Source organism: Scleropages formosus, chromosome 1, assembly GCF_900964775.1.
Source record: "Scleropages formosus chromosome 1, fSclFor1.1, whole genome shotgun sequence".
Classification (NCBI taxonomy): domain Eukaryota; kingdom Metazoa; phylum Chordata; class Actinopteri; order Osteoglossiformes; family Osteoglossidae; genus Scleropages; species Scleropages formosus.
This window is the reverse complement of record NC_041806.1, coordinates 41287577-41563432: the sequence shown is the minus strand read 5'-3', so window position 1 is coordinate 41563432 and position 275856 is coordinate 41287577. Positions and strand designations below refer to the sequence as shown.

The window sequence follows — 275856 nt, the reverse complement described above, 5'->3', positions numbered from 1 at the left end:
TACTTCAAGAAATAGTCATATTCTGTAAGGATGGAAAAACAGACTTCTTTGAAATCCAAGCAGAACTGTTAGGCTGACTTTTAGCCTACTCTTGTTCCTTGCAAAATTATTTTGAAAATACTGCCTTCTTTAGTTGCAGTTGTGTTTGTGTGAAACTAATTCTGCAGCCGGTCTGTGAAAAAGTTTGATAAAATCGATGATGACATGTGAATAAATGAACGAAAATGGAAATGTATTCCATATCAAATGGATACTGTCGCACATAATTTTTGAGGAAAGAGTAAATATTAATATCTCTCCCTATTTGGGGAATTTAGTGAATGGTTTTTTTTTTGGTCCGCAAAATGACAAATGTTTGTCGACTTTCATTTACTGTGACACACACTGAAGTATTTGCAGACTTATACATTTATTTTCCAATTGTTCTGTGAAGGGATTTTATACTGAGCTTTTCGAGAAAGACAGAAATGAGAGAGAAAAGAAAAACTTCTTTAAAATTAACATAAAAATGTGGATGAGGCTGTTCTGATCTGTGAGCTGCCCTACAGCCTAGACTTCTCTATGGATTTCAACTTCTTGAAATGAGTCATTGCAGAATGCTGTTTATGATTTTCCATACTGCGTGTACCATTATGTAAAAGCACGATATTTAGATGTCACAAAACCCCTTGAGTCCTGCCACAGATCAGCTTCACGTTTCATACTTTTGAAAAGCTGTGCAAAAGACAAGTGACTGCGGTATTACAAAAAATACTAACGGCTTAAATGACCAAAACTGTGCCTAAAAACTTGTTAGGAATAAAATCTATTTATTGAGTCATTTTTGCCAGGGAATGGAGTCTTTCCTTTGGGACAGCTGGGCTTCAGTTTGAGGTATTATGAAGTTCATTGTTCATTCAGAAAACGGCTGTACGATATAAGCTTCTTTGCACAACAACCAATTGTACTGTAAATTGCCTAAGCTGTTCTGTGTGAGTATAATTCCACTGGAATGGAATTAAAACCACTGCTGCTACTGCAAGGTGAAAGAAATAAATGTCAGTTGAAAGAAAGGAATCTGGGTATGTTCCTTGGGGTATAGTCCTAGTCCTTAAGCAGCACGCCAAATAATGAACAACAAAGTAATACCACAGCTCTTGGTATGATGAAGTCTCCAGCATGGGTCACTGGCCATATTCGTGTTGAGCTTCTGATGGAGAAGTCACTGTGGGAATGTAGAGTGAACTGGACCCTTTAACCAGAATTGAAAGATATATGATGAACCACTGATTTAATTTCTTCATAATATAGGCTCTTTACTTCAGAAACAGTTGGACACATGACTCCACAGCGGATTTCTGTTTTGCAACAGGTCATTTTTGTGGTTAGGGAGTCACATTTGTGACTGTCAACTTCCTTTGAGGGAAGAAAAGAAAATGAGAAAACCTATATTTGTTGATGGGGAACCTTTTCATGGTACTTATGGGTAAGGTACTTGAGATGAAAGACTTGAATGACAAATTCCATACAGGAAGTGGGTCCAGCATATTGGTGCAGTGTTTTTTTTTTTTTTCCTGACTGCTTACAGAGTCCAGTACAAACTCAGAATTCCTCAGCTATGATGAAAGCGGCAAGCACATGAAAAAAGACGTGGGAGCCTGGAGATCTGAGTCTCACTGCTATGCTAATTTGTTGAGACGACATGGAAATAAATACAGTGTGACAGTGTTATTCGTAATGGGGAAAAATTAATATCCCTCTCTTCTAATCAGATGGGTGTCTCTTCTTGCAAAACCCATTTAAAAAAATTTCAACGCATCCTTTCACAAAATCAAACATGCAATTAATTTTTTTCTTTGTTGGCCTCTATTGGAGTGTTTAGTGCCTTGTGATGTGTTTGCTACATTGCACATAAACTGTTGTATTGCAACATGGTGAACCATGTAAACTATTTATTTTTATGTAGTGGTTAAGGAAATGGAATTGCAACCTGCAAATCTCACTCCCACCACTGGTGTAGTACCTTGGCCCCGATTTGCTCTTGGAAAAGTACCTTGCTTTTTAAGTGGCGAAGCTTCTGTAAGTCACTTTGCATTGAAAGTCCTACTTTAAAGGCCACTTATTTTTGGAGCTGACCAGGTGAAACACTACATCTGTGATATCTTGGAAAAACATCTGAAAGAAAAGGGACAAGATCCATGGAGAATGCAGGAAAGGAACCCCAGCTGTTACTTCATTGCTCTGTTGGCAGTTACTTATAAAGCAACTTACAATATCACCCATTTAAAGAGTTAAAAGTGTTAGACAGCTGAGGTACCATACTCAAAGGTACTAGAGCATAGTCCCTAGTGGGATTTGATTAGGCAAGTTAATTTCTTAAGCATTTGTTCTTAACCACTGCACTCGCTATTGCCCCAGTGGTTTATAGCACACACATACTCAATGTAGAGAATATGTTAGTTAGTTACAAGCTGTGGAATGGAACAATAGAAAGAGAAGAGGATGAAATTTTGTTTTGCAAAAGGATACTTGGTGTGTACGTTTATATTGGGTTCACACTTGGCCTTCTAAACAGGGGTATTGATCCCCCCATTACAACAGTGATCAGTGGGGTGAATTTGGAAGGTGTGGAAATGGACAAAAAAAGAGATGTTATTGAAATGTATGGTATGGCCAGAAGTGGTTTGCTTGTTAGGGCAGGGACTGTCTAAAAACTTCTCCTTCAAATATTTGACAGCCTCAAAAACATCTTGAGGAACAGTATGCAGCTATATTTTACACAATAGTACTTTTGTGTACAGAAGAAGTTAATCCACATCTTCATCAGGAATCAATAAGCTGTCTTTTTGATCTTGTATAAAGACAGATATTAAATTTTCAACCACGTTGAAAATTCATATTGCAAAAAGCGGGTAGAAATTATATCCTGTAAATTGTCAATATTCTTTGTTCATAACAATGGTTTTATGGTCTTTTCAAATAGAGGACTCAGTGACATTAGTCATTACGTCCATGAGGCATGGAATCATGATGAGTCTGTAGTCTTTCAGCAGCACCAACCTCTGGAAGGACTTTGAAAGCATTTTTAGTCTTTTTTTTTTTGTGAGAGTAGGCAGCAAACCTATAGCAGAGCTAATTATTGATTTCCAGCTGTCTGGGTTACACAAGATTACTGCAAAATATCTATAGGTATAGGCCAGCAGGAGGACACCAATAAACAAAGCTTCCTCTCCCACCAATGATAACATTCAGTGACAGGGTAATAAAGTTAAAAATAAATCATGTCTGCATATAATAATCACAATGTACCTTTCAGCTGTTCTCGGTCCTCTATGTCAGCGGGAGGAAAGCACATACGCTGAGGCCATCAGTCCTGCTCTTATAACCCACTGAAAAAAATAGTGCCCATACCTGATAAAAACTGGTGGAATGACAGTGTGTTCAATGTAAGCACTTGCACAAACGAAAAGGTACAAGCAGACGGAAATTTCTGTACCCCAGGGGGATCAGTGCTGCCAAACCCCGAATGATGGGCGCTCAGACTGCGTTCAGTTCAGAAAGGGCCACTTTGGAAGTCTGAGTGAAGCAGCTGTAATGTTTCTCCCAACAACATCCAAAGGAGCTGATAACTGGGCTTTGGATGAGGTGTAAAAGCCTGCGGTTGTGATAACAGATGTTTATGACCGTATCAGATTGAGCGAGGAGTGGTCATCGGGAGAGGACAATGGGAACGGTGTCGGCGCTGGGCACCTCGACAAAGACTGCCTGGACAGCGTGGTGAGGGGGCCTGGGTAGCTGGATCATGCCTCATCCTGTCTCATCGCCCTGAGTATTCACTGGGGAGGAGGCCCTGGTTGCCTCTGCCCTGTGAAAAGAAATTGCGCGTGTCCACACCGGTGTTATTAACATCGCCCTTGTCAGATGGATGAATGTGACGTGCTGCTTCAGACAATGGGAGAGCGCGGCGTCCCTGTGACATCCTTTCAGACGCACGCATGGGAGGTGACCCACAGCCTGCGAAGGGCAGCCGCCCCCATCCACAAGCCTGTTCCCAAACTCTGCTGCTGAATCATCTCACAAATAAACCCGCAGGCCATTTATCAGAGGCTCGGAAGGTCTGCCTTCCTCTTGACATCAGGGTGAGACACGTGAGAAGTTCGAAAATTCTCATGCATTACCCAAAAGAGCTGGTCATCAGAGCACAAAAATATGGTGTGGAACTCGATGCCCTCAAAGGCAACATTTATAACGACCCCAGCCTCTGCTTGGATGTATTGCCATTTAGCTAAGAGACATTTACTCTTATCTCCGTGTTTAATAAATTTTCAAATTAAAAATGAAGTATGCTTTTTTGTCACCAGCGCTGTATTAGTCCATGCCAATTATTCAATTTCTAAAGCAGAGGGATGCACTCACCACTTGCTGACATTTCCATGAGCCGTTTTAAAATGCGAGCGTTTCCGCCCCCCGCCTCCAGCACCACCGGGAAAGGGAAAATGATGTGAGTAATTGAGCTGTGCCGGGGCCCTCAACAGGTCACATTCGAGAAGAGTCGGGTTTGAGCAATGGACGGGTGGGCGGCTGGGAGGGGAACAAAAAAGTGATAAGGGGAGGAAGCTGCGGCACAGCGAACGCAGACGCCGCTTCCCGTCTGAAGCTGTCACGTTTACTCAACTTTTAAACTGTCAACAGCAGAGACTCATACATGCTGTCATTTGCTTTTCACTTCAGCCTTTTTCTTCTTCCCTCTGCCAAAAGTGGCAGTGCTGGAGTTTCGCACCGAGCCTTCTTTCAGCGGCGCCGTCACAACGGGAACCTTGGCTCCACACCTCAGCTCCCCAAAGCGCGGGCACCGAGCTTTACGAGAGTGTTGATTTATCTTTTAATGCCAACAATATAATGTGAAGAAACGGCGCTTCTGTTTGACTACAGCTCTGGCTCATGCACATTTCTTTGAACATCTTGTGGGGTGTTGTAAGCAAACACGAGCAGTCAGGATAAAGTAGCAGAAGCGCAATGGATGTGTCATACTGTCACATCGCACTGTTTGCTCAATGAACTGAAGCCCTTGTCCAGAACACATGAACAATGCTGTTCTTTTCCATTCTACCTTTGACATAAATACATTGAATACATTTCACAGAGAAGTACACAACAAGCTGAAGACTGCTGTCTTTGTACCCTAATTTCAACGTGGAAGAGTCAAATGCCAGAAGAGCTCAGTGAAGAGATTCGTGAAGAAAAGCCTGTAAGCCAATGCCTGAATCTCTCCTTAAATCCTAATTGGCCAGAATTTGCTAAAGTGACACCCCCCATATGCCTCATTTACCCATCTGGGCTTTAAGGAATCGTTTCTTGGCATCATCAATCAACAATGACTATCCTCGCAGGCGTTCTCATCACTGCCAAGTTTAAAAGTTTGCCAATTCAAGTCGGTTTCCCCCAGCTCCCCTTTTCCCTCCAGCAATAGACCAGAATCATCCATCCATTTAAGACAAATTAGTTCAGAGATAACAGAACTGCAGGGTCACTTTGAATGACTTTTCATAGCTTGATGAACATGGATCTGTGCCATTTCATGTGAATTGCAATCATGAGTCATTGCCATAATACGATGCTTTGTGTTTGAGGAGGTAAAACAAACTGTAAAACACTTATAAAATACATGGGCCGGCAATTTGCAAAGAAAGGTGTTGCTGTTCACCGAATGGCAGCAGAAAGAAGTACATTTAAAGAATGAACGAGAGCGCCACCAGCAAACAGGAGGCTGGTTTGTCACAAACACTTTACCTCAATCCATGTCTGATACTGGAAAAGAGCAGCCTCTGGCACATAAAATCACAGTTCGGAGTTCACAGACTCGGAAAAAGACTCATTACCCTTTGGATGCGAGAAAAAGGAGACAAAACCCCTAGGCCACTTTAACAGACCAACACGTGTGAAGTCCCAGAGCAACGACCTCGCAAGCTGTGTTCACGGATAATTCTAAACGACTTAGCATCATCCAGGCGAATGCATCTGCCAGAATAAATAAATAAATAAATAAATTAATTAATTAATAAATATGTGCATAGCTGAAGACACCAACCGTTCTCCTGGTGAGCCTCCTCTGGGGTGTCCTTTCCACCTGTACAACATTCTGGGAGGATATCGCCGTGGGAACAGTACATTGCTCCTTGTCAATGCGAGTGCACAAAAGCCATTAACTTCAAGAACCAGAAAATCTAATTCAAATCATTGATCTGAAATGTCATCTCATTCTGTTCCCGAAATGTCGCGGAATTAAGCCTCTTATGTTGCAGCACTGACGGGGAAATTCAAATGTGCACCTGTATGACCTCAATCTCGGGTGACGTCACAGCGGCACTCCTCGTTCCTGGCCTGCCTGTAAGTCTCCACGCTGAAATATGCTGATACACATAAAAACGGAGCGAGCACGCATGTGTGAAGAATGAAGGTATTAAGTTGATGTAGGCTCATAATAAATCGCATGCACGTTCTCACACATTGCTATGACTTTTAAAAAAAGGTCACGCCAATCCAGACTTCACGAGACAGCAGCTTTTTATTTTAGTGCTATCTACTGTGATCCCTGGATTATACCTTTATCCGGGCCAAATCACCAAGTGTGCAGTGTAAAGTGTGTGCCTTTGAACTTAGAAAATGTGTAACCTTGCCTAAACTGATTCCTCATTTTTTTCCATTTTACAAACCAGCAGTCCCATCCACAACCTAGACAACCATGCATTTGATGTAAAGATTAACAAAATAACAGATGATATTTTTCCCTCTCTTGACTCCTGCCTACATCTGCTGAAAGATTGCATGAAAAAGCCAGCGATCAGAGCTTTAAACTCCAAGGGGGAACTGCGGTTAGATCTCATTATGTGAAACGTTGTCATACATGTTCACGTGAGATGTTTGATAGGATGCCAGCGTTTAATTTTTTTCTAAACAATTGTCCCATTTTTGTAGCATGGTGGTGTAGCTGGTAGTACTGGTGCCTTACAGCTCCGGTGCACTGGGTTCTGATGTAGGTTCAGACCCGGCTTTGTGTGAGGTGTGCGTGCGCTAATATTTGCAAGGGTTTCCTCTGAGTGCTCTGGTTTCCCACCTCAATTCAAAGATGTGTTTCAGATGAAATGGTGTGCAAATGTGTGACTGATTAAGTGTTTGCATGCCATCCAGAAGGTACCCTGCCTCATGTCCTATGCATCTGGGATAGACTCTGTAGCATAGTATCCTTTCTTTGAGCCAGCAGCTTCTGAAAATGAGCGAATTCCCCAATTTGGTCCCAAGAAGACCTTGTCTATAGTGTGGTTTATGCTATTGTGTGATCAAAGGTATTTGCATAAATATGAAATGCTGTCAAAGAATGACAACTCTGAGAGTTGGCCCCACCACGCGTGTGATTAATGGTGGGGGAGGGCCTTGTGGGTGTACTGAAACTAACCAGGTACCTGAAACGCTTTCTGACACATCTCGTACGACATATCAATTATAGATTTTAGGCGGGGGCTGTACTTCAATAGATACTGTTCTTTTCTACTTCCACTTTACTTTCATCCTATCATCCCTTGGAGGAATGATGCCCCACACACGGTACCCGTTGCCCTGGCAGCAGAAGCAATAAGAGCTGCTGTCTGCAGGGTTCAGTTGAACAGTTCAGCCCCTTCCATGTTAATGAGAATATCCATTTCAAAGAAGTCCTAAGTTTTATTACCTTGTATTTTTTATGATTGGCACAGAGATGCCACAGACTGACATGCCTCACTTTTCATCCAGCGCACTGACAAAAGACAGCAAGACAGCAACAGCGGAGTGTGAGCAAGTCAGCCTCCACTGCTGAGATTTTGGTGTCATCCTGTGCTGCATACCAGCTTCTCCTAGGGTAAAGCATCCTGCCCTGTGATGGATACACTACAGACGTTTTTGTGTCCTTCTATGGTGAGTTCCCGTAGCATTCTGAAAATCATAAACACGCAGTGCAGAGGGCGACGACTGGCACTGTAAAGGCTGACAAGGGATTACCAGGGTGAGTGCCCTAGGGTTGTAAAGTAACTGCCCTGGATTACCGCAACTGTTTCGTTCTCAAATGTCTTATTAGTAAAATCCATCCATCAGTTATGGAAATGGCTCAGTTGTTATTGACTAAGTTGTAAGTCATCGAAGACATGATGACAGCCATATATTTTCGGTGATCTCTGTGTTAAGAGTCGAGCAGGGAGGGCCATTGCAGACTGGCGTACAACTGAGTCGTTCCTTTACTGAAGAAGAGGAGCAACGAAAATGAGATCATTAGTAGTGTTAATTAGCCATTTAGTCTTAATTAGGCTTATACATAGTAGGACAGCAGGTACCCGAAAATGGATGGAGCTGCTGCCTTGCATCTCTCACACCCCCGCTGCAGTAGCCACAAGCAAAGTGCTTACACTCAATTGCTCCAGAAATAAAAAAAAAATCTCTCAGCTGTATAACTGAGCAAATCATTGTACGTTGCTTTTGCCAGAAAGCGTCAGCTAAATCAATAAACTACAACTTCAAATGGAGTCAAACTTCCCAACTTGCATATGAAGAAGAAAAGGAATAGAGGTAAAGGCTAAGATTTTCAATAGCTGTCTTTCAAAAGATTATTGATGAAGATGGGAAAGCCTGTTTATTCAATTTAATTAAATTAATTTATCCTGAACAAAGTATCAGAGGCATAATATAAATAAAAGGTTGGCTATACATTGAAATACTTCAATTACTATGTAATTATTAAAGCTGTAAGTAAACCAACTGGCCACAGAGGGCAGGAACAATAAATCTTTCAACAGAAAGGCAAGGGAGAAAAAACCTCTGGGGGTCCATGTACCAGTGGCTGTCTACCCCTCGTGGACATTCTAGATTAAATTAGACATTTTAAGTCAGTTTACAGCTATTTATAACAATATTTCTAAATGCCAAGTTGATGAGTCGATGTCCTGGTTCACATAGGCACATGTCGTCCGCTGTGGCATGAAGTCATCAGCTTCTGTCAATATGGGAAAACACTCAACAAGAAAGAAACCAACCAGATTAATGAGTTTATACTGAAAAAACCAACACATTCTGGAAAAGAGGTGATGATCTTTATCTGGCTCTGCTTTTGGCATTTTTCTGTCTCCGTAAGCGTGCTGTGTCCGGAGCACTGCAGCACAATATTAGAAAAATATTAGACAAACATTTGTACCAGGAGAACACGCTCCTCAAAATATTCTCAGCCGAACTGAACGGTATTACAGCACATGAATGGACGACATAATTATCATGGTCGTTACACGGAGGGACACCCAGGTGTCTGCTGATGACATCGCGACTCTTTGGCAACAAAAAGATTTTTAATCAGGGATTCTTTGTGCATTACAATTGCTCGGGGAGGCGTGTGAAAATTGCAAAACGATAACTAGGTGGAAACAATACCGTAATGGGGAATTCAGTATTCCGTCACCTGTTGGATTGCTGATAGAATGTCAACATGTTCCAAAAGCAGAAGGTGGCAGCTCAGCTGGAACCATCAGGTATTCAATAAAAAAGCGAGCAATAATGAAAAACATGGGGTTTTTAACAGAATAGAATAGAGGCGGTTTATCGTTCCCAGTCTTCGGAATACATGGGAAAACGTTTAAAAAAATATATTGCATATATTTTGCAGTTTCATAGGGCATTCAAGACATTTTCTTTTAACAGTGCATAATAGAGGCAACAAACTCGCCATCAGGAGTTCGCACCTGCCTTGCTGTGATGAGAAGGCTGTTGAAGTGATTGCTTTGCCGCCGTCGTTACCACACACTACCCAGATGAACAATTGCTTGGTTTTTTTATCTACTAGTCCCCATCCCCAGTTTTGTGTTTACGAGTCAGTCGTGCTCCTTCAGGCAATAAATGTCAAATTCAGGGTCCCTCAAATAACTTGGAGGAAAGGATCAACTTCTCACTTGGTGTTTAATACAATACAGTTCTTCTGTTGAAATTTGGGAACAAGGTCATATGATCTATTTTCTCTGTCATTTTGGCTGGGAATTTGAGTTCCGCATGGGTGAACGCACGCTCGCCCGGACAGCGTTCTCGCCGCTCGGAGGGTCCAGGGTAACAGAGTCATTGCTTTGCGTGCAACGAACATTCGAAGGGGAGACAGGACGGAAAACAAATCAGCCGGCAGTAATCACAACTACATTTACGGCACGCAGTGTGAAAAACAGCCTGCTGTCACCCTGCTTTATTAACTACTTCCTTTACTGTTATTCTGAGACAGGAGGGTTGGCTCACACCATCAAAACCCGCTGAACTGTGCGGCAGCGATCACGCCCCCTCTTGGCATGTGCCGGGTTGTATTCGGGACGCTTCAGCGCCTTGCAGCAATTACTAGAAGTGTCAGTTTGTCGGATCCAGGGGGTCTGGTGCTGTCAGCAGCTCCGGAGAATGTGCATGGTACTAGTTTGGCCGGTGTGCGTTGGGAACAATGTGTCCCCTGTTTACTAAGGGTAAAGAAAAGGATAAAAAAGGCTGGCTCTGATTCAAATAAAATCCTACGCTACCCTCCACCGCTATTATCGGGAAAAAGTCAAAATGGATAGCAGGTTCTATCAGGGAAAATAAGACACCATTAGTACCTGGTCTGTAATTTATGATGAATGGATTGGTTAACATTGTCATTATCCACTTTCATCAGCTCCTGTATTTCGACAAAGCACTGGGTTAGGCCCACTGAAGGCATCACAAAGTCATTCCACATTCTCTACCTGTTATCTTTGCAGAACCTCATCATTACTTCCTTAATGAAAATTATTATTACTCTCATTGGTTTTATTGTTATGGTCACAGCAACTCTAGAAGCCTCTCAAAGAGACCTTGGAAAATTGCTGATAAGGTTAGTGCCACTGCCTTTGACACAGGAGCCTGTTAAGTTATTATTGTTATTATTGTCGTTGTTAATAATCATCATAATTCAGTTTCTTTCCCTCTTTATTCTAACACTCTATAGACCTCGATTTATGTATAAGACGGATAAAAATGTTTCCTTTTATCGTCTCTGATTTATGATGAGAGTGACTTTCTTTTGGCACTGAACTCAGACTAGGAAATACTAAATACTGCATGTCTTACGGCAAGGCCAAAAACCAGATGCTGTGTTTTCTAGTGATACAGGCTGTGTGAGTTTTCCCTTTTGTGAGGGTTGGTGCAGTATGTTGGTCTATTAACACTGGAAGCTGCTGGAGGAAAGAATGTCCCATCTCCTTGACATGGGCCTGAGCTCAAGATGCAGCTTCTCGGCCCACGAGAGGTGTCTCCACAATAGCCACATGTCATACAACACACAACAATAGAGATTCGGCAGGTAAAGAGAGGCAGAGACAGGTGCAGACAGAGTGAAAGGAGAGCAAATGGATTTTCCGTTCTCATGAAACACTTGGGCCAAGACCTTTCTGCATTTTCCAATAAAATTCTGCTTTAATGAAACACACCCTCTGGCAACTGTGTGCATTTCATATTTCTTAATGTCACACAGATGATTAAGGAACCTTGTGCTACCTCAGAGTGCAGTGTTAACATTTAAAGGCAAAGCGAGTACAAAGGCAATATGAACACACACACACACACACACACTTCACAATATACTTTACAGTTATTGAAATTGCCCTCACTACTTTGTCATAAAACAAATGACTCCTCTTGAGACAGACGAGAATTTGTAAGACAACCAAGGAACTTATTTTTGGTTAATGAGACAGTTCTTTAACAAGGCCCTAAATGCAGGCCTCTGAGAGGTGGAAGCTGAGAAATCGGCAAAATATAAGAGATATCAAGTTAAAAAAACACAAAAAAATCACATTCAGCACGTGTGAGTAAATTATGACTTGCTTATGCCGGCACCCAACTACATAAAGATTTTTGCTCTACAGTCTGCTTTCAAGTCTCCTCACACTCAATATATGGATCTCAAGAAGCCAGTGGACCGGCACCGATTGTCATAGGCTACGCATAAACTCTGTGATTAGATAGTATTGCACAAAAAAAGAATCAATCCTTGCATGGAGGGCATTCTAGCATGAGAATAACCAGCAAAATCTGAACATTTTACATCAGGGCATTTTGCAGTGGCGGTAGCTGTGGCGGACTGGTGTGGTGGTGCAGTGGGCTTGGCTAGGTCCTACTCTCTGGTGGATCTGGGGTTCGAATCCTGCTTGGGGTGCCTTGCGATAGACTGGTATGCCATCCTGGGTGTGTTCCTATCCCCTCCAGCTTTGTGCCCTGTGGTGCTGGGTTAGGCTCTGGTTTGCTGTGACCTTGCTTGGGACAAGAGGTTTCAGACAGTGTGTGAGTTATGTCCATGCACTGTAGTGCTGTGGATTTTGAATTAGATCATAGAGACCCTCTCAGATAAAATTATTCCTGTTCTATAGCATATGTGAAGGATATACAGTAGTGTGTGGATGTCTTAAGCACTTATATATTTCACAAATATATTTCTTTTAGACAGTTATTTAATGTCTCCTGGATTAGTGTCAATGGGGAAGAGCATATTTTAGATTTCCAAGCATTCTTTTGCAAAAAGTTACAGTATTACAGTAAGGGTTTTGTATGTCGTTAAAGAAAGAAAGTACACACACACACACACACACACACACACACACTGTGGACGATGGATGGTTGCTAAGCTTTGTAGGAAGTTTATTAATTAAGAACATTATTTTTGGAAGCATTCTCACTTCACAGGTTTCTTCCCCCAAGTGCCTAAAACTTTTGCGCAGTTCTGTAGATACATCGTATATATTGGCACTGAAGGAAGACATGCATGAGCAAGGGGGTGAAGGTGCAGTTGGTACTGGCGGTTTATGGTGATGCTGGGAGTACAGTGGAGCACCAATTACTCTGTTGGACACAGGTAAAGTATGTAAAGATGTATGGGAAGGAGAAACTATGGATGGCAGACATGAATGAGTCATCGATGCGCTCTGCACCCAAGGAACTGATCTTCATCGGGTATTTGCGGACACAAAGAATCTCTGTGCTTGTTTTCCAGCGATAAACCCCAGTGATAAATGATTCCTCATTCCGTCCTTCCTCCAGAAAATTCCCCCCGAACTGTATCAGTCCTCGTCTGAGGGAAACCCTCAGATGTGGGCCAGAGTAGCTGGGCTTACTGACTTTTATTTGTTTATGTTTTATTTCTGCTTCTGTCTCACACCTGTGTGTGTCATTGTGTTGTCAGGCCTGGATTCATAACAGGACATTCTAAGGTGTTCAATGTAATAACAAGGTTGACCAAGGTATGGTGTAGGACAAATCAAACTAGCAACAAAGATATCCTGATGTGCTCATACTTGGAAAGGATTAAATGGAACAAATCAATACATATGGTAACTTCAATTTGCTCTACAACATATATGGATAGAGCGGGTTTATCCAGCAGAGAAGAAGTTCATTATTTCACCAGTGAATTGCTGGATGTTGACTGATGAGCGGAGATTGTCCCACCACTGAGGAGACTGGAGTCACAAGAGATAACACTGTTGCTGATAAAAAAATCTTTTTTTTTCCTTTTTCCCCCTGATACAATCTTTGTTGTGACCCATTTGCTTTACTTCTTTCACCCCAAAAGCTCAAAAAAGTTACTTGAAATTCAACCGGTAGGCCTACTGTGAATTATTTGGGATTGACCTCAGCTCCTCTTTCTGATGAAACACTGCATGAAGGCATGAGTAACCTCGGGTAATACTAATCACATTCTTCTCCCTTCAAAGTATATGGGAACGCCGTTAAATTGATGAATTTGACATGAAAGAAAACTCATTTTCGAACACATCTAATTGCATGTGTATATGAGATTGTTTCCAGTTGTTCTACAAGCGTGACAAACGCGGTGATTTAATACACGTTCAAGGTCTGACTCGGGTCTGTTCCAACAGCGCATGTTGCTGTTGGGGAAAGACAGTTGGCTCCGTGTATTCAACATGAAAATGTTCTGAACACATAAGGACCAATCCGACACGTATTTTGAACTGATTACTGTCCCACCCCGAGAAGTGTGCCAGGGACAATGAAGAGGTTTACGGCACATAAAAAAAAAAACAATAGACTGAAGCTTATACGTGATTGAAAAGGCCCTTATCGTCTTTAAACTCTCCAAACATCATGTTCCAAGACATCAGCGTTAACAGCCGAGCAGAATCCAGACAAGCTGACTGCCAGTGTCCCATTTAAATAACAAATTCCTTTAAAAAAAATCTCATTTACAATGAAGTGTTTAAACCCTCCTCAGGTAGATTATAAAAACTTGGTGCTGAATTATCTCTCTTCATTTTGAGGTCTGTTCATTGGTGACCCACTAAAATATTGACACTCTTACACAAAGGGAGCATCCTCCTGTTATAAATGAATATTAATATGCGATAAAAGTGCTGTTATATGGTGCTGAACTGTGGATATTGCATTGTCTTGTACATTCCTTTACATCTCTTTTCAGCTACTAAAAACAAAAAAAGAAAACACTTCTTTGGCCCACCCTGCATTCACAGGGGCTTGTCCTCCCGTGTCCTTGTCACAAAGCTCCTTTCACTGCATCCAGTAATGAAATTGATAACAAACTGCAGCACTAAAGACACATTTCTCAAGCTGCAGTCTGGTCTGCAGAAAGACCTCAGAGATAAGGGACCTATTGATAACGCCCTGAAGGCAAAATGGTCCTTGCTTCAAGACAAAGGCCAAGTGGACAGTAATGCAGGTCCTTCGCCACGTCTGAGGCTGTTATTTGGCACCAGGAGAAAAGTCATTTCTTTTTCCGGCAATCACTTTGGAACGTGGATCTCCAAGGGTTCAGGACTTGCACACAGTTGGACACTCACGGAGGAACCAGGACTTAGAATTTACCTGTCTGTCCTCTTACATTTTTGCAAAATATCTGCTCTTGGGATGTTTCACTGTTTCTCTCAAATGACACTGGAACCTCGGAGGCCCTGAGAAAGAAAAGAAGCCAGAAAGCGCATGGAGGCTTGTATTTGTCATTCGGAAGCGAGGACATCGGGGCGGCTGGACCCAAGTGCAGGATAGTTCATCAGGAACCAAGGGGTCAGGAGAGTTCTCGTTGTTGGGGACAGGTGAAGAGTCAATCGATCGGCGGGCAGAGTGAAAGCGAGGATCCATGGACGCGGTCAGGGGACGATGCGAAGGGTCGAAAGCCGGAGAATGGATATAGGAAGCAAGGGATGAGGAAGGGCAGGTCATAGCGCAGAGGGACGGTTGTCTCAGTGAGATTCCGCAAGGGAATGGGAACAGAGGAGGGTCTTTTAAGGGTGCGTGTACTGATTGGTGTCCGGTGCTGTCGATGGTAATGCGGGCATGGACGTGACAGTATTTGCTTAAATGGCTTATTTATTTATTTACTGTCATTTTTACCATTGCTCACAATTAGTCATTTCCAAAAACTGCAGAAACCACTGAACAGACAACTGCACATTAAACTAATAGGCAAGATCACTTTGTAAACTGCACCGTTAATAGTTTCAGGTGATTTTTTGAGTGCCTTCACAATGTCTGCGATCGTATCATCGTTAATGTTTGTGATGTAGCTTCACGTCCGCGAGCTGTTGCGCGTTAGCAATATCACAAGTAGTCTGTTCGTAGGAAAGGAGAGCAAGCATCAAGAAAGCAAGAATCATCAGTGAAGGTCTGCAAACAACGTGGGATTATTGTGAATGCATCAAGCAATTTTTAGACAGAGACAGACAAATATGTCCACGGTGGGCTTCTCCCAGCTGTGGCGATGGCCTCATGCTGCTCTGTCGGTTCAGGATGTCACTTGTCAAGAATACAGTTGTGTCTGGAGCACTAAGCGGTGCTCTGACACAGGTCGACACGTTGAAGCACCCTGGCGGGTCGGCTTCCTCCGTCCGCACACTGAGAGTAGTAAATGGGGAAAAAGCACTGGGGGGTTAAACACACACACACACGCACACACACACAGAGTCCTTGTTGTGTTCTCCAGGTTACGTGTCCCAATTTACATTCTGAGCGCAGAACACAGCGACAGGGTAAAAAGCAATCATTTCCGGAGTTCCTCTGTTAAGAAACAGGAACATCATCTTTTCAGAAGGATAATCAGTTTTGGATCTTAGGGACTTAAACCCATAGGTCTCATTTAGCAGTAGCTTTTTGATTTTCAATAAGGAAAATACCTGGTGAACCCTTCGAAACCGCAGTTGAATTAAGATGTTGAGACAGCTGGATGTAAATATCTTCACGGTGTTAATAAAGAATAAAGCTGACTTGCGCATTCATTTTTTTAATCCAATTTGCTTTAATACATTTTGGCCCTTTACTCAGGACTGAGTAATATATCTAATCTTAGTCTTTACAATAACTAACCCAAGAAGAAAAAAAAATATTAACACTTGCCAAAGGTTTTTTTTTTTAAACTCCTTTTCCTAATTTTATCCTCAATTTTCACACTAATTTGCCACTTGTCCCACATTCCGTATCACTGGTTGAGCTCAGCGGCCTTGTCTATGTCGGGGAGTGGGGGCACATCACACGAGCTCCTTTGCATCGTGGCCCTGTCTGCTCCTCCTTGACACCTGGTGATGCACACTGAGGAGTGTGAAACACACTCAGGAAGGGGTGGCGGGGGTCTCCCCGTTGGCCAACAGCTACTTTGTGGATGTTTGACAAACTGCCAAGTCCCCCCTGCCAGGAATTCCGATTCTCTTAGTCCCTCGGTGGGAGAAAGCCGGTTTGTCCTGGCACTTGGGACTCCTGATTTCCGTCACTGAATGACGTGGTCTGGGCCGACCTGGGCTAGGACTCAGCGTGAACGCACGGGGAAATGGGCTGAGTCATTCGAGGGGGGGGGTCCAAACACTCGCCAAGGTTACGCCTGAGAAGAATAATCCCATTTGAAGTGCCTCGCGGCCCGTCGAAGACCACGTGGTGAATTTCGAATGCGTCTAATTTGGAGTGTATTGGCAGTCCTCAGGTGCAGTTAATCAATGTCATCAATTAAAATATAACATGTGAAACCATGCTTTTTCTTAGTCCGTGCAGCGTTTGCACAGAACAGCAAGCGATGAAAGCAAATAACAACAAACCTGGCGCTAACTCACAAAGCCACAAAAGTTTTCTCGAAGAAAATTAACCTTTTGTGACGCAATATGTGCTTCCTAAAATCACCAACTTGGTTTCAACACTAACCTCATTCACAGGGATCCAGAGGGTTTGTGACGGGGCTACTCACCATTGGCGGTGACAGTTTCATTCCCGTGGGGGGCATGGTGGCACAGCAGGTTTGGTCTGTGCCTGCTCTCTGGTGGGTCTGGGGTTCAATTCCCACTTGCAGTGCCTTGTGACAGACTGGCATCCCATCCTGGGTGTGTCCCCTCCCCCTCCAGCCTTGCACCCTGTGTTGCCGGGTTGGGCTCCGGCTTGCCGCAACCCTGCTCGGGACAAGCGGCTTCAGCCAGTGCGTGTGTGAGCTGTATCCTTACTAACATCAAACTTGTTTCACCACCTGCTGGTGGCAAGGCACAGTTACCAGAACTGGAGTCACACTCAACCCACTCGCCTGTCATCTCATTCAAACATTTATTCATTTAACTGATACTTTTCTCCAAAGCAACTCACACTGTTAAGCCATTTACAATTATGTACCCATTCAGAAGGGTGGGCAATTCATGGATAAGTACATTGCTCATCAGTATCACACCCAGAAATGAGATTTGAACCTGCAACTTTCTGGTTCCAAGGCAGCAACTCTAACCAACACACAACCTGCTGGCCCTTGCTTCAGCCAACTCAGAAATCTGCATGTGTAAGTTTATCTTCTGCCAAGAAACAGTATGACGCCAGGAAAATATACAGGGGTACAGAACAAAATAATGGAAAACATGGAAGCTGGAAACAATGACACAAGAACATATAAACTGGAGTTCTGGAGAACAAGCGCTGTGTAACTGGTTCAACAGAATTTGAAAAATAATAATAAAATCCCAATCATCTACCCTTGCATTACATATCTCTGCAAAGCCCATGCATTAAACATGCCGACATAATGCAGCACTGCAGAAATTCAACTAAATTCTTAACTTAGTGCCCAGAGCAAATAAAACAGACAGTTTTTGGTGAAGCCCTTTCAGAAGGAATTAATTCTGTAGCTCACACCCCGCCGGTCCCCACGGACGATTGAAGATGTATGCATTACAGCAGGCCATGTCACCCGCTGGAGTCCCTCTCGAGGTGAGCGACAACCAACGACTGTCTTCTCAGACCTGTCAGGACTGTCCCTAGAGCCACGAGCGAGGACGAGCGAGACGGACACAGGCGGAACCCTCATCGGTCCTCTGCAGGGACTTGGCAAGACACGTGGACCTCACCAGATGACTGATTTGACAGCGTTCTCCGATTGTGATGCCGTCTTTGTGCTCGCAGCATCTTCTGCACTGTCACAGAGCTGCCATTTTTCTCAAATTAACCCCATTTCTTATACGTGTATGAAGCTCTGTCCTCCCCTCCGTCGAACCTCATTTGCTCCCTTCGCTGTCGGTTGGAGGTCACTTCCAACAATGAAGCATTTCTATATCGTGGCGCAGCACTAATTTATTTCATTACTGTTATGTTTATATTGCACTTTTTCCACATAAGAAGTTTCAGCTTTGCAACATTGTTTTTCTATAGGGCAACAGAGTGGAGCAACAGGTACCTTGGCTGTGGATTTGGATGTGGGTTCAAATCACACTCACACTGTGTCAAGTTTATATGTTGTCCCCTGGTTTATATGGGTGTCCTCTGGGTGCTCTGGTTTCCTCCCACAGCCCAAAGACATGTTTCAGGCGAATTGGTGACTCAGAATTGCCGTAAGTGGGGGGGGGGGGGTGTGTGTGTGTGTGTGTGTGTGTGTGTGTGTGTGTGTGTGTGTGATTGCACTGGACTGGACTGGGGTCCCATCGAGTGTATACCCTGCCTCATGCCCTATTTTTCCAGGAGGGGCTCTGGACCTTCCAATAAGCAAGAGGTTCATGCTTCAGACCCACTTCTCCTCCATAAACTTTCATTATTTTATCTATTAAAAGTAAAGATGACCACCTATCATTTCTGCACACAGTTACTCCTGTAATGTATGCTGTTTAAACTGTGGTTTTGGAGTAACTGACTGTACTTTTGAGAACCGTCTGTCTGCATACCTGTCTCTCAGTCTGTTGATGAAATGCACTTTTGTTTACAATGAGTTGCATGTTGCTTTGGAGAAAAGCATTTGCTAAAAGAAGAAGTGTAGATATAAAAATGATAATGAATATCTTTTTAAAAATCCTTATTCGCTGAGTCCAACAATGGATAATGCTTTCTTAATGGAAAGAACCTGGCCATTAGTTACTAATAAAACCTCTTGATGGCCCTGCTATACACACCTGCTCATCTGCTTTGCTGGGTCTGGATGGAAGGCATTTCTTACACTGTACCATGGGCCACAAAGCCTCTTCAGCTTTAGACTCTGCCAGAAGCAGATCAGCCATAGCAGGATGCCTTAGGGTTACGTGTTGTTTTTCAGTTGGGAAAAGCCCCAGCGAGCTTCGCCCAGGAGGATGACACTGAAGATCCGAGCTTTAGTCTGACAGCTCTGGGAAGTCCAGCCCTGGTAAATCTCCAGGTATAAGTTCCGGATCTCAGAGATGACCATAACCAACCAACAACACGTCAACACCATCTCCAGCCTTCCCTCGGCAACAGTCTCTTTGAAATGCAACATATTAGACTCGATTTCGATCCAGAGCAACATCTCAGATGGTGTTGGGAACTCACTGTAAAACTATATCTTGTAATTACAAATTAAAGCAGATTTGATCCATGCAGACACTGAGAACAAGCAGAATAAATCTAAAGCAAAATTAGAAAAAAAAATACATTTTTTCTGATGCTTCAAAGACTTTACATTGATTTAACTGACACTTTTCTTCAAAGCAGTTTGCAATGTTATGCTACCTATAATCACTTACTCATTTAAAGAGCTGGGTAATTTCCCTGCAGCAATTTAGGATAAGTACTTTGCTTAAGGGTACTATAGCAAGAGGTGGAATTCAAACCTGCAACCCTTGGGTCCACAGGCAGAAGCCCGAACACCTATGCTATCAGCTGCCCCTCAAGCCTTGTACTTGTATTTCATGTTAATAAAAAAAAAAAATGCTGTCAAACTTTTGATATGCAATGTCCCTAAAAATCCTCATATCCAATAAAAGAAGTGTTCGCATAGATTTTTGTCCACACTATGGTACTTTCATTAAGGCCCAACGGTATCATTAACACAGACTCAGAACTAATCATTTCAGACTGATGAGATGCACGTGGTTGTCATCCCAAACTTTTGCAGAGTGATTCTGGATTATACAAATGCTGGCATGTGCCTTAAACACACCTTTTTTTGTAGAATTAATTTTTCAAGTACTTGCATCAATCGACCAAGCACCATAATTATTTCTTTCTAACATCAAACATTAAAAAAGGCCAGAAATCTAAACATTAGTAAATGGCTTGTTTTTAAGAGGAGGCAATATAAAATGTTTATTGTCTTCCATCTTCATGTCATCTCCTCTTATATACAATATATAAACTTGGTCTACTCCAGAGGCATCCTTTCCCTCTCCCCACATCACCCAAATCTTCAGACCAGGTGCCTTAAATGTTCCCTTTGACGCTCCTTTAACCAACAGCAGCTGGTCCTGAATCTGCATGTGCAGATGGGCAGCTGTCCATCAGGTCCATGACCTCGCCTCTCACAAGCTCACATCTCACTGAGAAATTCTAGCAAGGTGCATAAGGTTCAATTTTTAGGTGTTTATTTTTTCCTGTAAATGTCACCCGGACCATCTTAAAGATGATTTTCTTTAAATAATGTGAAGATAAGGCTTTAGAACAACTGCCCCGCCCCCCTCAACGGCACCCAACAGGGTTTTTGAAGTGATTTTCCCTTGTAATGGAAATATCATGCTCCTGGTTAAGGGTAATCAGAACTGTTAAGTTTCTCATTTCATGAGCAGGAATCCATTAGTATTTTCCTGTCTGGGTCTAGCAGTGCCTTTAGAATTCGGAATAAAAAGGACCGAGGTCGACTTTGTTGCAGCTGGCGGAGTCCTGCAGGCTGCTCTAAGGTACACCCAGCTTAGCGATATGTCATCCAGGATAATATGCAATTTCTGTCTAATTGAATGATCTCTGTGTATTTTCAGCTAACCGCACTTTCACGTATTTATAGTTATTTAGTTCTCTGTGAAGAAAGTAAAACCCGTCGCAAAAGTAAACAGCACACAACAAATTTCAAAATGATAAATATACAAAAACATAATTCATTATTTTGAGGATTACTGCCAAGCTTTTGCAAATCAATTATTTGCCAAGAGCAGAAGGTTTCTATTTCCAAGAACTCATTAGCAGAAATATATGAAAACAAATGCTTACAATAAAAAAAAATAAATCAGCCATAATTAAATTACTTATTTTTGGTCTTTGTAAACTGTGAAGAAGCTTCATATTAGCATGCTGGTCTGACATTTCTCAACACCAAATCAAAAAAAGGGCATGAGGATTTATCAAAATGCCATCTTTCCAGAGTGCTGTCGTCTGTTTGTGTGTATTTGGCACATTATACACGGCGCTGTACGCTGTACGCCCACATGCCAGCTTCGTCCTACAAGCTCTTTGATATTATTATGATTATTGCCAGATGCAGACAGGTCTGTAGTGTGGAAGGTTTTAATATGAGCGGGCTCACAGCGCATGGGGACTGGTGCATTAGAGCCACACTACTCGTGTTCCATCTCCATTTCTCATTAGAAAAGTCTAAAACCACCATAGCCAGAAGAGATGATGCCCGAGGCAATTTTTGTGATCAGTGACAGCAGAACAACTTGCAGACTTGAACTGATCTGGAAGAACTTGGAATGCAGCATGTTTGTTTGTCTGGATGTTTTCCACTTTTCTTACCTGGAAGATTTTATGCATGCTTTGTGGTCGAGTGCTGCTCAGTAGTAGTACTACCAAGGTGCAAGTTGATTAAGGACATGAACCTGGTTGCACTGAATATTAAAGGCAATTGGTTCAAGTCCCAGGTAAAGGTCTCTTACTATTATTATTATTATTATTATTATTGCCAACATTAATATAAATTATTTATTAATCCAAAACAATTTCAAGTGCATTGGCCATTCTCACAGCTTGATATTTTGCTGGAGTAATTCAGGGTAAGTACCTTGATCGAGGGTATTAAAGTGGCAGTAAGGAGCGATGCTTGAACCGGAAACATTCCGGGTCCAAGTCCTCGTCCTTGATATTACCTGCCATCAGCATTAAAGAGTACAAACACGTATGCTGGTTTTCCCTCCCACTGCTTATTTCTTTAATGTGTCGGCTGAGGGCTCAAGGTGAGAGAAAGGTGACAGAGGTGCTGTCGGCGTGTGCGGTCAGGGTTCGGCCCAGACTCGCCTACGGGAAAGAAAGAAGCGTCTAACGAAGACAGTACCGTGCAGCGGGATGCTTTTATTCTATGACCTTTTTCAGAAATCCCAAGGGTCTTACATCTTTCCCTCTTCTGTTCTCATTCCAGATTCAGAGCTGGACGTTAACCGCAGCAGTCCAGTGGCTTTATTCCCATCTGGGATGATGACTAACGCACCGTCCCTGCTTCACTGCCCTACCTCAACCCCGCAGCTAAATGACCCCTTCTCAGTAACGCTCGGAAAGAAGACGCCCTGTTGTGAAATCGATGCGGTCTGCTGCCCTGCAGACCGTCTTCCATCTACAAATGACTTCTTACACACCTGATAAGGTATCTGTGCCCAGCCCTCCGTCAGCGAAGTAATGGTGCGGAAGCTCTGCCCTCTGGTGGTAACCCCGCGCTGCGCACTGCTCGCAGAGCCTGAGATCCCCGAAGACCCGGAACTGCGACTCTTTTCACGTTCACCTGCAGAACCGCTCACCTTGAAGAGGGGCAGCTTCAAAAACTCTGTGCTGCGACATCGCTTGCTCTGCACTTGTTGCTCGGGACGAGTGTGACAGCGATTCATATTTGAAACTCTAAAGGTGTTGACTTTGCTCCTTTTCCGAGAAAACGACGACTAAATTACACTAAAATTTGCACAGAACCTGAGTGCGAACAGGAGATTTGGGTGCAGAAAAGTGCATAATGGGAAATCGGTCCCAGTCTCTACCTTCAAACCTTTGCTCCGTTCAAAATGATTTTTTTTTTTCTTCTCGTGTCCAAAGCAGTAAAAGGCAGAAGCACATACATAAGTAAAAACGACTGCCATATGCCCACGCACGGCGCGCATAGTTCAAAAGGGCCGGTTCCATCGATTGTGGACCCGGAGCAAAAATGTCTGGATTCCAGGCTTGCGGCAACAATCTAATCTATTCACAAAAGCAGCGGACGGTAATCCCGAGAGAGAAAGCAAGACGCATTAGCGTGATTAGCCTACTAACAAAGTTACGAAACAGCTCCTCCGCAGCGCGCGCGCAGCAGGCCTCTCTCCTCCCCTTCGGACACCTAAGCTCTCGACCACGTCAGCGGGAGAAAACTCGGGCAACGCGGTACAAACGCCCAGCCGCAACGTCGACGCCACATCTCGCCTGTACATCCGTGTTATACTTCACGTGTCGCTGCAGCTGCTCTCTTGCGCAGCCTTGCGGGGCAAGAATTACAGGAGGCTTTGAAAGCAAAAAATGGCGCACAAAATGGCGGCGCCGAGCTCCCGCTACCGCTTTGCTGTTCGCGCTCTGCGCCCGCTCAGCCGCTGCTTCATTTTGACAAACGGGCGTTGTGGCAGTGGCACAAATGAGCTGGACCCAGCGTTGTTTGTATTATTCATTATAACAGAGAAAAGGTTAGAGACAATTCAGGGTTTTCCTGACTACAAAACCTGGCTGACAATGAAACATTGTGAAAATGTTTGTGAAAATGACATTAGCTACTCAAACAGGGCTTTTTACAGCCGGCGCTTTACGTAGAGCACGCAACTACGATGCTCCCTCCCCTTTTCGAGATCGCAGACCATCCATCACCTTTTCGGGAGCGCGGCGTAGTCCTTTGCACAAGCCATGTATGTGAAAGTCATTTGCGCTGCTCAACTAGTTCTTCACCTGTTTACACATTACAGTATTTTTACTGTGTCATTGTTTAGCTGATACTTTAATCCAATGCACCGTACGGTATTCGGCCCATTCGTGCATCGGAGTTTTTCGCTAGGGTAATTCATGGTAAGTATCTCGCGCCAAGAATCCACAGCGGTAGCAAGAGGTGAGGCTTGATTTGGCAAATGTCATAGTGGACATGGCCTTAACCACTGTGCTGCATGCTCTACTGGGGTCAGCGTGCTTTGTGTGTGTGTGATATTATGCTTTCTGATATTAGTATCAGCTTAGATGAGACTGATTCAGCAACTTTACTTCAGTTATTGAATTATTATGCTTTTCGCAGCCATGACTGTCATAGGCTGCTTCCTCACTGCATTCCCTGTTGTTACACATCCTAACATCGATGCGCAAGAAGATGAGTGGACTTGCACCAGCAGATTACTCTTTGGCACGAAGCGACAGTTTCTATCATTTTTTTACTGTGGGAATGTTTCAAAAACATAGGGGGCGCAGTGGCGCAGTGGGTTGGACCGGGTCATGCTCTCCGGTGGGTCTGGGGTTCGAGTCCCGCTTGGGGTGCCTTGCGGCGGACTGGCGTCCCTTCCTGGGTGTGTCCCCTCCCCCTCCGGCCTTACGCCCTGTGTTACCGGGTTAGGCTCCGGTTCCCCGCGACCCCGTATGGGACAAGCGGTTCAGAAAACGTGTGTGTGGGTTTCAAAAACTACAGACATTATAGTAACTTCCAGAACATGTCTCTATAAATAGAGAAAAAAAAGTTTGGGAATTATTTTCAACTAGGTTCATTTCATTCCTGTTTAAGATTTCACATTTTCCTTTTTTTGAAAATCATAACATAGTATAATAATATAGATATTTCCAGAGCGCTTTGCAGTAGGCAAAAAATGGAATGTAAAATAAAAATACAGCAGAATTTGGGCTACATTGCTTTTTCAAATTGACAATTCATTCACGGGTACAGCGCTGGCAGTTGATGGAAAATGGTCTAAGAGGAAACCAAGAGCATGCGAGTGTAGCTGTGCTTATACACACCGACAGCAGTCATCTTTTTAAACCGTAACACCACGATGTCCACTCTGGTGGCACCTCAGTGAAAGAGAATAAGGAGATAAATCTCTGTGACAGGAATGAACCGGAGTTTCCCGACTGGTTTTCTGATGTCGTAGCGTAGCCTGTCACAGCTGGTTAAATTAGCCGAGACACTCTGCTACTTTGTCACTTACCACGGTAGACTTTTGGCCAGCAAAGTGCGTCTTGCTGATTGGTTACAATAATACATTATGGGCTACCTAACAAGATTTACTGTGGTTAAATTTTCAAGAACAGCAATCTGGTTATGGGGCAGGAACTGAAAATGACAGATTAATGAAGCGTGAATTAAGGCAGCTGGTGAATACCATTAGTGAACATCATGGCAATGGATGTAGTTTAGCCCCATGGGTGAAACGTGAATAATGTCATGTCATAGAGGAAGACGTGTTTGAGAAACTGTGCACTTCACCAGATGAACACTAGCAAACACTGCTCAACACACCCCCACAGCTCTCGGCTATGTAGAGCGACCCGCACACTTACCCACTGGATTTTTATGGGGCTGAGCACCAACTGCAAAGATTCTCGTGGCTGAGCTTCTACACTCAAGCTGCTTAGGGATTCTCATTCATATCATCTGTCTGAATGGTGGTTGGAGGGTGGGGCTGTTGATAAGGAGTAACCCCTCACAAGGTCCAGCCTGAAAACCAGGGATCCCCGACTGGTCCCAGGTGGAGAATCCAGCCTTTTACACGTGGAGTTCCTCCCGCAAACAAATATTGCTATATGAGCTCATGGTGCTGCGTTTAATCCTGCCATGCTGTTTAATCTAGTTTAAAGCCCCAATCATCTCAGCAAATCAAAGGCAGGCCCAACAACAGGCTTAAAAAGCACAGCCGATTTCTCCTTGTCCAGGTCCCAGCAATGAGCAACCAGGGGCTTTCGCAGGTCTCTGTTCGCACATAGGGATTTGGAAAAGAGAGAGGGCCATTCTCTTTATCTGACACGGGTTATAGGAAAAGGGAAAAATGAGCGCAGAGACTAGATTACCCAAGTTTTTATTGTCCCTCTCTGGTGGTTGTACACTTTGTTTTGAGGTTTGCAGCTGACTGCTGAGTGAACAGTTATGGCAGAGAGGCAGCCGATGCCACTGTAAACAAGAGAGACTGAGGAAAGACAGGGCTAACCCAAGGACAGATTAGGATTACAACTTCAGACACATAATAAACTAATAATAACAACATCAGAACATGTGAGCATGAGATAAATGGAGTATTTAACAGAAGATGTGTCAATTTTCTGTTTATCATTACATTTATTCCTTTAGCAAAGGCTTTTCTCCGAAGGGATGCACAATTCATGGTATACAAAACTGCATTTTGGAACAGAACAAAGAGTTTTAAATACAGCCTCACAATAACTGAAACATGGGTAGTTGGTCTGACACCACCGTTCTTTCTGGCACACACTGCTTGAGTAGCTAACTAAACAATAGGCCAAATACAAAGACGATCATTATCTGGTGATGCAAATTTTGGAAAAAAGTGGCCTTCAAAGAGATCTGTTTTGAAACCATTCAAGAATGCCTGATAGGATTTAGCAGTTCTGAGCAACAGAAGGAGCTGGTACCACTGCATTGTGCTTTAAACCGAGAACCTATGGACTTCTGATTTTGGACCTCCAATGAGTGATACCAAAATGCAGAGGAGTAGAGAAGTGCAGTGCTGTTGGTGTAGCGTAGGGAATAAATTTTACGAAAAGTTAGAATTTAAAGAAAAATGTAAATATTATCTGTCTACAATGAGACATCTGGAGTCCCCTAACTCAAGATCTTGAGGTTTTTCTATGTCAGTACTATTAGTAAGCTGGGGATGTGGTGACACAGTGAGTCAAACTAGTTCTTTACAGCTCCTAAGCTGCTTGTTGGGTGTGGGGTCCCAGTTCATGGTCTGTGGAGTTTGCATATTTCTCCCTATGTATGCATCCTCCCAGACATATGTAGAAAAAGGCACTAGCAAACCGCTCCAATTCCTCCCTAACCTTGGAAACCGCACAAATTGTCACGATGAGTTGAACTTGACTCGATGGCACCTCATCCATTTCGACTGAGCAAACATTTGGATAGGAACTGGCTGCTTTTGAAAAGAGTCCTCAAAAATGCCTTTTAGAACATGGGTTTTCCGGCAGTCTTATGCAGTCCTGCACCATCTCCAAATTGTGCTGCAAATGAATATTTCCTGAGACATGGGATATTGCAGCGGGATCGGCAACCCAGGGCTGTGAACGTGGTACTTAAGGGACTCCTGCTTATCGTTTCTCTTCGTTCCTGCATTTCCATTTGACATGATGCCTCTGGGGATGGCAACAATGGGGGGCTCCACATTTGGGCACTTGTCTGAATGATAGTGTCAAGTGGTTTGAAAACTTCTTCAAATGACAGAGTAGTAGTGGCCAATGCCAGGAAACGGTTGGAGATACTGAAAAGTGAAATATGAATTTGACACTAAAGGTCAAAGTGCTATCCATTGGTCAACTGAAACAGGAAATACAATAATTTGCCACTGAGAAACTCGCCAAATGTAGTAAGAATGTTAACAGTTTTATTGATTTAAATAATAACTTAATTATGTTTAATATCCATTGTTCAATATCTTGCAAGCATTAATGAATGTCAGACATTATTGTATCAACAGCAATCCATTATTGCTCTATTAACCAAGAATTTAGATTGAGGATATTGACTGCACAGCTATGCCGTATTGAAATAAAAGCAGCAATTTAATGTATTTCCCAGATATACAAATGCCACAGAGACTGGTTTTTTATGCAGATCATAGGAGACGGGTGACTTGGTATTTGCCTCTAGAGTAAACCACATAATTAAATTGTTTCAATATCTTTCTTCCTTCTTCGGCTGTTGTCCTAGAATTGCATTTGCTCTCAAATTATGGAAATACAGAAGGCATTCTGTCTGAAGACCACCACTCTCAAAGATCACTGTATACAAAGCAAAGACATTCAAAACTTCGGTGCTGATGATAAAAGAATCAAACCAAATATAGGAATCCACCCTAACTTAAAGGTAATCAATGTGTGTGTAAAGAGGTGCATTAAGATGTGGTATACATGACTGGCCATCATTGCGGGTCATCCACATATGTAACTTTCCCGCAATCATCTAAATCAGATGGGCCAAAGGTCATCAGAATCCCTAAGTAGATTTGCCCTGAGAAGGCTTAAGGTTGTAAATTGTTAATAAGAGCGACTAGTTGGCAATCCTCTTCTCAGCCAAGGGAATTGAGGTAGAAAGTCCATAAACTGCTCTGGCATAAACCCCAAAGGAGACACAACAAACGTCTGTCACCCAGTCAGCAACCTCAGTGGCACCCCCCCACTCACCCACCCCAGGGTGGTTCGTGAGTGGGGGGGTTCGTCAGAATGTCAAAACTGCCTGTGAGAGTATGGTGTTGGTGGTAGGTGTTGGGGCAGTGAAGATACAGTCTCAGAGTGGGCAATTTCCAGCACTTGGAAGGATGACAGATGCAGCCCCCAGGAAGCCACTAACAGGATGACACTGGTCCAGTCCTTTGGGGTAAAGCAGGGATTACGTCTGAGCAGAAGATAAACAGATTATTCCCGAAACAGAGCTCGCTTTTTTAACCTCGTCACCGGTGCCACACTTCAGAACCTGCCCTCGTCCGCCAAGCTGGGTCCTCACTGCTGAGCTGCAACACCCGGCAGATGCTGCCTTGGGAATGTCCACCACCTGCTGAGATGCTGAAGGGCGGCCTGATGTTCCATGAGCACCCCTCTCTCCATGAGGGATTGTGAGGAGTGCAGTTCAGTACACTACTGTACCCATGGGTTTTAGATAGCGTAGGGGGTCTTTCATTTGCTGCACAAAGCTGGACACTTCTATATTATAGGACAAAGTTTTCTTCACCATGGCACTGAAGGCAGGACTGTACGTCTTCCCGCTGTTTCTGAGCATCCTCCAAGCCTCAGCCTTTGAAGGTAAGGTCATATTCTGGAATGTTCTTTTTACACATACATATACATATAATTTTTATTTCTCTGTTTCTGTGGGGATTGTCTCGGGACAGGCCTTTCAAAGGCTGAAACTTCTTACGAAAAATGCCACCTATCCTTTGGTGGTAACCTAAAAAAGATGAATAACAATTTAAATAATAGTTTTTGCATTATAATAGAGTATAATACCATTAAAAAAATGGTCTCTTTACTCAAATACTGCAAATTTAAACTCAGTATGAATTTAAATTTCAACCTGAATTCACAATGAATTTTATTTTGTACTGTGTGCATTTTTATTCCCAAAGACAATTATGTTTTTATTTATGTATGTAGTGGTACATTTTATCTGTCTGACATGCCAGCGCTTACTGGTGAATTATTCCAAGTGTAATGGGGCTGAAGGACTTTCTATTGTACCAAAGTGCTTCATGTGCCCTTGAGAGAAATCAGCATCTTCACGCTCCGTTTCGTGCATGAAATCCAGCTACATGCAGGTCAGACCCTTCTCTCACAGTGGACCAGGAGCCCTGCCTTCCTGGCCTAGAGCACAGCATTACACACAAAGCCAGGGTATTTGGGCCTTTGTGTTCACAGCACTAAGACTGCACCGTTCTTTTCCTTATATTAAAGATGCTTCACCTCAGGTGATCCAGCAAAAATTACCAATGATGTGAGTTTTACCAAATTTTTAGCATTTCCACGTTGCCCAGGAAGAAAGCACCTACAAAAATGCATTACAAAATATACTGCATAGTTAGTAATCAAAACATATTGTGCATATAAATAGGTGACACGTGGCTCTCAAAGCTCTGTTATAAAATAGCCTCACAAGCTTGTGTAAGCGAGGTGTACTGAATCCTCAGCCCTCATATGTAAGCGACGACTGTCTGTCTTAGCAGGCTCTGTGAGAATTCTGCATCTCGCCACCTCACTACCACACACCCCAATACCTTTGTTGGTTTTGAAAGGCATGCTGGGTTCCCTACACTTCTGATGAAAGTAGCTTTGATTTACTCCATTGTGTGGCATCTCGTGCTTCTACCGCAGCTCTAGGTGCTAATTAGCAGAAACATTTTTTCAGCTCCCCCCACATTTCAGTACAAGTTCATTATGAAAGTAAATGGTTTGAGTGACCTTTCGTTTCTGTCTGAAGATACTTTGTCTCTGTGCAAAATTGTATAGCTTTGTCTGCGGAAATAAATTTCCATATTTTTTCACGCTTGCAAGAAACCACATACTTGATTTAAAAGCAAACTAAGCTGGCAGCACCGCAAATACCCTCAGATAATGTATAACATAGCATCATTGTGTTGCGAAGTACCAAATATTCTGAATCGAGTCCAGCAGAAAATAAATTAATGTCTTTTATAAAGCAGACAGTGGTACGGTACAATTGTTAGTAAAGGCTCATAGCGACACATGAAATCCGCAGCTGAGAAAGGTTGGTTGAAAAAGTAAGAAACGTTAGGAGGCCAAAGTGTATTTACCTTCAAATGCATATTTAAATGAAAAAAAAAAAAACGGCAGCATTGTCATTCATTCAGAGGTACTGAACTCTCTCTCGTTACATCAACCTCTGCTGACATCATCAACCTGTCTATTGGCTTATATGGCGCCCTGCTGCTGCCAAGCCGTTTGCTGTTTCAACACAGCCCGCAATGTTTGCACTCTCGGATGTGAAAATTGCCGAAAGGAAGGCCCGCCCCTCGGAGGACCTGTGCTGTTGCATAAGGTACTTGGCACGCCCTTGCTACAGACACCGGGGGACTGCCAACTCGGCAAGAGCTTTAGGACCAGGAAGAGTTTCTGGTTGTTGCGGGCGGGGATGGACGTCAGACCGAATTAGCGTCAGCCACGCTGATGTGTGCCTGCAGTTCCCTCCGTTGCGATGTTTTGACCGCACCCTGGGGCCGGCGTCCTTGAACGACCACAGAGTACGTGTGGAAGAGGCCCCCGAAACCATGAGCGTGGAGCGCGTGGCATGGTTCCTGGAGCACTGTCGATTTGAGGCAGTCGGAAAACAAAGCTGAAAAACTGACCAGAAGATGGACGCTTTTAATCACCCTCGTCGGAGAGTCCGCGACAGATGGCTATTGTTTCACGATTCATTAAAACTAAGGCTATTAATTAGTGTCTCCTTCCAAAAACGTGCGCAAACCTCCCAGAAGGTAGCTCTTGGGCTCTGCTTGTAAAAATAAAAGAAAAAGAAGCTGGAAAATACTAATAACCAGATGTACTATGACTCAGGACATGACCCATTGTGCAACCTGTGACTTTGGCTGGAAGGCGTTTGAAGAGAGAATTAAGGAGACTGGCAAACAACTTATAACTGCATGGCGTTCCATTGCATTGAAATACCAGTGCCATTTGTGCCAGTAGGAAGGGTCGGAGGGTTTTTCATCCAACTTGGCACTTCAAACTCTTTTTTTTACATTTCATCCTGAGGGTTTTTCCAAGCTGGAGCAGCCCCGGGAAACTCTTTTTTGTCACTTAGAGGTTGGTGATATTCCATCAGACAGCCTGAGTTCAGTAACAGGCTTTCAGGACTGACTTACAGTAGAGCATTATAATGCATTATAACACATGCCAGCAGTTATTGCTAAGCCAGGACTGAACTGTTTGAGCTCCATTAATCGACAAACAATGCGAACCCTTCCAGACAGGCACAAAAATACACATGGAGATGGAAACTACTGAAATACAAACATTTACTGCGCTTTGAGGAAAGAATGCAGGGAATTTGTTCAGCAGAACAAAAAGTAGATTTTTTCATGGCTATAGATTCTCCACTGCAATGAATAATGCATTATTTTTCATGCATTCATGTGCATCAGTTGAAAAGTGAATGTTTCATGATAACAACATGAAACCATCTCTTGGATTTATTTATGGGCTTCTGAAGTTTTTTATGCATGTTGGGGTGAGATATGTATGGATTTTAAGTGACTCCTCTCAACCAAAATTTTACACTTCTGCAAACCAGAGAGTGCGTGATGTACTCTCTCTCTCTCTCTCTGTTCTGGTTTCGTGTACTTTTTTCTGGTGTTGGTCTGTCAGTGAATCTGAGGACATGCGGTATTTTTGGTCAATTAACGGACAGAAAAGTGAGCTCTAAGTTGGTACCACTTAGAGACCTGGTCTCCTTGGGGACTCTTCAAACTCTTCATTTGAAGAAGAGCAGCAGTTACTTACTCTGCATTCATTGACAGTAAAACCTTTTTTGCAAGTAACAAAAGAGGAAGGTTGCATTCCTTTTATTAGTAATGGCTTCAATTTCATCTGTAAACGGAATACAGAATGCAAAATACAGAATTTGAAATAATATATTGCCAGAGACAAACCATACACAGCAGACAGATATGATAAAATCATATTGCTTTTACATTCTAACCAGATTCTGTAACCATGGTTACATCCACAGGCAATAAAAACCCACTAAGATGTCATATTACTGTATTTTCTCAAACAGAACTGCATTTACGGGACTCTAAGTAGAGAACATCACTATGAAAGCCCATAGGTATCTCACACTTGATAGATTTGTAGGGAAAGCTTAGAGTACAGTGCTCTGCTGAGTGCGGGAAGTTATACATGGAAATTTCCAGAAATTTCCACCAATTAAAAAACATTTCTTTGCTTTTGCAGAGAGGAGCAGCAGAGATTCTCTGCCCGAGATCAGAACAAGCAGCTCTGCGAATCTGATTGAGGTTTTAAGGACATCAAAAACCACTGGTGTCAAGATGATATTTGACTTGGAAAGACACCGGACAAAAAGGTCGACTTTCTTGAACACGGGCGTAAAAGTGTGTCCTCAGGAAACCATCAAGGAGGTGATAGCCAGCCACCAGGCGTATTACAAACTGAGAGGTAAGGGACCATGTGCGAACCCAGGCTATTACTGGAATCTTCCTCCATGTCCAAACAAGAGCGCTGCCAGCTCACGCAGTGGGCCGACCCAGCGTCTCCTCCCTATCGATTTCAAAACTGCCGAGAGTTGTCCTACAGTGTCGGTCAAAAGTTCGAGTACACGTACTTGCTGAGACAACAGGACAGTGTTGAAACTCTTTCAGAATGGTTCTTGTCAGAGTAGAAATATTGCTAAGGTTCTTCCCGTCGAGAAGTACGAAAGAGTGCCCTTTCACACTGAGCACAAGACTATTCTACCAGTTCAGCAGAACTGAGAAGTACTAAGAGAAAGACTGTCCCTGACATGGTAGTGATGAAAACCATACAGTCTTTCATCTTGTAAGTGTGAAATTCACCTTTGTGTTGTAATAATAAAATGGTTAGATTTTTACAATTTCTATATCAGTAAACATTTTCAGAATATTTTCTATTGTAAGACTTCAGATTATTCTCACTGACTTTGGCAATGAACTACCTCATTGTCTACTCTAGTAATTTAAATGAATGGTGCCTTTGGGAAGAACTCTAGTTTTTATACTGTTAACGTTACCTCAAAACTCATCTCTAAACTGACCTTCAGAGAGTTTGACGAATTGTATTCATTAAATCTGTACAGCAAAGCCTGGTACCTTGCTTCTGTTGAAATCCTCACTCCAAGCAGAGCAGAAAGCAATGATCTGGTTAAATCTGAGCTAGAAACTGTATAATGGCTGAGTATATTTCTGGCACTTAAAGTTGTGCCGAGAAGCTGCTGATACTGACTGATCCGGCATGCTGCAGTAAAAACCATAGCATTCCCATAGTGCCAAGTTTTCCATACACGAATGAACTCAGGGTTTCTCAGGGTTTCTAAACTATATGTTTTAATTCTAATAGCGTAATTATATTTCACATCTTAAGAATTATCCTCTAAATTACACTTCATACCAACTATGAATTATATTTTAAAACTCAAATTAAGCCTAAAGGGCACATTTTGGGAAGTACTTGAAACCGTAGTACTGTGAATCAGTGAAGTAACAAATTCAGAACAAATCTGGTTTAATGAAGGTGAAAGCAGTGGGATATTTTTTCCAGCGGCAATAATAATTCCCTGCTGGGTTTACATTGAGAATCACAGTGGGATGTAATGTTGGGCAAGATACTGTGTTGATGGGGCCTTGCAAAGAAAAGCCTTTCAGACACTGTGTCATCTGGCCATGACAGGTAAGAATCAATGTACTTTTAAATGAAAACTCCAAAGGATGTTGTGAATAGTCAGTTAGCTCCAACAGATCACGCCCAGGGAAAAAAGTTAATCGTCCGGGTCATTACTGTGTTTTTCTTGTCTGATAAAGACCATTTAAGGACCCTTTGTTTGCTTTTAGAATTGGTAAGTGTTCGTTTATTCAGCAAGCACTGCTTTACAGACCTCACGTCTTCTGTAAAATTATCTGTACTCTTTGGTATTAGTGTTCAAGATTTGGGGGGAAAATGTGAAATTGCTTTAAGGCTTTATGAGCAGTAATTTCTTATAGTACTAATTGCTCTTGCGCAGTTACCAAAGAAACACGTAAAGACAAAGCAATTACAAAAGAAGTCAATTTGAAGTAATTACAAAACATGTATAATTTTAATGGCAAGATGGTGTTGCGTGACTGGATCTTAAATACTTTAAAATGAGTCATTTCACAAGAGGCCTTTTACTAACAGTACATAGGGAGGTTTTCTTATACACTCCACTTGGACTGCATATATCATACCGGTTATGAATAAAGCGTACCAGGAGGGTTTATGTAAAGGCCCCTGACAGATCAAAACTTTGTCCTTTACAATCTATAATTAGTTCCAGCTCCAAATGATTTGATGGCAGTTACTCTACAATAAGGGGGAAAAAAAACACTAAGAGCAATCTGGTTTGCCTCCAGTCAATTTCAGCTAATCTTCAGACCACTTAAACAGCTTTTGTTTTTAATTGTGTGTGCTGACTAATTTATTGTAAAAAAAAAAAAAAAAAAAAAAAAAAAAGCATGGTTTAGTCTTTCCAGTCCACTAATGAAGTTTGAATCTGGTGTTAAATTGGTTGAATAGCACTGCACTAAAAATGCGGTCATTATATAAAACCACTGAGATATAGCAGTAATTTTGGTTTACAGTTGAGCACTTCTTCTTGTATCAGTTGAGATACCTTTCTTTGACAAACTTTGATGAATGTTTAGTCTCACCATGACAGCTCCTCCGTGAACATATTACAATAATAGTAATAGCCGTGAATTTTGCACTTTGAAGATAATTTATGGAAACCCCCGAAACCCAAGAGATTAAAAAGCTTTCTACTAACAAGCCTGTGTAATCTCAGTAGAAGTCTAACTAAAGGTTGTGTTTTTTGCTTCTTTGTCATATCCTACCCACACTTGCCTGGCCTGTCTCATATTAGTCTGTCAGGAGGCCATCTGGGAAGCATTCCGGATCTTCTTTGACAGGATCCCTAGCACGGTCGAGTACCACAGATGGGTCTACACCTGCCAGTTTGAGTCCCTCTGCATTGCTGACTTGGCCAGAAACTTCAGTAACTCCCAGGAGCACATAGATATGGTGCACAGAGTAAGTATCATGGCAGTACTGCCTCGTCAGTCCCGCACCGACCTACACCTGATCACAACAGTGCAGGAAATACGGATCTGGACTGAAGCCAGAAACATCATTCACCATCTACAGTTTCGTACCGTCAGGTACATGCACTGAAGGTTTATATTACTCTCCAAAACGACGGCATGCCAGTTAATATTTTGAGTATATCTACTTGAAGTCAGGCTTACTTTGGCCAAAAACCACAAAAACTGGATTTGCGAGGAATGGCAGTTGGTTTTTTGGACAGAAAAGTGAAAATGTAAAATACACACAGACAAAGTCTACAACCGCTAGTCCCGAGTGGGGTCACAACAAACCGGCGCCTAACCCGGCAACACAGCCAAACCCGCTGCACCACCGTGCCCCCAAATGTAAAATACTTGGGTGCAACTCCAAATATCTATATGACCCAGAGAGAGTCAACTGATGAGTAGTGTCTGTGTGGTTCCCACTGTCCAGCACAGAGGAGGGAGAGTCATGGTTTGGAGTTGTTTGCTGATGACAGGCGTGGTAGTGTTTACCATGTTTATGGTCAGATCATACTTCAGAGGCATTCCTTTCCTTTAAGGGTATGGCTAGTTGAGCAATCCTTCGTTCTTCAGCAAGGCAGTGGCTCAAAACAAACCTCAAAGTTGTGCAAGAACTGTCTGGACAAAAAGGAAAATGAAGGAAAACTCAATTAACAAAAAGGACATGACAATAGAAAAAATAGTTTTCAGCAGACATTTAACTGGTCCTGTATGCAACATTTTTTATTGTTCAATAAAAATTAACTGTATGTGTACTTTTTAGTATTGTTGACAGTACTGGAGAAAATGACAGTAGAATTATCAGAAAGACTTTGTCCATCCATTCATTTTCTTGCCCGCTTGTCCTTCTTGGGTCGCGGTGGCAACAGGGAGACTTAGAGTCAGGAGGCCAGCCGCAATCCATCCAAGTTTTAATGGGGAATATTGCACTGGCACCACAATTTCAGTGCTGAAAAACTACTTGAATTAAGCTGTAAAAGTACAGACCAGGAGGAATATGAATGGCAGTAAACAGTGTGGATTAAATTTTGGTACCATAGTTTAGTGCTTATTACACAACATTTTTTTTCAAAACAACAATGAAGATTAAGGACCTATAAACACTAATGTAGATTACTAAAATGTTTGAAAACACAATCAATTCTTATGCATAAAGTATAACATCTGGTCTGAGTTCAGCTTGTTGGTGGAGACATGGCTGGGAAACAGCCCTCTACAGCTGACTAATCCCATCCACTGTGGAAACATGGCTCTGAAGACATTAGGACATTAGCTCATCAGTCTAATTCATCATGCAGAACTCCCTTCTTTCTCTCCCAGAGCAAGGGCACATTAAAAACACCACCAAAGTACTATATTCTCCAATACGAATTTCCTAACAAATTTTACAAATATCAGATCTATACCAAGTGTTGCATGTTATGACACATGGTCAAGTGGGAACTACCAGAGTATGTAAACAGCAGGAAAATCAAATTTACTAATCAAACCCATATTATACTAGCAAAGTTTGGGTGCTCTCCCATCCTACTGGATCACTCTATTGTTGGAACCCATTGGCCAGCACTGGTGATAAACCAAAGGAGCTATAAAGCCTTGCTGGGTCTTCTGGAAAATTTGTATCTGAGCAGCAACATGGAGATATAGGAAGAATGAGATAGGACAAAACACAACATGTAAATACATTTAACTCAGAAAATTAAAATCTATATTTTAATCCTCTATCCCTTCCATCACAAATATCAAAATGATTATTATGCTTCATCAGCAACATTATGTATCATCAACAACAAGACTGACTTTGTTTACTGCTTCTTGCACATAATGGTCATGTACCTCAGTCTGGATGGATGCCATGAAAATTAAGAAAGCATAAAACAAAGTGTAAATACTGATACTGCAGGGATGTCGTTCATTCCGAATCGAGAAATCAAACCACATTTAGCCAGAAGAGATAAATCCTTGGACCATCTGCGGGTCAGAGCATTCCACCATGTCTCCAGAGTACACATACCTTGTCCCTTTTGGTGTCTCAATCAGTGTCCTCATCCAGAAGACTAGGAGCCCTTCCTCATGCAGTCTTCTCAAGGCAGAAAATGTGATCTTGCCACAGCCAAGCAGTCCTATACTGAGCAGTATCCAACTAACACTATAAGAAGTACTGAAGTACTTCTGTCTGTGGAAATGTAAAATCTAGTAAAGGATTACCCTCCCTCTTGAGATTGTATAAAATATTAACACAACAGAGCATGGCCTGAACCTTTTATTGAATTCATTATTCATTCAGTAAGAATGAATATATTGTCATATGCGCATGGTTGGTGTGTAGATTCATGTGACTTTATCCAACCTTTCAGCTGTTAAATGTATATTTTACTTCCTCTAGCTGAATTACTGCACAGCACTGTATCATTTATGTCATTTTATCCTGTCAGAGCGCTTTATGTTCTTGTTTCTCACATTACCTTTTGCATGTTCCTTTTTTCCACAGAGGGTGACTTTGCGGGATGAGAAGCTCCGGGGACGGTAGGGGAAAATGACGGCATGTGACTGTATTGCATGGAAAGGTTTAAGAGGTCTTTGACTATAGGGTGCATCACTCAAGCATGCCTGAGGATCTTCTCTGCTTGGTCATACTCTGTTGTGATTATAGGGTAACACACATGAGGGATCTTCCCCTTCCCTCCCTTCCCACATTCTCCCTGGCTTCCCTTGACCCATAAAATTGAAAAGCCATGCTCATCTGCTTGCAAAATGCATCAATATTTAATAATTCAATTCAACACTTGGGCTGGCTGCTCTGGGACTGGATGAAAATACCCCATAGGATGAGCCACTTTACAATAGCACTGGGATAATTTACCGCTTGGAATGGTGAAAGGCATTGCAGTTGTTATTTCCGTAATGGATGGTGACCAGCCAGTGTTTACGTTACAGGGAGCTGTCCCAGACAGTGTGTACATACAGCGCATACATAACCACCTCCCTCCGTGCAGTGCAGTTCTCCAGCTACCACTAACCTGACGTGCAGAAAAATACTGTCAAGCGAATCCTTGCATTTTTTCCCATAGTAGTTTACTGTCGCTTCCATATTTCACCTATATCATGTATTTTGAAGATTTGTGCTGTGCAGATTACATACACTTTTTCATTCACTGTTTCCAACATAATCGCTGCATCAACAACACAAATGCATTTTTTCACAGAAAGGGTACATTTAGGGAACCAATGATTGTAAAATGGAGAGGAAAAAAAAAAAGACAGAAAGGTGTTCAGATCAGTGATGAAGAAAAGTGAAGAGCCTCCTTGTATCCAGACTGGTAGAGGTAAATTCTGTCATGCAGTCGTGGTGTTGGTCTCATTTCCAATTTAGTGGGTCACTTAGTCAGGAGAGGTTTTGCCAGCGATGTGGCTTTGGGATTGGTTTCGGAAAAACACTTAGGCCTGTGCTCAGTATCAGAAAGTGACCTGACCCACTTCTTTCACTGGACCAAGGCTCGACAAAATCGAACCTGAGTCAAGGTTACGTGTGGGAACCGTCCTTGTGCTTGACAAAAAACCTTTATGGTTTCGTAAATGCAATCATCTGCTGCATTATCCAGTGATCACCATTTTTGCTATGAATTTGGATGACTTTTTATATCAAATATGAATTATATTGTTTAAAAAAATCTTTATTTCCATGAAATAGTTGATTGAAAAAACTGTAATAAACTGGTATGATTTTGTCTCCAATCTGTGCTTATTCCTTCAGAGGGGGGGCTACTGTAAAGGCTGAACCCACGGATAAGATCCCTCAAATAACAGGTACAGTATGATTCTCAACTCTCGGTTCAGTTTCTCCTGGTTAAAATACTACATGTTTCCTTTATTATACACAATGCTGCATTCAGGTCCAAAAGAAGCCCAAACTGAAGCTTCAACAGATACCCCAGCCTTTATAACCAGCCTGCCCGGTAGTCCCAGCACCCCCAGTGATGCTCCTGGTGTCACTGAAGTTGTACAGGAGGTGAGTGCCTCCTTTTCGGTCATTAGCAGAGATGAGACCCAGGTTGTTAGAAGACTGCAATTTTCAAAGTGAGACGAACAGCAGAAAAACAGGGTCTTTTGGTTGACCAGGTGTCTTCCCACACCCTGTCCTCCCTCTTCTGACAGGCCTCAGCATATGGGGCACTGATGACTCTACTTGTAAAGATGTGGCTTTTTCCTTGCAGTTGGAGCTTCCCAACCTTGTACCGGAGCAGCCAGTGGAGATGGTGGTGGATTTCAGCATCACCCTGATGAGGCCAGGGTACAGTGAACTCCTGAATGACCCCGATGACCTTGAATACAATGACCTTACACGCAAACTGCAGGACCAGGTATGCTATATAGAGAGTTTGATAGGATCAGTTTGTTAATCACAGGAAGCTTGTGGGTGGAGAATGTCACTGTCAAACCACAATGATGTCTCTGCTGTCTCAACACGCAACATGGGGCAGCCTAAAGAATTTGCACGTCTGAGGTGCTTGGAAGCATATTAAGGACCTAAAGCTCATCAGGGATTAATCGTTTTACTCTGGATGACGCTTGCTGCACACCTGCTAAGGTCCAGGTTTCACCGGAGATGATAACGCAGTGCAGACCCATTTCTGCATTCCAATTCTGAATTGACGTATCTTTTAAAAAAGTACACTAACAGCTTTGATAGCTATCAAAAGTTTGAGTACCCTCGCTGGAAATTAGGTTGTTTTTTTAATGAGGGATTTGGTGAAGAATTTTAAACAGGTTTTATCAGCCAACAATTCTTCCTAGCTCTTCTGCATCAGTATCCAGATATCCAGGAGACTTGTGAGCTGCTTTGCTTTCATTCTTCTGTCTAGTTCATTGTCCAGTTGTGCTCAAACTTTTGACTGATACTGTATGTAGACCATATATTACCGAACACGGTATAACACGAGGTTAACACAAAGATCCCGGGTGAGGTAGAACTTCCAGATTCCATTGTAACGATGTTTGTCCTTCTCACAATATAATGCCATCTGTGACTCCAGGGCTTTGGCCAAAATCCTGAACTGGTTGCAAAAAAGCATAATCAGACATTAGCAGACAATTGATGCTGTATAATTGGCCATCTTGATTTTCCATTAAAGATGATTAATGTCAAAGTGTAAACTAAATATGCTTAAAGAGCTTGTTCCTCTCTGGAGACAAGTTATCTCATCTGCCCATTTATTTCTTCCCCTTAATCATATTCCATTCATTTATTCATGCTTAGATCAGTCCCAGCTCTAATATAAAAGCTGGGAAAGTGAGATTTATTCAAAGGAAGTTATTATCTTTAAGCAGATTTTACGAAGGTCCTCCAGTCATGTTGTGTGAATTCTTAGCCGTTGTCACACATGGGGCTCTATGCTACTAAAAGGTTAAGCTCCCATGTACAGGGAGGCAGCTGAGACATTTTATTGATTATAAAGTTATGTTTTAAAGAAAGTAAAATAAGTATGTTGGTCAAACAGTTGCTGGAGGTCTTTTTTGTTTGATGCTCAATGCTTATTTCCAGCTTAGCTTTTTAGAATGTGAAAAAATTTCCCTCATTTCCCCAGATGCAGAATGTTTTGCAGAAGCTCCCAGGATTTAAGGAGATCAGGATTTTGGGAATAAGGTGAGTCGCTATCGAGTTGCAAGCAATGTGACAGCCGGAGGGCTGAGGAGCGTTCCTTGCAGTTAAACTTTGCGTGAACTTCGTGTAAACTATTTTTGCAAAGGCGAGTGCATCCTAAATAACGACGCGGGATGAAAAAAGGTCACATCGAAATGTGTGCTCATTGTGGATGTGCCATTTCCTCCTCGCAGTGATGCTGAGAATAGGTTTCAGAGACCCGTTTATGATGCAGTGAGTCATCATCTGCACACAGAACCTGAATATCGGGACGTGATTGCCTCATTCCTCGATTCCCACAGAGTCCATTGGACTTGATCGCAGTGGCGCTATCACATTAATGTGCAAGAAGCATCTGCCCTCTTTGCACACATTTTCTTCACTGCTTTTGATTAGCCCTTTTTATTAATAGCATGTTGTCTGATGAAAAATGTAATAATTTTCTATTTTCTTGTTTCGCCTTGAACGGAATCAAATAATACTTTTAAAGGGTTAAGAAATTATTCGGCAGCACTGGCAATGTGTACACAGCCCTACCAAATGCCTGTACATGACCAGAGGATACACACACAACAGTAATGCAATTTTCTAAGAGAATACAGTTTAATACATTTATGATAATTTTTGGTACATTTATGATAATATGTCTATTATTAAGTTCTTCAATAATACATGTATTCAAAGTAGCATGAATGTATTATATATAATGTCTTTATTGCTTTATTAATTATTTAATGTTACGCTCAATAATAACTGATCAAAACTAATAATATTTTCTCTCTTTCACTCTCAAATGAAGCGAGGCACAGGAGATTGATGGGTAATTGAATTAAAGTGACGAAAAATATCCTGAGCATTTCCGCTATGCATGACCACTTGCCCCTTCCACATTTCTGTTTGATTTTAAGTTAAAATATAAATTTACAATGCTTCAGCATTAACTTAGCATGCAGAAACTTGGAAATTGCTCTCACACTCCAATATAATAACAAAAATAACGGTTGCAAACAAGGAACGCAGTGATTTGGAATATAATTTGGCTTGCTCAACTATTGCAGTATGTTTAGTTGCATAAATATCACAGAACTGAATTTAAAACTGGATCTGAATTGAATTTTGCAAATTCATTTTGGATCTGAATTTGAATTTGCATTTTGATTGAATGAACAGCTTTAAGGAAGCATTGACCATAATTGCAAAAATTGATAAGTAATTAAAATACCTTGCTAAGTTCATGCTTTGGAGCTTTTTGTCATTTATGGGTGTCAAGTCAGGGGGTGTGGTGGCGCAGTGGGTTTGGCCTGTGCCTGTTCTCTGGTGGGTTTGGGGTTTAAGTCCTGCTTGGGGTGCCTTGTAGCTGAGTGGCATCCCATCCTGGGTGTGTCCCCTCCCCCTCCAGCCTGTGTTGCCGGGTTAGGCTCCAGCTCGCCGTGACCCCGCTTGGGACAAACGACTTCAGTCAGTGTGTGTGTGTGTGTGTGTGTGTGTGTGTGTGTGTGTCAAGTCCCATCAAGTCCCAAATAGCAGTTCTATTAGTTAGCAGATATGTTGTGGGTCATAGTGCAGTTTGCATTTAATTGTTTGATGGAAACACCTCTGTTCTTCACATCCAGGGGTATATCAGTACGTTATACCGTTGTGTTTGAGACGGATCCTGAGAATGCTGATGACAATGGCATTGGACAAAATGATGGGACAGTGATCCCTTCTGTTGAAACCAACCTGAAGCTGATGATAGAAAAGGCACTGACAGAAGATCCTTCCCTGGCAAAGGATCTCAGGTTTCTAAGATTTGATCCAGGTAAGACAGAAACGTATAAGCTCTGCAAATGTTCCATGGTACCTTTGTAACTTTTCAGAATATTAATTCAAAGTTACAAAAGTAGTTTTATTAAAGCATTAAAAATGATGTGAAGTAAACCATCAAATAATATACTTACAGTGTAATTTGTAGTTATTTACCTAGATGTACTCTTTGAAGAAAATTATACCTACATCAAGTGCTGCTGTGCCATAACTCTGTAAATTACTTTATTTAAAATTCCTTTATGTACTTCAAAGATTTTAACAATGTAATTTCATTCAAAAAAAATGTAGTTTTACATTTCCTGCATTTTGTTTTTATGTCAGAGAAAATAATCCTGCCAACCCTGTCACCACCTACAGAAAGTTCAGAAGAAGTCAGTAATCTAGTAAGTCTTTAATCTTTCTACTGCAATGGATGAACTGTGAACTCTACACCTTCTGTTTGTGATTCTCTGTGTGGAATCTCTCCTGGACCTACAATGTAAATGTGAAAATATGATTGGGTGTTCTTACTTTGTTTACATTTACAAAAACAGGAGCCGGGGGCTGTCACACCTGGCCTGACACCATCTACAGAAGTGCCCATCATCACTATTGAGGAGCCCAACTTAGAAGTCACACACACCTCAGTGGAGACAGAAAATTCCTCTGAAAACACCTTGGACTCTTCAGCTGGTAAAGATTTGATGAAGCACACTACCATGAAAACTACAGTTCTGGCTACTGCAACAGACAATGAATGGGCACATGCTGAAAGCAGCACTCTGTTCACAACCAATGTGACTCTGGATGAATCAGACCTTTTGTCTGAACATGGGTTTGAGCCAACGAACATAAATCAGACAAGAGAGACATTAATAAATGAACCAGATGTGGTTGAGCCAATCATCACACACGTAACAGAATCCATACTAGAGGACAACAGCCAGCTTAGAAGAGACTTTGTTCCAACTATGACTCCAGAAGAGAATACTCTGGAGACCCCTAATTTCATGTCAACTATTGTGCCATATGAGCAAAACTTAATATCCAGTATTTCTGAAGAGAAAGATATTGTTTCACCTTTGGCTGATTTAGTTGATCAGTTGACCACCATTCCTCAGCGTGAACTTCCAGTTACTGTTCCAGAATATGGCTTCATCACTCCAGCTGGTAACATAAATGAAATTATTTCAGAAGAAAGTGCTGTTTTTCCTTCAACTGATGAAGCTTTTGATTTTAAAGGGACTGTAGCTATGAGCATCACACCAATTCTCCTTACCACTGCTACACAGCATCTACCCTCGCAAAAGGAACTTACAGATACGTATGACTCCAGAATGCCTGTCACTACTCTATCTGCTCTTACACTACAACCACCAACTGAAGCTATTAAAGACCTTAACCTTGAAGAAGAAACTGACATCCTTAGACACAATGAAGATCTATTGCTTGAAGAAGATGTTGAAGACCTTCAACGTGGGATGGAAATGAACGAGATTCAACCCGAGGCTGGCACTGTAACAGTACATCCTGAGTATACTACTTTTGGCCTGCTCTCTGAGGACAATAAACTTGTATTTGAAGACGGCACAGAGATTAAAGAATTTCAGCCTGAAACAGTTACTGACTCTAATGATGTTCTTGAGCCCAAGAACACTACTGATGTCATTCTGTCTGTGGTGGACAATGCCTATGACCTCCAGTCTAAGGAAGACACGAACAAGGACTTCAAGCCTGAGGAAGATACTGAGAATGGAGACTTTCACCCTGAAACAGCTACAAACATTTTTGTTCCTCCGCTTGAAAAAATAACTATGGCTGAAGACCGAAAGGTTGAGATAGATGTTAACACTTCAGTTCTTCAGCCTGAAGAAATTAATAACATTGATGACTTTCATCTTGAAGAGAATACATCCCCTACAGTTTTTCAGCCGAAGGACATTACTGAGTTTGAAGACCTTCATCCTCAAGAGGTTACTGACTTCATAGTATCTCAGTCTGAAGAAGACACTGATTATACTCCTCATCAGCCTGTAGAGGTTATTGACACAAATATCCATGAAAAGATTACATATACTACAGTCCCCCCTGAGGAGGTCAGCGGTACAATGATCCTGGAGCCTAGAGATATTACTGACTCCACAATACTTCTGCCTAAAGAAGTAACTGACTTCACAGTCGCCGAACCACAAGCTGTTACTGAAACTACAGTCCATCTACCTGAAGAAGTTACTGATGCTATAGTCTTTGAGCCTGAAGAACTTACGGTCTCAACAGTTCTTCTGTCTGATGTACTTACTGATTCTATAGTCCTTGAGCCTCAAGAGGTAACTGACTCCACGGCTTTTCTGCCTGAGATAGATACTGACTCTACAGATTTTGAGCCTCAGGAGGTTACCGACCCCACCGTTTTTCGGCCTGAAGAAGTTACTGATGCTACAGGTCTTGAGCCTGAAGAACTTACAGACTCAACAGTTCTTCTGCCTGGTGAAGTTACTGATTCTGTAGTCCTTGAGACTCAAGAGGTAACTGACTCCATGGTTCTCTTGCCTGAGATAGTTACTGACTCTACAGGCCTTGAGTCTCAAGAGGTTACTGACTCCGCAGTTATTCTGCCTGAAAAAATTACGGACGCTACAGGCCTTGAGCCTGAAGAACTTACAGATTCATCACTTCTTCTGCCTGACAAAGTTACTGACTTTACAATTTTTGTGCCTGAAAAGGTTACCCTCTCTACTTTTCTTCAGACTGAAGAATTTGCCACAACAGTCTTTCAGCTTGAAGAAGTTATTGCCACTACCAGCCTCCAAGCTAATGAGATACCAGGACATTTTCAGCCTACAAAGGTAATCTACCCCGAGGTCCCTCTTTCGAATAACGTTATGGACACAACGGCATCTCATCGAGATGTTCCAGATTCTACAGTCCTGCAGCCAGATGAGGACACTGATGAAAAAACTCCAAATGAAGACAGAAATGTGAGACGTGAGGACCAGGAGGAAAATGGATCTGAAGGAGTCATACTTATTCCATCTGAGCCTGCAATTTCTGTGGAAGAAGGTGTTCTACAAGTGACCTTGCAACCAGATTCTAGCACAATGGGTAAGAAATATTCAAAAATTAAACATCCTTAATGCTTCTGTTTGAATGCAAGCTTTTATAATAGAATGCTATGGGATTTTAGTAAATGACACTGACACAGCAGTGTCATTTACTAAAGCTAAAGCTACAGTAAAGCTGCAGTACCCCAGCTAATGACTAGCCCAAGGGATGGTACTTATACCATATGAGAGCTAGATCTGTAAGATTGTGCTCTGCCCCACAAATTAATTGGTTGTTTGAAGTTACCTTAGAAATAGAAAAGGACCTTGATCTTGTAAGTATAAAGGAACTGCTGACTGGTGTGAACAAATAAGTTCATTATTTACACAGGCAAAGACCAATTGATGTTATTTTCCATTTAACCAATGACAGTTTGTTCAGTACTAGGGTGTTACAGAAATGTACAAATCCCACAGCCTTTCTAGAGCATAACTGCCCCCTGGTCCAGACCACATAGGAACAAAATGAATTTTTGGATGTTCTAAACACAAATGATCCTAATGAATTGTTTTATCTGCAGTCAAACTTTGGTAAAATTAAGATTAAAAGTTGATTGTACACAAAAACACATTAGTTGTGACAATGTGTATAATTTGCTGTGTTACATCTCTCTGACATTATTTAAAAACAATGGCTGTTCTATCAGAACTACTCAATATTTGGATGGTATGATACATTTGAAAAATTTAAGGTGAAATTTTGACCGAAGTGATGTAAGCAAGAGGGGGTGCAGTGGTGCAGTGATCCGGTAGCGCAACGGGTATGCCCAGGTCCTGCTCTCTGGTGGGCCTGAGGTTCGAGTCCTGCTTTGGGTGCCCTGTAACGGACTGGTGTCCCATCCTGGGTGCGTCCCCTCCCCCTCCAGCCTTGCCCCCTCTGTTGCCGGGTTAGGCTCCGGTTCGCCGCGACCCCTGCTTGGGACAAGTGGTTTTAGATGGTGATGTGATATGATTTAAGCATAAAGCTCATTAATTGCTTACTGTGCTAAATATTAGTTTCCAATGAGCAAGTAAATTCTTTATTCTTCATCTTTGAAATCTGGGAATAAAATATCATTGGAAAGTAATTTCCATGCATCTGAAAATATCTAGATGATTTTCCAAAGGTTGTTTACATTTACATTTATTCATTTAGCAGACGCTTTTCTCCAAAGCAATGTACATCTCATAGAAAATACGATGTGTTCATAATTAACAGCTATCACTTTCATTGTAATAACACTGAAGCATCTAGTTCATAGGTTTTTGGAGCAATTCCTTTCATCGGATTTGTAGCTGCTCCTTTCTGGTTGGTAGTCCTTGACAATCATGCTGCACTGCTGCCATTGTCATTTGCACATGTTAGTGACGCAGTAGTGACCACTCTGGAACATATCATTTAAATACGATCCTTTCCAACCAGTTCTTTCTCTTTTTTGACACAGTTGTGACTGATTCATTGCAACACAACATAGCCCAAGAGACTCCATCTCTGGGGCAGGAGGATGAAACTGATGAGACTCCAACATTATCAGCAGCAGAGCCCACATCAGCAAAGCCAAGACCTGGTTTCACAGCAACTATGTCCCTAGGTTCAGTCTTCACCCCTGAATCAACTCCATCTGAACACATGGGACACTTTGAGGTGATCACTTCAACAATCCTGTTGGAATTACCGGCTGAAACAGAGGTCACCATGGAGGCCACCAGCGTGGGGCCAACAGCCACAGAATTTGTCGCACCTGGCACACCATCAACTACAGCTGCTGTCCTTTTGACCGCTTCAGCTGGACACCCTATAGCAGAAGCAACAAGGTCTCTCAAACCAGAGGAGGTCACTTCATCTCTGCCCATTCTGACCACTGTGCGTAGCTATGAACCTCCTGATGTTTTCAGCGTTGAAGAGGATGAGGATAGTGCTATTCAGACCGATTCCCTTGTTCCAGAGCCAGACTTACCCATTGACTCAGGTGTGCAGGACATTGCGACTGAACTGGACCAGATAGACGTGGTGAGCACAGAAACCATAGACATGCTGGACTACGGCAGTGGTTTCCCTGAAGAACACCCCTTCGAGACCACTGTGTCACCACCACTCAAGTACCTCACCACTCCTTCCATGACCACAGCCAGCAAAGGAAGGGAACTAGTGGTCTTTTTCAGCTTGAGAGTCACAAACATGATGTTTTCCGATGACCTGTTCAACAAGAGTTCCCCTGAATACAAATCGCTTGAGAACAAGTTCCTGGAACTGGTAGGTAATCACACACTCCCCTGTGTTGTTGTCATTCTGCTATTATCCCCATTCCTTTGTCTGAGAGTAACATTCTATAAGCAGCCAGACAGTAAACAATAATGCAGCTGCCGCATGCTATAAGAGCTTGTTATCCTGACCTTTGCTTCATAATCATAATATGCAGTATGTGAATGTGTTACAAAATCTCTGTAATGAATTCACCCAAAATCCTCTAACGTTCAAGTCCCAGTGGAACATAAAATAGTTAAAACTATGTTAATAATTAGGGCCATGGAATTTCCTTTCTCCAGGAGGCCACTTTTTACACCAAGGTTTGGTCCCAGATACATCCAGCAAACATTTATCACTTTGATAAACCAGAAAATAGGCTTTATATGAAAAACAAAGCATGGTTTTTATTTGAATTAAAAGTCACAGTAAAGGGCAGCATCGTGAAGTTGTGGTTAAGGAATCTGACTTATGAACATAAGGCTGCAATTTAAAATCCTGGGATGGGCAATATTCTTTCACTCTCCAGATGGGTTGTTTAATTAATGTCCAATATATACTGCTGTACAATTGCAAGCTATGCAAGTTACTCAGGAAATGGAATCTGCTGTGCAAACGGAATAATAATTATTTAATCATGCACTCATTTGGGCAGAAAAGTAACTTTAATGTTTAGTACCTTATCAGAGCCCCCATATTCACTGCGCTTTGGATGTGTTTCGCTTTACAAGGCATCTGCTAACTAAATGCAGCCACGGAGATATTTCCTGTACAGGCAGAAGTCCAGGAGTCGCTTCATTTGGCTTTAGCTGCAGAAGATCATTCTGAAAAAAATGAGCATCTACTGAAACTGTGACATTTCTATTGCAGCCTATTGTGCACAAGAGCTTTGGTCCACTGTGTGAAGTGTGCTTTTATGACTAATGCATAGTGCCTGAGCTCTGCGAAGTGCAACCTGCCTCCCTCTCTGAATGGTCTGGAGTCTTCTTTGAGCTATTTGCTTTTTTTATTTTGTAGCTCAGTTGGTGGGATGATTCTCAGATGTCTTTTTCAAAAATGTTAAAAGGACAGACAGGTTCAACAAAGATTTTGAGTAATTTCCTTTTTGCTTCTCCAAGTAGAAGTACCTGTGATCGTGATCTTTTTTGCATCGCATTTTTTCTTCCTTTTTTGGTTCTTAAAAATAGCAGTTTCTTTGCAAAGGGCATGGATTGTATTTCTTGCTATATGATTATAGTCCAAACTGAAGCTACGCAGCCTATCGTGAACTTGATCGTTTGTATTTTCTGTATAGTTACAAGCAAGATCAGTTTAAAGGTGTATTTCTATACAATGGTATTATAATGGTATCATAATAGTAAGGAAACGTTCTAAAGCAGACCAACGTATACGTAATATTGCGAGCAGTGTGGAACATAGCCCTACCAGCATGTAGGTGGCCTGAAAGGATGATGAGCACATGGGTAATGAAACAGTGTGATAAGCAGCTGTGATAACAGCCAGCTGAGCCACTGTTGCACTTTTAGGCATTCACTTGAGCAGCCTGGCAGACGGACTCTCCTGCCCACCCTTAACCCTGAAGCAAGGGATGCAGAGCTCAGTGATGCAGAGACAAATGTCCAAATTATTTGCGTCAGTGACAATGGCCTGTTGCAGTGAAGGACAGGGAATAGCTGACTCGAGTCAGCGTTAATGGGCATAGAATTGAGAACTGGAAGCCTATTGAAAAAGCGTATTGAATTGGCTTATGGAATATGCCTTAGTAGTTCCTGCTATATATTATGTTTATTGAAATAAATAATCGTAATGTGAAATTTTCTGAATAAGGTTCATGGTGTGTTAGACAGAATTTTTTATAGTATCTGACACTCCATCTGATCACAGGGACTTTTGGCAGTGAATTCTTCGTGGCAACAGTGTTCTGATGGTGATTCAGTCTGTCGGAAAAATTTCTTCGCCGAGTCCCTAACCTCACACGTTTTCCACCACACAACTTCACATCAAACCAAGTTTTTGCACAGTACGCATTTTAAGGGCTTTTGAGAAAAATAATCAGCCAATGGTTTTGTAAAAACATGCAAATGAAGAAAATGGAAAGTTCTCCGTATATAAAACGGACAGTCAGGTTTTGGTAGGAGGTAGAGTAGGAAAGGGTAAGAATAATGCCATAATAAAGTAAATGATGTGTTTATCACGTTATTTCCTTAATATATGTCTGTGTTCACTATTCACACTATTTAACTTTCGTATATTTAACTACATAGCAATATTTAAATATACTTAAATCACAAAACGTTTTATACATTTTTCTTATGTTAAAATAATAACCTAATTTCAAAATCATTTGGGTGTGTTAGAGTCTCTAAAATAGTTATCAGTAATTTATCTACACCTGCGTTTTCTCATCACCCTCAAGCTCCTTCTCACGTACAGCCTCTGCACGGTTGTACCGCAGCCAAGCTGTAATGAGGTAATTGGCAATTTACTTAACCTACAATTGCTTAACTGGGGCTATTTACATGGCTGAACAGCTCAACATTTACAAGAGGCAGGAAAGATTTGATAAGTTATTTTTAAAGCCCAGCTGGAACAAAAACAAACTTCCAAACATAGGTTTTCAGACAAACGTGGACTGACGACGCCACCTTGACACGTTCCTCCTTTTGAGAGAAAGGTTGTTTATTTCTAGGGAATAACCTAAAGGTTGTTTGTTACATGGATATTCCAGACGAATCCACCACCTTATCTCTTTTGCTTGCAAGAAGGGTGAATAGGAAGCTGTGGAATTCTGGAAAAGTCCTCCACCAGGTGAAGGTTCCAAGTGCCACCAGTGGAACGCTCCTGTTACTGTGGTAGCATAGTGTATTGCTATTCCAATAGAGTCCCGGAGAGCCAAATCCGTAACGTTTTTCATCCATCCGCTGCAAACAACCTCATTCAACTTCCTGTATCTCTTCACTTCTGAAGTTTTACTGGTGTGAAAACATCGGGAAGACCTGCTGCTCCTGGTGCTTTAAGACTACATGAAAATAACTGTGCTGTACAATTTTTCCAGTGCACTTTGTGAGTGTATCTTTCCAGTGCCGCCCTACCGTTCTTAGTGGTACTGGTCGTCTTAATTTTTGAGTTTGTCTGTAATAGCAGTATGATGAGAACCAAACACCTTTTAAGGAAATTGCTTTTTTTTTGGGTTCAAGGCAATGTGAAGGTTCAAGACTGTTTGATGTAAGCTCAGCAGGGACATTTTGAAAAATGGGAATTCATTCCGTAATTGCCTTCCTGAAGATTATAACCCAACCTAAACCTTTTCCTTTATTTCCTAAAATCACCACCGCTACATCATTGCCAGAAAACTGTAGTCATTGCAAGGGATTCCTGCAAGCCTTGTTTTTTCTAAATATACATCTAGGGGAAATCAGACTTTTCATTTCTCCTCACTGAAATGAAAGCCTATTAAGCTGCGGCTAAGTCAGGATACAAAACCCATTATGAAACAGTGTCTTCTCATCAACCAATAAATCCAACAGTGCGATATCAAGACATTCGTGAATGATTTGGCGAGGAAAACTAAAGCGTACGTGGGACTTGAACAGGTTTATTTTTCCATCATGGTGTGCTTTACCTCAGACCCACTTCTTGTTGTTTTCCAGCTGCTTCCATACCTGCAGTCCAACTTGACGGGATTTAAGCAACTGGAGATCCTCAACTTCAGGAATGGTAGCGTGGTGGTCAACAGCAAGATGAGATTTGCCAAGTCTGTGCCATACAACATCACGCAGGCTGTGCACTGCGTCCTTGAGGAGTTCTGCAATGCGATGTTTAAGCGCCTGAACATCGAGATTGACAGCGGCTCCCTAGATGTGGAGCCTGGTAAGAAAGCCGGACTTCTGGGCTTAAAGGAATGGGCCAACTTGAGAGCTGTATGAAGTAAGGTTATGACATTGCTCAAAATATGGCTGTGCAGAAAACCCTTTGCAGATTGTTTGCCAGAATGTAAATGTTGTTTCCTTGTGAACTTTTGCTGTTGTGGACTTTGGGAAGAGGTAATGTGCTACCGCCCATCACCCCGATGCTTAAAACGTCACTCTGATGAAGTGAAGCGGAAAGGTTTTAAGATAACGTACATTGGTTAGGACAGTCACAAGAGTCCTCACATAAATCGAGTGACCTCATTAAAAACCAAGCAGAGGTCCTTGAAAACCTTTTCTTGTTTGTCAGGAGAGATGGACGGTTGCCAAGGGACAGGGGATGGGGTGGCTGCAAGGCATGATCTCATTAATACTAATGCATCATTCTCTCCTCATTTTCAGCTGATCAAGCAGATCCGTGCAAGTTTTTGGCCTGCAACGAATTCTCTAGCTGTGTGGTAAACAGATGGACCAAGGAGGCAGAGTGCTTGTGTGACCCCGGCTACATCGTGGCGGATGGCCTGCCCTGTCAGAGTATCTGTAGCCTCCAGCCAGACTACTGTCGCAATGGGGGGCAATGTGAGATAATTCCAGGGCATGGAGCGGCTTGCAGGTACCTCGGAATGACTAGGTCTCTTACGTACCCGTGAAACTTCCACAGGCATCCAGCTCCTCTACTAAACTGTCTTTACCTCTGGTCCTATTTTTGTTCCTTACTGTTATTTTAAGCAGTTCCTCAAAGTTAGGTTCCTTGCTGACTCTGTCCATAAGAGGTGGGTTTGTGAGTTTGGTCGTTGACTGGATTGTTTCCCCTTGTGCCACATCTGTTTCTCGCTCTGTTGACCCTAACTAGACCTTGTTCTTTTGGACTTGTGTTCTGCTGAAGTGTGTTAGAGGAAGTTCACCAGCTGCACTGTCTGAACTGTTGCTAGCCACCTCACCTGCTGCTCTAACCAATTTCTCTCGACCTTTTTAGATGTCCCGTAGGTAGTCACTGGCATTTTCGAGGAGAGCACTGCGCTGAGCTGGTCTCGCTACCTATAGACCCCTTGCTTTTCACTGCCTGCTTTGTGGGGTTCTTCTCCTTTGTTTTTGGGGCGATAACTTTCTGGATATTCATACACAGGAAATGTATACGGACCAGAAAGACAGTATCTCTGGTGTAAGCAGGTCTTATTTTCTCTGTTGAGTTTTTTACAATTTATTTCTCAATACATTTTGGTGTGATCATTTCAAAACACTCACAATCTCTTCTATATTATAGAAAAACTCACAGTCCTTTTACATTCAAGAGCGCTGTGAGAGTAAGCCCCGTTTTTGAAAGTGACGATGGCGTCTTGCACTCCTGCTCGGGGGTCATTGCTGGTTCCTCCGAGCTTGCAGAGGAAGACACGTTAGACTCAGTTGAAAACGTACACCTCATTATCGAGGTAAAAAGAAAGCACAAGCTCAAATGTCCTCTCAACTCTGAAACATGTTACACCTTCTAGCATCCACCCGAGCAGCGCTAACAGCCGCTTACTATTGCTTTCCCCCTTATTTAGAGAAAGAATTAAACTCTTGTTTTTGAATTTCTTGCATGTCAAAAGTTGAGCGATGCTACCGTGACCTATCTTAGCTGTAGTGTCAAGCGAAAAAGTCAGAAATGATTTTACAATGAACTGAAAACACAAGGGTTCACTGTTGCTTTTCAGTTTGCTTAACGTGACTACAGTGTAATTTTATATCCTAAAAACCATGTACAGGAATACTGTAACACAACCTCTAACTCTTCAAACAAAATGGGGAATCTGAGCTTCATCCCAGTAACAAACATGTCTTCACCTTTGTGTTTCCTGCACTTTATTAATAAATGAGTTAAAAATTCTGGTTAAAACATCCATCAGCTTGATTCTCAACACCTGTCTATATAAAGCACCAATGTAACACTGATAATTGTATGGATAAAAGTTCTTATATCTTATCTGAAAGAGATTAAAACAAAAAAGTATATTTCAATAATTTGTGTTGTTTAAAATATGTTTTAACAGAAGTATTTTGATCATATTCAGAGGTCCTGACTAATGTATCTTCTTTACAGCAAACACCTTGTTGCGCTTCACCCAATGTGACTTTTCTCCTCTTGGAACACTATATAGTACCAGTAGTTTTTCTTCTTTGTTTTCATTACACAGTGCATATATTCTCAGAAGCACTGATATATTTTTATTCTCTAGTGCTACCTCTAAATTATTATTTTTGTAATATTTACAGGCACCCAGACGGTTACACATTGCCAGGCCTGATAAGCTAATCTCTGAAATGCTTGATACTCATCATTTCACACGAAACCACGAGGTAAGGACAGGTTTTGTTACATCATTAAAGTCTTATTTGAGTACGGGAGCTTTTTTCCACACTGCATGTGAATGTAATATCCATATTACATAGTCCTGACAATGTAGGAAAATATTTTTAAATTAGTATACAGGGTGCTGAAAAGCATGGAAAAAAAAATTTGCAGGACAGCTGCCATTCACAAAAAATGGACACAATTTTTTTGTGCCTAACCTTTACGCTGAATAGATCTAACTGTTAAAACAACTTTAATACTGAACTGTGTGAATTTGATTTATACTGTACTCATGCTAGCAGCAATTCAGATTTCGGAACTCGACAGGTGGTTTATCAAGTGACATGCTAATAACGCTCAATAACCCCATTCTGTGTCACTTTTACCATCATTAAATGATTACATTTCCCTCCCTTTAGCTGGTTTCCACCTTCATATCCATCTTGATTTTATGTTGCTGGAAATCGAGATTATTCACTTTATGGAACAATTTGGTTTCCTGTTTTTACATTATTACCTTTTGTAGTGCAAGCATTCATTCTTTAAATATTTTATTTATGGGTGACAATTTCGAGATGGACTGAACTGAATTTTTTTTTTTTTTTTTTTTTTTTTTAACAGTTTATTATGTTGGCTGTAAACAAAACAATTCAGTGATCATCAAATCCCAATCAATAATTTAAACAGTGTCATTTGAATTATAATCAACTATAATTTTAAATAAGGAATGCGCACCTCTAATCGTGGACATTTGCAAGCAATATAGAAATAGTACACTAATCCGCTAACGTCATCGAACAATTCATATATGATGAATGTCATATTAAACTGCAAACTTGCCGAGAAAATTATCCAAACTGTACAAATGTAATAACTGCAATATATAAGTTCTAATGTGACTTTTTTAAAGGCAAATAGTAATCAGCTGAGGTTCAACTACTCGGGTTGATATTTTCACTAATAAAAGTAATTCTGGCTATTCTGTGCCGTCTGCTCCTTTGTAGACTTGGCGATTACGGAACGAAAACTGGACTTTGTGTTGCCTGCGAAGGACGACGACGACGACAACAGACTCTAGCAGCTACGAAGTGACCGTCTTGTGATGATTGGACACTGCATTGGCAACAGAACCTTGTCACACACCAACCCACCACCCAAGATGGCTCCAGCCCTGCTTCTGAACATTTCTAGACCATCTGGGTCTCCTTTTCCAATTCCGTAAAGCATCCATTTCGATGGCGGCCGCCCTGGATGGTCCCCAGCTGCGTGGATAGAGGAAAAGACTGAACAGGGAGTGGGGGGCTTGGAAGCAGCAGCAGAACGGCTTCGCAATTGATCCGCAAAGTCACGTTGACAATGAGATGGACAGCTGGTGACAGTTTTGTGTTCTGCTGTCTGCTGTGTACGGGGGTAGGAATACATTTTTCACAGGTGTACCCTTGTTTTCCTCACAATGAGGTGTTTACACAAGAAAGGATGTATAACACTGTCACAGGAGAAACCGCACCACCACAGTGAAGATGACATATGTTGCTAATAATTCTTTGCTGCTGGGGAAAAAATTGAATGTAAAAAGTGTTCTGTTTACTCAATTTTGGCATTTTGTGGAGTTTATGTATAGAATGTTTACAGGGCTTAAATATATTACTATTTTTTTTCAACAATGTTGGGCCAAAACCTAGTTTTGCTTCATGGAAGGCATGAGTGGGCAATATTTTAGGTCCAACCTTACATTTATGCACCAAAAGCTTGTCTTGGTGGTATTGATAGAAATACTTATATTGTATTCCTGACACTGGTAAGCTGATTTTAGTTAAATAGGTTGAACAAAAAGCCTTCTTTATTTTGGTTTGATAGTTTATTGAATTACTTGTTTTAGTTCAAAATAAATCAATTTCACTCTATACTGTTTATAAACAGGCTGTTCAAAACTAATGAATTAACACTCTAAGATTAGTGTGAAAAATTAATTGCATAAGGTAACTGTATGAAAACATAGAATGACAATTTATTTTCTATTTCACATGAAATTGTAAATTGCTTTTGAAAGTAAAGTTTTCCTACAAAAGATTTGCCTAAATCTGTTGCATTTGTTTCACCAAATTGGAACACAGAAAGGCAGGAAAAGGAATTTGAGTTAAACATAGAATGCCTTTATTTTTTGCAGTACATCCGTTAGAAATAAGCATTAGAAAAGTATATTGCCAAAAATTCTGAATCAGGAGAAACGATTGTAATGTGTGATGGGACAGAGCCCAATTCAATAATTGAATTATCAATAATTCAATATGTGGTACAGGCCACTGCAGTAAGTGACCATCAGTAGCAATCATACCGGTGCTCAAATCATAAATAAACCAAATCTGCACTGAGAGATGCTTTTATCACTAGACAGAACATTTCATTCAAAAAAAAAAAAAAAAAAAAAACCACCTCACATTCAAACAAACACCCCATTCTTTTGGTATATGGACATATAAAATATATTCTCTCTGTTTATACTGAAAACTGAGATGGGACAACATTCCTTCCAGCTTTGTGGTATCATCAGCTCATCAATACAGTGCAAAGCTGCCATCTTCAGCTGGCTGGACAGTTTGCACCTGCTGTGTCAGTCACACCTGTTCTGCAGAGCACCTGCACAACACCTTTGGTCCTTGTGACCGACCTTCTCCCTCCATTACACGTGCAGCGTTTCTATTGCATCACTTGCATTTAATACAAAGATATTAGACCACAAAGTCCGCCCTTATTACTGCATTCTCTTTTCACAAAACCATTAAGGTTTAAGACGTATTGGTAAATGACAGGAAGCTATTCCAGCTGACAAAATGTATTTTACCTAAGCCACTAGAAGAACTTGAAGGATATTACAAAAATATCTGAATTGATTCTGGGACTCTGTGTCCTCTGGAATGTGTAATTACACCAGCGTTGCGAAAAGCAAACTAGAAAGCAACGAGAGAATCAGGAAAAGTAATTGTGTTCAAATAAATTAACATTCATTTTTCAAAGTAGTAATGAGAGCAGTAAGCAGGGCATTAAAATGCAAAAATGAACAATTCTTTCACTTCTTGTCTCGCCGCTTAACCTGAAGAGGTGACATGCAGTGTAGAAAAGAAAACACTGAGCATGACCTTGTTCTGTGTGCCATGCACATTTAAGTTTTCCATGTTGTATGTACCAAAGACTGCAAAGTGGAACAGGCAGTGTGCAAACATACATACATACATATATATATATACATACACACATATATATGTGTTTATATATATATATATATATATTAAGTGCCAAGTGTAATACAACAAATCTTTTCACATGTCCTCACTTCAGATCAATTAAAGTTTTAAATCTTTTCCAGTGCTGGTTTTGTCTTGTAGAAAAGAGGAGAGAGAGGCGCAAAAAAAAAAAAAAAAAAAAAAAACCTCAGCTAGCATAACATTAACTGCAGTTATGATAAGACAAAAATAGTTTTTCCCCATTGTTAAAATTGTTACTTAGGAAGAAACCCTTGTATGAAAAAATCTTTACATTACAAAACAAAAGAGAATGAGCTATTTTCAACATATTCAATATCAATATATCCTACTAAACCTTGAGTTTATTTTTTTTTGCCAATTCTTCTGAAGGAGCAGCTTTAAGACTGGTGCTACTTTTAGCAATGACCTTGTGTCAGAGTCTGAAAGGGTTAAGGCCTCACAGTTAAGATTTGCAACTAGATTAAAGCAGCTTGATCAGATTGGGGGGGGGTTGGGTTACTGCCCACTGTCTAGCTGAGTGAAATTTCAGCATAGAATTAATGTAAACAGAAAATCAAAATAAAGACACAAGTGGAGAGAGAGAAAATTAACTAAAATCAGTGCGCTTTTCAATGTGGATGCCCTTGTCATACAACTGTTTGCTTAAATGCCCTCAGTGGATGAAAGGAGTGAGCTCTTCCCTCAGATACCCCGCAACCCCACACCCAACCTGCGCAGTATCTGGAGTGCGTGGGGCGAGGCAGCGGCTGGGATTCTTTATTTCAGCAAGCTCTGCAGCATGGCTGTAGCATATGTGGGGCGGGCCTGCCGGCTCTCGATGGCGTTGCGCAGGTACTGGATCCCACCGCAGCGTTCCCAGATTTCCTCAAACTGCCGGGGCAGGACCTCGGCACCTCTCTTTCGCGTCAGCCCCGTCTCCTCCAGGCTCAACTCGCACATCTCCATGTCATCTTTCCCTGTGTATAGACAGGTGAATGCACAGGGACAAAGTTACACACTTGAAGCAGGAGAAAGAGGAACAGATGGATGCTGGGTGAGGTATGATGACCCCCCCCGCGATCAGTCTCTCTTGCCCACATACACACAGATCTTGAAGACACACCAGCACAAGAAGGGCCCAAAGAGGGCTACCGCAGCTGGACTTATTTCCATGTTTCTGCATGAGGTGCAGAGATGACGACAAAGGACAAAGTAATAGTGCTCACAAATAACATCTTCTGCCATTGACTTGAGCACAAAGCCTTCATCACACATCCCACTGTGCACCTTATTGGGCTCTCATTCACATCTTAGTGCTATGAACTGTGAGGGTGCATGGGGATGGTGCTTGGAGGTATGCGTGTCTGAACACATGGGTTGACCCACCATTCCTCCGAGACGAGTAGCTTGGGGGGGGGAATGCCGCAAACATTTTGCAAAAGTTGTAGTTAATCTCTAACTGGTGTTACTAACATGAATAAAAACTGCATTTCCCTAAAAGGGCAGTTTATTAGCAGGTAGAAGCAGGGGCACTAACCTGCCACCAGCAGGATGGGTTGCTTGTCTGGGTGGAGCTCCATCTGACGGGCTATCCAGGGCCCATCAAAGTGAGCATACCACCAGCCCTTCTTCTTGTTTTGCGGGTCCTTGTACTGGTCACCTGGCCGGACAAAGGGGATGCGGAAATAGCGCTGCTGCCGGTTCATGGCAATCTCGTGCTGCCTTGCTGGGATGGGTGGAGCTGGGTTGTGTAGAGCTGAGTTCAAAGGAGAACACATAATGAGAAACAAAAAAGACTAAAGGATAACCAAACTTCTGCCTCTTTGCCATGTGTTAGGCCACGGGCTGCATCTTCTTTCGCTGCACAGTTACAGGGTCTGCAGTATCCAAGATCATGGATACCATAAACCAAAGCCATTCCATGGCCACATGATTGTTAGAAGACGTCTTTTGTCAGAGCATCACTGCTGAGTCATTTGCACATTACATTAGCCAAACAAGTCTAACACAGTAACCTGGCACTGGATGAAATGAAAGAGGGGGAAAAAAGCCATTTTTTGATCAAAGAGACACCACAGGGAGCATTGTTGGTTGGGGAGAGTAGGTGGAGGGTGGTAAGCTTCTGCTGTCATCCTTCATTAGCGGTTTATCTGCAGAGGATTGGGTACAGGGTGCACACACACATAGCCTTACACACCAGCAGCTGGGTAGATTGGTAGGAGATGCCGCAGTTTACGCCATCCACTGCTTTACCTTTTCTCTGACATATACCAGTTTCCTCAGTTGTCAGATGTTTGTAGCTGGACTGTCCACATCTCAGCTGCTCACTGCCTGGAGATTATTTGTGACACGTCACAAGCGGCATTAATGCGGTATTTTAGGGAAGAATCTGACAGTGTTACAGTACGTATTTCACTTGCCAGTTTCAGTGATCCTACGGTACCCTAATCAACTTACTTGACACACGTTGTGGGCAGTGAATGCAGCAGTGCTGACCGGTGAAGCTAACGAGTGTTCTGCAAATGTTCTGCTAGACTACAGCTTCATGGGTCTCACTGGGCTACCATTATTAAGTGAAGAGAGTCGGTACTTTTTGCCATAATGGTTCCAATAGTGAGGCCTTGTCGCCCTTTATTCTGCAGGTTTTCATTTCTTACTCGGGGACATGTGGTTTACCCCAGTGGGAGGTGCAGTTTTGATAGAAGAGGCTGGGAGGTTTGTGATTCTGTGTAGATGAGAACAAGGAGAGCGAGAGTTTCACCCTTCAACGCCAGGTCGACCTCACCCAATTAAAGCAGGATACTAGGGACCACTACAAAACATCTCCAAAATGTCAATATCCTTTTGAAGTATCAAGAATCAGTAATGGTTTAAAATTACAAGAGATTTTAGCTGTGGGAGAGAACTGCCTTCACACACATCCCAATTTCCCTTTGCTTGTTCTCCAAGGTTCTCTCCATGGTACACAATTCATCACTGTGCAGGTGTTATAAACTAAAGAGTATGAGGTACATAAGAAGTTTATTTTTTAGACAAGTTTATATTTCCTGCCTGGGTAGGGTGGCTATGACCAATGCCTGCTGTGTGGCGGGTCTAGGGTTTGAGCCCTGCTTGGGGTACCTTGTGGCGGACTGACGTCCCGTCCAGGGTGTGTCCCCTCCCCCCTCAGCCTTGTGCCCTGTGTTGCTAGGTAAGGCTCTGGTTCACTGTGACCCCATATGCAACCTCAGTGAAACAGATGAGCTCCAACCTTTAGCATCAATATCATGTAAACAGATTTTATTTAGTAAATTGCCTTTTCTGTCAGATGGCAAACTTGCAGATTTGTCCAAACTGAATTATGGATTACCTTCTGCGAATGCTTCCACTTCTTCACAAGCCAACCACGTCTGAGGCAGTTAAGCCGGTCACTCGCACTCTTCTACATTCACTCATTAGTAATACAGCAGCATCTGTCTTCACACGACATAAATCTGAACTGTGCGAGGGCACTAAGGATTTTTCTCACTTATCCAGCCACCGCTGTGTTGGACACTCACTCCCCACATCAGCCACAGGGTCTGCAGGTATTTCTCTGATACCAGCTTCCTGCTCATTTGGAGAGAAACAAGTTGTTTGGTAGATGTAAAATAATTTAAGGATGACAAACTTTCCTTTCAGCACTGAATGGCTACTGGGGATGCAGCTGACCATACAAATTATTGTCTTTATGAATCAATTTAGTGCTAGATCACAACCCAGACTCTACAGGCTTTATGGGGTCTGACTGCATCGTTTCAAGCGTTTTGCTCAGTGGGAACATGCCAAGCTGTAGATGAAAAGAGATTCCAGCCACCGGAGTCATAAACCACCGGGTAAGGACACTTTTCCAAAGATTAAGGAACCAAATGCGAGTCCCTGCACCACCACTGATCTGAAAACAGCAACAGGAGAAAGAGTGGAAACCCAGGAATGACAAGCACATGAACCAAACTCACTAATGACAAAGGCTTCTCTGTTTGGAACCCTGGACCAGCAAGGGCTGAGGCAGAATCACACGTCCATCTCGGCGTTAAGGGGTGCGGAGTGGGAGTGTTGGGGGTGTTAGTGCTGTTAGTTCAGTTAGCATTGTCGATGGAACACTTACATGCTTTTTTCACAAAAGGAGCAAGATCTGAAAACAAACATGCCTGGTTACACAAGTGAACACAATGCCATCAGGCTATCCAAGGTCTACACTGGTACAGAGCACAAAGTAGTTTTCAAAATTCAATACAACCACTGTTCAAATAAACAGATTTTATGCATGAGACACAAAAAAAACATTACATTCACACTCTCCTGGAAAAGCAAAGAATTTAATAACCAATGTTTAATAACAGTTAAAAAAAAGATTAAATTCATAATGGATTTATGGAACCAATTTCATTTTTATCAGCTTACCAGCGAAACTCTGCCTTCAATTTCAAGCAGTAAAGCAGAAGATGCAGCCATAGAAAACCAAGAAAAAGGTTCCTGCAGTTTTATCACCTTGCTGAAGGATATCCCTCTTCTAGGGAGAATTCTGATCAGTTCTGGAGAAAAACCCCCCCCTGTTGTACAACGGATACCAAAACATTCACAGCTACCATCACAAGGGTTACAAGAGAACGTGCTCTACCAACATTCAAGCAAGCCTGATGTGTGCCCCTAATATTTGTGTTTAATTGATTACTGCCAGAGAGGTAGTACAGGCACCCACCGCGGGGTCAGATCAGCCCATGTTGATTCTTGCTTTGGGGGGGGGGGGGGGGCACTGATGTATTCATGTGCATTTTAAGATATATGACATGAACTACGTACCATAGATGTTATGCTACTGATTACAAAAAAATGTCATTTTACTAATATTTGAAACAAATGGCATAGATGATAGAAGAGAGAGCTATAGCTTGTGACAGCTGGCCATCAGCAGAAAATAAGACTATTAAACTTAACACAATACCATGTCTTAATGAGCAACATTGACGTAGTGACACTGGCGAAAGCCAGTGAGAGAAGCAGACCTGAGTACAGCCAATGGGGCCGACAGCATTCGGTTAATAAAGCCGCGTTATAAAAACCGAGGCAAAGAGATGCTCCTCTGTACTTACAAGAACAATCTCCATCTAACTCTTTGACAATGCTGCAAATCCCAGGGGAGGAGAACACAACAAAGCGCTGCCGTACTAAAAAAAAAAAAAAAAACCCTTGTTTTTAATGCGCACGAGGTTGTCTCATGGAGCGGCAGCAGACGGTGTGATAGCATAGCAGAGTAACACTCCGGTGCTTACTGTTCAAACAGCCTCAGATTCGACAAGGTCGCGTCTCGGGGGGAGGCTCTACAACAAAGGTGTTGACTCGAATGTGTTATTTGCTTGATGCGCATCTTAGACAAACATCCACACGTGGAAACGGGACATCTCCCCTGTGTTTATGAAGAGATGGCTGATCCCTCTGTCGCTCCCTGTATTCACTCACATCTGTCAGATGACAGGCCAGGAGCTGGAATGCTGTATTATTGTGAACTTGCCTTGAGCAGTTAACGGTTTTCACCTGCCGGGAGGGCTGGACATTTTACTGGAGCAATTCAAGCACATTGTTCAAGGCTTCTATATTTGGACCCCTCCCAGGATGTGAACCTACAGATTTTTTTTTTTTTTTTTTTTTTTTTAATCTGTCTCATGACCATACCTATTCGTAGTTCTGTGACACAACATATAGCCCACTGAAATATGGAAGCTTGAAGGTGTGAGTCAAATGCTGCAGGTTTGGCAGGTTTGTGCCCTGTCAGAGCTCCTCAGTCTGACCGTGGCTCAACCTGACACCACAGCCCACTGGTCGAGGTGGCAGACTGCTAATCCCTTTGATCCATTGTTGCCTGAACTGTTCGAGCAAAATAGGGATGAGCTCCTTACCATAGTCTGTGACTGACTTGGGGGCTCTCTGCTCAGCATCTGCATTGCGCTTCTTGTTCCTTGCTTTCCAGGCGTGGTAGACCTTCAGGCGACGGTGGAACTCCTCACGACAGGCTGCCAGCAGCTCGATGTCTGTACGAGTGAAAGATGGTTTAGTGGTGATCAACGGACAGGCTGCAAACACACAACTAAAAACCAGCCCAACGATGCTCATCTGTGTTAGAGGAAAAAATCCAAACTGCAGCAAAAGGCTTCACAAGCTTTTGTTTATAAACAAAGAAAATTAACTTCAAAACTAAGAATGTAAGTATTAGAAAAAATAACACACTAATCACAGCTGACATGGAATGTAATCAAACTGTATCAAGAGAGGAGACCAGCTGAGCTGGAGGGGACATGGGGCTGTTAATGAACATTAAGGAGATGTCATGGAGTAGGTTTCTGGCTACTTTATACAGGTGGTCATCTTTAAATACTTGATGTTACAATTTCATACATATTTTATATATTGATTCTGTTACACTGGATGCTTCAGGGCCACGTGACAGATTCTGTGCAAGCTGGGAGGGTTGGGACCTCCACACAAATTACATCAGGGCCCCTATTCCTGCGAGATCTAGCTGTCTTTATTTCAGGCCATCAGCAGTGTTTCCCCAGAGCTGGATTTGACCCCATTATTTCCACTATGCAGCCTTCACACTGTTCAGTATCAATCTAGCAGGCTGCAGCATAAGCCTGAATAACATGCAAGCTAAATATACTGTTCAATACTGTTACATCCACAGTTCCAGTAAAAAGTTTGGAAACTAGTTTTTCCCCACAAGTCATTTGGTTGCTAACTGATCAGGAAAACACACAGCATGTCTTTCCAGCTCTTTTGGAGCAGATCCAAGAGATGTAGGACACTTGTGCACAAGAATAAAAAGCAAGGTAACCCATAGTTCCTGCCCTACAAGTATTGCCCAGGTTGCACATGTGTACTCACACTTTTGAATAGTACTGTATCTCAAAACAGTGCATAAATGTATTTTTGTTTGTAAGAAATGCATGTAAATACATTCCGAAAGGCATTACATACTTGAGCGAGCTAATAAATTCTGTACAACAGTTTTTCCAAAAATGAAGTCTTTAGCAAACTATTGGTAGCCTATATCCCTGCCGGGGTGACTTGCAAAACTAACTTATGCTAAAATAGTGCCAGTGGCTTACAGAGAGCCCGTAGCGAAGAGCCTTTCCTTTCTCCTGCTCAAGGGCCGGTCACAGACGCCGTTAGGCTCACGCTCTTACCGCAGGAGGTGTTAATGGCATCGCGCAGCTCAGCATATTTCCACTTGCTCAGCTCATACTTCTTGGTGCTACTGGCTGCCTTGGTTGCCTGGACCTGTGGCCCTCTGGCATTGAAGAACAAAAAATAGGATGCAAAGCATTAACAATGGCAGGTATAAGTGAGATGGCACAAAGGAGGTGACCCCTGCGGTAGGAAACCGGGCAGCTGTTAAGAGAGTCTGGGTTATCAGGATGTGTACTTCACCGAGTACTCCTACACCATGGAGACCATGTACATCAACACAGCTGGGATTCTCATAGCTTCATTATCAGCAGATGGCCTTATGCTTCAGGCTTTTAAGCACAAAATACAATACCACAGAGAGCATGAAAAAAAATGTCTGAAATTGCCCAATGGAAGAGAAAATAAACAGATCTAAAAAAAGTGGGGATGTATGAGACAGTGGCTTTACAAAGTAATATGGATAATAAAACAATACTTAAAAAAAATACTTGCTAATGGCATTGTGAATGTGACAACTGTTTGGAGAAAACTAGTCAAAATGAAGAGGGAACACAATGAGGGCGGACCTCTCGAGGAGGACATTTGAAAAATGAAGGTCAGTTTAAGCCAAGCTTGCTTTTGCTAACGGTGTGCAAGTTTCTCCACGCAAGATTCAGCCAACGGTCCGATTTTTCCCCCCGCGAGACAACTCTTCAGGGCAGAAGGGTGATGGGCCGCAGTGCAGGATTGTCCGCTTCAGTCCTGCACACTAATCCTATTGGCTGATTTAGCCTTTCCATTAAGGGATCTGCCCCACAGCCTACAGGCTATTCTGAGATGCTGGAACCCTTCAGTGCCCTGAACCTGAGGCTAAAAAAAACTACTCGCTTCCGACAGCAGGTGTGGGTGGCAGCTTGAGCCAATAAGTCACAAAACGCTGCCAGTGCTCAAAAGGATTAAAGGCTCTGAATCATAGTACAGCTCTTTCATTGACAACTACAGTATGGAGAGACAGACAGTGAACATTGTCACATGCTGATCAGTACACCATGAAATACTGACAATTACGTTTACTGTACAGTGCCAGTGGAAACGGCGAGTCTGCTGGCTGGAAACTAGTTGTTTCTCCACTGGGAATCCAGGTAATTTCAGCAGGAAAACAACGAACAACCAGCTCTTCTGGAGAAGATCCCATAGACACTTGTGGGTTGCTTGATTGACACTTCTGTCCAGTTTGTCCCATACAAGTACTGTCCAGGTTGCCCAGGTGTACTTACACTCGAGTACTACTTTATATATACACGCACGCCAATTACTGCATATGGCAAATCCTAATACATTAAATAAAAACAGCACAAACACCCTATTCCTTTTGTAATAATAACTTGCAGTTATCCTAATGCTTAGTGCACATTTTGACAGGAGCATTTTAACTTATTTTTAATACTTTCAGAAGTGTTACGTAATCTCGCAACACTTGAGATGTGCTTTTTGAGGTTCTGCCACTAATGGGTTACAAGTGGGTGTTTGTACTGGGTTTCTGCTGCAGGGGAATAAATGAAAGTTAGAGTCGTATCTGTGCTGCAGCTCCTTATTAAAGGTGCAACGATCACACATTGTCTGGCAAATCTGTTTGGTCCAGAAGTGCAGCAAGACGCAATGGAAATGAGGTTACACCACTGATTTTTTTCTTTCCCATCTGCACACACAAACAGAATAGCAAATGAGAGTTTTTCTTAACCTTTTATCCATATCAATAATGAACACTAAAGTGTTCCAGATTGTGAAAAAGGCCTGAGATTGGTGCAGATGGAAAGCACTGGTTTCAAACTTACATCACACATGATTCTTCACATTTCATTGCAAAAAATAAAAATTAATACTACACTTATTCATAATATATTCATCATAATTATTTATAGAATTACAGGAGCATGCATTAACACACATTATTTCACCTGTATCATTGCTGATTGAGAGATTTTGTTGATTAAGGTTTAAAAAAAAAAAAAAAAAAGTGAAAATGAGTGACTCCACCCACCTAGCCAGCAGTTCAGACATTTCCTTGGCCATTTCCTCCCTAAAAGGACAGGGTAATCCCACAAAGGTTAAGGACCTTTCACACTGACAATTCTCAACTTTTTTTTTTTTTTTGGGGGGGGAGGGGAGGGTGATGATGTTCACACTGATAAATTATCACTTTCACACTGTTCAAATAAACACGATGTTAAGGTTTATCAGCAGAACAACTTACCACACCACATAAGACAATGAGACCCAGCAAATTCTCTTGAAGGAAACCTGTAAAACTCTTGTTATGCTTCTCTAGGACTATGAAACCATAAGTAAAACGTAAACCCATCAGCCTGATACAAGTGATGGCAAGGTTGACATTTACATTAATTTATTTAGCAGATGCTTTTCTCCAAAGCAACTTTCAATGAACTCTATGTAGTGTTACCAGCCCACACACCTTATTCACCAAGGTGACTTACACTGCTAGATACACTACTTAAAATGGGTCACTCATCCATACATCAGTGGAACACACACACTCTTGTCACTCACACACCATAGGTGAATGTGAAGAGCATGTCTTTAGACTGTGGAAGGAAACCCATGCAGACAACATGCAAACTCCACAGACTGAGCAGGGCTCGAACCCACATTCTCTCGCACCACCCAGGCGCTGAGAGACAACATTAACCCAAAGAGCGAGCTTCCCACTCCATTCCACATACATAAAGGTCATAAAGGACATGTGGCACAAGTGAAGGGGTGACAGTCAGTGTGTGAGCTGTGGTCCAAGCTGTGAATAACTCTGGGCAGGAAAAAGCGTGTAAATTAAATGATAAAGGCCCTGGGGAATGGAGCTCTGGGCACTAATGAGGGAGGTCTTCTTAATGACAAAACTGCCAGTTGTCTCTCCAGGGCCACAGGGAGAACTCAGCCCACTGTGCTCTTTAAAAAAGCCCTTTCCTGTTGTTGTTATTTACTGGTATGAATCCATGGTGCAAACTGAAACACAACTAGAGACATCTGATAAGTCCAAGCCAGTATTTTGTTAAAGATGTTAAAACTTCACACATTGGGGGAGAGAAAAAGGATGGCATGGCAAAGTGAAAGGACAGGGTGGTTTATGATATGACATCGCCAAATGTACATAGTCTATAAAAGTGAGCCAATTTACCAGACAACCTAAGATACAGTTGTGACACCCATGCATCTGTGCACCAACTCCACTTTTTAAACACCATAGTACACTCCAACTGTGCTGTCATCCCTATTCTACATGTACACCATGTGGAAGGTTTGTGCTCATTTCCAGCCAGATCTCATGAGACGTCTCTGTGCAATGGACTCTGAAAGCAGTGTGTAAATGAAACCTACATGGTCAAGTTCTTCTGGGTCTGAGGTCCAACAATGCTGCAAACAGAAGATAACGTAGTTAAAACAGGCCAACTGTGCGAAACACTAGAGGCCAGGGGGAAAAAAATTCAGGAATTTGTTTATCTGAGTGGCCTTCATTGATTGGACACGTTATCCTGTTTGCTACAGATCACAACTTTAAAAAAAATAAATAAAAAAATGGACACAAATACATAATGGGTGATTTAAGTGATTGGTATTATAGAAAAAAAAATCATGTTAATGTATTTCATTGGGAATAGCGGTTTTTTTCTGCAAATTATCAATTGATTTCCGCAACATGCAGGATTATGATTTATTGTGTAAGTATGATGGAAGCTCTGCAACCAGGGGCACTTGCTAAGGTGGCTGGGAGGGACTGGGGGGGGGGGGGGGGGGGTGTATGTATGCCTTACATTGTTCCCTCTGGGAATGAAGCAACACCCAATGTGCCGTTACTGGGAGAAGAGAAAAAGGGGGAGGAAAAGGTTACACATCCAGGCAGACCGAGACTGTTCCTACTGTCCCTCATTAAAGCACTGGAGGAGCAACATAACTGCGCTGCTCTACTTTCAACCTCCTTCAGAGGATTGCAAAGAGGGGGTTCTCCTCCTCCTCAGATCCTTGCTTTGCTCCCTTTCTCCCCTGCTTAGCAAGAGGGGCACTGATCAAACACAGTGCCCTGTTCCACTTTAAACATAGGCTGTCTGAATTTGTGGGTGGTGTACAGTCCATGTGGTCTTTGCCAAAATTAACTGTGTTCGTCTTCTTGCCACCAGCAAGTTCCCCCACACACTGCTAAGCAGCCTAACCTAAAACTTTGATTTTATTTTGGATCCTGTTTACAGAACTGCATTATGGGATTTAAATAACTCATTTGCAGCCCAGCAAAGGAGTCTGCTTCTTTTTGCAGCTACGTGTGCGCCGTCTGCAAACCGCACCTCCCAGGAAGTAGCGGTATACCCAGACAGGAAACATTACCTGCGCAGGCCAGCATCCACCTGTGCTTCTTCAGCAATGAGCTCAGCCTCGCTCTGGGCGATTCTCATGGCCAGCTCGCGGTCTCGTCGCTCCTGCTCCAGCATCGCCTGCCTCTGCACCTCTGCCTCCCGCTCTGCCTCCAGCTGCAGCTCCATCTCTGCCTGGGATGGGAGAGGAGTAAGAGCTGCAGCTCAAGTCCCACATGTTGCTGGTCATTTAACACACAGGTTCTGTCACAGTCCAAAAGAACTCTGTCACAGGCCACAGACTGCCAACATAGACTACAGTTCTCCTATGGACTCAGCCGCTGCTCTTAGCGCTCTTCTCAAGTAATTAATTGGATAAATAATCTCATTAGCTGATTCTGACATTAACGAAACAGATTTTAGATTTGACAAAATATTAATTAGAATACATTTCCTAAAATCTTTCTAAAATGACTCAAAGGACCAGCAGTGGACACACTAACCTTAACTCAGTCAACAATGAAATTTAAGTCGCCAAACCACAGTGAGTAGTATCTCAGTTGTAATGAATTGGTGTTAAAAGGAAAAGTGTAAATTTAAAAGTGTTTTTTTTTTTTTCCTTTTTTCTAAAAAAGACAAACATCTGCACTGCTTTTGTAGGCCAGCAGCAAAACACCCGGGATGTGTCCACATTCAACACTGCCATCTTGCATGCGTGCACAAGCTGCAGTCTTCAGAACTTGCGCCTGGGGGACTTGTGACAACCTAATTTTCCCTGCCCTGTCGCAAGAGGTGTACCGCTTTTTTCTGTCCTCCGTAATGAAGAGGGGAAGGATTTATGGCTCAGACGGTGACAGTTCCGAATGCACACGACAGCAGCGGGAGAGTGATGGACGATGTTGCCATTACTGTGTTCCTCCATAATACTTCATGAGTTTCTTCAGCCTTATGAAAACCCAACATCAAGGACTGAAGTGGTACAATCTTGGGAGTGTTGTGTTGAACCCCTCCTTATATTTTCTTTTTACCTTTCGCACACATTACGTAACATCTAAAGTAATATTCCAAAGAGAAAAAAAAAAGAAAAAAAAAAAGCTTTTGCTGAAATTTTCAGGGACCGTGAACCTGCTAACATTTTGGTTCATCTCCTTGTAGACAATGTCCTGAAGGCACATGTTAATGGCTACCAAAATAACATTAGGCAGGGCAGTCCTAACATTACTCCAACACATCTATACATATGGATAAAACAAGCCCATAGAAAGGATATCCAAGCTTGAAAAACTTCTGATAAGGTATCATACAACCACAAGCTGCTCCTAAGAACCTTTATGGAAAGCAGAACTAAAAAAAAAAAAAAAAAAACCAACTCACTCTACTAGAGGTCAAAGCTGCTCTTATTTAAGGTGCTGCATCCTTTTGAACATACCATCGCTCTACCGTTTATGAATGCAAGTAGAACCAATAGCATGATTGTAATTCTTGTGAGTCCAAGTTATTTTTTCTACCAGTTCCAATCGACAAAAGCTTAATACAGATGTCCCTTGATTTATGGTTTAGGTTTTGCAAAAATTTTCAGTACAGCTATAAATAGATTAAAAATACTTTGAAAGACTTGAAAATATATATTTTTATTAATCAAATCGCATTAAAAGTAGCTTAAACCACCTGAAAATAAAAACACCTTGCCTCCAAAAAGTGCTGTTTAATGCTTTTTGCTGAGCAATTAATTCCAAAATCGTGCAATGTTCCTCATTGTGTTACTGAGCACTGACACTCAGTAGCAGAGCTGTAAAACACTGTAAGCGAACTGAACTAATCTGGTCCCACAGTCCTATTCTGTTTGGGGACTGATATCCATCAGCTGGGCATGTAAATACAGGTCACATTCACTATGCTACAGAAAAATTTTAGAGGAGAGATAAAATAAAGTAGTAGTAAGATAAAAAGCAGCTTATTCTAAAACTCTTTATTCTCCAAAATGCTGTGTCTTATTCACTGCTGCCCAGACAAGAGCAAATACCGTGGAAAGCAGCTGGTTTTGGAAATGAGCCAAAAACACGGCAACTAATATCAGCGGGTACACGTTGGGGTAACTTCAGCTCAAAGAATAAGCTTCTTTTCGTCTGTCTAAACAGCACCTGAGGTGATGCCTGGCTTGTCAGGAAGTGAAGTCACAGAGCTCAGCAACATGCAGCAGGGGCCTAATTAGACTTCTCAGAACCAGTGGCTAATGAGCCTTTCCTGTGTCTGCAGGTCTCAAGAGGGATCTGTGTCTGGACACAGACCGCAGGAAAACAGGCCAATGTAGCAGCGGTGGGGGGGGTCAGTGGACAGACCCCCATAAGGACCTGCAGAAACAGATCTGTTTCACCAAGCAGATTTTTAAAAAAGTGTATGTTGAGGATAAATAAAATGTATAACTGTGACTTTCAAACGATTACTCCCGTTTACTCCCCGGAACGTACTTTCCCCACACAGTTCACGTAGAGAATAAAGGAAGATCTGACGTTCTGAAACAGCCAATAGAGTTGGTGTGAGCTGAAGCAGACTTTGAAAGAGGCTTAAGGAAATCGTAAGCGATAAGGTGTCTGTTTTAGAGTCTTGAAAGTGCTGGCATTACACACAAATGCCAGACTCTGCACCATGGTCTAAATGGACTTGAGGCGCAGGGCTTTGATTGAGCTCCGACGGTGCTCCCTTCTTGAGCCCCAACAACACCTTCTTGAAGAGTAAAACACTGACATTCAGTTCTCATCTGCAACAGTCCCAAAATGGTACACACCAGTTGAAAAGGACCAGAATAACAATTGGAATCTTGCCGTTGAAAGGACAACAAGGTGGTAGAGAAGGGTAAAGCTCTCAGCGAGTAAACAGCGAAATTCATTTAATGGCAAAACCACAGGGGAAACAACCCAAAAATTTGCACATTATACAGTTTATGGCCATTTTGGTGGCAACAGCCTAAACGAAGTGTCATTCTACTGTTTACTGGAAATGAAATAAGCACTTTGGTTCTGTAATAATATTGTAGTAAATTTCCCCTGATTCTAAGCTTACCTGCAGTCTCCTCTCTTCCTCTTCTCGCTTTTTCCTCTCTTCTTCCTCCTGCTTCCGCTTCAGCTCCATCTCTGCTTTCCTGAAGGACAGACACATTGTGTTGATGTCAGTGGAAAATTTTGTGACAAGTCATTACTTCTCCCATACGTAAAGTAGTAATAATGGACAAAGTGGTGAAACGAGCTTAAAAATCATTGTGCCATACTGTCAGAAGAAACAAGGTTAAATTTAAACTGAAGATTTCAGTACCAATTAAAATGACATAAAACACAGGATAATCCTACTTTTATTAAAAGCTTTGGTAAAGAGCACAAAGAGTTCAGCACGATGCTTCCGGTCCCTGCCAGACATACTGCATATCCGTCTCATTCACAAAGTATAACGTTTATTGCAACGCAGACGACTCCATCAAGGACCTGCGTCAGCGTTAACGATCCAGGTACCCTGGGAGTAATAGCCACCCATTCCCTAGGCCGGCATTCCCCTTCAGGAGCCCGGCCAGCATGCTCCAGGAGCATGCAATATTCCAGCGCCTCATAAAGTTCCGTCTGATCTCCGGTGGCCAAAATTAGAAGCTGCTCATTTGAGACGGACGTGGCAGCGTGAACACAGCCGCACCGTGCTATGAATGCTCCCTTCTGTCACTTGCTCTCCCTCTACTCACAAGCGACGTTCCTCTTCCTCCTGCTTGCGGCGTCGCTCCTCCTCCTCGCGCCTCTTCCTCTCCCTCTCCATTTCCTCCTGGATGCGCCGCAGGCGTTCCCGCTCTTCTTCCTCTTGCTTTTTCTTCTGCATGGCTGCCAGCAAGTCCTCTGAGCGTTTGACCAACGCCTGACACCCGTGGTCAATGTCCAGGCGGCTCATCACCGTGCCCTTGGAGAGGGAAGCTGCCTTTAGTGCTTGAGCCGCACACAGAAGACCGCATATAAAATCCCATTTCTACTAATTAAAAAGTTAGCCTGCTGATCTCATTCTCAATGAAGCCTTTCACAGGCTTTCATTAATGATAATAATGCAATAATGCAAATGTATTCAACTGAGCACCCTGGGTAGCACATCCCCACAGAGCACTGAATAAGCTTGTGGAGACATCGTGTTCCGTCTAATGGGGCTTATTTCCCCACAGACAAACTGCCACATTCCCCTTCACATGGCTTTGCCACATAAATCAATACAGATCAAGATTGGACCAAGTCATGTGTGGTGCAATGCTGGAGTACTGTACAACAACAAACAGAGTGGGAACTTGGGCGATGCCTGGAACAAAAGCGGAGGGCAAGTACATGTATTAATCAGGGTGGGGGGGGCTCAGCCTTGTGGGGTACTATCAAAAAATCTCAACAGTGGAGAGATGCTCAGTGGTGGAACCTGTAGCCCCCCCCAAGAGCTCAGTATGCTGGCTGCACACGGTACATCAACTGATGCTTGATAACGGATAACACACACGAGGGAAAAGAATTAAAATTAAATACAGCAAGCTGCACTGCAAGCAAATTATGCAAAGAAAATAATTTTGCTCTTCTATTAAAGCCTATCCTACATTATTTAAGCTCTATTACATTATTAAAATGTTTCAATCGGGAAAGGAACTTATGACCAGAGTAGGAAAACAACCTTTCCAAGACACGGTCTTTCCAGGAAAGATGATGTACCCAGCTAGCTTATGAGTACCGGCTGGGGAAAAATGCATACTGGGATTCCTGTGCTGGCCACGTACCTTGATCTGTGCCATGAGTGCATCGATTGAGCCATCCAGCTCCTGAATCTGCTTGCTCATCTCCTGCTTGCCCTCCTTCAGGCCACTAACCACCTCATTGAACTTGGCCACCCTCTGTTTCAGCGTCCTGACTTTCACTAGTCCATCAATTCTGTCGGGGGGAGTCAGAAGTAAAGGTATATCATACAGATACAGCACCCGTATTGTTCAAACCCAGTCCTTTGTAAAAATAATAAAAACAAAGACAACAGCTGTCAACCTAACCCAGGCCTGATTCCACAAGTTAGAAAGACAGGATAGATAAATGAGCCAGGGAGCTGTGTGTGTATGTGTGTGCGTGCATGTGTCTGGAGGTTGGTACCCACCGAGGTTTGTGTTTTCTCCTGCACAGCCACATGCGGACAGTCTTCTGCATCACAATACATGCCGTGGCACGATAAAGCATCTTGTTCTTCACTGAGACACAAATGGCAATACGTGCAAAATTGTTGCCAAGTACTTGGTACACAGTTCTGAAATACTTCATTTTTTTCCACTGGTATCTTACATTTATATTTACATTTATTCATTTAGCAGACGCTTTTGTCCAAAGCGACATATATCTCAGCAAAAGTACAATTTATGGATTACATTAAGAAAAAAGAGACATAGCCGCAGACATGCGACTCAAGTAAACCTAGTTTGTTGCCTACCACTTGCTGCACCGAGGTTCATCATTCAAGTAGGTGCATCTTAACCTTACATGCCCATTAATACTATACCAATTAAGTGTGGTAGAATAGCATAGTCCTCAAACCAGTGCTTTGTTTTTGCTGCTCATCAGTTCATACCTCACTTTTTTCTTTTTTTTTTTTTTTTTTTTTTTTTTAAATTTATATAGTGTACCTTACAAGAACCATATTAATTTTATATTACCTGCAGTAAAATGCAGCTGTTATGGCAGCAAAGGTAAATTACGTTGCAAAAACACCACCCCATCTTTTAATTCCAGGAGACATTTGGTATCGTGCTTACTGCCACAAACTGGTGGATTTCATTCACTGGGAGGACCAAAGTGTGTGTTGTACAATAAAGTTTCGCTCTGGGGGGAAATAATGTCAGTATGCAATTCAAAGGAGCAGTTGACCAGTAGGCAGCACAACCCTCCTGGTGACAATTTATGAGTAGCGAGACAGGCAGAAAATGGTTGCGAAAAAGAGACGCATAAACAGTGAAGCTGTGTCTAATGCCATCAGGTGCCTGTGATAGAAAGCCAGCTGGAACAGCTCTCTGTGAAATGGAAACGAAACTGCAATCCCCCGCAGAGCAGGGTGACACGGTCCACATGACCATTTTTTAGGGTTTCCTGAGGCTTTCATAAGAACCCGACTGTGCACACTGCAATTTTGGGAAATGAGTGCTGTGATGTGCAGCTCGCTCTCCCCTGACCCTGGGGGCTTTTGCCAGGACTGAGGGAGTGGGCGCCGGGGATGATGTCATGCTACGTACATTTTATGACTGACAGTGCACACCACTGGACCTTCTTCCAACGACTGCAGATGAGCCATTTGTTGACCCGCCTCACCAGCTCAGCCAGGTGCTCTGGGTCAGACTTCATGATCTGGTCAAACTCTGCAAACTGTCAGCAAGACAGACAGAGAGAACAGCAGGTATTCTCATGATGAGGAGCATTAAAGTCATTGAACCGGGCCCATGGAAAACAGGAAAAGAAAGAAAGATTGCCATCTTATTTTCTTAATGAAGGACGTGTTGATGGACACCGCAACTTGGGACCATGGAGACCGTCAAGTCTTTTTTGAGTCACACTTTATAGCAAATCCGAGAGAAATTTGAGCGTTTTTGAGATGGGAGACATTGGGATGACACATCGAACAGTGCTGCCTGGGCAGACTGATCACATCTGGCACAGACAATGAGTCTCATTCTTCAGTAATTGAATCTATTAGAGCTCTGCATATCATAACAGCACTTTTACACAATGCATACCCCCCCCCCACAGTCAGAGCGCTCCCTCCACACCTATCCCATCTGCTTGGCCTGGGTTCGTTTTAAAAATCCATTTACGCTAATTTTCATTGACACTTCTGCAGGGAGGAGGAAAAAGAAAAAAAAAAAAAAAAAAAAAATCATAAAAGCCCAAATCCTGTGGGGCCAGAACTCATCTCAGCTCAAGCTCGCAGGCAGTCATGGATGCAGGGAGAAATGTGGAGCTTTACCTTTCCAGGTCTGAAGAACACCTTGGTGAGTCCAAACTTGTAGTCGTTCTCGTTCAGTCCGAGAGCCTTGAACAAAGCCTGAAGGAAGGAGAGGGAGAGAAACACTCAAACCAGTGATCTGGGAAACAGAGTTAAACAGGATCACAGCAGCCTGAATTACCCATTTACAGAGAATTACAGCCACCTGTTGATCATAGCCAGTTTGGCACATGGCACAAACAAGTGCAACAGAGACAAGAGAAATTAGAGTCTGCCGTTTAAAAATACCCAAATCAGAAGGCAATCCAGTCAATTACACATGAATTGTGGTTGAAGTGCCATGACTGCCAGTAATCAATAAGGTGTACCTGCTTCTCTAGAAAGCTGTACATTATTAACCTTTATTTATCCAACATCTGTGTCCAAGGTGAAACATGACAAATTGTGATCTTTACAATGATTTGTCCATTTATAGACTAGGGTATTGTTACTGCATCAGTGAGGGTACTGCCAAAGGGGGATTCAAAACCTGAGTCCTTCGAGCGCAAAGCAATGACTAACCTGTAAACTACCCACAATACATGGTGGCATAGGAAAGCAACTGGACTGGGCCTCTCCATACCCTGATAAAACACCTTGAGAAGCTGTTCCTCACCTTGCAGAAGAGCCGCGGGTCCAGGCGGGTCAGCTTGGCAGGCATGTACTGCTTGTACATGTTGTACAGCTCGTGAAAAGGGGCTCGGGATGGGAACCCCCCCTGCATCAGGTCCAGCACAGACACCATTCCTGACGTGGTGCAGGGGGGCAGATCGGAGGATGAGTGGAGCCACAATTGTCAAATCCTTTCGCACTGCGCCCACCTCTCAACACCTGAATGTACCGCTCCCCCATGTCTCAGCTCTCCCCAAAATAGAAGGCTCTAATGACACCATAAAACTGGTTTTCCTATTAGATGGTTTTACCCAAGTTCCTGAGCTCCTCTCCACGCCACCCCCATTTCTCCCTCCCACCCCTACTTCAGCATACACACATCAAGGAATCTCTTTCTCTCGCTGAGCATCACTAAATAAAACTCGCACTAAAATAACCCTGCTGACATTCCTAACAGGAGGAGCACGGATGTTGTAAATAGCTTTACAGGTGATGTACAGCAGCAGTACAAAGAAAAGGCGTGTATAAGAGGATCATCTCTAAGGGACTGAAACGAGATACTTTGATTCATTATGTAAACTGGGACAAACACACAAGTCAAGGGGAACGACGACAGAACCTTAGAGGAAATTACAGATGACAGAGGTATCAAGTGGTCTCAGATGGTTTGAAGGGGTCTAAATCGTATTTTCTAGTACGATTGGGTGCAGCTTCTCCAAGTACTCTGCACGAAGACTGTGTGAGATAAACGTCTTCAGTCTCTGGGTTTTTGTGTGTTGTAGAGCATCATGGACACCATGTGCGTGACTCTGTTGTACTCTGTATGTCACACTTCTCTGTGTGTGGTACAGCACAGTATATCTCGAACTACTGGGCATGCTACTGTTGACAGGTTCTCCTGCTCCCGGGGGTGTCCCCATATGCCTCCAGACCCTGACAGACCTGAGCATTGCAGCTGGGACAGAATCTGGGCTCCTTCAAACCGGTGGCTCACCATCTTCAGGTTGGGCTTCACACAGCGGACAAAGCTGGAGCCCTTTCAAAGACAAAAGCAAGAAGTCAGCACATACCCGGACCAACCACAGGGACACAACACCAACCTAAGCTGCCTTCTCGCACACCACACAAGCCTGTGCGCACACTCCACCAGCGTTACACACGTTAATGAAGAGACATCAGCCCCTGAGGTGTAGCCAGGATTCAGCTGCATGTCAAGAGTAACTGCACTTACCGTGCTGCGGAGCTTCTCCAGCAGTATGTTCAGCTGGGTCTGTAACAGGGGGGAAAGAAGAACCTTAAGCCTGATCGTGACCTCTCTGAGTGGTGGCCATACTTGCTGCTCACACCGTTTGCACACGAGATTCCAAAGAAAAACTCATACACTTACAAATGCAGCCAGCAGACCAAACTAATAAAAAGCAAGGATGCTTCAGTTTTGCTTTTTCTTTCATGCAGACAGGTGGACACTCAAACGTAGACGATACCATGGAGGACTGATGGGCAGCCGTGCATTGTGGGAGGCAGACAGATAACCGCTTACAGACTGAGTCCTGTCGCAAGCCTGCCCTCCACAGCTATTTTATGCGCATCTTGAGGGGTACGCAAGGTCACAGGAGCTTCTATTACTACTGCTGCCTGACTGATTTCATGTAGAGAGACACCACCAAAAGGGTTTTTACCAGGCACAGGAGTGCTGTAAAATATTATATATTGCACCTCATTTTGAAGTGAGGTGAGGGCAGTGGTTCAACACCTCTGATGCTGTTTTCAGTGCAGGAGATTTACTTATTTATGGATCAGTGCTCTAATCTCAGACTTGGGGAGCGTAAACTGTAAAGTGAAATAATACCTCAAATGAAGGTGAGTCGATCATTTCCTACACCACGTGACAAACGCCATCTGCCCCAAGGGACTATGAAATGTTTCATTCAGGTATTGAGAAGAAAGAAAGGTCAGGTCACCCTAATGGAGTGTATTTGTTGACAAACAGATGCCATTTCACTATTATTGTCTCCTTGGTTGCTGTAAATATTTAACAAGGTAATATTAGTAGGATGGTTGTTTCAGTTTTGCCAGTTTTCTAAACACACTGATCCCGTCATGTATCAGTGTTCCTCTTGAAAGTGCAAAGGTGGCAGAGCCGCATGCTGTGAAGCTGACTCTACCTCATATGTTCAGCGAGAGAAATGTACGTTTGAGCTATTGCTGCTATACCAACAGCTGATGGACAAGTTTCATACTCAACTGGGATTTCCAGCCAGATGGGATCAACTGATCAAACATCACTGGCATGAAGGCAGGATAGAGATGCTGCATTTCAGAGCATTTTTCACATCCCACAGGTCCAACCAGAGGGACCAAAGAGCGCGATACAGATGAAGAATTGAGCTCTGTCTGGGCAATTCTAACAGGTCTGACGGTACTCCAGCTCTTCAAAGTCTCATTATGACTCTTATATAAGATAATGGCATCAACAGAGTGCCTGTAGCAGACATGCACTGACACACGATTCACAGAGGACACGTTACACAAGGAGGCGTGTGTCAGAAGAGGGGTCAAACCGTGGGGGAGGACTGAGTGGATGAAAGCGATTAACTGTCTGCACAACAAAAGCAGTTCACATGGGGCTTCCTCGCCAGCCTGGTGGGGAACACATAGCAGCAAGAGATTGTTTACCTTCACTCTCTTGCTGAATCTGCATTTCATCATCATTGATTTTTTTTTTTTTTTTTTATACCCCCCACCCCTCAAGCATCCTCTTTCCTTTTGCATCTTTCCCTAGACTTCCTGAGCTGGCCTTATCCAGCTTAAATCAGAGATTTCTTAGGGAAACGATGGAGAGTCAGGAGGACAAGGAGAAGGACGGGTACATAAAAGAGAAAACATGGGAGGGGAGCGGCATTAGATCACACGATTACACAAAAATGAACACAGAAAACATGCCAACCCCACAAAAACTGACACATCGGTAACTACTACATCTGGAGCATAGAGTTTCAATACATTAACTTCAATTTCTATACAATACACTTTTGCACATGTAGCAAAGGTCCAGGGGAAAATGACAGATCGGAACCTGAAAATATGAAAGTCACAATATTTCTTTGACCCGGGATGGGGTTCAGGATTAACATTTTCCATCTGCTCTTCTGTAGGCATCACCTTTTCAGGGACAGAATGGTACTAAATGAACAATAAGACTTCTTAGTAGTTAAACAGAAGTTGAAAGAGGCTGCAGTTTTAATCATACTTCACACACAAAAAACACAAAAAGTAGGTCAAAAAGTATCCAAAATATATCCAAAAAAAGCTGTATTGTGGATACTTGCTGACTTACCCTCATAAGCATTCTTCTACATCTTGATAACGCGGCGCGTATATTGAACACGTATGAGGTTACAAATAACCAATTACAAAATGTGTTGCAACCAGGAAACAAAACAAGTGAAGTATAACTTTCTGACATGAAAATATATTTATTACTGTATGCATTCATTTCTAAATGTTACTCCAAAAAGAAAAAGAGTTAAGAGTCTAGCAAGCCTGGACACTACATTCCAGTTTTGATTTATCTGAGAATAAACACATAGCAATTACGAAGGATGGCATATGAGTAAGACTGAAGATGTTTTCCTACCTTGAATTTGTTGCCCACGCTGATGAAACTCAGCTTGCCGGCTTTCTGCTTGGCATCCCGGGAGTTGTTGGAGTTCTCAAAGAGCTCCTTTACAAAGCGGTCCTTGGACTCACACACCAGACACTCCAAGGACTGGTGGAGGGCATCATTGTTCTTCTCCACAAACTTCATCTGGGGAGATAGTTGCAAAGGTAGTTTAATGAAGTCAAGCCATCTTTACATTCAGAGATTCATCCTCAACAGCCTATTCCACAAAGCGTACATGACATCTAGATGACTTGTCATCGTGGCTTAGTTGGTTGACCTCCATGGCAATGGTGTCTTAAAGAAATCGCTACGCAATCAGAGTAAATGAAAAAAGCTCTCAATATAACAGGCATGACAGAATATCAGGCTGCTAAAAACCTCTAGACTTCTGAGCAATGAGGTGTTTGGTAAAGAGGCTATGGAGGTTTTTGACCCAGGGCTCGGTGTACCGTTTCATAGCACACAGCTCCTGCAAAGTGCCTTATGATAAAGCCCTCATCATCTCGAACATTTCTGTGAATCGCCAGCTTGGACTTCCTGGGGACCTGCAGGATGGAGAAGGTAGCCATCGTCATTTGTTGTCCACATATATAGATGCATACGTGTCCTCTTCTAAAACTTTGCTCACTTTAGCCTTGTTGTATGTTACCCTACAAAACATCACTTCCAAGCTTAGAACTTCACCACCAAAATTTCTTGACTACAGCAAAAAGCCTTAAACACAGCACTGCACTTCACCGTGAGACGGAAGTGGTCCTTGTGCTTGCTGTGCACTGTGTCTGTAAAGTGCTGGTCGCTGGGTTGGGGCAGGCGGTTCTCTTCATCCAGGATGTCAAGAATACCCACAACTTTGGCCTCTATCAGGTCTGTGATGATAGAAATGGGAGCAGATGTGTGGGCTTGGGGGTGTGAGCAAGGTTAGTGCTGCACCACGATGAGCTCTTACAGTTCATTAGTGCATCACCAGTTACTCATCCAGGTTAAACGTACAAGTGATGTACAAATTGGCTACAAATTGAGCAGAGCACTTCATTTGCATGTAGTGCAGGAGAATGGCTCTGTTGATTGAGGAATCAACCAGTTAAATTAATATTACACCATAATGAGGAAAAAATACTCTACATCAGACACCCTTATTTGCATATGAAGCACAGGTTTGCTGGAAATTTCTGTAGCAAGTAAAAGCATCATATAAATGATATGCGCAGAGAGCCAAAATATGCCCTCCTCACACATAAATTGAGGTGTCAACCATTTGGTTTGAATAAAAACCATAATACAAAGCCAATAGAAATACAAATATTTTCTAGAGAGCACTGCAGATTAAAATGTATTTATCCATAGATTTTTCAGCTCTGGCACAACTGAGTCCATACCCTCGCAATTCTCCCCCAAACACATGCACAGGTTATGAAGAGCAACAGCAGCAATGCTCTATCATCTCTCCTCAAGCAATGTGCCTTTAAATCTCACAGAGGACTGCAGACACAGCCTGGAGACAACACTTGAGGAAACACAGGTTGGTCTTGTGCAAACAAAGCACATTCCTAACCTTTCTGAGCTGCCCAGGTAGTGGAGACTGACTAAAGAGATGTATGTATGACATACCTATGCAATCCTGGTTGTCCACGTAGTGAACCTCATTGACTCCTAGGCCTTCCCTCTGGTACAGCTCTTGTTCCTACAATGACACAGTTTCCTGTCAGGATCTGGGGTCAGACAGGACCCATTTCAGACTGCAGCAGGACTGATATTATTCTTTTCATATGAAAACCCTGCAGATGCCACAGATGTAAACATCGTTCCCTAGGCCTTTATATATGAAGCCATTTTTTTGCTTGAGGATGGCAGTCCCAGGAAGGTTCAACAAAGTGTTTCACTTGCTTACATCTTCCACCGTGAAAGGTGACTGGTGAGAGCCTCTTCCAAATGTGCTCACCTCTTTCAGGATGCGCTCGTTGAAAAACTGCTGCAGCTTCTCGTTGCAGTAGTTGATGCAGAACTGCTCAAAGCTGTTGTGCTCAAAGTACTCTGTGGGAAGATGAGCCACAGGTAAAGTGCACAAATTTCAACTGAGACCCTCACACTAGAGTCTCACAGTAGGGAGGCTTGACACATTGAGTAGCGTACGAGAAGGTTGACTTACCGAACCCAGCAATGTCCAGTACCCCAATGAAGGTAGAGGAGCTCTCAAATGGGAAGCACTGGTTGACCCTCTTGACCACATGGTCAAACAGGCGGCTGTAGACAGCCTTGGCCAGGGCATCCCGAGCGTTGTTCGCTTGTTCAACCTTCAGCGGCACTCTGCAGAAACGCACATACAAAAATTAATTGATTTAATGTCGAAAAACAGCACCTTGTTCTTATAAATACGACGTCACCCGCATGAGTCAAGTTTTCAACATCCAGCTGAGATGATTCCAGAAATAAACAGGTCACTAAAGACTTGGATAATTGTAAAGACAATCTTTTAACAGGTATAGCAGCAATGTAACTGGACTGATGAGGAGAGGTTGCGGGTTCAAGTTTTGCGAGGTCATGAGAACTTTTGGAAAAGATATTCAACCAGATTTGCCTCAGTAAAAAAAATGTCCAAAACTGGAGAAAGTGTAGAATTACAAAGTATACACCAAACAATACAACAACGGCAATGAAATGTTGTCAGAAAGACTGATTTGGCCTGTACACAGAGAACTGTACGAGCTCAAATCAGTCTCACTGTTGGTCATCAGCTCTATAAACGCACGGTAATTGCTTTGCACACACACCTTTGCGGGTGATTTAATGACACTGGTGAACACGAGGACACAATGCCAGGAGATGGAAGGAAGCTTATTCAGGCACCATGTGAGCGGGCTGTAAATATTGCCATGTGCTGCTCAGCTCTTCAAATCACCTCTTCTATAATGGCTATTGTCCTTGTAGAAAAAATTTGCACAAACCAACTTAAGACAGGAAAAAGTTTTTGCTAATGGTGTGCTTCAGCCAAAGAGGGAGGACCACTGTCTGACAGAGATATAGAAATCTCACACACTCACACATATAATATAGTTTTCAAAGCGCATGTTACACATAACGTCTCATTGGCTTCCTTTCTACATGATCAGCGTGTGCTCAGCTCACGTGTGCTTCCAATTTACTTATGCATCTACTACATTTCCTACAGGCTGAAGTAAGTTGTGTGCGACATATAACAAGCACCCTACACCCCTTCAGCTCATCTCTCCACCTGCAAACATTATTTTCTTGTTTTCCAGGCCCAGCCAGTGTCGGTTACCCCTTACAGTTGGGGGTGTAGTTTCGGTGCATCCTCTTTCTGGCACAATGTGCTTTCTGCAGAAGTTACAGAACACGTCGGTTGCACTTCTAATGCATGCCATCATTTTTATTCCTTTTTCTTATTTTTCCTCTCACATCCTTCAGGTGAACGCTTCAGGTTGGAGAGCGCTCAGACTGAGCCACCGCTCTTAGCCGCAGAAAGATCCTCTTACGTGCATCCCGTCTTGGAACACCTCATCATCCTCCCTACGACCAGCCCGCAGTCCCGTACTAAGGGCCTGACAGTTACATCACTGCACAGGAAGTCATGCAGTAATTTGTGTCCTTGGCTTCACCCTGTCACCCTAACTCCGCCCCTCAAGCCGAGGCACAAACCACACCTCCTAATCTCAGTTACAAATCCCACCCTCTAAGTCCCTCAACCCTGCCTCTAACCCCACCCCTTAAAAGCAAACAGCCTCAAATTCAAGTCCTGAATCTCAACGCTGCCCCTTAGCATCAATCCCTCAAATCCTACCATTCAACCTGGTCCCAGAAACCCACCCCAAATTTTTGCCTTTTACCTCTCCCATTAGAGTACAAGCCAGAACAAAAAAGCCATTTGAGGAAATTACTTCAAAATCTCTGCCATGAAATTACCTCAAAATCGCTTTGTCTCTGCAGCCGAGGATGAATTATGCATGGGAGTGAAAGATCTTCCAGGCAGCACCTGCCAAATATTAACATAGACAGGAGTTGTCCTCTCACTGAAGGGCGGTATGAGCTAATACTACAGCCAGTGCATTGACCACGTATCACTCCATCTTGCAATAGCCCCAAGGTTACCCCCCACCTCCCTCTGTCTGTGAAGCATATCCCCCTGCAACTGCTGTGGTCCTTTGTGAAAATGAGTTCCTGCCAGGGACAGGCACCATACTGTGGCATCTGTATGAATGAGAAGCTGAGTGGCCCACGCTGCCGTGGAGAAGCCGGGCTGACCAGGTGAATGCCATTAACATCCTTCCTCATGCACACAGTGCTGCGTAAAGCCTTTCTCAATGGGGCTAAACATAGCTGAGGCTTTCCCTCTTACGCAACGCATACAAATAGACCTCTGAGACGTAACAAGTTCAAATCCCATTCGGGCCTTCCTTAAACTCCTTACACTCTTTTCGCAGCGGTGCTGTTTGTGAGGCTGTGGAAGCATTGCGTTACGAAGGATGGGACACAGCTCACACCTTGCCAACTGCTGTCAGTTAGACAGGAGGGGACCAGTGCCCTGGAGATGGCACATACATCGAGTTCTGACCGCAGCAGCTGTATTCCTGCCCTCTCTGCGTTTTATTACACCCAGGACTGACATGGCACTTGATGAGCAACTAGAGACCTGTGGGGTCAAATGCCAAATGTTGTTGCCAAACAACAGTTTGATTTATCGATTTCTTTTTTATTAGCAACTGCTTGTCCATTGCTGTGTGGCAATGGTTGGGAGCCTATCGTGACACCACAGGGTGTGAGCCAGCATACACCGTAGACCGGATGTCAGTACATCATAGGCTAGTCACTCTCACACACTCACACACTCACGAAGCAATTCCAAATTACCAATTCACTCGAAACGCATCTTCGGACTATGAGTCGAAGCCGCGAAAACACAGGATGAATATGCAAACTTCACATAGGCTGAGCTGGATTCAAACCCGCGTGCGAACCCAGTGCCCAGCCCAGTCTGGCCTGCACAGCCCACAGCAGCTCCTCGTGTGACCTGTCAGCTCGAGTGTCATGGACAGCCGGAGGTCAGAAGCTCCTGTCTCAAACACTGAGCTTAGAGTAGCGCAGCACGGCTCTGTCAACCTCGTACGCCACCTGTTTGCCTGCCTGCTTGTCACCAAACCCAACTGCTTTTCAAAGGGTGGACATTAAATCTAACCTCCTTTATACTTTCCTACAGAAGTGGACCACATCATTTTGAACGCTGTCCCAGGAGGACATTTATGCAATGGCAAAAAAAAGCCATACTGAAGTACCCACTTTAGCAGAGACAAAGTCCTTCACCTGTAACCTGTGGGTTGCTCAGATTTACCAAAAACTGTCAAGTCCAAATGAAAACTGCGTTAAGAGTGTTCTGTGGTACCCTGGGGGGGAAGGGGGTTGGGGGCTTACTTGATCACTGTGCCTTTGGCGCCCCCTGCTGTTGTGAGCATGACCCTGGTGGTGAGGCTCACTTGCAAGTCATCCTCATCCAGACCGAGGAGTTCAGCACAGTACTCCAGCATCTTTCCAGAGGTCCTCTTTATGGTACAGCCTCCTGATGGGGTACATAGACACAGCAGTTATACACAATGCATCCACAAGTTCATACTGAACAATTCACCCCTTACTTCACGCATTCTCTTCGGTGGGCTCACCACCTGCCGGAGAAACCATAAGGGGCCGGTGCGTTGTGATTTGGGCGGTGGTCGGGGCCGAGTGCCCGGCCGACCCAAACCTCGGGCGCCAACTCTGGTTTTTGGGACTTGGAATGTCACCTCACTGGCGGGGAAGGAGCCTGAGCTGGTGCGGGAAGTTGAGAGATACCGTCTAGATATAGTCGGGCTCACTTCCACTCACAGCTTGGGTTCTGGAACCACTCTACTCGATCGAGGGTGGACTCTCCACTATTCTGGCGTTGCCCAAGGTGAGAGGCGGCGGGCTGGTGTGGGCTTATTAATAGCCCCCCAGTTCAGCCGCCATGTGTTGGAGTCTACCCCGGTGAATGAGAGGGTCATCTCCCTACGCCTTCGGGTCAGGGAACGGTCTCTCACTGTCGTTTGTGCTTATGCGCCTAGCGGCAGTGTAGAGTACCCGGCCTTTTTAGAGTCCCTGGGGGGCGTGCTGGAAAGCGCTCCCACTGGGGACTCTGTCGTTCTACTGGGGGACTTTAACGCCCACGTGGGCAGCGACAGTGATACCTGGAGGGGCGTGATTGGGAGGAACGGCCTCCCTGATCTGAACCCGAGCGGTGAGTTGTTATTGGATTTCTGTGCTAGTCGCGGTTTATCCATAACGAACACCATGTTCATGCATAAGGGTGTCCACCAGTGCACTTGGCACCAGGACACCCTAGGTCGGAGGTCGATGATCGACTTTGTAGTCGTTTCTTCTGACCTTCGGCCATATGTCTTGGACACTCGGGTGAAGAGAGGGGCTGAGCTGTCAACTGATCACCACCTGGTGGTGAGTTGGATTCGATGGCGGGGGAAAAAGCTGGACAGACCTGGCAGGCCCAAACGCATAGTGAGGGTCTGTTGGGAACGTTTGGCGGAGGCCCCTGTCAGAGAGGTCTTCAACTCCCACCTCCGACAGAGCTTCAACCAGGTCCCGAGGGAGGTGGGGGACATTGAGTCTGAATGGACTATGTTCCGCTCCTCCATTGTCGGTGCGGCTGTTCGGAGCTGCGGCCATAAGGTCTCCGGTGCCTGTCGCGGCGGCAATCCCCGAACACGGTGGTGGACACCGGAAGTAAGGGATGCCGTCAAGCTGAAGAAGGAGTTCTATCGGGCCTGGCTGGCTCATGGGACTCCTGAAGCAGCTGACGGGTACCGACGGGCCAAACGGAGCGCGGCTCTGGCAGTCGCCGCGGCAAAAACTCGGGCTTGGGAGGAGTTCGGTGAGGCCATGGAGGAAGACTTTCGGTCGGCCTCAAAGAGATTCTGGCAAACCGTCCGGCGACTCAGAGGGGGGAAGCGGTGTTCCACGAACACTGTTTACAGTGGAAGTGGTGCGCTGCTGACCTCAGCTGAGGATGTTCTCGGGCGGTGGAAGGAGTACTTTGAGGATCTCCTCAATCCCTCCGACACGCCTTCCGTAGAGGAAGCTGAGGCTGGGGACTCGGAGGGGGACTCGTCCATTACCCTGGCTGAAGTTGCTGAGGTAGTCAAAAAACTCCTCGGTGGCAAGGCTCCGGGGGTGGATGAGATCCGCCCCGAGTTTCTCAAGTCTCTGGATGTTGTGGGGCTGTCTTGGCTGACACGCCTCTGCAGCATCGCGTGGAGTTCGGGAACGGTGCCTCTGGACTGGCAGACCGGGGTGGTGGTCCCTCTTTTTAAGAAGGGGGACCGGAGATTGTGTTCCAACTACAGGGGGATCACACTCCTTAGCCTCCCTGGGAAAGTCTATGCCAGGGTACTGGAAAGGAGAATCCGACCGATAGTCGAACCTCGGATTCAGGAGGAGCAATGTGGTTTTCGCCCTGGCCGTGGAACACTGGACCAGCTCTATACCCTCACTAGGGTGTTGGAGGGTTCGTGGGAGTTTGCCCAACCAGTCCATATGTGTTTTGTGGACCTGGAGAAGGCATTCGACCGTGTCCCTCGTGGCATCCTGTGGGGGGTGCTTCGGGATTATGGGGTTCGGGGCTCGTTGCTACGGGCTGTTCGTTCCCTGTATGACCGGAGCAGGAGCTTGGTTCGCATTGCCGGCAGTAAGTCAGACCTGTTCCCGGTGCATGTTGGACTCCGCCAGGGCTGCCCTTTGTCACCGATTCTGTTCATTATTTTTATGGACAGAATTTCTAGGCGCAGTCAGGGAACGGAGGGTGTCTGTTTTGGTGGCCGCGAGATCTCGTCTCTGCTTTTTGCGGACGATGTGGTCCTGTTGGCTTCATCAAGTCAAGACTTGCAGCGTGCACTGGGGAGGTTTGCAGCCGAGTGCGAAGCGGCGGGGATGAGAATCAGCACCTCCAAATCCGAGGCCATGGTTCTCAGTCGGAAAAAGGTGGATTGCTCCCTCCGGGTTAGGGGGGAGTTGCTCCCTCAAGTGGAGGAGTTTAAGTATCTTGGGGTCTTGTTCACGAGTGAGGGAAAAATGGAGCGGCAGGTCGACAGACGGATCGGTGCGGCGTCTGCAGTAATGCGGTCATTGTACCGGTCTGTTGTGGTGAAGAGGGAGCTGAGTCGTAAGGCGAAGCTCTCAATTTACCGGTCGATCTACGTTCCTACCCTCACCTATGGTCATGAACTCTGGATCATGACCGAAAGAATGAGATCGCGGATACAAGCGGCAGAAATGAGTTTCCTCCGCAGAGTGGCTGGGCGCACCCTTAGGGATAGGGTGAGGAGCTCAGTCACCCGGGAGGAGCTCGGAGTAGAGCCGCTGCTCCTCCGCATCGAGAGGAGCCAGTTGAGGTGGCTCGGGCATCTGTTCCGGATGCCTCCTGGACGCCTCCCTGGGGAGGTGCTCCGGGCTTGTCCCACTGGGAGGAGGCCTCGGGGCAGACCCAGGACACGTTGGAGAGACTATGTCTCCCGGCTGGCCTGGGAACGCCTTGGGGTTCCCCCAGAGGAACTGGAGGAGGTGTGCGGGGAGAGGGAGGTCTGGAGTACTCTGCTCGGACTGCTGCCCCCGCGACCCGGCCCCGGATAAAAGCGGAGGAAGATGGATGGATGGACTTCACGCATTCAAAACTCTCCTGGTAGTGCTCCTTACGGCACAGCCTCCTCACGGGCCACACACATCATAGAAAGACATCTCCACTGCAGTACTTTAAAAATTGATTTTTCTTGTCTTATAATACCACTAGAAAATTAAATACATTTAAGTAACAAACACTTTGAAATATGCTATAATGATACTTATACCATATACAATATATACAAATTCTACAGCTTTAGATGGGAAAAACCTATAACAGCCTTGACGTGAAATCCTGCAGAAGGAAAAGGCAAGTTCTCCAGTCCTGAGAGTACATCACATCATGAAGGAAGTGTTTTGTAGCACACCCATAAAATTCCGTAACCCATTAATAAGTCGCTACTGGAGCATTTTAAATCTGCAGAAATACTTCAAGTCGCACAGCAGCACCTACAGCGTAAGTTACCTTTGTTCTCTATTTAACCTTGAGAGTACATAATGTTAAGGGCACGCTGATCATCCATTAATCACCTTGTCACGTCGATCTCCGTGAGATGATTTATCGTGGAGAGTCAACCTCTCTCCTTTAATTGAATAGCGCAATGACACCCATTAGTCCCGTGCTACTGCACTTCATCAGAACGGGTACAACTGTTTTTTATCCATCAGCCTGTCCGTGAGGAGAATTACAGCTGCAATGAGGAGACAGGAAGGACTGCAAGATGGGGGTGGAGGGGGGATTTTATATATATGTCTATAATTTCTCCTGATGACCCTATTAAAGGACAGGTGAGCCATTCATCTGGTTGTGTCCCTCAGAGTCGTCGCCTATCTGCTGTCCAACAGGCTGTCAGCCCGGGGCTCTGACACCGGCTCAAACTAGAGACCTCCTGATGTCCAACTTGGTCATCGTACGCTCACCGCACTTGTTCACATCCCAAAAGGAGTACCTTTTCACAAGAGCCTGCAGCCTTCCATTGTGCTCCTGGAAACCTGTGCATGTCGCTGTCTTGTTGTGTCATGGGTTTCCATAGAGACATGACACCATACTGCATCGTACACATGATGTGCCTTTCCTACAATTGCTCATGACAACATTTCACTCCGTTCAGGCTAGTACCATTTACTGCAGCTGGGGGTGTAGTAGTTAGAGCCACCACCTTGGTCTCAAAGGACCTGGGTTTGAGTTGCACAATTTACCCAGCTGTATAAATGGGTCAATCATCATTATACAAATATAACGTCATATGTTGGCTTGGCAAATGTGTCAGCAAAACAATGGCTAGTAATAGTATTTGGCCTACAGAGCTTTTGTATTGCTGAAACATAAGACAGTGCAGTACCATTACCGCATCTCTCTAACTTTTAAACCATAAAGATTTACTTGTCTCCCTGAATGCATTATTGGCAATGCCCATGCTACCTGGGTCAATAACGCTTGTTAAAACCACTGCTTATGTGCATTTTATACAGAGTCTGTGGGCTGTATTAGAGGATAACCTGGGGATTCAGGGGTAGGATTTTGAAGGTGATCAATGGCATTCGCCCACCGCAGCCTCTGCCTGAAAGCCCATCAACGAACTGAAGATCTTCTGCTGCATCGGCCAACTTTGCATCACACTACTGCTCTGTGGTGCAAACCCAGAGGACAAGCGCTAAATGTCTTCTTAGACAAAACCTGCATTTAGCAAAATCAGTCTGTAAAAATTACCTCCAATATCTTGTAAAACTGCCTGGATACTCATCCATCTAAATCCCCTCGCCTGTTGGACCCTCGGACCCAGAATCCTTCTAAGACGACATATCCTGCCTTTTAAAACCTTCACTCCGCCTCATGAACAGGAGCGGAAGACCATTGTTAAAGCAGGATCTCGTAGTTTTATGAGATGTGAGCAAGGCAGCTCAGTTCAGAGGAGCAGGGGCCCCTGTTGACCCCATATGCACTCAAGTGGTCTTCTGCAGCATTACCACCAGCTTGGCAAAAGTCCAGCTAATTTTAGACCTCAGTTTCCAAGCATCTGTATTTGAAACTTAAAATATAACCTCTTGGTATGCACTTTTACACGGAGACTTATTAAAAAAAAAAAAAAAAAAAAAAAAAAAAAAAAAAAAAAAAAAAAAAAAAAACCTTTTAAATGCTTATCTTCAGCAGCTGTGAAAGACTAGCACAAAGGTGTATTGATTGTGGATGCCCTGCAGAGACAGCTAACAGAAGGGGGGGCAGTACTATGTTCTCCCTGGCAAGATAAAGGTCACGTCCTCCTCTTTTTTTAATGCAGATAATGCAGCTCACAGCCTCTCTTCCCCACCCATCCTCCTACACTTACCTGAGGTGCTCCCTGCTTCCTCGAAGTCGATGTTGCCCAGGTGTAGGACGCCGGCCACCACCCGAAACAGATCCAACTTCTCCATGTCATCCAGGCCAATCTTCTTCATGGCCACGCACATCCTGTTGAAGTCACCCTGGTCATCCAGCAGGGGGTCCTTCAGTGGGCCTGCTTTGAGGTGCTGTTGAATGACACCGCACAGAGTAAGTGCCCATTGTCCAACCTTTCCTGTATCCCACAAACAAGTCGACACCAAGTCCGCATCGCACTTCACACCACACACCTCTCTTCAGCTTGACCAGCCTGCCCAGTGTTCACTTCAAAACAGCACATGCAAGTTTGGATTTGGGGGGGAAATCAGTGAAATCAACTCAAACATTAATCAGAGCTGGACTGGAACTTCTTGATTGGCAGGCGGGTCAAAACTTGGACTTAGAGTCGCCACCGCACCAGTGTTCACCTGCGCCCTTCCCAGGGAAGGCAAAAGCAGGAGGAGAACAGAAGAAAGATTTGCAGACAGGATAACAGCTCAGGAAAGCACCATCCCTTAATCGCATGCAAAGGCTGGGCTCGATAGATAAGATTTCTGAAGAATAGCCATGGAAACCCCATGGAGCCACAACCATCTAGGCCAATATCTTGCAGGCTGTTGTTCTGAACCCTTGCACACCAGGCAAAATGGCAGGAGGAAACAAGCAGAGGTGATGGACCTGTGGAGACAGGAAGGGGGCAAGCTGGCAGGGAGGGCGCCATCACGCAATGTCTCAGGAGGGTCCAAGGAAAGGAAAAGTACAGAGCTGCCAGCAGCGATGGCTGACCCCCACCTCCGTGGTGCTTTCAGCTTCCTCTCAGACACGCAAGGGTATTAAAAGGAGCTCTGCGCATTAACATCCAATTTGCACATTCCATCTTCAGATATAACTGTCAGAGCTCGAATGTGCCCGAGCTTCAACAAGTACAAGGACTTAGCAAGTGGTCAGTGCTCAATTCATGAGAATGAGGACTGAGAACTGCTGGTTTAAAAAATTCCACTTTTCACCTTAAAACTCCCAGTCACCTCACTGCTAAGTTAACTGCTACTGGACCATGTTAAATCCACAAAAAATATGGCAAGTCTTGCAGGTGCACCTGCAAAGTAATTACATCTGTTTCCTGTATAAACATGATTACCTGGAATGAATATGACAGATTTTTTTAAATAAATCGAGTTAAATTGAAGACAACATGAGCGTAAAATTCATTTCCCATTGAACAGAACACAGACTACTCTGTTGAATTATTTCTACATACTAGGCTGGGGCACAACAGGAAGTGTAGTGTTTATTGCTAATGTCTCTCTCTTTGCACTGTAGTGCAAGAGATCAGAAGGTCCTGGGTTCATATCCCACTCCTGAGTCAGCACCACTTGATCAAGGCACTTACCATGAATTGATAACAGCAAAAACACAGCTGTTTAAATGAATAACTGCTAAGCTGCTTACCTAACAGTGCAAGTCAGTTTGGAAATAGGTGTCAACTAAATAGAAAAAAGAACATGACTGTAAAATCTCTCGGCTGCCATAGGGGTGGTGACTAACATAATGGATAACGTAAGTATAGCCTAAAGGCTGTCTTTTTTTTTTTTTAATAAAAAGAAACCGCTCTCATATGCCTTTGAAATGCAAAGCTGTATAAATAGGTAACATTAAGTACTGCAAAATTAACGAGAACTGCAAGAAATAGGTCCTGCTGTGTTGTATTTACATTCTCTTGCCCCTCGTAAAATGCACCATATTGGACTGATATCCTGGACCAGGTGGTACTTTATCACAGCAGGTCTGAAAAGCATATAGCCAAACAAATGGCCTCAGAGAGAGAAAGATAGATATACGGATTAGATAGATACTGTAGCTAGAAAGAGCGTGCACTTACTCCACACAACACTACAGATCTGAAGCTGGAAAGGCCCCAGAATTCATATCACCAGAACAGTTTGACTATACTACAGAGCGGAGTGTGATCACCTCAATGTCCTGTATATCAGGGAAGCAGTAGTGCAAGGAGAGAAACACACACACACACACACACACACACACACACACACACACACACACACACACACACCAGCGATTACTGACATGAAGCAGGTCAGCAGGACATCTCGGGTCAGTTTGAGCACAGTGGACACAGCCAGCGTGTAGGGGGGGGCTATGAAAACGCCCCTTCTAGGACAGCTGGTAGCGTAGTGGTTAGAGCTACTGCCTTTGGATCCAAAGGTAGCAGGTTTGATCCCCACCTCTGGCTGTAGTACCCTTGAGCAAGGTACTTACCCTAAAATTGCTCCAGTAAATTACCCAGCTGTATTAATGGGTAAATGATTGTAAGAATATAATAATTGTGACCTTAACATTGTAAGTCGCTTTGGGGGAAAAGCGTCAGCTAAATGAATAAATGTAATGGTTAAAAAGAATTACATCAGCAGCATACCCTCGATTGCAGTTTTAACTCAGAGCAGAGTACATTTTTAATTAACCATCTTTATACTCTGTTACTTGGATTCAAATGTATCCTATGGGTTTACATTAAAACAGACATTACTCATAAATATCACTGTAACTTCATTCCCAACCAGACTTACACAGCATGTCAGATTTCATACAGTATGTGAATATGGAAAAACTATTTTCTAAAATGTCCCAAAACAGGAAAAAGCCATCATAAATATTCCACTAACATGACATCCATTGACAAAAGGAATGAATCACACATTCGTATATCATTGATGATCCTTCTTGTGGAGGATATGATCGAGTTCCTGCAACAGCTAATTTTAATAGTATTAATCAATCAGACTGGCAGTCCCCAAAGGTGTGGTGCACACGGTTGCAATAATAAACTCCTCCAACTGACACATAGCACCAGGCTTCAGAATGGATCCCGTTTCGAGGGTCAGGGAATTCTCTGGAATGTGACACATCATGTCCGTTCGGGCCATTTCATTTTGCAGGCTGGTTCAGCGGCTGACCCTTCAGCAGAACATCTCAGCTGACAGGCAAGGGCCCGTGGGGAGCCTGCTCACACCAAGTGCCCTGGCCTTTCTGGAAAGTACGTGACTCCCACGTGAGCCCCAACACACTTATGTAGCGCCTGCGGAATGGGCCTTTTAGTAGCTTCTCCATAACACACACCAGACAAGGGTAAGATCTGGGAACCTTCTAAGTCACTGGAAAAAGGTGCCTGCACTCACAGGGCTCATACACTGTGTGTGACACACATTTCATTCGTTATACATGCAGCAGATTTTAAAAGGTCTGAACCGCGCCCGTCCGTACAGGAGTTCGCCTACAGCATGTGCGAAACAAGAAGCTCTCGGACACCGGCTTGGGCACACAAATGAGCCAAATGCAACATCTCAGAGCAGTTGATACCTGCTTCACTCACACCGCTCTCCGCCTCCGCAAGCCTCCTTGACCAATGTCTTAGTATTCAGCTGCACAAACTGCTGCTGCTTGGTCACCCTCTTCAAAGGCATCGATTTCAAAGGGAGACCTGAACAAGTTTCCTTCAACTTGACATACATCTATATTTACTTCCCTCTCTTTTCATCTGTCTTACTGACAGCTTCCTACCCAAGGCAGAGACTCTAGATGGAGCTCACAACAAACACCGGATCACTTTGGGAACATGTGGGGTGTTCTGGGGGCTTACAGAGAAGATGCACTCGTGCACCGTACCTGTGGGCTCTTGCGGTTCTGGAGGATCTGCTTCTCTGTGTCCTTGGTGGCAAAGTACTGGGTGCAGCCGCGGTTCAGGTACTGGAGAACAAGAAGCAGAAGAACAGGACGTGAAAACACAGTGCTACCGGTGACGTCAACATACGAACAACTTACAGATGAGTTCCTGCACTGACCAGAGACGTTCCGCTACATTCCTCCTCTGAACTATGGAAACTAATACTCAAAACAAGACAATGATGTACTAGATCTGAGGGATTATTAAATATCCTGGAAACCAAAATGTTGCACATTGAGATCTGAGGCCTGCAAATTCTCACAGGAGCATGTTCAGATACTACAAACCATGATTTTCAAAACTAAACCCTTTCCTACACTGTATACTTAATGCTACAAGCCACATATAATAATGAATTACTGAAAATAACATACACACACAGTTGACACAAACCTTTACCTCACTTGTAAGATTTCTATTAAGTTTTCCAAGCACCAGCATAAAAATGTAATACCATGTAAAAGCAAAGTATGTCCTCCGTAATGTCTTTTGGGACTCAGCAATGTGGCATGTACCGCTTAAGAGATGCACTTACAAACATATGTCCTCCTGAATGGACGAAAAATTAACGGCCAGATAGCACAGCACCAGAATATTGTACAGTTAAAATATGTCACGTACATAAAGCCATTTGTCACCTTCAGGAATTTACCGCAATACAAAGAAGCAAATAGCTTTCCTGTCCCTGCTTCACTCGTTGTCAGAGAGGGAATATGATGCGCTGAAGTGTGTGAAATAAACTTCCTGGCTGAAGGAGAAACAATCACTTACATTGCTGAGAGAAACAACTAAATTCACCCAAGCAGACGGAGCAGAGCACGAGCTCTCATTACTGAAACGCCTTCGAAGAGATCTCGCAATGAGAGCAGTATCCTTCCGCCCTCCTGCCCCCCTCCCCCGCCACCGCTTGAACGTGACACGTCCGGCACCTGTCATTACGGCTCCATTATCCACCCGTCGCTTTCGTTTTTCTTATTGTGCTCCTCTAATTGTCTTCATGATAAACATCTGCCTTTCCCAGCAAGTGAGCAGCTGTCAAGGAGTTTGATAGACGGGTGGTAACGGGTGGCAGAAGGATGCTGCCAAAGATGAGGGAACACTCTGTTGCTGATCATTGGGAAAGCTCTTAAAACAAGGGAGAATGCATTCCAATTATTATGATTACTGGTTTTAAGTTTTCATCTTTTCTCAAAACTAAATAATATTTAAATCACAACATGACACACTGGTCAAGTGTAATTTTTCAAGCAGCTGTCAGGCAGCAAAACTGAAATCTGGGAGAAACTATGAGCATAAAAATGTGTGCGGTGAATGTTGAGGACTCGGCCAGTGAAAAGACCCACTGAAATAGCCATTGTACTACGTGTGATACATGGGAAATGTCAAGCCAATTAGCATAGTGCGACTCAGTTTAATAATCTCTATTAGCAGAAATGAAGCTGGTGTCGCACAGCAGTCAGTGATGCATCACACGGGTGTGAAACACATGCTGAACGTTAAGGAAAAGCCAGGGTTTTGGTGGACACATTACTTGGACAACTTGTCAAGAGCTTGCTTCCTAGCAACAAGAGCGGCACAAACACTGAAGGAAAGTGGCCAAAGGGCCTTTTTGCAAGGAGCAACATTGACATCTAGTGGCCAAAGTAAATATCACTAAACTTCAACACCACAGTACATGACAGTGTATCTGTGAAAGCAGAGCACTGGACTTGCGAGGCAGCCTGCAGGATCATCTCACCCTGAATGCATCCGGTGAGCTGAGGTGGAGCTTCTGGCTGATGTCCTCACTTGCCCCAGCACACAGCCGGTAGAAGATGTGGTAATTTCGCTCTTCGGGACTCTGCGTGCAGATCCGGGACTTCTCAAGAAGGTAGTGGGATACAAAACCACCCACCACAGCATTCTGCAATGCAAAAAGGGTCATAGGTGAGCTCTGAGGAGACATGTGTAGCTCAAAAAAGGTGTTAGGATGTGAGGTAGCACATGGTTTACAGTATTCACACGGCTCACTCCAGAGCACTCGGCCACATAGTCTCACCTTCTCGTTAAAGTGAATTTCGACAAACTTCCCAAAGCGACTGCTGTTGTTATTCCTGACTGTTTTGGCATTTCCGAATGCCTCGAGAAGGGGATTGGCTGTGGGTTGAAAGTCTAATCGTCAATCTCCACAAAGACATCCATGTTAAGGTTGCACTTACAAGCCAGCATGTTGGACTTTACCAATAAGAATTTTTTTTTTTTTTAACCCCAACAACCTACCTTCAACTATTCTCTCATCAATATCTTGACCCGTACCGTACGACGTTGTTAAGTACCTGGAGAAGACCATAATGTTAAAAAGGATGTGTTGGAGATGTGTGCGCAGTTCCTCTCCAAAAACTGTAGTGAGAGCAACACAATTACAGCTGAGTGAGCGTTACAGATGGAGAAGTTGTACCGCAGAATAAATTTGGTGTTTTCAGTTTTCCCAGCTCCAGACTCTCCAGATACGATGATGGACTGACTCATCTTCAACACCTTCATGTCACGATAGGCTTTGTCCGCTGAAAGAAAGAGACACCCACATACATACACACCCAAGATGTTTGAGTTCTCCACAGAAAATAAACAAGCATGGATAAAATGCTTCTATTATCAACGTCATTTGGACACCAGAAAGTATGACAACATCACGACAGGGACTCGGTTTTCCATTAGTGCGCTGGCAAAGAGCGTGAAAACTCACACTGCTCATGAGAGACATAAGAGGTAGCTCTTCACATATACCATGTTGCTTTTCTGCTTCAAATGACAGTGCTTTGCAGGCACACCTGTCATTTCCCCTTTTCTAACTGTTGCATTTGACTAAGCATCCATTGCACTGCTCTACATGTCACATTTTTGTCCACATAGAATTCATCAAGATTTAATTGAGAAGTTTTTTTTAAAAAAAAAAAAAAAAAAAAAAAAAAAAAATTTTTTAAAACTATGGTTCTGAAAATGAGATTACAAACAAAAACACTTCACAATTTCTGGTGGAATAATTGTAACATGGTATATTAAATAATCTTCAACACTACAACTGTTTATGAAAATGTATTTAAAGACACCCTGTAAAAAAATCATTATGAAAAATATAATTTTTCACTGTTATTTATAAAAATTATTTTGGTATTTTAATTCATTTTAGGCCACATAATCTTCATCCATGATACTTTTCTTAATGTCCTGTAAGAAATAACGATAATTATTCCATGCAATGGAGTGATTACATGGAACAAATGAAGCCCGTTATGTGAGTGCTGGCTGTCCGTACAGTATATATGTACATGTATGGCTACTAGACCGACTGCCCCCGGTGAACATTGGGTCAAACAGTCCGCCAGAGAGCAACAGCTTCATACAGCAGGATAAGCAGCTTTACTGTGTGGAAACAGGAAACTGCAGCGCTTCCATGCTTTATAACTCACCGATTGCATATACATGGGGTGGCAAGGTGCCCAACGACCTGCCCCGGTACGTTTTGATGGTTTCAGAGGAGTACAGCTTGGGGATGTCATAGTACGGATTCACAGCAATCAGGATGTTTGCGACAAAAGTCTGCAGGACACAACCGCAGGTCAGAACAGAGAGAAAACAAAAACATTTGGCTATACACTCCGCCAAGGAACAAAGGTAAGACAGACTTCTCTGCAGCATTTAGCACAGCTTCAGGTCTGGAATGACCAGTACAGGTGGTCCTCAACTTGTAATGTAGGGGCTCTATTTCAACGACCCCTTCGAAAGTCAACTTTGTTGTACCTCGTAAATGCCATTATTTTGTATTATTTTAACCATAAGGATATATAAGCAATTCAAATGAACGACACAGTGTATTAGAAGGCTTTGTTGTACACATATACATACATATATATTGTTATATTTTTCAAATTTCAGACTGTTAAAAGACAACACAATTCATATTAACAAAAAAAAACAGGTACAGTAGTCCAGTTGTTGTACAGCACATGGAGCAGTCATAATTATGATGTTACGACCAAATGTCAACTCGAAAATATGAGCTTAATGGGATGGCTCGTGTAAGTCAACCACCTGTATTGGGAAATCTGCCACCTGTATATTCAAACATCTACACGTGTACCATTGATCTATCAGATTGCAACAAATAAATGTTCCTACAAAAAAAAAAAAAAAAAAAAAAAAGTACAAACATTTGTTGTACATGTGCAGCATGGTCAGATGAATATGTCCATGATACACGTCAAGGGAGACTTCAGCTGATCACTCCAGCATCTTACTGAGAGTCATAACTGGTAGGTAACTGTTCCTCAAAGCACCACCTCCCTTCCCCCAGCTGGGCTCAGCTCTCTGGGGCAAGCTGGATAGTCCATTGAATTCGATTAACTTTGGCAACAATGAAGAAACAAGAGGCACTGCTACACATAAGCTGCCTGTCAATTAACATCCAGATAACTCTGGTAAAACTAGAATGGAGGTAGAGGAATACCTCTCAAGAAGAACAAACAAATGAGTTTGGATGAACATATCTGAACGGTGGGTGCAAATCCTGAGGACGCCGTCTCAAAAACCTCTGTCTCAGGTTTTGTTTTAGGGCCTGTGCGTCTTTGTAAGCGCGGCTCCAGCCTGGAATGGTTATATCACTTTATGGCTACAGCTGTGCAGGTAACGGAAAGCACCTCGACCATTAGGATGAGCAACGAAAGAGCACACTTACGTAAATCTTGTCTTTGCTGTACCGGACTCTCACATTGTTCAAAAGTGTGGCTTCATTCAGGTACATGAGAGAGCCTGGAATTTAAACAGAAAAAGAAAAAAAAAAATATTAAAAGGGTCAAACTAATTAGCTATGAAGTCAAAGACTCAAGGCAAAAGCACAAACATCTGCCAAATTGCAACATAATTAAATTTATTATTTCTAGGCCTATATATCTTAAGAGTGTGTACAAACCCAAGTTCTATCCCCTATTCCCAAAACCACTGCAAGACTAACATTCAGTAAACAAAGAGAAGGCTCCGCTTACAGTTGTCTTCCACGTGTTTGTTGACGTCATCTTCTGCAGGAAATACTTGGCTGATGGAAGCCAAAAAGGTCTGCAACGCAAGTAGGCACATGGTGAAGGACGTTTGCTCCCGAGGCGCTTGCCTTCCTTACATTCAAGATGCCTGTTTATCTCAAAGACCTGCAAGAACTTTTCTGCATTCAAAAAACTAAACGGAATGACAAAACACAAAGAGCCTCTGACTCCATTCCAAGGTGTGAAGGTTAGCCTTTAACACTGTATTTATCTATGTAACACTGTACTGAACCCAGTGGACAGTGCTAGCAGTAGTGGAAGTTACAGAATCAAGAGAGACACAACAAAAACTGTGAGATACAGCAAGGAGTAAAAACATTGGAACAGCTGGTAATGTAGTGGTTATATCTACTGCCGTCGAACCCAAAGGTCGCAGGTTTGAATCTCACCTCCGGCTGTTATACTCTTGAGCAAGGTACTTACCCTAAATTGCTCCAGTAAAATTACCCAGCTGTATAAATGGGTAAATAATTGTAAGTAGCTTAACATCAAGTTGCTTTGGAGAAAAGCATCAGCTAAATAAATAAGTGTAAAAAGTCAGAATATGTGATGCATCCATCTGTTCAATAAGATTTCACTAGACTTGAGTTCCTCTAGTGAACTGCTGTTACAAGAATCCATTGAAACAAATACACCCTATGAACAAAACAATGAGAAGAGTATAGTATCCAGTCTGAATGGACCTTAAAGCAGACATAAGCGCATCGTGAGCTGGATGAGCTCATGTTACTGTTGGTCTGGACATCATCGCATACAGTTTCATTACTACTCAGCTGGTCCTTCTGCCCAAGATGCCTTACACTTACAGAGACAGTAAAATGCAGATCACAGACTGCCATACATCCAAACACAGAACGTGTTCTCACCTTTCACAAGAGACATGTAACTGGGTAAGTAGCAGGTTAAGGCATAACAGTTTAAAAGGTATCCTTGTCATTTTACACACACACACACACACACACACACACACACACACACACACACACACACACACACACACACACCATTCCGGCAGGACTGGCCAACTGCAATACTAAGTTGCCCTTTGTTCTCCCCTCTTTCATTCCCCTGATGTTGTGGAGGCCTGAAAGAAAGTGGCGTCAGGTGGTCCAGATTCGGTCGAGAGGAAGTGTTCTGCTTCAATAAGACCACAGGGAACCATGTAGACAGGTTATGCAGGGTCACCAAACTTTGAAGGGAGGGAAGAATCATGTGATACAGAGCGATGCACCCTCAAGTGTCGTGAAAGCAATTCGTCATCTATTCATATGCCGAAGCAGTAAAAAAAAAAGTGTGATTAATATAATGGGTAATGCAATGTATTCCCTCTTAGCAAAGGAAGCTTCTAGACACCTTGTTCAATTTTTTTTTACCATTTTCCACCAACTTTAAACATGACGCTCACTGCCACCCTGCAAACTCCAGCTTCACAGCTTCACACCTACAGTAAAAAAAAATCTGAGCAAAACCATTAAAATGTGGTACAGAAAGGCACTGCATGACCTTTCCAATACAGTTCAATTCATCCAGCGGGCTCAGTCAGAATGACTGAGGACCGCTGGGCCTTCCCGGCACCGCACAATCCCACGCGATGGCAACATGTGGCTTTTCACCCCGAGATGAACAGCACGATGTCTTAAACTACTCCCCTTGTGTGAACTCTCGAAAGAGTGCAGAATCAACACCTGTACAAGAGCCAGTTTCATGGGGAAAGGTGATTTCCTTTACTGAGAGCTGTTCTGTTACAGTAGTTACCATTGCATACTTTTACATGCTGCCTTCACAAAACCCTCTGAAAATTACTCATTTACCGAGACGTCACTTAGAGGGAACAAGTGACGCGTGACTGCCTTCCGTATCCGCGGTCATCCCTAACGTCGGATCGTGCCAAGCCGTGGGAAGGGAGGCGCATTAGCTAATGCTGGGCGCACAGCCGGGCCATTGTTGGCAAGCGACGTGGACTCCTCCTCTCGCTCTCATCCAGGCAAGGCCTCCGCGACACACCCTGGCACAGAATGGGCAAACACAGCATGCATTGTGACCTCCCACCCTCCGCTTTACTCCCTGCGGGACGAAAATAACGTCTGTGGTGTCCGTACGCCTCGCGCCAGTGACCGAGTAGTGGAGCACAAATCCATCTCCCATAAGATGGATGAGACAGCCCTCGGAGGTTTATGGACAAACGCAAACACTGCAAAAGTGGGGCTTGTTTGAGGAAGGCTGGCTTGTGGTAAACGCCCGTCGGGGATGTGCCATTAAAACTTTTGGAGTGCAGAAAAGTTGCCATGGGGACCGCAGTTTCACCTGCACCTGTGTCTCCACATTAACTCATCAATTACACACTAGAGCGGAAGGAAAGTCCTGCGAACAGAGGAGAAGAGGGGCTCAGAAACACTGTTGCACGGGCGCCGTGGCAGAAGCCGTGAGAAATGCCTCGGTTCTCAGTCTCCGGCAGCACCTGGCCTTTCTACCATCTGGCAAAACACCAGAAGTTCATTCCAGGGTGGAGAAAGATGCTGTGGTTATAGCACTGCTGCCATTTAAGTTTCATTTGCTGCAGAACTGTAAAGCGGCGCTGTTCAAGTCACAGTCCAGAAGGGCAGATTGCAGGCTTTTCTTCTGTCTTTCGGTCTTGATCGGACACATTTAAAACCCCACATGTCCTTTCAAGTGTTAAAACTTTTAGATCTGAGTTGGACAAACCACCCAGTGGTATCAGTTTCTCACTCATCACCTTTAATCCCCTTTGCAGTGCAGGGTCGCGGTGGTCCACAGCCTATCCTAACAGTGGTGTAAAACCCTTTTTGGCCAAAGGCTACAAAAATCAGTTATTGACACATTGAATCTTATATGTCTAGACTGAAAAACTAATGCATAATGCAACAGTTTTAGTTACAGCAACAAGAGACTATCATTAAGTCATTTATCTACATATGTGCATAGATGATTGCAGCATACTTCTATTTTGGCCAAAGGGAAACGCTTAACTTTTCCCTCAAAGTTGGACGCAGGAGAAAATCGACACACTCCAGTAACAAATTCTTGGCAACTGAACCTCTAAAAATGCAAATGTTCTCAGCAGTAGAGCCATAATCTGTCACAATTCTTATTTTTGCAAACTGCACATTATATCCTCAGGATGTATTAAATCAGCAACTCGCTCAAAAAAAATTCAGAAGCCGCCTGCTGCACAACTCACTATGACCAGTGATTCCGACTGGAAAAATATGTTCTTACAAATCCGTTGCTGTCCCCAAACTTTACTTTGTTGTTTGGACACCTTCACAAAACTAATGTATAGATGCACATTTCATACAATATTGTCTTTTCACTTTACTATATACTTTAAGTAGAGAAACTGCTTCATTGCATATACAACAAATGGACTTGTTTTTCCATCTCATAAAGTGCTGGTTCATCCATCTCTCTCAAAATGTGATGTATTTGTCAGAAACTTGTCTTCTTGCCATGTGCAGTACTCAAGTAAATATAAATATGAACACAGTAGATGCAAGAGTGATAATCACAACATACAAAAAAACAACACAAAAAAATCTTTCCACATGTATTTTTATGTGGTCCCAAGTAATTTATGTTACTCGCAAGTTGCTTTACACAAAGCGGGAGGGCTACACATTGGACATCCCCGGCACAGGTCACGAAGCAGGTTGCACCCCAGATGGCGCACAGAAAATCACACATTCATTCACACTAAGGACAATTTCGGTCAACAGTCCACCTGAAACACACATCTTTGGGCCATGGGGAAAAAACAGGGGGACAAGAAGGAATGCCACATGAACACAGAGAACACAAAAACTCCACAGAGAGTAAGGGCTGAATGCAGAGCCCCAGAGCTACGCAAGAGGAGCACTACCAGTTATGCCACGAGGTACCTAATTCCACTGTATGGCAACCACATGAGCGTGCAAGCAGAGCACCTGTCAAACAACCTTTGTTTACCAGACTTCTGACACACTGGAGCTCTTTCAGCAATACCTCATGTTACATAACTAACTTCCTGAGGATGATCACTCCGTAATAACAACAACATTAATAATTCAAAACGAGGAACATCATTTACACCCAAAGGACCTGAGCAAAGCAAATATTGACAAATGCAGTTGTTATACTCTTAATAAGAGATCAAACAACAGCTGAAACATTTACAAACACAACCGGAAGAGCAAAAAAGGAAAGTGACACACGGAATTTTACAACAATCGGTGAAAGGAAGGCTAGGTGCATGGACTGACTCACCTTCCCCTTCTCTTTCAGAGGCTCAATGGTCAAGCTGTCAGCTCCAATGTCCACTATTGTGCCCAGCTGGAACCCTTCTGTTGGGTGGGGCGCCCACACCGACTTCCCGTCTTCCATCTTCTAGCGAAGTTCTGTAGGGGTCCCTGGAGAACAAAGGAGCCAGGAGTGACACCTGCCCTAATCACACGCACATACAGAGCAAACGGGATGATGGGAATTGCCATCTCCTTCAACGTAGGTCTCTCTGATGCTACTGCAGCAGAAAGTGACGAAAGAAAAGCGGCACGAACGTCAGCATGAACAGCGACAGCATCGCTGTGATCTCATGCACACTCCCACTTCATCCACCAGGCACTTCCTGTCCCAAAACCCACACTCAAGCACAGTGACGTTAAGGTTACCAAGGCAGTGCTGTAAAGAAAAGGTGCAGCTTCTAATAAAGGTTCCGGAAACAGCTTCACTGCCCTTAAGATATGACCTTACGTTTACACTTACCTGCGTAAGTATGTGTGAAAATTCAACGGCATAACTTCTCCAAGAAAAGGGGGTCTGGATTATATGGCACCTCACCGCATTGTCTACTTTCACATTCTTGGCTTTTACTGTTTATTTTCTAAACGGTACAGAGGGTGAGACCCACAGTGTGTAAAGCTCACTGTGGCAGATGGTGAAAAGCTTAGTAATAGCTGTTTCAGGGTCGTGGCGATCCAGAGCCTATCCCAAAAGCAAAGGGTGAATGGGACCTCAGCCCATGAAAGGGTGTACATACATACATGCGCGCGCACGCGCGCACGCACACGCGTGTAAGTACATACTCTCCGATTTACTGCCACACACAATATGAGCAATTTAGTGTCACAAGTTCAATGAAACATCTTTGGACTGTGGGAGGAAACCAGAGCACCCAGTAGAAGTCCACACATACACAGGAAGAACAAGTAAATTTCACAACAGACCAAGGTGGATGCAAACCCACATCCGAACAGGGCAGGCACTGAAAGAAAGCGGTGCTAACCACAGCACCTCTTTTGTTCATACTGTTACTATAATTTGACAGCATTGCTTTTCCTTTTACAAAAAAAAAAAAAAAAAAAACGGTTTTCAAAATGAGACTAGCAGAACCCCAGTGACTCCAAGTGATAGTGCAGCAAAGGAGCATGGTGCAATCGCACAGATTTGGCCTGAACACAATGACCAGTGAAGTTTCTCATGCTCTGATTGAGCTCAGACTGGGTGCCACAGCTGGGACAAAGGCCCTCAAGTCCAGCCAATCTAAGCCCGGGTTCGAGGACTATTGTAAATACCCAATTATTAATTATTCCGGTCGTGCTTCGGAATTCACTTACTCCGCATAACAATCGAGCTTTTATCTCCTGGAAAATCCGTCTTGGCAAACGTGTGCCGTCTTCCACATCAAAATGTCCCTTAAATCCAATGAAAACTCAAAGGGAAAAACAACGGCTGTCCAGTGGGAACACTGGTTATAATGTTCACACGGGCAGCTTTCCTCTCTCTTTCGCAACAGCACAACAACAAGCATCAACTTGAAACAAACGCAGCTAAGAACTGCATGTCAAAAAAAGACCAGGATCCTAGGACTTCCCGGAACTGATCGCTGGCTATATTTCAGGGTACAGTTCTACTGTACTCTACAGATATAAATATATCCAGAATGAAACCATTAGTGGGCTCAAAGCTATCACTCCTAGAGAAGCATTTATTAAAAGAATACATTCAGCAAAGCCAAATGGTCACGCCGAAACTAATATTTTGTCACTGCTCAAAGTAACTCGTTACAACACCATGAGGACACAAAAGTTGGTCTGCACATTGGTAAAAACAGTGGGCCTGCAGGAGAGACAACGGTTAGAGCTGTCACAATGCAATGAAAGGTGGTGGGTTCGAATCCCAGCTGCAGCTGAAGTACAGTTAAGTAGTGTATGTACCGACCCTGAACTGATACAGTACAAATTACAATCCTGTACAAATGGGTTAATTACTGCAATTAGGTTAGTGTACAAACCTAAATTTGTAAGTTGTACTGGACAAAGGTGTCATCTGCAAGAACAAACCTTGCACTGTCCCACTTGTCCACATTACTTGGAAGCTGTCGGGTCACTAAAGGGCAGGACGTGGGCCAGTCGCGTTCCTTAGATCTGCTGGTTCAAAGCACCTGCTGAAATGTAGAGTTAGACTTCCTTTCAGCCTCAACCAGCTTCTCATATTGGATCCAAGAGAGCAGAGGATTAGTGGCAAAGATCCTGAAAGCAGCGAGGACAGAGGAAATCTCAGTGCCACAAGCACCATGCTGTCACAGCTCGCCACGCAAGGGTGAGGTGCCACCGGAGCGCTGCGAGACGAGCCTTGCAGACACCATGCAGAGCCTGAAGTAGCACAGATACGAAGTCCGAAAGACACGGCCCCACAAGGAGAAGAGAATGACACGGTGAATGCTACCATGGACAAGTTGGGAAGCTCACCTGACTCATTGTACTCTTTAAAACAAAGTTCACTTCCTCGTGTTTCAGTGCACCGTGCTGAGGGAGGAGTTTGGACCACATGGCCTGGACTCCCATCCAAGGGTGGCCCGAGTCATTATGTGAACCTCTATCACACAGGACAAGGTGACAGATAAAGGCTACGGGGGAATTTCTCAACACATCAGCCATATTTTCCGGTTCATCCCAGAAAGAGTGCAACATGCAAGGTGTCTCAATTCCCCACACGGAAGAGAAAAAACCTCAGCGTATGAGGGGAAAGGATAAATCTGATCTTTTCTTAAAAATACCTAATCGCATCTGACAGATACTTTGAAAAGGTAACAGTTTCACCCGGGGCACAGAACCAGTTCACACAAAGCAAGCGGGGGGGGGGTTGAACCCAATCACACCACCGGCCATATGCACAGAGAAAGCCGCTTATCTTTCAGGAAACTCAGTTAAACAAATTTCTCACAGGAAACTTCTGTCGGGGGGGCCTTACACATCGGGCCAGACCTACAGGTGTGTTACTTCATGAGCGGTTGGACTGCTCGCCAGCAGGGTGGTGACGGTGCAGAGAAGTTCAGAGGAATGCGTAGGGTCTTGATACAGCTTGTCTTGCTTTCTCTGAAATTTTACACGAAAGCTGAGAGGTGTGCGCGCACACGCGCACACACACGCGCACACACACACAGAAAACACAAAGGGAAAACAAGGAGATCCCTGGGTTAAGAAGTGCATTCTGAGCTTGAAAGGCTAGATGGGTCAAGTTAAAATAATTACTTATCTAGTAAACAAAAGAAACAAGGGGTCGAAAACTCAGCAACTAGTAATGACAGAACATACAGCTGCTTTCTGAGCACTGAATAGCCACATATATGACACACACAAACGCTCTCTTAGCAGACATCTGTGCTTCCCTAGGTTACAAAATGAAAGATGAGACTGGGAAAGGAGTGAATGAATAATATACACTTATAAGGTCACAGCAAACAAGGAAGCAGATGGTCAGGTTTAGGTCCAAAGAAAAAGGGAAAGTGTGTAGGCTGGGTGGGAGAAGAGGTGATTGGGGGGGGGACCTCAGCTCTGTTGACACTATTATACCAGAGTGAAAACTGTCTCATCTTACATTACATATCATGTGACAACATTCTCAAGATTTACAGTATGCACTGAAATGAAATGTCAAGCAGGGCAACACTGTTTTCACAGGCAAAGCTGACAAAACAAAAAAGCAAAAAAAAAAAAAATCTCAAAAACGTGAGCCGCTCCCTGATTCACCAAGGTTCAACGATGAGATCTACACCCATGGCTCTACCCACTTCTATAGAGTCAGCGATAAAGGCCAAAAAGCGAGAGAAAGAAAGAACGCATGTCATCTATTCTTAGAACAAAAGCTCAGGCCTATTCAGAGTGACTAACCCAACCCTAAATGCTACCTGTCATCGGAGAGCGCAGGAGATGCTGACTGCCCAGGGGGGTGTTAGCACAGCGCCAACAGACAGCGGCGCAGCCCCACCTGCAAAGTCGGAACAGAGGTGTGTGTAAGCAGGACGTGAGCCTGCGAGTTGTGCTCCAGAGCCCTACCAGAGTTCCTCCTACATGTGGGTGTCACGCGGTGCAGTACGTGGCATGTGAGGCCCCACCCAAAGCCCAGAGACCACACCTGTGGTGTGTGTGTGTGTGTTTAAAGGCCAACAAGCAAGGCAAACCTCATATTCCAAAGCGAGAAAGGCATTTGTACGCCACATGTTCTCACACACGTAGAGGACAGCAGTGTAGAAGGCACAGCGGCAATGCTCTTCTCTCAAAGACAACTCCTCTGCCACTGGGCAGCCTGCACCATGGCTGTTTCTGACCAATAACAACCTACCAACTTACTATTCCCCCCCCCATCAGACTGCTCATCTTGAATGGGCCGAGGAGGCTCCACGGAACAGCAAGATGCCTTCTGCAGAGGCGAGCAAGCTCAGAACTGAAACACACAAACACACACACAAAGTGCTGACTTCCTCGCTCCCACTCCCCTCTGCCCCTTTTTGTCTACAGCACGGCTGAATAGCCAAAGGGCACCAAGACAATATGTCAGAGTGCAGTGACAGAGTAATGGCCCTCGCCCCAGTCACGGCGCTGTGTGGCCCCGCTCATGGACTGGAGCTACTGTGCCACAGCAAACCGGAGGTTACACAGCTGCTTCATTCCTGCTCTAACCTTGAAATCAGTACAACTGCACAACATCCCAATGTCCCAACAGTCATCTTGTGGATGACAACAGATAGCGGTAACACTCGCATGTAGGCATCTGGTGCTTTTCCACAAAGTGGCAAAGCTCAGAGTTTAACAGAGTAATGATTGTGGTGCGGATGACGTCACAACACTGTGAGCTCATGGATAATGATGTGATCATCAGCACACTAAGGATCATCTCACGGATGATATCAAAACGCATTAATGAAAACCTATAGATGTCATGGTGGCACTGGGGTCACATACCACCACTACCGTGCTGCCAAATGGGACATTTTGCCGCCAGGTCTCAGCATGTCCCGTGTCTTGTGAACAATAGCAGGGTAATTACAGGCATGACTTCTCAAACAGTCCCCAGACGAGTGAAACCTGACAAACATCTCCAAGCAAACGGCAGACAGGCAAAATAACAGGAAACCACAAACTACCTGTGGGGGTCCACTAGTGAATGCCCAATAACGCGCACACACAATGGAGGAGACAGGAGAGGATAATACCCAAATCCATCCACACCATGAGGGCGTCAGCACACTGGGCGATCGGACTGAATTATGCATGAAGCCCACTCTCTGGTCTGAAGAGGACAAGCTGGGATTGTTGGGGACACATTCTCCGAGAGAACTGGAGACTGAAGGTTCACTGTCGTGAAATGAGACATCATGCGAAGCACAGAGCACTGAACACAAAACATGCTGATGCAGAGATGGTACGCAGGGTGTGCAAGATGGAGAGGTCCTCGCACACACTGTGTCCATTGATCCTTGACGACAGCACATGGGGCCTACAACCGTAATCAGTTCGTAAAAAGCCAAACAATTCACACTTCGATGCCAGCATATAAATGCCTTCACTGGCAAGGTGTGTCAGCTGAGGTCAATCCTTCAGTGCCACTCAGACTCGGAGCCACTACAGCGTAGGGTCAGAGTCCTGCATTAACACATGCGCCCAGTCCAGTTTGTCACACGGCAGCAATTTCAGGCAAGCCGCCACGCCTTAACACAAAAAAAGGGACACGGACACCTTCCCTCTCGTTCACAATGTGGCTCAAGTGGTTTATGCCCAGAAGGGAGAAGACTGTCTGATGTCTTATAAATAAATACACTCAAACAAGGAGCAAACTGATGACAAAGACATCACTGGATCACAGACTTTTTCCTGAGCTTTCTGGTCAGGTGATAGCATCATGTTTCCAAAGGACGGTGAAGGGATGACCCTGAGACAGTTCTGGGAAGCCTCCCTACAGGGAGGTCACAAGGCCCAGGTTTCTGCCAAGCACCAAACAATGAAATATTTCCAGGTAGCAGAGCTCCAAGGACTCCCTGGAAAAAAAAAAACTGGGGGGGGGGGGGGGGGGGCGGTGTTGAGATCCGTGTAAGCACCACACACATTAAGCTGTACCTGAGCTACGGTGTACTAGTGAGAAGGAACACTGTGCGGCCGCACAATCTGGACACGTCACTAGATGGTCTTCAGCACTTCCACTTCTGATGATCTCAGCAAAGAGCGAACAGATTCCAAAGCAGAGCTCAGTCTGTTTCCCATCTGGCTTAAAGATTCACCATACTCGCCTTCCTCAAGTCAGCCTCCCAAAGCCCATAAAACAGCCCTCAACTGCATGACTTGTACACTGAAAAGTTAAACATTGCAGAAATGTTGAAGAATCTCAGCCTTGGTTTGCATGTCACTTGTATGTTAGATTTGTGTGTATGTGACATACAACCATTTACCCATATATATATATACACACACACACACACACACACACACACACACACACACACACACACACATTCATTTAGCTCACTTTTCTCCAAAGTGACTTACAGCGTTAAGATACTTACAATATTTACCCATTTACACAGCTGGGTAATTTTACTAGAGCAATTTAGGGTAACTGTCTTGCTCAAGGGTACTAGAGCCAGAGGTGAAACTTGAACCTGTGACCTTTGGGTTCAAGGCAACAGCTGTAGCCACTGTGCTACCAGCCGTCCCACATACAGCGGACAAATTTTCATTGAATAAATTCCAGGCAAGTTCCATAATCAAGACAACTACAGCAAGAGGGGGGTTGAAACCCAAAACCTTCTCTTTACAAGCAACGGTACTACACATTACACCATCACATCACTCAGGTGTTAAACTGGTGTCACCGTAACATTCACAGATATTACTAGTTGACAGGCTATACAATAGCAACAAGCTCCATCACAAACAAACTGCTATGGGGGAACCCAGAACACTGACGTTTATTTATTTAGCTGACACTTTTCTCCAAAGTGACTTAATGTTAGTCTACCTATAATTATTTACCCATTTATACAGCTAGGTAATGTTATTAGAGAAATTTTAGCGCAAGTACCTTGCTCAGGGGCACTAAAACTGGAGGTGGGGATCAAACCTGTGACCTTTGGGTCTAAAGACAACAGCTCTAGGCACTAGAGCACAATAATACCCAATAATATCCAATAAAACCTTCTGTCCTGGTGCAAACAGAACCGCAGCAGTTCACTTAGCCGAACAAACTACTTGGAGAAATTATTCCCACATTCCTGTGCAAAATCAGACTTTGTTCTGGGGCTCTGTGAAGCTCATGACTTCCAGCTCAAATGTATATTAAAGCAGAGGGGTGCCAAAGTTCACATCCGCACTGGTAAAAGTGATGTTAATCACCGTTATGGAGTGGTGTTTCACAAACAGGAATGGGACAGTTATTTTCAAATATGTGGTCTGGCAGATGTATGTCACTTCGTACAGAAGCTTTCATAAGAACCGCAAACCGCTAATGACTTTAAAAAGGAAAAGATGAAATTACATGACCAGAGCACATACAACATGAATGCTCTCAGGAAAGACCAGGGTGAGAGGTAACCCGGGGGGGGGGAGCAAGTGATCACCTCTAACTCAAGGCCTAGAACTCAAAAACACACCACAGTTGGACATCTTGCTAAAAAAGTTACCCTCACACCCATCCTAGCCACACTTGTGTTGGATAAACACACCACGAACACTTGAGGCCAATGGGAGAACTCAATAAGGCTACTGTAGGGTCTTCAGAAGTTCAGACGGCCCTCGGGGAAAGGCAGAGTGCAAAGGGGTCGCAGAGAATTTCCTGGAGCCAACGTGGAGCGCTGCCGTTTCCGCTGCTCATCCGCGCGGTGAGGGAGAAGCTGAACAACCACCTCATCAGACGCAAAAGTAGGCAGACTCCTCTCTTTTAGTCAGCCGCACCATAGCCTCAGTTGGGATTAGAGTGGTAGGAAGAGAAGTACGAAAACAGTCAGAGATGACTACAACAAAACACATAGTAACGGCGAGGAAGACAACAATTCAGCAGCAATATCTCCTCATGCAAGGACAGAAGACAAACACTAATGTCAGCATAACTGGCACAAACTAAACATCATTAACGAAATTCAAACAAGAACTTAATGAGGAAATGGCGAGTCCAGCGGCTGCACTGTCTTTCTTTGTGCCAACACTCCAGTAGTTTGGTTAAAGGAACTGTGCAGCATTTGAATGCATCTCCCTAAGACCAGGACCCCCCCGCCCCCCCCCCCCCTCTGCAAAGCATTACATAAGAGGAGGCTGTGATAGTTTGTTTTTGCTATGCACAAGTCAGATCCTAATCAAACTTCCAGGCAGACAGACAGCAATGGCGGTGCTAGGACTGCGCACAAGGCCACGAACGAGAACCGATGAGTCTAAAGTCTTTGACACCGTTTGCCTTCATGTTCACTTTCAAACATTACCAATCCACAACTATTTTCCTGCATCTCTCAAAAGCTGAGGAGCAGATGAACGTTGTGCACGGCTTACAGGATTTCATCTCACTCCTCCTTCGTACAGGAAAGCAAGAGGTACTCAGAGCAGGACACACCCTGCTGCCGTGGGCAAGTATAATGCATTCGCTCCACTGGGTGAAGTGACATTCCAGAGGTACGTATGCACAAGTCGGTGAGATTGGGAGGGAAAGTGTCTCGCACACACGGCTTAACAGCATGAGCACCGGGGCCAAGCTCATTTGCATTCCCTGTGGTTAAATCACTGCCAGATCAAAGGACTTATCTGTAGAGACGGGTGATAGGAGGCGGGTTACACACGACATGCTGAGAGTCGCCTTAGCTGGACCTCTCCAAAAACCAGGAAGCCTAGGAATGAATGGCACAGGACCTAGCCATTGGGCATCATGCCCTGGCGCCTGTACTGGTGCTGTAATGGGTTCTGACCCCAGTTCCAGTTCGGCTCCCCGGCAGCTCCTCTGTGTGAGGGGCCAGTGCTCTAACCTCCTCTTCTCCAGTGGAGAATAGTCAGCCAACACGCTATCAAATTCACCAACTAACCTTGGCTGCACAAGACAACTCCTACATGCTGCTGCCTACATCAAACCGACTTCCTCATACACAGCCTTCAGTGAGCACACAGCCAACAACAATCCGTGGGCTGAAAAACAATGAAGTATAGATAAGCTATGCCTACAGTCAAAATACACCTAACTCCGTTTCTCAGCTAATCTGTTGCAGACACTGACATAAATACAATATACATAGTCACAGCTCTGGGTTTGGGAAACTTTGCGGATGACCACCTGGCATCCAGAGGGGTTGTGGGAATTAACGTTCCGTAACGTGACACGGATCACGGCGGTCAGCGAGACCAGTCTGCTCTATATGACATAACTAATTCATGGCGCATTCTACTCATTACAAGGGTTAGATTGGTGAAAGAGCAGGACGGGAGACCTCCTCCATGGTCGAACAACGCGATCTGGGACATGCCACTGCGTCATCACAGTTACTGCACCCAACATCCATCTCCTGCGGTTACCAAACTGCCTGCCAAGGGGTTAAATGTCTGTTAAAGTCATATGGAGACCCTAGTCTAGAAGAGCCTGGCACAGTCCAGCAAGACATTAGAAAAAATAATATTTAGTATACATACCACTAAGTCTATGTATGGCAGGCAGCATGGTGGCACAGCTGTCACAGCGCCTGGGTGGTGCGAGAGGATGTGGGTTCGATCCCCACTCAGTCTGTGTGGAGTTTGCATGCTCACCCCCATATCTGCGTGGGTTTCCTTCGGGTGCTCCGGTTTCTCCCACAGTCCAAAGACATGGTGTTCAGGTTCACCCACAGTGTGTGAGTGACACAGAGAGTGTGTGACACTGATGAGTGACCCATTGTAAGTAGTGTATCTAGCAGTGTAAGTCACTGTGGTGAATAAGGTGTGTGGGGTCATAACACTACACAGAGTCCATCAGAAATTGCTTCGGAGAAAAGCATCTGCTAAATAAATGTATGTGACAAATTAAAACTCATAGGGAAGAAAGAAAAACTGTTACCCGAGATGGATGTAAATTCATAAGATGCATATAAATTAAATCAGTAGAAATGTCTGTGTCGCGGTGACCCAACACCGCAGAGTGGCTGTCGTGGAGCCAAGGGGCTCCGCACCTGTTGTGCCGCCAAACAGCAGCGATCTCGTGACTGCGACGGGGACAAACCACATCAACATCCCACAAGTAACAGTGCCGACTCTGGTTCTAAACCTCACAGCACATTCGCGTGAAATTATGGACATTCATTCATTTCTGCAACGTCGCCACAAGGGATTAACAGTTGACGATTGAGACGCATTGTGCAAACGCCCTCTTGCAGACGGCTGAGAACGGCTCAAGTGTTAGACTCTGATCCTCCACATTTCCTGGTGTCCGCGAGTTTGCTGATCTAGTCTCAAGATGCTCTTTTGTAATAATTCACAGAAAGACACAGAAGCAAAGGTCACACACACACACACACACACACACACACACACAACAACAACCTACACTGGAGTTAGTGCTTGTAAATAAAGCCACCATACATTTCATTAGAGCACTCTGAACCTTCCTTTTTTAAAATTCAGCACTTCGCGTACATTTCTGCTAACTGAAGTCATCTAAAGCGGCACAAGCATTAAACTGGAACTAGACGTAGGAAAGAAAGGCTAAACAAATGCGTCGACATGTTAAGGAAGAAAAGGTGAATGTACTTCGGATAAGTGTAGGTTATATGTGTATCCATCACTGAAGCCGTGCATCCTACTGCAGGGTCACAGTGCTGTGGAGCTTCTTCCGGAAGCATGGGGTGTGAGAGGCGGGCACACACCCTGGATGGGATGGTAGTCTATGGCAGAGCAACCGCACACTCATTTACTCACACACTGACACGCGTAGCACAATTCGGACACTCCAGTTCACCCGAAGCACATCTTTGGGAGGAAACCAGAGCACGAGCAGGAAAACCATGGAGAACACGCAAACTCTAAATGTCAAATTCGAACCCACCATCCAGGAGCTGCGAAGCAGTGCTACACGCTATGCCACCTAATTACGATACAAATATGCAAAATTGAAACAAGGGCTGGTCCAGGTGTAATCGCAGTGCCCGTACGTCACACAGGTGCACCGCTAGAAGGTGGTTTTCTGTGAGAAGTCATGTTAACCACATTGCTCGAAACCACTGTTGGGATTTTAACCAACAACACTCAGGCTGATGTCTTTTGAACCACGATGCTACATAGAGGTAAGGGGAGAACATGAGTGCGGAACACAGATGGAGAACCGAGACCTTCAAACAAAGCTCGCTGGCCAGTTAATACAGTTTGCTCTGGGACTTGGTTAACAAAAAATAAGAAAAAAAATACACAAGTATACTAAGGGCGTAAAAATATTGTACCTGTAGAAACCGAGGTAACACATTTCAGAAAACCTAAGTCATCAGCGGAGAATATTAAGCGAGTGAGCGAACTGACAGCATGCTGCCCACTCATTTCAAAGATGAGATAAACAGCGTACCTGTGCCACTCAGCAGAGGCCTGCCGTTCACCCACACAGACAGAGTAAGGAAAAAGAAAACTCAAACCTAAACCGATTTCCGTCAGACCTGTTAGTATGTGGCGCCCGTCGCCGTACGCTTCGCACAAACCATGAAATTACTGGTGCGGCTAATTTAGCAGGAATGTGATAAACCTGTTACCGGCTGGAATAAGCTGCTCTCAAGGACAACAGCTCCTTCATTCATTCACCGTGGAAGGCCCCATCCAGGAAGCCTGGCCACCAAGTGCCGAGAGCACGACGGTAGGGCGAGGGGTCCGAGCCCAAGAAAGAGCTCCGCACCACAGCCACCCCCTGCACCCCCGAGTCCCCCTCCTCCTCCCCCCGGTGGCCCAGGACCCCCGACCTCCACCCTGGCAGCACAGAACAATGCTGGCCGGTAGTAACACCGCGAGGATGGGCCCTTAACCCTGAGCCTGAGAGATCCTGCAGCGCCCTGGCTGGGACTCGATCCTGCCCCATACTGGAAAATCCACCATCATCGGTGCCCGTTCGTGACACATACTGCCTGGACGGTGTTCGATCCGGTCTCGTCACAAACGCTGTCTGTACAGGTGGGATCGCGTCCCTCACGCTCTTACGCTGATGGTAACAGACTGAGCCGAATCTCGGAGCGACGCCTCAGAGCGACGCAGTGCGCTGGTGCCGGACGGGCTCGCGCCCGGCGGGAGCGCGGTTGCTGCCCTCCGGCTCTAACGTAACCGAACCGAACCGAACCTCCACCCGGCTGCCCTGCCGCACAGGGTCACCGGCGTGTTTAAAGCGCCGCGAACGAAGCAAAAACTAAAGCGGGCCGGCTGCGCACTCACACGCGGAGCTCACCGGCGACAGCAGCAACGAGAGCTTCTTTTCTCTTTCTCTCGGCGTGACAGACAGAAAGCGCGGGGAGCGAGTGCGCTGACAACGTCCCTTCAACAACATCACCATCATCACCATCATCCTCCTCCTCCTCCCCGCGCGCACCAGCGCTGCAGCTCCTCGAGCCGACCGCGCGTCTCCGACACGAAAAAAAACACCCTCGCGGTGCTTGTCGTCAGGAATGTTAAACACACTGCACGCTCGAGGCGAAGACACTTACTGTGCGCGGTCCACGAACTCCGTTCTCGCGGACTTGTAAGAACAATAAATACAAGAAACTTGACGTTGCCCCCCTCCCGGTCAGACTCCCCGGCGCACATCCACCGCTCGCTAGCTCGCGCACAGCGCTCCCACATGCGCCGGGCGAAGTCCGCAGGGCTGCCGGTGACGTCACAGGGGGGCCGCGCGCTTATGCGCGCGCACAAACACAGGTTTTTGCCGCTCACGGCTGGTTGGAGCGCCCGAGCTGCGCGCGCTGTCGCGTGACCCAGAAACGGCGGACTATTTTGTGGGTTTTTAGGTCCTGTGTTTCGAAGAGGACACCTGAGTGCGAAATGTTGCACGTGATTTTTCCGCTGAACAATGTGCACTGGTTACGAAATCACATTCACGGAATATGTATGGTTTGGTTTGGTTTAACATTTCTGCTTAGTACATTTCAGTTCTTTAACGTTCCTGCACAAAACAAAACTGTGGCGCCTTTTTTGGGGAACAGCACACATTTAAAATACCAATAAAACAACATGACGGTACTAAAAAGTGATAACGACAATGGCAGCGCTAAATGCTAAATAATGCTTCAACATGAGACTCTGACTCGTTCACCTTCCTTTGGTGACACATTGTATAGTTCTTGTGAGGTGATACCACGAGCGCATGTGAATAACTGGAGGATAATTCTGAATTTTTTTCAGTAGAATTCAATAATTTCTTAATTTTTTTAAAATCAAAAGCGCTGGAGAAACCCAGAAAGCAGGTGCCAAACGGCCGGAATCCTCCGGCGAAACAACATGCTGACTTGGGCCTCATGAATTTTTGAGGCCCTTGCAACTTTAATCTTCTAAAGGCATGCATTTTCTATGGAGGACATTCAATACCGGAGCGAAAGCTAATATAGACGACCCCGTGCGGATACGCTTGTGTGCGCCGCATTGTTCCTGCACGGCCACAACAAAACCGTGTCCCTCTAAATGCTTCAGACGCGCTCTTATCCCATCATCATGCGTAATAAGTTGAGTGTTGGCTGCCATTTTGTGCTGTGCATCCAGCCCACGTTCAAAGACATCTGATACCTGAGCTTCTATGTTGTGTTTAGGTCCAAAGACCAGCATCGCTGCATCAGCCGCTGGGTTTATTTCATTGTTTAATAAATGTGACCTTACTTTGAGTTTTTTTTAGAGGTGGATATATCACTGGAGCTACTGAGGTTCCCTACTCCTTGATACAACAGTATGGCCTTCCCCAAGGTTTGCACCAGCAGTCTTCTGGCTGCAAATCAGACCCAGTTTTCTGTGCGCACACCTGTTCTATATTTTACTTTTAATACATTAACAGTTGGCTTCTCACATTATGTACCTAACGCAACCTTAACTGACGGAACTTACTTGACAGAAGGCACAAAAAGTCTAGTCAGGGTAAATGGTAAATGATCATTAGAAGCAGGCCAAGAACCACAGTCATTTAAGTTATTTCTGAATATCACTCTTCTGAGTACAGAATTTTTCCTATAAATACAGGAGGCAGTTGGTTGCATAGTGGTTTGAGCTGGTGCCTTTGGATCCAAAGGTTGCAGGTTTGATTCCTACCCCTGAGCAAGGTTACTTAACCTTACAAAATGCTCTAGTAAAATTACTCAGCTGTATAAATGAGTAAATCATTGTAAGTTGCTTTGGATAAAAGCATCAGCTCAATCAATAAGTGTTAAATTCTTTACTGAAATGTTGCTGAAAGGATTTCCACCTCTGTGGTGACAAATTTTCACACCTCGTGGACTAACATGCCCGAATGAAGTCAAACAAATAGACTGTTTTGTAGTCTCAAATTTGAGGTGAAAACTGACATTTGTAATAAAAAAAAAGTCCTGTGACCTAGCAAAAGTATTTTTGACATTTTTTTAAGGATTTATAGGAAGTTATCCATGTGGTATAAAAATACATACATATAATATTCTCTTCATGGTGCACTGGGACTTAGTAAATTAACACATACAGTTTGAGGCACTAATGCCCTCTAGAATCAACATAAATGAACGGCTGAATCTCAGGAAGATATCCATATACTTGCCACACTTTATTATATCTAGCATTGTAACAGAGCCTTTAATTTATATGGACAAAGTCAAAAATTGTGTAATCTTGTTCTGGTCATTTTTGCTACCATTAAAGTTTTAGCCAAAAGCAAGTTTATCTGCAGTCAGCAAATCACACCATCTGCAGGTCTCTTTAATTACAGAGACAAATATAAAAGAACCCTGCGATGGACTAGTATCCGATCCAGGATGTACCTGCCTTCAGGCTTGCACCCAGTGGTTCCAGGATAGCCTCTGGATCACCATGACCCTGCTCAGGACAAGCAGTTATTGAAATTGGATAGATGGAAATATAAAAGATTGCAGATTTTCCAAATTTAGCCTACGTATGTATTAAAATCCACTTTGGTGGGGGCAGTGAACTTGGGGACAGGGATGGGAGAGGGAGGTCACAGAACATACTGTGGCACTATGGTGCAATATTCCTATTAGTGCTTTTAAAATGTTTACACATCATTGTTCTTGCCCAGAGCTACTATATGCAGCCATGGTTGAGGCAAACAGCCTCTCACAATAACATATAACCATGTCTTTAAAATTACAGCAGTTTATAAAGACAATGTGCTACACTCAATGTCACAGAATCCTAACATGTTTTACAGAGCTACGCAAGACAGGATTGGCATAACTTTAAAAATGTGTACACCTGAGTGTGCTGTACTACCTTATGAACTTCAAAAAGCAACTGCATGGGAGAAGAGGCAAAACTAATTTAGTGAAGGAAGGTTTCAGACATTATCAAATTATGGAATGATTATCTGCCTGAGATATCCTTACAGTTTTAACTTAAAAATATCTAAATCAATGTCTCTTACCACTGCATGTAAATGAAAAAAATTGCAGCTTTTTAGGAGATGCCCAGTATTGTAATGAAAATGTTAAAGAAAAAAAAAAAAAAAAAAAAAAAAAACACATTTGATGAACCACAAATGCAGAGATGGCCTTGAGGGAATGGAAAAATTTAATTCCTTGCACTTATGTAACCTAAATTCCTGATGAGATAAAGGAGTTATAGGCAGCATGGGTATCTCTTTTTACCCTAGGCAGCCATATGTCAGAAGACACTAAGATGGCATGTAATGTCATTTTCCACATTTATACATAAGATGAATATATGCCGTAACAGTCACGTTTGTGTTTTGCAGCATTCCCAGTCACCCTTAGAGGGAGTTTAAAGTGGATGGTGTTAGGCCTTTGTTATTCAGTACCAGATGGATAACCCCACATATTGGCACCTGTGAATAATTAACTGGAGCAGGTTTTTTGTTTTTAAAAAAAAAAAAAAAACTCCCAACTCAGACTCAAAATCAACCATGACAGCTGCTCCCTGACAAAAGGAATTGGGATGCAAAGCGCAGATTCTGCACTCTGGACATAATTTGTTAGATGTTGATGTGTCAATTTTATGAAGTAAAAATTAAAGGCCAGTTCTATTTTCTTCTTGTCTCCAAGTGTTTAATACTCATATTTACCCACAAATATGTGGTCACAATGTAGAAGGCTTTTAACAGGCACCAGCTAGAAACTTCCCCTCATAATAAGGAAATTGATGGAAAAACAATTTACTCATTGTTTCATATTTGACAAATAACATCCACTTTATACACAAATCAAACATAAAAAAGTTGTTGCATGAACACTGAACAGTGTATAACACACAAAACCTTCAAGCGCCATGGTAATGGTGTAAATAATGTTATAGCCTTCTAGTAATTTAACAGCCAACATCTGGTGGCAGGAAAAAAATACTAATTACAAAGGCAGCATAAATTCAGCATATGTACATTTTTTTATTTAATACAAATTTAAAACGTTCTCTTTTGTTAACGGAAGGAATAGGTCAGTGTAATAGAATAGAAACAACAAAGAAATCCAGCAGCGTTACAATCACGAGCAGAACCAGCAGAACCACCGCTTATATCTGACCCCAGTTGGGGTCATCCAAGTGGGACTGAGCAGGACCACCATGGAATAAAGAGCACAGCAGCACCAACAGCTTTCAAGAGCTTGCGGAAGAGTTCTGCTCAGCCACTCTCCCTGGCTCAAAGTCTTTTTGGGAGTCCTGCACTTTCTTGTCCAACTGCTGCTGGCTCTGGATTTTGAGAATCAGCTCCCTAATCTCGTCACGTTTCTTCTTCATTCGTTGCTGGGGAAACCAGTCTGATAAGTTCATGGGTAGATGAAAACTCGGGATTGGATTCTGTGGTTAAAATAAACAAGCAAACAGTATATATATATATAAAAAAAATTGTTTTATTACATGAAAAGACCACATCAAGTAAACAGTAGCTGATAGTTAAGACATGCTTTTCACAGCTACAACTATAGCAATGTAAAAAAGGCATGTCTTTGCAGAACCATACAAGGCTTATACCTCAACTTCTGCACTATGTCACTACACCTCAGAGTAGACCTAGACCCAGGTTATCACACTAGGATACAGTGGGCTCTCACCTCAAAGAAACTCTCCACGTACTGCAGTACGTACACACCGCAGTCACTGTAGTTGTCCTGCTGGGGCACACGGGGGCTGGAGCCTCGCATCACATCCTTTCCAAAACTCCGCTGGGTTCCCTTCTTTGCCTCCCACTCTACCTCCAGGTATCTGTGGGGAGATTCCCAAATCAGGAATCAAAGATCTCCCTACTGGAAGACACAGGTTCTCTTAGGCTGTATAAGCAGTATAGAACTGTACAAATGTAACACCTAACATTAAAACAACATTTATGTTTTATTAAGCAAAATGATACTGGGGGGGGGGGGGGGGGATCTAATCCTCTTGCATTTCAAAAAATAACATCACCTGAACTCCCAATACTGTTGCAGTATGAGTTTACCAGAAAATATTCTTCTGATACAGTGTTACAGAAATTTTAAAATAAACTTATCCAAAAAAGCCTCATCAATTTAGGACTGGACTGATTTCTGCTACTTTACATTATACTTTCAAAAGACTATGTAAACCAGGAGTCACAATAAAGACATTTACTCTCGTAAAGTTTTCACCACTGTTGATCTGGCAGGGCCTCTCAAGGAATCCATTATGAGAATGCAAGGCCTATAAAGAAAAATACATTAACAAACAAATTAATGCTCCATTCTTACTGGTTTCACAGTATCGTCATCTAAAGATGTGACAAAAAAATTAAATCCCTTGAGGACTAAATGTGACCTGCTATTGCTAAAACTATTCTTGTGAAGACAAATGTTTCTAATTATGCAACCAACATACAAATTCATTGACCTTAGTGAAAATGCCAATATTATGAAGAACCACAGTGCCCTCTAGTGAGAGCTGGCAGGATTATACTCTCTATAATGCTTAGGGTTAGAGGGTCAAAGGATCAGAGGTCAGCCGCAGCCACTCACTGTTTACAGATTGTAGGTCTGGATGTCCACTCGCTCTGAGAGGAGCCTAGGGTCTCATCAGCTAGCGTCCCATCCTCACTGCACTCATCCTTCACCCACAAAGACAAATTCAGTAGCATTCCACAGGCTACATGCTTCTATTCCTTCATACATTTCAAACATCTTTTACATTCTTCACACGTTAAAGTGCGACAAATTATGCAATAAAGAACTGGAACGTCTAAGTGACATTCAAAAATCTCGCAGAATGATGCTGAGTATATTCTAAGCCCCCCAGTAAAAGAAAAACATGCATACATAGCACACAGTGTACTGGGGAACATCTTAAACAGAAAACATTAAGAATACATATTTATATAGATATATATATATAAAAAAATACATACACACACATATCACATACTCTTAGGATTTGTAATGTAAAACTGCTTTCAAAAAAATTACCTGACTAGAACTTTGGTCATCAGAGAACGTGTAGGTGTCGCCTGTTGACCCATAACAGACGCTGATTCTGTGCAACTCATCTTTTAAACACATGCACAAAAACAACAGAACATGACTTGTAACAGCAGGACAGGCAAACTAACTAATGTGCAAAGTACTTACGCAGTGGGGAAAAATGCAAAACCTTAGGCATTATGTAATTACACTTCAAAAATGTACCAGTACAGTAAACACCCCTGGGAAACACAGAGTCCAGACAAAACCCCCCTGGACAAGTAACTAACATTTTTATTCTGATAATGACATTTTTATTCTTCTGTGGTTTGTTATATAATGACACGGCAATAAGGAAGGTATTATAAGCATGGTATTGTAGCATACATTAAAACTTGCATTATAAATTTACAGCGCACTGTTTCTGGGTCGTGGTTATGCTCAGTCACAGAAAATAGTTGCTTTACCTACAAATCTGTAATAGCACAACCTTTTCAAGAAATGCATTCCTCTGAGAACATTCCCAACATATCTGTGTATTGTTTGAGCTCTTCTTACTGTATAAGTAGCCTTCTGCACACAATTTAGGGCCTCCTTTATTGTTCTTGATGATCTCCATGGCAGCTGAAGTAGTAGTAGAACTGATGCCTCTAACACCCTTATATACACCCCTGATTTTCCCTTCAGAAAAAACAGAAGCTTCAGTAATTTAATGTAATTAAGAAGGTTTTTTCCTACTTTACACCTCAACAGAGAGGACAGCGTTTCAAAAGAGGGGGGTTTGTCCTGCACTCGGAAAACACAGAAGTGCAGGTAGTGGTAATAAGCTCAACATTATTTCAGAGCCCCATACTGACTAAAAAGCAACACTGGCACTGGTGGGCACAGCAATTTGTCACAGAAATCCATTTTTATGTTAAACAGAGGAAAACAGCTGCAGTTTTAGGATCACCATTGTTATTCAGCCCATTTGTCTCAACTTAAGAGTGCGCCTGCAGTAACAGATTTGGTGCTCTGAACACACCCTTGTGACTCACCTGTGTAGTGCAGCTGGGCACTGCTCTGGCCATTCTGTCCTGTGCTAGCTTCCCCACCACCCACCCTGGAAGGAGCCATGCCTCCTTTGGCTTGATCGCTGTTGGAGTCACTCTCCGAGGAGGTGTCTGTGATGTTGAACCCTGTGCTGCCAGGCGTTGTGGGGGGCTGTTCCAAACGACCCCCGGCTTCCTCTTTGCAGGCAGGCCGCTGTGGTGCTTCCTCCTCCGGGTGCTCATCCTCCGTGCAGCTACTCCTTCCGACCACTGCTGGTGCCTGGTATAGTGGGTTGGGCTCCAGCTTCTGGCCGTCCAGGCCCGGAAAGCAGATCACAGCCAGATACCAGTGAGCCCTGCATTCAAAACAAGGCTCATTGGATCACAATGCACCTGTACCTTGCATTTTAAAATGATCATAGAACTTCTAACACATAGAACCAGTGTACCAACATAAATAATACTAGAAACAGGAAATGCATTGTCTTCCACCTTTACAAAGGTAATGCATTCCTGAGAAATTGTGTTCCTAAACCCTAAAACCTGACACTCATTTATGCTAAAGCATTAACTAATTTTGTCCATTTTAATGGAAGTTGAATAGTTAACACTGAATAATCATCACAACAAAACATAACATGGGAGTTTCCCTTTGTTAGTTATGCTATGATACTCTATAGACTTAATACTGTATGACTTGTCTCCTTGTGCTTGATCAGCTCTCTTACTGCATCCTGTATGCTTAAACACTAAAACACATACATGTGATTGTGTTTATGTTCGAATTCAACCTTCAATGCAAAAAAAGTGAAGATCAAATAAATGTATGAAAACCATGCAAACAAACTCACTAACTGAACAAAAACTGGATCTCAATCTGTTTGCATATTCTCCCTATATTCGCATGGGTTTCCTCTCAAAGACGCTTGTTTCCAGTAAACTGGTAATTGCTGGTTGTATGTGCGTGCGCCAGTTTTGTTTGCACTCATATTACCTCGTGCTGCTGTATAGATGGGTGAATGGAAAAAGTCAGTCACCTTAGATGAAGGTGTCTACTAAATACTTCTTTATAATCACTAATTTAGCCTGGAGAAAAGTGCCTCACACTGCTCAGCTGTCCAAAGGAGCACACAATCCAAACTTGGTCCTTGTAAAGTCAAAAAAAAATGCCTCGTAAGTCCAAGTAGCAGTATTAAATTTAACACCTTATCAAGTCAAATTCTTATCACTCAAATGGATATTTCTCAGGGCATGACTGCATTTAACATTAACGAGTTTTAACTCAGCATGAGTATTATGACATTTACATTTATTCATTTAGCAGACGCTTTTCTCCAAAGCAAAGTACATCTCAGCAAAAATACAATTTGTGCATTAAGAGAAAGACATAGCTGCAGACATGCGATTTAAGTAACCTAGTTAGTTACTTTCCACTTGATGCACCGATGTTCACCGCTCAAGTAGATGCATAAAACGCAGGATAGATGAATCCTGATCACCTATATATTTTTAAAAGATACACAAACACTTACACAGAATACAGGAGTAGCAGCTGTGTAAATGTATAAATCTGGGGATGATCATAAAGTGTGTAAAGCTGTGTGTAAAGCTGATCATAAAGCTGTGTAAATCTGGGGATGATCATAAAGTTACGGTGCACGAACATTTACACCATACTCGAGCTGGAGAGATTGAGCAAAGTGAGTGTAGAAAAGGTGAGTTTCAGACCCTTCTTGAATGTAGACAGTATCTGTAGTTCTGAGAGAAGTGATTCCACCACAACGAAGCCAGAACAGAGAACCTCCGTGGTTTACTTTGAGGCATCATGATTAAACAACAAATTCTAATTAGTATGAAACAAATCCTCACATTTCACAAAACCAAAACAATTAGATGCCAGCTGTGTCCATATCATTCTCGGGGCAGAAACTGAAATGAAGGCTATGTTTATGTTTAATTTTTGACAATTCGCTTTAATGAGACAAGACTCAGGATATTAAGATATGGAGTTCCCAGTCCAGACACTCACGACTCATTTATGGGAACAAAGATGAAGTCCTTCTGAAAAAGATCCACATGACGCGTCCACGTCTTCACTCGGTTGTGTTTCTTCTTCTGTATACTGAAAAACAACATTCACGGGGAGGCTTAGTTTCTCCTGCCACGGAAACAGAACAGTTGTAAAGTCTGCAATCACCACTTGAGGAAATGAAATCAAGTGGGTTATTGCAAAACCCAAACACATTTTGAAATATAGTGAATGATTTTAAATAAATGATATCCCAAAAAACAACTTTAAAATACACCCTACTACAGTTAGCCTAATCTGAAGTACACAGCATACACATCTGAGTTTTTTTCCATTTCACTTTTAAGATATCGCTAATGAAACCAATACCATAAATGCCATACAAATGGTTTCCATGAGTCGAATTCAGCTAGAAAACACCTAACCCTAAAACCTAATGAAACCAAAATGTTACCACAACATTACCAAGCGTCATGTACTGTTGGAAGAAAAAAAGACATGAAGCTGAATGCAGGCCCCATTGGTCATTCTGATGGCACACTCACGGTAGATTAGAAGTGTCTGGAACGCTCTTCCTCTCTCTCTGATTGAGCCGCTTGTAAAAGAAGGAGCTAAACACATGACTTCGATGCGCATCTTCCTTTTTTAACTTCTCCAGTACCAAATATCTGAAAGAGAGAAAAAAAAATTCTAATTAAGAAAAAGTTTACAGATAACTTATTACTGCTTTTAACTTATGTCTGATGAGTACAGATTTTTATTCTTTTTCAGCTAAAGCCTTCATCAAAGGCAATTACAAAATACAGTGATATGCTGACTTACTTCAAGTAAAAATCAATGATGACATCATTTAAAAACTCTCCATCATTGAGGCAGTGGAGGTCCTCATTAGTAACAGATATTCCTCCCTTGGCTGGAGGAGGGGGATAAACGATCAACCTAGCAGGATGGAAACAAAATGGAATGTTACTATGGTGGGGTGGGAACGCTGGAAAACACTTAGTAAGACTCATTACTCACTTCACTATGGGCCCAGTGAAGGTGGGCTGCATCTCAGTCATATCATCATCCTCATCATCTGCATCAAAAAAGGTAAGGAGGTGGGAGGAGAGGCGTGTTCGCATGGGCCGTGACTCCTCCTTCTGTAATAGGAGCATGGGAAGCTGGTTAGAGGAGCCCTGCTATAACCACCCCTACAAAAACCAGCACTAACACTTCAGAAATGCTACACGTCCTGAAGTACAACAAGCCCTTTCTCACTAGACTGTTCAGTGTTGTGATTAATAAAATACACTGCAGAGCATGACTGCTTCTGCTTTAATGAAAGAAAAGCAAGCTGGAATACTATCATGTTCACCCGTCTAAAAATGCAACAGGTAGCTCTTCTCAAAGAAAACTCTTCTGCTTCAGAATCACATATGTGCATCCGAGTCTCTCTCTGTTGATATAATGCACACACTGCGTTTTCTGCAAGATGTACGTCGCTTTGGAGAAAAGAGCCTGCTAAATGAATAAATCTCAATGTAAACGTAAGGGACAAGAGAGACACGTACAGGAATTTACATTTATTCATCAGGCATTCATTTCTCCAAAGTGACATACAATTCATTTTGTGTAAACAAAAATGCATTGCAGCAAGATAGAGATGCAGACACTTGAGTCACAAAATACAATTAGTACAAAACCACAATTTTTAACTGCACACATTAAGAACACAGCTGTACATAGAATTCACAGGAAGTTAATTTTCACATTTTTTTTAACAGAACAGATAATGCAGTGAAAGTTTATAGAGAAGATGGAAGATCAGAAGGAATTATGATAGAGACTGAAGAACTCACCTTTCTTTCAGGTGTATTATACCGTACTAGTCTTTTGTTAGCCTCATGAAATGGGAGCTTGGCTGGAAAGTTGCTCAAGTTATTCGCTCTGCCGATCTTCTGAAGGATTTCTTCCAGAATCCCTTGTGACTGCATGGATAGCCCATCCTCAAAAATCAAGACAATGTGCTGCTCATCAGGATCTGATAGAAAGCAGGGTTAGGAAAAAATAAAAAATGTTTAACATACAACACACGAGACCCCTGAATCACTTTGAAATTTTCTATATAAGAATTTCCTCCATTTACAATTTCCTTGCATGGGTCATGGAATGTGTATTGGAAAGCTGACCAACCTGGAGCTTTGCAGTCGTACCACACACTCTTTTCTCGGGACATTTTTAGCTGGGTGCGGAGACGTAAGCACTCTGCAGGGCTGGTCTGCAGAAAGAGCACGGGCAGCTTGCGCACGGTGCACCACTCACAGCTGGTCAGCTCCGAGGCACGCAGGCTCACCTTCTCTAAGACATCTGTCTCTGGACCTGTTCCAAGACAATATAGCAGATTTCGCACACCTAACCCCTTACATGCACTGTTCCTTCACAGGACAATGTGTTTGAGAACCTTACCTTCAGTTTCCAGCTGGATGTAGTCTACTGAGAACTGAAAACAGAAAGACAATTACAACCACAACAAAATCTGAAATAAAAAACACATTAAAAAAAAGGATACTTCAGATATCTTTGGAAACTTCTTAAATCTGATGTGTGCGCAATAATAAAATGCTCTCAAAATGAAAAAGATATCCTACCTAAAAGTGCCACACTACCCTACCCCAAAGCAGAAAAGCAAGGGTCTTACAATGACAGGTTTTGTGACCATCCTGCGCAGTGTACCCAGTCTCACACTCCTGCAGTCAAGGATAATGCTGTCCATATTGTTATTAACTTTTCGGCGTTTTGGGGGCGTAACCACTGTGTCACTGGATACCAGGTTTCCAAACTGTGGACAACATATTTACAACTAAGTGCAATTCTATAAAGAAAAACCTTGCCTAATTTCAGCGTACAACACATTTTGCAAGGGAAAAGAGAGAGAGAAAGAGAAAGGCACTTCCGGCAAGTTAGATTGTCACCTTCTAGCAATTACTTAATTCCATGCTAGGCAGAAGTTTTAGTACTTATTCCATGTTTTTTTTTTTTTTTTTAAAAATATATTCAAAAATCGCATTCTAACAAAGCATTCATAGTGTTTTTGGTCCACACTACCAAGAAACCAAAAGTAAATTACTCAGCTCTCCACTCTATAGTAAATTGTGAATCCTGTGTTGAGGGTTAGCACATTTAGTTGGGAATCAGAAATTCAATAATTAATTTATATATAGAAAACCAAACAATACAATCCACTGATACCACGGAAGACATACTTGGTCTTTCATTCGAGCCTTCCTTGGCACCGAGATTCTACAGTCTACATCCGTGAAGTAGTCAGCAGTTATCTCCTCATGCTCCTCTTGGACAAGTTTTAAGGTGGCTTCAACCCTTCCACAAGAGGGTGCTGGTGAGGAATGGGCAGAATCAGCAGGACGTGGGGAGACATTGTCCATTCTGTTGACACTCCCTGTGCTGCCGTTTTCACCTTCCTCCTCCTCCTCTTCATCATCATCATCACTAGACAGCACAACTGAAACACAGCAATCAGATGGTAAGCGCCTTCTCATGATGAAAACAGACTTAAGTCTATCCACTAAAAGCTTATTATGACAGGACAAAATTATAGGCAACATGAAGTGTCGTCATGACAAAGATTGAAACGTGATTGGCCATTTCAAGCCATAAGTGAAACTTCATCTATACCTCTAAATATATAGAATGCCAATGGACTATGGCCAGTTTTATTGTATTGTACGCATTGTCTTTTGAACGCATTGTTATTTCATACAGTTGCCATGTTCTTGGCAGTCAGTGTGTGTTTGTGATTCTTACGGTCACAAAACAGAAAAGGGAAAAAGAATGGGTACAAGTTTTTACTTACACAAGGTTATTAGAGTGAAAAATTGCAGGAAGAAGATTTTACCATTTCAGAAAGATGAAGTACAACTGGAATGTTTACAGCTTAGTTTCCTCAAAACGCTAGCAACACATACCTATACTTATAATAAATGGCACAAAATAAGCCTATTAGTCTCTAAAGCTTCATAACTTCAGTGAAAATGCTGAATAGTGCAGGATTATTAGCATGTACACATACAGTGTGCTAATACCCACACGTTTTGAGAACTTACTGGGGTCGTTGAGCTCTTGCTGCTTGATGAGTGGCTGCCACTTGCTCTTGGACCCTGCCGGAGTTCCACCAGCCCCCCCATTGTGTGGTGGCAGGAGGCTGCCCCTTGTGATCCGCACAGGGGGGTTCATTACCACATCCACTTGCGGAGTCCTCACTCCTGAGGATGGCCCATAAAAGCCCTTGTTTAGCTGCAAATTGTTTGGTCCCAGGGTGGTGTGGGGCCGGATGGGGGTCCTGGTTGGGGTGGATGCAGGCTCCGTGGGCTCTGTTCCTGGGGAGGCCTCCTCGGCCAGGGGGTTGCCACAATTCTGACACCGCACATGGTCTTCACTGGGCTTACAACACTTCCCGCACACTGTCAGGTAGTCTTGAGGATCCAATGGCTACAGGACAGAACACAGAAAAGTCAGCAATAGGCTCAGCAGTTGGGGGAGTCAATCTTCTTGAGACCTGGGCTGTAAACCATTAATATTAAACTTTTAACCAAACTACCTTGAGCTCCAATTCCATCTTCAAAAAGCAGAAGTATTTGGGGAAATTTAAATCTGAATCTTCCAAAAATACATCATGTCAGTACTTTTAAGAAAACCACACTGAAATATACCAAGTTTCCTAGGGAAAATCAGAATACTCAATTAAAACATAAACACACAAACTCTGGTGCGGGTAACTTAACTAGTGTCAAGTGTATTTGAATAAATTTACTATCATAGTCCCTTCTGAAGACACCATTTCAAGCTGTACTCTCATATTACCAGTATAAACCCTCTTAGACAATGAGGCTATGTGCACTAGTAAATTTATGATGGTTCCAATTGTTTTTTCTGTATCACTTCAAGAAACAAAGCCAAATTTTTTATTTTTTTTTTTAAACTTGGCTGTAAAATCTTGGGTATACTGCCATTAGATACATGGAACAACAACTCCACACAAGAAGGCTCCTGCTATATACAGAAAGTGAGAGAAAGGAAAAGCCATGATGAATTCCAGCAGTGTCTGTAGTCTGCAGGCACTGACTCTGGGCCTAAGGCCAGAAAGAGGCACCAATACGGATGTTTAACTTGTACCCATAGTTCCCAGTGAGAGTCTATGGAGAAAGATGTCACTGTACCGGGGGCATCATCTTTGCCTTTTCGTTGTCTATTTGGGCAACAAGTAAGAGTAGAGCTGAAATGAATTTGCAACTTAAATGTTGCTGGACCAAGGAAAAGTGTTCCTGGAAAACATTTTTATATTAAAAAAGCATTAAACATATATATTCAATATACTGTATGTATGTTATTGAGCATATTAATACTGAATTTTATTTTGCACATGTTGTCCAATCTGTTCCATTCACTGCATCACTGTCCTGAAAAATCTCTCACATGAAGATGAAGACTTTAAATGTGATAGTTAAGCAACACAGTACTGTCTACAACTGCCTCTACCGAACAGGGTCGCAGCAAACCGGAGCCTAACAGAGCAGCACAGGGTGCAAGACTGGAAGGGGGCGGGGGGAGAGACGACACACCCTGGACGGGATGCCAGTTCACCGCAAGCCAACCTAAGCAGGGCTCAAACCCCAGACCCGCCACACAGCGTGCCCCGGCCAAACCCGTTTCGCCACTGCACCCCCGGCAACATAGTACTAACAACACATAATAATAATAATAATAATAATAATAATAATAATACTACGTCTTCCATGTTTCCTGACCTCCATTTTACTGGCTGAAGATGGAAAGTTCCCAGAAGCCTCTAACACAGGTCGCCGCTTGTTCTGTACTCGCCGCTTAACATCCTCTCCAAAAACCAGGTTCTTTGTAGCTGGAGGGCAAATGTAAGGTTATGCACAGTGGTTGGAATAGCATATGATGTTTTGCATACATGCAAACAGAAGAAAACCAAGCTATAGACAAAAAAGGCAAGGTCCACACAGCAGAGCTTCTTCTAATCCAGCTTGCTTGCAAAGCAAACAGACAAAACAAGGGTTCAACCTTGAACTGAGAAGAGAAGAATAATAAAGTCAGTGTCAACACATTTCAAGGTCACATAGCAGCGCTACTTATGTCTATTTCCATGTTCCACTGGGGATTGCCAGGGTAACAGCACATCCCTTTCCCTAGAGGATGGGATTAATGAGAGCAGCCTGCTCCACAGACCCCCCTGGAAAACCCAAAGAAATGGTCCCAAACCGTCGACATACACTCATGTTCTAATGGTAACCGGTGTGAACCTTATGTCATTGTGTAAGGGACACTGCACACTAGCATACACATACATGCATCAGAATCAAAGTACAGACACTCCCCACTTAACGACCTACCTGTTTAACGACCGCGCGGACTTACGACTAGTCGGTATTGTACGCTGTATGACAACTTTGGTCGTTGAAACAGCAGCGCGGCGTCTCAGCATCAAGCATCTCATCTCGCATCACCCTTTCTCATTCTCAGTCTTGTTCCCCAGTCAGTCAGTATTCACTACACTAGCGTTTGCAATCTCCAAGACTACATATTTCGTCTATAAATTTGTACTTTATTGTGCACCCCATAGTACAAGATGTCAGCGAAAAGGAAGAGCATGATGTATAAACATTTATAAATATACTAAAAATTTTATAAATGGTGCAAAGGTGACATTAAAACAATATCTAAAGGTGGTTGACACAAATCCACTACCAGTACAGTATGCTTGAAATATTGATAGGTGCGGCTCCTTACTTATCAACCAATTCACTTGACAACCTAGTCGTAGGAATGGAACTCGGTTGTTAATTGAGGAGTGTCTGTAGTTGGGTAGGTGATGAGACAAACATGGGAACATCTTTCAGATAAGAAAGCTCAATTTTTAATAACTTTGGACAAATGAGGAATTGAATCTTGTGACATCAAATTATTATAATATCAAGGAGGTTGGTAATGCAGTCAAAAAGAAATTGTGAATGTAAGGGAAAATACGAATTTAAACACTTTTCTGGGACACTCAAAGGAAACAGATAGGTGAACACTGTCTAATAATCTATCTCCTGGGACAGTGAGAAAAGATGTGTGTTTAATCCCTTTGTTCCTTCAGTGGCCAAATGTGTACCCACACATGGAGGTAAAGAGCTCAAAGCAGTAGTGCCAAAAATGGACACATTAACAATCCCAAAACTATAAATATCAGCCACATTGAGTAGATATATTTCCTGTGGCTTAGAAGTGATGAGACAGTCAGCAGATCCTCCCAGAGAAACACAAAGTGTCAAGTGAAGGTCACTTACCTGGAACTTCAGGACAGGTGAGAATAATGCTATCTACTTCTACTCTTTGGATCTGTTGAGTGTTGAAGTCTTTTCTGCAAGGGGTGAATAATACATGTTCACAAAAACATGGTTAAGCTCAAAACAGCAGAAACATTCAGATCCCACAACATTCAAAATTTTTTGTTATTTCATCGCTATGCAAAATAATTTATCATAATTAACCCATGCAAAATCTACCATTACACAGTTTAGGGGGAAAAAAGCTCTGGGATGCAGACGAAGGATAAGACAACAAAAAAGCTATCACAGAAGAATGTTGAGAACATAATTTGTGATTTATGGGTGAAGAAGCCAAGCAGGCCATGGTTCGACATGAGCAGATCACCAACAACCAAAGCAGGACATGAAAGGAACTGTGGGACCCAGCAGCCTGAAACTCAAGCATTGAAATTTCTGGGAAGATAACCTCTACAGCAAGGACACACATTCATCCAGTCAACCAACTTACCTTTCCTTCAAGTCAAGGCTGCTTTAGGGTGGAAAAGGAATACAACAATAAGAAACTAAACCTACAGTATATTTCTACAACAGTGACTTCTTAATTAGGCTACAGTTTTATCTTGGACGCCAATAACGAATGAACAAGGGGGATACATGTCCTGAACTAATAGGCGTACTAACTGTCGCATTTAACTTCTGGATTTCATTGTTGCCTTTTAAATGTCACATCAACAAACATCAATAATATCTGCATGTGTGAAACACAACATATTGCACAAGCTAGGGGGGCAGACACACTGCCTTACCTTTGGGTGTTCTTTCTTACAGTAGCAGGGGCGTTAGCATGCTGGAAAAGTCGCCCTTGAACAAGTACTCCTTGTGGTGGCGTGGAGCTAACAACAAAATAGTTGGTTCTGTTGGATGTAGGTGTTACAGCATGAGGGTTTTCACTGGCGAGAAACAAATAAAATTACATGAATACGTAAACGGGAAATAAAAATTAGAATAGTATTGTTTCTAAAGGCCTAAAAAGAGTCTCCCAGCCAAAAATCCATAATTTCACCACATATTTCACAGAAGGAGGAACAATATGTTCTACTACCTTCCAGAATGAGACACCTGCACATCTATTCAAACTGAATGAATAACTTCCTTAAAAAAAGGTTCAGTTGGCAAAAAGTGTTTAGTTTTGTTTCTGGCACATGCTTTCAGAAAACAACATGGCACTGACACCTGAGCTTCTTGCCAGCTCCCAGTTTGTTCAGCCCCAGGTAATTTCCTTTCAGCATCCTGGACTGATTGGACACCTTGCGCTCATACGTTTTCAGGTGCTCAACTGAACTGAAGTGCTTCAACTGGGGAGACTGTTGCACAGAAAGAGAAACAGGATGTTACAATTTCAGTCTGATCACTGGAATTCTTTGACCCTTGAGCACAGCATGTTGAAAAGACATTTATTACTGTTGCTTGTTGAAACACATTCAGACAAGAACCTCCTTTGTGAACAGCAACTATTTATATACATCCACCTTAACAAGCTGAACGGACAAATTAACTTATCTGTACAACGTTTAGGCACTGTGAAGAACTGATGACACTTGTATCAGAGGGTTGTTCAAGTCAAGCCAAAGTGTTTTTGTTGTCATTCCTCTATATAGCTCCTATACCGTGGAATGAAATGTCTTTTCTCTGGGACCATGGTGCAACACAGAATAGTACGCAAGACTACATAAAGTGCAAATACACAACAAAACTGGAAAGTCGTAAAAAAAAGTTATCAGAAGAAAGCAACGAGTGCTGCTTCTTGAGACGAAAATCTGAGCACAGATCTGTAAAGACCTGTCCTCTCTGTATGGTACCTTCCTCCCCTCAGGGGTGAGCTCTTGTTGCCCATCTGCCTCGTCCATCGTCACTGGGGAAGGGCTGTGTGGCGAGCATGAGGAGAAACAAGAAAGCATCAGGTCACCAAGCAAATTTTCTCAACACCACTACCAAAACTCCAGATCAACTACATCTTTTCTTAACGTGCAATTGCACAAGGACTGACCAACAATTTATTCACAAACCATCTATTCCTCCTCCTCCAACGTCACTCTGAGGACAGTGTGCCATTTTGTTTCCTTACTCACTTTAAAATGTAGGCAATAAAAAATACATTTAATGTACAAATAAATGCATCATTATTATTACTGTCCAACTATAGAACCAGGAATACAGATCTCAAACCAATTCCTAAGCCAGTTTATCCCAGGGTGACAACTATATATCTCCCTAGTTGCATTCAAACAATATTCCAACATTTTAAGTTTGCAAATAGGCACTATATTTGACTGATTAGCTGGAACTTATCCAAAGAGCCTTACAATTTTACACATTTACTTAGCTGGACATGTAGTACAGCTGGAACAACTCAGATTCATTCTGTTTATGAATATTAAAGCAGGGCAACTCATGGATCTTAACCCAACAACCTTCAGGTTGCCAACCTATGGCCCGGACTACTTTGTTGTTTATTTCAAACAGAATGTATGCCGGTCTGAGAATATTACTATTGCTTGAGGGTTGCAGTTAATAAAAAAGGTGTTTTGGAGCCCTAGAAATTTTTGTGATGAATCAATAGATCAACTGTGACTCCAACAACAAAAGCGGTTTAGAGATGTCCTTACTGGTGCCCGCTCTGTTCCTCACTGGCATCTGAGAGAGAAAAGCTCCAGTTTGGCTGGAAACCTCCATGTTTCTTGGATTCTGATCTCTCAAGAGCTTAAATATAAATGAAATACTAAAGTCAATTCACAGCTAGGTGCAGTCATAAAGTGTTATGAGAACATCTTAAAATGGGCCATTTAACTGGAAACCATTTGATCAAATGGTCTCATACAATCCAGATGCTGAAATACACAATGGTCATCACTGTTCCCTAAATCAACGGTCCTGGGCACAGTGTGTTTATGATGGTTTTCATAACGCAGAAGTTTTAATTAGGCTTGAGAACTACCTTATTTCCAAGTTCTAGTGGACTGTCTTTTACGCCAGCAGTAATAAAAGATAAATCAGTGACATTTAAGCATTCTGTTGTCATTTGCTCATATACAAATGAATATGTGATGACAAATTATGTAATTATCTAAATTATGTTTTTTTTTTTTTTTTTTTTTTTACTTTTACAGGGGACTCATCTTAAAATGAAAAGGTTATTTTGTTTTAGGGGCACAAAAAGATGAAAGGGTTAAACAGGTCAGTCTACTGGAAAGAAATGCAACACACATATATATATATATATATATATATATATATATATATATATAAAACTTAAGACCTATATGTCAAACTTCTGAGAATAACAGTGCTGATAGAAGATTGCATTCCATAGCATCTGAAAAGCAAAAACAATTATATGAACAGGAGGGAGGTGATCTTTAAAATCATAATCCTTTCTCTTATATGCTTGATAAATTTACCTTGATATTAAGCCTTTACACAGCCACTACTTTTGTATTGTATGTAAATGCTTGTGTACTTTTAAATAAATAAAAAAAAAATGTAGGAAGGTGATCAGGATTAGTCTATCCTGAGTTTTGTACATCTACTCATGCGGTGAACATCGGTACATAAAGTGGAAGTAAACTAGGTTTACTTAATCACATGCCTGCAACTATGTCTCTTTCTCCTAATGTAATGCACAATTTGTATTCCTCTGAGATGTACGTCACTTTGGAGAAAAGCGTCTGCAAAATGAATAAATGTAAATGTATTAAGATAACTCATTTTGCTCATTTTAATTAAAAAGTGGGAGGCGGAAACAAAAACATGCACACACAGCAACCCCCTGACAGGAGCTAAGAAGATGGGTTCTGTTCTCAGTTTACCAACAGTCAAAATAAAGGGTACCCATGCCTAAACCTGGTAAGTGGCACAATTTACAGGATACCTGGCTCTTTAATTTCTAACAACCTCACTATGGACAGAGTAGGATGAATCAAGTCAGTCAAAGAAATAAGGAGTTTAAATTGCTTAAGGCCTCAGAGTTAAAACCTGGGTACCTGGATTAGTACTCATCATGACTGGAGACCACTGCCCACAGCAACAGACCACAATAAAGAGCTTTCTAGGAATACAGTGATATTGAAACACTGTACAATCTGACATGAAAACCTTGAGATAAAATCAAATGAGACTTTCCTAATTAGCTAAGACAAAGTAGGGCAAGTGTTAAATAAAATGAGATTCACCTTTCTTCAGAGGTGACAGCTAGTACTCCTTGGCTGCCCTGATCATAATTTTATAACCAGCTTAGGGACTTAGTTCCACACCCTAGGTCAAGCATGTCACTGAAGGCTGAAAGCACACTAGTTTTCACTTCAACTTGTATTAACTGGTCCAATTAATAAACAGGCTACATAATTATTTTACACTACTATTGTATATTTACAAAAATATTACAATATACTGTCATTCTCCATGCAATCTGTCATAATTTTTAACTATCTGGATATATCGAAGAGGTGAATTTTAAAGTTGTGTAATTAAGCAAAGTGGCTGAAGTCCTTAGGGGAAGGATTTTGATACCTTGTCTCCAATGACAGCGAAGCACTGAGTGATAAGGATAAGTTAGATGTTGGAACCACTGGGTTATTAAAATGTGAAAAAAAAAAGATACATTTGTGTGTTCCTTCCTCATAAATGATTTCAGATTTTTGCATCGTTACTGATAAGTTCACCTTAGGTCAGTTACTGTGGCATACATGGGGTGACCACCCTCAGTCTTAAAGTTAAATCTTAAGTATCTTATAATTACATTTTACAGTATCTGCAAAACCTTGTTTCCACTTATTGTACAATTAAACCATAATGTCACCAGGAGGTCCAATCCCATCTAAACCAGGAAGAGTAAATTGATCCAAACAGGCTGAAATGTTCAGTGTCCACAAAATGCTGCATTGGAAGAAGCTGCCCACTTTACACTACCCCTGTAAGGAATACAAGTATCATCACAGAAAATTAAGAAACAACAAGGAGTAATCAGTATTAAAAACACTGGTACAAGTATCCAGGGTGACATGCAGAGTTTTAGCTAAAAATCTATGATCTGCGAGTACATTTACATTTATTCACTTAGCAGACGCTTTTGTCCAAAGCGACTTACAACGGATACTATGTAGTTACTAGCCCACACACCTTATTCACCAAGGTGACAACATCGCTAAATACACTACTTACAAGGGGTTACTCATCCATGCAGTCAAACACACTCACGCCGTGACACACACACACTATGGGGGAACCTAAACAGCATTTCTTTGGACTGTGGGAGGAAACAGGAGCACCCGGAGGAAACCCACGGAGACACGGGGAGAACATGCAAACTCCACACAGACTGAGCGGGGATCGAACCCACATCCTCTCGCACCACCCAGGCACTGTGAGACAGCAACGCTACTCGCTGTGCCACCATGCCGCTTTGTTGTGCCTCATTTTGTCCAAAGTGACAAACTATCCATTATCAAAATCACACAAACTATTTTCAGTGTGCAATAGCAAGTACTTTGCTCAAAGACTTATTACACAGCAAAACTTGGTACAAAGACATGTCACTGTTTTGCTCACATGTACAGTTCCTTTACCTTCACACCAGCAACTGCCCTGAGCTACAGCAGATAAATATAAGTACAGTCATACCTCAAGAGAACACATTCAAGTTACAAGAATTTAACTTTCTGCAGAGTTTAATAGCCCAAGTTCAACTTAAAAGGCATTTTTTCATGTTTAGGGGGGACCAAATTCAGATTATTTACATTTAGATTCATTTAACAGATGAATCTTTCCAATGTATGTATGTATGTATGTATGTATGTATAACTATATACTTAGCTTATACCTTTATGCAACTTACAATGATGGCTACACTAAACTCTGTAAAATCATTCACCCATTTATTCAGCACAGCAATGTAACACTCACACCACAGGTCATTCAGAGTCACCCATTAATCTAGTACGTATTTGGACTTTGCAAGAAAACACATGCAAACACAGGGAGATGGAAGGATTTAAATGCAAACTTATGTGAATATTGGTGTTTTGACATTTCATTTTCACATTTGTAATTACAATATATTTTGATCAATATGTTTAATTTTGTACAAGTATATTGTAGCATATCTTTAACTGTTCACTACATAATAGCCACAAAAGAGATGAACTAGTGCAAGCAGGCAAACATACAGTATTATAGAGTAATGCAGGAAAACTGTCTTGTTTTATAACTAATGTTAGCTATTGAAGTAACTATTTAAATGGGATTTTTTGACATTTTAGCATGAAAGTGTGTCATTTTAAAGGCTCAGAAAAGCATTAAAACTTTAACCATCAAAACTAATGGTAATTACATCACCCATTTATTAGAGTCTGCATTACAAAGAGTTTTTCCAGAAATATCTTCCACACATCTTAGGATGCACCTGGACATGCTTGTGATGCACCAGGAGTGTCAGTGATGTAACCTGAGGTCATGGGGTGTTTCAGGTCTTTTAACATCAGACACTGTTGCCCAGGCAACTCAACGAGGACTCATCAGGCTCCAGCCTGCATCCAGGTAGCCTTACCTTGAAGGTGTGGCTCGCCTCTCCGTAACCAAAGCCACCTAGTTACCCTTGTGCAGCCTCAGTAACAGCATTCACAGCCTTTCTCCTCTTTCTGTGATACCATAAGCCTTATACAAAGATTTCCCTGCAAAGAACCTGCAGTCTACTTCAGTGGGTACAGGCACCTCGAACTCCAGTCACCAGCTCCACCAATTTCTTATACTTTGCCATCTTTCTTTGGTTAGCCTCTCTCATTTGTAACAAAGGGATTCTCAGAAATGCGTTATCTTTGTAAGGTGGGGGAAGACTATGTTCATTGTCTTCTGGGCTAACATACTATACTTCTGCAAGATTTTTTAGACATTTAGAAGATATGAAGGCAATGTTTTAATGTTGTTTCACTCCAACTTGGCCTTGTGTCACCTTGGCAAATTAGGCTGTCCTCATTAGACACCTCTACAGGCTACTTCATGTAAGCAAGAATAAGAATCCAACTGTCTTATTTTTCAGTTTGTCCTCAAATGAACCCCCCTTCTCAAAAGACAGCAGTGTGGATTTTCTTATAACCACGGAAAAACGGTGCATCTTTATCCCAGCGCTATTTAACAGCGGTAACCTTTTTGCCTTGCTCCAGAATGCTTTATGTATTCACCTCCCTACGAATGACAACAGGCCTTGGAAATCCTGGCCACTTTCTTCTTCATCTGATGAAAGGCAGTCTTAAAGAAACATGCATAACAATTTATGTGTTTTTTGCTGTACTGCTCTTCATATTTCCACAATAGTTTGCATATATGCACCTAAGACAGAAGAGATTAGAAAGAAAGCAGATTTTTCGCCTAACAACTCCTACATACAGGTCACGTATAATTTCATACAACCACGCTCCAGTACATTACCTTCCTCTGCAACACTCCCAACCCCCACACCAAAACACAATCTGAGATGTCACATTCCTCAGCAGTACAGCACTTTAAAATGTAGCCCAGCCAGGACACAGAAAAACAACCAAGAGAAGATCTAACTAAAAATCAGCATATCCAAAAGCCTGTTTTGTGAAACATACATAAACCACTATTCCATCCTCATGTTTACCTCATTCACAGAAATGCGGGAGACCTTCTCAGCTGTCCATAGCAGACACACCATAGGACATACCTGCCATTCTTGTGATTTCAATTCACTTAGGATATGCTGACAAATGAATAAAAGTCAAATAATTGTTGGAAATGTGCAGGGTTACAACACAGGTCCACCCAACATCATGATCATCATTATGATCATGGCCCTCCAGAATAATAACTAGAGATGTGAGCAAAAATACAACGCTTTTCACATTTTCACTAAAATTAAATACTGTAGCTTACTAGATACAATGTGATTTTAAAAAAGTTGTACTGTTGGGAGGGAATAAAGAATCATAATCATATACAAACAGTACACACAGAGTAGGCCGAGTCGGTTTTGGCCACCTTTGCTTGCAGAACACGAAAGAACAATAGAAAAATGCTTCATTTTTGTTTTACTGACCGCTTTTAAATTTGACTACATCACATTTATTTTACATTGGCAGACATATTCTCTGGAGACAGCACACTTGTATATGCACTAAATTAAATATAATACGGTAGCTAGCGAACTGCAGACATACACCGACTAACAGTTCATTGTTGTTACCTTGGTACCTACCTAAAACACTACGTTAACCCTAAAGCCGGGTACAAAATCCCACTTTTCAGCATACATATTCAAGATTTGGCTGTCGCGGTAAGTTTAGGTAGCAGTATCTTTTTAAAAAAACACACTGTACCGCTGTGTGGGCCGAAGTAAATTCCGTATGCTTGGTGGTTGTGCTAGTTAGCTACATACTATCTCATCTGCGACAAATGACACGGCTAGGCTAAGCTAACTAGCCACATTCGACTAGCCACAGTGCAACTACGATAAAACCGCACACGACACCGGTGATATCGGGCGCTCGCGACTTCACACATTCACCTACATCTCTGACGCCCACATAAAGTGTGTGTTTCCAGGGCCTACCTTCGATAAAGACGCTCCTTCTGTGGGCCATCTTCACTCCATCTTTTTCTCCGTAACGGACGGAGCGCGTGGAAATCGGTGTCGCTCGTCTCGCGGCGAGACTCCGCTCGCGCCACAGCGCCGTTCGGCTGACTCGCGTCCCCCCTTTTTTCCTCCCCCCCTCCGGAAAAAAAAAAAAAAAAAAAACTGGGCGCAGGAGTCCCTTCGCCGGTTTACTCCTCGCCCGGGTACACCGTTTTGTGCGGTCGTTTCTCTTTTTTTGTTCGCACCAGTAGAAAATGTCGCGTTCAAGTGTTTTCAGCCCTTTGTATAGGAGGAGAGGTACGTGCTGCTCTCAGCAAGCAGCGCTCGCTCGGTCTTCTTCCCGTCGTCGTTCTGCGCGACCGTGTGTGTCTCGCTAACCCCCTGTTTTTCCCACAATTATCAGTCAAGGGCCCAATAAAATAAATAGAATGGCAGAAACGGACCTCTTTGCCATAATCCCTATATCCTGCACAGATATATAACTAAATTATTTGAACGAAACGTAAACTGGCATGTGTGTGGATTGAACCGCGCTGCGGGCGCCTGCTCCAGCCACGCTGGCGTCCTCTGTGGCGGTCGGTGTACCAAATCGAGTCCCCGGATGCAGGGAGAAGTAGGGCCGAACGCAGAGCTTCAGCCTGTTCGGGGGCCGCCGAGAAGGATGCAAAAGCTGCTGCTACCAACCAATCAACTAGCACGTGAACGATCAACAATAACCTCGCGTATGCAAAATTATAAACATCAAGTAAGTGTGTCTTCCAAAATACATATTAAGTTGTACATTAAACAGATAGCAGCCACCCGGCTGCAACTTGTGCTTGCAGCTTTTTCTTTTTTTGATTGACGGCTTCAAGACCGAAGTAAGTTTAATTCATAAGCCCGTTTTTTTCGATTCGTTGAGCATTTTATCATCTGAACGTGGCGGCACCCCCCCGCGTCGAGACAGTCACACAGCAGGGGGCGACACTGCATCGAAAAGCGCCACAAATGGAAGGTGACCGCTTTCCGCCACACGCGCGTCAGGACTGCGCACTTTGGGCGGTGCGGTGTGCAGACCGCGTTCATTAATGATGGTCACCTCACTTCAGGGACCGCGTTCATAAGTACGTGTTTTGTTCAAACACATGTCTTTGACCCGAAGGACTAACCAATAATATCGGCCTCTGCGCAGGTGACGCAGCTGGTCCACGTGCATTTTTTTTTTTACATATATATACCATGATAGATAATAGCGTCATGTGTGTGTGTGGTAACACCATAGTACCTCTGGCAGCCCACTCTGTGTGTGCGGCTCTGTAGTGGGAGAAATAAAATGTCAATGGGAACCAACGCGCACACACACTGTCTGAACCACTATACCATACAGGGTCATAGGGAGCCAGAGCCTAACCCAGCAACACAGGGTATAAGGCTGGAGGGGACACACCCAGCACAGGACACCAGTCCATCACAAGGCACCCCAAGCAGGACTTGAACCCCAGACCCACTGGAGAGGAGGACCCCATCCAATCCACTGCACCACCACACCCCCATCAATGGAAACTTTATCCCTTCATGTCATGAACATGTATGAACCAAGTGGCCAGAGTGCCTCGTCTCACACGATGTCCTGGCGACAAAGACTCTGTACTGCCGCAAATGGGCATTAGAGAAGCACACACATTTGCTGAAGCCGCTTGTTCCAAGCAGGGTCGCGGCAGACTGGGGCCTGGCCCCGCAGCGCGGGGTGTGGGGCTGGAGGGGGGAGCACACCCAGGGCGGGATGCCAGTCCGTCACAGGGCACCCCATGCGGGACTCAAGCCCCAGACCTGGGAGAGAGCAAGGTCCAGCTAAACGCACTGTGCCACCGCACCCCTCTCATTAGAAAAGCGCGCACGCGCGCACACACACACACACACACACACACACACACACACACACACACACACACACACACACACACACACACACACACACACACATTTTCAGAACCGCTTGTCCCTTACGGGGTCACGGGGAACCGGAGCCTAACCCAGCAACTCAGGGCGTAAGGCCGGAGGGGGAAGGGGACACACCCAGGACAGGACGCCAGTCCGCCGCAAGGCACCCCAAGCAGGACTCGAACCCCAGACCCACCGGAGAGCAGGACTGCAGTCCAACCCACTGCGCCACCGCACCCCCTTAGAAAAGCAGATATTGATAATGAATTAGTGAAAGTGTGGCATTGATAGATGCACAGTATAAATAATCGTTTGTTACAGATGTTATGAAATGGTATTTCCATAAGAAATAATGCTAATTGGATCCCCTCTCAACCTCCTCACTATTTGATTTCATGGTGCAACTGTGAATCTGTCACAACATCGTCTTTAGATGGTCAGATCTCTTATTATACCTTAACTTGATACTCTGCATTTATTATGAATCGTTATTAAGTATTATGGCAACAGCGAGAAATGTACATCAAGTGGAATGAATACTACTGGTAGGAAAATTCCAAGAATTTCTTAATCACAGTCATTCCCAGGCTCCCACAGTGTATAGAGGGGGTGTGAGATTTTTATTAGTACTGTGGTGCCTTTTCACGCTGGTATTGTTTTGAATATATTTTTAAAAGAATACACAGACTGTCAGCTGTATGAGCACTTACCTGAACAGCAGCCAAGCATGAACAGTAAATATTCTCTTTATGGTAATCATTACATTTTTTATCTCCCTCTCTCGTTTCCAATGATCTGTAGTTAGGAAGATGCCATACGCACCGTGTGCTTTATATTGCTCTTAATGACCCATCTCATCCGATTCTGCATGAAGAGATGTTTAAACTTAAGGTCCATATGTTAAATCTTCACGCTTCCCGAGGGTTAGAAGAGCACACTGTCCGTGTTTCTTTTGATAACTAGTGTTACAGAAGGGAAGGCAATGAGAATTTTCAATATTTTTATGTACTGGCCAAGTTCTGCCTTCATTATAAAGCTAATGATGCATCTATGAATGCTGTAAGAGCTACATGTCACAGTAGGGGACAGAACAATTCTTTAATGTGTCTTATTTAAAGTTTTCATGGTATTCATTAATGCTTTTACTACGCTGTGGCTCCTTGGGGTGTGCTGCTTATAGTAAGAGAACCCATGGAGTCAGCACTAAGGGGATCATTTGGATAGAATGCTGTTTCTTAATGCTTTGTTAATAATAATAATAATAATACCAATAATAATAATAATAAGAAGAAGAAGAAAAATTGTCTATAGCCCCTTATCAGGCTTAGGATCGCAGTGGTCAGGAGCCTATCACAGAAACATGGGATCTAAGGAACTGGCATACTGAAATCACATTTATACCCACTAAAAGCCGTTTTCATTCACCAATCCCCCCTAAACACATGTTTTTGAACAGTATGAGAAAAGCCCTGCTAATATGGGCAGCCTGGTGGCACAGTGAGTAGTGTTGCTGTCTCACAGCCCCTGGGTGGTGTGAGAGAACATAGGTTCAATCCCTGCTGCATCTGTGTGGAGTCTGCCTGTTCTCCATGGGTCTGTATGGGTGTCCTCTGAGTGCTCTGGTTTCTTCCCACAGTCTGAAGACATGCTGTTCAGGTCACCTGTAGTGTCTGATTGACACAGGGAGTGTGATCTATGGTAAGTAGTGTATTTAGCAGTGTAAATTACCTTGATGAATGAGGTGTGTAGGCTGATTGCATTAAGTTCATTATAAGTCACTTTGGAGAAAAGCATCTACTAAATAAATGTAAACATAGGGAAAACATGCAAACTCCACACAGACTAGGTTGGATTCCAAAGCCTGCACCATACAACCATGAGGCTCTGGTGTTGTAGGCTGCTAGTCTAGTGGTTAGAGCTATTACCTTTGGATCCAAAGGTTGCAGGTTCAATCCCTTCCTTTGGCTGTACTACCCTTGAGCAAGGTACTTACCCTAAATTGCACTATTAAAATTACCCAGCTGGGTAAATAACAGTGAATGCCTTAACATTGTAAGTTGCTTTGGAGAAAAGTGTCAGCTGAATGAATGTACAGTAGGCTTATGTACTACTGTGGCCATACCGATGTAGAGACTGTTTTTAAGCACCCTCTTTACTTAGGACTGGAACTCTCTCTCTCTCTCTCTCAACCACTTGTCCCATACAGGGTCATGGGAACTAGAGCCTACCCAGCAACTCAGGGCATAAGGCCAGAGAGGGAGGGGACACACCCAGGACAGGATGCCAGTCCACCCCAAGCAGGACTCAAACCCCAGACCCACCAGAGAGGAGAACCTGGCCCAACCCACTGCACCACCGCACCCCCTAAGGCCTGAGAACATCGATTTATAAACTAACCTGTAAGTTTGCACTGCAGTTTTTAAATCACGTGTGAGTTTAACCAAGGCTTTGAGGATTTGCCCAACATATGTCCTAATTTTTTGCGTATGATCACAATATTAGAGTGAAAATAAATGAAGCAGCAAATAACTGGAAATAAACGAAAATCACACCATCAGGAAGAAATTTCAGTAGTGTTCTGGGTTTTTGTGAAAGGCCAGATGTGTAGAATTTTATAAACATCTGTTTTTTAATGTTTTGCAGATAATATTTTATTTAAGAGGTAAGTAAATAGATTTTTATGTGTTATAGTGTTCTGTACTTTGAGCCAAAGTTAGAAGTTGTATGTGTCTCAGAATGCTAACCCTAACATACAGTTAATTGAATTCCGCAGTCATTGGTAGGTTGCAGGTCTGTCTGAAACTAGGTGACAAATACAGTCGTGTACGAAACTGTCCCATGTTGGAAGTGATGCATACTTTGAATTAGGAACAATGTATCCACTCTTCAGTTAAAACTGTAAAAGTTCTGTTATTTTACATTTGTATGAAATTTTTCTGATTTTAAAGTGAGCAACAGGATGTAGGAGCTTTATTGCATTTGTGATGATTTGTTGCATATGTGATTTACATTAAAGTTGCAAAGATTAGCTAACTACAATAAAGTTGATAAGCAAGAGCTGATATGAGTTGTCTAATTTAGTGCTCCAGCCAAATGCATCAAGTTCAGTACAGTGTATCCGTTGTTGTTTTTGTCTTTGGTTTCTCGTAAGCCTTGCCATGAACATAAATTCATGAGCTCATTAACCACCTTTTGAAAATAGCTCTTTGCGACATGACAGTAAGGGGATACTTTTATTTATATTTCCTTGTTCTTTATTCGGGGGGGTTCGGTGGTGCAGTAGGTTTGACCGGGTCCTGTTCTCTGGTGGGGTTGGCATTCGAGTCCCACTTCGGGTGCCTTGTGATGGACTGGCGTCCCGTCCTGGGTGTGTCCCCTCCCCCTCCGGCCTTATACCTTGTGTTGCCGGGTTAGACTCAAGCTCCCCGGGACCCTTTTTGGGACAAGCGGTTTCAGACAGCGCGCGTGTGTGTGTGCGTGTGTGTTCTTTATTTGTGTTCAGTGTGACGGCTTCGTCAGGCATTCAAACATTCAGATGTATATTTCGATGTGGAAATCCCTTTTACCTACCTCGAAAAAATCAAAATAACTTTGTCTTCATCAGCTGAAAGAAGAGACAAGAAGTTAAGTTGCACTGGGAAAAATCTCACGGCATAAGCATTTGCGCTGAGATTTATTTCCGTCAAGCTGAGTCAGCTCGTGACGCCCTCCACCCCTCACCATTTCCTTCACATTTTACACTACTGAAAATACGGAGACCTTTTCAAAGCTTCACTCTGTGGCCTGAAGAGGCACCGATCTTCAGATCCTTCACCTCAAAGTCTCAGCTCCCTTCTGTGCTGGACTGTGCAGCTTCCTGAGGGCCAAAAATGAAATTTCCTTAGGCAGCATCCCTTTGAATGTATGGGAATTCACCAACACTCGTTGAGAAGGTATTGATAAATCAGTCAAGCGGCTCAAAGAGTTACGTTACTATGCCTGACTGCATCCTGGAGTGGAAATCATGGTTCCAGAGTGGGCTGCACTATTCACCTGTTGTGACTGGGGGAACACTTGGCAGCAGAACACAATGTCTCTACTTCACATAGGGAGCGAGGACGAAATGGATCAGGGCATTTGGCACGGCCTCCTTGACCATTCAGGTGTCTGCGAGTCACCGTTACCACGGGTACAGGCTGCATTGCTCCTCTAATTGGCACTTCGCGCTCCTGAGTTGTGGCGGACAGGCAAGTTTGACCCGGCATGTGAGACAAATGATCTCTGGTTAACAAAACGTTAGAGACGTTGGTTGAAATTCTTTTATTATGGGAGAATTATGGATACACACCGGAAGACCGTAGACTGTGCGTCTGTACTTCTCGCGGACCCACTGAGAGGAGTTAAGTCTTTTGTTTTCTCTGTCCTGACAAGCAGATCACACTCTGAGGGACAACAGATCACACTGGCAGTGTTGTGGTCTTCAAATGTGTGGAGCTGTGCATTGCTCAGTTTTTCTCATGTCACTTTGATTCTGGGTGTTACAGGCTTAATGCTCATGCGTGGAGTAGACAGTAAAACTTACAACACTGATGCATTAATTCATAGGCGGATCAAGGAGAGGTGGAGCTAAAGTGTTTCTCCCAGTGTACCAAATCATTGGGGATATATATATCACCCAGCTCACCTTTTCTTCAGGTACAAAAAGTCAGTTTACAATCTGAGGCACAGCAGAGCGGACAGTATAATCACACACAAAACACGGTTTTATAACAGCTTTTTCCCTGCCACAGTGAGACTCATGACATAAACTACATAAGGCCTGATTTAAGATTCCAGCTACCTCATATAAAGTGCAATATTTAACCTCCACGGCAGCAATAATAACAATATGTGGAATAACAACGTACAATAACCATTGGAGCATTAACATTATTATTAACGTTAACCATTACCCTCTTAATATTATTATTAACAGTATTATTGTAGTCTTTACTGTGTATTTCACTGTGTATGGGATATTTTATTGTGTACTTTGTGTGCTGTATTGTGTGTATTGTGTATTTTATTCTTGCCCCCCTCCCCCCCCAAAGTATTTGTTTAATAGTATTTCCTCCTTTTTTAGTATTTATCTTCTCTATTACTGTAATAATTTTATTTATTGTATTATTGTAGTTTTACTTATTGAAGTTTTAGAGTATTTATTGTGTACACGTTGCTTATACGTTTGACTCTTTCAGCATCGCACAACAATTCCTATGTGCCCGGACCATGTGTACGTGTACAAATGGCAAATAAAGTTCTGTTCTATTCTATTCTATTCTATTCCATTCAGTGTTCAAATAGGCCCAATGTGTCCCTCGGTGTTTTGGAATAACTCCTTTTGAGTATTTTCTAGAGTAACTGAGTTTTGGGTGGCATGGTGGCACAGCAAGTAGCACTACTGTCTCACACTGCCTGGGTGGCGTGAAAGAACGTGGGTTCAATCCCTGCTCACTCTGTGTGGAGTTTGCATGTTCTGTCTATGTGGGTTTCCTCAGGCTGCTCTGGTTTCCTCCCACAGTCCAAAGACATGCTGTTCAGGTTCCCCATAGTGTGAGTGACACAGAGAGTGTGTTCCACTGATGTATGGATGAGTGACCCATTGTAAGTAGAGTAATAGCAGTGTAAGTCACCACAGTGAACAAGGTGTGTGGGCTGGTAATGCTACATTGGAAGTTGCTTTGGAGAAAAGCGTCTGCTAGATAAATGTAAGTTTCTGCTAATATACTGTATTTCAGGTCCCCTCCAATACCAGATAAATTGTGATGCCCCTGTATTAATACATTTCTGACTGGACTTGATGGAGTATAACTGCCACACAATGAAGTGTCTCACAGGTATAGGGCTATGTGTAATTCAGCCTTAATCCCTGCCTCTTGTTGAACATCTGTTTTTAAGTCTTGAACGGTCCTACTGGATACTGTGGAAATATTCGGCAACCCAGAGACTGTGTTCTTATGATTAAAGCCGGAATGGACTTGTCAAAGTTGCCAGAATGCAGTAATACACAGGACCAAGTGTGCGATTTGTTGATTTTTCTTGTCACATGACAAGAGGCACCTGTTGTCCACATGGAAGAACCAGTCTCCATGAGCGGTTCTGCTGGGTCCACCACGTGAAACCCTTAGATTTCATACAGGAACGTGAAACTGAAAAAAAAAAAAAAAAAAATACTGTAACAACTCTAAATGGAACCAACACACCCTTTGGCCATGGATCACTGTAACTTTAATATGAGATTAATTTCATTTTAATATGCCAAATGGAAGGTTTCAGAAGGATAACCATCTCAGAAGCATTAGGATGGAGGGAAAGGAAGGCTCTCTCAGATTCAATTATGCCTGTAATGAGTTGCGTTTAGGTTTCTGCTGACATTAGCAGAGGATGTAGCGCAGCGACCACATTCAAAATTGTATCCTGCCACATGATGTGAAACCTGTACGCCGACTCATTACGCTTCTTTCGTGGCAGGGGTTACAGGCTTCTATTCATATTCATGATAAAAGTAATAATAATTTTAACAAATTCTCCATAATCAGCAATTATTTAATTTTATGTGGCAGCAGGAACTGACACACCACTATAAATCACTGTTTCTCCTTTATACATATTGATAAATTGGATGAATACGTGCTTTATGACTGAGGCTTTTAATTTAATATTCGGTATGGTATGTACCACATTAAGCCCGAGAGTTAGGGAGGTGGATTTTCACTTCCTGTTTCCACTTGATGGGAATCCTCTGGCCGCTGTATTATTTAGTGTGCCATACATTTGTTCGGAAATAACTCCCTCTCCCTTGCGACCACATTGCTAGTGATTCATTTTAGCTGTGAGTGAAACATTGACCAGCGGTGGGAAGACCACCAGGTCTGGAACTCAAAATATGTACTTACCAATGTAAAAAAAAAAAAGAAAAAAAAAAAACAATAAACGTCCTCCTCCGTAAAACCAGCCACATTACTTCATCTGGGCGTGTAGATCATAAGGTTCCATCCAAAAACTGAGCTGTTCGTGACCTCAGCCTGGATATGCTGTTCTCTAAGATACCATGCAGAACATTGGTGTAAACTGCGATACTCTGACTCCGAGAAAACGAGAACAAAGCACGGAAATAATCTAATTATGCGATGCGATGCCTTGTTCGTTTTCTAAGCTGTCTTAAAACAGAAGGGTGAAGGGGAAGTGACAGTACACAAGGGACAGTACGGTTTCAAAGCTCAATGTGAAAACGAGACACAAATAAAGAACCTGCAAATCTGGTCTGTCGTTTCTTTGTAAAACCTGTCACCGTCGCCCACTTAACTCTTCTGTAAAGAGGCAGCTCGTCTCCGCTTTCTAGCGGCGGATGAGATGTACGCCGAGACGGCCCCACTGCAGCCGTCACATTCTTGGGCCTGGCCCCCCCCCCCCCCCGGCGCTCCCCAATCGCCCGGCCCCCCGGCCCCCAGACCCCTTGGCTAGTAAGACAGGGGAGAAGAGGAGCTCAGCTGTCAAACGGGCTGGCTGAAGAAGTTCCTTTCAGTGTATGGGGTGCCGACATCCATGAGCGCTTGCGAACACTGGTTAAATATAGCCTCCGTCCAGCCGAGCGCCACTCTCCACCCCACAAGTCCAGGAGCAGAAACAGAGCCGAGGAGGAGATAGGTCTTCTCGCCAAGGACTTCCGAACTCTCGCTCTCCCCAGGCCTGCCTTTTTCCTCACTCACTTTCCCATCAGGAATGAGAAATGAACTTTTCAAAAGAAAAAGTGAGAATGAAAGAGTTCTGAGCTCCTCCTCCTCCTCCTCCTCCTCCTCCTCGTCGGTCTCTCTCGCTCACCCGCGTCTCTCCCATCCCCTGTGTTTCCTGCACGTTCCTCTGTTTGCTCAGGCTTGGTGGGAGGACTGATTGCGGTCTTTACTCGCCGCTGTGCGTTTGCTGCGTGACCTCTAGACCTCAAGCAGGAGGAGAAGAAAAAGAATGCAAAAGGAGGCATGAAAGCTCCCTCTGACTAACAGTTCAGCTCTGGAGACTCATAGTGCCGTAGAACGAGAGCGCCGTGCTGAGCGCCGCCGAGGTCGAGCGGTGTGTCTGCTCTGGGATTACCTTCCTCTTCACTCGCGCTTCTCCTCCTGACCCTGTGACCCTGGACTTCTGCGAACAGGTGAGTGAAGACCTTCTTCAGACGTTCTGCGCAAAGTCAGACAAACCCCTCCGCGCAGCCACCACGAGCGAGGAAATGTGCGTGTCACATTTTCATTTGGCACCCAAAGCTGTAAATAAGTGTTCGGCAGCGTGAAAATGTCGATGACAGTAAGTGACAATATTGTGGAGAGGGAGACGCAAAGGTGCCGTCATGTCCCAGGACCCGATTTACTGCTTTGGGATGGATGCTGTGGACAGAGCACCACCATATATCTGATATATCCGATATATCCGATCCATCATATGTTGCTTTGCAGGCAGTTGTGTGAAAATGTGTTCTGTACGAATCATTCATACCGTTTCAGCAAACTGCTATGCCGCTGAGGAAAGATGAGCTCTTTCGAATAAACAATTTTTCTTTCACACAGTGGTGCGGTGAGTAGCGCCGTTGTCTCACGGCTCCTGGATGGTGTGAGAGGACGTGCGTTCCATCCCCGCTCAGCTGGTTTGGAGTTTGCATGTTCTCCCAAAGTTTGTGTGTTTCCTCCTATAGTCCAAAGACATGTGTTTCAGGTCAGCTGGTGACTGTAAATTGCCCCCGGTGTGTGTGTATGTTACTCTTGTGCATGGATGAGTGATTGACTACACATCAACCTTGGATGGAAAGGTGTTTGCTAAATACTATATAGTATTTATGGTAAGTCCGCTAAATGAATAAACGTAAATAATTTTTTCCTCTTAGATTGACATTTTTGATCAAATGCTTCATTCCTTCCATTGTTCATGGAACGTGTATCCAGTTAAAGGGGCACCGTTTGGCTGAGTCACGAATGGGATTGCGTGAAAACCCTTTCGCATACTAGCGAGGATCCAAAGATGCAGCCCATATCAGTTTCAGTAAATTATCTGCTCAAAAAAGCTCGAGAAAAATTGATCTCTCGTATTACCAGAAGAAGGTTTTCACTCCATCTCCTGGGGCCAAACCACAAATAAAGAAGGGTAAATAACTGGAAACTGAATTACGACACTTGGAGGAAGGGGGAAATAATTTAAAAAATACATTTTCTGTGACTCATGGGTTGTTTCAGCGTTGCTGTAATGAACCTGGACTTTTTGGACTTTCCCGATGTTTCATCATCACTGAGAATAAAGAGTTTCTCATGATTTACGGCACAAAGTAGCATTTTAATTCTAGCAAATTGTGCCCTCAAGTGAATTCGGGGATACAAGACATTTAATCCTGGGAGCCCTTTGTTTATGGTGGGAGAGTAAAGAGAAATAATGTTTTCTGGGTTTTAAAGTCTCTCAGATTCAGTTCAGAAATATTGCTTCAACTTGACCTCATTTAACCTGAAAGCACAATGAGGTGCAATTTAATGGATTTGCTTTTTTTTCATAAATCTTCTTTTTTTTCCTTTCTTTCACCTTCAAATGTAATTTATATATTTATTGTTACATTTCTTGCCCAAACACTGATGAAATTAGGCGTAAGACGCCAATCAAATTATTTTCTCCTTAAAAAAATCCAGGTATTGTAAGGAGAACATTCTGCACCCTATACTGTGAATGTTTCCCCGGTTTCTTTATGAACTTTCCACATCCGTCTTATATAACACACAAAGTCTGGGCTTTTTCCGCACTTCCCTGTGAATTCTACCACAGCTCTCATGTGAGAAAGTCCCACCATTGTTTCTGCCACAGAAGGGGCCCTGTGGACGGCCACCTGATGTGTGCTACCTGGACGGACCTCTTGGGACTCAAGTGTTCCAGAAGTCACATTTTCCACTCTTTCTCCTACAAAGCAATTTCTGTCTGAAGTGTTTCTGAATGTCAGCATATATGATTTTTCTTTGTCAGGACATTTAAAGATAATAGTAGTGAGAAGTTAAAAACACCTGCCCGTTTCACTGGCATCGCTGCAGAATTTACAAAGGGAGTAAAAGGTTAAAGAGGTTATTATGTGGATTGTTTTTGTGTCCTAAACATTCGTGTTATACATTAGCCTTGTATCTCCCAAAAAGCTCTATGAAATTCTGGAATTCCCTGTGTAAATGTTTGCTTAAACTGGATTATTTCATCAGGCTGCATAGCTGATGTGAAATCACTGCGATTTTAAGGCGGCAATTTTTTTAAAATGAGTTTATAATCATCAAAATGTACTTATTCTTGTTTCACGGGGTCATCCAAACGGTTTGTTAACAAAATGTTTGTTCACTTCCAAGTCTCAACCTTATCAGAAGATTCTAAGGTGTTTGTACATTTGTAAGAGTTTGTGTTTGGGCACAGCTTATGAAGGCATCTTGTGCAGTTGAGATGCTCATCCAGCAATCATTTCTTTTCATACTGTAAGCTAAAGCAGGATGTTGAAAAGTAAAATTGCGTCCATCACAGAACAATGGAAGTCCCACAGTCAATTTGTGTATTTCACTGGCTGTCCTTTGTAGAAACACATACTTGCAGACTATGACTTTGCTGCATCTGCGTGGATCTGTCTCTAAGGCTGGCACTGGTGCAGTTGCCTTACCTGCGATTCTTCTCTGCTCGTTTCAGCGCTGGGATTTAGCTAGTGACTGCATCGTTGGTGTTCTGGAAGGCAGCGGCTCTCAGCGATAAGAGGAAAGAGAAAGAACCATGAGGTCACTCCACTATTTCAGTGCAACAATCTGAGAGCGGTGGAAATAGCAGCTGGTGCCATAATGTTTGGCTTCACTAGATGTCCAACTGTTACCATGACGACAAAACATGTATTGAAGGGGTGGTTTGCATTTTGTTTATTTGTTTTCCTGGCTCAATGGGCAAGCACAAAAAGCAAACATTAAACAGAAACAAGCTCTTATCCTGAACCAAGACGATAATGACATAATGAAGTTTCTGGAACTAACTGGGAAAAAACTTTTTTTAAATTACGTAGTTATGTAATTTTCATATTTTTTCATATAATGTTTTAAATTACATAAATAAAGTGAATTTCAGACCCATTCCTGGTTTCAATTTACAAAAGTACACATAAGCAATGAACTGTACAGTATATCAAATTAAATATGTATCGTATGTATTAAATATGTATAAGTATTATGCATTTACTTTACAACATTAAAAAGTTTGGGGCAAGAAGTCTGAAATATGGCCATAGTGGTGGAAAACATAAGAAATAACCAAATTTATTGAAGAAAGTAAGCCAGTTCAGTAACATCAGCAATTAGTCCTATGTAAATAGGTGTCACTCTGCAGATGTGTACAGTAGAGAACAAGGGAGGAATGGTGGTAAAATGAGTTGAGGAAAATGAGGCTGACAATTAAAAAGCAATGGTAACGCCGAAGCCCCGATTAGCAAAACAGATATGAGGCGAGCATCCAGCAAGAACAAGAATGTTGCCTGAAATCTGCTGACCGATGGCCTTTCATACACATTAGGATCGTCTCCCTAGGTTGCACAGGTGAGAGCCAGAAGGAAGTAACATTCTGGAGGATGGACCCCAGGACACCCTTCCCCAGGTGATCCATCACCGCGTTTGGTTTAGGTATTGTTCAGGTAGACGCAGCACTCCGATCTTGTCCCAAGCCTGTTGTGATGGAGGAAAGGGTTCCCTCATCCCATGGTCACTAAGTGTTCCAGCTCCTGGATCTGGATCCTTCTGAGCTGAAGTCCAGCTTTCACTGGGAGTATACCATGGTGAGATTCATGCAGACAAAAAAAACCTCTGTAAACATGGTGTGAGTTCAGTTCCTGTGGTGTTTTTTGCAAACGTGAATAGGGAGCTTTCCTGAAAGGGGTCTATTTTTCATCTTTGTCATTCCTAGGTATTTTGCGCATGGAACAAGTTTTGTACAGGAAAGCTGTCGCTCAGAATTTCAGCTCCCTCGTGGGTCCTTTAAATGAGGCAAAAATTTTTCTCGTTTACTTACAGTGCCCTTTTCCACCAAGATGTATGACCTTGACTTTTTGATAAAGAAACGAAGTGAACCACACACGGTGCATATAAACTGAGAAACTGACCTCTAGTGTGGGAAGTAGTCTCCAAGCTGGAGATGGAGCCTGTAAATAACTGAGGGGTGAGACTTTCTCGGCTGTAATTCCCCCTCTCTTGGTCTCTCGCTCACTTTATGAGGGAAGTGACTTCATCATCGTTCAACCCAAAAGGCATGCAGTACTGGGCTGCTGGAAGACTACATCTGGCCAGTGATGTCACCACATTGGACAGACTCCCAGAGATTAGGTCTTCCTTCCAGATATTTTTGGAGATAAAGAAGGCCTTATCTCTACTCGTCCCATTGCTTCTTTGCAATCCACTCTGGTCGACTATCCCCAGCATCAGCCACCAGAGATGTTTGATTCCTTTTGACCCTCGGCTCATGGTGAAGAGAAATCGTTTCCAGAATGATGCCTATGGCATGATGTTGTGAAGAGAATGTTATCTGCAACTATTAGTCCTGCTATCAGACTTCTTTAGAAGCTGTTGGAAATAAAGTGGAAAGAAGACGATATTTTTGTTGGTGAAGCTTATCGTGGCCCTGCAAGGTGCTGGGGGGTCACGACCAAATATATTCTGCTTTTTTAATGTTATCTGCCATTCTGGGTCTTTCCCATACTAGAGGAAGCTGTTTTTTTATCTGAATAATAATATGTGGCAGCAGGTAACCATTCCCTTGCAATCAAAGGACCCAGATTTGAATCCCACCTCTTGCTATAGCACCCTTGATCATGGTACTTAGCGTGAACTGCTCCAGTAAAAACTACCCAGCTCTGTAACTGGGTAAATAATAAGCAGTTTAATATACACTCATTCTTAATTGCTCAGAAGAAACACCTCAACTAAATGAGTAGTAATATTTCGACATTACATGTCTTTTGCTCGATGAAAAGTATGCAGCTTGTGTCTACAGTCTGTTTGACCATGTTGGAAAAACCCCGATATCTCAAACATTTGACGAGTAGTATCTGCAAGCATTTCACGTTTATGTATTATGCCCTCGTGCGATCCCGCTCTCTTCTCTGGAACTATCTGGAGTGCTGTCGTCAACATCGTATGGACGCCCTAGCCCTGGATTCTCATGCTATATCACTGTGAGCCTGGCCCACTCTTCAGCTTCTATTTATATCATTTTTATATGAGAACATGGTATCCCTAATCACCCCCAGGGTTACCCTTGTAAGGTTACATTTAATGGTTGAAGAATCTAACTGACTTTTAATGTGTTGCAGTGTGTTGGGACAGCGGGGTAGAGAAATGGACCCGGAGCTGGAGCTCTCTGTTTACATGCCCTTGGTACACAGAAAGCTGAGACCCAAGTCAAAACGTGATGCCTGGTTGGGTCTGTCAGCATGAGATACAGAAATACATAACTGTAGTCCAGCACTCCTTCCTTTGAAATATAACGTGTAACAGTTAGTTTCGTTGCTTTTTGTCTACAGAATATGATAATTAACCCATGTGGAAATAAAAATAGCACCAAAAAGGTTTTATGTAAAGCAACATTACAAAATTTTCCGGAAAAATTCAAAGCCACTTGCGAACACACTGACAGCACTGCAACATGGGCGGGGTTTGTGCCACCCTTTAATCCAGATAAATGACAAAATGGGATGAAAAGGTACCTTGGATCTTATTTTAAAGATGCATTGAGTCGCCAGCAGTTGGGCCTTGTGGATTGTCTGGACCTGGGAGACGACAAACAGCCCCTTTCAGATGGAGAACAGAAAGTTAGAACCCCCGCTGGCATACAAAGTGGACGCCCGCTCTGCAGCGCCACAAAGGTCTGGGCACTGGCTGTCTGTTGGAAATGTTTTTGAAACGGTAGTTACTGAAGTTCTTTATTGAAAATGCCTGTTTTGAAGTCCAACGAGATTAATAATTCACTGATGTGTGTGGCACACGGGAAGGAATCACACTGCTTGCAACTTCCTCCCTTTTACACGAACCAGATTGTAACACAACAAGGCCAAGCAGGCTGTTCTGCAATTTATCGTTTCTTCAAAAAGGTTCATTCTTTGCCTGATTTAGATTTCGGTCGCAATCATTCAAAAGCAACAGTATGACTGGTAAACTAACCTTGCTGAACTTGTCAGTTGAGCTTGTGTTTCTGTCACGTCCACGCCAACAATGCAAGAGACAACACCTGACTCCGCACTAGCTCATGAGTAATCGCTCACCCTATAAAGACCCTCTTCAGCGCCCGTACCGTTGCGGAATCTCGTTTGGGACAACCGCCCTTCCTCGTGCTACTACACACACTCTTGCTCCGTTCACGATCTCTGGTTTTTTTGACTCCTTGCTTCGTTCTCCGACCACATCCATGGATCCTCGCTCCTATCCTGTTCGCCGATCGACTGACCCTTCGCCCCTCTCTGGTTTTGAGAACTTGCCTCTTCCCTCAACTTCTGACGAACAACGCTGCACTTGGGTTCAGCCGTCCCGGCTCCCTGCGTTCCGCATGACAGCTTCGCTACATGGGCTCTGTTTTAACCACACTTTGCCTGAGGCCTCCCTCTGGGTCTAGCTACCTTCACGGCTTTCTCTTGAGATGTTTTACACGGAAATAGTCGGTGTCTCCTCTGGTTTTCTTTCGGGTGTTTGGAGAAATAGCTGAATGCCTGTAGAACTTGCTTTTATATGAAGTGCCGGGTGCATCGTTGCATTCTGCTGAAGCTGTCGAGCTTTTGTACTCCGCCTTCCCCTCTTGGGTTCGCTCAAGCTGTTCCACAACTGTGTCTCTGCTCCATCTCCGTAGGAGTTTGTGAAGGACACTTGTGCACGTGGGGATTGCGAATCGCTGTTGCCTGTCAGTTCCCCGTTTCCTGGATGTTAACAAGATGAGAACAGAACTCAGACTGTGGAGGTCGAATTAGGCCAAAACACCAGTCACGCCTAGTCACCTCACATGTCCTGCTCCCCTAGAGCCACATACCACTACATCTTATGTTTACCTAGCACATGTGTTCTCAGGGGCTCTACTGGTTTGCACTGTGCTGAATTAAAGTAACTGAGTGGAAGGTCACCTCAGCATTGTGCTCCAGCAACTGAACCGTTATTAATTCAATGGTTACTCAACAAGCCACAGAACCCATGGCCCATATGGACTGGATTTCCTTATAGCCCATAGGTTCTACTAGTTTGCCACAAGTTGTTACTCAAAGTATGTAGTTTACATTTCCCATTTACACAGCTGGATAGTCACTGAAATATATTCAAGTTTGTGGCGGCATGGTGGCACAGCGAGTAGTGCTGCTGTCTCATAGTGCCTGGGTGGTGCGAGAGAACATGGGTTTGATCCCCTCAGCTCAGTCTGTGTGGAGTTTACATGTTCTCCCCGTGTCTGTGTGGGTTTCTTCCAGGTGCTCTGGTTTCCTCCCACAGTCTAAAAACATGCTGTTCAGGTTCACCCATAGTGTGTGTGTTCCACTGATCTATGGATGTGTGACCCAGTGTAAGTAGTGTATCTAGCAGTGTAAGTCACCTTGGTGAATAAGGTGTGTGGGCTCATAACACTACATAGAGTTCATTGGAAGCTGCTTCGGAGAAAAGCGTCTAAGTAAATAAATGTAAGTCAGGTGTCTGACTTGGCATGATCTGGTCAGTTCTAAGGCCAGAAATGACAATACAGGCTGGAATCAGTTATAAAATGAACTTACGTCAATGTTTTTGAACTTCTATTAATAACAGTTGCCCTTCGACTTATCGACTTAGGACCGAAAGTTAGTCTGTGACTTGACAAGTTTGTAAGTCAAATGTAACATGGAGCAGGCAGGCGGCCTGTCATCGGTTCTATCGTCCATGTCTAATGTGTGGCAGTAAAAAATAGTGGTATTGGATTAAATGACTATTTCGGGAATCACGTCGGTATGCGTATCTCTCAATCCGTTGGTGACAGGCACTTTTCTTCACCCTAAGTTGTACCTGGCTTTGGAGAAGAGCCTCTGCTAAATGAATAAATGTAATGGAAATGTCAGCAGCCTGGGCACCTCTACGGGGTGGGATGTCGAAGCACAAGGGATTGCGTTGGTGTGCTGCACCTAAGACAGATTCCCACATTATCCGATTGGATGCTCAGCGCAGAGGAAGGCAACGGCAGGGGATTTTCACACGTGAACAGGGTGACACGGCAGGCTGTCTCTCTCTTCCATTCAGCAGACCGTGGACAGAGAGGGGAAGACATCCCTCCCTCTGGTAAACTGCGACTGCTTGTGCATGAGCCTGGGTCAGTGAGATCAGGATTGAGTCAGAGGATTTTTGGTTTTGGCAGCAGTATTTACAACAGAGAGTAAAGAAGAAAGGCCAATAAAGAACCCTGGCGCAGAGCAGGACCAGAGTGTTGGTGGTCACCTGTGGCTCTTCAATCCTTACTTTCACCCCACATGTCACAGAAAACACCCAATGCAACCATAGTAATAAGAAAAAAGAGAGTAATTATTAGAAATATAAAAAAATGTAAGTTGTGTGTTACTTACCTTGAAGTGCAGACAAGTGGGCATCATCTCAGACCCGGAGGTATTACAGGGAGGTGGAGGATGATTGAGAGGCAGCACTTTTTTGGAGACTCTTTGGAGACTCAAAACTGGTGGCTTTAGAAAGCATAAAATCATTTATATCTTATTTACCTTCTCTTTGCCTCTTTTCCACCTTCTCTACCCTTTTGAAAAACTTAAGTGTTTGGATAGATTACCTTTTCTTTTCTTGGTAAATCACTTTATAGCACGTAAAGGCCTTATGTTTTGCATTTGACCCTTTAGCAAATGTTACAATATTCGCAACTTGTGACACTAAACAACCTAAAGCCTTTCTGTCAACTAGAAACTTTTGATTCAAGGCAGAGCTTATTGTTCGCAATTATCGTCTGTTGCCACATCAAGTAAATGTTTGGCACAACTGGAATAGTATGCTAGCTCTCTTTTTCTGGGAAAAAAAAAAATTCTAGAGACTTATCAAAAAAAATTGTAGTAATGAAAATCAGTTCCTTGAAAGTTTTGCAAATTGGGGAGAAATGGGTAATAATAATAATAATAATAATAATTCATTGAGGTAACAGTATTCTCCAAAGCAGCTTGCAATATTAGGCTTGTATAAAAAGCTTGTTACGATTTTTTAATCATTTTGCGTTTGTCATTTTCACTGCAGCAAACCAGGGTAAGAAAGCGAACACGAAACCCCAGTTAACCTGTGACAGAACGCGGCAAAGCAAAATATATCCGAGGACATATTGAAGCCAAGCGCTCTTATAATCAATAACCACAGTTTCACAACATTTCTTGCTTTTCTTGCCACGCAGTGGTGAGCTGACTCATGAATGGGCCTCCATTTCAACAGCAGCTACTCAAACTAGCACAAACAGCCCTGGCTGGAGGTAGCGGGCCGTAGCTGGAAGATGGTATATTATTTACAGCCTCTGATGGAGGTTGGGCTACAACTAACATGTGTTAAAGCAATAAAGCTTCATCCTCCCTCGTGGCCCCGCCGCACGAGTGACACCCCTATAAATACCTAGAGAAATTTCAGGAGCTGACAGCTGAGGCCTCCATCCCAGGAGGACCAAGATTCTAGGCTTCAGTCCGATACAGCTATCACCTGCCATGTTTTGATGTAATCCTAAACAGAACAAAGGTTACAGAATTAAATGCTTGGGATTTATTTGCTCATCCAGACAGATATAGTTTTTCCCTCATTCTTACGGCTGGATTTTACAGCTGACTGCGCTATTGTGCCAAGGTGCAACAGCATTTCCCCTCCTGGGATGCCAAACTTTGACCTTTAGGTTTAAAGTCAGTTTGCATCCGAAGTTTTGAAAGTCACAAGGTTTAAGTGAAGGTCACACAGTGAAAAGGACACTTTCACGCCACTCAGTAAACTTTATGGAAGGAATTTCAAATTAAAGATAGATTTAAAAGGAGGAATTACTCGCACAGGAGCCAATGCATGGTTTTCTGTATTGAACCCTATAAGACCAGATTCCATCGTTGGCTGGAAGGGATATTAAGCCATGAAACATCATTGTTCTTACAGGTGGTGTAGAGCGGATGAACGTGTACACACAATGAAGTGACCTGACCACAACAGTCATCTGAGTGACCGCTGGTATGTTGTTGTCCTAACCCAAGGCTTCGCTTAAGATATTTGGTATGGCGTCCGTACATAAACATTCAGATGTTTTTCACTGCCTTGTTTAGCCATGTTGGTCTTGGCTACGTCTACATACATAGTTATTGGGTTCTGCACAAATCAAAGTGACATTCAAAGTGAAGGCAGCCATGATGCTTTACCCACAGGAGCGCTTGGCCGTTCCTCTGAAACACTATTTATAACCCCAGGGCCAAGCGGGTTGCTGCCATTACACTGCCAGCATTTTCCCAGCATTGAGTCACAAAGCAGTTCCGTCACAGTCTCCAACTCGGGACCTTGCGTGCTGTCCCCGTTCGAATGCAGCGCCCTCCCTCTACGGAATCCCAGTTTGTGTGTGTTTATGCAGCTGTCTCAGTTATCGCTGTTGGTGGTGCCACGCGATGGAGTGTAACATAATTACCTTTGAATTGTCTTTGTTTGTTTACTGCAAGCGAGGGCCACATCAGGCCTAGGGAAGTGCAGTCCTGAATTCTGCAGAGCTGCCTTGATGACTGCAGTGGTTTTTCTCTGCGACCGCCGGTTGCAGATGATATCCTGTTGAAAATGATGACGTCAGTTTGAGTTATCAAGTCAAGCATAACAAAAACCAGCCCACCATGCAGCTGTCAAAGACTGGAGGCGCTCGTTCTCGATTTGTTGTCTACTGGGAGGTTAACATCCTTGAACGGTGGTGGAACGATGCTGATCGCTGTTGTTGAGTGCCAAGGAAATTTTATGTGCGAAGAACATCCCCTGCTGTTTTACTGGCCTACATCCTTGTATTAATAGCATTTCCATTTATTGCCAAGACCGGTCTCTTCTTCATAAAGGGCTTCTGGCTCGGGGCAGACAGTTTCCTGTTGGTCCTACACAATGGGGTTGGCTGCAGCTGTGTGGTCAGGCAGGGCCCACACCATCTTTCAGAGAAGGCGGATGCAGCCCAGGTGCAGGGTCAGAGGAAACTATGACTATGACGGAGCATCAGCAACTGGAAATTATGCCCTCACCTACCAAATTAAACGCTTGGGAAGATGAGGATCTGTGTGGCTTGTACTTGACACATATGGACAACCACGATTCTCCAATTCTATGACAGATCTCTATTATAACTATAGTACACCCCCCACATCTTTCCAGCTGGAGACAGTACACTCTATGATATTAATATTGCGGCAGTCTAATGCCTGGATAAGCTAGTTGCTCGTTCTGCGGTTGTGTGAAAAGTTCTTGAAATGTATTTAATTGGAGAACCCGGAAATTTGGCGAGTTCCACAGTGACATGAAAGGGGTGGAATTTAATAGCACCTTGGTGTTTTCCTGATGACAGTTTCAGAGGAAAAATACATTTTAATGATAAACTTGAGATGTAATCTCAGATAACTTGCTCTCAAAAACTTTGTGTCCAACATTTTTTCAGTGACGGATCCAGCTAACCGTCTTTTACGCATGTATTGTACGGAACGCTTTGTTTTTATTTGGTGGCAAGATGAATACAGTATCAGTGATGGGAACCGTCCCTGCAGTCTGCTTTTTTGCTCTGGTACCATTAAACGTCCCGAAGAGATCTTTACAAACAGCGCCTACAGCCATTGTGTCGTATGCCTCCAGTGAACTGAGTAAACTTTGTCACGAGAGCAAAGGACGAGCATGGAAATGAAGCCCAGCATGAAGGACACTTGGATCTTCGCAGAACATGAGTCAGAGTTCAGAGGTCACATGACATCACAGAGGAGGTGCTAAAGACTTGCTGTTTGTCTGCAAGTAATTACAAGTCCTGAAGTCACAGCTAGAACATGGCTGAGATTTCCAAAATAGTCATCTGTCACTGTCAGGCTGCAAGGCTGAACACATTCATTAGAAATCCTCCGAGGGGTACAGACAGGCTCTTTACTCGGACCGCTCAAATTCTCTCAACCTGCTTTGAGCCCACCTGAAACCTTCTGCGCTGGTCTCATTTCTTCTTCCAGAAACCTGGAGTGTGCCTCCTTTTGCCCTTGCTAACATGGATGCGTACACATTCATGTATTTGAAATGTTTATTTTTTAATTTATTTAACTGACATTTCTCTCCATTGCAGCTTACAATGATAGGTTTTCATACTGTGCTACAGCTTTCTACCCTTTTATACAGTGGAGTAATTTTTGTTGTATGAGTTTATGGTAAGGGTGGCATGGTGGCGCAGCAGGTTTGACCTGTTCCTGCTCTCTGATGGGTCTGGGGTTCGAGTCCTGCTTGGGGTGCCTTCTGATGGACTGACAGCCCGCCTTGGGTGTGTGCCTCCAGCCGTGCGTCCTGTGTTGCCGGGTTAGGCTCCGGCTCGCCGCGACCCTGCTCAGGACAAGCGGTTTCAGGCAATATGTGTGCGGGTGTGAGTTCAGGGTAAGGACCATTTTCAAGGGTACTACAGCAAGATTCCCAGCTTTCTCAATGGCTGTGTAAAATGAAAGCTTGAACGGGAAGCCAGAAGAGAAAGCATTAAGCCAACAGACTGCGCATTCTGGAGTGTTGCTTTCCTTGAATCTCTGAACCACTGGACATTATTTGACAGATAGAGTCCTTTGTGCAAAGGCCAGAGTGAAAGCCAGTTGTTGGAACTGACTAATTTTCAAAGCAAACCAATCAGTCATCCAACAAGGCCTGGATTCCTGCTGTGAGTTTCAGCAGTTTCACTTTGAGCTGACAGCGTGCCAAAGAGTGAGTCACCTCGGTCACCTCTTTAGTCCCCTATTTCTCTTTTCTGTGCTGTTCATACCCCTTCCGCCTTGGGATCCAAGACCCCTTTCCCCACCCCCAAGATCCCATCCCTAAACCAGCCAACGTCAACCTAATACGTGTGACAATGCGAGCGAGGAAGTGGCTGCACCGACTCAGGGCAGTCACGTGACCACCGAGTTTGTGTTATTAATGCCTCATGCAAAATTTGGAAGGGAAGGCTGCTCTTCGCTCAGCTGTGAAAGTTATGGACTTAATTAGTTCCACCTCTCGTCGTGGCCATTAGGCCATTAGCCCTGTCTCTCAGCCTGAGCACCAGCTCCAGTTTCACATCATCTGTTACTGCTGCTAACTTTCACTGTGGGATGTGGGGAGGGGGTGGGAGTCACACAGAGGTGACCTGAATCCTGCCTGAATGAGGATTGAGGAGCAGCCCCACGCAAGAACGTGTGCGAGAACATGGAGCGGTGAGTTACGCGTGCCTGGGTGCACGTCCAGCCCGGCGCAGCGCAGATGTTCGTGGAGCATCGCGGATCATGACTGGGACTCAACTCTTGGCACTGACAAGCAGTAAATCCCAACCCAATGCCTCGCACTCCATCTCTGTTTAGGTTCTCCGCCAGAGGCCTCGTGTCTGAGCCTCGTACATTAAATCTCATGAAGTTCTGATGCGAGTGAATCCACAGAGGACTACGTGCTCTAGACAGAGTGTCTCGATGAGGAATTAACTGAGAGCACTCCATCAGCTGTGTAGTTGTGCTGTCTCCGGAATGTTCTATGTTAAAGTGTACTACTTAAGCAATACTTAACTGAGGCTAAGGACAATGTTCAATGGAAATACACACACACACACACACACACACACACACACACACACACACACACACACTTGTCCTGAGCGGGGTTGCAGCAAGCTGGAGCCTAACCTGGCAACACAGGGCGTAAGGCTGGAGGGGGAGGGGACACACCCAGGACAGGACGCCAGTCCGTCGCAAGGCACCCCAAGCGGTACTCGAACCCTAGACCCACCGGAGAGCGGGCACAGGCCAAACCTGCTGCACCACCAAACCCCTCTCAATGGAAATATGTATTTTAAAATATAGTGTGTACTGCCTATCCAGTATACTGTATATAAAAATGAAGTGAGCATGTGGCATGGAAAATGTAATGTTTAGTGATGTCTGCAGTTGTTGGCAAAGTGACCAGATATGTTACAGCTGTGACGGTTAGCCTGCCGCTAAATTCCGTTTTACACTCATCCCCATCCCAAAAGAAAGCATGGTAATCTGATCCCCATATAACAATATTTCACCTAATGGGGTGATTTCGCTGAATGAATTACGCCCATTAAGTGTGAAAAAGCTGTATTTTACCCCATGAACCAGTGCGAAATGCAGCCCCTATAGGATACACTCCGAGGGAATCCTTCTTGAAAAGAATTAATCTGTTGACCCAGAAAGGCCTCAGGGCCCATGTGGTTCGACTGGCCCACGTGTGATCTGAGCTTCATGGAGAAGAACAGCTACAAAGACTCAAAATCAACATCAAAGTCTTGAACGCATTTGCTGTTCTGGCTGCGATACTTTAAGCTCACAGCAGGATCCACTTTCTTTCTGCAGGATGTGAAGGTGAATACCTGAGATGTGCCCTTTCAGCAGACACAACACATTTTGTATGACGGACATGTGATTTTTGGTAGTCAGGCATGTGAGAGGCGAGTTAGACTTGACACAATGTGTTTAGCGCTTTACGTCTTGCTTATGTCAGCTGCATATTATGAATGTTCTACAGGTATAAGTCAATCACTGCATCTTCATCTTTAATGATGGACTGGTGGCCTGTGTAAAAAAGGTGTAATTTCTCCTTCATCTGTCACCTGTCATTTCCAGCACATCCTGGTGCCGTTTGAAATGATTTATGAATTTATAATTAAGATGAGCTTCAGAACCTTCCAGCTTCCCGGAGTCTCATGTTACGAAAGGGTTCACGCAGGCGGCAGTATTAGGATACACCTCGGGGCAATGGAGGTGAGATGAGATGTCTTACGGCAGCCGAAAAGCCGTCAGCCTTTCAGCCCTCACACATCCCACCGTACCGCGGTAATCCTCACATCTTTTACACTGACACTGAAAAGACAGATTTTACATAAACAGCATAACAAAATGATATGTTAAAATATAGCGAAATAAGGTGGCAGATGGGGAAAGGAAGTCTGAGAGAGAAAGAGATTAAAATAAAGTTATTAAAGAGATATGGCATTTATATTTGTTTTTTTGATTCAAACTCTGAATACAGCTCAGACAGCGCTAATTACAGAATGCAGAAATCAGGTAATTAGGGATACTGTCCATGGTCCTGAAATGCTGTACGTAAATACTCTGTGGGCCGAATGCTTCTTCTCATATTTTGGCACCGGTTGCTTCATCCAGTTGGGTAACAGCCTGCTGATGAATGTTCGCCTCGTGTTGCTCCGGCACATTCCGTGCTGTTCCGCATTGCCAAACATCCAACGGCAAGGTGGCCGGTCAGGAGACACGGTGGGTGACTTGCGATGAAGAAACAAAGCACAGTTTGGTTCTGGTTTGGGTTGACAGGAGCGAAAATGTGGCACTCATGAGTTTTCACAATTAACACCTGGTCTATTTCCGAGCCATGAAAGGTATAAGCGTATAATGCCGTTGGGATAATGTGGCACTTCATGGTGCCAGTGTCCACTTTTGAACATTTGTGCATTGATTTTTAGAGTTTGAACCATCTTCATTCTTGGGATCCTTTCTGTCTCCTGGCAGGGGAGGATGAGATCCAGGAACAGTAGTGTGCAGAGCCCAGCCAGCGGGCCGCAGGGTGTCTCCCAGCAAACCAGTAGTAACAGAGAGGAGCTGGGTATCAATGCTCTGGGCTCCAAAAAGAAGAAGGTGAAGCCCCAGCAGGAGAAGAATCTGGAACACGAGGTGTGCGGAACAGTCAAAAGTTCCCCGAAACCCTCAGGGACCAGTGTTCAAAAGACAGGAGTCATGGACTTTGCCAAAGAGGACCTCTTGCGACTCTTGGGAGTTATGGAGGGAGAAGTTCAGGTAAGAGTCCCGTGTTCATCCGGAATCTGATTCACAGCGAATGTAAGTATCGTTCGGGGCAGGTCAGCTAAACCCTCAGCAGTAGCAGTCAAAAGTTTGAGTACACCCGGGCAACCTGGACAAAATTTGTATGTAAGGAACTGGACAGAAGGGTGACAGGAAAACAACCCACAAGTGTCCTACACCTCTGGGAACTGTTGGCTCAGACTTGTTAACCGAATGCCTTGCGAATAAACAATATTTTCAGAATGTGTACTCGCACTTTTTACTGGTAATGTAGATGGTGAACGATTAAACTAAAGCACGAACCTCAGCCGACAAACAGTACACATCATGTGTCATCCGCATCCCATGACAGAGCGCATGTGACTAAAGGCTTTACCCTATCAGACCGCGGCTCGGCCACTAACCCCCCCCAAGGCCTCTCCCACACCGCGGTGAAACCCGTTGAGAAGAGACCGGGGGGAAGCAGGAACCATTGCGTAGCCATGCTGTCAAGCGCTAAGCCTTGCTAATTATTTTCTAATGGAATTTCATTTATAAAGAGCCCTCCGGAGAGGACCGCTGCGCCCATGCCTGCCTCGCTCGCTCGCTCGCTCTCCAGGAGCCCGGCTGATCCACTTAGGGGTGTGTCTGTGTTTCCATTGGCTCATTAACTCACACTGTATGCCGCATTAACGCTCGCACTGCCTGGGATGCTGACAGTCCCATATTTCAGGGTCAAGTGTGTCCGGCCGGCAGAGTGATAACACGAGCGCCGGCGAAATGAAATTCACAGCTTGGAAATCATTTGCTCTAAAATAGCACTGACATGAATGAAGAAAATCAGGAACAATAAAGAAATATACAAATAAAGGAAGGTGAAAACTGAAAGTAACTTGTCTCCGAAATGCTCAAAGGTCACCAGAGCACAGAAACAAACTGAAAGGTCACTGTTTTGGGCAAAAAACATGCTTTTCTACTTGATATAATACAAATGCGCACACACACACTGGCTGAAGCCGCTGCTTTCAAGTGGGGTCACCCCAAGCCAGAACCCAACCCGGCAGCACAGGGCATAAGGCCGGAGGAGGAGGGGACACAGCCAGGACGGGACGCCAGTCCATCACAAGGCACCCCAAGCGGGACTCGAACCCCAGACCCACCAGAGAGCAGGACTCAGCCAAACCTGTTGTGTTTAATGTTTGGGCAAAAAGTTCTTCCCTTTTGTTCAGCAGGGTATTCTGAAGAAATGTGAGTGCTTTGCTACAAGGTACAACAGCAGGGTCTCTCCTGGGGCTTAAAGCAGCAATCTGAGGTTGCGGCCCTGTGTCCTTAACCGTACTGTCTTCCACTTCATGGTCGTATTAGTCTGTAAACCAGGACTAATAGGCCTGTGTACTGATTTTGAGCTCAACTCATTCTCAGGTTCTTTGTTCAGTTCTTTTGTTTTCTTACTTTAGTCAAGTCTAGAGTAGTTAAAAAATATGTTTTGGAAGATAATTAGCATAAGTGCATTGATTAAAAAAAAAAATATTATAAATAAACCGACTATTAGATGCCAAACATGAATCATCTTTGATTTTAGTTTTGCAGTTTCCAGCTCATTTCTGTATCTTCTGCTCCACCTGCCGGTGGGTTTGTGTGTGTTGATTAGTTTTCTGCCAAATACATTTCTGCAGGCACTTGCTCATACTGTATAACTACTTTTAAGTGCCTTATATTTAACATTAAATGCAAGTTAAATTTCGAAAAAGTCTTCAAAAGTGGGGGGTGCGGTGGTGCGGTGGAGCAGCAGGTTTGGCCAGGTCCTGCCCTCCGGTGGGTTTGGGGTTCAAGTCCCGCTTGGGGTGTCTTGCGATGGACTGGCGTCCCGTCCTGGGTGCGTCCCCTCCCCCTCCGGCCTTACGCCCTGTGTTGCTGGGTTAGGCTCCGACTCGCCACGACCCCGCTTGAGGCGAGCAGCTTCAGACTGTGTGTGTGTGTCTGCCTGTCTTCAAAAGTACTAGCAGACTTGACACAACAGGTAAGAGAAATAATCACCTGTCGATGGAGCTCGGGATCGTTGAGAAGCCGTGTGCCTGGGGGGCCCACCTGTGAGCTGCTCCTCGGTTTGCTTTGCTGTGACCAGCTCCAGTCAATCCCCACAGAGCCTGTCACTGCTCCGCACAGGCGCGAGAAGACGTCATCCACATGCTGCGGTCCGAACGGGTTCGACCCGAGGCCCTAGAGGCCCACTACGGCTCTGCCGCCCCCTTCAGGCCCCTGCAGGCCCTGCACCGAGACGGCCTCCTCGTCAAGTCCAAGTCCTTTGGGGACGACGTGTACCAGAAACCCATGGTGGAGGTGAGCAGCACTACTAGAGTACCTGACCCTTCACAAATCTGTGTGATCAAGCTGATGCAGTAAAATTTACCCCCTTCCATAACCGTGTACCTATATACAGGACTTTCTGGCCTGCCCAGACAAGACAGTTTTACCTTACCTTTTCCGTAACCCCAATCCTAACCCTGACCCTTATGTAGAAGGGCAGAAACAAAATCCGAATTTACCCTCACCCCTCAATCACGTACACTGTGGATATACTCTTTTTCATTGATTTTGTGAGCAGCACAGGGTCATGACAGCATAGAGGCAGAGACGGTACACGGAGAAAATGCACATACTGTATGTCCAAACACACAGGGCGAGGACTCAGGGTCAAAAGGATTCAATTTAGTGCTTTCTAATAACTTCCAGAAGGGCGTCCACACTTTCCTGAATTCATTACAATTGTCATGCAAATCAAACGTCATTTTTTCAAGCGATAGCTGTTCTGGCTCCGGAATGGAATCCCACGCCGGGTCGGGCTGCGGTTCCTCTTCTTCGTCGGCCCTCCATCCTAACTCGGCCCTCCGTCCCACAGCTGGAACGTCTGGAGGACAAGCACCGCGAGACGTACCGCCGCATGCTGGAGCAGCTGCTGCTGGCGGAGAAATTCCACAGGCGCACGGTCAACGAACTGGACTGCGAGAAGCGCAAACACACCGACTACATGAACAAGAGCGACGACTTCACCGACTTGCTGGAGCAGGAGCGCGAGAGGTGAGGGCCCGCGGGAAGCCGGAGGGCCGTGGACGAGGGCCGGCGAGACCCTCGGCTCAGTGATACGCCGCATCGGATAGGGATGAACGTGACGCCGAGCTGACCGCAGCATCACGGCGGGTCTTCTCAGCTGAATTCAAACACGAATAGCAACTGAAGAGAACAAGGGTTATGGTCGCGGTGTTCAAAGTTGTGCTGGCAACTCTTTTAGTTTTTCTTTTCTTTCTGCTTGCATCTGCCCCCCTCATCGGAGGACAACCGCATTCATCGTTCGTCTCGGTAATACACAGCGCTGAGAGCTACTCTCACACTTTCTGCCTCTCTCGGTTCCAGCTGTAACCGTCACAGCAGGAATCCTCATAAAAAGCACTGAGCAAGTCTTGCCAGCGTAGGAGCTCCTGCAAAACACCCGCGTAGGATGAACATATTAGCAACGGTATCCTGCCTACCTGTGGTTTAAAAGACAGGTTTGAGACCGGTGTGGTTTCCCATACTGGATATTTCATGGATCTCATGAATACTACCCCGCTTATCCTATCATGTAAATTATACCATAGCATTCGGTTCGGTGCAGCAGCCTCATCTAGCGGCTCCCACTGTGAAAGTTACAGTCCAGCTCTCCTTCCGTCTGTAACACGATGGAGCCGGGATAGAGGCCGCCATCTATGTGACGCGCTCCTTGTAGCATCGCAGCGCAGCCAGTTTGCCGGCCGTCGTGACTGGTCTGATCGAAACAAAGGGACGAGCCAGGAGAGAGCCATGCTCTGCTGACATCACCCTAATCGGCTTGTGAGAAGGTTGGAGTGGCGTCGGTGTGACGATTGCTGTCCGAATGCAGAGGTGAACAGGAGATCAGGGCACATGCACCTGGACACACATCAGGTGTAAAAGCAAGAAGCGGAAGACCCAATGCATGACGGCACATGGTGTCTGATTGCGGGCAGAGCGGTCCTTGGGCCACCCTCAGCAAGGATTCTGCCCTCTCCGGTACCGTGGCTTTCCGAGGCTTCTGTGTAAATGTGCTGCATGATCTCTGAGTGCAACTGATAACAGCTCCCATTTGAGTTTCAGCATCCGGTGGAAAAATTGGGTCCTTCCCGCGGAAGCTTTTACGCTGCATACGTAAGCGCTACATAACATAAGTCAAATATATTGAATATGCGCTCAGTTTTTTATGCGTAAGCATTTCAGTCAGTGGAGCATCATGTCTTCCTGCAGTTGCTCTGTATCAGCAACTGAAACAATTTGAGGGTTTCCATAAATTCGCTGTGAAAAAAAACCATTAATAATTTTTTTCCCCCTTTATTTGAAGAGCAGCAGTTTCTTTCAGCGTTTTTTAAACCCAGAACATTGCTTAATCAGAAATTGGAAACATCTGTATGTAAAAAAAGAAAAAAATTCCAAAACTCCAAAAACCTTCTTAAAATCAGCATGTGCCGGGGCCTAACCATACCCGCTTTCAGCATCTCGGAGCGCAAAGGGAGTCAGTTGGCTGCATAAATTGTTTTGTAAGAGGAAAAACATTCACCCTCTATCGCCGTGGAGGGGAGCCCATTTGCAGCCCGATTTCCCGTAACGCCTGAGCGATGCCCCCTTGGTTGCCCCCCCACCACCGCCGCCACATGCCTCCGCGTTCAAGGAGGTTTCATGCTCTGTCGACCGGGCTGAAGTGATGACAGCCCATGACCTCACCGAGTATGTTAATTGCCTCCGAGGTGCCGGGGGAAACGCAGCGACCATCCGCTTCACAGGGACCAGGTTTATTTATCCTGTTGTCAAGATTCCCAAAAGGCTGAAGATTTCATTTAAAATATACACAAAAGAAGAATACTCTGGAGGTATTCTTTAAAGTCAGATTTAATTTTTGTAAAAGAATCAGCTGGAAGAAGGAGATTTTGCCTGTAGGGATACCTTTAGCTCCGCTTTTTCCTTTCCATACTAAGGATAAATAATAATAATATCACTGGCGTGACCTCCCACCTGGCCGGTCCACCTCGCTCAGCTCCTGAAAAGTGTGTCACAGTCTTTCAGCGCTGATTAATAACACATTCCAACCCGCTACGGTCATCGCGTGGCTCCCTGGCCGGTGATGTCACCTAGAGCCTTTATCACCTCTGAAAGGAAGGTGCTCAGGGAGAAGCGGGAGGAGACAGGCAGGTTACAGCAGGACAATGAGATGCTTTTGTGTTTGATTTCATCACCCACCATCTGATCTCATCTATCTCTTCAGCCTTGACTTCCACCAACCCTGCTTGTTGTGTATCACGCTGGATACGGCACCTTTTTCAAATAGGCCTGATTAAATGAGCCCTATGAGGGCACAGAAAATCCTTGCAAGACTTGCCCAGACCCACCAACTTGTGCACAGAGAAAGTGACTGTTGATTGATAACCAGTCAGCAGGACCCTCTGTCAATCATCTGGGTGACCAGAATAAATAAAGATCTGGTCTTTACTTGGCAAACAGGGTCATTCCTCAAACACACACACACACAATGTCTACAAATGCTGCTCCCGGTGAACCGGAACCTAACGCGACAACATAGGGCGAAAGGACACACCCAGGACGGGATGACAGACTGCTGCAGGGCACCCCAAGCAAGACTCGAACCTTAGATCCATCACACAGCAGGCCCTGGCCAAACCCGCTGTGCCATCACACCCTCCTTTTCTTCACGCAACTGGCTAAGAATCTTTTACAGAGGTTAATCTGACCATCTGGTTACAAATGGTTTTCAATTAAGAAATTCATGTAAAGAGAGGGTTACCGCTCCTCTTTCTGGTCTTCTTTGCAGATTTTGAGTGTTCTACTTGTTCTTAATTTCCCAGTAGTTGTGTTTCAAGATGTGGAAGGTCAAGTTCAAGTTTAGCCATACTTGACAAATCCTTCCCCTCTTCTTCCCATAGCCATCTTTCAACAGTGCGTCTATGAATAGCCCTGATCTTAGAGTGGCGTGTAAGCGTTCTCTGTCCAGAGCAGTGCCTGTAACACCTTGTTTCGATAAGAGGGGTACGCCTTCCTGGTTCTGGTTAGAAGGCCTTGACGTACGTTCTCATTGAAGTAATGATTTGGTGGCCTCTGAAGAATTTCTCAGGGAATGAGTTTTGTCTGTTTCTGGGCTATATTCTGTTGTGGCTGTAGTGGTTCCTAGTTTTCAAAAACCAGTAACACCGAAAAATTACCAAAAAATTCACTGGGACAAGCACTGAGGATAAAGGGTTAGAATAAGGGACAAGCGGTTCAGAAAATGTATGTATGTATGTATAATATTACAAGTGCTTTTACTCTGAGTCAATAGCATATATAAAACTTTGTATAGAATTCTGTCAAATCAGACACATAAGAAGCATAAATATATGACAGAAAACAAAAAAGTTGTTTAGCAGCAAAGAAAACATCTGAATTCAAAACACTTATTTTTTAAATTGCATTGTGACCTGTTTTTCCTTACCCAGCTGATACAGTATGTTTCGGTAAAACACACCCAAATGTAGTAGGAATATGTGACCGCCATCATTCAGCTCACTTCATCAGTGTTCAGTTTGTGTCTGGAGTGTTGGTGATCAATAACAAAGTAAAGAACAATGCATATGCTTACGGCAGGAATGCGTGAACAACTGGAACTGATTACAAGTTTGTTGAGACAACATTTGGATTTTCACTCATATTAAAATTTCAGTCGTTTAAATTTTAATGTAACACAAAGTTAATAACATAAAATAAATTGTTTTAATTTTTTATAGCTGTACCAGAGACTTTTACAAATCCTAACCCATAAATAAATTGAGAGACATCTGAATGATTAAACTTTCATTGCTCTTTACTCAGTGGTAAAATTGATCTATGAACAAATCAGACAGCAAACAAACTTCTGGACCCAGTTGTATTCTGAAGCTGAGGAGCTGGTGCATTCGTTAAATCAAAAGCATTAACAATATTGCAGTGCCCCTGCATGGTTACAGCCAGCTCCAGATTTGCAGTGAGTGAAATCAAACAGCCATAGATAATCTGTAATGTTCATCAGTATTATAGTAACACCAGAGAGTACTGGAGGCAATGCAACAATAATACCAGTAATCAGGATAAGATTACAAGTCCATCTTATGTCGCTAGACATCACAAGAGCAGTATGGTTTTTACTGAGGGTGCAGCTATCTATAAGAATTTAGGGTATATATTTGGTGGAGGCACATTTTCCAGTCCATTCATCAGTTTTGAATTGCAAGGAGTAAGGAAGAGTATCTGAGATTTGTTTGCGTAAAGCTTTGACAGCCTTTTGAAGAGACCCACATAAGAATGCTAACAAACCAAGCATGAGATGGAAAATGCCCTTAGAGTGTCTGTGTGTAGAAAAGGGGCTCTGTTATCTGTGCATCCTGGTTGTCTATGAAGGTGCTCTTCAGGCATCTGCCTTTAAATGTTACCTTGTATGTACTCTGCGGGATACCCAACTGTAAGCCCCATGGTGTCTTTGACCTCCAACAACTGACCAGTCAAAATAATTTTTGCTGAATAAAATGAAAGCAGCATGAAAACAAAACAAAAAATCACAGCAAGATGATCCACCAGTCTGATTACTCTTGATTTTGATCCATCTTTTAACAAAAAGGACACCCATCACACCACCACCTACACACACTTATACACGTACACAGTCTTGCTATTGACTGCCTCTTTAGTTAACTTTAAGCTTAAAACTTTTGATACTTTTAAATACCAACTAGGTCTTGAAAAATAATTTTCAAGTAAACTTTTTTGTTTGGTTTGAATTCCTCACATGTACTTTTTCCTCACAAATCACACTGAATCAGTCACTATGATGCACTGAAATAAATCCCGTGGAAGGACTGAAGAGCATAATTTGCTTCTTCAAGTTTTTTAGATTATTCTCCCGTTTCCATTTGATTCATCGTGCACTGTTTTACTTGCTGTTCCATCTGCATTCTGGAGTAAAGAAATTATTAAGTGTAGCTTTTCTGCATTGTTCTCATGAACAGAAAACTTTACCCATAGGCCTGCATTGTTGTCTGGTTTCTATGGCAACGCTTCTGGTAACAAGATGGATTTCAGACAACTGGGTCATGTAAGACAACAGTCTGTTTATGATGGCAATAGTATCCCCCCCCATCGTTACCCAGAGGTAGGGATTTGCACGTTTTATTAGTAGCCCTTCTTGTTTGTCAGAGCTGCATTTCCTGCAGACAAGATCCCCCTTTGCAAGTTTGAGAAAGAAAAAAAGTAAAGAGAGATGATCGCTAGAAGCGCCTACCCCTCCAGCCGAAACCCCTCCTCCTCTGAGTCCAAACTGGAGCAACACAATTCCACACCATATATGGGAGGGGTGACATCATCAGCCAGTGGTCCGCTGCTGTTTTACACAACATTCACCTTTCATTGTTCTGATGACATGGTTGGAATGTGATGGCTTATTCCCCGCGGAGCAGGGGGCCGAGCCGACCCTAAGCGATGTCTCTGCAGCGCAGCCATGGCAAAATGCAAAACATGTTAGGCATGGATCTACCTGCAGTGCAGCCCGACTAGAGGGTAAGTTTGAATACTGACTCAGAAAGTTGTCTGTTTTGGGGTTTTGGAGCCAGAGGCATACGTGCGGTGACAAAACAGATCTTCGCGTTTTGAGTCACTAAGAGCACAGCGAGGGCTTATTTGTGATGCGAGGAGAGCTCCTCGAGCAGCGGGCTGCAGCCGTTCATGTGCAAAGTGAGCTGGAGCACTTGCTTTGTGAGCCGTGAGCCGGAGCACTTGCTTTGTGAGTTGGGAACTTGTTGCAAACGCTTCAGCAATCACAGGAGATGACACAGTCGGTGCACAAGGGAAATGATGGCAGCATTGGCTGGGGGACTGGAGATGGGGCTAGGGGGTGGTACATTTAGACAGCCCTTCATATTTACTTCTCCTTTTGGGTTGCGACCGATGAAACACCGCAAAAGCAGCGAGCGCGAGCTTGTGCCGCTCAGCGCAATGTGTTTCTGCTTCGGTGGCTCTCTGCTCATTCAAGTGCGAGAAGCATGGTGACCCCTATCTGAGAAAATCACATGAGGTCTCAGTCTTTAATCTGCCCTCCTTCTTTGTTCACTCTACTGTCATGCTTTTTCCATTTATTCTGCTCCCCTGCACAGCATCCAGGCCAGAGTTCTGTGGATTCTGATGAACCCTGAGGTTATGGTATGCAGTGACCAGAATCCCAGGGAAACTTGAAAGATGTAAAGATACGTGTTGAAAACATAAAATGTCAAAGGATTCCCTTTTTTAATTTCAGAGCCAGCAGGCACGGATTATACCGCGTAATGCTTCTGATCCAGAACATTGTAGTCAGATTGATCCATTTCCTAATGCAAATCCTTGCTGTTTAAAGGGAAAGAAGTACAATAACATTTTATATGGACGTATATGTTTGAAACCTTCTTGTCTGTCCTTCTTTCTTTCTGTTCCACAGATACTGTGTAAAGCTGGTGAAAAAACTCTTTTAGATTTGAACTAAAATGAGTAGAGAACACTGGCATAGGGTATGTCTGTAGGGTATCTGAGTGGTGATGATATGAAGCAGCAAAAGATTCATAAACTTCTAATGTTCACTGTCACTGAAGAACTATATTGAAATACATTAAAAGTAGGTTAGGAGGTTCTGATTCAGTGACAGTTCTTTTAAATTTCAATTAAGGTATATTTGATGTGGTAAATTTTCACATGTAAGTTACCATAAAGCACTTTAAATGTGATGAATGGGAACGTTTCCTTTTTTCTTTCAGATTAAAGCGATTGTTAGAACAAGAGAAGGTGTATCAAGCACGGAAAGAGAAAGATCACAAACAGCGACTCGAGAAAGTCCGGGAAGAGCTTGTGAAACTAAAGTCCTTTGCCCTGATGCTGGTGGACGAACGGCAGCTCCATATTGAGCAGATCGATCAGCAGAGTCAGAAGATCCGGGATCTCAATCATAAGCTCCAGGATAAGGAACACAAGCTGGCAGCCATCAGCAAAAAAAGCAAGGAAGACAGCCAGAGGATTATAAAGGCTGAGGTGGAACTGGAGCAAAAGGCATCCAAGTTTGCACAGGAGCATGAAGAGATGATTGCCAAACTGGCTGCCCAGGAGTCTCAGAACCGTCAGCTACGGCTGAAATTAGCTACAATGACCCGTAGGATTGAAGAGCTGGAAGAGAGTAACAAGGCGCTGCAAAAGTCTGAGGATGAACTCCAGGAGCTGAGGGACAAGATCAGCAAAGGGGAGTGCAGCAATTCCAGTCTGATGACAGAGCTGGAGAATCTTCGCAAGAAGGTTCTGGAGATGGAAGGCAAGGATGAGGAGATCACCAAGACGGAAACCCAGTGCAGGGAGCTGAGGAAGAGATTGCAAGATGAGGAGAACAGTAGCAAGGACCTGAAGCTAGAAGTGGAGAAACTCCAGAGGAAAATGGTTGAGATGGAAAAATTGGAGGGGGCTTTCAATCTGAACAGGTCAGAATGTGTACAGCTGCATGCCAACTTAGAAAAAGAGAAGAGCTTAACAAAAGACTTAGGTGGAGAGCTGGAAACACTGAAAAACAGAGTGAAAGAGCTTGAGTCGTCTGAATCAAGACTAGAGAAGGCTGAAATGGGTCTAAAGGAGGACCTGAAGAAACTCAAGTCTTTTACAGTCATATTGGTAGAGGAAAGGAAGAACATGGCAGAGAGAATTAAACAAGAAGAAAAAAAGGGTGAGGACCTCAACAAGATGATGAAAGGTGAGCAAGCAAAGGTCATGGAGGTCACAGAGAAGCTAATTGATGAAAGTAAAAAGTTTCTTAAACTGAAATCTGAGATGGAGGCTAAGGTGACCAGCCTCACAAAAGAGAAAGACAAATTAACGTTTAAACTTGCACGTGAACAGGAGAAGTATAATGACCTGAGTTCAGAAGCTAATCTCATGAAAAGTAGGATGGATGGCTTAGAGGAAGGTGATCGAGAATCTGCTAAAGGGAGGATTAAGATAGAGCTCGGAAGACTTTCAGATGATGACAACAAAATCAAAGAGCTAACCATGGAAATTGAGAGACTGAAGAATCGTCTACAGCAGCTTGAGGTCGTGGAAGGGGATCTCTTGAAGACAGAGGATGAGTATGATTTGCTGGAGAAAAAGTTCAAGACAGAGCAGGATAAAGCAAATGTCCTGTCACAGTTGCTAGAAGAAATGAAGAGTCAAATTGCCAGGAACAAGGCAATAGAAAAAGGGGAGGCAGTGTGTCAGGAAGCAGAGCTGAGACAACGGTATAAGATGGAGGAGGCCAAAACAAGAGACCTTCAAGCAGATGTGCTGGCACTAAAGGAGAAGATCCATGAGCTCATGAACAAAGAAGACCAGCTAGCTCAGCTACAGGTGGACTACTCTATCCTTCAGCAGAGGTTCATGGAAGAGGAAAACAAAAGGAAAAACATGAGCCAGGAAGTGCTCAACCTCACCAAAGAGCTAGAGGTTACCAAGCGCTACAGCCGTGCACTACGGCCCAGCATGAATGGAAGGAGAATAATGGATGTTCCCTTGACTTCGACGGGCGTTCAGACCGATGCAATGGCCACTGAGACAGGTGAGGAAGATGCAACTGCTGTGTTTATTAGGAAATCTGTGCTGGAGGAGAATCATATCATGAGCAACCTGCGTCAGAAAGGTTTGAAGAAACCACCTGTTCTTGATCGCTACCCTCCTGCTGCCAGTGAGCTCAACATGAAGAAATCATGGATCCCCTGGACGAAAAAAAAGGACACTGTCACCCAGAGTGGGGCAGAAAAAGTTAACCATATCAATGGAGAATCAACCCGCCCACCTGAGCTGACCATGTCCCAGAAGCCAGGACAACCCTTACACATCAGGGTTACTCCTGACCATGAGAACAGCACTGCCACTCTGGAGATTACCAGCCCACGTGCAGAGGACTTCTTCTCCAGTACCACGATCATCCCCACCTTGGGTCTTCAGAAGCCTCGCATCACTATTGTTCCCAAACCCATCACTGTTTCCCCGAAGAACAAATCTAGTGAAGGCTTGGGGCCCCAGGCTGCAGAACGTGCTAAATCACCTGTCACCATCACCACCATCTCAAGGGCCAAGTCCCCTGAGAGAGGCAAGACTGCTTCCTCTGACACTCCTCTGTCACCTCTATCACCTGTTTCCATCATAACTGTCAGCACCTCCCCAGTTTCCAACTTGACTGGCTCACCGGAGCCTCAAGAGCCCACCACAGGCCGAGCAGTGTTTAAATTGTCCCCCGATAAACATGGTGCCCCCGCACCTATCAGGAAGTACAACGCCAATGGCAACATCATCACCACCGAAGACAACAAGATCCACATCCACCTGGGGCCTCAATTCAAGAGACCCATAGAGCCTTGCAGCCCTACCATCACGGTGAGGCCAGTGACTGTGACAACAGAAAACAAGGAAATTACCACTGGAACTGTACTGTGCTCTCCGCAACACAACTCTACTGCACCGCCCAAGAGTGCTCCCAGCAAGGTGATGAGCAGCATCACCATCAATCCCGTCACCTCGGCTCCCTCCAGGCCTACACAATCAGTGGTGAGTATCTGTCGGGAAACTCTCAAATGACACGTTCACATCAGCCTCTCGGTCGTCCTTGAAGAATACATTAACCGCTTGAAAAAGATCGTGGTCAAATCAAAGCATTTCTTTAAAAAAAAAAAAAAAAGAAAAAAATAATTTTTTTCTCAGTCATCGTATTTTAAGCATATAAAGTGAAGAAACTGATCAATATGGCATCTCTATATGTGAAATAAAATACATAAACGCAGCCATTATCAACTTGAAATATATTTTTTAAGATTCTGATTAAAGGGCAAAGTAATAATCTCAAAATCTTCTATATTTCAGTTGCTACTGAAATGTTTCAAAATGATATCAGGTGGTGACAGCTCCTTAAATAGCTCACTTCTCAGGTATAGACAAGTCAATACATTTCCTACTCTGTGACATGTACTAACACTGGAATGGACTTACACTCGTATACAATGGAAAAGAGGACGCTTTCAGATCCTCTTCTGAAGGTATGCTGACACACCTGTGTTTTTGACTTGCACCAACTGACACACCCCTTTAACCCTTGTGAGACTAATTACAATGAAGCACCCAAGTATGCAAAACATGGCCTCTTTCATTCTGAACCCTGAATGTTTTGCATTTAAAGCAAATAGTGAAGCACACGCACCTGCGCACATCACTTCAGCGGTGAATCGAAAGGTGAGATGAGATTGTGGGAAAACGGTGTATTTCATAATGGAGTATGTACGTGGGCTTATGTTCAGACCTTGATTATTATAACAAGGGAGTTATGATAGTAATGATGCAGCCCTGTAAGAGGCACTTAACGCGTGCAAATAAACTGTTGTCAAATGCTCTAAAAACAAACTAAAATCAGCAAGCGCCGATGAAACTGCATGAAATGTTTTTATTTAAACTAGAGGGCAGCTGGTAGCGTAGTGGTTCCCATCTCCATCCCATCTCCAGCTCTAGTACCCTTGATCCAGGCACCTACCTAAAATTGCCCAGCTGTATAAACGGTTAAATAATCGTAGGTAACCTCATGCTATAAGTTGCTTTGGAGAGAAGCGTCCGCTAAATATAACCAATTTAGTAGTCCCGGAAGTATTTAAATCGTAGTTTTCTACAGCTTGTCCATCACTGACCACTGTTTTCACTGATTATTAAAGAAACGTTCACCTACATCTATACTTTGGATGGGATGTCAATGTCTTCAGAGCAGTGGTTCTCAACCGGGGGTACGCAAACCCCTGGGGGTCCTTTGAGGCATACAAGGGAGCACCTCAGAGGCTGTATCCAATATGGTGCATTTTTCATTTGCTCATTTTTCCTAAAACATTTATCTAGTTATTATGTGGTAGATCTGACGAAACTTTTTATGTATTGCACCAATTTTACATGCGTAACAATCGATAATGAAGCAATTTTCTCTACATCTGTTTGTGTAGAATTTGGAGATTAATAAAAAGTCAATTTACACTGAAACAATAGGACTTCTTAAGCGCATGCGTACATGGAGCGCACCTGAGCACCTGGCTGACCCTCGATAGGGTACCTCGGCCAAAAAGGTTGAGAAGCACTGTTTTCAAGGCACAGCGAGAAGCTACAAGAAGGAACACTATGCATCTAGGATATGTTCCTGCCATTATCTCTATTGTGAGCAGTCTTCTTCATCAGCATGAACTGGTATATTTTGAAAAGTTTTTTTTTTTTTTTTTTTTTTTAAATATTGTGCTTTCTATGTATCTTTTCTTCTCTTCAACATCTTCCCTCTTCTCTTTCACCATTTCCCGGCTCTCCTTTTTCTCAAATCAGCCCGGGCAGGACATGCAGTCATCTCGACTCACGCCCACACGCATCCCTGTGTCAAAAGGTATGAAAACCGGGAAGGCTACCCTGGGCATCGCCACGGCAACAAAAACAGACTCTCGGACCGAGGGCCAGCCAGTGAGAGTCGAACTGAAGAAGTCCGTCACCGGTCATGGGGGAGGGAAAGGCTGAGGGCCACAGCGGCCGCTGACGCGGACGCGTCTACCGCTAAGGCACACCGGAGCGAAACACACCCACATCGCTCTTGTAGGACAGAGCGGTCGCTCAAGTGTACGGCAGAGGATGCTGTTACACTCACTCTGGAAACGAGCAGCCTGTGAAGTCGGTGTAACTGAATCTCAGATGCTGGGACATTACACTACATGTTTTTTATATGTAATTTTTTTCTCTCCATGAAATACCTCTCCATATTGTCGTGTTTTTATGAATAATTGTAGGGCATGTTTCGCGTCATTTCAGCCGACACGAACGCCCCCCAGCATGCCTCCGTCTAAAAGAATGCAAGTGTAAATTTGCCTGGGCCGTGCTATTACTAATCCCCTGGCTGTATCAGCAGTAGGTTCGCATTGGAATTTGGTGATCATTTTTTGCATCATATATTGTACATTTCTACACATTGATGATATCTGCATTGCATCTGGAGGTTTCCTGGTTGATGTAATCATATATATTTTATACCAGGCCACATTAAGTTGAGGATGACAAGAAAATGAGAGGAACACAACTAATAAAACTTCTAGATGTATATATTTTAAAAGTTGAACTTTTTAAGTTACTTCTGTTAAATGGCTTGCAGTGTATTTAGTACTGATGAAAATAAAAGCTTTACAAACAACCTGGCTGTAAGCATGTTGAATACAACAAGCAAGGGTAAGAAACACCGTGGTATTTGAGGGATCCTTTACAATAAAGATGGACCAAATTAACATTACCTTTAGCAATATCAAAAATAAAATGAAATGCAAAATTCTAGTTTCAATTTATAAAAAAACCTTTGTGATAAAGGCATATCCTCATAAAATTCTATTTAATTATGTTTTTTTGTAAATTTAAGTCTGGCATACTATGATTTGTGTTGCCATGAAGTTGTTGGATTGTCAGTAAAGGACATCCAGCCTGATGCGCAGATTAATTATACAGATGGTCCCCGACTTACGATGGTTCGACTTACGATTTTTTTCGACTTTACGATGGCGAGCTGGTGATAGATATTCAGTAGAAAAACTTAAAATTTTGGATTTTGATTTTTTTCCTGCGCAAGCGATTTGCGGAGTGACACTCTCTCACGATTCTAGGCAGCGACAGTGATCCGCATGTCCCAGTCTGTCACGCACAGATGTGTATTAGGTATGTTAAATGCATTTTCGATTTATGATATTTTTCACTTACGATGGGTTTTGCGGAACGTAACCCCATCGTAAGTCGGGGAACACCTGTATGTATAGAAAAAAATCTTTCAGATATAAAATAATTCCTTAGTACTGTTATAAATGCAGTTGTTCAGCTTTTTCTGTAACTAAAAGGAGAACAATTATGCATTATACTTGTCAGGAAGTCTCTTACTGTGTTGTGGAAGTTTGCACACTGTGACTGAAAGAACGGCATAGTGAAAACAGGAAACGGGACAGTAACTTTCTGTTGAAATAAGGTACTACTCTCTTAAATTTAATACAAAGGTCTTAGCTGAGTTTCCTTAGGCCCAGGGCATGAAGAAGTGGTTTTTATTAATTTCTGCTTGATGGCAGAGTATTAAAACCTGCTTGTTCTTGGTAAGAAAGACCTTCTCAGACTTATATATTACTTAAAACCAGACAATGTGTTCGGGAATAAGTATGCTTTCTGTGGAAGTGTTTTTTTATTGCATGGATCTGCAGTAGAAATTCAGCTTTGCAAGTGTATTAATACAAGAACCATTGTTCATACAATGACAGTTTAGCTGTAAACAGATGTTGCCTCTGGGTCTCTTTAAAATATATGTACATTTTCGCCAGATTTTATCCTAACTTCAGTTAATACATTGAATTCAACTGCTTTCTATACTTATTTTAGCAAATGGCATATGCCTAACTTATGAAAACGTGAGCGAGGATCCTTTAAAGGAAAATGTACAGAGGTTGGTAACAAACAATTTGTTTGACAATCCAAATTTTCGAAGTAAGACAGTACAATAAGCCTAAATAATGCGAGTGCGAAAAGGAGAAAACAAATAAAGACAGAAAACAGGAGACAACAGATGAGCGTTTAGGTTATAATGCTTACAACATAAGAGCATCATAATTAAAAAGCATCTTGTGATTAAGTGCTGGAGGTCTGATTTCTCACTTATCTCTTTCTTGACATGGGATCTCTCCTTCATGGTACATCAGTTTACAAGCTCTAACTAATGCCTGCTAATTAATATAGTATTACAATGAAGCATGGCCAACAAATCACTAATTACAATATTGTAAATATGTCACCATGGACTCTTAATTTTTTAAATCTCGTCCTTATTAATGTTTTACAAACTCATGAAACTAATTCTCATTTGATAACCATAGCTTTATTGTCATGCGCATTAGTAACCGCTCACAGACTTGGCATAAGTTTTCACATGTCCATTTATAATCACTATCGCTACACACATGTGCCCACTCAGAAATATTTTGAGCGGTCATTACACTAGTACTGTGATCATGGGGTTATATGGAATTGAGTACTTCATTCGTTCAATTCTCTCTTCCCCCCAGAAACTATTGTGCACCATTTGAGAGTTCAGCCAAGATGAAGCTACAACCCTGAGCTCCAGGGGCACATGCCCTCCGACATGAACCACCTCAAGGGCCGCAGGGTGCAGCTCTGTGGCCTTCGGTTGGCTGCAAGAGGTTCGTTGTGCGGCAGCCTGGTTTCTGACCTTCATGGATTATGCTGCGGTGGCCTCTCGTGGGCTCTGAGAAAAGCACAGAACGCCAATGCTATGGCAGAGAGAGGAGATCTCAGACTTGGTTCAGGAGAAGCATAATGCATCGTCTGAGACGGAGTTTGGCTACAATCCTTTGATTTGTGTTGTTTTCAAATATCTGCAGGAGTTGCCTATTGCGTCCACAGGGAAAGGAAGGCATGATTTTGGAAAGAAGCAATATTAAAATGATAGGTTTTCTCCACTGAGTTTCACTAAACAAATAATGCAATCCGACTGTGTCAAAGATACACAGCATCTACTTTCACTGTCATCGTGAAGAGCTCATCTGCAACGCTTGCAGGAGAACTATAGAATATGCTTATTTTCTGGTAGAAAGTTATGCTAAAATAACAAAGCAGGTAAAAGCTGTAAAAATTTAGCTGTTGCACTGTGATGTCATAGATCAAGACTGGTTGTGTAAGATCACATTCGCTTCGTGTTATAATCCAGAGCACGTCCAAGATTAAACACATCTGATTTGTATGCTTGATGGTTTAAGTTTTAAGATTATATATCTGTTTGATTCTTTCCATTTCAAAGCAAGATTTAATTGTTTTAAACATGTATCTGATTAGTAATTTAGATTTCTTGATCACATCAATAAATACATTTTTTTCTGAATCTCTAGATCTGGGTCTTCCTTCTTATTAGAGTGAAGATTATTTGAAATTGTCAACTTTATTCGGAAACTACAGTTGTACAAACAGAAATGTATATATACGTTTAGATTATTAGTATTTTATAATATTTTTAAATTATTTATATATACATTATGTAGTAGCACTGCTGTCTCACAGCGCCTGGGTGGTGCTAGAGAACGTGGGTTCGATTCCCGCTCAGTCTGTGTGGAGTTTGCATGTTCTCCCTGTGTCTGTGTGGGTTTCCTCCAGGTGCTCTGGTTTCCTCCCACAGTCCAAAGACATGCTGTTCAGGTTCCCCATAGTGTGTGAATGACAGAGAGAGTGTGTGTGTTCCATTGATGTGTGGATGAGTGACCCGCTGTAAGTAGTGTATTGTAACGGCGCTAAGGGGAGTAAATGTGTAAATAGTTGGCATTAGTGTTTATGTGTGTGTACATAGTTGTAATAAAATTCAATTTATTTTTATACAGCGCTTTTCTCACACAGTGACACAGAGCGCTTTAACACAGGCATAAAGCAAGAAAAACAGATACAAACAAAGAAGACAGTCGACTAATGTCTACCATCATAAAGTACTTTTATAGAGCTATAAGTATGCCTGCTGGCCACCTGGGAAAGGAACAAAAACTCTCAACTGAGAGTTGAGGGAGAAAAAACGTCTAGCGGTCCACAGGCCAGTGGTTGCCCACCCCACCTGGGTACTCTAGATTAAGTAACAATTGTAAGCCAGTTTAACAAGTAATAATGATATTATTGCTGAATGGAATCTCGGATGCCCAGCTCAGCATGGAACATCTCGTTCATCATGGCAGTTGGTCATCAGCCTCAATCAGCATGGGATTGCCCTGTCACCGCTGGCCGGCCTCCTCAGGTCTTATGTAGCGAGGTAGTGCTCAACAAGAAGAAAGAACAGAGTTAGTAATATGTTACTTAAGTTAATTATTAAGCATTTATATAATGGTGGTAAAAAACAACCAAGGCAAGTGGAATTACATTTCGAGGTGGAATTCCTGAGTGAACATGTAAGTCTTTAGTCGGGATTTGAAAACAGAAACAGACGGGGCATTTCTGACATTAACTGGTAGACTATTCCACAGTTTAGGTGCTCTATAAGTAAAGGTGCTACCTCCTACTGAGGCCTTATTGATCACAGGTACTTTAAGGTAACCTGCATCTAATGAACGGCGATATCGTCCTGGGATATAAAAATTAATAGGGGTGCGGTGGTGCAGTGGGTTAGACCACAGTCCTGCTCTCCAGTGGGTCTGGGGTTCAAGTCCCACTTGGGGTGCCTTGCGACGGACTGGCGTCCCGTCCTGGGTGTGTCCCCTCCCCCTCCGGCCTTACGCCCTCTGTTACCGGGTAGGCTCTGGTTCCCCGCGACCCCATCTGGGACAAGCGGTTCTGAAAGTGTGTGTGTGTGTGAGATATAAAAATTAATGATCTCACAAGGGTAAGCCGGAGCAATGCCATGTACTGCCTTATAGGTCAAAAGTAGGATTTTATAATCAACTCTATAAGCAACCGGGAGCCAATGCAATGTTTTAAGTACCGGTGTTATATGATCAAACTTCCTAGTTCTAGTGACAATTCTCGCAGCAACATTTTGTACCAACTGTAGCCTGGATAGAGTCTGGTATGGACAACCCGACAATAAAGCATTACAGTAATCCAGCCTGCTGGAAACAAAAGCATGAACCAGTTTCTCAGAATCCTGTCTACAAAGGAATCGCCGCATTTTAGCTATGCTTCTTAACTGAAGGAAGCATGCGATACAAATGACAGCTATTTCCATCCAGCAGGACACCCAAATCCTTGACACAATCCGTACGCCTGAAGGTAATACCATTTGTTGTAAAGATTGGCATGATTATGTCGAGAGTTTTAGCATCACCACAAGTACCTTTGTTTTACTGGCATTTAGAGACAAAAAATTATTACTCAACCATAATATAATTTTATACTAGTAAAACAATTAGCTAACGATGCCACATGTGATGGATCATCAGGCTTGAATGATACATAAAGCTGTGTGTCATCGGCATACAAATGGAAATTTACATTGTGTTTGCGAATAATGTCACCCAACGGTAACATATAAAGAGAGAACAGTAACGGACCCAACACAGAGCCCTGTGGCACACCATGCTGACCCGTAGTGGAGATGGAGGGGGTGCAGTCGTCAGATTTCAATACAAATTGTTCACGGTTAGCTAAATACGATTCAAACCGCTTCAGAATGGTACCTCTTAGTCCAACCAGGTTTCCAAGTCTGGTTTCTGATTGGTTGTCGTTCTATTTATGTTCAGTGTTTGGAATTCTGGGGAGTCCCGGGGGAACGTCTTAACCATGGGGCGCAGCGGGGGCGCTGGGAGTGATCCAGGGGGATTCTCAAGTGTTCTGTGTTATTTGCACTGTCTAGAGCCTCTTTGTTAAGAGTATGATCAAGTTTTATGGGGGACAGTCCTTTTGGGTATGTTGGTGTGGGGAAGACATGGGTCAGTTACATTTTTTGAAGCCAGAAGGGGATTGTTACTGGAAAGCTTTGTCTTGACAATGTATTTTATGTGGGGGGGCGCGGTGGCACAGTGGGTTGGACCACGGTCCTGCTCTCTGGTGGGTCTGGGGTTCGAGTCCCGCTTGGGGTGCCTTGCGATGGACTGGCGTCCCATCCTGGGTGTGTCCCCTCCTCCTCTGGCCTTACGCCCTGTGTTGCCGGGTAGGCTCCAGTTCCCCGTGACCCCGTATGGGACAAGCGGTTCTGAAAATGTGTGTGTGTGTGTGTGTGTGTGTGTGTGTGTGTGTGTGTATTTTATGTAATGGTTGTTTAGTAACTTTGCTGACCAACTGTAGGAAAATGGTATTGAGTTTGTTTGATTGTGGATTTTAATGTATTGTTTTAGTTGTGTATTATTCATAGCTTTATCAAATAAAGTTTATTAAAAATAAATGATCAAGTTTTTTTTTTTCCAAACTTTAATAAAGTTATCAAGTTTTATACTGTAATTTAGGAGTATTTTATGTGTTCTGAAGGATGCATTATATGATGACTTCGGTTGAGCTGCTATTGGGGGGCAAGTCCTTTTGTGGGTATGTTGGTGTGGGGAAGACATGATCAGTTACATTTTTGTGTAGCCAGGAAGGGGTCTTGACAATGTATTTTGTGTAATTTTGTTAACCAACTGTAGGAAAATGGTTTTGGGTTTGTTTGATTGTGGATTTTTAATGTTTGTTTTTGTTGTGTGTATTATTGATAACTTTAATTTATTAAATAAAGTTTGAAAAAAAAAAACTACTGAGAAACATGTGTGCTTCACTAAGAGCACGTTTCTTTTACTCTCACTCATGAGCCTGTCTCTAGTAGTTGCATGGGGGAACAATTCAGTATCTGTGTAAGTCGCCTTGGTTGGTGTGCGCATAACACTAGTAGTATATATAATCCACTGTAAGTCGCTTTTGGAGCGTCTGCTAAATAAATAAATGTAAATATATGTATACATACATATATATGATTTTATATAATGTATACCCGCTGTTAAAGGCAGTGAAAGTAGATAATTCACAACATATCTTACACAAACTAAGCATATATAACAATAAGTTGTTGAAAACGACTACTCGCGTTGCTAACGCCGTTGAACACGCGGTACAGCAGCGACGCCGCAGCTCGGCAGCCTCGTATCCATTGCGTCCTACGTCAACACGGAAATTCATGTTGATTGGCTGAAAGACTTCCTGTATTTTTTTTATTTTTTACTATGACATGAAGTGTATATTGACGAGCGGGGGTCAAGAGTGGTAATACACTATAGAAGTTGTGAAAGTGTGTGTATTAGAACTCATTGAAATAAATAAATAACAGTAGCGGAAATACACGGATTGTTAGTGTATAAGTGCAGTGCACTGAACCGTCGTTGCTTTAGCTGCTGAGGTTGCTTTTTTGGGGTGTTTTTGAACTTACAAGCTAGCTTGGCAGCTAGCTCGTCGTTAGCACCGTCATGGCGTCCGGCTACAGCGCCAAGGAGGAGGACGGGCACCACTCCGGGGCCTTGGGGCCGGCTGGCGGAGCCGCCGTGCGTAGCAGGAAGCCGGATAACACGGCCTTTAAGCAGCAGCGATTGCCGGCGTGGCAGCCGATCCTGACGGCGGGAACGGTGCTGCCGGCCTTCTTTATCATCGGCCTGCTCTTCATTCCGATCGGCATCGGCCTTTACGTGACGTCCAACAACATCAGAGAACTGCAGGTAGGACTAGTAGGAGGAGAGGGGAGGCGGACACCAAGGAGAAACGTTAACCTTTCCCTCAACCTTCACTTAATATTAAGGAAAGGTAAAAGGTGAAGTGAAGGGTACAGTTTAAATAAATGTTGAATAATATTTGCCTCAGTAATGATCGCCGAGTAGCTACTCTGACGTCATGGCGCACTCACTCACTCAGTCACTGTCTTTCCTCGCCGGCACTTTACCCTGTTGCTCTACAGCGGAGCCGGAAAAACAAGTTGGTACAAAGTAACTAACTGTGTTTCCAGCTTCCTCGTGCATTTCGCTCTTTAAACATTTCCGCCGTCTAAGTTACGTAGGTTCGACGAGACGTTTCTCGCTGTTTTCTGGTTTCCTCCTGCACTGATGAACACACTGGTGACTTGTGTGATCAAGACTTTTAGTTTTATTCATTTAGCTGACACTTTCTTCAAAGCAACATACAAGCTACTTACACTTATTTACCTGTTTATACAGCTTGGAATTTTTTTTTTTTTTAAAATCAGAACAATTTAGGATAAGTACATTGCTCTAGGGTATACAAGTGGAGGTGAGGCTCGAACTTGCAGCGGCTGTCACCACTATCCTACCAGTTTAAAAAAAAAAAAAAAAAAAAATCCTGTTGCCTGAAAACACTAAATACAATAAGCTGCTGGAAAAATTCATTGATTGTCAATTTATGTTTTTTTTTTTTTTTTTTTTTTTTTTTCCCCTCTCTTCCTCTTTTGGCTTTTCTTGATTTCCTTGACCCCACTTCCCTATACAGACACATTGATGTTTAGTTCTTTTCTGCAGATTGATTACACCGGCACCGAGTCTTCGAGCCCATGTTTTGCCTGTTCTCAGAACTACAGCTGGAACATGACAACACCCTGTGTGTGTTCCGTGTCCTTCTCGCTGGACCAGCCATTTGAGGTAAAATTTTGACATGACTTGCAGTAAATGTTAAATAGGCTCTTTGTCATAAAAACAATAGAAGCAAGGTACTCATCTAAGATTGATCCAGTAAGACTGCATAGATGTATAAATAGGTCAAGTATTGTAAGTTTTCATAAGTGTCAGCTTAGTAATCAGTGTTATATCAACAATGTGGCAGCAGATGGTTTGGTGGCTTGTAGTTTCCTTGCAATTGGAATATCCAGGTTTGAATCCCTACTTTTGCTGTACTGTCAAAGTACTTGTCCTGAAAAGATACAATAATATTACTCTGCTGTTTAAATAGGTCAGTGATTGTATGATACTTGGTGTGTAACTCTGATACTAGAACTTGCCTGGGACAAAGGCCAGTTAATATCCTTTGGACTGGTGTTGCAGAGAGTTTGTGTTAGCTTGTTTGATGACCTTGCTTATACCTAAAAAGATTTTTCTTGTTAGAGAAAAGCTATGACTAACAATTTCCCGTAGCTGTAAATATTCATATTCACTTTCATATTTATGGTGGTCTTTGTTCATTCTGCAATCACTTAAAAATGTTTTTTTTTTTTTTTTTTTTTTTTTTTGTTAAACATCTAGAGCAATGTTTTCATGTACTATGGGCTGTCCAACTTCTATCAGAACCATCGTCGTTACGTGAAGTCAAGAGATGACAGCCAGTTGAATGGTAACCTAAACTCACTGAAGGTATGTGGACTGCATACCACAGGGCTTCATTTTTTTAAAATCTATATTTAAATAAGACAAGAAAAAAATGTTAAAATCAGACGTAGTTCTGCTATGGATTTCACATAAAAATTACTATTTTCTTTTCCACAGGAGCCCAGCAAGGAGTGTGAGCCATATCGCACGAATGATGGCAAACCCATTGCTCCCTGTGGTGCCATTGCTAACAGCCTTTTTAATGGTCAGGCGAATAACAAACAGTGCTCTTTACACTTTTGGTTACAGAACTGTCATAGTATTTAATTTTTTTATTTAAATCCTGCAGACACTTTGGCATTGTATTACAATGACCCTAACGGCACAGAGACACAGATTCAGTTGGTGAAAAGGGGCATTGCTTGGTGGACAGACAAGCATGTGAAGTTCAGAAACCCTGTAGGAGATGACTCCAACCTCACAGCCATTTTTCAAGGTTCCTTTTTGTTGTTACTTGGATGTGGAAGAGATTGCCAAAATGTTTCTAAATTGTTTGGGCAGAAAAGCCAACAGTCTTTTCACCCCTCGGGTCTGTTGCCTTTCCTATCACCCCTGCAGGCACCGCCAAGCCTGTCAACTGGCAGAAGCCCGTCTATGAGTTGGACAGTGACCCAGAAAATAACGGCTTCATCAACGAGGATTTGATTGTGTGGATGCGCACGGCAGCCCTGCCCACCTTCCGCAAACTGTACCGCATCATCGAGAAGAACAGCAGCACCAGTCCAACATTGCCCCGGGGTAACTACACGCTGAAAATCACATATAGTATCCTTTTTAATCCACTAAGAAAAAAACTGCACTATACTGTAACAGACAATATTGGGTTGCACATACCTTTAAACTGAGTTATTTCTAGTAATCTGTATGGTTCTGTTAGGAAGGGGAAAAGGAATCCAGTTATGTAATATTGGCTTTTTTGCACTGAAAGATTTTTTTTTTACCTCAGCATGAAAAGGTACATCTGATACCAGTACACAGGTAAATTACTTCTGTGTGAGTCTGCAGTGTCTGCTCTGCCCCAAGGTTATAAGAAATTTTCTTTTAGAAGAAAGACAGAAAAGTACTAAGTACTGCTGTCTGTATATCATTGCTGTTGAGAAAAGCTAAATGATAGAATGTAAATGTTGTGTAAATGAATAAGCTGCTCCGTATTGTCCTGAGTCAGCTGAGAAACTACTTATCAATCCGTTTTAGTCGTTGAGTAAAATTCTTTGATTTATAGAACTCAACTTGTTTTTATATATTAGTGATTTACTGAAGTGAAAATGAAACCTTGGTGGTGATTTTTGAATTAAACCCAACAATTAAACAGTTATTCTACTGAGCATTGTGATCTCAGACTACCCAGTACGCAGCTTTGAGGGTCGAAAACGCATGATCCTGAGCACTATCTCCTGGATGGGGGGTAAAAACCCGTTCCTGGGAATCGCCTACATCACTGTGGGCTCCATCTGCTTCTTCCTGGGTGTGGTCTTGCTCATCATCCACCACAAGTATGGAAGCAGGAGCAGCAGCGCTGACCTCACCCACTGAGCTCAGGATGAATCGATGTGTTACGGTAAGAGCGTTTGATGTTGCAAGAAGAGTTGGCGTCTGCAATTGTCTATGCTGTCTGTTCTAAACATCTGTATTTTTTATTTACCATGGCAGTCTGTCAAAGATTGATCACCAAATTGCATCTGCCATGTATTCTTGCCATGAGACGAGAGACATCGCACTGCTGGACCTCTAAGATGCAACTCAGTAACTTGAGCATCTTCTATTATTTATTTAAATAGATTGCAGAAAATCATGACATGTCAATGATTATGTAGGGGTTTGTTGAGCTGTATGTGTCTAACAGTTGGAGCAGGTGCATACAATGTGTATTTAAAGTAGTATAAAGTTCACTTGTGAATTATGAATGACTCATTCAGTAGTTACTTTGATGCTGTTGAACAAAAGCAAGTGATAGAATATTGAGATGTTTGTTAATATTATAAAAGAAGAAAAAGAGCTGTTTGTATAGCATGTTCCCTGCTGGATGAATGTAATTTCACTTCTATTTTTTATTAACCACTTGGGACAGTTCTAACAGGCTTGTGTGTATTTCTCTGCGGTTCATTATAACCATGTGTTGTATAATATGCCATTGTGTTACATGTTCATAACTATTGCTTTTTTTCCTCAGAAGTAATTCTTTTCAATGTAGATAAGTTACATTTAGTGTATTAAGGTTTTTCAATATACTGTACAACGCCTTAAATTCAGTTTAGCACATAAAGAGAATAATTTTACTGAAATGCCAGAGATGTGACTAACAATTCTGTAAGATGGGCTTTTGTATATAATGGACCAAAATTTCTGGATTTCTGTTTTGTTTTGTAAGATGATGTTTTGTGGTGATGATGGCATAATGCCAAATCATTCACTTCATTACTGTTCACTTCTTTCACTATGCAATTAAAAGCATAATTTTTGTAAACATTTAGTGCCTCTTCAGGATCTTTCTTTATCCTGTTTTTTTCAGTATGTGAGTTTGTATTTGTATTCTTTAGCTAACTGTGTTCTCAAGACATCTGAAATCATATACAGAAAACACTGGAAATGAAGACACTGCATGATGTATTCTGAGAACTTGCCTTGGAAATGGTTTACATTTCTCCCCCATTTTTGAAACCACAGAATATTCATTACATTGTCAGATATTTTGCACTTCTTTCATTAAACCCTCTTATCTGTTCTCACTGTGATTTATGGTTGAAAGTGATTTTTTTTCTTTAATCTCAAATTGTGAACATTCATTACTAAACAAATAAAATGTTTCCACCATTACTTCTGTCAGTAGTGTTCTGTGTTATAATTACTCTGATAAATGGCATACACTTAATATGGCATAAATGAGAAGTTACATGATACACAAGAGAAAGTCTGATTACTTGTAATTTTGTAATTATTTCTCTGCGCTGCATTATTTTCACCATTAATAACCAACAGGTGCAGAAGTTTGCTGCTGAATCACAAACCACATTAGAATCATGTTTTTGCAGGTGTACATTACAGCAGTAGCTGCATGTAGAACTGATGAAGACCCCTTACCTGCTCTGTTGCATTCCACTAACAAACTTCAAGTAATAAACCAACTCTTGGTCCCAATTAAGTTTATAAATTGGGGATCAAATGTAGTAAGAATAATAACTCTTACTCAGTTTATATGATCTCCCCATGTCTGTGTAGGTTTCCTCCCACAGTCTAAAGACAAACTGCTGGCGCTTAATTACCTTTACTGTGCGGATGCATGAGTAAGTATGTGTGTGTGGCTATCCTGCAATGGACTGGTGTCCAGGGTGTAGCCCCTCAGCCTTGTGCCCAATGATTCAGCAGTGGATATTGAAATTGGATGGCATCATAATAATAATAATAATAATAACAATAATAATAAATACATTCAAAAACTAATAATGCTACATTAATAAGTATGGCATATACCAACTACTTTTGTTAATTTAATTCTCATTTATTTACTTTTTTAATATTTATGCTACTATTTATACTCTTGTGTTTGTATACTCTGTAAATATTTATTTATTCTGTAATTCTCTGTCAGCTGTTTGTCTGTAAATACTGGAGGCACCTAGAACCACAGGAAATTCTTGTGTGTGTTAGCAAACTTGGCCAATAAAACTCATTGTGATAATAATAATAATAATAATAATAATAATAATAATAATAGCTAGACCCCGGCGTCACAGTAGGGGGCGCTCACTCGCTGTTGTGCTGGTTTGAACGAGATTGCAAATCGCAGAAGAAGAACCAGGCGGAAGCGTCGGTAGTTACTCTGTGTTCTTGTGTCTCTACTCAGCTGAACCAGAAATGATGTTCAGACAGTTCCTGGTAAATATATTTCATTCTCTTCTGCATTTCATGTCGTTTTGCGAACGTGGTTTCTTTTCTTAAGCGTGTGAAGCTGTTTGTTAAAGTTTGAAAGTGAATACCGATATAATAATTAATAGGCACGGTAGTGGCACGTTGACTGAGCTCCTCGCAGCCGCCGGCGTGTGCGGTGAGGCAGGCGAGCCGAGGGTCGCGTCGGGGTTGGGCCCCGGCCGGGCCGAGGCTGGTCCGCTCAGCACAGACGGGTTCCGTAGCAAGTTCTGAAGCGCTGCGTGTTGTTGGAAGCTACAGATGTCACACTGATAAATCATGCCCGCAACGTGAATGGAGGTGGGGAGGTGTTGGCGGGGCGTCTGCGCCGGTGTGTCATTGCGAAGGACATTAGCCTAGGCTAGCCGAGGCTAATGATTCTGTGCTAGTACTACTAGGCTAGTAGGCACTAGCTCAGCTGGCTGGTGGCCGGCACAGAGAGAGAGAGAGAGAGAGAGAGAGAGAGAGAGAGAGACCGCGCGCGGCTTGTACCACACGGACGCAGAGCAAAGCCTGGCACGAGCCAACAGACAAGTACAGCTTAAAACAAGTGAACAAAAACGTGAACATTAAGCGAAATGGACGAGGTTCAGTCAGACTCCGCACACAGATCGGATCGGATGTACTGTCTCTTAGAAGTTTAGTTTGTTCTTATTTCTATTCCTGAATATATTCACCTCTATGAAGTATGAATCATAGATTTGCGGGCTTTAATGACACTTGATCACTTGTCAGCGTTGTTATAGCTTACATTTTCATGTATTCATTTGATATTTAGCTACTGACAATTATTTACTATACAACTGAGTAATTTTACTGAAGTAATTTAGAGCAAGTACCTTGCTCAGCTGAGGGTGTGATTCGAACCTGTGACCTTTGGGTCCAAAGGCAGCAGCTGTACCCACTGATTCCTACCAGCTCTACCCATTATATCGACCACATTCACAGAAAATGACTGTGACTAAACAGGTACAGTTAATACTGGCGGTGGGTGTGGTGGGACCCGGTCAAACCCGCTGTGCTCCTTTCCGGTGGGTCTGGGGTTCGAGTCCCACTTGGGGCACCTTGTGATGGACCGGTGTCCCGTCCTGGGTGTGTCCCCTTCCCCTCCAGCCTTGCGCCCTTTGTTTCCAGGTTAGGTTCCGGTTCGCCGTGACCCCGCTTGGGACAAGCGGCTTCAGACGATGTGTGTGTGTGTGTGTGTGTGTGTGTGTGTGTGTGTGTGTGAGAGAGAGAGAGAGCGAGTTAATACCGGCTGGTTTTAAGACACAGGATGCATTTATACACGTTGACTTTTCCCAAAAAAAAAAAAGTCTTATAGATTGAATCGACTTAGCTGATGTTGTGAATGTCAGCTGATCTTTTGAGCCATATTGCATTGCATTCTTACTATAATCTTGGTTCCGTTTGTCACTGCTTGCAAGAACTGGTTATTGTGACTGAAAATCTCTGCAGCATCGACACCTTTTTGTTGAAGGCCTCATGATGGATGGGCTCCCATTGATTGGTACCTGTTTACGACTCTGCTTTTCTACATCTAGGCTCTTCAGCAGATGTCCAGGCGGGCAATCGGCAGCACCGTCCGCAGGCCGCTCAACAAGGTTCCAGACAAGCAAAAGGTGTTCCAGGTGAGTTGCACACAGTTGGAGGCAGGCTACAAAGTGGCTGCGGAGGTCAGTGAAAGATGAGTAGAAAAAAAATCAAGCAAAAACATTTCTGTTGAAGACAGTAACCATTGAGGTAGTTACGTCAGCGTGACTGATTTTAAACAATCTCCATCAGAATGAGCTTTTTGCACCACTCTTTCCCACTTGTGTTAAAGACATGTAGTTTAGATTTGCTTTCCCGACTTTGTGTCTTGGTGATGTGACTGAACATTAATCTGTAAAGACAGCTCTCACAGCATTGAAAAGTAGTATTGGAATTTTCTGTAAATATTGTTAAGCTTTTGATTCATTTCTAGGTTATGGACTTATGAAACCATTTTTCCGCTCTCTGTAGGCGGACAGATAAGTATGTCTTCAAAGGGCTTAGAGGTTTAGTCTGGCTGAAACTATACAACTAATTATTCTGCATGGAGTGTGAGACTTTACACAGGCTACTCAGTGAAGAATCGCTGCGGGTTTAAGGGCTTCTCTAATTACCTTTTATAGCTCCCTGTGTCTTGTTTTCCTGCACACTGCTCTTTGATGACATTGGTCTTGCTGCACTTTACTGTACATGATTATTTAATTGCACAAAAGGTCATGAGATCCTTTAATATTCATTTAAAATATTTACAGTATTGCTTTAGTTTTTTGTTGTTTATGTGCATCATTAAAATAGATTACCGGTAAAAAAGATCACAATTTGGCCTATTTTTTGAGTCCATTAAGTTACTAATGGTAGAATGTCAAAATTACTCATGGCTAACCAAAATGTTTGATTTTGACATATCTGTGTAATTAAAATACATTTTCCATGGGCTGCTTCTTGCTAATTGTTTTATAGCAAGCAGTTGCTGCTGTTTGGTTACATAATTATACGGCATGCAGCCTATACATTGCTGCCATGAACTGAGAATCAGCAGTAGCGCTTACACGTGTTTTCTAGTGGAAATACAGCGTTCTGAAGTTTTTTGCAAGAGGAGTGCAAATTAATCTTTTAAATGCATTGCCAAGCAGCTTCTGCACAGGAGTAGGTCTCTGACATTTCCCTGAGATTGAGGTGTAACACTGTTTTTTGTCTTTAACTAGGAAGACAATGGGATGCCAGTTCACTTGAAAGGTGGCTCCAGTGATGCCCTCCTCTACAGGTTAACAATGGCACTTACCGTCCTAGGTGAGTAAAGTGGATTGTCACTTTTGTGGTGGAGCTGTCTTTGTGTCTGTAGTAAAAATGCAAAATTTACAGTTAAAATTTACTTGAGGTTTCTGTCTCTTTGCAGGAGCTGGATATGTTATATTTGAGCTGGTGTCTGCTGCTTTTCCCAAGAAGAAGTAATCTTCAGATCTTCATGTGTATATGTTTCAGATGACATTTTTCACTTGTATATGTCTAATCAGGGAATAAAGTCATGTCATACTGACAGTTAATGTGATTGGGATCAGTATTTATTGATTGTACTGTACTGAACTGCAGGAAATAAAAGCAGCCTCACAAGACCAGTTTTATTTGGTTATTTTCCTAGTGTGAAAAGTGATCTTTTTTGTTTTTTGAAGGGGAATGCAGCTGTGTAATTTAAAACAGGGATGACCGAGCCACCTGCGTAACTGGATTAGTTCTTTCATTTTTAAATTCAAAATTAAATTTTGAATTTGTAAAGCTTTAGTAACAGAAAACAACCATGAAATGGGACACACTTTTCCTAAAATGTGATTTGAGTTTCTTGTCTTAAGTAATTTTGGTTTATGAAATTGGTTACAGACACTGCAGATATTCATTTTCCCTTTAATACTGAGAGAAGCTAGGGAGGAAAAAAAAACAATTCTGCTCCAAGTTCTGTTAGAGGAAGTGGGCTATAGTGCAAGAGTTTCAGATGTAGCAGGAGATAATGTGAGCAGGACCTGATCAAGAGCCTCATGTGTCTGGGAGTCATCGTATAAACTTGGCATTTCTAAAAATTACCTCTTGGTAAATTGTTTCTTAGGCTGTGCCCCAGTTAAACAGGAGCACTCTTCCCAAGAAGTGTACTTACATATATTTACATTTATCTAGCAGATGCTTTTCTCCAAAGCGACTTCCAATGAACTCTATGTAGTGTTACCAGCCCACACACCTTATTCACCAAGGTGACTTACACTGCTAGATACACTACTTAAAATGGGTCACTCATCCATACATCAGTGGAACACACACACACTGTCACTCACACACAATGGGGGAACCTGAACAGCATGTCTTTGGACAGTGGGAGGAAACCAGAGCACCTGGAGGAAACCCCACGCAGACATGGGGAGAACATGCGAACTCCACCCAGACTGAGCAGAACTCAAACCCACATCCTCTTGCACCCCTCATGAACTGAGACAGCAGTGCTACTTGCTGTGCCACCATGCCACCCCACAGATATATTCAATCATCTTAACTGAAAACTTTCTGTAATTGTTTTTTCCCCCCAATAGTTTCATATCTGCTTGTCCATTCATTCAATAATGACCACTTGTCCAGTGCAGGATTGTGGTATTGCTGCACCTGTCCTGGGCGCAGGATATGAGGCAGGGTAGCGCCTGGATGGGATGTCAGTCTACCCAAGAGTGATCTCAGACACACACACACTAGGGGTAAAGTCAACATTTCACTTGAAGCACATCTTTTGACTGTAGGAGGAAGTGTTACAAAGACTCGGAGAGCATGTAAACTCTGTAATGTCCACAAGACACCTGGCAGCATAATGATTATCATTGCTGCCTTTGGACCCAAAGGTTATGGGTTTGAATCCCACCTCCACCTGTAGTACCCTTGAGCAAGGTATTTATCCTTAACTGGTCTAGTAAAATTACCCAGCTGTATATAAATGGGTAAATAATTGTAACACTGTGAGTTGCTTTGAAGAAAAGTGTCAGCTAAATAAATAAATGTAAATGACTGAGCCTGAATTTAAGCCACATCTGGAGGAGAGCACAGGGTGCGAAAGAAGGCACACCGTGGGACAGACACGGTCCATCAGAGGACACCGCTACGGACAGTGTTTGTAGAGCAGCACGATCCCCACGCAAACGTGGGGCAGGAACGTGGACTGAAGGCCAACCGCTGGCCTGTTACCCACGTACAGCCAGTAGGGGGCGCTGTTTGCGCAGAAATGAGTGACTTTGGCGCCAGCGCTCGGGATACAGGAGCCCACATAGTGACTTACGGCTCAGAGCATATGATTCAGTTAAATAAGAGCAATGCAAACCTGTTTTCGACTAAAGAAACACGTTTTAATCGCAATGAAAGCAGCTGCACCAGGTGTAACCGAAAGCAATGGACGTAGGTGTGGGAATATTTACAAATAAAATAATAAACCAACAACAAGCCCTTAATTTACACCTTCCATTTCGATGTATTCATTTAGAAACCGCTTTTTTTTTTCTACACTACAGCGACGTACAACTCGAGAGTAAACAAAGTGAATCTGACTGCAACGGACGAAGGGTTTCAGAGTCGGACTTCCAGACTTTTCCAGTGTGAAAAATATTACCACACTGACTGACCCCGCAGGCACCAGTCTGTTCATGAATACCCTGGTAAACACCGTGAAATACAGTAGACTAGTATACTGCATACAAAAATAGCGCTAAATATATATATATATGTGATCAGTTTGCGGGGCTGTTGCGAGGGATTTGCGGGAAAAGGGGCTGTTTTAAACTGGGACGGAGCGAAAAGAGCTGTGATGTTTCCTTCAGAGAGGGACTTGGCCGGTCGGTCGGTCGGTGTAACACCGCGCGCTCAGTCAGCGGCTCGCGCTCCTCCAGTGCCCAAACAAGCCGCTTTCTTTCGCGCCCTCAGACGCTCAGTCTACAGCCTCGTTTCCGAAGCCCGCTTTCAAAGTCCCCTCTCTCTTTCCAGTGCTCGGGCTCACTTTTCCGAAGGCGCGCCCCCGCCGCCTGGCGGGTGTTCCACGCGTGTCCGCGCAGCGTGACGCGCCGCCGCGGCGGTAAAAGGAGCTCTGGGAACGGCCCCTCCCGTTAAGTAGCGCGCGGCGCGGGGAGACTCTGCCCACTCGGACAGCGACTGCGAGCGCGAGCGCCGCGCCGGACGGAGCCAGCGACAGGCAGGCAGGCAGACAGACAGGCGCGGACGGGTGGAGAGATAGAGAGACGGAGCGACGCCGGGCGGGTGCGAGAGCGCGCGCCACAGCACGGATACACATAAATATCTGTCGTAACATCATTCGAGCGTCTAACCCTGAGCAGCGGTCCGCAGGTCAGCATCTCTCCGTGTTCCCGAGCACTGTCTCTACTAGTACTGTCCTCTGTCCTTCACTCACTGTCCCCGACTGTCCTCCACTCCTCCTGCGCGCTCTTTCTGCACTTCAGCTCGTAGAATCTCGTTTTTATTCGCCTTCTTTCAGTCCCCGAAGACCGCCTCGGTTGCTTTTCAGGCGATTTTTTGGTGCTCATCCACCATCCATCGTGACTCTGAGGTGAATCCAGCCTCCGCGCGTGTGTGTGCGCGCGCCTGAAATTATTATTCTAAGCATCGCATTGTAGGTAGGCTCTGTCTACACATTTCATCTGGCCCTTTAGAAAATAGCACAATCAGACGAAATAGTGAATTCACTAATATATATTATTAAAATAACATTTCGCGTCGTTTTTTAAATTGCGTGCACCGGCGGCATTTGGCTAAACTAAGACATTTTTCGTTAGTACGGATTTTATTACTTCGAAACAAATCTGTACTTGAGTTTAAAACTGCATTTTTGCGATAAATTATTGTTATTATTATCGTTATCATTATTAGTCGCTCAACCCTTGAATGTTCTCCAGGCACTGTACGCCCCACTGTGTCTGTAGGGGGCGCTGTTGTATGTGTCCCTTTGGAGAAAAGCCTCTGCGAGTTGATTAAATGCAAATGTATTACTTTGTGTATCAAGATATTTCTGTTGAATCCTTGTTGTAAATTTAATACGGAATGATTGAGCGTCAACTTCTGTGTTTCTATTAAGGTGATGGCGACTAAATATTTAGTCGGGATAGTTTCGATTGTCCCAAAAGTCGTATTTCTAACGAATTCCTAGTTAAGACGTAGTGTCATACTGTTCCGCACATTTTTTAAAATTTTATTTACCTTTTATTTTTTCTTTTTATTAACTTTTCGTTTTTGAAAGATTTTCCTTTTATATCAAGATAATAATAAAAATAATAATTATAATAATAAAATTATTATAGGCAAAGGCAGTCCCAGTGAGGGAGGCCACTATCTGATCACCATGCTGTCCTCTCTGTCTTTGTCTCTGTCTCCTCTCTGCAGACTTGTTCATGTGCTGCTGATTCTGCAGGTTCACCATGAAGATCCGGCTGTCTCTGGCAGCTGCCGCCTTCCTCGCGGTGCTGGTGGCTCCAGTCGAGGCTCAAGGTAACTTTTCACTCCTCTTCTCATGCCTTCTCACCCCGTCCGATTCCTTCTCATCCTCTCACGGGGCATCTTGGATGGCTTTTAGTGCTGTGGGTGTTAGAATTGTTTTCTCACTTCTCGCTCATCTGCCCCGCTGATCAGATAGTGGTCATCAAACACCTTATTATATTACTTCACGTATAATAAAATGTATTTACACTTAACCAGACTTTGAGCAAACGCTTGTGGTATGCATTTTTTTTTAAAAAAAAAATTTACAGAGTTTATTGCTCTAAGTAGCTTTTATTCTAGAATTCTTGATGGTCATAGCTATTTTGTCAGTTCAACAGACACAATTACTTCTCAAAGCAAGAGTTTTAAAGAAGTATCAATCTGAATTTTCACCTTGTGTGGATGCCTTCGTAGGTTGGCTTATGGAACTGTCAGTCATGCTGTGTTTGACAAGTTATTAGCTATGACCACCTTGAACAGGCGGTTAATGTCCAGCAAAAGTTTTATCATTATTAGAAAAGACTGATATCATATGGGTCTCCTAAGATGGTTGAATACATTATTACTGCTACTACTAGCAGTATTAGTAGTAGTAATAATAATAACAAAAACACAAATATAAAACCTGGTGAAACTAGTGATGTGCTACATTTTCTGTTGCCTTTAAAGTGATAGTAGTGACTGATGAACAAATTGACACCAAGTACCGAGTACTCTGTAATTCAGTGATTTCAGCTGCAGAGCAAAACCACATTTGCACAGATTTATCATAGACCATAGCAAGAGCCACATCATTTGTCAGTATTTTTAATAACTGAGAATGTAGGTGGTCCGCAAGATAAATGGGCTTTATTTTAAGGTTGTCATTTTTAAGCATAATGGGTAATGGAAGTTTTACATGATTCCAACTGTAGATATACTGTTAAGCAGATGGTGACATAATGCATTCCTTTCTACACATATTTAATACCTCTAAAAATTCACTGCATTTTCAATAAGAACGCTAAAGAATTTCTCTCTTGTATCTAATTATGAGCATTTTTTTCCGGAAAATGGTAAGGAGGAAAATTCAGTGCCATCCATATCAATATGGTAAAGTTGTATTTTCCCCTAGTAATTTTTCTTTATATAATTTCTAAAATGGAAAGATGAAAATGAATGAACACAATGGGTCCCATTATGTTGATGAATGCTCCAAAAAAAAGAAAACAGCAATAGAAAACTGTGGAAATTTAATATGTGGTGATGTTTAACCTCAGCACATGCTGTGCGGTTGCTCAGACATTTATTTGGTCTACTTCTCGGAGAAACTTTCAATCAAAGCTCTGGCTCTAGTTTGTTCCATATGGCTGAGGTCAGAGGTCAAGAGCAGGGAGCCGCACTTTCCCTGGGTAAGGAACAAATGGCATTTGGCAAAGGGTCGACGCCTGAAAGTCAGACTGCTTTGTGAATTCCGGGGAACGCATGGATGAAACCGGGCAGCTGCTATTCTCCTCAAGATCATTCTGGAACTTCCACCATTTTCATCACTTCATTTTTCCCCACAACCAAGCGTCAGCCAAAAGTGGAAAAGAACCGCCGGCATCTTTATCGCCAGAGGCAAATGCGCTGGAGGTGTCTTTATTACGCCGCCAAAACGTCTGAAAAATCCTTGGTTCACGTTCTCGCGCTGCGTTTTCGTGTTCAAATCCAACGAATTGGAGCAAGGCGCCCTTAAGAGTGAACGAGCCTGTGAGTGTGTGTGTGTGTGTGTGTGTGTGTGTGTGTGTGTGTGTGTGTGTGTGTGTGTGTGTGCGTGCGCGCGTGTCCGTTAATCCTGTGCCGAAGCACGAAGAAACCCCCCCCAATGGCGGCGGGTGTGTGGGAGCAGTCAGGATGGACCCTCGGAGATGGGCGGTGAGCGGGTTGCCCCCCTCGAGTTGCTCCGCCAGGTTGGTGATCCTCCTTTTACGTGTCCCTGAATCAGTCCAGCTTTTCGCTCGGGCTGTTTGTCCGTGTCCCTGTGTACTGGATTTGTCCCAAGCTCCGGCTTCCAAATCAGCATTTTACAATGATATTCTTCCCTCCCTGCGCTCCAGTCATGACCGCTGATGTTCTCCTCCCAGACCTGCTAATGCAGGTTCCAGCCACGGGTGTGCCTTCACCACGATGACCTTTCCCCAGTGGAAACACACACTCGGGGGTGGAGGGGGTGGAGGCATTAGATCGGTGGCTGCAGGAAGCGTCTAGCTGCGGAGTGACTCATGAGGTGTGGTGCACAGGCACAGACACTCACCACATGGGGGGCACAAAACTGCTTCTCTTCTCATTGCACTCATTTCTTTGATCTTAATGTAATAATTAGTCACCTGCATTGCATTACATCTGTTGCAGCGCAACATAGTTTATTAACCTTACACGCCTTAATATTTAGTGACTGATTGTTTCAATGCCCTTGATGTCTTGAAACAGTGGTTTAGATGATAATTACACGTTCAACACGTTTGAAAGTGTTGGGTACACCGTTATTACTCCTTGAACAGCAGTGCATGATGTTCAGCATTAATGGGTGAAAAGCTCGTACCCAGGCTGGAATAGGGAGGAGACTGAGCTCTCAGACCACAGTAGAAGAATATCATTTGAAAAATGCATTTACAGTTTTTCTGTTTCTGATCCCTCTTGTACATGGAAACCTCTGTGCAGTGCTCAAGTTGTGTCAAACAACTTTTCATGTACACGTGCATGGTTCTGTGTCCCAGACCCTGATCTAAACTGGTGATTTCCTCATTTATTGTCCCCCCCCCCATTCATTTAGTTTGAGCGCGTGTTCTCCCTGTATTTCAGCTGCGTTTCCTAATCAACTCTCCGAGCAGTCTGTGACTTCATTGTGAAGTTGTCAGACACACAGAAAGTACACAAAAGTCACTTCTGACGTGTTTGTGTATTCTTTCGAGAGGTTTGCAATGGATCTGAATCTTCCCAGTGGGGTCTCAATAACCTTGAGATATACCGAATTCTGTATACTGTATGTACATGCATACATTTCCACTGTACATTTGTAGATATGCTGTATATAGTTACGTATATGCACATTTTGAATGATCTTGCCACCTTGAGTCCATTGTACAATCAAGAACTTTTGAACAGTGTCAGTGTTGCGTTGCGTTGTGTTGTGGCCATGAAAATGTGTTCCGTTGCGCTGCGCTGCTGATGGCATTCAGCATGTGCCAAAATGTCTCGTGTAACATCTGCTCCTGTGGAGTTCTTTTTGCCGAGTCACCGTGCGCTCGGACTCCCTCGTGCTTGAGCTGTGGACTGTGGACCCGCAGTGGGGCAGCTCAAACAGATGTCATTTTGCCCCAAAATGGCCTTTCACACCTGTTGGTGTCACGTGTTTGTTACAGCGCTGACTCTTACTGTCGCTGTCAGTGTCACTCTCGGCACCTTCATTAGTGGCATTTCCAACTGAACTAGAGTGAGCGATACAGTTCTATATACACTTTTGTGTCTTTGCTTTTGGAGTTAATACTGTTGAATTTGTTGTTTGCAGTGGAGCCCCCCTCAGACTTGAAATTTAAAATTCTAAATGAAAACACTGTGCAAATGTCATGGAAACAGCCATCGTCACAGATAGAGGGCTTCAGAATACAAGTGGTATCGGATGCAGGTGAGTGCACTTCAAATGTGGTTTTTTTCCATGTCTCTTCTTTCCCAGTGACATCCCCCAAGTGTGTGGTGGTACCCACTGAAATACTGCATGTTCATTTATTTTGTGTATATCATTGTGTGCCCTTTAACCATTATAATCTTATGCACTTCATTTTATATTTATTCATTTAGCCGATGCTTTTTTCCAATGCAGCTTACAATGTTAGGGTTACAATTATTTACCCATTTATACAGCTGGGTAATTTTTACTGGACCAATTTAGATTAAGTACCTTGCTCAAGGGTACTACAGCCATAGGTGGAGGTCAAACCTGTAACCTTTGGGTCCAAAGGCTGCAGTGCTAATCACTATGCTACCAGTTATCCCTCTTTTCTGATCAGAGCAATAGATGAGAAGGACATTATGAAATTGACATCATCCTTGTCCGTTATAGAGCTTCTAAACATCTTAAGTTTAGCGCTACAACCACTTGTTGACCTTTAAATGGTCTAACTGAACCCCTCCTGAATTTCTTTTAGCGCTCTAGGTCTATGTAGATCAATGTATTTTCATTTGATGTACGTCATCGGTTACGGTAGAAATCTGACTTACTGCTGCTGTGCGTCTGTCCTGTAGAAGAAATACCAAAAGAGTTAACCCTTCCTGCTTCTGCAACGAAGACATCCATCACAGACCTGACCCCAGAACTAGACTATGTGGTAACGATCACTTCGTACTACGGGGCAGAGGAAAGTCTACCCATCTCGGGCCAGCTCACAAGTACGTGTTTTGCTCAGCTGTCCTAATACCTGTCCCGAATCTTGTTCTGCCCTGAGTCCTGTCCTGATATGCTTGAACTTGCTCAAGAAGTGTGTATACTGTGAAGGACCCAGAGAGATAGAACCAAGTCCCTAAAAGCAAACACTGTCTCCCAGTGCAATCTCAGTCACATGCCTGTGTACAGAAGCTTCTAATCTCAAGTTAAACAACCTAGACAGAGTCAGTGAGTAGACAGGAAGCATTCAAAACAGAGTAAACCAGAAACTGTTCTGACCTTCAGTATTAACAACACAGTTTATCTTTCCTTAGTACACGGGATACTGTCTGAGTGGTGCTTTTGGTTTCTCCACCTGTGCAGTATCAGGATGGACCTATTTTTGCTTGTGTTTCAGTCCAGTCAAGTGGTGCAGATGGAACCCAGAGGAGACCACAGCCCACAAGTGCAGTTAGTAAGTGTATTTTTCTTCCTCTGGATCGTCTTTTGTTGATCTTTTCATCGGTTTACTGGATCGTGGGTCCAGATTCCTGCATTTGGTAGAAATATTTTTTATTTTTAGTTTGAAATAGACAGGTGTGCTTAATCTATTTTACTTTAGTAGATTAGAAGGTGTTTTTTTCAAAATCGCTTCAATACATTAGAATCTGAACATTTTCACACATTGTAAATTTCTGCAGTTGGGTATTTGTATAGAAGCACTTCAGGTTTGCTGTCTTTCTCAAAGGTACAGTTGATGGGCTTTCTCACAGGGCTTTAACCAACACCACTTTCTTCTCATTGTATGAGTCAACTTCATAGGGTTTCACTGTGGTAAATGCTCTGGAAAGAGCTGGGCCCATATCTGCTCCGGCATCCTTCTTTAGCCCCGTCCTCAACCTGCATGGGCCCAACCACCTGCAGTGCTGTAGTGGAAGGAGCAATGGCAGAGTGCAGATCTCACACTTTCTCCACTGCACAATGCCAAGTTGGAAACAAGCCCACGCAGCCAGATGTACCAATATGATACGCTCACTGAAAGTTTAGGATCTGTTTCAAATTGGTGGAAATTCACTCTCACAGTCTGTTTTGCACTACCTCAGCCTTATCAGAGGTCCATCGCTCCTTGTTAGTGTGTAATGCTTAATATGAAGCTGCCACTGCTAAAAAAAGGAGGCCAGCTTAGATATTTTTACTGCGTCATTTCTTGGTGGACAAAGCCCAGTGAGTGAGCAGTGAGCACACACATGACAGAAATACAGTCGATGGGGTAAAATCCCTGTCTAAATCAGACCATACCTGGCTAAGATCTCACACGGCTGCAGACGGGAAAAAGGGCCCAGAGGATCAAAACTAAAAGGCAATTATACATGAATCATCTCAACTGATGCAACTGAGTCATTCAGAAGATTCCAGGAAACAAGAGTGATGCCGTGTTTGAAATCTATCAGGATTAGGAGGCATAAAACATGGTGACAGAATTGAAAGGTTTTTTAATTGTTTAGGTATTAAAAGTGATTGTTGCCTTTATGTCCAAGAGAAAATTAATTTTAAAAATGTTTCTAATGTGTTATACATAGTCATTGTGCCCTATTTTATGCCATATTTTTGCAAAATATGCAGGGCTGTTGTTGTGGTGGTGGTAGATCCTCAGGCTTTGTGCTGCATGCAAAGCAGTGTTACGTGTGGACTCTTCTGTGGTCTTTCTCCAAAGGCTACTTTCCCAGAACACTTAGTCAAGACCACAAACTCTTCCCGTCATCTTCATATCCAAATTGGCAGTGCTATCATTAGAGGATATGCAGATGTGTGTTCTTTTCAAGAATGTGTCCTTTTTTCGGGACAGAATGTTTTGCTGTGTCCACCTTTCCTTGCACTCTTAGGCTTCGTCCTTCATACGTCTCGTATGACTGTTGGGTGACGGCCAATATGCTCTCCCTGTTGCTCCCTCAGAGTGCTCTGTCAGTACCATTGGGGACCTGGTATTCCTGGTGGATGGCTCCTGGAGTGTGGGAAGGGAGAACTTCAGGTACATCCGCAGCTTCATCAGCGCCATGGCAGGAGCTTTTGACATTGGCGAGGACAAGACCAGAGTGGGCGTGGTGCAGTACAGCACTGACACCCGCACCGAATTCAACCTGAACCAGTACTTCAAACGGGGTGAACTGCTCAGAGCCATCAACTCCTTACCTTACAAGGGTGGAAACACCATGACAGGTATGAAGCACATTTGGTACACTTACCTCAACAGGTAAACAAAAAAGTAACCTGATATTCTGCAGGATGAATTGTTTTGCTCAGCTGTTTAAATTGAGTTTTTGATGCTCAGTTAGGTGAATAACTACAGTAAACAACATTTCAATACCAATAACTGAAAAAAGGAAAAGAAATATACTGAAATTAGTGAAATTATGAAGGAGATCTGATAATCAGAAAAACCTGAAGTTATTTTTTGCAACCCAAAACAGTATTTACTGTATAGTCAAAACTTTCTGCCAAGTAGAGGTGTCTGCTGACATTGAGTCAGCACGAATGAGCCAAATTCATTGTAAATTGTGAAAACAGTGTAAACAGTGATGACCTGTGTTTGGGACCTGAGTGGCTTTCCCATTTTACTTATCGAAGTGATAGTGCCGGACTCAGTTGCGGAGGATCAGCCCTGTTGGCTGTCGGCTGCAACCTCTCCAGCCTCTCCATTTGTTTATTGTCTGAGGCTGCTGATGGAAGGTTCAGCCAAACGTTCTGCAGACATCGGCCAAACGCCATGGTTCTCGAGGCACAAGCTGACTTAGCCGTCTATCATGTCTTTTTTTAATTTATTTATTTATTTTTTAAAGTGGAGACTCCCAATCCATGCTGACCTTGAAAACAGACAGTATAAAAACTGTGTGGTGGGGGGGTTAACTTCACAAATGTTTCTTAATTTATTATGTTCAGCTGAAGCATGCAAATTAAAATAAACGACCGATGAAAAATTTATTCTTTGTCATGAAAACCTTGTGCGTAAATAAATCTTCACATTTTTGGCAGCAGAACTAACCAAATCTGAGTCTTACAGTAGACAGCTATGTTAGGGTGACATAGTTGAGGCTTAATGAATTCTATATGTTATGTGAATTTTCTAGGTGATGCCATGGATTTCTTGCTGAGAAATTCATTCACGGAAGCAGCAGGCGCCAGGAGAGGCTATCCAAAGGTGGCTATGATTATTACAGATGGGAAGTCCCAAGACCCCGTCCGGGACCATGCCCGAAAACTCAGGAATGCAGGGGTGGAGATTTTTGCTTTGGGTATGTTCCTGTATATGGTGAATAATATGGCCATGTGCACAAAGTAATAATTATTTTGTAAATTATTTTTGGTAAAGTATTATAAGGCATTTTCATTGTTGAAGAAAAAATCATTAAGAATCAGTGGAGAGTACATCTTTCAGTACAATTCTACAAAGTGTTACTATCGTGACTGACTGTTGATATGGCTGATGCTGACTGATGATACAAAAATAAGCATGAGTCATTTAACTGCCAAGAATGATCTGACCGTTCCAACTTCGTAAAAATGAAAAACAGCATGCCTTCCTGAAGTTTTCAGTGCATCGTTTGATAACCATATTTTATTGCATTTTAACATGATAATGGATACCATAAATATTTTTCAAGCTTGAGATAAATTCTGACTTTATTTGATCCTGCTAGGATTGTTTATGATTTATTGGTTTCAATTTAATTATGAAAAGATACATTTTTTACAGTTGGTAGGAGTTTGATATAGCCCTGGCATGTTTTCATATTTTGTGAGAGTGTGTACACAAGGTTTACTGATGACTGTGCATTCTCGATGCCCTTCAGGGATCAAAGGAGCAGATGAAGAAGAGTTGAGGCAAATGGCATCCACCCCTTACAACACTCACATATACACTGTCCCTGACTTTGAACTGATCAAAAACGTGCAGAGAACCCTCATCACCAAAGTGTGTGCCGCTGTTGATGACCAGCTGAACTCTCTTGCAAGCGGGGATGAAGGTATGGATTCATTCCATGCATGATAATAGACTTCTCTGGTCGTGTTCACCCACAGCACCATACAAAGTGAATACTTGTCGAAATTTTGTCTTAGGAGTTTTGTTTTTTCTGCATTGTTTTATCATTTATTTTATCCATTTATCATTACTGTTGTTACTAATGTCACTTGTTGCATATCTGTAATTTCTTACATGTATGTCATGCCCTGTCGGTCAATTTGAAAGGTGCTGTACGAAAGTGAACAGAATGGTAGGAGAGAGAGTTTCTGATTGGGTTTGTTTCTCACTGCCTTCTCAGTGATTGAACCGGCCTCCAACCTGCAAGTGGCAGAGGTGTCTTCGACATCCATGAGGATCACATGGGATGCTTCCTTGGGAGAGATTACGGGCTACAAGCTGCAGATGATACCCATGTTGGCTGGCAGCAAGCGCCAAGAGGTGTACGTCGGACCCACAATGACCTCTGTGAATGTTAGAGACCTATCCCCAGAGACAGAATATGAGATCAGCCTGTTTGCTGTCAGAGGCCTTACACCAAGTGAACCTGTTATGGCCATGGAGAAAACCCAACCAGTGAAGGTTTCCCTTGGTGAGAGAACATTACTAACTATCTCATGAGCTCAGTCAATTCAGTAAATCCATCAGTAATTCACAATTAATTTTGCTTCAGCCTTAGTATGTTTGTGCTTTTAATTTGGCTGCTTTAGTATTCAATTTTTTGTCATCCTGCAGAATGTTCTCTTGGAGTGGATGTTAAAGCAGATGTTGTTCTCCTCGTGGATGGCTCTTACAGTATTGGGCTGGCAAATTTTGCCAAGGTTAGAGCTTTCCTAGAGGTACTGGTGACCTCCTTTGATATTGGACCAAACAAGGTCCAGATCAGCCTGGTTCAGTATAGCAGAGACCCACACACAGAATTTGCATTGAACACACACCACAACCTGGCTTCAGTGGTCAAAGCAGTGCGGACCTTCCCCTACAGAGGGGGTTCCACAAACACGGGCAAAGCCATGACCTACGTAAGGGAGAAGATCTTTGTGCCCGACAAAGGGGCACGCACCAATGTGCCACGGGTCATGATCCTCATCACAGACGGGAAGTCATCGGATGCCTTCAAGGATCCTGCCGCCAGGCTCCGGAGCTCTGATGTGGAGATCTTTGCAGTGGGTGTCAAGGATGCTGTTCGCTCAGAGCTGGAGGCCATCGCAAACCCACCAGCGGAGACTCATGTCTACACCGTGGAGGACTTTGATGCTTTCCAGAGAATATCCAAGGAGTTGACACAATCAATCTGCCTAAGAATTGAGCAGGAACTCCTCAAAATTTTGCTGAAAAGTAAGTAACAACATGGAAATTAAAAATGTTTTTCTTTTTTTTTAATTAAGATGCTTCAATTGTAAAGGAATTTGCCCTTCATTTGTACATAAAGCTACTCACAGGACCATACATTTTTGGTTGCAATCCTCCTTACAGCTCTGATACCATAGTTTTTACATAAGCAGACTGACATTTTATGTGTCATTTTACAAGTGCCAACTTGCCAAAAAAAAATTCAAAGCAAGAGAAGTTTCCATTAAAATGACACAACATGCATTTTAGAAAATATGTTCTATAATTAAGGGGGTGCGGTGGGTTGGACCGCAGTCCTGCTGTCCGGTGGGTCTGGGGTTCGAGTCCTGTTTGGGGTGCCTTGTGACGGACTGGCGTCCCGTCCTGGGTGTGTCCCTTCCGCCCTGTGTTGCTGGGTTAGGCTCCGGTTCCCCGTGACCCCGTAAGGGACAAGCGGTTCTGAAAATGTGTGTGTGTGTTCTATAATTATTGTTTTCTTGATTCATATTGATTTGAGGTATTTTTCAATTATGGGGGTGCGGTGGCGCAGTGGGTTGGACCGGGTCCTGCTCTCTAGTGGGTCTGGGGTTCGAGTCCCGCTTGGGGTGCCTTGTGGTGGACTGGTGTCCCCTCCCCCTCTAGCCTTACGCCCTGTGTTGCCAGGTTAGGCTCTGGCTCCCCGTGACCCTATATGGGACAAGCGGTTCAGAAAATGTGTGTGTGTGGGGGTGCGGTGGCGTAGCGGGTTTGGCCAGGGCCTGCTCTATGGTGGGTCTGGGGTTGAAGCCCTCTTGGGGTGCCTTGCGGTGGAGTGACTTACTGTTTGGGGTGTGTCCTCTCCCCCACCAGCCTTGCACCCTGCGTTGCCAGGTTAGGCGCTGGTTTGTTGCGAGTGGTTGTAGACGTTGTGTGTGTACATGGTCATACTTCTGAAATATTACAACCTTTGGACCTCCAGCCTTTGTTTATGGGGGATGCGGTGGCACAGTGGGTTTGGCCGGGGCCCACTTTTGTGGTAGGTCTGGGGTTCGAGTCCTGCTTGGGGTGCTTTGTGGCAGACTGGCGTCCCATCTGGGGTTCATCCCCTCCCCTTTCAGGCTTATGCCCTGTGTTGCTGGGTTAGGCTCTGATTCGGTGCGACCCTGTTTGGGACAAGCGGTTGTAGACATTGTTGTTAATGCAACAATAGCATTTCAAATCATTAAATATACATTTACCTATGTATTCAAGCCCTGATCCAAGTATATGTTGTTTATTGTAAAGTTTGCATACTTTTGCATGTAAAATACTACTTTACTGAATGTTCCAGATTTGTAGTGGGAGCAATTTTACTGTTTTACAATGACCTCTTTCAATTTTCAAATGTTCGATTTATTCAAACAACAGACGTTCTGGAAGTACAAGAAATCCATTTGTGCAAATTCCCAGATTGGCGGTTACATAATTTGTTATCATTTACTGTTTTCAAGTGCTATAGCAACAGCAGCTGCACTGTTGTTTTTACCAAATTATTTTGCATTTTCTGAACTCCAGGCATTGTAGCACTCTTTAGAGTCTTCAGGTCCTGGAATCACGGGCATCCTGTGGCCAAATTTTTGCACATCCCCTCCTTTTAGCCATGATTCACTCACTGCATTTCTTCCTTAATTCATAATCTTTTTCTGTTTTTCAAATAATATGGACACATTACACATATGTACATGTCCTTATTTTGTAAAGAATAGAGTGCTTGGGGGGGCGCAGTGGTGCAGTGGGTTGGACCGGGTCCTGCTCTCTGGTGGGTCTGGGGTTCGAGTCCCCCTTGCGGCGGACTGGCGTCCCATCCTGGGTGTGTCCCCTCCCCTTCTGGCCTTACACCCTGTGTTACCGGGTAGGCTCCGGTTACCCGCAACCCCGTATGGGACAAGCGGTTCCAAAAATGTGCGTGTGTGGAGTGCTTGGGCTACAATTGGCACCATCAAGTCAAATGCCAAATCAGTCCAAAGGGCATTGTTATAACAATGACATAATTATTAATACTAATAGAACTAATAATAATAATTATATTATTATGCAAGTCTTTTACCACAGCTTCTGCTGTATGCCATATATTTGCTATAATGCAAGCATCATAATAACCAAGTCTAATTTCAAATTGTGTGATAATTATTAATGTTGAGTCTTGGCTTTTCAGATTTGCTCCCCCCCAAGTCACTGGAGTTCAGCGAGGTGACATCACGCAGTCTCCGGGCTACATGGACTTCTGATGCCCCTAACGTTGAGTACTTCCTGATTCGGTTCAGGCCTGCAGCGGACCTGACAGGAGACTATGTGTCCATCACTGTGCCAGGAGACACTTTCACCACTGTGCTGCCCAATCTTACCCCCCTCACCACATATGAGGTGAACGTTTATGCACAATATGAAAAAGGAGACAGCTTTCCTTTGAAAGGAGAGAACACGACTTTGGAGGGTGAGACGTCTCACTTTGAAGATGTTCAGTGTATGAAAATAATTGAATTTTTTCCTTTCCTGAGAGGAACAGGTCTTTGGAATGTCTAAAGTATGAAAATAAAGTTAGAAGAATTCTGAAATTGGTCCCATGTTTTACATAGATTTTTATAGGTACAGATAGGTATAGATACATCATTAACCTGCACAGTTTCTGTTTTAGCAAATAGTTAGTTGGGCTACAAGGCTGTGAAACAGCCATTTGACTGTAAAACTCTCATTGCAGAACAAGGATCTGTGGGTAATCTCTGGGTGTCCGAGGAGACAACAGACAGCTTCCGAGTTTCGTGGGATGCAGCCCCCGGGATGGTGGTCAGGTATCATGTGTCCTACATCCCAGTGAAAGGAGATGTGGAGAAGTTGGAGGCGGTCACTGTGGGCAGTGAGACCACCATCGTGCTGCAGGAGCTCTTCCCCATCACTACGTACCGTGTCTCTGTGTCACCAGAATACCAGTCCGGTACTGGGCCTGAGAAGCACATTGATGGCACTACTAAAGAAGGTAAGCACCAGAATTAAATATCACTGCTTGTAATGTTTGTAGCATTTTGGACCTCATTCTTAATTCCATTAAATCATTGGTTCTCAACAGGGGCGGGCGTGCCCTCCAGGGGGGCGCAGAGAGTTTGGGGGGGGGCGCAAATTGTTTCCAGGAAAAAAGCACAGAGACAGGTCATCATTTGGGTACTCGGTGTATTTTATTGCTTTTCAATTATAATGTGCATAAAAATGAAAAACCTATAAAAATCTATGTAAAAATCTCTTTGTTATTTAAAAAATATAATTTAAAAAATATTTTAAAATAGTTCTAATTAAAAATATTTTAAAAACGCGTTCCTTCTCCCTCTGCATTTTCTTTCTGAGTTGGGGAGGCGGCGCTTAAGCCCACCTTTTATGTATAGCGGACAGTGTAGATACGAGTCAGAACGTCAGAGATACCGGTCAAACTAATCCATGGTGATAAGTTGGTATGGATAAGTTCATCACACGTGCTAAAAGGAGTTGTGGCGATGGTCCGTCGTCAGCACCTCCAGCTAAAAAGTCTAAAACAAGAAAATATGACGAGCGCTATCTTCAGTTTGGCTTTACAGTGGCTGGGACAGATGCTGAACCGCTGCCCCAGTGTGTTATATGCGCAGATTTGCTGGCAAATGATAGCGTGAAGCCATGCAAGTTGAAGTGCCATTTAGAAACGAAACACCCAACACTTAAAGACAAATCCTTAGACTTTTTCAGATTAAAGTTATCTTGCCTTACACAGCAGAAACGCACCATCAGCAAACACACGTCAGTGTCAAACAAGTGCCTAGAAGCGTCCTACTGCGTCTCGCAACGAATTGCTAGATTTCACACAATTACCGAGGTGCTTATCTTACCTGCTGCTAAAGATATCTGCCAAGTTATGTTTGGGGAGAATTTCACACAACGGATTGGTGACATCCCCTTTTCTAATGACACCGTTAGTCGCCACATATCTGACATGGCAAATGACATTAAGGAGCAGTTGCTAGCTAACATCATGCAAAGCTAGTACTATGCACTGCAGCTTGATGAGACAACTGATGTGGTGGGACTAGCACAGTTGCTTACCTATGTCAGATATATTAATGTCCTCCTCAATATTGCCATTTTTCTTTTCTGTCGGTCTCTTCCAGCGCACACAACTGGCGAGTCACTATTTGACATTTTGGATGGATATATACGGGATGCAGGCATGTCATGGGGTAGCTGTGTTGGCATATGCACGGATGGGACGCGTTCCATGACGGGGAAGGTTAGCGGCCTGGTCACTCGTGTCCTGCATTTAGCCCCATTAGCCAAATGGACCCACTGTATGATTCATCGCGAATCTCTTGCATCAAAGCAAATGCCCGAGTCTCTCGAATCCATTTTAAAACAGGCAGTGCAAATGGTCAGTTTTATCAAAGCATGGCCATTAAATGCACGCTTGTTTTCCTTGCTTTGTCAGGAAATGGGAGCCGAACATGAGCAGCTCCTATTTCACACTGAGGTGCGCTGGCTCTCCAGAGGTCGGATTTTACATCGCCTCTATAAATTGCATTCAGAAGTGAAGGCGTTTCTAGTTGATGTGAAGTTCGACCTTGCACGTTACCTGGACGACCCCCTGTGGTTACACCTGGTAGACATTTTCAAAAGGTTGAATTTGTTGAACAGGTCGATGCAAGGGAGAGATGCAAACATTTTGCTTCTTTCAGAAAAAGTCAGTGCATTCATTGGCAAATTGGATCTTTGGCATGATTGGTTGATGAATAAAAATGTTGACATGTTTCCCATCTTCACTGACTGTGTGCAAGAGACAGGGATAAATATCTCCCCTTTGATTAATATAGTCACTCAACATGTTGATGGACTGAAACAACAATTTGTCCCTTATTTCAGTGAGGATTTCAGTTCGTTTGCTTGGGTCAGAGACCCCTTCAGTTGCCCAGGAAAAGATCTATCAGTTGACATGGAGGAACAGTTGGTTGAATTAAAGAGCGACACCAGATTGAGACATCTCTATAGCTCTTGCTCTCTGCCTTCGTTTTGGTTGACTGTGATGACTGAATATCCTCAGTTGTCTGACGCCGCCGTTAAATTGCTGCTTCCATTCGCCTCAGCTTATTTGTGCGAGGTCGGGTTTTCAAAATTGACTGCGTTGAAAACAAAATACCGAAATCGCCTGCAGGTGGAAGATGACCTCAGGCTTGCGCTGTCCAACATTGAACCGCGCGTTGTGCTTCTTTGTAAAAAGAAGCAAGTGCAGGTTTCCCACTAATTTATAATGGCATGGCTAGCATAACGCACCCTACGTCCCAGTTTGCATATCACATTACATTACACGTAATGTTACAAATTAGTTCTATATTGTTCAAAAACATTTTTGATAAATTAAGGGCGTGTTCCACTATTGTCCTTTATATAGTTTTAAAAGAAAAAGAAACAGAAAAGTTAAAAAAGTTAAAAAAAAGTACAAAAAACAAAGAAAAATCAAAAAAAAAATTAACTATCTATCTATCTAGTCAATGGGTGGGGGAGCGTGCCACATAATAGGAGAGGTCTGGGGGGGGCTTTAGTTCCAAAAGGTTGAGAACCACTGCATTAAATGATTTAATGTTCTGTAAAGGTCAGACCGAAAGGTGGACTCTGCATCCAACACAAGATAGGCGAATACTTCCCTGGTACTCTGGCGCAAACTCTTTCTGTTGTTGTTGATTCATTACTGTTGATCTATCTTGCAGAACATTTAAAGCTGTTGCTTAGTCTGGAGAATAAAAACTGGCTCCATCTAAATTTCGCTATTGGCTCTGGATCATAGCTGTTGTTGAAAAATACAAACTATATTTTTTTCCTTTGTGGTGTGTTTTGTATTTGCAAATAAAATATTAAGCCTTGGAAACAATTGTGAATAGCTCCTTGGAAACCCCTAAGTTTAGGCTTTTGGTCAATCTACATCTGGGAAGCTGAGGTCTGTCATATCATGCCCTGTTCCGCTTGTTAAGTTCTATCATGAACATGTGCCACCCGTCTGATGTCCCGCCCCTTTCCCTCCTAAGCCCGGGGCTCCCCTCGTGACCTGCGGGTGTTCGATGAAACTGTATCCAGCATGCGGCTGATGTGGAAGGCAGCGCCAGGGAAGGTCCAGAAGTATCACCTGGTCTTCCAACCCGTTGCTGGTGGGGAGCGCAGGGAGATTGCTGTGAAGGGTGATAGCACGACAGCCCTGCTGAAGAACCTGAATCCAGACACCGAGTATGCACTGTCAGTCAGTGCACGGTACGCCTCCGGTGTTGGGGACCCTCTGGAGGGACGAGGGACCACTCTGGAAGGTACGTAGGCATCCTGGCAATCTCCGGCATATAAAGAATGTCAGTGTGCTGTTAAATTCTGATTTCTGTCAGTACAAGTACAGATGTACATAAACACTTGGAGTTAGCAGAACAGCACTTCAGAACTTTGATGACAGTAACGTAACCCACAGACCGCTATATCATACCCCCTTTTGCATGTATTAATTTAGCTGATGCTTTTCACTAAAGTGATTTACAATGTTACGACTGCATGCCAAGCAGCTAGAATTATTTACCCATTTATACAGCTTGGCAATTTATGCTGGAGCTTCTCGAGGTAGGTATCTTGACTAAGAGTGCTACAGTGGGAACGGGGATTTGAACCAGGTCTTACAACTACAAGGCAACAGCTGAAGACCATTGTAAGACCTGCTGCCTTTTCAGGAGCACAAAATCCAAACCCAGTGTTTATGTAATCACTAATCACTGTTTGTATTTACATAACTGTTTCCTGGGTATATATTCTTTTGAAATTGCTACCTGCCATTACAGCGAATGCCTACTAAATATACAAAGAGAGTGATGTGTTTATTAGCCTGGTAGGTTTCATTTCAGTTGGCCAGGGCTCTAACTGTAATTTAGTATATAACATCTGTATAAAATTAACATTTTAAAATTCTGTATTAGGCAGACTGGGGCACTCTTAAGCCTGTCCTTGTTTTCTGACTTAGCACAATATCAGAACCACATTCTACACCTGGTTTTTAGGGGCAGCTGCTTTTGTCAATTCACACCAGCGTGTTACATGGTTGGTTTTCATCAGCCGGGACTTGCCTGGTTTTAAACACCTAGAGCTGTTTTGAATGGCACTTTTCTACTTGAGTATGCTGTGTCACACTATAAAGCACATCAGTGTGTCTCAGACAATTGTAAAGTACTTGTCTTTCAAAGCCCAGGGCCATTGTCTCAGGGCTGATCTCTAGATAGGCAAAAAACAGAAAATATGTCTGGAGAGGACATCTTTTTCTGCTACAGCTGTAATAGCTGTAGGTATTGTTTCTCTGGTGAAAGCAAGACTAAAAGAGGTGTTGGGGTTTTGGGTTTTTGCGCTTGGAAGTGCTCCACGGTATCTCCTCATAGCCTGAACCCACTGTGCTGCTATATGCGAGTGAGGTGTGGTTTAACCTGGTTCTTGCATTCTGGCACATAAATATGAGGTTTCATGAAGAGTATTGCAGGTGAACAAGGTGCTTTTGTTGGTAGATGTGGACAGGGAGAGTATGTAGCTTTGTAATACAGAGGGTGTTGGCGGTATATTGAATGAGATCTGGTGCCGACCCAAAGAACAGCAAATGCATCAACGTTCAGACAGGATAAAAGACTGCACAGTGGCCCCGTTTTCACAACAGATAACCTCTGCTCTTTGCTTGGGAGGAAGAAAACATGTTCTTGTATGCTTTGGCAGTTCCGGACCCCAAACAATACCCTTAGGTGGGAAATGTCAAATTAGTCCCTATATTTTGCCAAGTTTGTCAGTTCTAGTCCAGATCTTGCATTATTAGCAGCTCCTAGGTGGATATACAAAGCCCCTACTGACCACTGATGGGGAATGCCAAAGGTTTTGGGGGCTTGTCTGTTCTGTAGAGCCATTGTTATTTTACTATGACAACTGAAAGGAAACTTGTGATGTCACCCCCCAAATGGGAAGAGACATCAGTAAAGCCTCATTAACTGACATTTATATTTTAGGGGCTTACATAACCCTGAAAGCTTTGTCCCACCCTGCGAAGAATGAAGGAGTATCCCTTGAGATGATTCTCCTTCCCACTCATTACAGGCTTGTTTCCATCCACTGTTGCGTAAGAACCTTGTAGACCTCAAGTGTTTTCTTGTTACATTCTTTCATCTGGCTCCCCACCACACATTTCTGCTGGTCACCAGGCCAATTCTCCACCTGCATGGAAGTGGGTCAACTCCCCACATCAATTGCAGAACATGTCTGCATCATCGCTGACTGATGCCAAAGGCCCCCCATGTACTCCTAGGTCTTGTTACCATTCTGTGAGAATGACAGATTATTCTGACCACTGTCAACAGTGGCCATGTACCCATGACAGGTGTGATGTATTTCTCTGAAAAATGCTCTTGGAAATATGTTCCTTGCATCACAAAAAACATGACAAGTACTTCTGGATACATCTGAATGTTGGAATTTTTCACAGGCATGTCACAAGTCCAACTTGTGGATACCAGTGCCTGAAATGGGAGGTCTTGCCAATTGTGTGTGTGGTCCTTGGCCACTGGCCAGTAGCAGTCTGCTCCACAGCACTCTACTTGCTGCTATTCACCTTTGATCCACAACACCTCTAGCGCTAGCCACATATTCACTTATATTGTGAGACTATGTGTGGACTCTGTTGCATAGCAATGGAAGGTCATCCGCATATGTAGGGCATATATGCTTAGTTCATGTCACCCTTAATGAAACTTTGCTTGAGAGGTTAGAGTAAGCTTTTATTTTAAATGGAGCTATTTAAGTGTTCAGCTGCAATAATACTTAAAACTATGATCCATTTCAGGACGTGAAAAATAAAGAATGTAAAGTGTGAGAAAGAACACTTACTCCCAGCATATGGGATGTGTTACCTACAAAAGACTTCAAACAGTGAAGACTGGCTGCTATGAAGGTCAAGCAGATCATGAACTTCCTGTGGGAAGGAAGAGTTGGCAGCCTGCAGAGACATAGACCAGACAGGACAAAACTGAATCAATCGCAATCACACGCAAGGGTGGGAGGGGTGTGGCCAGACAGATCCTTTCATCCGGTCACAGTCTGTGGGGGTTCGGTAGTTCAGTGAGTCATAAGAGTAGAGCACCTGAGGCTCCATTTGGAGCCCCTCCCCACCATCCGTCTGGCATTCGTCAGGGCGACTAATGCATTCAAGCTGCTGCAGAATCATTGCTGTTGACCGCATGAGTACGGCAAAACCAAACATGGCATGCCGGACTGCGTGCGCTTCCAGCACCTGCTGTGTGGGCTCGATGGAGGAGGGGTTAGGACGCAGCACGAGGAACAAGATGATAACTTCAAACACATTTCAGTATACAAACCATGCATACTCGCAGTGAGGCATACAATGAAAATGTTTGCCACATCACTCCTTATGATATAAACGTTGATTTCTAGAGTTCAGACTAGAACTTGTGTGAGAGAGATCCAAATAAAAATTTCCATATGTTGGGAAGGAAAACAAAGGTGTACATAAACTGTGATTATGGCAGTGAAATTCATTAAAAAATGCAGGGTACCTGTCTGAGAGCAGCTGTCAGGAACCACCATCTTGTTGGGCTTTTGGAACCAGTAATGAGATCTGTAAATGGTTTTGAGTGGCTGGTGGAAAACTACTGCTGGCTTGTCAATGTGGCAAGGCACCAAAAAGTGGGAGGTTCGGCTTTTGACCATTTTTGTCTGAGGAAAAAAAATGTATTATTCATGCTGAAGTTTGCACCAGGGTTCACTCACTGTCACCTTCTCCTCCAGACTCTTGGGTCCCACTAACTGAAATAGGGAGACAGGAGAATGTCCCCTCATGGGGTATAGGGGGGTCTTTGTGGCAGAAAATGTGCACCTGGGCACACCACACTACCACACACATGTGCAGTAAAATCAAGGAAATAAGGATTTATCCAAGACTGGAAAGGTTACTGATGAAATATATTATGTTTGATGGATTATTTTTGGCGCTGATGTTGGAAAAAGTTTGTTTCTGAAATCAAGCACAGCTTGCTTGCTGCTCTTTCTTAAAATTGAACACATGCTTGAAGTTAATCGCTCCCTTCAATTTCTAGTAAAATGTAAGATCTTATTTTTTCCACAAAGATTCTAACATATGTTTATTTTCAAGTACGAAAAAGGACACATGTCTTCATGTCATTTGGATGAGAAACTGGATGTTCGCAGCCATGATTTGACTAATTTCACTTCGGATGCGGTACAGTTAACAATGTAAGGTAATAGATTTAAAAAAAAATATATGAAATATGAAAGTAGAAGTTGTTCTGTAATAAAATTTTGAAGCATTTGGATATACTGACCACTTTACAAGAATTGATTCTCAGTCTGCATGAAAATGTAATTATTTCAAAAGAAATTTCTCCGGTAGTTATAACAGGGATCAATTTCCAGTGCCGAGAAGGGTAGGGTGACATGGACACATCTGTATTCAAAATCCCAGATTTTTTGTGTCTTAATGGAAAACAAAATACACAGTGATAAATTATTCAAGGTACAGAGTCTGCTTCAAGTATTTTTCCTTTTCAAATCATGTGACTAATAAGAGAGTAGATCATAAATAAATGCAATTCCTTTGTAAAGAGGGGGGTGTGGTGGCGCAGTGGGTTGGACGGGTCCTGCTCTTTGGTGGGTCTGGGGTTCGAGTCCCCCTTGGGGTGCCTTGCGACGGGCTGGCGTCCTGCCTTGGGTATTTCCCCTCCCCCTCCAGCCTTGCACCCTGTGTTGCCGGGCTAGGCTCGGGCTCCTCGCAACCCTGTATGGGACAAGCAGTTCAGTGTGTGTGTGTGTGTGTGTGTGTGTGTGTCTGTGTCCTTTGTAAAGGCAGGCTCTTGGGCAGCAAATAGTATTGTGGTGAGAGCTGCTGTCTTGCACTCCGAGCACCCCAGGTTTTAATCCCACCTCCTGCTGTAGTATCCTTGAGAAGGTTTCTCCAACAAGAATTACCCAAATGTATCGATGGGTAAATAACTGTGGGCATTTGCAGAAATCATCTTGGAGAAAAACTTCAACTAAATTTATACAAAAAAACTGGGAAAATACTGTAAAATGTAAATGAAAAATATGATTTCTTAAATGTATCCTCCTGAGATTCAGCTATTCGTAATTGTCCACTTTGTAAGAAACTCATTTTTAATCTTATCTCCAAAACTGTATATGTGATAATTTTAATTCCTAATTGACCTTATAGAGGAAATTCTATACATTTAAATGACATCATATGTTCAGGGCTGGGACTTTGACAACCTATTTGTGCGGATATAGCTGAACAATGGGGGGCACGGTGGCGCAGTGGATTGCACCCGGTCCTGCTCTCCAGTGGGTGCAGGGTTTGAGTCCCACTTGGGGTGCCTTGCGATAGACTGATGTCCTGTCCTGGGTGTGTTAGCCTTTTCAACATATTGCTTCTTTTCACAGAGCTGGGCTCTCCTCGAGACCTGGTGACGCGTGATGTCACCGACACCAGCTTTGTTGCATCCTGGACGGCAGCCCCAGGAAATGTGCGGCTCTATCGGGTCACCTGGCGCTCCCTGCTCACAGGGGAGACCGGGGAGAAGATTGTCCCGGGGGACACAACCGAGACAATGCTGGAGGGTCTGACGCCAGAGACCCGTTACCAGATGTCCGTCTATGCGACCTACAGCCGAGCAGAGGGGGATCCACTGGTGGGGCAGGAGACCACAGATGGTATTCCCATTCACCTACTTAATCCATTCTCCACACCAGACAGCACCAAACTCAGACTGTAACTGGCTGCTCCATTCTGTTAGTTAATTTTTACAATACACTTAAAAATGTCATTCAATACATATTCATACAATATATATTTTTAAACATTTATGATTTTATAGCAGTCTGCTAATTTTCAAGATAATTATAAAATTACAAAATTACACTTTGACACAAGAAAGGAGAAATGGATTTACTTCAGAATGAATTATGTGTTCCTTTTATGTGGGTTTATTTGATGTAAAATATGCTGCTTTGTGAACCATCTGTATTTGGCCAAGGAAGGCTAGTACCCCGCATACCCCACTGCTGCCCCTGTGCTGCTAAGGCAATGCTTTCAGCTCGGAGGGACAAATCTGTGCGAGTGCAGCCTCGGCAGGGAGCACGCTTGTTTCCTTAACAAAGTTCACAATATAGAGTGTGCATCCCAGTGTTTCCTCATCCTGGGGGCATCATAACATTTTACCAATGTGCTTTGGCAAGGAAGTAAGCCTTTCATTAAAATGCCAGTGAGCTGAATATCTGGCAAAGTTCTAATACAAATGGGATATCTCTTTAATAGGCCCTTTAATCTCAACAGTAAGTCTACGGCTAATGAGCACCCCAGCAGAGCTGGTGGGTGGTACTGAGGTGGTTGTAGAGAATCCCAGGAGAGGCCTCACTGGTGCTGTGCTGCGTGCATGTCAGGGGTCCTGTTTTTTGTGCTTTCTTCTGTTGCTTAGCATTTTTTTAATTATCCAACTGAATGGAAACTGTATCTTAGCAGTTCTGTCTAACTCTGACAGTTAACCAAGATATATTGTAATGAAGGATGTTTAAGAATTCCCAACTTCAAAGCAAACAACAGGGTAGTGAGATGCAGTAAGCTTGCTGGATGGTGGCAATCAAGGCATAGCATATGGACGCTTTTAATGAGGAAAGTCATTAAGTTGAGAAAGCCTGCTTCTCTGAACCGCCGTCTTTTAAGGGGTCAAAAGTCTTAAGAAGTAGAGGCAACATGAGGTTTTAGAACTTTAGGCTTGCTGTGGAAAAAGTGAGACAGTGACCATTATTGATGGGATGTTCGAACATGCGATGTAGATGTCTTGCCATATATACCTGATTCTTCCAAATGCCCCAGCAAAGCTGTATCTTTTAGAAACAATGCATGTGGTCAGTGCAGTGACGTAGTCCACTGGTGTCTGTTGTCCGTCATCAGGTGAGACTCACTAGTCAAAGGGGCTGTGTTTATCTTGCGTGAAACCGAATGGGACTGGAAACTTGCATTCACGAGGATGGAAACTCATGCCAGCTGGGAATTTATGTGCAAGGCTACATGTGCTAATGGAAAACTATATCCAACCCCCCTGGCCTGTTTATTGATCTTGGCTCAGAGGTCAAGAAACTATTAAACAAAAACCACCTCTAGGGGGCTTTCATTTATTTCAGCGATTGTCGAGAGTGTAGCAAGGAATAGGAATGCTAGAGGATGTCAAGTTCATGGAGTCCATTCTGGGTCAGGCTACTATTTTAAAAAAAAACTTCAGTTTTTTTAACTTTTCTGTGCAAAAATATATACCCACTTAGATGCTTCAGTGTTCAATGTAATCTTGGTACGATTAATCCATTTATTGAATTGTTCAGGGGCTCTTAAGTAATCTTACTAAACAATTAGTAAGTAAACTATTATTATTATAATAACGTAATTGATGAAATATCTGTTGTTTTAACTGTGTCACTGACAGCAAATTCTCAAAAAGATTTCAGAAATGTAACAGATGTGCAACCGACAGGTTATGTAATTTCTAGCACTAGATATGGTAGGAGTGCATGTTGATCAGTGTCCAGTCAGAGTTTAGTCCCCTGATACCAAAAGTCTGGTGTGCATCCTATGCAGGCAAGAGGCTAATGGAAGCCAATTTCTCAATCTCTGCTGTTTCCTCAGCTTCTACTGCTGTGAAGGTTCTCACAGTCTTTGACGAGACGGAGACAAGCATGAAGGTGGCTTGGCAGCCTGCACCGGGCAGGGTGGCCAACTACAGGGTGACCTACTCACCAGTGGCAGGTGGCCGGCAAGTGGTCTCCAAGGTATCAGGAACAACTACTTCGACGATATTGAAACGCCTGCAGCCCAAGACCTCTTACAGCATCACAGTGCTGCCAGTCTACAAGCAAGGAGAAGGAAAAGCAAGGCAAGGAGTAGGAACGACACGTACGTTGGTCTATAATTAACCATGTGGGCGATCAAAGTTGCATTGTGGGTTTTGGGCTAGAGGGTTTTGGTTCATTTCATGCAAAAATATAATGTGTTGAGTTACAGGACTGGGGGCTAGTTGTATGCAGTGCGAACATTTTCCCAAAACCTTTGCTTGGCAAAGAGGGTTTGGAGATGGAATTGAGCCTTCTTCATTTGTTCTTGTTCTGTTGCATCTTTTAACATTTCTCCTTTTGCCTATGTTGATATCTATACTTTGATCTCTTTCTTCTGTACAGTGTCACCTTTCAAAGCTCCCAGAAACCTCCAAACCTCCGAACCCACTAAGACCAGCTTCCGGGTCACCTGGGACCCTGCCCCCGGGGATGTGCGAGGCTACAAGGTCACCTTCCATCCCAGTGGGAATGAGGTGGATCTTGGACAGCTACTTGTTGGGCCCTATGATAACACAGTGGTTTTGGAAGAACTTAGGTTAGGAGCACTGCAAAAGCACCAAACATCTGCCATTGTTACACCGATTGGAAGTTCCTGTATTACTTTTCGATAATTAACTCTTTCCCTGTGTTTTGCCACCAGGGCTGGAACTAAATACACTGTGAGTGTGTCTGGCATGTTTGATGGAGGGGAGAGTTTCCCATTGGCTGGAGAAGAAAAAACCACCCTAAGTGATGACCCTGAGACCCCCACTGTTGATACACCAGGTAGAACCTCCCCCCACCAATGTCCAACACAAAACTTTTTTTTTTTAACTACCATCATAAAGTTTTAGCACACACGATTAAAATAGCTGTTTATGATACCATCTTAGGGCTCTTAGCAACTACATTCAGTTGCTGACAGATTGTAGAATCAAGTCAATACAACACAGAGTGACAATGCTGAGAATGTGGGCTTCTAACAAGTCAGCAGTACAGTGTGAGTGCAAAATGCCTTTGCCCAGACAAGGAATACCTACAAAAGTTCCTGTATATTTTTGCTGTACTTAAGTCCAAAAAACATTGCATGCTTCTTCTGTCAATCTGCTGCAAACCTAGTGCATCTTATAACAAATGTAGCATCTGATGATTTTTCTTAATATCAATTTTCTGACACGAAAAATTTAAAAAAAAAAATTTATGTAGTAAAAAAAAGCAGAGTGGAAAAAATAATATACACACACACACATTTTATGAACCGCTTGTCCCATACGGGGTCGCGGGGAACTGGAGCCTACCTGGTAACACAGGGCGTAAGGCCAGAGGGGGAGTGGACACACCCAGGACGGGACGCCAGTCTGCCGCAAGGCACCCCAAGCGGGACTCGAACCCCAGACCCACCAGAGAGCAGGACCCGGTCCAACCCACTGCGCCACCACGCCCCCTGTTTGGAAAAAATAATAGTCTGTTGGCAATTTGAGATATTTTACAGCTGAGGGTGCTGGGAGCGCTGTGCAGCCGCGGAGCAGCGTGAGGCAAGGCAAATGTTACGTTTTTCCCTATAAAACTCTACAGGGCCTGATGACCTTGGGCTGGAAGTGCCTCCCTAATAGAGAGCAGACAGTTAGCCTTCCCTGCCTTGTTGAGGACCAGCAGGGGTAGGGAGAGGAGGTTCTCCGGGCTGCTTGCAGATAACATTCAGTTCCTTAACATTAGGGAGGATGTTTTGCCCTGGCTGGTGGAAAAAGTGGAAGGCTAGAATTAGCCTCTTGTTTCCACTTCATGGAAACTCCTTTCCATTCCTTTGCTTCAGGTTTTTCACAGTTATCCCTCTTTTTCCAGATATCTCTGTGAAAATTAACACTACTTTTTGCTGTTAATTACTTGCAGTTCAAGTCCATGTACAACATGGGGACTCATTTTATTAATACAAATGTTGCACATAATGATTTATTATGTAGCTTACTGCAGTTACATTTTATAACCCACAAAAAATTAAATGTGCAGTAAATCATTTAGTGACTTAGACACACAAATTGTCTGAAACCACTTGTCCTACATGGTGTTGCGTGGAGCCGGACCCTAGGCCAGCAACACAGGGCGTGGGGGCACACCCAGGACAGGATGCCAGGCCAACACAAGGCACCCCAAGCAGGACTTGAACCCCAGACCCACTAGAGAGCAGGACCTGGTCAAACCCACTGCGCCACCACACCCCCAGTTTTAGGCAATTTTCTTTATCATCAGTATATATCTGTCAGTAGTGAGACGTTTCTTTGTACTCTATCAAGGAGGAATTTGCATTTTTCCTTTAGCGACGTGACATCCATAAATCAGTTTTATTGTAACCCGTGCTGGTTGCATCTGTGCTCTCACATGGTGGACGAGAAATCCCTTTTGCTTGCAGGTTTGGAGTAGTGAGCTCTGTACCAGTCAGTCATGTGCACTATTTCTATCGGAGGAGAAAGTATCTTCTGTTGATCCCTTGGATGTATGCTGTAACAGCTCCAGTGACCTTCCAGAGGTAGAAGGCCAAATCAAGCAATGGATATTGAGAAGACCGAGTGGAGGAAAACAAGACTACATTCAACACAAGAAGGAAAAAGCAATACTTGTTTAAATTTGTTTAAACTTAAATCCGCTGTAATGTGAAGGGTGTGGAAAGAATAAAAGTGGTTTGAACAAATTGTAGGGCACTGTCAGTGAAAGACAATGTGTTGTTTGTGTGATTCTGCTTCTTACATTTTGTCAGTGTGTTGACAGTTGTTTCCATGACTCTGTCATTCAGTGTTTTCTACACACAACTTGTCTGATTCATGCTTTCTGAGGACTGAATCTATGAACTAAGCCTGGACCACTCACACGGTGGGACGGGCCTTGTGTCCGAGTGGAGGAGCCGTAGTCCTTATTTTGTCTGACACATCTTCCCTATGGCTCCACAGACCTCCAGTGTAAGACTCAAGCCCAGGCGGACATTGTCTTGCTGGTGGATGGGTCATGGAGCATTGGGCGGCTGAACTTCAAAACCATCCGGGCATTCATTGCCCGAATGGTTGGTGTCTTTGACATCAGTCCAGACCGGGTACAGATAGGTAAGTAGTTTGTGCTGGGCTTGGGCTGCGTGGGTTGACCATGGTGACATGCTGTTGCAAACAAGTGTTGTTCACTTTGCCTCTGGGGTGATGTTGCAGGTCTTGCCCAGTACAGTGGTGATCCAAAGACTGAGTGGCATTTGAATGCTCACAAAACCCGGGAATCACTTCTGGAGGCAGTGGCCAACCTGCCCTATAAAGGAGGCAACACCTTGACAGGTATTCTCACCATGTTCTGTATTTAAAGGATGAAAATGAGAAAGAAATGGTTGTTTTAAGATTTGAACTTACATTCAAATGACCTCAAAGATATGATCTTTCTTCAGTCTTGTAGTTGCAGCAGATTATCTTGACATTTTCTGACATTTTCAGATTACTGAACGTAATACTCCTGAAACTGAGTTGGTTTTCGCTGAGTCGTGTTATTTTGAATTCAAATTGGTTAATTTCTACCAAGTTCTTCTTGCACTGTAAGACATTTTTACATTCAGATCAGTTTATTTTTATGTAGCCCCCTTCTCAAAACAGCTTCCTCTAAGTGTTAGCATAAGATCTCAACACAATGCAAAACTTCAGTTACAGATGGATGCACAGAAAACATAGCCAGTAGATGGCACAGGAGAGGAAAAAACCAAAATACTACCTCAGCAGGGACTGGAAGTCTGTTTTTAACTCAGTTTGTCAGTTCAACAGCTCATTTTTGTTAACTGCTTATCCTGGTCAGGATCACAGCAGTCTACAGTCACACCTAGTCACGCACACCAGAGCATACCCTGGACAAGACACCAGTCCATCACAGGGTAGCCCCACCCCCAAGCATTTTAGAGTGTCTGATTAATCTGAACTCCGTAATTGTGTACTTTGGAAGGAAACCAGAGCACCCAGAGTAAATCCACATTGACAATAGGCAAATTCCATACATGCTGAGCAAGACTTGAACCTACACCCAAACAGCCCAGGTACTGTGAGGCAGCAGTGGTACCTGCTGTTCCATTGCTTTTCTGGGTCCAACTGCTACTTAAAAAAAGTTAATAATAGAGCTCAGTCCCTTGATTTATTCAGTTTAGCTAGTGGATTATTCATTTAGATTGTGTAAAAACATCTGATAAAGCTAAAATAAATTGAGAATTCACTGTAAGACTTTATTTACTTATATTTCCGTCAACAGCTAATACAATGCAAGATCTCAGTGTTCCTATTCAATCTGGGAAATGTACAAATGTATGCATCTTCTAAAATTCCTAATTTGTAACATGAGGTACAAGTGTATAAGTCCAAGACCAACTGATTGCTCAGTAATGTACCCCTGCTTCTTAAATTACACATGCAATTAGAACCAGAAGATTTTTCACAAGGCATTTTGTTCAGATCCAAAGTTACTTCAGACACTAAGTCACAATCTATAAAAGCTTAATAATAGCACTGCCTTAACTTTTTTCAGGTTATATTCTGTAACAACCTTCTAAAAAGCTACAATAAAGAAAAATACTCTAATATATACTCCACAAACGTATTAATCTTTATTGTTGACTCGCTCAAACCATAAGCATGTGCAATGTCAGTTATCTTTTCGCCAGCCACTCTGATCATTCTTTTCCATCTCCAGTTATGTCTGCAGTGCAATTGTGCCTCTTCTTACTGATGTTAAAAGATTCATAACCACCAGACACAAGGTGTAAACATGGTGCTAAGGGCTGAATTCTGGCAATCCCACGTTTTCATTCTGTTTGTGTGTTCTTTACTGCTATCTAAATTACCCATACTTCTCTACAAACTGAAATTTCACAGTATAGGTCAGTTAACAAAATGTGCTTTTTTAAATTATTTTTATCAAAAAATAATTTTTTCTTCAAAACCATGTAACTTACCATTTGTAAGTTGGAGAACCAGTGTCTTAGTTTTAGTATTGTCTTAGCTCTTTCTCAAATGGGTCCTTGGCACTGGGGGGGAGAGGAAGGAGACAGTTTGTGTATGTTTAGGAAAGCTTGAATAGTGCATGGACTATATACTCTTTTTGTGGGTGACATCTTGTAATAACTATTTTTTTCTTTTAGGTCTTGCTTTGAACTACATCCTTCAAAACAACTTTAAAGAAAATGTAGGCATGCGGCCAAATTCTCGTAAAATTGGCGTGCTTGTTACCGATGGCAAGTCACAAGATGACATCATTGTCAGCTCCACCAACCTGCGGCAACAAGGCGTCGAGCTGTACGCTATTGGTGGGTATCTACGCTGACATTAATATCATATTCAGATTAATATATACTGGCAAAGATATATTCATATATATATATAAATATAAATATAGAAAATGTTTTGCAGTGAAACTCCAGCGTGTTGTTGGTATGGAAGTTTTCATTCTACCGACATATACTTGCATCACGCCTTCGTGTCCATTAGAAGTTTAAAGGTATTTTGGATCATGTGAATGATGCTGAAACAAATTTCTTTACAAATTTCAGGTGTTAAAAATGCTGATGAGAATGAGTTGAGGTCAATTGCCTCTGACCCAGATGAGATCCACATGTACAACGTGAACGACTTCTCTTTTCTACTTGACATTGTGGATGACCTCACTGTCAACCTCTGTAACAGCGTGAAGGGCACAGGTAAAACTGACCCGCTCTTCAGTACCCCAGTAGCGGTAAATGCTAAAATATGTACCACACGCTTCAAATTCATTTAGTATCAATACAAAGAATCTGGTCTGATGCACTACTTTTGAATCAGTTTAAGCATTCGTAGGAGTACAAGAATTCCAGCCTCATGACTTGGCTCACTCAGAAGGAAAATTTAAAAAAAAAACCACCAAAATCTGCCAGCATGGAAACACTATTAGGTCTATCACTTTTGTACAGAGAAACAACATCAGATTTTTTGGACTGAATGAAGTTATGAAATGAGAAAAAACATAGCTGATGAATGATTTGAGTGAGCGGGTTTTCATTGTTAAAACACATTTTAGGGAACAAATATTTAGCTCTGCGAGCTGGTAGTGTTGAGTCTAAGGTGATGTATTGTATTGATCATGGTCGAATTTCTTGTGAACTACAGGAGGAGACCTGGAACCTCCCTCTAACCTGGTGACGTCAGAAGTGACCCACCGCTCCTTCCGCGCCACCTGGACTGCTCCCAGTGGCCCTGTGGAGAAGTACCGCGTGGAGTATGTGGCCATGTCTGGAGGTGAACCTCAACAGGTGTGTTCTTCCTACCATCATCCCCACCCCCCATCCCTTCACATTCTTTCCAACTCCATTGATTATCCAGGCAATATGTCCCCTAGGAAAGCTAGACACAATAGTTCTGGATACTTTCATTTACATTTGAATCAAGTCTCAAGCTGTATCTGTGCTTCAGTGTGCAGCATTCTAGCATCCCCTCTTTAATAAGTGAAAAATGTATACAACATTTGAGTGGATAAAGGGCAGACCTGTCATTTTGTTTTGCAAAATAACCTTCCACAGGAGCAGTGTCCCCCCACAGTCCACATTAAGTCTTTTGTGGTCTTTGTCACAGGTATTCGTGGATGGGACGGTGACCACCTTGGTCCTCGAAGGCCTGACCCCAGAGACAGAGTACATTGTCAATGTTTATTCTGTGTCTGGAGAGCAGAGCAGCGAGCCGCTGAAAGGCACCGAAACCACCTGTAAGCTCAGACTTGCTCATTTCAGTCCTGTTTTATCACGATGCTGCCAGCATTCTGTAAGCAACTTTTTTGGTGAACCAAAGTGAACCCCAAAATTACTTCCTTTAAAGGACTCCAGAAGCTCACAGATAATGCCAAAGCATAAATCTTTCTCATGATTTATGTTCTATTGCATTTTTTCTTCTTTTTTCTTTTCTTTGTGATTTGTCTTATTTAAAACGATAGTATCCAGCTGGACTCCTCAGAAATGGTAGTTGGCAAGTGGCAGTTCAGCTGGCAGTTTAACAGCAAACACCATTTTGTGGAAGCTTGTTTTGAATACAATTTAATGCACACAATCTGCTTTTCAGGACAAACTGTTTTTGAATACACAGCACTTTTTTAGGAAATTACTGTTGGACAGCAGCAGTTCACTTACCTATAATATCTACCAGTCAAAAGTTTTACTGTAATATACAAATAATTACATTTTCCAGTTATGTGGTCTGTGCTATAAAAGAGTTGGTCAGATTGCTTTGAATCACATTTACTTGAAAGTTGCATCTATAATAACCAGACACATAATATAATATAATATAATATAATATAATATAATATAATATATTATATTATATTAGGGGGCGCGGTGGCGCAGTGGGTTGGACCACAGTCCTGCTCTCCGGTGGGTCTGGGGTTCGAGTCCCGCTTGGGGTGCCTTGCGACGGACTGGCGTCCCGTCCTGGGTGTGTCCCCTCCCCCTCCGGCCTTACGCCCTGTGTTGCCGGGTAGGCTCCGGTTCCCCCGTGACCCTGTATGGGACAAGCGGTTCTGAAGATGTGTGTGTGTGTGTGTGTAATATAATATATGTGTGTAAATGTAAATGAGGCATACGATTGGCGCATTAAATGTAAATGTTTATTCATTATTCTGTCCGTTTTGTTGCAGTGCCTCTTTCCAGCGTGACCAGCATGACTATATATGACGAAGAACTGACCAAGATGAGAGTGAGGTGGAAGGCTGTTGATGGGGCTACTGGCTACAGGGTATCCTACAGAGCCATCAATGCCACTGTGCCCACCGTTGAAAAGGAGGTCAGGTCCACTCTGCTGGTTTTTATACAGCTGGATATTTAGTGGAACTGTTTTCATTTTAGTTGTCTGTGAGTGTTACAACAGGGTCCTTAACCAAAGTCTGAGTCCTTAACTATTCTAATACCTGCTCCTTGTCACTAATCACACATGTAGCTCCTACCTGGATTGACACTTTCACCCACCGTCTTCATTCCATGCGATTACACTCAGTAAAGCTGACAGGGCAGTTGGGACACTCTGCCTTTTGTACTTCAAAGGACAGTGAAAGATTAGGGACAAACAAGGAAGGAACCTTTTAACCAGTGGTCCGCAGAGGACAGAAAAGTGTTGGGACGAGCAATGGGAAGTATTAGCTCACACTGGCTTGTGCAGCTTTTTTCTTCCATGAAGCCAGCAAGACGATGTGAGCACAACCAAATCTGAAACAGATGACGTCCACGTTTGTTACCAAAGAGGGCCCAGGGGACATCTCCTGCTGGCCAGGCCTCTGAAGTAAAATCCACATGGGGCCCTCGTCCGGGCTGTGAACCTGAACCTCCCTTCTCATGCGATCTGTCCCATTGTGTTGCCCCTGTTCTCCCATGCAGGTGTTTGTTGGGCCGGAGGATACAGCCATCCAGCTGGTGGAGCTGATCCCTAATACTGCCTACAGCATCTCCCTATTTGCCCTGTATGATGAGACAGCCAGCAGCCCCCTGACAGACCAGGGCGTGACTTGTATGTGAACATCCTGTCCACTCTATTCCTCTGAATGTCTCATGTGAGCAGCAACTGTGTTCTGACCCCTTTGTCCACTCTCCACCCCCAGTGCCCTATCCTGCAGGTGAGCTGAAGATCACAGACGTCACCCACAGCTCTATGAAACTCACTTGGGATGCTGCACCCGGAAATGTTCGCAAGTACACCATCACATATAAGCCGGAGGATGGAGAAATCAAGGAGGTAAAGCCCAGAGTTACGAATTCTTGCTTTTGTACCCTGACACACATGTCACTGCTTCCTGATCTCACAAGCAGCAAAGACTTTCTTTGACAGTTACCTGCTGATTTGATGCTGCTTATTAACCTTTGGTAAGAGTAAAGGCTAGAAATCATGGATTAGAGCCCTTAATTTAAGGGTTACATTCAAATTAAGTCACATCATAAGTCTGATACAGGTTTAGAGAGTGGCTGAAGAATTATTTTAACAAAAGAAGAAACAGTCCTCAACGACAACAGTAAAACCTGTGGAATTTTTATGCATTTACGGATCATTTGGGTTGGGAGTGATTCGTGTTTGAAACCTGTGGAATACAGTGACTTTTAACGGTGCTTCACTGTGCTGGGTTCTCAGTAGTACCATGGTTTCCCAGCCATCTGACGTACCTCAAGGCGGCCCTCATGTTTTTTGTATGGATAAAAAAAGCTAAGAGAAGATACGTGCCTCTAGTTCATCAAGAAGTAGACCTCCACTACATACACAATCATATTCAAAATTGCTTTTTAAGGGATGGAATGAGATCATTTTTGAAGAAGCCCAAGGACTGTTCTATGAAGAATTTGTGTTTTCCGGGCAGTTTACTTTTAAGCATACAAAATGCTTTGTGTTTTGTTTTGGTATTTTTTTATACCATCACTGAACATTTTCCGGAATTATAAATGTCTGGAATCTGGTTTCTAGATTTTAAAGGGTGGCTCCTACACTTTGCAGTATACACACACACACACACACACACACACTTTCTGAACTGCTTATTCCATACGGGGTCGCGGGGAGCCGGAGCCTAACCCGGCAACTTGGGGCGGAAGGCTGCAGGGGGAGGGGACACACCCAGGACAGGATGCCAGTCCATCGCAAGGCACCCCAAGCAGGACTTGAACCCTAGACCCATCGGAGAGCAGGACCTGGTCCAACCCACTTTGCGGAATACGTTCTTTGGATTTTATTTCACTCACAGAAAGATAAAGAATGGAAACAATCCACTAGAAGAAGAAATGTTTTTTTTCAATGGCTGAACTCAGAAAGTTGGAAAAAATTTTAATGCTTGAGGTTCTGCCTTTTGCTATAGAGACACTCAGCTCAAAACTAAAAGCCGATAAAGAAAGTAAGTTATTGCAGTTAGTCTGTGAAACAGAACTTGAGTGGTTTGTTTTCAAAATGACAACACTGTACCAACTTATATGGACTCTAATGTTACTTACAGATTGATGTTGAAGGGGATGTGACCACGACGGTTCTTGAGAGCCTCAGTTCCCAGACAGAGTATGATGTTGCAGTTACACCAGTATACGATGAGGGACCAAGCAACCCGATGCTTGGACAAGCTGTCACAGGTAGAGTAAAACCTCCAAGAGTCTCCTGCTGTATTGGAACCTTAGGGCAGCTGTTTTGGAACCCCCTATTCATCCTTAGCTGCAGGTCTTTCAACCCGTGTCTGTCATTTCCCTGAGGACCTAAGGCGGAATCAGTGACTTGGAAATGTTCAGTCTGACATCTAAGGGGTGGCAAGCCTCATCTTGTCTCCAACCCCATGGCTTCTACATCTCTTTCTGAATGTTCCTGGACTACGTAGGCGGGTGCCGGAAAATGTCCTCCTGTGTTTGTGGTGCACTGCCTCAGGTTTAGTTCCCATTTCCGCCCTCACTGATGAAGCTCTCTCTCTGTCAACACAGATGTTGTTCCCGCCCCAAAAAACCTGAGGTTCTCTGAGGTGACCCAAACGAGTTTCCGAGCCACATGGGAGCATGGAGCGCCTGATGTGGCTCTCTATCGACTGACTTGGGTCAAGAAGGGCGGTGGTGAACCACAACATGTAAGAACTTCCTACCTTCTCAATCCACTTTTTTTTCCCTTTATTGTGCATGATCTTCATCGCTTCCTCTTTCTCCAGGTCATCTTGGACAGTGAGGAAACTACCTATGTTATGGATGATTTGGACCCTGACGTCTTGTATGATGTGACCGTCACAGCCATCTATCCTGATGAATCAGAAAGTGAAGATTTAATGGGAAGCCAGCGAACATGTACGGTGCCATTTCTTCACATCCTTTTAAACCCACAGCTACAACTGGACCTTGAAACAACTGAACATGGAAGCTCTCTGTTGTCAAATGCTGCTTTATCCAATTTGACCTCTCGCTTCTGTTTACAATATGATTTATTGAAATTGGACTCAGTCCATTGCAATATTTATGTCTGCCTTTTGTCAGTTACAGGCAAGTCTCGGTAACAAATTCCAAATAACATATTTTCTTACATTTATTTTGAACTCCAGTGTATGTTTCAGTTTTTCTACTAGTGCTGCTAAGAAGGGTAGTAGAGAAACTTGCATTTCCAGTAGTTTTGGTATGGTCCTCGATAAGCATCTGAGCAACTGTGTGCATTTCCACAGATCCTTCTGGACCTCCTCGCAACTTGCAGGTGTTCAATGCCACAACCACTAGCCTGACGGTGAAGTGGGACCCTGCCCCAGGTCAGGTTCAGAACTACAAAGTGACCTATGAACCTGCAGCCGGTGGAAAGTCCCTCTCTGTAAGTGTGTCCAAATTTGACATGTTTATATGTGTATTATTCAGCTCAATTTCCTGTGTAAGTTTTAAAATTCGGTGTTACTGGTTGCACAAAGAAATTATAGTAGTAAGAAGTTGTGGTCTTATTGAATGTGATTGAAATACAAAAGATATATTCGTAGAGGAAAAAAATATAAGCTCTGAGTAATGGCACATTATGCTTTTATAGAGCATTTTTGGTTTTCTCTGCTAGATCCTGAATTAAATTAAATAACTGGAAACCTGGCAACTGGACAAGAGCTGTGGGGCGACTAAACTGAAAAATATGAAATTGGAGCTTAGTTAAAATAGATTTTGAAAAACGGACAAATCGGTTTTATGACTTGACAAAACTTTAGCTGCATATATTAAGTTTGTGCCTGGCTGTTTTTATTCCTTTACCTCACAATTTTTTCCCTACATAGCAGGAAAAATCCTGTGTCCGCCACTCTACATCTCTCTACTGTGCTTTGTGCTTGATCACAACTATGCTTTCATTGGGCATACCCTCCATTTATGTCCCAAGCACTGTAAATCTCGTGTTATTCCTCTGACAACCCCTGCGTTTTTTTTGTGCAAAATCTCAGAGTCCATTTTAAAACTGTTTCAGCCTGTGTGCCACATATGAAGTGAACTGCCACTGCTTACCTGTGTAAATGTAGCCACCCCAGGTATCCCTAGTGTGACTCAGTTTGGAAAGTGTTAATAATACTGTCCAGGGCTTCACTGTTGGCCCTCGAAGGACCCGAAGAACAGAGTTTGACTCTAGGATGGAATTAATGCCTTCAAACCACACACTTTATTTTGTCAAGAAATATGAAAGTTAATAATTAACTTTCTCAGCAAAATGTAGCTGTTATTTCTACCATGGAGAAAAGGCAAGGAGAAAAGAACCATTTGCAAAAAAAGTTTAATTTACCCTTACTCCATTAGCCTTAAGTGTGAAAAGTCTGACAAAGAGAGAAGTCTCAGAAGAGGTGCCAAGCAATCTTTTTACAACTGAATATTTAAAAACCAAGGGAAACTGGTAGGAAACACCTTTTGGAATCTTTCCCCTTTGACTAAATATCTGGTAATCCAAAAAAATATTTTGTTAGTTACAAATCTCATTTTATGTGTTAGACACTCTGACATTAACCTCCAAACAACCTGTCAGCCTTATGCAGTGTGATATCCAGTCACAGTTAAAGATGTTGGTGATTGAAATGCCATGCAGATCTTTTGAAACTCACTAAAGCATCCTTTGTTAATTTACCAGTACACTTAGGTCATAAAGGCTAAGTATTGTTATGGTTTTGCTGATGTCATCTAATCCTCAAATTAGATGCCGGCATCTGACATATGTGTAATGTGATTGTTTAAAGTAGCTTTCAACCACTGATTTGCTCTTAACCTTTTAAAACTTGGCAGCATAATCAGAATCTTCTGTCATTGTATAAAACAATTTTTACTGAATGCTATGGAGATGCAGCACACATCTGAAATTCATGTAATGTGTGAAGTTGTCATTGACTTAACTTTATTTGACACCCTGGACAGAATTCCATCCCATCGCAGGTCATCGATCACCATGATGACATTAACTACAGCTGAAATTTTTACTTTGTTGTGAAAAGAGGCGTTAAAGTTAATGCTGGTACTGTAAATGTAATAGTGAATTACATTCCATAAAACCCACCGCCTGGAAAAATTCAGTAATATTGCTTCTTTATGACCCTGTCCCATTGAAATAAAATGCTATGAAAACACTAATCTTTAATCATGACAAGTATTTGAGTTTTCTGATTTGTAGTGATGCAAAACACAGAGTACCTTGTGAGAACATGTTCAAATTATTATTTTTTCTCCTTCCTTTTTGATTAATTTACATTTTTATTTCTACTATATCTATCAAAAACACTTCATGAAGTTTTTTATTTGATGTAATAAGTGGTGTTACAGTATCTATGGAGCAGTTTCAGAAAGCAGTGCTGTTTACACAATAACTTGCAGTGGGTAAAGAGCTGACCCTCAGTGAACCCCTCTGGTGTATTGATTTGAATAATTTGAACATATGAAACAATGGGAGAAAAACTGGCAGCATGTAAGCTGGGACTGAGTTCATTCAGCTGCCAAAGGAAGTGCATGTTGGTGTGATCCAAAGAAATGTGTTTATGCAGTACTATGGTGTGAACCATACTACTGATTTCAGAGCTTAACATCTCTTACATTTGCAATGGGGCAACCCAGAGCAAGACACTTGACCACGGTCCAGGGATTTCTTGCCACTCGTGTTTTTTAGGAATCTCTAGAGCATGACTCACAGATGATCTCTCCTATGAACAGACCCAGGTTGGACCGAAGAGGAACACCGTGATCCTGCAGAAGCTGACCCCAGATACAGTCTACAACATCAATGTAGCGGCAGTGTATGCTTCAGGGGAGAGCAAGGACATCTCTGGCAGTGGAAAGACAAGTATGTGGTGGCCAGCTGGCCAGCTCTGAGTAAGATGGAAAGACCACCCACTGCTTCTCACCAAAAAGAGAGCAGCTACAGAAATAAATGTGATGCTTATGTTTAGTATTTTTCTGTGTGGCTGTGTAGGTACTGTCAATCTGTGTTTGTACATTTTTTTCATAATTCACTTAATAAAAACGATCATTTACATAATCAGGATATTTCAGATAGTTCCTTTGAATGAAGTTTAAAGAATATAAAGCTTTTAAATAGTCTTTAATATTGTTTTAGTTGTAAGTCTTATAATATTTACAAGAAAAATGAACAATAGATGGAATTATATTTTACCCAAGCCTGCTTTTCAATTTTTAATTCCAGAGGCCTTGGGTGGAGTAAGGAACCTCCAGGTCACTGACCCCACCGTCAGTACGCTCAACGTGCGCTGGGAGCCTGCCGATGGCAATGTGCGCCAATACAAGATCATGTACATTCCCACGGCAGGTGGCACTGAAATCACGGTAGGGCTTTGTTCTCCTATATTCAGACATCTCAGTGTCAGTACTGTACGTTTAAACTGGTGTCACAGGGCATCTTTTTCCACGAAGTTCCTCTCCCCTAGAGCTCAGAGTAGAGCAATTTCTGTCATGCCTTGGCTATGACCCAGTCAGAAAAGTGTGTGGTTTGGTTTGCATTGCTTGAGCGAGACTAAACCCCACAGCTGTTTAACAAGTGAGAGTTCAGATCTTTCACAGAATGCTCCCTTCCCCTGACCTCGGTAGAATTAGCAGAATTGGTTAGAACTGTCGCAGTGGGTTGGACCGCAGTCCTGCTCTCCGGTGGGTCTGGGGTTCAAGTCCCGCTTGGGGTGCCTTGCGACGGACTGGCGTCCCGTCCTGGGTGTGTCCCCTCCCTCTCTCCAGCCTTACGCCCTGTGTTGCCGGGTAGGCTCCGGTTCCCCGTGACCCCGTATAGGACAAGCGGTTCTGAAAATGTGTGTGTGTGTGTGGGTTAGAACTGTATGATGCACAGCTGTGTTTCTCTAAACAAATGATAAAAATTAGTAAAACTTTTTTGCTTTGGTTTCATAAATAACATTTGCTTTATCCTTTGTATCAGTTACAGTTGATTGATGCAGCTTTTCCTCATTTGTTGCACTTAGGACCAAGTTTCTGGAAGCACAACTACTACTGTCCTTAAGAAACTTCAGCCAGACACTCTGTACACAGTTACTGTGGTGCCAGTGTACCTGGAGAGTGAGGGCAAGCCCCAGTCTGAAAACGGAAAGACAAGTGAGTCAAAGAGGTTCAGTTTGCGGTGGCCAATGCCTCACACTGATGAGTGTAAACACTTTGAGAATTGCTTGTAATGTACCTAGTTGCTCTGGTTGTAGTTATCACAACATAATTTTGGTTTGATATTGAACATTATAATGCCTAAAGTCCTGTTTGCAGGAACTGTGTCAGTAATGAAAATGCTCCTTTAAACTTTGTTTCTATAGAGGCTTTGGGTGGAGTAAAGAACCTACAGGTCACTGATCCCACTATGAGCACACTCAACGTGCGCTGGGACCCTGCTGATGGCAATGTGCGCCAATACAAGATCATTTACATCCCAACCGCAGGTGGCACCGAAGTCACGGTATGGACCTGTTTTCTCTTGGATATCACCATCGATGCTACTGAGTGTCATTTCCCATTAAGGTACTCAGGCTACAGTTGAAGACGTATCCCAACTATAGCCCAGTCAGAACAACATTTTCGTTTGTATTGCATGAGTAAATTAAACCCAGCAGGTATTCAAGAAGTTAGAATCTGACTCATAAATGGACTGAGATGTTTCACTTACTTCCCTTTATCATTGACCTGGTTTCCATCACATGATGTAATCCAGATGTTTCGGCTAATGAGTGATTAAAAAAATGCATCCCTTTAATAATATTTTGTATGAGCCATGCTGAATACCATAAAATGGATAAATATTTTGCTATAATAAATAACATTTGCTCTATCTTTCACATCAATTGAAGTTGACTGATGCAGCTGTTTCATTTCTTACATGCAGGACCAAGTTTCTGGAAGCACAACCTCTACTGTCCTTAGGAAACTTCAACCAGACACTCAGTACACAGTTACTGTGGTGCCAGTGTATGCAGATAGGGAGGGCAAGCCTCAGTCTGAAAATGGAAAGACAAGTGAGTTAAAGAAGTCTAAAGGAGTTTAGTGGACAACAGCTCGTACAGTTCAGTGCAAACCTTCACATCACAGTGCTTCTATTGTTTAGTATTTAATCCAAGTTTCATTTTACTTTAGTTATCAATCTCAAGTTGTGTTGTTCCCCTCATTTCTACAGGGCCTTTGGGAGGAGTGAAGGGTCTCAGAGTCACGGATCCTACCGTCAGCACACTCAACGTGCGATGGGAACCTGCTGATGGTCCCGTGCGAGAGTACAAGGTCTTCTACGTTCCCGCTGCGGGTGGTGATGAAACCATGGTGCGTTCATTATCTGCCTGTTGCCTCATGGTCCTTTCAAAGATGAAAAATTATAGTACAATCTCTTTACACTGTGTGAGAAACTGGAATCAATGAAAAGTCATTATCTTTACAGAAGCAACTGCAAACAGAGTTTAGTGTGAAGAACAACGATCATGTCCAAAGTTATATCCAGTAGCTACATTTGAAGAATTTTGGAGTTACAGTGATACAGATTCTTTTGTGGGAGATTTGTGAATCAAGATTAGACAGTATTTTTCTCTTCAACTTCAGTTAATTTTTCTTACCCTACAGGAACAAGTTCCTGGGAGCACAACCAACATGGTCCTGAAGAACCTTCAACCAGACACGGTCTACACAGTGTCAGTGGTGCCAGTGTATCCTGCAAGGGAGGGGAAGCGCCAATCTGAAAATGGGAAGACAAGTAAGTCAAAGATATCCAAGTAGCATTTACCCTGGTCAGTGGCTCATCCAGTTCATTGTAATATTTAAACTGATATGTATTCAATTGCCATAGTTTTTTTTTTTTTTTTTTTTTTAATATAAAGTTGACACAAACCTGAATTTTGTCACATTTTGACAGAAGTTCTGCTTGGGTCTTGATGTAAATTGTCTAGTTATAGAAAGTCTTACTGTTTCCTTCGTTTCTCCAGGGCCGTTGGGAGGAGTGAAGAATTTGAGAGTCACCGACCCCACCATCAGTACACTCAATGTGCGCTGGGATCCTGCTGATGGCCTTGTTCGTTCATACAAAGTCTTTTATGTTCCTGCTGCTGGCGGTGATGAAAGCATGGTGCGTTTGTTACTGCTTTTGAGCACCCAGACTTCTCTGGACTACATGTAGCATCTGCTTACAGGCCTTAGTCACAAACCCTCATAAGAGCGTATGGATTCAAGTATGCAGGAGGAGTCGCTACATATCATCTTTATAGAACAATTCCCCTGTGGAAGACCTCTTTCAAGCATTAAATTGAAAGAACTGCTTGTTTGTATCTGAGTTTGGGAACTGGAACACTAGTCCCCAGTGTTATATCTAGCAGCTATTGAAATATATGATGTACAGTCCCTTGCTAGGACATTCTTTGGTGTGTCTGAAATGTACCACTTGTCTAAGGCCAACTGGACATTTCTAAGCATTTTTTTTCCGAATTAACTGCAGGAAAAAGTGTCTGGGACCAGCACTGTCCTCAAGAACCTTCTGCCAGACACGGTCTACACAGTGTCAGTGGTGCCTGTGTACCCAACGAGGGAGGGTAAACGCCAGTCTGAAAACGGAAAAACAAGTGAGTCAAAGTCCTCAAAGTGGTAATTGTGTTGGTCATTGATTTAGCCTATTCTTCTCATATGTTTACTGCCTATTCAGCCAAATAAGACATGTTTTATAAGGTATCTTAGTTCTTTCAGTTCATGTTTTGATGCAAGGAGTATCAGAATTAAGCACTCCCATGCCTAAAAGTGATGACAAACAGTATGACCTACATGAGCTACATAACTGCCTGTAAAATATCATATCATTCAGTATTAATGATAGGATTCTAGCAATGAAAACCATGGTAAAGTATTGGTTTTTCACAGAACCCTTTGGTGGAGTGAAGAACCTGCAAGTCATTGACCCAACCATCAGCACTCTCAGGGTGCTTTGGGAACCAGCAGAGGGAAATGTGCGTGAATATAAAATCATGTACACTCCAGCCACAGGGGGTCCAGACAAAACGGTATGACACTCTTGCCTCATTGCTTCCCAAACACTAGCTAGAAATGGTGCATTTCCTGTCTGACTTGCAGAACGACATTAAGACAAAAACAATTCAATATGCTTTTTAAAATTATTCCCTCAATGCTTTTGTGCCTATTTGTGATGCCCCTAACATGACATTTTTGACACTGAACACTGAGATTTGACACTGAACAGAACTGTACAGAAAATGTAGTGTTTCAGAATGAGTTTGTGTGCTGTACCATGCTTGGGCTTCCATTCAGTGTGCCAGTAGTATTTCTGGTTGTGGATGCTGAGGTGGTGAAGACACCATTGTTGAAGATCACACAGTTGCAGTAATGCAGAACTGATGTGCCAGCATTGTTACAAATTTGCAGTTTGTTTTGCAACAGAGTTCAGGTTGAATTGGTGCAAACAGTGCGTGACAAATGCTGTGCTCAGGGATGAAAGACTACACCCCACGGCAGTTTAACCATGAGAGCTTGGCTCTGACTTGGGAAGGATTCCTGCCTCAAATTGCACTTTTCATCGACCTGTTTGGAATTAGCAAACTTTTTACAGTGTGTGCCAGAAATGTCTCTTTCCTTCAATACTCTATTCCAAATGGGCACTTGCAGGAGACATGAAAAAATTAGAGGGACATTTACCCCAACACGTTTGGGCCACACGGTCCGAGTTAAGATGAAAATTTCCCATTCATTCTTTGTGTTTGGAAGTAACATCCCTTTCACTTGGCTTGGGTTCAGCATGAATAATGCTCCTATTCCCTTTTGCTGTTAAAAGGAGACAGTTTCTGGAAGTACGACCAGTACCGTCCTAAAGAACCTTCTCTCTGACACGGTTTACACGGTCACAGTGGTGCCTGTGTATCCACCGGGTGATGGCAAGCCTCAGTCGGAAAATGGAAAGACGAGTGAGTCATGGGTATCTGAATGTGGTTCATCTTAATTAATCTGTGTCCAGTTAAAATGTTGAGTTCTAGCAAATACCTCTCTGTTATTTAGTTCCTTGAGTGTATATTTCTGTAGCTAAAGCTCAGAAAACCAAGCACTCTGCTTTTAATTATGCTGCATAACAATCAATGTTTTAATATTTAAAAAAGTGTTCATTTTCAGAGCCTGTGGGTGGGGTGAAAAACCTGCAGGTCACTGACCCCACCATCAGCACACTCAATGTGCGTTGGGATCCCGCAGAAGGGGATGTGCGTCAGTACAAGGTCGTCTATGTTCCAGCCACAGGGGGTCCACAGTTAGTGGTAAGACACTCATTGAGTAACCCCTGTTTGACCATTGTGTGAAATCAATAAGGTTTATGTCCAGTGTGCTGGTGGTTTGTCATTCTGTGCTAAATGACTCCAAGTAACTTCAGGTGACGCTTGGTTAACGGTGGACTTATTTTCCATCTGTGACATGGCATGGCACTCCATGTGTTGTGAACAGGAACAGGTTTCCGGGGGCATGACCTACACCACTCTTCGCAACCTGCGTGCAGACACTCTGTACACTGTGACCGTTGTGCCTGTGTACACTGACAGCGAGGGCAAGCCTCAGTCTGAGAGCGAAAAGACAAGTGAGTCAAAACTAACTTTGAACAGATGACTCTAGACTGGTCCTGATGGGTTTAATTTAGTTTGATGATCGTGCTAAAGTGAACCTCAGAAATCAATACGCATATGTTAATAATCATGGTCAAGTTAAGAAGTCTTGATTATTTGTTTGGCCTGTTGGTCAAGGTATTCCATCAGGCTGTAATAAAACACCTCTCTGCCCGTAGAGCCTCTGGGTGGAGTGAAAAACCTCCAGGTCACAGACCCCACAATAAGCACTCTCAACGTGCGGTGGGATCCCGCGGAAGGGAACGTGAGGGAGTACAAAATCTTCTATGTTCCGATTAATGGAGACGTCGAGGACATGGTGAGTCTCAGTGTCACCTTTCTTTAACGTTCCTTATCTTGCTTTAATCGCATTAACATTTTGTCATATTACACAGTATGTTGTCATGACATAAAAAATAGTTAACTTTTGATAATTACTTTTAAAAGGAATTTTTTACTCTTTTTCATGCTGCTTTGATATGGAAAATTGCTAAAGTAAGTTGCTACCATTGCAGTTACTCTGGTGATTTAACCTCTCGAAGTGGATGAAAAATCTAATTTTCAGGGAGTTCATGGTTTATTTGTTGCTACATCTGCTGAGCTTTACTGAAGTCAAAGGGGACATGAGGGATCAAGCAAATTTTCCTCATCTTGTGGACAGGTTCAAGTGTCTGGAGGCACAACAAGCACTGTGCTTCGCACCCTCCAGCCAGATACAGTGTACACCGTGTCTGTGGTGCCTGTGTACACTGAGGCCGATGGCAAGCGCCAGTCTGAAAACGGAAAGACAAGTCAGTGACCTCAGTAACACCAGTAGTGATGGTCGGTTGTATCAATGATGATTTAAAAATGTTACAATGGTGTTACAACTTTGTTTACAGAGCCCTTGGGTGGGGTGAGGAACCTGAAGGTCATCGACCCCACTGTGAACTCACTAAGGGTGACGTGGGAGCCAGCCGAGGGTGATGTGCGGCAGTACAATGTCTTCTATGTCCCTACTACAGGGGGCCCCGAGCAGCTTGTAAGTCCTTGTGAGGGCACCCCAATCCATCTCAGTTTTTTCGGATAACGTGAAGAGTGAGGAGAGCTTGTTTGCACTTTCCATCTTATTTCTCTAGAATTTCAGGGATGTGAAGGGTCATAGTTAATACAAACATTTTCAGGAATCTCTGAACTTTGAGGTTAATTTACTAAAAATACTGGAAGGCTGATATAGTATTACAAAATATTGATATTTTGTGTTATTTAAGGGGGGTGCAGGGGTGCAGTGGGCTTGGCCAGGTCCCACTGGGGTCTGGGGTGGGTCTGGGGTTCGAGTCCCGCTTGGGGTGCCTTGCAGCAGACTGGTGTCCTGTCCTGGATGTGTCCCCTCCCCCTCCAGCCTTGTGCTCTGTGTTGCAGGGTTAGGCTCCGGTTTGCCACAACCCCGCTCGGGACAAGCGGTTTCAGCCAGTGCGTGTAGTTTTCTATTTATTGCAAAGCAATACCTTCGGTATCTTCTTGACAGGAGCAAATTTCTGGACTCTCGACAAGCACTGTACTTCGGAACCTTAAACCAGACACAGCTTACAAGGTGTCCGTTGTGCCTGTGTACCCAGATGTGGAGGGCAAACGCCAGTCTGAGAATGGAAAGACCAGTGAGTTTTTGTCATTGACTGACCAGAATTTTATCACATTAGTTTACAGACATTGTTTAAAGTGGTGCACTTTGACCTTGTGCACAGTGGAATATTATAATGCTGCAAAAACTTCCAGTTCTTTGCTCAGTAGTACACCAGCAGGGCTGCCAATGGAACTTGAACCTAGAGGTCTTAAGTTTAGTCAGTGGTCAATGGATCCATGTAACGTAATATAATATGTGCTCTACTTTGTGCAATTACACATTTTATATTTTTAACTATTCCAAAATGTACACTTGCTAAGTGGAAATAATACTTACTGAACGCAGTAGGCTGTTCCTTTAATTTTGGTTTTAAATATCGTGCTTCAAAAAGGATGTCTTTGTTTTTCACTCTCAGAGCCCTTGGGGGGTGTGAAAAACCTACAAGTCACCGATCCCACCACCAGCTCCCTCAGAGTCCGCTGGGAACCTGCTGAGGGAAATGTGCGCCAGTACCGGATCTTCTACGTGCCCACTGCTGGAGGCGCTGAGGACATGGTAACACTCCATCCTGTTGTAATCTTTAGGACTGCTTAGCATAAGCAGCAGCTCCTTTTGGCTGTTCAGAGATCTTTGCTTTAAGTTGGTTGCTTAGCAGACAAGTTAATTTCAAGTAGCTGAAACTACTGAAACGTGAAGCAATGGAGCTTAGCTGTCTTAACCAAAGGTACAACAGCTGTACCCTTACTGGAGCTTGAGCCTAACATGTTTTGATTGCAAACCCAGCTTCTTCAGCTGCAGCTCTTGGACAACATAGTTCTCCCAATGTTGAACAGGAACAAGTTTCTGGAGGCACGACCAGCACAATCCTGCGCAACCTGCTCTCGGACACACTGTATACGGTGACGGTGGCACCCGTGTATCCGGAAGGGGAGGGCAAGCGGCAGTCGGAGAAAGGAAAGACATGTATGTCATGGGTACCTGGATGTGGGGAGACATCATGTTTGAACACTGAAACTGTACTTTCTGGACTAGTTTATTGGAAATCCACAACAGCAGGTTTGATTTTTGAAATACACTAGTGCCTTATATCGAGGCATCCATTTGATTGAGTCTAACATCAGTATAGATGTTTAAATTTTTTTAAAAGACATCTTCATAACATTTCTGATGAGAACACATGCAGCTACACCAGATACTGGGGAGTAACTGAGGTCCCTGTGGTTTTCTTGCAGTCTCCCCTTTTTAAGTTCCTTACCCACACTGGGCACTGCTCTTATTTATGTGCTTGTTCAGCAAAGTTCACTCCAGCAGAACTAGAGCTGTAACTCCAGTGAAGTGAATCCATTTTGGGCTTCTCCAGGACTCCGCTGAGTTGTACTATACAGATACTTTGTGCAAGTGTTTTTATTTTTTTGTTGCAGATTTTGCATGGTTGCATGTATCAATCCTATTATTTTCAAAGCTGAATAATACTAATTATTTACTCGTTGTTATGTACCTTTAAAATCATGCCAAGGCCAATGCTAACAGTCCAAAAAGTAATCATATTGCCTTTTCATTTCTCAAAGGGATAATGTTTTATGTGTCTGTTGAATTCTGTTTAATGCAAATAATACACTACCACTTATCTCTAACTGAATTAATACAGCAAGACATATTCAGTATTACTTTATTATGCAAAAATGCTGAATGGCACAGAGTAAAAGACATCTGCTTTAGGTTTAAAGAAAAAGGAGTTTAGTAGGAATTAAAATGATTTTCCTCTTCTCTGGTCCAACATGTTGGTCATAAAATTACCTTTATATGCTGGCAAATGTGCTTCAGTCAGCATGTTCTCACTGCCAAGTGTGCAGTGGTAGGTGCTATTTAAAACTAGTGCAGTACCAGTTCTTTTCTCTGAGTTGGTCCAGTCTGTACAAGTCCTGGTGAAAATAGTTGAATAAATCCCACCCAAACTGGCTCTGACACCCATCATCCTCTTCTTGCACTGACACAGTGGAGCGAATTCCACCCCGGAACATCAGGGTATACAACCCCACACCCAACAGCCTGAATGTCCGCTGGGAACCTGCAACGGGCCAGGTGCAGCAGTATCGTGTTAACTACGCCCCGCTGACTGGAGTCCGCCCTTCAGAATTTGTAAGTCGCTGTAGTGGGGAGGAACTAAGCATGCTGGATGTAGCAGGGATAGTTGTTCAAAGTGTTCTCTGCTTCAGATTTAACGCCCCAGAGATTAAGTACACATATTCACAAAGCATTGTTTTTAACTGAGGAGATCTCAACTGGGCTCTACATCTTGTGTTTTTCTAGAATTTAAGGAGAGAGTAGTACCTTAAAAATGGCATTTCTGAATCAAGCAAAATGTCGAGAAGGTTTGCTAAAAAAGTCAATTTTAATTGAATAAAAATGTTGTACGGTCAATCTATTACATTAAGCTAGTAACAGAATGAACTGTTTTTTAGAAACAGACAAAAAAAACCCAGAATAGTTTTTCTAAAGTGTAATGGTAACGTAATCAGTAAGTGTGATGATGTTTAATGACTTTGTTTAATGGTAGTAATCACATTGAGATGAACATGATTGATTGATATTATTCTGCAATTTAAAAATGAGATAATCTGAGAATCTGCACTGGTATAATGTAACAGCTCATAAATCTGTACAGTGACATCCCTGCTGGTGATCAAGATCCCTGTACATCTCACTGTTTTGGACTCATTCCTTAGTTTTCTTTACGAGAGAGAATTTGTGAACTATTGTTGCTGTGCAATACCAGGTGTCTTGAAACAAACACATCATCTTTAAGCGGGCATGTTACAGCATCAAATATCTAGTGGTTACTCCATAAGAAGTATTTATTCTGGCGCTACCCCAATGTGATGGTTTGCATTACCTGTCATTATAGCTGGGTGAGGATGAGATGTTAATGATGTTGACAAATATGTTTGTCTTCCTGATGTCACCAGCAGCTGTCCCAGTGATCTCATTATGTATGTTACCAGCGCCAAATGAGCAACATTTGCCGCTTTATCTTTGACTTCTGCTTGTGGACAGGAATTTTTAAACAAGAAGTCTTCACTGGGAGCCTTATATCAAACAATATCTCCTTTATATGTTGAAATGAGTGCTTTCCCCTGCAGGTCTTGGTTCCAGGAAACACCAACACGGCATTCTTAGACCAGCTCGTCCCAGACACCCCATACTCAGTAGATGTTGTGGCTCTTTATGCTGATGGACAGGGGACACCAGTGAAAAGTGATGGCAAGACATGTAAGCAGGTCATCTGGCATTTACACTAATGTTGACAACTGAATCCCCTTGGTTCTGAAACAGTATAGACTGGAAGCTGGTCAATATTGTTTATGAATAAGGAAAGTGTGCAGTTTACCATATCATGATGAGGCTGTTGATATCCAAACACATAGATATTCAAAAAAGTAAACAATGACATTGTTATTAATAACCATTATTTAGCTGAATATTTTATATGGTATAATATATGGTTATATTAATAACCATTATTCAGCTAATGGCTTTGTCTAATGTGATCTATGATGTTTAAGCAACCTGGCAGTGGTTTATTTATATAGCAGGGTGTTCTCACTTAGTTCAGAGCAAGTATCTTGATTATGTGTACTAGAGCAGGCATGGATTTCAAACTAAGACCCTTCAGATTGTAAGGGAACAGCCCTAACCACTACATTATTTGCTGCCCAACATTAATTAATTCATTCAAATAAACAAATAAATGAGGTTTTGTTTTTTATACTGATAATGTGCAATATCTGTGTAGTCCAGGGCCATTTAATGGTGGTCCTAGATGCACGAATTCCAAATGTCTCCGTTCTTTGTAAACTGTGAACAACTTAAAAAATGTACTGTCTTGACTGAAGTCATTAATTCCTCTTATGAATTCTAAGTGGTGTGAAGAGAATTGGAAGACCAATTGAAATCTTTCCTACAAGAATATATTTTAATAGCTGAGATTTAGTCATTAAGCTTTCATTAAGCTGCTTTCTGTGCTGTTGATGCTCTAGTACCACGGGCTGGACCCAGGAACATGCGTGTTTTCGGAGCCACCACGAGCACGCTGAGCATATCTTGGGACCATGCTGAGGGCCCTGTCCAGCAGTACAAGATATCCTATGCTCCTTTGACTGGGGACCCTATCACAGAGTTTGTAAGTCCTAAAGTAGCTGCCTGCTCTTCCCAAAGATGCACATCTCACTGTGTTTTTCAAAAACAAAAAATGTAGATATTACTCAGTCAGGTGCATTTATTTGCTATGTTCATCTATGAAACAATGGAAAAAAATGTATCTTCTAAAATTCCATATACAGTATAGTGTTATACTGTAAGAATTAAGAGACCTTTAAAATTTGTGTCAAAAAAAATAATAGTGACACAGAATTTCTCTGAACACTTGCCTGAAAATGCTTTATAGAAGGCAAGCTGAGGGTGAACTTTAACTGTCTGGAAACTAAGCTGAAGCTCTTTGGTTTTCCACCACAGACTGCTGTCCCTGGAAACAGAAACAATGCTATCCTGCAGAACCTTTTTCCTGATACCCCCTACAATATTACCGTGGAGGCCATTTATCCTGATGGGCCAGGGGGAAAACTGTCAGGGAATGGAAAAACAGGTAACCAGCTTTCAACACCCTTTTCATAGAAATCCCTTGAGAGCAGGCTATGTAGAGGAGTCTAGAAGAACTTTCTCAAGAGTAAAGTTTCTTAAATTTCTCATTGTTTGTTTGTTCTAATTTCAGCTGATTTAGAAAAAAGTAAAGGGTCAGTCCCATCCAGTAAGACAACCGATCACACAGATGTCTTAAACTGGTCACATCTGGCCCGAAATCCCACAATCCAACCAAGTATTGGTCGCATCTGGTACCTTAGATTTAGAAGATGCCACAATTTCCATACAAATATGAATCAACCTCAATGTCCTGGCATACGCTCAGAATAGTTGCTTCATTTAAGTGAGCTTTGGAGGCCAGGGGAATTCAGTACTGGGGTGCTGGGAAGGCTCAGCTGCTGTGCTGACAAGCCTTAGCCTAAGTTATATAAACAGAAGAGACTTTATGTTTTAGTTTGGACAGACGTGTCGCCATGACATGCTGTTTAATGACACCTACTTTCCACGAGGGATTAGCTATTCTCTACCCATTTCTCACATCTAAGAAAAGGAACATAAATACATGCGAAACCCGCTTATTAATCAGTACCACCTCTGAACAGGGTGACAAAGAATAGTCATTGTGGCAAGTAAAGTATTCAGCCTGTGTACTGCAAAAGGGACCTGTTTCACAACTGGCCTAGCATGAAAATAGAGAGGGCATACTGGTTCCTGGTGGTTAACAAGCATAACTGATTGAACACTGATACTTTTGCACATTGCCTTGTGTGCAGTTGGCCTCCTGGAGCCAAGGAATTTGCGTGTCTCAGATGAATGGTACACCCGTTTCCGTGTGTCCTGGGACCCAGCACCATCTCCAGTCATGGGCTACAAACTAGTGTACCAACCCACAGGTAAGCTCACATATATGGGACGTGTGCCTGTGGTTATAGTTAACTTAATTGACATAGTTATGATGCAGCATTCCCTCTGACTATTGTAATATACAGTTAATATACTTTGAGACTGCTCTAAAAATATAGTTTTATTACATTATTATTTGGACCTGAAAGTGTTGTTGATTTAGATGTATATATATTTATGATCTTTTTCTGCACATTAAGAAAGAGTAAATATGTCTGCTTAATTCCATAGTTTTCACCCATTAGTAGAATAACTACCATGCATTGCTTTCTAACTCTAGACAAGGATGAGACGCTGGAGGTATTTGTTGGTGATGTAACCTCATACACCCTCCACAACCTGCTCCCGGGTACCACCTATGACCTCAAAGTGTATGCCCAGTATGATGCTGGCCTAAGTGGAGCCCTTGATGGCCAGGGGACCACATGTACGTAACTTCCAGACTCACGGATACATATATCCTCTTAAAGCCTACATATAAGGAGTATAAATTCAGTTTAACTCAAGTTTCTGAATAATTCCATTTCACAATTCAAAGTGACAGATTTTCAAAGTGTTTCACCATTTGCTCTTCTCACAGTGTATCTGAATGTCACCAATCTGGAGACCTTCAACATTGGTTATGACAAATTTTGTGTAAAGTGGAATCCTCACAGAGCAGCCACTTCTTATAGAATCAAGCTGGACCCTCTCAACCGTAAGTTGCCTACAATGTAGAAATGAGTGGTTCTTGCGCAATCTTGTTTTTCCTCACTCATAAATTCTTTAACAATATGCCTCCTTTTTCACTTTTGTATTCCAAAATCAGAACAAGCTTGAAACTTAGTTATTGGCCTAGGCTTATTATGCAATCCACGTAAAAGATCATTGTGAAACATAACAGAGTAAGTTTAGTAAATAATATTTTTTTCCAAAGATGCACAGGTTATTTTGACTAAGTCCAGACACTGAAATAGTTGTTTATTCCTCTGTTTAGTCTAAAAAAAAAAAATCACTGATTTGATGTGTTTTGAAAGTACTGAAGCACTACTTTAACTCAAATTACTGATGGAAAAGCTTGGATCCTTTTAATCTGTTTGCCTTTGAATCCATCTGTTTTATATTCACAATACACTGGCTCAGTGTAATAGTTAAAAACAGAAGGGAATATTGGAATATTTATGTGGTAATCATTAGCCATTCAGGCAGAAAAAAGTTTCCAAAATTAGTAATTAGTAAAAAGGCAGCTGTAGGACTAAATCTTCCCTGAGGGTGGATTTCGTATGTCACGTAAAATGTGCTCAGATGTCACAAGAAGACAGGTGAATCATTAGCTTGAAAGTATTACACTGAAATTAAAGCAAAAATTAAGTTAACTTTTATAGGAAGCAATATCAATATTTGGCTCATCTTCAGGTTAAACCGAACTTTGAATCGCTCCAGATCTTTGAGCTGATAATAAGAGCTGGAAGAAGTGTTTGTTCCATCTGCTGCATGAGTTAAGAGCCTGGAAGTAACAATCATTTCAGGTCTCAGCTTATCCTAGTCTGTGAAGTCGTAACCAGGTTTTGTAGACACATTCTGTAATGCTGGATCTTTGGATCACTGGAACCATCCACAGCTTCTGGTGCAGGCCATGTTGATATCTTGTCTGGACTGGTCTTGTGAACCTTACCAGACTTCAACAAGACCTAATACCTCCCTAAGCCCTAGTAAGAACACTATGCTCCTTCACCCTGGCTGCTTATTGAGTCCACTCACAAAAGCTTTGAAGCTCAAAGGTGCTCAGTTTTGGCTACAATGTGGTGAAATGAGCTCTGTCTGTCCCTCAGAACTGATACCATTTCAGTATTCAAGAAGAAAGGTATCAAAATTAATCTTGTCCAGACCCAGTTCTCTCCTGATTTCTCTCTTTCTAAGTTCTCCTAATTTGTATCACACCACCTGTTATAATCACCTTTGTACTTCCAAATGTAGGTGAAATGGGCAAATGCAGTTCAGGTTTCAGTGCTTATGCCAAATTTTTTTTTTCTTCTGGTTTTCTAGCATCTAGCAGTGGACAGCAGGAAATCACTATTACTGCTGGGAACACTCAGTACTGCTTTGAGGGTCTCTCTCCTGATTCTCTGTACACTGCCACAGTATTTGTTCAAACCCCCAACCTAGAGGGACCTGGGGTGGGCATCACAGAGAAAACCTGTAAGTACCAACCTCTGATACTTACAGTTGTGCAGACTATTGCAGTGGAAGAGACTAATACCACAGGAGTCACAACTGTCATCATATTCTCTTCTCATAGTGGTGAAGCCCACTGAAGCCCCGGCACAGCCTCCAACCCCACCTCCACCTCCCACCATCCCTCCTGCTTGGGCAGGTAAGGGGAGAGTGCACTGATGAGCAAGAATTTTTAGAATTCTGTGTTGAAAGGATGTCTGTGTTGCAGACATGATCTTACATGCCTATCTACCTTGCAGCATCTTGTACGGTTTCCACAGTCTATGGTCAAAAAGGAGCATAATTCCACCTCATACATGAAGCCTCAAGGCACTTTAATAAAAAAATGAGAAAGGCAGTGTGTCCCTGGTAGAGCTGTGCAATGTGATTATTATTGGACAGCTGCTGTTGAAGACACACTCTGGCTCCCAAAACTAGGTTTACACATTCTACACGTTCAGCACTAATAGGCCGTAATGGCTGCTGCCTGTGGGTAACTGTGGTCACCCCATGTGCATGCTTTAGTCAGCATGTGGGAAGCTGTTGTGTTGAAAGTAAGCCCTTTCCAAAATGCCATCTCTTTGATTTTGCATTGTATATAACTGGTAGGCCTCAGGGACGCATTACATTAGACTGCATTACACCACTGTGTGCTGGACAGACATGGTACAAATTCTGCCAACTGCTTTGTAAGGAGAAACCTATTAAGTTTGTTCATTTCCAGGCCTTATGGTCTCCAAATGCTCTTTGTTTGTTTAATTTCTCACAGAAAAATGTGTCTGTTTAAACCAGTGATTACCGCGCACAAGATTACACACTTACCTCTGTGTACAGGGGACTGGCTTTGTGGCACGAGTTTGTAGAAGTGTAAAATTTCAAGGCTGCTATTAGTGCTGTCCTTCTAAGCTTATCCTCAAATTAGTACCAACATTATAAGTTTTAAAGTTTCTCCTCTGCTTTCTTTGATCCTACAGTATGCAAAGGTGCCAAAGCTGATGTGGTGTTCCTTATTGATGGCTCTTGGAGCATTGGTGATGACAACTTCCACAAGGTTGTCCAGTTTGTTTTCAGTACCATTGGTGCTTTTGACATCATTGGCCCAACAGGAATGCAGGTTTGTAGTCCTGAGGAAAGAATCAGAGGCAATGGATGATACCTTTTGTCTTTTTTGCCAATGTTGGGAAAAATGGTAACACTTTGTGTGCTTTTGTTCCAATTTGTTTGCAAATAGGTGTCTTTTGTGCAGTACAGTGATGATGCAAAAACTGAATTCAGGCTGAACACTTACCAGGACAAGGGCACAGTTCTGTCTGCTCTTCATCTCATTCGCTACAAAGGAGGAAATACGAAAACAGGTACAAGTCCCGTCTGTGGGGTATTTCTGATGTCTCTTTTCTTTTCTACTTGCAGTGAGTTTTTTTCATATTTGTACCACTCTTTATGAATCATTCAGTCCCTCCCAACATGATCCAGGTTTCCTTAAGGAACATGGAAACTGAATGGAATTTTCCCTGATGGCTCTGACTGTTATCCACTTGTTGCATAGGTATTGCTCTTAAACATATTGGCGAGAAAGTCTTTGCTCCAGACAATGGAATGAGAAGAAATGTGCCAAAGGTCCTAGTGGTTGTCACAGATGGCCGCTCTCAGGATGAAGTAAAGAAAAATGCAGCCAAGCTGCAGCAGACCGGTAAGTTAGAGTCTCTGTGGGTTGAGTTCTTGAAACAGCTCATTTTCATTGTTTTCACACACATAGTAAGGCACTTGGTGACTAGTTGTTATGAATACTTTGTAAATTAAGGCAAAGCTGTTGTTTAATGGTGGTGCTTATTTATTGAGTCTCCTAGAACATAACTGAGAACTAGAAAATGATAAAGAAAATTCCAAGAAACCAGCCAAGAGTCTAGTCAAGATGAAATCATGTAACTGCAGAAAGAATTTTATATTATAATATTGGTCGACCCAGTATGAATATGTTTTCTGCGGGCAGAAATGAAAGGCAGTGAAATATTCTCTGCCCTTCTTCCAGGGTATAGCGTGTTTGTGGTTGGTGTTGCTGATGTTGACTATTTGGAGCTCCAGAACATTGGAAGCAAGCCCAATGAAAGACATGTCTTCGTTGTGGATGACTTTGATGCTTTTTCAACAATTCAGGACAACCTTGTCACCTTTATCTGTGAAACTGCCACCTCCAGTAAGCTTTAGTCTCTAAACACCTTCAAATTTTACATTTTGCTACCACTTAAAATTGTAGTTGTCTATCTCAAAATGAATATATGTTTTATTTTTTCATTTTTAATTTTGTAGGCTGCCCTTTGATTTACCTCAATGGGTTCACATCACCAGGTAGGATATTATGAATTAAATATAATTCTATTATACTAATTATTATTATATTAATTAATTAATGGCACCAGTTTCTATCATTGTTAATGTGTACATTGTGGTCCGTATCTTTCCGTGTACCATAGGCTTCAGGATGCTTGAGGCATTCAATCTGACTGAGAAGACTTACGCATCTAATAAAGGAGTTTCTTTGGAACCTGGATCGTTAAACAGTTTTCCATCCTACAGGCTCCACAGAGGAGCATTGCTGTCACAGCCCACATCGTAAGTTGCTACTGGTATTTGGTAATTGCAGAGGTCTCTTTTCTGTGTTTAATGTTGAATGATTTTGGGAATTAGTTTTAATGTTACATGGATGGGTAGAAGTGCCATCAACTCAAGTCTGACTCATAGTGACAGCTCATGTGGTTTCCAAGGCAAGGGAGGAATGGAAGTGGTGTGCCAGTGCCTTCTTCCAGGCATTTCTTGGGGGTTAAACACAAAAATATGTAAACCGTACACCGACCAAGCAGCTCGGGAGCTGTAAGGAACTTGCTTACCCTGGTGTGCCACTGTGTCCAGTATTATCTTAGGGCCTACTGTCATGTCCATGCCCGCACCATAGTCAACAGCACCTGACACCAATCAAGCACCTGACTGAGCACTTGCATTTAAAAGACCCTTCTTAGCTCCCGTACAATCGCGGAATCTCACTGAGACAATCATCCCTTCTGCGCTATGTCTAGTTCTTCCTCGTCCCTTGCTTCCTGTCTTCGTTTCCCGGTTTTTGACCCTTCGCTTTGTCCCCTGACCACGTCATTGGATCCTCACTCTCACTTTGACTGCTGATTGACTGACTCTTCGTCCGTCCTCAACAACAAGAACTTGTCTGATCTCTTGGTTCCTGACGACCGATCCTGTACTAGGGTCCAGCTGCCCCCGCGTCCCCGGTTCTGCGTGACACCATTCAGTCCTCTAGCTTCTTTTTTTTGAGTATCATGAGTCAAGTTGTCGCTGGATGTTAAAGAATGTAAGACTATTTATGTAAGATTATACAAGACATTTGAGCAGAACTAACACTTTCATAGTATCCACAATATGTGTTTATAATTTTCATAAAATATACCCTAGGGTCATAAAATATAGTTTATTTTATTAAAGCATCTTACAGTTGCAGGCATTTTTACAGGATTTTTTTTTGCAGTGTGAGCTCATCATGTTTACAATGACATAATTAAGGAGAGAACACTCCTTATATGAAACAAAAGTTACCTGGTACACTAAAAAAAGCCATGTCTGCCATCCTTAAAACAAAACAACCTAAAAGGCTGTGCTTAACATTTATAGCTTATAGTATGTATTTACAGTAGCTACCTATAAAGTACATATGTTTTCCTTTACCATGAAAGATAGTTTTAGTTTTGGTCTTAGAATTATAGGTTTCAGTCTCCTTGTAATTATTCCTGAAGCTTTTGCTGTCTTATGGCTGTGCATGCTAGTGACCCTGTTCTTGGCCCATATTTTATTTCATATTCCCACAGTACTCGATACACTTGGCAGTGTCACAGAGGTAACAAAAAAAACAAAATGGTATTGTGGTTAATTCTAAACCTGTCTTCAACTGAATTGTTAATACTAAATCCTTCTGAAAAATGTTTCTTGTGTCAACAGGCAAATCCACCCTGATGGTTTGCCACCATCTTACACCATCATCTTAATGTTTCGCCTCCTCCCTGATACACGTACAGAGGCATTTGACATCTGGCAGGTAGCAAACAAGGACAAAAATGCTGAAACTGGAGTCACCGTCAACCGTAAGGAACTTTCATCTCTGAGGATATGCAAGAGTTACTGCTTAATTTCTTAAATGATAGGAAGTGCATGATTTATGAAGGGATTTAGAGTCCAATGCTTATTTTAATCTTTATGGTGCTCTTTAAATGACACAGACTTTGCCTCTCTACAGTTGCTCCCGACTTGAAAAGTTTTTAAGTCTAAAAAGCACAGAGTGGAGAGGGGGTCATTATCAGTTCTGTATTTGAATTGGAGAGCTCCGTGAGATTGGAGGCAAGAGTGGGATTTTTTGGGTGGGAACAGAGTGGTGCAGCAAACCGTCTCACTCTCCCTCTGAGCAACCCTTGAATGACAGCCCCTCTCTCTGCTGAGCCCAGCCACCTTATGCACATGCCTGCGTGTTCTGAGTCCCCTGGCTGGAGTATTTAGAACACAGTGTAAATAAGAAAACCCCATAAAGACCCACATAAGGGTGTTGGTGCTCATCTGGAACTCCTCGAACTTGCAGGATGACAGAGAGGCAACACCACAGAACGCTCAGAACTGGTAGATTTAGGAGGCAGAGGGTCTTCTACGGCTTTTTCACCTTCTGTTTGCTTCTTTTTCACCTTCTCCACTTCTTGGAAAAATTTAAAGCAGGCTTACTGTGATTGCTATGTGTTGGTGCATCGATTAGAGCTTTGGTGCACGATTTGAAGTGGTATGCAAGCTCTCTTTCTATTATAAAAAACTAATACTAAATACTTTTCACAAATGTTTATTTCGACAAAAATGGCATTGCTTTAAAGTTTTTAAGGTAGGACTCAGCTGTATGTAGAAGCATGTGTAGAAAGGGGCTTGAGTCTAGCAGTTGTTTTTGTTTTTTGTGTTTTGAATTTTAGAAGCTTAGCATGAATGAAAGACTTGTGTGCCACTAGAGAGTAATTTGAAGTCTGTGTCCTCTCCTTTTCAGCTTCCAGCAAAACAATATCTTTCTACAACTTGGACACCCAGGGGAAGGTCCAGTCTGTGGCATTTGATAATGATAAAGTAAAGCAGATCTTCCATGGAAGCTTCCATAAGGTAGGAAAATGCCAGATTTGTTCACTTGGCACCAGGCAGGGAAGGTGTGGCACCCAAATCCCAGCTGCCTGGGTCTTTCCCTGAGGATGTAGATAGACAGAGGACCCATCACATTCCAAAGAACTTTCGTGTTCCAGAACACGTACCTGGACTACAGCTACAGACATGCACAGTTTAGGGTTTTCTACATCTCCGGAGAGTACTGTGCATGAGGTTCGAACATGTCTGTTGGAAAATTGGCAAATGTTTAGGTGTATAAAATGTATCTTAAAATGTATTTTAAAACTTCTAAATGATAATTTATGTGGAACAGACCGCCGTTTTTAATATGGAAATCAGATCAGAGTACAGTCATATTTGTTCACAATACCTCAAGTTTTTGTATTTGTCACGTCCACGCCCACAGCACAAGCAACAACACCTGACTCTGCACTAACTCATGAGTAATCACTCACCTTATAAAGACCCTCTTCAGCTCCCGTACCACTGCGGAATCTCGTTTGGGACAACCGCCCTTTCTCGTGTTACTACATGCACTCTTGCTCTGTCCACGATCTCCGGTTTTTTGACTCCTTGCTTCGTTCTCCGACTACGTCCATGGATCCTCTTTCCTGTCCTGTTTGCCGATCGACCGACCCTTCGCCTGTCCCTGGTTCTGAGAACTCGCCTCTTTCCTCAACTTCTGACAAACAACGCTGCACTTGGGTTCAGCCATCCCGGCTCCCTGTGCTCCGCGTGACAGTATTTAGAAGGATTATTACTTTATTTATTAGTTCAAGGATATACTATTACATATCATATGTTGGTACAATTCAGGACATGGGTATATATTTTGGAATCTGCAAGAGTTTATTAATATAAACAAAATTATCCAGGCATACAAATTAGATGTGTGTCATCCTTTGCGAATCGTTATTATGGTGACTTTCTTAAATAAATTCAGCTTCATTTTTTGTTCATAGGCAGTGTACCTGTTAGTATGATCCCACTAGAAACTGTATTCGGAAAATCTGTCATTGGAGTGGTACAGAATGTGTCATTCACTCAACACTTAAATGGGACAAGGAGAGGGAGACCTTTTAAAAAAGGTGCTAGTGAGAGGGGCTGCCTGGACCCTGTGTCACATATTTTGACAAGTATCTTTATGAACTTTCCTTTAATACGAACTACAGCTTCTGGCATGCCTGTCTGGAAAATGTTGGGTCACCGTGAGAGCTATTAAACAATTACATCAGACAGTATTTAGAATACCAGCCTAAAGTTTTTTTTTTTTTTTTTTTTTTTTCCCCATTTGGCTTCTTCTGCATTTTGTTGCCTGGAACCTGACAGGAGCTGACTGTGTGGGGTGAAATCCCACTGGTTGCTTTGCAGGTGGTAGATCCTCATGGTCAGCTAACAGCATAGTCATTTTATGCGCTATCAGTTCGATATGTCTGGTTCCTTGCTTGGTGCACAGCAGTTGATCTGCCCAACACACAAGGATAAAGGGGTGTATTGTGCTAGAATGGTTCCTTTCATTGTCTTGGCCATGTCAGACTAATTGCTGAACATATATTATAGGTCCAAAGCTATAATTATTATTATCTGCTAGTCTGTAAAGTGTAGAAAAAACATATCAGGACCATTATATTAAAGCACATTTCCATGTTTATACAACAAATTATAGACAACTGATATGTGGAAATTAGGATATAAAAAGTAACATGCTACAGAACTAAGTTTAAAACCTGTGGGTATATAATAAAATACTGTATAATACACACACACACACACACACACACACACACACACACACACAGACACAGAGTGACTGAAACCACTTGTTCTGAGTGGGGTCACGGTGGCAACACAGGGCGCAAGGCTGGAGGGGGAGGGGATATACCCAGGGTAGGGCTGTATGATATCTATAATATATTTTCAGGCTTCTTATGGTGAGTTCCCTATTTTCCCACTATGAAGTCCCTGTAACAGCTAGTTTTAAACAACACATTGGTTGAAGCCATACATTAATTTAAGTAAAGGACTATACCAAAAAGGTAAGATTGGGTCCTCAAAGGTTTATGTATAGCCTTCTATCATCTCTATAGATAACAGACAATAGAAACATTTCATGAAAAAGAGGTTTGAAGTTACCTTTGAAATAACAATCACAATTACAAATCCACCCGCACAGGGGAAGGTTGATTTCCAGGGATCGGTATGTGTCAGCTATAAAATAATAATTATTACTTACAAGCAACATGAGGCAACTAACAGAGTTCCAAAAATGCCATATAATCAGTATCCAAAATTCAGGTGCATCAGCCACAAAGACTGCTAAGTTATTTATTGTGTAAAGAGGAACAGTCTCAAAAATAATTACAGCATATAGTATGTCAAACAGACAAATATTGACAGCTGCATTTGTTAATTAAAATGTATTCTCAAAGTTTGTCTTTTTTACTACATTGTATAGATATTTAACTTGTGTAAACTTCGCTGGAGATGTGCTAAAAATATTCATTTAAATTTTCCCTGTTGTGTCTCAGAAATTGATTTAAAATACCAATTTATGCTTTTCATTGCTGCCTAATGTAAAAAAGAAACATTTGGCAGGGAGACTTTATAGGGTTAATTGAAATAGAGGGGAAATTGTATTTCAAAAACATTTTCTAGACCTCTCCACAGCAAAATTGTCAACTTAAGACTTCACAGTAGGAAAGTGTGTTGTGTGGTATCCTTGAACAGAAAATAAAAATACAAAAAATATTTCTCTTCTTTCTTTTCTGTGCAGCTCCATATAATGGTGTCCCCAAAGAGTGTCAAACTCAATGTGGACTGCCAGGAAGTAGCAGAAAAACAAATACAAGAAGCCAGAAACATCTCCACTGACGGCTACCAAATGCTTGGTAGACTAGGCACAAAGCAAGAATCAGAGACAGTGAGTAAAACCAAATATCATCATTCACTATGTCACAGAGCAATGCAACCCAAAACCTCTGTTTATGGAAGAAGTGAAAGGCACACATGACCATCTCTATGATTGTTGGCACAACAGTAATTGCGCAATCATAAAAGCAAGCCATTACTCTGCCCCTGATAGGTTTTGCCTGTGTATCTTGTGTGCCTTTCCCAGCTTAGAGGTGCATTGTTTTGCATGACACGGAATTTAATGTTTCAGTACCAGCATCTTGTGTAAAAAATGTGAAACCCATTCTTGAATTTATCTCACAGTTCCAGCTCCAAATGTTTGACATCGTGTGCAGCCTAGGCTGGACCAGCAGGGACAGATGCTGTGATGTGCCATCAATGGTAAGAATTTTGATGTAGCACCTCACTGTCTTCAATAGCCTCCTCCCAAGAACACCCGCTCCCACTGTCACTGAATTCTGCATCCTGAGTTCCTGTTGTGCAATAGTTCCAAGGGATGACATGCCAAAAATCAATGTGTGAACAATACACAGTATGTATATATGTACTGTACGTGTTTGATTATGCATCTAGATTTGCAGCGCATAATGTTTGTTGCCTGAATAAATAAATGAATTTTACTTGTTTCACACCAACTGAATGCTTCCCTACATTTACAGGGACATAATCTGTGAACATAATGTATAGTAACATGTATTTCAGGAACAGAAATCGTCTTACAGAAATTGTATGTTGTGTCTCAAATACAAAAATGACAAATTTACAAACTAACCTCTTTTTTTAAAAAAAAATCATCCCTAGCTAAAGGATTTGAACTCAGTTCATAGACTGAGAACAGCCTTCATCAAGGTCAGAAGAGATTAAATCCCCTTCTGATTGATTATCCTTTTAAAATTTGATTATATGTTGATTATATAAAAAAAAAACTGAGCAGGTTCAGTATACATTTTTGAAGTGGAAGATATTTATGCTCAATATTATAAATATTCTTGATTAATTAATTGTGCTGTCCTGCCATCAAGAAAACACAAGCCATACAATATATCAAATTTATATGTTTGAGGAAAAAGCTTCACTTTGAAATATTTTAAGGGAGTAATATATTGCTTTCATAGACTATTCCGTATTCGATATAGGACATTTCGACTTCTTATTTTCCTCCATTCAGTTCCTTACTTCAGAATCCTACATGAAAACTCAAAAAATATTAACAGTTTCAAATGATGAGTAGCTGTTGCTTGGGAGAGTCATGACTTTTCAGTAGTTAAACTGTTTGCAGGTCTTCTGTTTGAGTTGTTACTTAGTCCAACTAAAATGCTTTGCCTTCCCATCTTTTTATTCAGAACAACATAATTGCATACGATTCTAGCTATCAAATTACATAACTGATATACATTTTTCTGAATGATATTTTAAAATGCTTGCTTATACCTTTTTTAATCAGTACATAAATAGTGTTATGTTTTGGCTAGAAATGCCATAGCAAGGATGAACTCAATAGGCTTTTCTCTTTTTCCCATGTAATCTCCAGTTCAAATATTTACTATAATAATATAACATAGGGGGTGCGGTGGCGCAGTGGGTTGGACCACAGTCCTGCTCTCCGGTGGGTCTGGGGTTTGAGTCCCGCTTGGGGTGCCTTGCGGCGGACTGGCGTCCCGTCCTAGGTGTGTCCCCTCCCCCTCCGGCCTTACGCCCTGAGTTGCCGGGTAGGCTCCGGTTCCCCGCGACCCCGTATGGGACAAGCGGTTCTGAAAGTGTGTGTGTGTGTGTGTGTGTGTGTGTGTGTAATATAACATTGCAACAGAACAGGACAAATAACAAATATATTAATCATTGCTTTAGTATTTAATATCCCTTTTCATGATGTAATCAATAAATGTTTTAACCAGAGCACTGTATCCCCTCTTTTCGTATGCTGCTAAAGCAGATGATTAATACTGGATCTTCACAATTTAGGTCTTTCATCAGTATATTAGTGTGATTTTTGTATAAATACTGCAGAATGATATGATTACAGCTGGTTTTTCTGACTGTCTTTCTGCAGACTCCTACGGATGATAGCAATTTTCCATCTTTTTTTGTTTCCTAGAATGATTTAACATGGGTTTTGAATGTCTGTATCTCATTAAACCAGTTCATAACTCACCCTCAGACACATGAAGCAATGCTGCTTCTCCAGTTCCTGTCTTAAGAGCGCTTCATTCCTAACCCTGACGCTGCCCCCCAAAGCTCACTTGGACCAGACCTCACTGTCTAATTCCTGGTGCTTGCATTTGTGAACAGGAATTAGACAGTGAGGTCTGGTCCAAGTGAGCTTTGGGGGGCAGCGTCAGGGTTAGGAATGAAGTGACATCTCAGGGTGTCCCTGTCAAGCCAACACATGATGGTGTATATGCTGCTCATTTCACTCTGTTTCTTATTTCTTTTTCCCATTTTTTCAGAGAGATGAGTCGAAATGTCCAGCTCTTCCCAATGCGTGCACATGTACATCAGAGAGCACTGGCCCACCGGGACCTCCTGGTCCAGTGGTAAAGACATTTGATGTGCTTTGCCGAAAGGCTTTACAAACTCAAGATGAGATGTAAACTGTACAGACTCTGTGTCAGGCACAGCAGGATAGGAAGGGGATTGTGATTTCATTGTAACAGTTTAGTGACATAATTTTTGTTCTACTGTTGTTTTTCCCCCCTTGAGAAAACCACATGACAGACAGTGCACAAAAAGGCATGAAGAATAGCTCTGTCCTTGTTATGGCTTACAATAGTCAAATGAAGTTCCTCTAAGAGAAGTGTCAGCTTTGTGTGAGAGTATGAATTGTGACAATAGAAAACCTGGCACAGGATCTTTTGGCTTTGATAGCTCAGGGATGAGGATGTCTGAAATCTCCTCCCTCTGACTGTGTTAATTTGACAAATGCTCTTCTCTTTCCAGGGTGGGCCCGGCAGCAAAGGTCCTCGAGGGGAGAAAGGAGAGTCTGGCCCACCGGTAATGAACCTGCTAGCGAAGCTGTTACAGCACACCGTAATGCTGTTTAGATTTTGAGGTGGAAAAATTGTAGATTAACTTGTTTAGCTCATAGCTATGGATCATCCATAGGTTAATAATTATCCACATGAATTAACATGTTCAGTTAGCAAGCAGTGCACAGCAATGCATCTGTTTTGTGTCAAAACTATATTCATCACTGTCAGTGGAAAAAATTGGGCCACAGATGGTGTTGATGTCTGTCCTGAACTTAAAACTTCAATATTGACATTGACAGGTCAAATTCTAAAAGAAGATCTGCTGTATTCCAAAAATGTACAGCTACATAATTGTGTAAATTTGTAAATCACTCCACATGAAAGAGTCAAATGATCAACAAAATAATAATTAAACACTGTATTAGGGTTTAAACAATATTTCAACAAAAAGTGGTAAAAATAAAATATTCCCAGCCACATCTGAATTCACTTATGAAATGTATATTGTTCTAGCTATGATTTAGGGATGCCTGAGCCAATAAGTCAAACTGCAAAGCACTCTATTGCTTCTTGTGCCTTCTTATGGCAATAACTACTGCCGCATTTGTTGAATATTTCTGATGTCTTCCACATTTCATAGTTTTTAACCTTCTTTTTGTTTTCTCTGACAGGGTCCAATGGGCCCACGTGGAGATCTGGGACCACCAGGCCCCATGGGACTACCAGGTCCACAAGGACCCAGTGGCTTGTCGCTTCCTGGAGAGCAAGTAAGTCACACAAAATTTCTCAGGCCACAAGTTTTCTACTCCAGAAGCTGATTTTGGCACCTTGTTGGCTTCACCCATACCTCTCTGGGAGCAAATGGGGATTATGACCCATTTTTATTCACCAGAATTTAGCGCTAAGCAGTGATGACTGCAGAAACTTGGCAGGTGGTAGTTTTCTATGTCTGGGATTTACTCTTGATATTGGAAACCTTGACACTACTTAATACAACTATGTAAATCAGCATCCCATCTTGTTTTTCCAGAATAATTCTTTGAGCAGTGCAAAGCAAGGGCCTGAATATGAGGAAATGCTTCTGTTTCTCTTTCAGTGAAATAAACTACAAGATCAGCTCCACACTCGTACATAACCACTAACTGACAAGGGCTTGGAATCATCATATACTCTGAATGATAAATGCAGCTTTAAAGAGAAAACTATATGTGATACCACAAAAGATTTGTTGTTGACCTTTGCATTTGGCTGTCTAAAAATGTGAGGAGAGGAAATTTTTGACGTAACCAAAGTCTTTCTGCTTTCTGAAGCACTGAAAACATGTTTTTTCACCAACACAGGGCCGTCCTGGACCCAAAGGGGATCCTGGTGACTCAGGTCTTCCAGGACTCACAGTAAGTCCCACTTTTTAGCTTTCTTATTTTTGGTTTTGTAACAAACTCTGAAGCTAATCCACTGATTCCATCCAATCATTTATAGATATTTTGTGTAAAGTGTTTGTATTCAGTTGCTTGTGTTTGAAATACTGATCAGGAATGCCCTCTTAGACCATAGTTTAATGGCTTTGTTCTGGTTAATACGTGAATTATATCATGCATATCATAGGCTAGAGTGGAACACAAAGTTAGAGACCTTGAAGACTTAGCAGTGCATAGTTTGAGAGGTTAAACTTTATGGACTAACTTAAATGGAGCCTGATCAGTCTATGTTTAGCCATAAAGGAACAAAGGTGAAGGGAAAGACTTCCTCACTTGAGTGTTTCACATGCAGCATTCCTTTTTACTCCTTTTTATGGAATAATTTTTGGATCTTCCCAAAAAAAACTTGTGGGAACCTGAAGTGTATTATGAAAATTAATTTTGGTGGGAAGACCAAAATATCACACAAACTATTTTTTTTCCTATGTATCACATCCTTCATATCTCCATGTTGGCTTTTTATGGGATGTACAGTGTTCCACTTTTCCTTGTTTAGTGTTTGATATTTACAATAACAAATTAGGCACATTGTTTGAGACATTAGGTGGGATATTTTTAGGATCTTCATTTTCCCATTTTCTTATGCATCAGGTCTTTAAGCACGTAGGATCCCACTCAGAGTTTTTATGCATTATGTGCCTTAATTTTAACAGTTTCTTGGAAAATCATATGCCAAAGCACTAAAGGAGACTGGAGAGTAATTGTACAATGGAAACAAAATTTGAGAGTAAGCAACCAGTGATATGTAAATTTTTCATGGCTCTAAATGCAAAGAACAGACAGTAAAACGAAAAGGTTTATGCTAGTCAGGGGAAGGGAAGGGCTACAGATCTGTGTACAGTTTTTTATACGTGTTCCTCTCTACCCTTACAGGGACCCCCTGGTCCTGCTGGTGCCATTGGCCCTATTGGACCAGCTGGAGTGAGGGTGCGTTCTTATTACTATATACAACAAATATGCAACCTGAAACACTTGGAAACAGTGTTGTGTGAATGTAGTCATTATAGTTTGTTTTTTAATGAAAGGAAAAGAAAATATATTATTTCAAACTGGGGCTTCAAAATATTACTTATCTGATTTGCAGTACATTTAAAGGTTGAATGTGAAATACAGTACATATTTATGATACATCAGCTTTTTCCTTTGGTGAAAGTCAAGGACAGTGATTTCCTCAACCCCACCCCCCCACCGCACCTTGTCCCTTCTTCAAGCATCATGAAGTTTTCCTAACTAAGTACAAGTTAATCAACCCCAAACCCAGAAATTTGGTCCACAGCAAATGTCTTCATGTTTAAATAACGTTTCTTTAAACAACTTGTGGATGTTTATGAAGGGACCCCAAGGAAAGGAGGGACCTGCCGGACCACGAGGCCCACCAGGACCAATGGTATGTGCAGTACAAAAACGGCTTTTACTTTCATAGTCAAGAAACGCTGTTTAAGCACTTTTTTGCACATGGATGTACCTGGCTGTAGGATTTTCGAGCAAATGAATAGACTGTAACTGTAGAGAGTTAATTGCAAGAGCTGGCCATGGGGAGGAAGGTGGATCCTCCTAATACCCATCATCCAGCTGTTACATTAAGCATTGGAGCTAATGTGGTTTAAAAGGCCCATCCAACCAAATTAATTTTATTTAATATTGAATTATTTATTTTGTGAATTTGTGCAGTATTTTAGTAAATATGTGCATTATCCTTTTAATCAAAAGAAGAAATTCTATCATCACGTGAAACAAATCTTTTTCTACATCTCATACACGCTCACCACTTACTCACTTGAATTGCTTGTCCTGGTCAAGGTTGCGGTAATCTAGGTCCTATCCTGGAATCAGTGGGTGCAAGGCTTGGTGGGTACAGCCTGGGCAGGGTTCCAGTCCATCATAGTTTTTGTATACCTTTTATAAATAATACTGACATTTGATGTTTTTATCCAAATTTTGTTATTTCATATGGCTCCTATATGAAATAGCTTCTGTAACCTCATGTAAGACTTTGCTGTACTTTGTGTGTAGCCTTCTGTAAATCCATCATTGTTTTTGCTCCACGTAGGGTCCACCTGGATCTCCTGGAATGCCTGGACCCATAGGAAAACCAGGGAAATCTGGTGACGCTGGTGTCCCAGTAAGTAATCCGTGCATCCTTAAACACTGACCATGTTACAAAAATAGTTTTAACATGCAAGTCAAAGGACTGACCATAGAAGGCTCCACACTGACAAACTGGAAAGCTGCCATCATCTCTGGGAGCTGGTCACTTTGTAAAAGTTAATGTTTAAACCTTAGAATTCCTTAACACTTTTAAATGACTGATCTGTCCTGACATTGAGATGAGTGGTGTGCACACCACTCCCAAATCAGTTATCCATTTTTAAAAAGCATACAAAACAATAAAATTTGTAACATTTGATTGATACAAATCATAACATGATTGCTGTGCAAATTAATTGTTGGCTAGAGTTAGCTCCTCTTGATCAGATGTGTAAATGTGAACATAAACATTCCAGTTAGACTTCTCCATTGTGTCTTACTAAATGAACACTCTTGCATGACATGAATCGCATTACACATCCTTTCCCCTCAACAGGGTGCACCAGGCCTGAAAGGCGATAAGGGGGACAGAGTAAGTGAACTCTTTAACATTGTTAAAAGTGAACATTTTAAAAAAGCTGTTACTCCATTTTGCCTAAAGCAACTCTTCCATTTTTCAGGGAGACTTTGCATCTCAGAACATGATGCGTTCCATTGCCAGACAAGTGTGTGAACAGCTGGTTAATGGTGAGCACCACCACTGCACTTATCTGCTTTGAGAAAGCAGTGCATGAGTTAAAAAAACTCACTACTTCTTGCTTTTCAGAAATAAAGAAAAACTTTATTGCAATGACTTGGAAAATTAATTCTAGATAAATAAACAGGTTGAAAAAGGACTGCTTACAAGGTCTTTGATATGTTGAACTGAACTGTAATATACAGTAAAGTCTTGCTAGTGTCTCTCCAAACAAAAAAGCATTGATTTAACTGTACTTCATTGATGTATTTCAGGCCAGATGGGCAGAGTTAATCAAATGTTGAACCAAATCCCCAACGGTTACCGCAGTAACAATCCTGGGCCACCTGGTCCTCCTGGAGCTCCTGGGAATCAGGGTCCTCGTGGCGAATCGGGCCCAGCAGGCCGAAATGGATTCCCAGGAAGTCCAGGTTTACCTGGGCCACAAGGAGAGAGAGGTAAGTGTTATTAACCACCTTCTTTGTGTGCTACCACAGTAACTAAGGAAATAATCACAAACACTTCATTGGAGGGTGTTCTCTTCTAGTGTCAGCTGTTGTATTCCCCATAATTATTTTTTGTTTGATTTATGAATAATACAATTTTGTCATGCAGCTGGAGTCTAAAAACTCATAAAGCTACACAGTACTTTGCCTCCTCAGAGTACTGAGGTGCTGACAAGTGTGTTGATCCATGTCTAACCCCATGTGTAATATGCACTGTATTGGCAGTTTGTGTGCCAGAGAAAGCTTGGCATTATTTTCTCATATTTTTTGACATATGACATTTCCTGAAAATGTGTTAAATGATTCTGATTGTGTGAGGGTCCCCGTGGTCAAGTTAATTAAACGTCTCCTTGCTGCTGTTGGTGCATAGGGCCAGCTGGGGAGAAAGGAGAAAGGGGAAGCCCTGGTACAGGACAGAGGGGAGAAAGAGGTTTAACTGGACCCCCTGGTAAGCTGTACACACAAATGTTATCACTAACTACATCTGCCAGCCCCAGTGTGAACTGAACAGTGTATTTTTCTGCTCTAAGTGAAAGTGGAACAGAGATTGGAATAAAAACTCCGAAATTCTGTACAGTGCCTCTAAGAATAGTCTCCAAGCTAGTGAGACTTTCAGAGAACATCTGAACACAACACAACACAAGAAAAATAAGCTTCTTCAGGCAAAATGGCTGGTTCTCCCTATACCTCAGAGCTGGATATGTGTATGAGGCTTGATTTTTTTTTTCCTAGCTGAATCCCCATTGGCAGTTTGGGTGGAAAGGGAAAAAAGTCAAGGCACTATCTAAAGGTGTCAATGATAGCTGCATTGGGTCCACTGAAGATCAGCAGTGAAATAACAGTAAAAATCTTCTCCCAGATGAATGTATATCCGTAGTTTTGGCTTCTGTGGTGCACACTTGAGTTTAATGTAAGGAAGGTCTTAATATATATCTAATACAAGCTTATAATTGTTGAGTGCAGAAATGGGACAACTTATTGTAATATAATTATTAATCCAGGGTAAGTTTTTTTTTTTTTTTTTTTTTTTGGCTTTTTCTGACTCTTCTGCTCCTGCTCTCTCGTGAAGCCTGTCAGTATCAGATGCTAAAAGTATTCAAGGAGGCCTTCTCAAAAGTGAAAACCGCATAGCACCAGAGCTGGTTTCTAAATCTCCCTTCTGCCTCCTTCCCCACACCCGAACTCCAGTTTTTAAACTGTCCAAAAAAAACATGACTTCATCTGCCTGAGGGCTCAGGAGTAGCAGAACTAATATAGTCATCCAGCTTAATTGTAATACAGCATACCGGACTGCAGTTCTAGGTCCCCAGAGAAGGCTCTACAGTACAATGAGGGGAGTGGAAAGAATCATGCAACTCATTGAGGCTTGCTCTCTGGGTTAAGACACTGCCAAGTCTGCTGTGAATAGAGGGAGAGCAAATAGCCTTTGAGTAAGGGAAGCGAGTGGTGATGAGTCACTGTTCAGGGGCTAATCACATTGCTGTCCAGTGACTCTCTTCTCCGGTGGTTTCATTGACAACACATGTACAGACAATAGGGCAGTGAGAGAGGCAAAGAGGAGTGGAAAAAATTCCAAACAAGTCTTATGCCGTCTAGACAACTAGAAAAAAAGCAACAGTAACTCTGCACTTTTCTTAATTTTTGTGGGATAAATCACTTTTTACAGCTACTTCAAGCCTAGATAGAAGGTGGCATCATAGCATTGTTTTAAAGCTTTTCCCCCTTCCTCTCTTCCTTCCAATTTTCCTCAGGCCCACAAGGTGAATCCAGAATTGGTCCTCCAGGCCCTTCAGGTTCTCCTGGATCTCGTGGTCTTCCAGGTCGCCAGGGCATCGCTGGGGTCAGGGGACCACCTGGTCCGCCTGGCTACTGTGACTCGTCCCAGTGTGTTGGCATTCCTTACAATGGACAAGGATACCCAGGTAGGTAGAGCCATTCCTGAACATTCATATTGTGAAGAGTGAGTAAGAGTGGTTTGAAAGGACAGCATGAACTATAATAAAACGGGTATTTGGTCAAGCGTTTTTGTTTATAGTCAGATAAGTTATTACTGTTCAATAGTTGTGCCTACTGAACACTAATATGCTTTTTGGCCTGTTTCAGGTTCGGCATAGTAAATTTTCTAAGTTGCCTATGCTGCTTTCACTATGGAGCCCTGTTTCTGAAATATTTGCTCACACGCTTAAGAGCCCTTTAAAGGATAACCACCACGGATAATATTAATGAACATTGTTGAACGTCATTAAAACAATAAGGGAAACAATGAAAAGGACTGGTACTAACAACACTTCCCAGCAACTAAATCAGACAAGCAACGGCGATGCCAGCAACACAGTGGCCCGTTTGCATCTTGAAGCCAAACAGCAGACAGGCAGAGAGCTTCCTGATGGAGAAGCATGTAAAAAGCAGAAAAAGAAAAAACTACTAACAAGATGGATTCGTAACCAAGACAACAACTATGTTAACATGGTAACGCTGAGGTGATACCTTGTAAATAAACTAATTTGTGCCTTGTAAATGACAATTGAATCACATCCACTAAAATCAAATAACATATAATAAGCTTGTGCCTTGTACCCTGCTGCTTGCTGAATGCCCCATAACCCTTTATTATTTTAATAATAGCTAAAGTTATGTTCCAAACTCTGCTCAGGGCCAGACTAAAGCGCCTGCAATTATACATGTGACCAAAAATCTGTGCCAATCATATATCTCCCATAGTTGTTTATTGTATTTTTTTCTCTTGTTTATGAAATAATCGTAGTGTTACCGCCATCAGTGCCTTAGTTGTACGAGCAAAAGAATCCCAAATGTAGAGAAATTCTGTTGGGAGAGTTTCTAGTTTGTTGTTTTTTTTTTTTTTTTCGAAGTTTTGCAAAGAAATATATTGCAAATAACAAACTTTCCGTAATTGTAATATGCCATCATTTAATATTCCATAATTTTCATTTCCCATCATTAAGAGCTTGAGCTGCTGTAATATCTTTGTAATAGCAGTGCAAACAAATATGCAGCACTAAGTATGTAACAGTTTACATGTTGCTATTTTCCATGTTTAAAACTACATTTTAGCTACCTACATCCATTCAATCAAGAAGTTAAAATATTTAGTAATAAATACTGATTAAATATTTAAGGTTAAGTCAAATATTGAGTGGAGGACAATGACTGTAGATTAAATTTTTGTACAATTGGCAACAACAATATTTCCCAAGCAGGCCCATACCAGCCTCCACCAGAAACCAACGTAGTCCCAGTCCCTGAGGAAGAAGACTACGAAACAGGAATGTCACAAAGCCAGCGCCGAAAGAGGTCACTGTCAAGGAAAGAATCCAAAAGGACACCCATACAAAACGGGAGAGCATTTACATTTTAAAGCAATCGCTTTCGTGTTATTTGCACACATGCTTATATTGTGGTAAATGTACGTAAGAAGGATTTGAGACTTCCTTCTTATTTTTAAAGTGCCTTTAAGCATATGTGAATTCAGGAAACGGAAGAAGGGATGGGGTTTGGCAGAGGATGTGTAGATGCTTTTAAATCGAAAAGTTAATGCTCAAAGACCTATTGCTATCTGTTCCATTAGATGTCTCGGCTTGTAATATAACTGCTTTCAGAGTTTATCGAAGAGTCAGATGTTTAGTGCTCTCAACCTGTCAGAATTTGCATCTGTGGTGAGAGGATGTACAATGGGAACCAACGCGGCACCACCCTGTCCTTTAAGCTTCACAGTTCATCAGGTGTCTCAGTATAAAGGTGCATTTGTTATGAAGCATTTATTGTCACCTCTTTCTCACTGCAAAGAGAATTGTTTGCTCAACATCTACCTAGATTTTTTTTCCTCCAGACTTCAACAAAAGCAGTTAAACAAAGCTTCCATTTTGTTATTTCACATTAAATATGTTATCGGTCTTATTATACAACTCACAGCTGATTTTACCAGTGGTGGAATTGCATGACTGTGGTGTATATTTAGTAAGGTTTTTTGTTATCAGAATATAGTTGTTCTTGTTGTTTTATCATTTTCTATTGCAGTTGGAAAGTGTTTGCAAGACTATCAAAATATAGAATTTCTGCACCATGTTTTTAACTGCAAATTGTGAATTCCACAGCCTTATTTTCTTATTTATTTCTGAATCAAAAGAGGCATTTTTCAATAAAACTACTGAAAATATACCATACATTGCTGTGTGCCACTTCTGTATCTTTG

General features: G+C 42.9%; 7 protein-coding genes across 24 annotated transcripts; 5 read left to right on the top strand and 2 right to left on the bottom strand.

Annotated features, from left to right (window-relative positions):
- The first annotated feature begins 32873 nt into the window (after positions 1-32873).
- On the top strand, positions 32874-56462 carry impg1a (interphotoreceptor matrix proteoglycan 1a). Its single transcript, XM_029253318.1, has 18 exons — positions 32874-33057; positions 35513-35679; positions 38227-38261; positions 39490-39542; positions 39629-39744; positions 39950-40096; positions 41321-41379; positions 42176-42196; positions 42990-43177; positions 43507-43568; positions 43719-45267; positions 47690-48498; positions 52140-52359; positions 52800-53010; positions 53374-53559; positions 53662-53827; positions 54651-54734; positions 55734-56462. Exons 1-18 carry the CDS (start codon positions 32931-32933, stop codon positions 55830-55832), a joined length of 4299 nt encoding a protein of 1432 aa, XP_029109151.1. The 5' UTR covers positions 32874-32930; the 3' UTR covers positions 55833-56462.
- A 1547-nt stretch (positions 56463-58009) lies between these two features.
- On the bottom strand, positions 58010-117798 carry myo6a (myosin VIa). 6 transcript variants are annotated; one of them, XM_029251453.1, is made up of 36 exons: positions 117557-117798; positions 104881-105023; positions 100567-100636; positions 100260-100333; positions 98995-99124; positions 97983-98088; positions 97805-97860; positions 97584-97681; positions 97284-97448; positions 95488-95568; positions 91775-91955; positions 86220-86364; positions 82945-83102; positions 82738-82829; positions 82407-82479; positions 81537-81664; positions 81248-81343; positions 80772-80942; positions 78366-78404; positions 78077-78170; positions 77139-77269; positions 76505-76582; positions 75777-75906; positions 74654-74744; positions 74289-74439; positions 73236-73444; positions 72572-72650; positions 69546-69706; positions 68981-69022; positions 68547-68582; positions 67198-67236; positions 65174-65277; positions 63887-64018; positions 62098-62124; positions 59509-59727; positions 58010-58948 (listed from the first exon to the last, which is right to left on the bottom strand). In XM_029251453.1, the coding sequence occupies exons 2-36, from the start codon at positions 104995-104997 to the stop codon at positions 58749-58751; spliced, it is 3903 nt and encodes a 1300-aa protein (XP_029107286.1). In that variant the 5' UTR covers positions 104998-105023; positions 117557-117798; the 3' UTR covers positions 58010-58748. The 6 variants fall into 6 exon arrangements, with proteins under 6 accessions (XP_029107286.1, XP_029107288.1, XP_029107291.1 ...); XM_029251455.1 differs by lacking the exon at positions 117557-117798 and adding an exon at positions 106953-107226; XM_029251458.1 differs by lacking the exon at positions 62098-62124 and having other exon boundaries at positions 117557-117797.
- Positions 117799-121216: 3418 nt separating this feature from the next.
- Positions 121217-142620, bottom strand: senp6a (SUMO specific peptidase 6a). 5 transcript variants are annotated; one of them, XM_029253342.1, is made up of 25 exons: positions 142469-142620; positions 136512-136605; positions 135705-135768; positions 135079-135209; positions 134652-134795; positions 134354-134374; positions 133864-133937; positions 132316-132425; positions 130615-130999; positions 129757-130013; positions 129192-129332; positions 128960-128993; positions 128687-128872; positions 128353-128534; positions 127532-127653; positions 127334-127450; positions 127057-127179; positions 126512-126604; positions 124489-124838; positions 124010-124132; positions 123458-123537; positions 123014-123102; positions 122634-122702; positions 122099-122249; positions 121217-121844 (listed from the first exon to the last, which is right to left on the bottom strand). In XM_029253342.1, exons 1-25 carry the CDS (start codon positions 142497-142499, stop codon positions 121644-121646), a joined length of 3372 nt encoding a protein of 1123 aa, XP_029109175.1. In that variant the 5' UTR covers positions 142500-142620; the 3' UTR covers positions 121217-121643. The 5 variants fall into 5 exon arrangements, with proteins under 5 accessions (XP_029109175.1, XP_029109177.1, XP_029109179.1 ...); XM_029253344.1 differs by having other exon boundaries at positions 134354-134371; XM_029253346.1 differs by lacking the exon at positions 134354-134374.
- A 9331-nt stretch (positions 142621-151951) lies between these two features.
- Positions 151952-186427, top strand: LOC108929375 (filamin-A-interacting protein 1-like). 6 transcript variants are annotated; one of them, XR_001965747.2, is made up of 7 exons: positions 151952-152576; positions 168150-168434; positions 170586-170759; positions 171319-171497; positions 178265-181067; positions 182862-183251; positions 185606-186427. XR_001965747.2 is itself a non-coding variant. In XM_018743850.2 (7 exons), exons 2-7 carry the CDS (start codon positions 168156-168158, stop codon positions 185641-185643), a joined length of 3531 nt encoding a protein of 1176 aa, XP_018599366.2. In that variant the 5' UTR covers positions 151952-152576; positions 168150-168155; the 3' UTR covers positions 185644-186427. The 6 variants fall into 6 exon arrangements, 5 of the variants coding, with proteins under 5 accessions (XP_018599366.2, XP_018599364.2, XP_018599367.2 ...); XM_018743850.2 differs by having other exon boundaries at positions 182862-182919; XM_018743848.2 differs by lacking the exon at positions 185606-186427 and having other exon boundaries at positions 182862-183764.
- A 3799-nt stretch (positions 186428-190226) lies between these two features.
- LOC108929124 (cell cycle control protein 50A-like) lies at positions 190227-195170 on the top strand. Its single transcript, XM_018743471.2, has 8 exons — positions 190227-190702; positions 191513-191632; positions 192230-192337; positions 192470-192557; positions 192642-192788; positions 192911-193117; positions 193692-193910; positions 194003-195170. Exons 1-7 carry the CDS (start codon positions 190457-190459, stop codon positions 193883-193885), a joined length of 1110 nt encoding a protein of 369 aa, XP_018598987.1. The 5' UTR covers positions 190227-190456; the 3' UTR covers positions 193886-193910; positions 194003-195170.
- Positions 195171-196137: 967 nt separating this feature from the next.
- On the top strand, positions 196138-199395 carry cox7a2b (cytochrome c oxidase subunit 7A2b). Its single transcript, XM_018743636.2, has 4 exons — positions 196138-196225; positions 197797-197883; positions 198991-199075; positions 199182-199395. The coding sequence occupies exons 1-4, from the start codon at positions 196205-196207 to the stop codon at positions 199235-199237; spliced, it is 249 nt and encodes an 82-aa protein (XP_018599152.1). The 5' UTR covers positions 196138-196204; the 3' UTR covers positions 199238-199395.
- A 2555-nt stretch (positions 199396-201950) lies between these two features.
- Positions 201951-274520, top strand: col12a1b (collagen, type XII, alpha 1b). Of its 4 annotated transcripts, none has more exons than XM_029250425.1 (81): positions 201951-202144; positions 203223-203299; positions 206820-206936; positions 207554-207697; positions 208090-208146; positions 209625-209888; positions 210797-210961; positions 211520-211693; positions 211991-212281; positions 212425-213027; positions 215195-215473; positions 215738-216013; positions 219069-219341; positions 224512-224781; positions 226748-227014; positions 227296-227488; positions 227594-227718; positions 229875-230024; positions 230124-230243; positions 232079-232243; positions 232487-232633; positions 233079-233221; positions 233541-233670; positions 234595-234740; positions 235328-235457; positions 235549-235682; positions 236923-237052; positions 237392-237531; positions 237610-237742; positions 238111-238250; positions 240593-240722; positions 241083-241222; positions 241864-241993; positions 242203-242342; positions 242766-242895; positions 243054-243193; positions 243488-243617; positions 243847-243986; positions 244353-244476; positions 244769-244908; positions 245694-245823; positions 246026-246165; positions 246350-246479; positions 246684-246823; positions 247166-247295; positions 247386-247525; positions 248012-248141; positions 248523-248662; positions 248941-249070; positions 250104-250246; positions 251248-251377; positions 252145-252287; positions 252620-252749; positions 253519-253638; positions 253929-254075; positions 254229-254345; positions 255674-255826; positions 255927-256001; positions 256816-256955; positions 257073-257196; positions 257388-257531; positions 257871-258035; positions 258149-258187; positions 258313-258451; positions 259838-259980; positions 260913-261022; positions 263796-263942; positions 264236-264313; positions 266377-266463; positions 266867-266920; positions 267570-267665; positions 268239-268292; positions 269250-269303; positions 269710-269763; positions 270427-270498; positions 270961-270996; positions 271085-271151; positions 271416-271598; positions 272017-272094; positions 273398-273568; positions 273750-274520. In XM_029250425.1, the coding sequence occupies exons 2-81, from the start codon at positions 203230-203232 to the stop codon at positions 273758-273760; spliced, it is 11334 nt and encodes a 3777-aa protein (XP_029106258.1). In that variant the 5' UTR covers positions 201951-202144; positions 203223-203229; the 3' UTR covers positions 273761-274520. The 4 variants fall into 4 exon arrangements, with proteins under 4 accessions (XP_029106258.1, XP_029106259.1, XP_029106265.1 ...); XM_029250426.1 differs by having other exon boundaries at positions 203195-203299; XM_018743691.2 differs by lacking the exons at positions 201951-202144; positions 203223-203299; positions 206820-206936; ... (5 more) ...; positions 211991-212281; positions 212425-213027 and having other exon boundaries at positions 215393-215473; positions 215738-215828; positions 215960-216013.
- Positions 274521-275856: the final 1336 nt, after the last annotated feature.

Coding starts and splice junctions, on each gene's coding strand:
- impg1a (XM_029253318.1), top strand. CDS start 32,931: ATGATATTTGACTTGGAAAGACACCGGACAAAAAGGTCGACTTTCTTG. Junction 33,058..35,512: donor GGCGTATTACAAACTGAGAG/GTAAGGGACCAT, acceptor GTCTCATATTAG/TCTGTCAGGAGGCCATCTGG. Junction 54,735..55,733: donor ATTTCACACGAAACCACGAG/GTAAGGACAGGT, acceptor GCTCCTTTGTAG/ACTTGGCGATTACGGAACGA.
- myo6a (XM_029251453.1), bottom strand. CDS start 104,997: ATGGAAGACGGGAAGTCGGTGTGGGCGCCCCACCCAACAGAAGGGTTC. Junction 82,480..82,737: donor ACGAGCGCATCCTGAAAGAG/GTGAGCACATTT, acceptor GTGTCATTGTAG/GAACAAGAGCTGTACCAGAG. Junction 62,125..63,886: donor CAAGTCAGTCACAGACTATG/GTAAGGAGCTCA, acceptor GTTTGTTTTCAG/ATCTTGCTCCTTTTGTGAAA.
- senp6a (XM_029253342.1), bottom strand. CDS start 142,499: ATGGCCCACAGAAGGAGCGTCTTTATCGAAG. Junction 123,103..123,457: donor ATGACCAAAGTTCTAGTCAG/GTAATTTTTTTG, acceptor TTGTGGGTGAAG/GATGAGTGCAGTGAGGATGG. Junction 122,703..123,013: donor AGACCTACAATCTGTAAACA/GTGAGTGGCTGC, acceptor TTTTCTTTATAG/GCCTTGCATTCTCATAATGG.
- LOC108929375 (XM_018743848.2), top strand. CDS start 168,156: ATGAGATCCAGGAACAGTAGTGTGCAGAGCCCAGCCAGCGGGCCGCAG. Junction 170,760..171,318: donor ACCAGAAACCCATGGTGGAG/GTGAGCAGCACT, acceptor TCCGTCCCACAG/CTGGAACGTCTGGAGGACAA. Junction 171,498..178,264: donor CTGGAGCAGGAGCGCGAGAG/GTGAGGGCCCGC, acceptor TTTTTCTTTCAG/ATTAAAGCGATTGTTAGAAC.
- LOC108929124 (XM_018743471.2), top strand. CDS start 190,457: ATGGCGTCCGGCTACAGCGCCAAGGAGGAGGACGGGCACCACTCCGGG. Junction 191,633..192,229: donor CGCTGGACCAGCCATTTGAG/GTAAAATTTTGA, acceptor TTAAACATCTAG/AGCAATGTTTTCATGTACTA. Junction 193,118..193,691: donor CACGCTGAAAATCACATATA/GTATCCTTTTTA, acceptor TTGTGATCTCAG/ACTACCCAGTACGCAGCTTT.
- cox7a2b (XM_018743636.2), top strand. CDS start 196,205: ATGATGTTCAGACAGTTCCTG. Junction 197,884..198,990: donor ACAAGCAAAAGGTGTTCCAG/GTGAGTTGCACA, acceptor GTCTTTAACTAG/GAAGACAATGGGATGCCAGT. Junction 199,076..199,181: donor AATGGCACTTACCGTCCTAG/GTGAGTAAAGTG, acceptor GTCTCTTTGCAG/GAGCTGGATATGTTATATTT.
- col12a1b (XM_029250425.1), top strand. CDS start 203,230: ATGAAGATCCGGCTGTCTCTGGCAGCTGCCGCCTTCCTCGCGGTGCTG. Junction 212,282..212,424: donor ACCAGTGAAGGTTTCCCTTG/GTGAGAGAACAT, acceptor GTCATCCTGCAG/AATGTTCTCTTGGAGTGGAT. Junction 269,764..270,426: donor GAGGCCCACCAGGACCAATG/GTATGTGCAGTA, acceptor TGCTCCACGTAG/GGTCCACCTGGATCTCCTGG.